Source organism: Sciurus carolinensis, chromosome 10, assembly GCF_902686445.1.
Source record: "Sciurus carolinensis chromosome 10, mSciCar1.2, whole genome shotgun sequence".
NCBI lineage: Eukaryota > Metazoa > Chordata > Mammalia > Rodentia > Sciuridae > Sciurus > Sciurus carolinensis.
Genome location: NC_062222.1, coordinates 7705185 through 7993542, shown reverse-complemented (window position 1 = coordinate 7993542; position 288358 = coordinate 7705185). Strand labels below are relative to the sequence as shown.

At 39.4% G+C, this 288358-nt stretch overlaps 3 protein-coding genes across 12 annotated transcripts; 1 reads left to right on the top strand and 2 right to left on the bottom strand.

The window, feature by feature from the left end:
* Positions 1-52908: 52908 nt before the first annotated feature.
* Positions 52909-71776, bottom strand: C10H4orf33 (chromosome 10 C4orf33 homolog). Of its 5 annotated transcripts, XM_047565699.1 has the most exons (7): positions 64579-64643; positions 64306-64493; positions 59833-59893; positions 57290-57341; positions 56982-57181; positions 54944-55098; positions 52909-53291 (listed from the first exon to the last, which is right to left on the bottom strand). In XM_047565699.1, exons 1-6 carry the CDS (start codon positions 64632-64634, stop codon positions 54978-54980), a joined length of 678 nt encoding a protein of 225 aa, XP_047421655.1. In that variant the 5' UTR covers positions 64635-64643; the 3' UTR covers positions 52909-53291; positions 54944-54977. The 5 variants fall into 5 exon arrangements, with proteins under 5 accessions (XP_047421655.1, XP_047421658.1, XP_047421657.1 ...); XM_047565702.1 differs by lacking the exons at positions 52909-53291; positions 64579-64643 and adding an exon at positions 71757-71776 and having other exon boundaries at positions 54371-55098; XM_047565701.1 differs by lacking the exons at positions 52909-53291; positions 64579-64643 and adding an exon at positions 69211-69335 and having other exon boundaries at positions 54371-55098.
* Positions 71777-71962: 186 nt separating this feature from the next.
* On the top strand, positions 71963-225106 carry Sclt1 (sodium channel and clathrin linker 1). Of its 3 annotated transcripts, none has more exons than XM_047567125.1 (21): positions 71963-72459; positions 80277-80344; positions 100708-100766; positions 101284-101356; positions 104915-104970; positions 113819-113954; positions 118614-118736; positions 120606-120671; positions 127992-128062; positions 145313-145403; positions 148907-148998; positions 154474-154651; positions 160915-161013; positions 166086-166157; positions 169692-169766; positions 171402-171547; positions 175104-175296; positions 179390-179586; positions 218821-218899; positions 221063-221158; positions 224603-225106. In XM_047567125.1, exons 1-21 carry the CDS (start codon positions 72420-72422, stop codon positions 224663-224665), a joined length of 2073 nt encoding a protein of 690 aa, XP_047423081.1. In that variant the 5' UTR covers positions 71963-72419; the 3' UTR covers positions 224666-225106. The 3 variants fall into 3 exon arrangements, with proteins under 3 accessions (XP_047423081.1, XP_047423080.1, XP_047423082.1); XM_047567124.1 differs by having other exon boundaries at positions 80277-80350; XM_047567126.1 differs by lacking the exon at positions 101284-101356.
* An 8210-nt stretch (positions 225107-233316) lies between these two features.
* On the bottom strand, positions 233317-286562 carry Jade1 (jade family PHD finger 1). 4 transcript variants are annotated; one of them, XM_047566193.1, is made up of 11 exons: positions 286355-286562; positions 268367-268444; positions 258495-258580; positions 255611-255768; positions 253171-253358; positions 251924-252135; positions 249143-249310; positions 247903-248019; positions 244059-244580; positions 239045-239162; positions 233317-236399 (listed from the first exon to the last, which is right to left on the bottom strand). In XM_047566193.1, exons 2-11 carry the CDS (start codon positions 268416-268418, stop codon positions 235492-235494), a joined length of 2529 nt encoding a protein of 842 aa, XP_047422149.1. In that variant the 5' UTR covers positions 268419-268444; positions 286355-286562; the 3' UTR covers positions 233317-235491. The 4 variants fall into 4 exon arrangements, with proteins under 4 accessions (XP_047422149.1, XP_047422150.1, XP_047422152.1 ...); XM_047566194.1 differs by lacking the exon at positions 286355-286562 and adding an exon at positions 285953-286096; XM_047566196.1 differs by lacking the exon at positions 286355-286562 and adding an exon at positions 284883-284993.
* Between the last annotated feature and the right edge of the window lie 1796 nt (positions 286563-288358).

Genomic DNA, 288358 nt, shown 5'->3' with positions numbered 1-288358 from the left:
ACTGGGACAGTGTCAATATCAGGGTTTGGGGACCAGAGGAAGCTGGTTTGAGAAATCCTACACCTTTTCCTGCCTTAGATGTCCTTGCTTTTTCTACATTTCTATATTCTTTTTTATTATGAATCTGAAAATATAATTGATTATCTTGGGGTTTCAGTAGAGCAAGGTTTCTGTCTGTAGACAGAAATAATACAGCAAAATAGCAGCTCAATGATAAGCACACATTAACTGCTAGCGAGCATTTCCACTCAGGGAGGGAGCCAGGGTGTGTGGCACTAAAAACCTGTACAATTTGGGGACAATCTGTCTAGATTAAAAAAAAAGAAATACAAAATAATGAGAAAATTAGCCAAAGTAACTTAGAAGGAGCCCAAGCAAGCTTTACTCTAAAGCCATGCAAGGAGCAGCTGGGGGTGAACTCAAGGGTAGAGCACTTGCCTAGCATGTGTGAGGCCCTGGGTTTGATCCCCAGCACTGCAAAGAGGATAAGAAATTTTAAAAAGCAAATCCATCAGGGGACAGAAACTACACATCCTGCTTTGAAGGAGTTTTAAACAGAATAATAGAAATAATATAGTACCTAAGAGTTTAGACAGCAATCAGAAATATACAGAATATTTTATAGTGTTATATATAAATGCCAGAAAGCACAAGGTAATAAATTTGTAAATGAATGGCACAGCTAATACATATTGCAGGAGCTCAAAAATAATCCCAATGAACTGGAGTTATCTTATGGCTTCACTGAGGAGGAAACATTTTAGGTCAAAATTGAGATTTGGGTGAGCAGAAGGAAAGGGAAACTTGGATGTCCAGAAGTTTAAATCACTTACGTTAAAAGGAGCAGAGCTGTTTGTTTGGGACAGGGGTTTCTGGAAGGACATTGATTGAACATAGTTGGGGAACAGTCAATTAAAGGACTTCAATGTCAGTCTTAACTTTGAGCTTGATCTTTAAATAAGACTAAGCTACTAATCCTTTTGGGAGGGAAAAAAGGTGGGGGAATGTGATTATCAAAGGTGTGTTTTAGGATGAAGAGGCGGGTTATTGAGGGTGGGACAGACAGGATCCAGGAGACTCTGGCAGCAGGTACATCACCTGAAAGCAAATTACAATAGTCTAGATGGTCATCGAGCAATGATGCTGAGGGTAGAAAGGAAGGACAGGTTCACCGACATCTGCAAAGAAGAATCAAGAGGATTTGATAACTGCTTGTGGACAAAGAAATAAAAATAAGGGAAAAATAAAGACAAGGTCAATGACGATGGCAGGATCTCAAAACTACTACTTGGAGAATAAATTAACCAAAACTGGAAAGACCAAAATACGTAGGACAAGCTTTCGATGTGTTAAGGTTTAGGGTAAAGAAAGAATTTATTCAGGTATTCATGTCCACAAAGAAGTTGTAGATACAGTTTCAAGAGAGATTCCAAGCAATGAACTTCTACCAATTAAATTCTAGTAGCTGAAATGAAACTTCTTTCAATAGAATATCAGCATTTCAGGGAAGGTTCTGGATTTGAAGTCAAGAGGCCTCCGTTGAAGACACAAGTGTGTTTAAGAGAGCTAGACTGCTGAATCCCTCACAGACTCCGAGTTCCAGTGCAGTGTGAATCCATGAAAAGATCACCTTGTCTTCCCTAAATTAATGAAACCTTAAGTTAAAAACATAAATTACCTAGATGTAAAATCTTTCTTCAAAATAGTTAAATTTTTTAGAAGTATCACAACGCTGCATTAAAATGTAATGAGTCCAGTTTTAATTTATAGTTCCTAGAACCTTAGAGAACACTATCAATTGAGACTCAGTGATGCATGCTGCAAACACCACACAGCACCTGAAATAAAACAATTTTCTGTATTGATTACTTGGACTATCATTTTCACATGAATTGCTAATTAGTGCTGCTTTTGAATCATTTTCTTAAATGCCTAGTCAGATGGAGACTGTTCACTCCAAATTCTCAATTCCAGGTCACGAGATTTTTGACCCCTGCTTTCTGTGTCCTTGGATTTTCAGATGTTCACATGGAACAGCATGGCATATTTGGAAACCCTGAGAGGAGCAACTGACATTGTAAAAGTGTTTCCATAGATCGTAACATGTGTTCTTCATTGCTCAGAGTTTTGGCTCTCAAAATCTCTCATCTTCATACTCCCGGAGTCCATTGAAAGGTTCCTCTGGTGGTGCTGAGGACCTTCAAAGGTCATTAGTAAGCCTTCACTGCCATTAGTAAGCATGAGCTCAGGTTTGAAGTTGAGAGTCCCAGCCCTGTGCATCACTGGTACACTGTCACAGGCTGTCCCAGCTTGCAAAATGGAACAGAAGAGCAAATGCCATGGTATAAATAAAGCAGGGTATTTCTTGCTCCCCTGGTCTTGATCAAATTAAGCTTGAATAACATTTTTGACTGATATCCCCAAGAAAAGAAGTACTTCATTACATTTTAAGGAATTCTATTAGTGTAAAATATTTCACCCATTGCAAAGTATAATATACAAGATTGCTTTGAGAAACTGGTTTTTTTTGACAGTATTATATTGCACAATGACATGAATTTGTTATATATTCATTCCACGAATAATTGTTGAAGACATACTATGTACAGCTTTTTGCAGGTGCACACACATCCTGCAAAGGAAATTCAAAGAAATGGAGATCTAATTCCTATCCTAAAAGAACATATACTCTTTATAATTAGAAAAAAATACATATTGACAAACCAAGGAACAGTTTAACAAAGCATTGATGTATCCAACCTGATTGGATAATGCAAAAAAAATAATAGGCACATAGAGGTAAATATAAGTTGAAGCAAGCAGAAAACACCTCCTGAAATTTGAGCAGCATAAAAGGAAAACACAGGGGCTGAGGTTTTAGCTCAGTGATAGAGGCACTTGCCTAACACATGTGAGGCACTGGGTTCCAACCTCAGCAGCACATATAAATAAATAAAGGTATTGCATGCATCTACAACTAAAAGTAGTTTTAAAAATATATGTGTCAGGGTTGGAGTTGTGGCTCGGTGGTAGAGTGCTTGCCTAGCATGTGTGAGGCACCGGGTTTGAGTCTCAGCACCACATAAAAATAAATAAATAAAAATAAAGGTTCACCCATAATAACAAAATAAAAAAATAAAAATAAAAAATACATATGTTAAATGTGGGTGATTATTTTTGCTAACTTTAATTTCAAACCTTGAAGAACTAGAAATGATGGTATCAGTCATTAGTTATGCACTCTCCATTCTAGCTGCTGACTTCTGTGTATTTCCCAAGTTTAAATAATAGAGTCTCGTTCTGACCTAGGTCCAAGTTAAATGCTTAGTAAGTGCTAATCAATTAATCAAATAAGTGTGCGCTAACAATACCCTTGCTGTGCTAGATATTGGAATTGCAAAATAAGACATGTCCCTGGCGTTGTGGAGACTCCTAATCTGGTGGAAAACAGGGCAGCAGACCCCATGTGATAAAAGTGTGGAGATGCCTTCGAAGTGTGGGCATGCCCCAGGGAGCCCCTAGTTCTGAGCGGCAGACTGCCCAGTGCCCGAGCTGGAGAGCAGAGCAAACATTTCTGCCGCAGATGGAGGAAGCGGCACAAGCCAAAGCCCAGAGCCGCAGGCCGGCTGGAAGGAGAGGGGGAGTCGCCGGAGCGCAGGTGCCTGGCGGTCAGGCCTGCTGAGAGCCGACTGGCACAGGGGGCCGCTCCTGAGGCCAACACTGGAGCTCATGCTGGAACCACGTGCAGCTCTGGAGGGTTTGAAGCAGGGCACTCAATGGTGAGGTTTTTATTTTAGAAAAATTACTCTGGTGCATGTGTAGAAGAACAAAACTACCCTAAGAAAATTGAAGTCTTACTTAAAAGGTATTTTTCATCCTAATTTCCCCTAACCACAATGGGAGGCTCTTATTTTCAAAGTAAAACTCTTTATTTCAAATGGTTCTTAGGCAATGTCTATTAAGAGAAAGGACCTTAAAGAATAGAACTGAAGTCGCTTCAATGGCACTCTTTATTCCCTCTCTGCGACAAGACTTCCTGAATCTCCCAGTGTTAGAGTCACTCGTGCCTCTTCGATTTTTTCTTTCTCATTATGTATAGAAAATTAACCAAAATGATTGTGACCGAGAGAAAAAAGCAAAATTTAGAGTCAAGAATAAATTTTCGTAAGCATTGAATGCTATCGGTTTGAACGGCCATTTAGAAAATGATCCCATCCTAAGAGAAAAGAAATTTACATACACAAAACTTTAAATCTCTACATATCCTGAGGTGCCATTGTTTGTCTGCTCCTAAACATTTTTGAATTACGTCAATCTCCCAGCTACTTTTGCTTCAAAAAAAAGTTGGGATAACTTCTCAAGTTTTATATTGAATTATTTTTCCCTTTCTTTATAAACAGATTATGTTCTGTCTAATATCCCAATGTGGTCAAAGGCAGTCCTTTGGCAACTGGCAAATTTCAAAAAAACTGTCACCTTTGCTAAAAATTCAGCCTGTCAAAATAAGGTGAATTTTAGTAAAAAATCTCAGTTGTTTTGTTACATAGTTTAGATATATCAAATGCCAACAAGAATTCTATGAGATAGGATAAAATGAACGTGTGTTGACATGTAGCACATATTTTTAAATCAAATGTTCCCTGTTGCAAAAATATTTTAAATGAGATTTGTATTTCATAAAACTTTTCTTACATATAAAGTTTATGTGCAAAAACAAAATCCAAAAAGCCATGTACCAACATATACTATTTTGGGCCCAGTAACACTTAAACCCTGATGTGATTATGATGTCAACCCCTTTCTAGACTAGTTTGACATTTATCAAAATTCTCAGCTGCTTAATGTCTGTTTTCTGTTAAATTTGTGGAATTCTCATTTGATGTCAGTAACACACATTACAGTATTTGACCCCTTGAGTTGATTTGGAGTGTTGTTTGTTTTTCGAGTTGGATTTCCACACAGTAGTATTTTACCACCCATAGCAACAGGTGTTATTGGGCCAAAAATGCTTATGACTTCTAAAAGGCAAAATTAGATTTTTCTAAATTGGAAGACATAAACTTCTAAAGGTAGATAAAAGATGACAGAGATCTTTTAACGAATGTACGTATCTTGCTTAGTCATATAACGTTTTTTGATGTTTCTTTTTTAAAACTCTGTGGAAAACACCAATGATTATCAAATGTTAATAGTAGGAAACCAAGTTGCATTAAAAGTTAGGCTGAGTTGTACCAGAGTTAGAGATCTGTGTTCTAGAGTTTCTACATGTATTTGTAAGTTACAAAGTTTTGCACTTATATTGAGTCAATAGAATAAGGCAAATATGCAGTGTAGGTAACTAAAAGTTCTTTCTGTATCATTTCTTCAATCACAGAGTTTTAATTTTTTCTCAGATTTTTTCAAATAGTTGCCTCTATTCTTTACCTTGGCTACATTCACACAGCCCTAAAAAGAGTCAAAAATGCATATAAGCTTTTGAAACCAATTTTTATCATTCTGATAAGTACATTTGAAGTTTTTTTCCTAATACTCCTAAAAAATCTTTTGGAAGATTTTAATTGTAGATGAACTGAAATAATCTTAAAGTCAAATTACTGTTATTCTTGTAGGGGAATCAACTTATATTTTTAAAAGTATATGAAAGGCAGCAAAATAAAATTATTAACTTTAATGAGAACCAAACATGGCTAATATCATTTTATAGGTATAGTAAAATCACTAGGATTATTATTTTGAATTCAGGAAAACAAGCATACATAGCTATTAAAACAAAGTTGCTTTACAAAATAAAAAGGTGAGGTTGTAATATGAAGTTTTTAATTTGAAATTATATACATGTGTATAAACATAAATGTCTCAGGTAATCTAGTAATTGCTATATAATGTCAAACATACATCAAATTTAAATAGGATTTAATGCAAAGCATTTTTACCCATGAAAATGTAAAATAAGATTTAACTTCACATTTTAACTGCATCATACTTGCAAGCAAGGTATAAAACACAGTAAGAAAACGAGGCTTTAAATTATATAAAGTTTCAAGAAATTTTTTAATTAAAAAATTACATAAAGTTTCATATGTGGGTGTGTTTAGCAATAAAGGCAGAGATAAACTAGATACATGCAATAGCATAGTGATCATATCAATCTGAATTTGAAAAGAAAGTTATAAGATCTTCACTGAGTTATACAAATTATAACACTATAAAACTCGCCCCACTATAGAACAAGGTGATCACTGAAATTATAAGGCAGTGAGCTCAGAACTATAAAAAGGAAATATTACTTCATAACCTTTAGTTAACCTGTAGCTACAGTTCCACAGCAGGTCATAAAATCAAATTCTGTGGTTGGATTTAAAAGCTGGATAATTTTATAGCCACTCATAATATCACGGTTCAAGCTCATTGCCTTCAGCAGCTGGAGTAGAATTCTTTGCTCATTTATGTGAATAGACGGAAGAAGGAGGGCGGGGCCAGGTGCAGTCTTAAAGGTTAAATATTGGCTCCTTCGAGTTAAATGACGGCTTACCACCTCAGTCTCCTCTCCAACATGTAAAGAGCAGCGAAGGAGAACGGAGGCTGCAGGAAGCGGCTTTGCAAGTCGGATTCTCTACTGAATCTGCCCATCAGTTTCCAGATTCATGTGCACAATAAGCCACAACTGCTGCGACCCTGGGTCGGTGGACCCTAGGATTTGCATCTCCCAATCAGTTCACCCTGGGGGAGCTTTCCATTCCTAGCTGAAGACTTGCTTTTCCAGATGTCTTTTCTTCTCCTCTTCAGGTGGCTTTAGTTTATGAGGATATTTCCTATATCTACCTTCTGTTTAAAAAAAAAAAAAAAAACAAGTAGATGCTGTCTGCAAACTTATTTTTCCCCTACTGGGGATTGAACCTAGGGGTACTTTACCACTGAGCTACATTCTCAGCCCTTTTTTCTTTTTCACTTTGAGACATGATCTCACTAAGTTACTTAGGGCCTAGCTAAATTGCTGAGGCTGGCCTCTAACTTGACATCCTCCTGACTCAGTCCCATGAGTCACAAGTCTCAGGGATTATAGGCATGAACCACTATACCAGTCAAACTTTTAAATTGCTTTTAAAATACACTGTCCTTGCATCTGTTTATGTTATTAGTGCCTTATAGTTATATATAGCAGTTGGGTTCATCCAACTAACTCATCCGTGCCCTCCCCTACCCAGTTCTCCTTCCTCCACTCTGCTAGGCTTCCTTTGCTGGTCTGTTTATTTGTATTTGATTTTTTTTTTTTTTTTTTTTTTACTTATACATAAAGATATATTATACATGCACATAACATTATTTCTTGCATTTTGGGGATTGTGTTAAGCACATCGGTGCCTGCATCAGTATGATGAAGTACTGACCCTGTGTTTTCTTTTTCTTTTTTTATTTGGTATTGGGAATTGAACCCAGTGGCACTCAACCACTGAGCCATATCCCAAACCCTTTTTTAAAACAATACTTTTTAAAGATGTTGATAGACCTTTATTTTATTCATTTATTCTTATGTGGTGCTGAGGATTGAACCCAGTGCCTCACACGTGCTAGGCAAGTGCTCTACCACTGAGCCACAACCCCAGCCCCTCCCAAACCCTTTTTTATATTTTATTTAGAGACAAGTTCTCACTAAGTTGCCGAGGCTGGCTTTGAACTCGTGATCCTCCTGCCTCAGCCTCCAGAGATGCTGGAATTACAGATGTGCACCACTGTGCCCACAGCCTTGTTTTCTTCTAGCAGTTGCAAAGTTTCTCTTCTAATTTCTAAGTCTTTGATTCATTTTGATTTGCCTTTTGTGCAGGGTGAGAGAGATCTAGTTTCATTTTTCTACACATTCAGTTTTCCTAGCACCATTTATTTAAAAGGTTGTCTTTTCTCCAGAGTATGTTTTTGGCACCTTTGTCAAGTTTCAGATAACCTTGAGTATGTGGGTTTCTCTCTGTGTCTTCTATTGTGTTCCGTTGGTCTTCAGGTCTATTTTTATGCCAAAACTATGCTGTTTTTGTTACTCTGGCTCCGCAGTATTTCAGATCAGGTGTCTTGATGCCTCCAGCGTTGCTTTTCTTACTCAGTATTGCTTTAGCTATTCTGGATCTCTTTTTCCTCCAAATGAATTTAAGGATTGTTTTTTCTAATTCTGTGAAAAATGTCATTGGTATTTTGATGGGCATTGCATTGAATGTGTATATTGCTTTTGGTAGTATGGCCATTTTAACAATATTAATTATGCCTATTCAGGAACATGGAAGGTCTTTCCATCTTCTAAGGTCTTCTTCAATTTTCTTTCTTCAGTGTTCTATAATTTTTACTGTAAAACTATTTTACCTCCTTGGTTGGATTAAGTCCATAAATTAACTTAAAAATTAATTTTTTTGTTTTTGTTTTTGTTTGTTTTTTTTTTAACATCACTGTGAATTGGGTGGTTTTCCTGATTTCTTCTTTGGCTGAATCACTGTTGGAATATAGGAAAACTATTGATTTATGGGTGTTGAATGTATATTATGCTTCTTTGTTGTACTCATTTATAAGCTCTAGAAATCTTCTGGAAGAGTTTTTTGGATCTTCTACATATAGGACCATGTTATCTGGAAACAGATAGTTTGACTTCTTTTTCTGTCGTATCTCTTTGAGTTCCTTCTTTTGCCAAATGTTTCAAGGACCACATTGAATAGAAGTGGTGAGAGTGGACAACCTTGTCTTGAACCAGATTTTAGAGGAAATGCTTTCAGTTTTTCTCTGTTCAGTATGATATTGACTTTGGGTTTGTAATGTATAGCCTTTATAATGTTGAGGTAAAATCCTTCCATCCCTAGTTTCCCCAGCATTTTTAACATGAATGGATGCTGGATTTTATCAAAGGTCCTTTTGCATCCATCAGGATTGAAGAGAATCATGTGATTCTTGTCCTTAATTCTTTATACGTGGTGAATTACATGTATTGATTTGCTAGTTGAACCAAACTTGCATCTCTGGAATGAAACCCACTTATTCATGGTGTATTAACTTGATGTGGTTTTGAACAAGGTTTGCCAATATTTTATTAAAGGTGTTTGCTTCTGTGTTCATCAGGGATTTTGGATTAGAGTTTTCTTTCTTTTTGTGTTCAAATATTTTTAGTTGTAGATGGACACAATACCTTTATTTTATTTATTTATATCTGGTGCTGAGGATTGGACCCAGCACCTCACACATGCTAGGCAAGTGCTCTATCACTGAGCTACAATCCCAGCACATAGAGTTTTCTTTCTTTGATGCATCTTTGTCTGGTTTTGGTATCAGGATTATACTGACTTCATAGAATGTATTTGGGAGTGTTACCTCCCTTTCAAATTCATGTAATAATTTGAGAAAGACTGGTGTTAGTTATTTTTTAAGAGTCTGGTAGAACTCAGCTGAAAATCTATCTGGTCCTGGGTTTTTCTTTTCTGAAAGGTTTTTAATTGCTCTTTCAATTTCATTACTTGATATGGGTCTGTTTAGGTTTTCTATATCTTCCTGGTTCAATTTGGACAAGTCATATGTGTCTAAATATTTGTCAGTGTTTTCTAGATTGTCCAGTTTATTGGACTATAAATTTTCAAAATAGTTCTGATGATCCTCTGGATGTTGGAAGGGTCTGTGGTGATTCTCCTTTTTCATCTCAAATTTATTGACTTGGGTATTCTCTTTCTTTTGGTTGATTTGGCTAAAGGTTTTCAATCTTATTTATCTTTTTGAAGAACCAACTCTTCACTGCATTGATGCTGTATATTTTTTTAATTCTCAATTTCATTAATTTTGGCTCTAATCTTAATTGTATCTTGTTTTTTACTGGTTTTGGAATTATCTGTTCTTTTTTCTTCTTTTTCTAAGGTTTTGAGGTATAACATAAGTTTACTTACTTGGAATCTCTTATTTTTAAATGTAGACACTCAGAGCTATAAATTTTCCTCTTAGTACTGCTTTCATTCTGTCCCAGAAATTTTGATATATTATAGCTCCATTCTCATCCACTTCTAAGAATTCCTTGACTTCTACTCTCCTACTCTCATTTCTTCTTTGACCCATTCTTCATTTAAGAGAGTTTTGTTCAATCTCCTTGTATTTATGTGGTTTTTATTATTTTTCTTGCTTTATTCCATAATGTTCGATACAGTGCATGGGATCATATCAATTTTTTTTAATTTGTAAGGTTTACTTTGTGACCTAGTGTATGTTCTATTTTAGAAAAAGTTCCATGAGCTGCTGAGAAGGTAAGTTCAGTTATCTTGGGTGAAATATTCTGTAGAGGTCTATTAGATCCTTTTGATTTATAGCATTATTTAGGCTGGAAATATCTTTATTGATTTTATGTTTTGATGACCTGTCTTGGTGATAAGGATGTTTTGAAATAACCCGGTATTATTGTGTTGAGGTCTATCTGAGATTTAATGTCTTTGAGCCTTTTTTTTTTTTTTTTTAACATAATTGGGTGCACTGACATTTGGGGCACAAATATTTACTATCATTGTAACTTCTTGTTGGATTACTCCCTTTACCAGCATGTAGTGGCCTTCTTTGTCTCTTCTGGTTATTTTTTGTTTGAAATCCATTTTATCAGAAATGAGGATAGCTACTCCTGCTTGTTCTCAGAGTTCATTTGCGTGGAATATTTTTTTCTATCCTTTTACTTTCAGCCTGTGGGTGTCTTTGACTATAAGATGAGTATCTTGTGAATGGCATATTGTTGGATTTTTTTTACACATTCTGCTAATATATGTCTTTTAATTGGGGAGTTCAGACCATAAATATTCAGTGTTAGTATGGATATGTTTGTTGTTTCCTGTCATTTTGATTTTTTGCTATATTTAATATTGTCTTGTTCCTCATTTAGTGGATTATTCTTCTATTGATCTTCCTCTGTTTGGGAGTTTCAAAATTTGTTTTTGAGTTTTTCTGTGTGCAGTTTATCTTTGAGTACTCTTTGTAGTGCTGACTTGGTAGTCATGAATTCTTTTAGTTTATCTTCTCATGGAAAGTTTTTATTTACCCCTCAATTTTGAAACTGAGCTTTGCTGGGTACAGTAACCTTAGCTGGGTTATTTTCTTTCAGAGTTTGGAATATCTTCATTCCAGGCCCTTCTTAATTTTGTGGTCTAAACCGAGAAGTCAGACATGAGTTTTATTAGTTTGCCTCCAAGTATGACCTGATGTTTCTCTCTTGGAGCTTTTAATATTCTTTCCTTATTTTCCATGCTAGACATTTTGATTAAGATGTTTTGTAGAACTTCACATTTAATTAAGTTTATTTGGGATCTTGTATTTATCCTGTATGTGAATATCTATCTCATTTCTGATACAGGAAAAGTTTTCTGTAACTATCTCATTGAAAATTTTCTTAATACCTTTAGCTTGTATCTCCATGTTCTCTTCTATCTCAGTGATTCTGAACTTTGCTTTCTTGATGGTGTTCTAGAATTCTGGTGTATTCTGATCATGTTTTATAATTTTTCCCTTTATTGTATTGTGTATACTCAAGTTTATATACCCTGTCTTCCAGACCTAAAGTTCTATTTTCAAAGGCTGAAGTTCTGTTTCTATGCAATCTATTCTATTAGGATGCTTCCAAGGGAAATTTATTTATTTATTTATTTATTTATTTATTTATGCTGGGAATCAAACCCAGGCCTTGTGCTTGCCAGGCAGACATTCCACCATGAAGCCACATCCCCAGTCCTCAAGTGAATTTTTAATTTGACTGTGTCTTTCATTTCTAGGAGTTCTGATTGGTTTCTTTTCACTGTTTGTATTCCTTTATTGAAGCATCCTCTCCTGCATTTGCTCTTTTAATTCATTCCTTAGATCTACTTTTAGTTCATTGGACATTTTAATAATCAGTTTTTTATAATCTTTCTCTGAGATTTCATCCAGTTCACTATCCATTGGATCATTTGTTGGGGTATTATGAATTTGAGGGGGAATATTTGTTTGCCTGTTTCCTCATTTTTCAGACATCTTGGACTTGGGCATCAGTTGAAATTGGTTCCCCTTCCTCATTTTTACATGTATCCTTTTGTGTATAATTATCTAATTTGTTTTGGGACTTTTCTCTGTTTTGATGTGAGTAGATGCCAAAGGGTGGGACCTAAGGTCCCTCTTTGATTGTTCCTTCTTGTGTCCTTATTGTTGGTTTGGGGCTTTGGTCTCTTAATCCTTTGAGATGGAGTAATGTTAAGGCTCATGTCAGGTTAGATTGTGTTTGGAGTGACAGTCACTGTTACCTGGTTGAGATGTGAATACATCTTAGCAGGAGGATCTCTACTCTGTGATCTACAAGTGTCTCAGTCTCTTTCCAGTTCCTTTTAGAGGAGGGAGGATTCAGGAATAGCCATAATGTCAGCAACAGATATACAGCTTTAAGATAAATGTCCAGTGTTACTTAAACATGTATAACACTAATTGACACCTGCATAGGCATGGTGGGGTCAACACTTAACAACAGTACCAACAATTTTAAAAAACACATGATCTAGATCAGGCATTCAACAACAAGTTTCTACTATTTTGTCCACTGTATTATTAATAACTGCAACAATTTGAATGGTGTAGGAATTACATAGTATATATAGTTTCTATTATTCAGTGAGTTACTATTGCCTTAGTAAGAGAAAATAGGGTAGGAAGGTAAGAGAAAGTTTGAAGTATTCGAAAAAGTGATCAAAGGAGAGGCAGGAGATAGGGAGCTGGTGTCAGCTGTAAAGAAGAAGGAATAATAAGTTAACTGAAAGTAATGTAAAAACGAAAGAGAGGAGGAGGCAGCAGGAAATTTTGGCTGTATTGTATCCCTGCCTAGCTGCCGGCTGGGGTAGTAGCTCTGCTTCCAACCTCCCAGTAGTGGGTGGGGTAGACTGGGGAGTGCTGATGTGTTTTGTGATCCTGAGGGCGAGCGCGGTGCAGAGTTCTAGACTGGGGCTTCCAGTGGTTGGCTTGGACTTGGGTGGGCTTTGGAACCCTGTTGGTGGGTATTTGAGATTCCACTTCCACTATTGGTGTGCCGCTTCCCACCTGCTGGACTTCTGGAGCTCTGAAGCCCCATCAGGAAAACCCACTTTCAGGGCGTGGGTACTGAGCCATCACAGGTGTGAGCTTCACCGCGATGGGTGTGGCCACAGGTGCGCGCCCTGGAGTGAGGGTGCCCCCACACCCGCGGGGTGCAGGTGCCCGCCCTGGGGTGCAGGTGCGCTGCCGGAGCCTGGCGCAGTGGGCGTCTTACAGGTCTTGGGGCGCCAGGTGCGGGGTTCTTCTCCCCTGGGATCCGAGGCTGATGGTCCAGGGAAGATGCTCGGTGCCTGGCTCTCTGGTTCGGGCGTACTCTGGGAGTTTCTCCTTGGCTGCAGGTATCCGAGTTCCCGGTTCCGCGTCTCTGTTCACAACTGCACAAGCGGTGCGGCTACATTTCCAGCCCCGGAGCGACTCCCGGGACCGGGGCTGCGCAGGGCTGGGCGGGCTCGCCAGCGGGCTCTGCCCACCTGCCGCTCTGTCCTCTGCTCAGCCTCCTCCGAGGACCAAGGCCCCCAGGGCGGCGCCGTGTCAGGTTTCCTTCCTTCGCCCGCCCTGCGGCCCGCGCCCCCCGGGGCTGGGGCGGGAAGGGCCTTTCTCAGCCCCGCTACCCACTCCCTGGAGCTCGGCCGGGTCGTCCTGCAGTTCAGGACCGCGTCTCGGGGAGCCCCGCTCCTCACCTCGCTGAGCGCTCCGGGCTCCGCGGGTCCCGCGCTGAGCCGCTGCGGGCCGGTCCCTCCTCTGCTCCTCCCTCTTGTCTCCCTCTACCTTAGCTTTAGTCTGTTCTTTCAACTCAGACCACTTTTTTTTTTTTTTTTTAATTGGCAGTTCCTGCATCTGGGCCTTTGTCCACTTTGCTATTGATGAAATGTCGTTCCTTGTTTCTCTGGCTTCATGCACACATTTTAATTCCAGTTTCTTCATGAAGTCATTCTAACTGTGCTCAGGTGAAAACAGTACTTCGAACCGCCCTCCCCACCCACCTGTAACTCCAGAGCATCGCGTGGGTGTTTCTGGCACTGACTCATTTCTCTTGCTCTGAAAGTGTGCGTGAATGCATTGGGCTAACCTGCTTGGCCCTCTTAGATCATGAAAAGCCTTGCTAACAGGATCTGCGTCCCTTTGTCCCCTGTGTTTCCACCTCGCCTGTGTCTTCAGTGTGCCAGTGGCTCCGGAAGCATTGTGGCACAAAGAAACACCTAAATGTGGTTTGATTTTTTTATGGCTATGCACTTCCTCAGACAACAACGTATTTACCAATATCTCGATGTGATAACTCTCTCCTTCCACCTGCCAGTTGTTTCGTTTCTTGCTTACTTTTGAAATTTTGAATTCTTCAATAAGAATAATTAATCATCTTTAAAAATTAAGGTTCTTAGATTCAGTATTCATGTGAAAATAAATACTGCTGTTAAGATGGGTAAGTAAGAGAATGCTGAGACTGTCCTTATTTTAAGCACAGGTCTGTGTTTGCTTCTGGGTAGAGTTGAATGAAGCACCAAAAATATCATTTTGTTAACCTGCTTCTTCCATCTAGTGGCAAAAGGCAGTAAGAAACAATGTCCTAAAAGAACACCATGATCAAATAGCTCTAGATGCCATTTCAGGAAATACTAATGACAGGAGTTCAACATCCAATGTTTAAATTATAAATATATAATAATTACAAAAATTATTTTAGCAAATTGGAAGCATCTAGCTGGGATAAATCTCAAAATTACTTAAATTCATATTTGCATGTTTTCACAAAGACCTCATCTACGCATGTAAAGCCATGTGTCATGCCACATGAAGGGAGGGTGGGTTTACATTGGGAATACAGAGTTACATATCTGGAACAAGTTGTTGAGTATCTAGTAATTTCCCTCAGCTATGGGCATAGAATTATTGTGATAGTGTAAGTTTAAGATCTCAATAGTGTAAGTTTAAGATCTCAATTGCTTGAGATCCACTGGAACTGAATGGTCCCCATGAAATTTCTAGTTAAAATACTTTTGCAATAGTAGTAGTGAAGAACTTCATGACCTGAGGCATGGGGTCAGCTGGAGTGGGGGTGGAGAGAGGCGAAGATTAAAGGAGGCAGAATCAGGTGCTCTGCATTGTTAGAGCTGCCCAAGGCATTAATGAAAAACAGTGTGCACTGCAGAGCATAATTGAGCATTCTCTGCACTCTTGAAGGCCACCGGCTTATCCCAATACACGGGATTTGACTGCCCTTCTAATACTTTCTGTTTGCCTCACTGCAAATGTAATTAATGTTTTAGAAGTTAAATGTGGGTTATGCAGAAATAGAAAGAACATCCTCCAAGGCAGCAAGCATCTTCCCCTCCCCTATTTGAATGAACCGGTTTACAATGTGTAATGGCAACATAAATTAAGAGCTGTCAATCTTGTAAAATATGTTAAGACTCTAAGGAGAAAGTAAGGTGGTGGAGTGACTATGTGAACAGGGTGAGCCAGAGAAGGTAGGATCACTGGGCAATTCCACCAGAAAAGACAGAGGCCGGAGATGGTTCCATTGTCCTTCCCCACATCACAGGCTATTTAAACGCATGGGTCCCCCACATGTGTTATAAGGTGGTTTTACTAAAACCAGAGGCTTTGCATAAGCTCCTCGGAAATGAATTTCAGGCAACCTACATACATCACCACTGGCATCACTATCTGACTCATTCTTTTGGGGGGACAATCAAGGGAGAAGGGAACACGCTCTGCAGTGAGAGGCACAGGAATGAACACAGTGGAATAGGCTTCCTGGGCTGGCGTCCCAGCTGTCATTTAGCAGCTCTGTGAGCTTGGGCAAGCTGCACGACTTCTTTGAGTCTCAGTTTTCCCAAAACTTGTTCATTTAAACAGGGCAGGGGAGGAAGCATGCTGTCTTGGAGAATGTTCTTTCCATCTGCAAAACAGAGAAAATGATAATGTACCCTTATAAGGTTGTTAGGATGAATTAAATGAAAAATGCATATAAAGTATTTGACAAATAATAGAAGGCACTCAATATATAAGAAATGTTATTATTTATAGAATTTTGTAGTACATTATCTTTCATATAATATGATATCTGTAATGGTTAATTTGAATTGTCAACTTGATTGAATTTAGAGATGTTAATGATTAAGAGGTTTCCGGTATGTATGGGAGGGTATGTCCAGAAATGCTTGGCATGTGGGATAGTGAACTGAAGCACACCCCTAAGTGTGAGCAGCACTATCCAATAGGATGGTGGCTTGGATGGAATAAAAGTTGGAAAAAAGGAAGTAGCAGCAGATGCAAGCTTGATTCTTCTTGAACAGGTTCTTCACTCTTCCAAAGGAGACTCTGCCAGTGATTCTCCAGGGAGTTTCCAGAAGCCTTCAGTCTTGGACTAGGGTAGTACCGGGGATCCCTCTTATTCTGAGACCTCAGCCTCTTGAACTGTGCGGCTACTGGTTCCTCCAGCTCTTCAGTCAACAGATGTTCATTATGGACTATCCAGCTTCTGGTATTGTAAGTCAATCTAATCAATCCCCCTTTTTTTATTTATTTATTTATTTTTATTATTGTACACAAATGGGATACATATTGTTTCTCTGTTTGTACATGGCATAAAGGCATACCATTTGTGTAATCATAAATTTACATAGGGTAATGTTGTTTGATTCATTCTGTTATTTTTTCCCCTTCCCCCACCCCTCTTTTCCCTCTATACAGTCCTTCCTTCCTCCATTCTTGCCCCCTTCCCTAAACCTAACTCTAACCCTAACACTAACTCTTCCCACCCCCCATTATGTGTCCTCATCCACTTATTAGTGATATCATTCTTCCTTTGGTTTTTTGACATTGGCTTATCTCACTTAGCATGATATTCTCCAGTTTCATCCATTTGCCTGCAAATGCCATAATTTTATCATTCTTTATGACTGAGTAATATTCCATTGTATATATATACCACAGTTTCTTTATCCATTCATCAATTGAAGGGCATCTAGGTTGGTTCCACAATCTGGCTATTGTGAATTGAGCAGCTATGAACATTGATGTGGCTGTATCTCTGTAGTATGCTGATATTAAGTCCTTTGGGTATAGGCCAAGGAGTGGGATAGCTGGGTCAAATGGTGGTTCCATTCCAAGTCTTCTAAGGAGTCTCCATACTGCTTTCCAGAGTGGTTACACTAATTTGCAGCCCCACCAGCAATGTATGAGTGTACCTTTTTCCCCACATCCTCGCCAACACCTGTTGTTGCTTGTATTCTTGATAATCGCCATTCTAATTGGGGTGAGATGGAATCTTAGGGTGGTTTTGATTTGCATTTCTCTTATTACTAGAGATGTTGAACATTTTTCCATATGTTTGTTGATTGCTTGTAGATCTTCTTCTGTGAAGTGTCTATTCATTTCCTTAGCCCATTTGTCGATTGGATTACTTGCATTCTTGGTATAGAGTTTTTTGAGTTCTTTATATATTCTGGAGATTAGTGCTCTATCTGAAGTATGATTGGCAAAGATTTTCTCCCACTCTGTAGGCTCTTTCTTCGCATTGCTGATAGTTTCCTTTGCTGAGAGAAAGTCTTGTAGTTTGAATCTATCCCAGTTATTAATTCTTGCTTTTATTTCTTGTGCTATTGGAGTCCTGTTGAGGAAGTCTGGTCCTAAGCCGACATGTTGAAGCTCTGGACCTACTTTTTCTTCTATAAGATGCAAGATCTCTGGTCTGATTCCGAGATCCTTAATCCATTTTGAGTTTAGTTTCGTGCGTGGTGAGAGATATGGGTTTAGTTTCATTCTGTTGCATATGGATTTCCAATTCTCCCAGCACCATTTGGTGAAGAGGCTATCTTTTCTCCATTGCATATTTTTGGCCCCTTTGTTTAGTATGAGAAAATTGTATTTATTTGGGTTTGTGTCCATGTCCTCTATTCTGTACCATTGATCCACCTTTCTATTTTGGTACCAATACCATGCCGTTTTTGTTACTATTGCTTTGTAGTAGAGTTGAAGATCTGGTATTGCAATACCCCCTGCTTCGTTCTTGCTACTGAGGATTGCTTTAGCTATTCTGGGTTTTTTATTCTTCCATATGAATTTCATAATTTCTTGCTCTATTTCTGTAAGGTACATCATTGGGATTTTAATTGGAATTGCATTGAATCTGTATAGCACTTTTGGTAGTATGGCCATTTTGACAATATTAATTCTTCCTATCCAAGAACATGGGAGATCTTTCCATCTTCTGAGGTTTTCTTTAATTTCTTTCTTTAGTGTTCTGTAGTTCTCATTGTAGAGGTCTTTCACCTCTTTTGTGAGATTGATTCCCAGGTATTTTATTTTTTTCGAAGCTATTGTGAATGGGGTAGTTTTCCTGATTTCTCTTTCTGAAGATTCATCACTTATGTATAGAAATGCCTTAGATTTATGTGCATTGATCTTATATCCCGCTACTTTACTGAATTCACTTATGAGATCTAACAGTTTTCTGGTGGAATTTCCTGGTTCCTCTAAGTATACAATCATATCATCAGCAAATAGGGATAGTTTGAGTTCTTCTTTTCCTATTCGTATCCCTTTAATTTCTTTGGTCTGTCTAATTGCTCTAGCTAGAGTTTCAAGGACGATATTGAATAGAAGTGGTGAAAGAGGACATCCCTGCCTTTTTCCAGTTTTTAGAGGGAATGCTTTCAGTTTTTCACCATTTAGAATAATATTAGCCATGGGCTTAGCGTAGATGGCCTTTACAATGTTAAGGAATGTTCCCACTACCCCAATTTTATCTAGTGTTTTGAGCATGAAGGGATGCTGTATTTTATCAAATGCTTTTTCTGCATCTATCGAAATAATCATGTGATTCTTGACTTTAAGTCTATTGATATGGTGAATGACATTTATTGATTTCCTGATGTTGAACCAACCTTGCATCCCTGGGATGAAACCCACTTGATCATGGTGCACTATCTTTTTAATATGTTTTTGTATACGATTTGCTAAAATTTTGTTGAGAATTTTTGCGTCAATGTTCATTAAGGATATTGGTCTGAAATTTTCTTTCCTCGATGTGTCTCTGTCTGGTTTAGGTATCAGGGTAATATTGGCTTCATAGAATGAGTTTGGGAGGGTTCCCTCCTCTTCTATTTTATGGAATACTTTGAGAAGTATTGGAATGAGCTCTTCTTTAAAAGTTTTGTAGAACTCAGCTGAGAACCCATCTGGTCCTGGACTTTTCTTTGTTGGTAGGCTTTTGATGACTTCTTCTATTTCATTACTTGAAATTGGTCTATTCAAATTGTGTATGTCCTCCTCGTTCAGTTTAGGCAATTCATATGTCTCTAGAAACCTGTTGATTTCTTCGAAATTTTCTATTTTGTTGGAGTATAGATTTTCAAAATAGCTTCTAATTATGTTTTGTATTTCAGTCGTGTCTGTTGTGCTATTTCCTTGTTCATTCCGAATTTTATTGATTTGGGTTTTCTCTCATCTTCTCTTTGTTAGTGTGGCTAAAGGTTTATCAATTTTGTTTATTTTTTCGAAGAACCAACTATTTATTTTGTCAATTTTTTGTATTGTTTCTTTTGTTTCAATTTCGTTGATTTCAGCTCTGAGTTTGACTATTTCCTGTCTTCTACTACTTTTGGTGTTGGTCTGTTCTTCTTTTTCTAGGGCTTTGAGCTGTAGTGTTAGGTCGTTTATTTTTTGAGTTTTACTTCTTTTATTAAATACGCTCCATGAAATAAATCTTCCTCTAAGTACTGCTTTCATAGTGTCCCAGAGATTTTGATATGTTTCTTTGTTCTCGTTTACCTCTAAGAATTTTTTAATTTCCTTCCTAATATCTTCTGTTATCCATTCATCATATAATAGCATATTGTTTAATCTCCAGGTGTTGGAGTAGTTTCTGTTTTTTACTCTTTCATTTATTTCTAACTTCAATCCATTATGATCTGATAGAATACAAGGTAGTGTCTCTATCTTCTTGTATTTGCTGACATTAGCTTTGTGGCATAAAATATGGTCTATTTTAGAGAAGGATCCATGTGCTGCTGAGAAGAAAGTGTATTTGCTCTTGGTTGGATGGTATATTCTATAAATGTCTGTTAAGTCTAAATTATTGATTGTGTTATTGAGATCTATGGTTTCTTTGTTCAATTTTTGTTTGGAAGATCTGTCCAGTGGTGAAAGAGGCATGTTAAAATCACCTAGTATTATTGTGTTATGGTCTATTTGGTTTCTAAAATTGAGAAGGATTTGTTTAACATACATGGATGAGCCACTGTTTGGGGCATAGATGTTTATGATTGTTATATCTTGCTGATTTATGCTTCCCTTAAGCAGTATGAAATGTCATTCCTTATCCCTTCTGACTAACATTGGCTTGAAGTCCACATTATCTGAAATGAGGATGGATACTCCAGCTTTTTTGCTGAGTCCATGTGCATGGTATGTTTTTCCCCATCCTTTCACCTTTAGTCTATGGGTATCTCTTTCTATGAGGTGAGTCTCTTGCAGGCAACATATTGTTGGATCTTTCTTTTTAATCCAATCCGCCAGTCTATGTCTTTTGATTGATGAATTCAGGCCATTAACATTCAGGGTTATTATTGAGATATGATTTGTATTCCCGGTCATTTGGTTCATATTTAAAATTTCATTTATTTATTTATTTATTTTTTGACACATCTTGGTTCCTCCTTTATTTGACAGTTCCTTTAGGATAATTCCTCCCTTTGCTGATTTGCTTCTTTGTTTTTTATTTCTTCCTCATGAAATATTTTGCCGGAATGTTCTGTAATGCTGGCTTTCTTTTTGTAAATTCTTTTAGCTTTTGTTTATCATGGAAAGATTTTATTTCATCATCAAATTTGAAGGTAAGCTTTGCTGGGTATAAGATTCTTGGTTGGCATCCATTTTCTTTCAGAGCTTGAAAAATGTTGTTCCAGGCCCTTCTAGCTTTTAGGGTCTGGATTGAAAAATCTGCTGATATCTCTATTGGTTTCCCCCTGAATGTAATTTGGTTCTTTTCTCTCACAGCCTTTAAAATTCTGTCTTTATTTTGTATGTTCGGTATTTTCATTATAATGTGCCTTGGTGTGGGTCTGTTGTAAGTTTGTGTATTTGGAGTCCTATAAGCCTCTTGAACTTGATTTTCCATTTCATTCTTCAGATTTGGGAAATTTTCTGATATTATTTCTTCAAATAGATTGTTCATTCCTTTGGTTTGTTTCTCTAAGCCTTCCTCAATCCCAATAATTCTCAAATTTGGCCTTTTCATGATATCCCATAGTTCTTGCAGATTCTGTTCATGATTTCTTACCATCTTCTCTGTTTGTTCAACTTTGTTTTCGAGTTTAAATATTTTGTCTTCAATATCTGAGGTTCTGTCTTCCAGGTGTTCTATCCTATTGGTTATGCTTTCTATGGAGTTCTTAATTTGGTTTGTTGTTTCCTTCATTTCAAGGATTTCTGTTTGGTTTTGTTTTCAATATCTCTAACTCTTTATTGAAATGATCTTTTGCTTCCTGAATTTGCTCTGTTAACTGTCGATTGGTGCGATCATTCAATGCCTGCATTTGCTCTTTCATCTCATCATTCAATGCCTGCATTTGCTCTTTCATCTCATCGTTTGCTTCCCTAATCATTTTAATTATGTACATTCTGAACTCCCTTTCTGTCATTTCTTCTGCCAAGCTGTCGTTGGATTCTACTGATGTAACATCTAGATTTGTTTGGGGCATTTTCTTCCCTTGTTTTCTCATATTGTTCAGGAATCAGTGGGTCATTAAGATATTGCAGATTTCCTCTATCGACTTATAATGTCCCTATACTAGATTGCTAGTATATCCCCTCTTATCCTTCAGTAGCCTGAAGTCTTGGAGGAAGTTGATAATGAGGAGCTCCATGAAGAAGCTGCCTCTCTAGGGTGGTGACCCTCAGGTGGCGTATATTCCCTGCTAGTGGTCAGAGGTGTCTCCACTTGTTGGCCAATGGTCATCCAATGGGGAACTAGGCTGCGGGCTGAGGCAAGTCCTGTTTGTGCCTGTGTCTCTGGTTTTACCATCCCTGTGGGAAAACCTCTCCCGGTAGGGAAGACTCACTCGGTGGGAACGTCTCGCTGGTCAGTTCTCCTCCTAGAGGTTCCCCTCAATCTACAACTACCGCCTGGGCTGGGCTGTCTTCCTCTGCAATGTTCCCAGGGGCCCGGACCTACCTCCTGGGCCTGGGAGCCTCACCCTCCACAGGCGAGTCTCCTTAGGCTGCCTCTCCCAGATAATCTGCCCGCAGTCCTGGAAACTTCGCTCCACCCCTAGGCGTGTCTCTGTGCGGCTCTTCCAGCAAGAAGCCACCTAGCTCCTGGGACCCTACTCTGCACCTAATCGCCTGTCTATGCGGCCCCTCCTCTGAGCCACCACCTGGAGCCCCGTACAATAGCTCCGATACCCAGAGACCCACCACACACCTCCTCCACCGGACAGCTGCCCGGTTTCCGACGCAGTCACTAGGAGTCCAAGCAACTCACTTCGCATCTCCTCCTCCCGCCAACCGCCCGTAGCCCTAGGCAGTCACTCCAAGCCCAAGTGACCCGCCCTGTTCCTCCTCCTCCTCCTCGGGGTAGCCCCCCGGGTGTTCAGGGGCGGTGGCTCCGAGACCAAGTGACCCACCGCGCTCCTCCTCCAGGCAGGCCACCGGTGTTCAGGAGTGGTCGCTTTGAGTGCAATCAACTCACCACTCGCCTCCTCCTCTGGCAACCGCCTGTGGCTCTGATGCAGTCACTCCTAGACCAAGCGACCCGCCGCGCTTCTCCTCTTCTTCCGGGCAACCCCCCGGTGTTCAGAAGCGATTACTCTGAGTCCAAACAGCTCGCCAGGCAGCTCCTCCTCAGGCAGCCGCCCGGAGCCCCAGCGCTGTGCTGAGCCGCCTCCTCTACGATGATCCCAGTTGTCCGTGTTTACCGCTCCAGCGGGGGGAGGGGTGTCTCGCCGAGCAACTCCACTTCACAAATTCCCTGCGTTCCGGGGCTACCGCCCCATCCAGGACGCCTCCCCAACGGGAGAGACTCACCCGGCAGGCTTTGAGTTGGTCCCAAGTCTCTCACTATCTCCTCTTTTGAATCCTGCGTCCTGGAGCAACGTGAAATGCTCAATCCCCTTTTTATAATCATACGTCCTCTTGATTCTCTTCCTCTAGAGAACCCTGACTAATACAATATCTAATATTTATTTGATATATGTTTGTACAATAAATTTTAAAATGCTCTCTTTGGTGCAGATATTTCCTTGTCATTGCTTACCTTTGTATGGGAGGTGATTTTTAGAAATAATTTTCAAGGTTGCCTTCATGTCTTTGGGTAGCCAATATCAATTACAATCAATTCTAATATTTCTGTCTGATAGAATTTGGGGAATTTCTTAGAAAAATCTTAGCTGAAGAGTTTAAGATTATTGAGGGATCTTAAAAAGACATAGTTTAAATCAAAAGAAGCAAATATGTAAATTTTACGACATATCTGTTAAAGAATAAAAAAGAGAAATGATCATTAAAAACTTTGAAACCCTGAAAAATAGAAGCTATTGTGAATTTCTAGAAGTATTATAGTCCATATTTTTTATGACATTGTGAGCTTATAGAATTAAAAAAAAAAAAACCCAAAACCAGATATTCCAAAGAATTCAACTAATTTTTCTGTCCCCATGTAAGCCTGGGTTAGAATAAAGGTGTAATATGATTTTTAAATTTTTGTAAAAGAAAAAGAACAAAGGCATATTTTCATATTGGATAGAATGAAAGCAATACTAAGTGCCTATTCAAGATTTGAAAGTTTATTCTTTGTAATTAAGGAGAAACTGCCAAAATTTTCACACAACTGCCTCTGGGCTATGATGCCCACTCACCTCATCCACTCTCCCAAAACCAGTTTGTGATTATTAATTGCTCACCTTTAACATGAAATTATTTCTGGAGTGCTTTCAAAACCACAAGAAATACAAGAGAACTTTAAAACACTTTATATCCCCTAAATGAAAAGTTTTTCACTGTCTTCATTAGTCTTGCTTTGTCTTCTACAAATAATTATAAATTAAAATAGAAGTAATAAACATGTTCTGTTTTTGACTAAAACTACTAAACCTTACATAGAATTTTGTACAGAAATCAAATCTTTCTATCCACCATGAAAGACAAAATTTTGTACAGAATATTCTTCAACAGTTTTAAATGTTTCTGCTAATTCTTCAAAAGGGCTTCTGTCATTCAACGCTATATCATCTTTGGAAATGAAATTCTTATAGAAGTTTCTGCAGGTGCTCCTGAGAAAGACTATCCCAACTCAGCAACCATTTAAATGTAATCCTCTCTCCTTCTCTCTCTCAAACACACACACACACACACACAGAGTTCATCTAAAACTCCAGTAATTAGAGGTATCTATCTTTATAACCAATAGGATCCATTTCTCTATAATGTCTAATAGGACATTTGCTGAACCAATTTTATTATGAACACCTGGTGAAAAAAGAAAAAGCAGAATTTTCAAAGGACAAGAAGAACGATGACCCTTCTTAACAAATATTCACTCCCCCATAAGATTGAAAAATGATAAAAATGAGTCAAACACCTCTTTGCAAAGAGTGGCCTGGGGTTCCTCCACAGCATGCTGCAATAAGAGCTGGATCCCAAGGGCCTTCATTTTTAAAGGCCTAAAACAAAAATACATTTTCTACCTTATTTATACTTTAATATCTATATCAAGATGAAGGCATTAAGTTTCACCATTTACCAGAAACCTTATGATTACTCATATTTACTGTCCTTGGTTGTTCATTTATTGATAATGGGGACAGATCTCTGTGGTAAATACACCATCAGATTAAGGTACCAAGACCAATATTGCAAGCCCAACCCCAAGAGGGCCATTCTTCTTTTATGGTTCTTTATTCTTTAAAACTATGAGAACACTGTTGAGGAAGAAAAACTACTTATTTTTTCAAAATTTGTGTAAGTTTAAAGAAACATTTTAACTTCTGCAAACATCCTCTCTCAATATGACATTTGTTATTGTGCACTAAAACTGGGAAGAGAGCTTCATTAATTAAATTATTTTTATTTATTCAAAATTATTTCCAGGGTGCACTGGTTGCAAAACATTATTTGAACAATAGCATCCTTCTCTGCCCACCCCCACCCCCCAAATTCATATTGGTGAGTGGGCATCATAACCCAGATGCAGTTGTGTGAAAATTTTGGCAATTTCTTCTTTCTTTTTACATCTGTCACCACTTTATTTTTTGGAGGGGGTGAGTACCAGGGACTGAAGCCAGGGATGCTTAGCTACTGAGCCACATCCCCAGCCCCTTTAATTTTTTTTTTTTTTTTTGGTAGAGACAGAGTCTCACTATGCACACAAAATATATTAACTGCTTCCCAATAGCCTCCAAGTCTTAATTTACTCCAGTATCAACTTTGAAGTCTAAGTCCAAAATCTTACCTAAGTGTCATGTAAATCTGATATGGGGGACTTGTGGTGTGGCTCATGGTGAGGCAAATTCCTCTACTAGCTCTGAGCCTGTGAAATCAAACAACTTTGTGCTTTAAAACTACAATGGTGGCTGTTTGCACGCCTGTAATCCCAGCAGCTCAGGAGGCTGAGGCAGGAGGATCACAAGTTCAAAGCCAGCCTCAGCAAATTAGCGAGAACTTGTCTCTAAATAAAAAAATAAAAGGGGTCTGGGGATGTGGCTCAGTGGCTAAGCTCTCCTGGTTTCAATCCCTGGTACCAAAAAAAGAAAACAAACCCCACAATGGTGATAGACGTAAGACAAATATCCTTATTCCAAAAGGGAGATATAAAAAAGAAAAGGGTGCTAACAGGTCCCACCCAAATCCAAAACCCAACAGGAACAATGTGAAGTCTTAAGGCTTGAGAATAATCTTCCTGACCCCATCCCCCACTTCTAGACACAGTGGGATCTGGACCCCAAGGCCCTGGGGGCAGTGGTCCTGAAACTTTGCTCAAGAGTTGGAGTTTCATGCCTGCAAGTCTCCTAGGTGGCTCTGCTGTTCTGGAGCCCAGAGGACAACCATTCTTTCCCAACTCAGTTAGACACTGTCCTAGCAAGGACTCTCTGTGGTGGCCCTGGCTCCAAAGCTCTAGGCACTGTGCTGGTGAGGACTTCTGCCAAGGCACCAACCCTCTGGCTCTGAGGGGCATTTGTCCTAGCAGGCCCTCTGTGGCACTCCTTCCCCTGTGACATTTCTCTCTGGGCTCAGGGCTCTCTGAGGCATCCTTTGAACTCTGGGTGGAAGTACTGGTACAATGTGTGCACTTACAGAGAGCACACCAGGGGACACTGCTAGGCTCACAGCTTCTGCCTCTAGAGTAGCAGCCCAAGTCATTCCTGGGCCCACCTGACCAACAGATGGGCAGCCAAGAAGCACAGCACTGAGCACAAGGGAGTAGAGACTTGAACTTGACTGGATGACAAGCACTAAGGTCCCCAGGGGTTCTGGGCCCCTCCCCTGAAACCATTCTGTCCTCAATTTCCTGGCACTCTGAGCCTGTGACAGTGGCCTCAAAGACCTCCAGATGGCGTCAGGGTCATTGTCCTGTGGTTTTGATGAAAAGCCTCTGGCTTCCTTCTATCCACACCGATTTCCTTATCAAAAGGTAGCCTGGTGATGCCTTTGCTTTCTCTCTGAACCATGCTTTTCTATTCTTTGCAGGCCCAGGCTGAGAATATTCCAAATCTTTATATTCACCAACCATTTCCTTCAAAGAATATGCATTCTTAGTTCTACATGACAATAGAATTCATTTTAACATAATTATGAAAGCATGGAATATAATTTGCTCTAATTCTGTCCCCAGTACTTCCCCTTCTCCCTCCTTCCTCCCCCTGTTCCCTTCCCTCTACTCTACTGATCTTTCTGCTATTTCCTTACAGTTTTCTTTAATTAGTGTCTTGGATGTACATGATGGCGAGTTCACTGTGGTGTATTCCTATAAGTACACAGGAAGGTAAGGTCAGATCCATTCTACTCTTTCCCTAGCCCATCCTTCTTCCCTTCCCTTCATTCCCCTTTACTACTCCATTGATCTTTCTTCTATTCTTTTTTAAAATGTTCTATCTTTAACTCATTCCTTTCTTCTCACTTGTACTATAAAGAGTTAAGAAAAGCCAGGCAGCGCCCTGAACATGGTTTAGCAATATCTTCTGCTAAACATCCTAGTTCAGTGCTTATGAGTTCTGCCTCCTTTACACACAGCAATAGGACACAGACATAATTCACTGGATTTCTTTGTCACCTTGTAACAAGGATGGTCCCTTTTCCAATTTCCAATAAGACACTGTTCACTTTCAGTTAAAACCACGTCAGAGTGGTCTTTCATATTCATACTTCTATCAATGTTCTGCTCATGACCACTTAACTAATCTCTCAGGCCTTGGCTTTCTTTGGTAACTTTAAACCATAGCAATCTGTTTCTTATGATTCTGGAGGCGGCAAAGTCCAAGTTCAACCATAGCATGTTATATGCATTAAAAGGTAACTAGTACAATATATGGAATTGAAATTAACCTTAGAGTATTGACAGCAGCTTAGCTTTGCAAAGAAACAGCAAGGTGAATGTAAAGATATAGCAATACGAACCCTCCAAAATAATCATAGAGACTAGAAAACACGGACAGAGACTCAGTGATGCACGTGACAAAATCAAGCAGTCCTAACCAAGACTGGGGGCACAGAAAGAGAATATTTTGAAAAGTAATGACCAAAGCTTCCCAAATTTTAAGACTACAAATTCAAATATTTAAGAACCTCAAACTCTAATCAGAATAAATACCAACACATACACACCAGGGTACTTATAAACAAGTTGGCAAAATTCAATGACAAAAGAAAAACCTCCATGGTGAGAGGCCAAGTTAAAAAAAAAAAAAAAAGACACATTACAAACTTTTTAAAACAAGAATATATGTATAATGTCAAAATGTACTCTATGTATATCTAAAAACAAATTTTAAAAATGTAATAAAACAAGAATACAGTATGCTTAATCAGAATTTAGGTAAGCCAGAAAGTAATAGAACATCATCTTTTTTTTATTTGTTGTTTTTAGATACACATGACAGTAGGGTGTATTTTGACTTATTATACATACATAGAGTACAACCCATTCCAGTTCTGATCCTGTTCTTGTGGTTGTACATGATGAGGAGTTACACTGGCCCTGTACTCATATATGAACACAGGAAAGTGATGTCTGATTCATTCTACTGTCTTTCCTATTCCCATCCCCCTTCCCTACCCTTCATTCCCCTTCATCTAAACCAATGGACTTCTACATTTCTCCTCCCTACCCTCCCTTCTTATGGGCTAGCATCCACAAATCAGAGAGAACATTCAGCCTTTGGTTTTGGGGGACTGGCTTATTTTACTTAGCATGATAATCTCTAGTTCTATCCACTTATTAGCAAATGCCATAATTTTATTCTTCTTTATGGCTGAGTAATATTGTGTATACATACCACATTTTCTTCACCCATTTGTCTGTTGAAAGGCACCTAGGTTGTTTCCACAGCGTGGCTATTGTGAATTGAGCTGCTATAAACATTGATGTGGCTGTGACTGTAGTAAGCTGATTTTAAGTCCTTTGGGTATATACTGAGGAGTGGAATAGCTGGGTCAAATGGTGGTTCCATTGCAAGTTTTCTAAGAAATCTCCATACTGCTTTCCAGAGTGGTTGCACCAATTTGCAGTCCCATCAGCAATGTATGAGTGAACCTTTTCCCCACATCTTCACCAACATTTATTGTTGCTTGTATTCTTGATAATTGCCATTCTGACTGAAGTGAGATGAAACTCAGTGTAGTTTTAATTTTCACTTCTCTAATTGCTAGAGATGCTGAATATTTTTTCATATATTTGTTGACCATTCCTATTTCTTCTTCTGTGAAGTGCCTGCTCAGTTTCATTGCCTGTTTATTAATTGAGGTTTTGTTTTGTTTTGTTTTGTTTTGTTTTTTTGGTGCTAAGTTTTTTTAGTTCTTTGTATATCCTGGAAATACATGTGTAGTAGATTGAAATTGAACCCTTATATCTCTCTGCACAAAACTCAACTCAAAGTGGATCAAGGACCTTGGCATTAGACCAGAGACCCTGTGCCCAATAGAAGAAAAAGCAGGCCAATTCTCCATTATGTTAGTTTGGGAATGGACTTCCTCAATAAGACTTCTAAAGCATAAGAAATAAAATCAAGAATCAATAAAAGGGATGGCATCAAACTAAAAAGCTTCTTCACAGCAAAGGAAACAATCAGGAACATGAACAGAGAGCCTAGAGAACTTCATCTCCATAACGCTGAAAGAAAAAAAGTCAACCTAGAATCTATGCCCAGGGAAACTATCTTTCAAAAATTAAGTTTTCAGACAAGAGAATGAATTTTGAAAGAATTCCTACCAGAAGGCCTATACTATATTAAATATTAAAGGAAGTTCTTGAGGCATAAGAAAATATTAGGTAAAAAGAAACTTGGATCTAGAAGGAATAGAGAATAGTAGGAAGAGTAAATTTGTGGTATATATTAAAATTATTTTCTCATGATTCAGTCTTTATAAAAGATAATTGATTATTTCAAGGAAAAGTTAAAAATAATGTTTTAGGACTAAAAAGAAAACATGTATTCTAATAGTAGGATGTATTGTGGATTCAATGAGTAGAAGTCCCCAAACATCTTCCCTTTGAAAGGCATATTTAAGAAAATGATAAGGTCAGGTCGAAAACCAGGAGAAAATATTTGCATTATATATATATATGCAAATAAAAATATATTTGTCCAAAGATTTGTATTCTAAATATGTAAGGGAAAAACCCACAGCTTAATTATAAATGGACAAAATAAAATGGGAAAAATACTTGAAAAGACGCTTCAAAAGGAAAATATGTGAATGCCCAATAAGGACACAGATAGATACTCAAAATCATGGTTAACCAAGAAATACAAACTAAAATCTCAATGAGAAACCAGTACACCTTATCCAAAATCCTGTTATTTAAAGGATTAACAGTACCAAGGTTGGTGAGAATGTGGAACATTTCTAACTCTCATGCATTGTTGATATTATAAAATGGTTAGAAACACTTTGTAAATAGTTTGTCATTTTCTTTAAAGCTTAACATAGTTACCTTATGACAAGTAATTTTGATCTTAGATATTTACCAAAGCAAAATGAAAACTTACATTCACAAAAATATTAAGATATACAAATGTTTTGATAGTTATATGCAAAATAGTCAGAAACTGAAAGCAATCCCAAAGGTTCATCAACAGGTGAATCAATCACTCAATCAAAAGTAATATATTCATACAACAGATTACTACTGAGAAATAAGAAGGTCGATCTACTGGTAGAAGCAACAAGATAGATAAACTTCAAATATATCATACGAGCGACAGTTTCTAGACACAGAAGACTGGAATCATAGAATATGACTATAATTATGTAACATTTCTACTAAAGGCAAAACTGTAAGGACAAAACGTAGATTAACACTGCTTGGGGCTGAGAGGTAAGAACACAAATTAGCTGTAGACAAACAATAATATTATAGAGTGATCAAATCATACATTTACATGGGGACATTTTATTTTACGTAAATTTTACCTCAATGATGTTGATTTTTAAAGCTAGAGTCTGGATTCTGTGTAGACTAGACTTGGAAGAAGATTGAGCAAGGAAAGGGGAGATGCACAGAGAACAGTTCAAAGATTACTCAGGGTTGCAGTCATCCAGGCAAGATGGTAGTGGCCTGGGGTCAGTGGTTAGTGTCTAGAAAAGGATTTGTATAGGGAAGTATCAATGCAGCTCATATCATCAGGAAGCAGAGAGACAGACTCCACTCTCCAGATACAAAATATATTCCCCATAGTCACGCCCCAATTCCCACCTCCTCCAGCCATACCCTACCACTTAGCTAATCCCATCAGGCATTGTATCACTGATTGGGTTAAGACTTTTTTTTTTTTTGATCACAGGAACCAAAAGCCGTTTATTCCGCAAGTCTCAGACTTATATCGAGAACATCAGCCTATCAGAGAGTAGACTACCAGGAAAGTCAACCTATCAAGGAACAGTCTCCAGGCAGATACCAGGATCACCTCATGTACAATAGCCAACCAGAGTTACTTCCTAAAACTTGTTTATGAGTGCAGCTATGTCATCTTAGAGATCAGGCCAGGGTGCAGCTCTGGGGCCCTCAGAGCCTGCCCCTGACATCCCCCCCTTATTCTTTAAATAAAGAAAAGATGACTTGGGACCATGCCTGTCTTAGATTGTCCATGGCAAATTACATCCTTACCCGTCATTGGAATTCTGACCTCCAGGCATCAGAACCCTGTCTTAGGTTGGTATGCGTTTCCACGGATCTTACCCGTCTTTGACTACTGGTCCAGCATGCTTAGCCATACTTGGGGGGATGTGCCTGTCTCAATGGCTGTCAAAGCCTGCACTATAGCCCATCGATGACATCAGGCATCTTGGCGTGCTCTGATTTGGCTGCGTATAACATAGGCTATCCCTAAGCAGATAATAATCAGAACAGCTACTGTTCCAGCCCACTGTTTTGTCAATCCCAGGGCTTTAGATAACAAAGAGAACATCTTGGATACCGATGCAACTTGAACGCTGGTGGCATTGACTCTGAGTATTTCAGCTCGTAGCTGACTGGTTAAATTATCAAACGTAGATGACCAATTGCCAGTAAGGTAGACAAAGAGATATTTAGATAACATAGCCGCAGAACTAAGGTTATTATAAGCAATAGGGGTGACACACACTGCTCTTAAAGGATAAACACATCCCAGTCCCAAAAGTTCTTGCAAGATATCCACTTGTTCTTGTAGCAAGTCCACTCTTTGATTTACAAGTAGTATGCCTGTCTTAAAATGGTTGTTTAGAGCTTCTTGAGTCTGTAAGGCCGTAGCTGTATTTTCGGCCAAGTGATTGACTGCTGTTGCTGTAGGTATGGCAGTTGCTAGTGCTGCTGTTGCAGAAACCACTAATGCAGTGACCACAGCTGCTGTGATGCCAAAATCTCTCCTGTTTCTTGATAGTAACACTGGCAATTCCGCATCTGTAATGGAGACTGGGACTGGTAGGAAGGTAGGAACACGCATTAAGACTGCCAGCAGGAACCTAGAAGCATTCCAACATTGAGAGAGATAGCACAAATCTGAAGTACAATTGAGAGAAGCAGTTGTTTTGTTAGTTAGCAGAAACGTAAAAGAGGGAAACACACAAACTGGGATAGGTGGAAAGGTACATAGTTGAACTGTTCCTCCTAAGAGACTAAAAAGAGGTTGTAAGTTAGTTCAAGGGGGGAAAGGCTATGAGCATCATGGTCATCAGGAGTATGTTCAGCATCTTCATTTTGTTGGTCTGAGTTACTTGTTGGTAGCGTTGGCACTGGTCGAGTTAGTCGCTCAGGAACCCAGATAGGTGATGTTTTGTCCTGTGGAAACACACAAACCGAGCTGCGGCTCCAGTAAAGCACCGGATCCGGGCCGTTCCATTGTCCAGTAAGAACATCCTTCCATTTTACCATCGCTTCATCACACGGTTTGTGATTACCATGTCTCTCAACTGCAGAGCGACCCTCATTATCCAGAGTTTAAAAATTTAAAATAAAGAGGCAAAGAGAAAGTTTATCTTTAGGGGACCTGAAGTTCTCCCCTATTCCCCCTTTTGTTTATAAAGAGTATTTTTGAGGGTGAGATGTGCACGTTCAACAATACCTTGTCCTTGTGGGTTATAAGGTATACTTGTGGTTAGAGTTATTTCAAATTTAGTGAGAAATTGGTTAAAAGAGGTTGAAGTATAAGCAGGGCCATTGTCCGTTTTAAGTTGTTTAGGAAGTCCCCAGGCTGCAAAAGCCTGGAGACAGTGGGAAATGACATCCTTGACTTTTTCTCCGCTGTGTAGCGATGCAAAGATGATACCTGAACATGTGTCTACAGATACATGTACATATTTAAGGTTACCAAATTCAGGAATGTGAGTAACATCCATTTGCCATAGATGATTAGGTAACAGTCCTTTAGGATTAACTCCTATAGAAGGTGGATGATGGAGGACTATACACTGGCCACAAGATTTAACAATAGCATGTGCAGTTTCTTTAGTAATGGGAAACTTCAGTTTTAATGTTGTAGAATTAACATGGAATTGTCGATGATAATTTTTTGCTGCCTCAAACACAGAAAAAATGTGGGGATCCTTAGTTGCTATGTCTGCTACATTATTCCCTAGAACTAAAGGTCCAGGTAAATTGGTATGAGCTCTGATATGTCCAATAAAGAAAGGATTATAACAATCCCAAATAATTTGTTGTAAAGTCTGTAAAGGATGAAAAATAGTAGAGTTTGAAGCAATAAGCCGTGCACATTCTAAGTTACTGAGAGCTTGATCTACATATAAACTATCTGAGTAAACATTGAATGGAATATTAGGGAACATTTTGAAAACTTCAAGAACTGTTAAGAGTTCTGTTTGTTGAGCAGAAGAGTTAGGGAAAAGGAATGTTTGGACTTTATCTTGATAACAAATAGCTCCAGTCCCTGTTTTGGATCCATCAGTGAAAATCACAGGAGCCTTAGGAATAGGTTGTTGTCTGGTAACTCTTGGGAATATTACAGAATTATTACTACAAAACTGTATATAAGGATGTTTTGGATAGTGAATATCAAAGTTAACTTGAGTGGAGCATCTAACAACAGTCCAAGAATCCATGAAATTACATAACCAAGAAAGTTGATGCTTATCATAGGGAATAATGATAGTACCTGGGTGAATTCCAAACACTGTGATAGATGATTTAAGTGCCTTTAGGATTACTTGAGCTACTGCTACAAGGTAGGGTAAGAGAGTTTTATTGGGTGAACAGGCTAGATGGACCCAAAACAAGGGACCCTCTTGCCAAAAGACTCCAGTGGGTAGTTTCTTGTTAGGAATAACAATGAATTGTAATGGCTGAGAGAGATCAATACAATCTACCTGGGCCTCATCTAATCTTTTTTGTATAATATTCAAAACCAGACGCGCTTCAGGAGTGAGCTCTCTGGGAGATGTGAGATGGGGATCCCCTTGTAAGATATTAAAAAGAGGAAGTAGTTCTCCTGTGGAAAGTCTCAAATACGGACAAATCCAATTTATATCCCCTAGTAGCTTTTGAAAATCATTTAATGTTTTTAGATGATCTACCCCGATGACAGTTTTTAGTGGCTTTACTACAGCCCTGTTTAATTGGACTCCTAAGAATTCTTGTGTAGTACCAACTTGAACCTTTTCAGGGGCTATAATGAGTCCCCATAATTTGAGTTGTTCTATTAATTCAGAGTAAATATCCTTTAAAATATCTTCCTCAGAGTGGCATAATAATATATCATCCATATAATGATAGATAATAAGTTTGGGGTATTTTTGTCGAATTGACTTTAAAGCCTGATCAGGTTGTTGGTGATTTAGAGATGGGAGGGTAAAAGCGAATCTCTCACAATCCTGAGGATGTAATGGAATAGAGAAAAAACAGTCTTTTATGTCTATAATTATTGTAGGCCAATCTTTTGGTAAAGCAGTAAGGACTGGAAGCCCTAACTGAATTGGCCCCATAGATTGCATAGTAGCATTAATAGCTCTTAAGTCATGAAGGAGCCTCCATTTTCCTGATTTTTTTTTATGACAAAAATAGGGGTATTCCAAAGAGAAGTTGAAGGTCTAATATGATTTGCTTCTAATTGTTGTTGTACCAGTTCTTGGGCTGCTTTAAGTTTTTCTAATGTCAGGGGCCACTGAGAGACCCACCCTGGTGCATTGGATTTCCAAGTTATTTTTACATACTTTTGTTCAGTGGCCCCAAGGAAAAACCCAAGCCTTGGCGACCTGATTGCCCTTAACACTAATTGGCTGGGTATTTCCCTGGCCATAGCGGCCAAGCCCCTTGTCCCATTTATGACCTTGTTTTACCATTAGATTTTGAGCCTTTTGGCTATAATGGCCTTCCGTAGTGAGTACTAAATCCATTTGTATGAGAATATCTCTGCCCCATAAATTAACAGGTAAATGGTCTAAGACATAAGGTTGAAATGTTCCCTGTTGGCCCTCATCATTTTTCCATGTCAATACAGAACTACTCCTTTGTGGGCTAGTAGCTACACCCAATCCCCTCAGGGTTTGTTCCGCTACTTGTAGAGGCCATTCTTTTGGCCAATCTCTTAGGGTAATAATGCTAGTATCAGCTCCTGTATCTAGGAGTCCTGAAAATTCTCTATTTTTAATCTTTATTTTAAGCATTGGCCTATTTTTTAAGTCCATGGTAAGACAGGCAAAATCAACTCCAGAAGATCCCAAACCTGCAGTTCCCCTGGTTGCTGTGGTTGATGGAAAATTATTATGAAGTCTGGGAATAAAAAAAGTTTCGGGCTGTTTTAGTTTCAAGAGGAATTCCATTGGCCCGGAGCGAATCCTTTAAGGGACCTTCCATGCGCATTCATGACATTTCAGTGCCCACATTTCTCTATTAAACGAACAGAATACAAAGCACTTTAACTAGCAAAACAAAAGCAAAAGCACTTACAAACACTCAATCTCCGTAGCTTACCATTGCTTAATCTGCGAACTTTAACTCCGTTGCTTGTTCCGCGAACTTTAACCTGGCCAGACTGTACATTACTTACCCTGTATTTACCTGATCAGTTCCTTCTTTGTAACTCGAGTTCCCGGGTTTCGGCACCACTTATGATCGCCCACCGCCTGCGGGGACAATCACAATGCGTATGCTCTTCTTGATCACAGGAACCAAAAGCCCTGGGTTAAGACTCTTACAACCCAATCATTTCTCCTCTGAACCTCCTGCATCATCCCACGTGTGAGCTTTTGGGGGACACCTCACACCCAAACCATAACATCAGCATTGTCAAATTCCTCCAATATTTAAGCAAGATGGTGTCTGAGTAGCTTAGAATAAAGTGAATGCAAATTTTCTGAGATAACATTTCTTTTCCATCAAAATAGCAAAAATCTCATTGGAGAAGCTTTGATATAAGAGGAGCTACTTCAATGGGTGAAAGACAGATTTTCTCTTGGAGAGTAATTTTGTACTTTCCTGCAAAATCATGTATACATTTGCCCTTTACCCTGAATATATCACTTTAGGAAGAGAGTCCAACAATATTGTTGGGGGCTGTGCCAGCCAGAACGGCACCTGATCACATCGGCAGTGAGGAGGTTAATTGACATAAGCACACTCAGGTGATTTATCACTGGCCGTATTCAGTTAAGTCCACACGCACAACGCGTGCACAGGTGTTCCCCAGTGCGCATGCTCGGACCTGCTCATTTTGACCCTTGCTGTGATGGGGCAGCTGGCTCCTCGCCTGATTGCAACTGGTGTGGCCCCGCCCTCCGCCTCCTGGAGGAAATATAAGCGGGCAGTGGGCGGGGGCGCGACAGTAAGGAGCAGCAGTAAGAGCAGCAGCTAGCAGAAAGAAGCAGAGAAGCCATTAGCAGAAAGGAAGAAGAAGAAGCGGCAAGCAGATAGAAGCAGCAAGTAGGGGCAGCGGCGGAAGGCAGATCACACAGCGGAGAACTGGGAACACATCTTTAGGTTGCAGATCACAGATAGGCAAATCACAGTGAGCGGGACGCATCACTAAGAAGCACCTCAGATAGACGCACCCTTAGTTCACAGGATGCAGGACGCACCATTAAGAAGCAGCAGAACTAAGAAGATATAGATCTCTGAAAGTGTAGTCTCTCTCTCTTAAGCAAAGTCTCTCTAAGAAAAGCCTTTCTTCCTCAATAGCCCAGGGAACAAGCGAATAAGCGAGAAAGCAGCCCACTAAAAGAAAGATAGAAGCAGTTCATTTCCAGTCCACCACCGTTAAAGACCCGCGCAAATTGTTGCTGCAGGCGGTGACAAATACCCGTGGATTTGGCACTGCGAAGAGCCAGTGACACAATATATTAGCAAAAGTACAAAAGTCTTTGTGGAACAAATAATTCAGCAGAATACTGTAGTTCGGATTCTGAACACCCCCTAACAGCCCAGGCTGGCCCCTGTGTGGGCACTCCTGGGAGCTGGTGGAGCCCTCAGGAGGTACGACCTGAAGGAGGAAGGAGGAAGGTCAGTGGGGGCATGTCCTTGAAGTGGATTAAGTGGATTTTGGGACCTCCAGTCCCTTCCTGTCTCACTCTTTCCTTTCTGGCCCCCGTGAGGTCAACAGGCCTCTTCTGTCACATACTCCTGCCATGAAATACTGTGACTCTGCCACATGCCAAAAGCAACAGGGCCAAATGACTATGGACAGAATTTCCAAAACTATGAACCAAAAAATAAACCTTTCCTCCTTTTAAGTTGATCATCTCAGATACCTTGACATAGTAATGGAAGGCTAACTAGCACCTAGCAGAAAAGTAATCTGTTTTCTTCTTTTACATGGGGATGCACTGGGAAAGAAAGAGACCACTTAAATCTACTTGGAAAACAGATAATGACAAACCTCCTGCAAACAAATGATGTGTGCTAGCAGGAAAGTTCTTATCTATGGTATGCTTTTAGCAGGATGTATTTGGTTGGTTTAAGATTGTTTGTGATGAAAAAGACTGAATGTTTTCTTAAGGGGAATGAGTTCTTAGAAAATATCACATAGGCAACATAACAAAGTAGATATAGAAAGGACATGTATGTTAGCCCTTTGTATGTTAAATCCAGTAGCTGAAAACAGGGATCATATTGTCTTCACCTTTTCTACAAGGGATATTGCCTACATTCATTCTTCAGTTTTAATTTGTCATGCTAAATGAGAAATCTTGGCATTACCTGAATCCTTCTCCATAGTAAACACCAAGCAACACAGAATTCCAAAAGAGCAACAGATCACTATTCTAATTAATGAAATGACTGAAGTAGAAGTTCTGATTCCCACTCTTACCCGTCCTTCCCTACTATCGAAGACAGCTGGTTCCTGGAAGTAAACAGTGGACTGTCAAGGACCAAACAAGGTGGGTTCCTCTGGCTGCTTCAGCTACGTGAAGAATACACAGGAAGTGCAGTAAGCATGTATGGTATGCCTCTTTTCAATTCCAAGTTCGGAGTCTTGCCAGGTGTTTGCAGTTCCATGGAAGGGAAATCATGCAAATTTACTGCATTACCACAATATGTGAATTTCCTGGCATATTACCATAAACTAGCGAGTCAGACTAGTGGACTTAATAACCATTGAGAACACGTTGGTGCACTGCATTGAAGCTATCATACTAATTACTTCCTCAGAGATAGAAAATCAAGAAGAGTTAAGGACCATAATCACTAACTAAAATCAAATCCAGCAGAATCTGAGATGCCTGAAGCAAGTAGAGATATTCCTCAAACTGTGAGAAATAAGTCGCTGTCTCCCACAGACACTTCTAATGAGCAGGAAGCTCAGAGGTAACAGGGCTACTTGAGTTTTGGCAAAATCTCATTACTTCTCTCATTATTCTTATACTGTTATACCCTATCACAAAGTCATAAAACATCAATGTTATTTTAAATGGAGACCTGAGAAGAAACAGGCATTAAGAGATTTACAAAGGATGGTGGCCCAGGGAGTCTCAGTAAGACTTTATGACCCAGGCATTCAGATTATACTAGACCATCTGCCTCTAGAACACAGGCAGACTTGAAGCCCACGGGAGACATCAAATAGGGACACCTACCAAAGACCTCATGGATTTTGAACTTGAAAACTAACTGAAGCAGTTGCTCATGATAGCCCATTTGAAAGATAACTGCCATCTTGGGACTTGGTCAAAACTATCCTCACCACAGAAGGGCATCAAATAATTCTGAGACAGATGTTTATCTTGCCTTGAATGATTTCAGAGACATTGAATAGGGAAGGGGCAGCACAGCAAACTCACTGACAAAGAGGAAATGCTACATGGACGAGCGCAGTAAGGCAGGAGATTCGGAGGGGTGGACTGTACACGTGAACAAGTTGCCCACACAGTCAGAGATGGACTCCTACAAGGAGCCAATCCATGGTCCAAGCTCTCTGATCCTTTCCCATTTGAGACAGAGCCTCTGCTTGGTTCACTGATGGGAGTTCCTGGTCAGTGTTTAGACATTGGTATCTGTGTGCCTTAATGATAGAAAAAGCATGGAGGAGAGAAGGAGTGGGCAACTGTGCAAATCGGGCAGAATCGAGAGCTGCTGATTTAGCAATGGGAGAAGAATTACAATCTCAGGGGAACATTTGGATATTTACAGACTTAGGGCTACTGCCAGTGGCAAATGGGTTCTAGATGACTGGACAATAGAGAATACCCAATTAAGGAGATCTGGGTGGGAATTAGGAATTAAAGTGGATCGTGCAGATGCTTAGAAAGAAGGCCAAAATGCTAAAGCAGATGCCTTAATCAGATTCCTGAGATAGCTTCCTGGATTCCTGAAATCAGCAGTAAGCAGCTTCAGATACAGAAGCAACATCGTATCTTCCCTCCTGGGGGCAGATGTTATCTAATGATACCTCTAAAAGCCTGTTCTATTCTATCTGAAACCAATCTTATAGTCTCTAGGATTTATTGACAGTAGACTCCTGATATAATAGGGAATATGATATAATAGGGAATATGACAAATGGGAAAAAGCTGTTTCTATTGCAAAGAATCCTGAAATATTAACTGATACATGGTGTATTGAACATTACTTTAACCTCTGTTCCATCTATATGGTATAAAAAGTGATGTGTACGTTTCTTTATACCATAAAATAAAAGCAAGTTTTATGTAAATGTTGACCCCCCAGGATGAGAAAATATTTTGGGAAAATGAATTAAATCTCCTGACAGAGATTAACACTATGGAAATTTGTTGGTCAGAAAAGGAAGTGAATTTAGAGAAGGAAGTGAATTTAGAGAAGGAAGTGAATTTAGTTTTAGAAAATTTGCATACTAAATGAAAATGGCTCCATCAACATATTATAAAATGTTTCAAATAAATGTGGGTAAAGAACAAAAGAGGGTAACTGAGTTAGTAGAATATCAAAAGATCTATGAAGTAGTGTGATCATTAAGTTGCTTTTTTAGAGGGAATTCTCATTCCTCAATAAATCAGTTCAAATCTTGGCAGCTGACATAGTTAATTGGTTCATCCTTTGTGTAATGCATCACAGAAATGTTGAAAGACAAATAATGAAAAAATATCTGAGAAATACATGGCAAAGACACACTGACCAAGGTCAGAAGGTGGAGGGGAGAGGGCAAGTCAGCTGCTCCCCTGTCCTTTGCTCCTCTCCAGTTCCCAGGGGACTTTGTGTGGGGAAGGAAGACAGTTAAGTGTCCCACTCTCACCTTTCATTGTGCTGATGGACTTCCTTGGGCTACAGAAATTTGCTAGCAGGATTGTCCTTATCTGTAAAATGCTCTTAGTTGGATTATCCCTAGACTTGGGATTCACAGGGCGTGTCTCCCAGGAAAATATGTAAGTCCTTTATCACTCTGAGTGCAAAGTGAAAGCATTTCCTAACTTAACCCCCCTTGCCATGTGAGGTCACCCACAAACCTCATTTAAAGATTCCTTCTATTACTCCAGGTCAAAGAGAATTTCCAATGCAGAAATGGAAACAAATAGGCTACTAAAAACTAATAAGAGTCATGTCAAAAGACTTAGGGACCAGTTTAGACTCCCACTGGCCAAAGAAGGACCACTTCGGCATCAATAAGAAAACTGTGATTAATTGGTACATGTTGAACATTTTTAATCCATGAGTTGAAAATCCTGTTTTAAAAATTTCATAGGTTGTCTTTGCAGGATGCTAGAAAAATAGGTATTCTGAAAGCTGCTGGGAGGGAAAGAATCCCACGTTTATCCTGTGAGAACAGTGCTTTGTTATCCAAATGGATGAATCAAGAACACATTTACTTTCAGAATTATTCCAACTGAGAAATATGGAGGTCATGAAAAAGTGGAACATCAAGATATTACAAGCTCTCCCAAGTCAGTGAATACAGGTGATGCTCACCAGTGTGCTCTACCACCATGAAATGAGAACCAGACATGTGTCTCATGATAGAAAAATACACCACCACCCATGAAATGAACTTACTAAAAACCGAACTTGAACATGATCAAGCTTCAAGATTTAATTTACAAAAAATATAGGAGACAGATAGACATCTGAAAGCAGGAAATAACATTTACCAAAATCCAGAGAGTAGAAAACTCTACAGTTTTCTAAAATGTATGGAAAGTATCTGGACGGGTATCATACAGCACTGAATATTTCCCTTACACTGGATTTTATGGTCTGCAATTATGAGACCTGAAACAGCCACAGATATTTTATCTACATGAAGAAAAGCTGCATTTGAATGATGACCTCAAAGAAGCACAGCAAGAAAGTCATGGAGCCAAAGACACAATAGGATTGTTAATCTCTGGATCCAACACTGCTGGAAGTTCACCCACCTCTGGTTATTGCTTACACCGGCTTAAGTCAGCTTTATTTTTATTTGTAAACTAAATCATCCTAACATACAGGGAAGGAGTTGCATATTTTAAAAAGGAAACACTTTCAATGAGTAGATTTAAATTTTGGGTCTCCAGACAAGACATTAACCATCTATATATTTACAAATTCTCAATTTACAAATAAAGTTTAAGTTGAAAATTGCTTTTACTTAGTTTTTAAGATTCATCAAAGACAAATTTGGATATAACCACCCCTTTGAATCTTTTCCTATGACTAATCCGTGGATACTCTTTTGGATATTAACTAGTTACCCAAGAGATATTGTAGCAAACAGAGCATTTAAAACATTTTTTTAAAAAATTCTAAATGAATAGATTTTGGGGCAGGGTACCAGGGATTGAACTCAGGGGCACTCAACCACTGAGCCACATCCCCAGTCCTATTTTGTATTTTACTTAGAGACAGGGTCTCACTGAGTTGCTTAGCACCTCACCGTTGCTAAGGCTGGCTTTGAACTCGTGATCCTCCTGTCTCAGCCTCTGGAGCCACTGGGATTTTTGTGATTAAATCCAAAATAAAGAACAAAACCCTTAAAATAACATATATGTAAAACATGCAATGCACTGATATTTTGTTATATTTACTTAATTGTTGGTTACAACCCACTATATAGATTCTGTAATCTATTCACTAATGTTTGTAATGTGTAGTTTAAAAAATCACTAATATAAATTCCTCCACTTCATTAGTTTTGAAAGAAGACATTCTTTTCAAGAGAAAAAAATATTTCATTGTCCTCATGCAAAAAGTAGAATATTTTTCTTTACTATAACAAAGTGCCCAAAGCTGTGTAAATTTATTAAAAAAAATACAGCTCAGTTTTGGAGGCTGAAGATTCAAGATCAGATGGCCCCCTTGGTTCAGCCTCTGGTGAGGGCTGAAGGGTGGATGCCAGCACAGTGGCAGCACATGGGAGAGAGAAATCCTACCACAAGACAGGAAGCAGAGAACAGTTCAGGGGGCAGGTTGAGGCTTTTATAGCAACTGGTTCTTTCATGATCTCTCCCAGTAGACCAGCATTCCCTTCTTAGGGCAGGCCTCCCGAAGACTGAAAGAAAGACGTCCATGCTAGGCCCCACCTGTTAAAGGTGGGACATTTTGGTTGCTCCAGTTGCCATGTCATCTAATGCTTGTCTTCTGATCTTTGAAAAACCAAAACAAACAAAACAGAAAAAGTAAATAAAAGCATTTAGTATGGAAGAAGCCTGGATTTCCTTCTTCTCTAACACACTACCACACTAGGATTCATGCCCTAAGCATAATGAATCCTAAGACAGCCACATTCAGATTAGACACCAAAGTACACCTGCTGTGAGCACCATTTCCATGTGCATGTGACTGTAATACCCTCCAGGAAGGCTTGGGGGCAAATGTGTCTCCCTCACAGTGCATATTAATGAGGAGTGCCCTGAACACTCACTCCCGCAGAGAGTCCCATGAAGTGAGGGGATTGTGAACCTCTCTTTTCTTCCATGTTGTCTTCCATTTACAGAATCAGCAAGGAAGGCTTCTTGGTCCACTCGGGTCATCATGGAGAAGAGTCATTATGACTCAGAGAGGCAGTAGTCCAGGGTTTCCTCTTGAGAATCAAAGTCCCTGGGTTCAAATCTGCTGCTCCCTAGTTGTGTGATTTTAGGCAACATGCAATCCCTGTAGGTCTTAGGTTCTGAAACTAAAAATATGCATTCCAAGACTATCTGACTTTCTTTGAGGTAGCAATCAAAATTAAATGTAATATTACTAAATAACATGTATAATATGTATAAATAATATTATAATATTTAAGTATTTCATATTTTTATGAGGTGACTTGCACAAGGTCAGGCAGTTAGAAGAAAATCCAGAACTGTTCTGGGATGCAGGACGCTTGGTGTTTCTGCAGTATATACCAAAGCACACTATCTCTAAGATTCTTTTTTCAAATCTCATTCAAAAACGTACATTTATATCTAGCTGACCTTGGCTTCTTGGAATGCTCAGACTGATTTATAGTTTGGTTTTCTACTTCAGCAAAGCTTCCTCTTCAGAGACCTCTGGTCATTCAGTCCTTCTGGGCATTGTCACACACATGGCTTCCAGTGCACCACTGGGTGAGAAGTACTCCTTAATAGACCTTGGGGACCATGCGCCAGAGGAAATTAGCCTGTGCTAAATCTTCCATCCCCTGTGGCTCTTCCCAAGAGGACAAAGTAAATGAACAGAAATAAAACTCCCTTAAAAGCCAAGGATGTAACTGTACATTACTTTATTATTATCCAAACAAATGGTTAAGTGAAATGTCATTTCACAATATTTCCTTTCTCTTTTTATGTATTAGTTTGGATCTCATTACACAGAGAATTTTAATTACTAGATATTTATTATGAGATCACAAGATAAAATTTGTACAGATTCTCTTCACTTCTCATAGATTCATGACTTCTGGTTCTCATATGCCTCATTTGTCTATTATCCTAGCCCCAGGAACTCTTTTTACCATTCCTTACATGACAAATGATAGTTGGTAAAAATAAATGGTTAAGATAGTCAATTTTATAAGTTCTGCTCTTTCCAAGCAGAATTAGGAAAAGAAATGATCAGAAAATGGGTAGAACACAAAAATGATGAGGGAAGAAAATCATGTGTGTGTGTATATATGTATATGTGTGTGCATTCATTACATATAATTCATTACATATAAGATTAATTTTAATCAGAAGAATTCATAAGGCAAATATATTCCTATCAAATTCAAACGCTACCTCTTGGACTTGAAAGAGCCTTAGGTTGGATTCTTTCAGGGTTTTTCAAGTAAAGACAAAAAAATGTGCAATTCATTAATTTGGGAATATGATTCTAAGAAATATGAACCGGGACCTCAAAAAAATTAAATAAGGCAATCTAAGGTTGTCTCTGCTGCAGACACTGAGCTCAGTTCACCAGGCACTACTGGGGAACTGTATGGCATGTACCTCAGAATGATCTGCCCAAAGGATAGAAAGTGGGGTATTAATCCACTGATTCCTGTCCCTGTTGTCCAAGAATATTATTAATTCCTCAAACTTCCAAGTTTCACCTGTCAAGGTAGAGTACTAGATTTCTGCAGGTGTTCCATATAGCAGGGGGTATCAGAAAAACACCAAGACAGAAAGCAAGAGATACTTGGTAAAACAGAGGGATTGTGAAACAGTCAGACTTAAAAATGGCCTAAAGGACATGAGGTGGAATACAAGAGGCATCCAGTACAATCCACTCTGTGTGGCATCTGGAGCTGCCCAGGTCCATATCGAGTCCAAGCTATCAGTCTTCAAGGTGGTGGCATTCACAGACTCAGTGCAAAGAATTTAGTGGAAGCAGCTTTTAGGGCCATCACCAATACTTACCATCTCTTTCTTCTAACACAAGTTCTACTGCAAACCCATGAAAGCTCTTCATGGGTTCAGGTTGTTGGAAAGGTAAAACTGAACATCGTAGTCGGCGTCAGATTCTTGGTTGCTTGACCTTGTCTGGCTTTAGTTGCTATAGATGCCCATTTAATGTTACGACTTGACCCTGAGGCATGGAGATGCCCTAATAAAGCCCCTAGGAAGGGCACATTCCATCCTGCCAACATTAATAGCTATAACTCTAGCTCTTCATGATAGACAGCATCAGCAATCTCTTCCAATATGTCTCCATTTGCCTACTAACTTCTTGACACAAAGAGTCACTGTGACTAGGTGGTTTTCATAGCTTCTGATTCAGTGGTATGTTTCATGGGTCCTGTGAACTCCTTCCCACCCTACCTACAATCCAGATGAACCAATGATTACATCACTGTGAATGAGGTAGAGGGGTGCCAATTTCCTGGTTCCTGGATTATTGACTCAGTTACTGAATCCTTAAGAACAGTGGCCATTTTACAGGGAACTTCCCTAAGTGTGTATTTCAGCCTTTAATAAGCCATTTCTCATTCTATTAGGTTAGTTACTTCCAGGTGACACAAAATATAATAAGATGTATAGAGCTTCTGGGTATTTTCTTATCTTCCATTGAACAGGTCAGTTGGTTTGTAGGTGATGCTATAAAGGATCCCACATCAGTAGATTAGGCAGTCCCCAAGCTTTGAGTTGGTGGTGTTGACAGAGGCATCGTAGGCATGGAAAGCAAATCCAAATGTGGCGGAGGTGTTGACACAGTGCAGATGAATTGATGGCGTCCTCAAATATGAGCCTGATATAATCAACTTGCCACCAAGTGCTTCACAAGTGTCCTCAAGGGTCAGTAATCATATCAATGTCTCAATATTAGTCTGTGCTTCCACGAATTTGAACATATAGCACTAACTAGCACAGTAACCAGGAATATATATTATCGGGCCCATGCATAGACTCTATCCCAGTTACCATAGTTATTTTGTTCATGGGTACTTGTGCAAACTTAGGGTAGCCAAGGACAGAGGTTAAGTCACTTTGTCCACCTGGTTGTTGAGGGCTTCCTCTGTAGTATCTTTTCTTTAGTGGGAGTTTATGTGAAACAAAATTTCCATGATTTCTGCTCATTCCCTCAAGTTCACCCACAGGTCTCTTTTCCAGACTACCTTGCTTCCCAACCTCACAACTTGCCCACAACTAACCAGTCAACCATTTGCCAGAAATTTTTAAGTATTTGTCCTTAAAGATAATTCTCTAGAAAAGCAGCATTGACCAGTTTAAGGGAAAAAAAAGAGCTAATGAAATGTCTGCAGGACAGCTTCTGAAAAAGATTTTCCTCCTTGATAAAAATAGTGAGGTGAGTCTTTTTTGCTGCCTGGTCATGTCTTTTGTGTTAGGAGGCTTAGTGTGAAGATATGCTCAGAGCTGTGACAGCTGTTTTGGGACTAACAAAAGAAAACATGAACATACTAAGAATAGCCAAGTGGAAAGTCAGAAAGACTCTCTGCCATGACATCATTGAGACACCGTACCATCCAAACTGCAACTTTGGACTTGTGTTTTGTCAGATAATTAGATTGTCCTTTTGTCTAAGTCACTGTTCTATTATTTGCAGCTGAAATCATTCCTAAAGGCCACTGTGGAGAGAGAGTATTTGAGTCAGAAAGAGGGAATAAACTGGCTATTCCATGTACTGGAAGTTCATAAATAGGTAGTTAACACTGAGGAAGGAAAATTTTCATAATATTGCAGATTTGATTGATTAAGTTGTTTTAGATCTGATAGGGTTTGGGGATGTGTACCTTTTCTCTGATAATGAAATAAACTTGATGGTTGATAAGTCTGTAATTCACTGTTTTACAGAGATAGAATGTGAGTCACACTTGGGCTTTAATTCTGGATTTTAATCCAGTGATCTAATCAGTGATTAAAAATCACAGGCTTTGCAACTTGTTTGTTATCTAAGTTACTTTCAGACCTTTTCAGACCTCATTTCAGATTGTGTGTCATTGCTATACATTCACTGTTTCCCCCAAACTCTACTAAAATAGTTTCAGTTCATACAGAGCAGGCTTTAAAGGGATATAAGAAGCAAAGAGGTTACATTTTCCAACATTTTTCATTATTAAAAATATTTAATGAAGAGTATTTCCTTCTTTAAAAAAAAAAAAAAAAGGATAATTCTCTAGAGCGTAAGTGAGGGATTAAGAAGGCTGCCCCCAGATCTGCTAACAGAAGGCTTTCGGTTGATTCAGGGAATTCAGATTGAAGACATGAAGGGATTTGGAGGCATATTTAAGGAGAAGAGCATTATTTGTGCAAAACCTGTCTCAGGTGACTTTTGTGGACTTTCTAGGCAAATCTTAGTAAACTTAATAACTCATACCAGGATATTATTTATCAATAGGGCCCTCATCTTCAAATTTGAGGATAATTACCTCCAAAAAGCCCACAAAAACCAGTAATGGAGCTTTTCTGCTACTGCAGAGAGCACACAAAAATCTGGGGTTCAAGATATGCTGACAGGCTCATTCACACACACGTCCCTACCCCAGGTCTCAGGGGTGCTAATAAAGCTCCCACTTCAACACGGGAAACCTGCCAAGGCTAAGCCATCATCCTCTTCGGTAGAATAGCTAATTTTACCATTGAACCCTGGGAGCAATGTCCCACAGCCTGCCCTACGCTGCTGGAAACAAGGTTTTCTCTAAATGCTGCCATGCGTCTCTTACAGTGGACCCTGAGTCTGAAGTTGGCCATCCTTTTCTTTTTTTCAAGGCTTCTAAACATTTTTCAGAAATCAGGCAACTCCACAGTCCTTACTCTTACTACCGCCTCTATGCCAAGTGCTACCTACCTGTCGTAGACACTGATGTTTCACCCGAATGGTCACCTCGCCGGCATCTCAAGTCAGTCTTCTACCTGATGGAAGTCTTAGTAACTGTCGCATCGCCCTACCAGGATCGTGACCACCAGAAACGGAGTCCCTCCCTCCAAGTCCACTGTAATACAGTTCCAGATTCCCACCTTGATGGGCTGCTTTCAAGAGTCAGTTCAGGTAACCATCGACTTAGCCTGGACTCTCCATAAAACAGACCAGGGACAATGGCTTGCACAGATGCTAATTTTGGCTAAGCCATCCAAACAGGAGTGAGACTGGGAAGAGAAGACAGGAAATGAGGGAAAGACAATGCAAAGGTGTGTTATTAGATGTGTGAAGGGACCTCAGTGTTGTTAACCGGAGGGACGGAAAAGAGAAGAATGTGTCCATAGAGCCCGTTCTCATCCTAGGTCCGACACTGCCCCATGGTGCAAGCTTATGGGTGAGAGTGGCTAAGTGAACTGCAGGTGGTCCATGCAGAGAGGCCCTGGGGCAGGAAGCAAGAGTGTACTGTGCAGCCTGGTAACCGCTGATCAGGTCACAGTGTGCAATTGGTTGCTGGAGGAAAAGACTGAGAAGATGGGAAGAGTAACCGAAGAGCCTGCCAATCAATACGCAGCAGGAAAGCGCCGTAGTGAGTGTGTAAAATACTGTGGGAACTTAAATGGGAAAGAAGGGACAATCCTTGGGCTTGGAGGCATCAGAGCGCAAGGGCTCACTGCAACTGCACCATCTGGTCACGGTTACTTTTCCTTAAGTATCAGATTAATTTGATTCATTATCCTCTGTTGCCCCCAAAGCCTAAAATTCAAAGGAGGAGGAGGGGAGGAAAAAAAGAGAAGGGGCAGTAGAAGAGGAGGAAGAATGATGAGTTTTTCTGTGGCAAAAACATTACAATGTTAAAAAAAAAAAAAGTAATTTGAAACTAAAAATAAGAAGGCATATTTCTCTCTGGACCGTGACTTACACTTTATTGGAGTTAGGGAACAGCACAAGAAAGCACCTGAATAAATACACACTGTATAACCTATTCAGGGGGTGACAAGAGACTGCTTCTGCTACAGAGAACAATTCGGAATGCTGCTAGGAAATGCATTTGTGCATATTTTAAACAAAGGAATGATTATCCTTTCATGGTCCTGAAATGGAAAAACAAATCTGAAACAGTTATTACTAACACCCATTTTCAAATATCGAGTTTCTGTAGTACATTATTATTTGTTTCTGACTAGTGGACAAACTTTCCAAAATTGTGTGGTTGAATGTAGTGCTCCTTTCAAAAAAAATTCTATCTAATTTTTTTTTTTGCTTGCTTGGTATTGGAGAAAGGAAAATATCGCTTATCCAGATGTTTTAAAAACATCTTAGATAAAAGAAATACATGATTAGCTTTAGAAAGCTCACAAACCACAATATTGAAAATCAATATTCTATATGGGTATGACTATATTTGTGCTTCACTTTTCCCAATATTATAAGCAGTTAGGATTTACATCTGAAGCTGTGATTCAAAGTGACTGATTCACTTCTAAAATTAGGACGCTTTTTTTTGATAGCTTTATATACATTATAAAATACTTCTGGTAATTTATGAATTAATCATCTGATAGTATTTTAAATATATATTTCCTATACCAAACAGGCAGATTGTTACTGTGTCAAATAAATTAGTTGCTATTATCAGTTTTAAATCATCTTCTGAATTTACCTGAGATGCCTAACACTGCCACCAGGATATGTGGTCAGAAAGATACTCAAAGGTTCCTTTGGGAAAAGTCAGCATTTATGTCACACCAATTCTCTTTGCAGACAAGGAACATATTTAATAAATGAATAGGAGTTGATAAGCCACATTTAACTAACACTAGTAATTGTTCAATGGATAAATATAAACTCAATATAAACTTAAAGTCAAATCTATTTAATTTCCAGTTTACCTTATTTTATTAAGGTATAATTCAAATAGACATTGCGAATTTAAATATACATCTAAGAAATGTTGACAAATTTATGCAACTACATAACCATTATCTAAAATATAAAGCATCATGATCACACCAGAAAATTCCTTGTACTCCTTTTCCAGGCAAACTGAATCCCCTGCCCTCATCCACAGGAGTCGCCATATGCTAGTTTTGCCTATGATTGATCTTTTTTAAAATTTTTTTTAAATTGGTGTGGTACTAAGAATCAAACCCAGTGCCTCACATGTGCTAGGCACATGCTCCACCCCTGAGCCACAACCCCAGCATCCTATGATGGATCTTAACATAAAAAATCATATAGGATGTTATTCTGGTCTATTCTGCTCTACATGACTTTTGAGCTTCATTTAGGTTGTTACATGTATCGGTAATTCTTTTTTTTTTTTTTTTTTTGGTAATTCTTCATTTTTAATGACTAGCTGAAGGCTTGGTCGCCAGCTGTGGCACCACTTGTGGGGGGTGGACCCCTTAGGAGGTAAAGCCTAGTGGAAGGAAGTTAGGTCCTTGGGGACATGCCCTTAACGAGGATATTGGCACCTTGGCCCCTTCTTTTCTCTTTGCTTCTTGGCAGCCACGAGGTGGACAGGCCTCCTATACCACACGTTCCCACCATGACAGGCCCAAAAGCAAAGGGATCAAGTGATCATGGACTGAAGCCTCTGAAACCATGAGCCAAAATAAGCCTTTTCTCCTTTTGAGGTAATTACCTCTTACATTTGTCACAGTAACAGAAAGCTGACTAGCATATCCATTGTACAACTACATCACAGTTGATTTATTCATTCTCCCGTGGATGAAAATTTATTTATTTATTTATTTATTTGCTATTTTGAATAAAGCTGCTGCAAACTTTCATTTCTCTTGGATATATATCTAAAGAAAGAAATGGCTGAGAAGGTGCAGGACATTTCTTTGGAAGGCCTTACCAAACCCAATTCTCTCCCTTTTCTCAATCGTAGTTCTCAAGAATAACTGCAGAATTTGCTGGGAATTAAACCTTCTGAGACAAGGAGGGACTGACCACACTTTCCCAGTGCCTTCTAGAAACAGGATGTCACCAACACTGTAGCCCAGCACTTTCTGTGACCCTGGCGCATCACAGTTGGAGTGGGACGATTTCCAGGGTCCAGTAGCTGCAGGGCAAGTGGACACATGCAGATGAGATTCTATCAACTCCAGGCAGCGTTCTTGAGCCTGGGGGTACTTGCCTGTAACAAATCCTAGGTGCTGCTGTCCCTTGATGCCTAAGTAATAAATCTGCTTCATATAACCTGTTTATTTGTTGTTTTGCCTCATGAGACTCAAATGAGTTGACAACCAGTGTACAGTGAAGCTACTTCACAGGTAGACAGGCATGTTTTAACTTAATTAGAAGCTACCAAACCCTCTTCCCAAGTAAGCTTACCATTTTATATTCCTCTCTGCAACTGTAGAGAGCTCCAATTACTCCACATCCTTATTAATGCTTTTTAAATTTGAGCTGTTCAACCTTTGTTTGTACCTTTTTAGTCATTTAGTGGTATCTTGTGGTTTTGATTTGCATTTTGTTGATGATGAGAACAGATGAGAACCTTTCTATGTACTTACTGGTCTTTTCTGTTTTCCTCTGAATTGTCTGTTCAAGTCCTGCCCTTCTAATTGGCTTGTCTTTTGACTACTGCACTGTAGGAGTCCCTTATATATACTGGATAAGAATCCTTTGTCAGATATATGAATTTTGAATGTTTTCTCTCCCAATCTATGGCTTGCTTTTTAACTTTCATAATGGAGACACTCGATGAGAAGAAGTTTTTAATTTGGTAAAGTCCAATTTATCATTTTTTGGGGGTAGTGCTTTGTATGTCCCATTTGAAAAAATATGTATTTGCCTATCCCATAGTATAAAGATTTTCTCCTGGCATTTTAATTTCACAGTCACATTAAGGTTAATTTATCCGTATGGATAAATGGAAGGCAAGTTTCAATTTCTCACTTCTTTCCCCAGTTATTCCCACACCATTTGTTGAAAAACTATCCTTTTCCTTTTTAAATGCATTAGCACCTTTGTCAAAAATCAGTTGGCTATATGTACGCAGGTCTCTCTCTGGTTCTCTTGTCATTCAGGTATTGGTCCAAGTTTATGTGTCACTGTCTTCATTCCCAAAGTTTAACAAAAAGTCTTGAGGTGAGGTAGAAGTCCTCCAAATTAGTTCTTTTCAAAACTGTTTTGGCAGTTTCAGACCCTCTGTGTTTCCATACAGATTTTCAGTCAGCTTATTATTTTCTACCCCCAAAAAAGCCTTTTGAAGTTTTTGACTGGGATTGCACTGAATCTATAGATCAATTTGGGGAAATTTTAATAATTTTGAGCCTAATTTACTCACTATACAGGTTTTGTACTTTTTGGTTAAATTTAATCCTTGTTATTTCATGTTTTTGATGACATTATAAACAGTTTTGAGTTTTAAATTGTTCATATTAAAATATAATTGATTTATTGTATATATTGGCCTTGTATCCCACAATTTTGTTAGATTCATTTTATTTCCAGAGATTTTTTGTGTATCCCTTTGGATTTTTTAAAAATTATAGTAATTTCAAATGTAAATAATACATTTCAAAATATTTTAAATTTTTTGTTCACATATTTGTCTTTTACTCCTATTTATTCCTTCATTATACTGCTGTAACTTCTAATATAATGCTGATCTTTGTTCCTTGCTTTCTTTTTTTTTTTTTTTTTGTGGTATTGGGGATTGACCCCAGGGCCTTGTGCTTGCAAGGCAAACACTCTACCAACAGAGTTATATCCCCAGCCCACTTTGTTTTTTTTAGGGGGAACACAGTTTACATTTTCCATCTACTAAAAAGAATGATGTTTTTGTTAGAAATTACATTTACTTGAACATAATAGAAACATTTATTCTTTTAAAAAGCTGTGTAAATAAACTTTTTAGTATTTTGTCACTGTGAACAAAATACCTGACCAGAACAACTTAGAGGAGGAAAAGTTTATTTGGAGCTCACAGTTTGAGAGGTCTCAGTCCACAGATGGCCTGCTCCAGTTCTGGGTCGAGGTGAGGTAGAACATCATGGGGAAGTGCCCAGGGAAACACTGCTCAGCTCATGGTGGGGTCACAAGTAGAGAGGGAAGGAGGGGGAAGGGGCCATCCTTCCAGTGACCCACCTCCTCCAGCCACACCCCACCTGGCCAAAGCTACCACTCAGCCTCTTCATTCAAAGCAGGATGGACCGTCTAGGTTACAGCTCTCGCAGTCCAGTCATCTCACCTCTGGGTGCTCCTGCTTTAGCTCAGGAGTTTTTGGAGAACACTCCAGATACAAACAATAACAATAAATCAGGCAGCTGTACTCGTGTATTAACAAGTCTGCACTGTGCTGTTGAAACCCAGCCTCCTTTGTCTTCCTACTTGGCCATCCCTTGGTGGTTTCGCCATCACACGGTCATTATGCTAAGTATCAATTCTACAAGTCATGAAAAAGAAAAGAAAGGGCAAAGTACAAAGAGTACCAAGCTGGCTTTCATAGAAACTGGATCTTTCATCATCAAAACATCTTTCTTGAAGCCCCACCTAATCCTATATACATCCTGTGTCACTTAATAGCAGGGAAAGGTTCTCAGCGATATGTCCTTGGTGATTTTGTTATTGTACAAGCATCACAGTGTGCACTTACACAAACCTAGATGGTATAGATTACTTTGGATGCAACTGAAAGATGCCATTTGAGGCATCTGCTGGCATAGCACAGCATACTATCTTACAATAAGCTGGTTTTTTACAAGTAGAAGAAATATGCTCAAAGTAATGACAAAAGCACAGTATAATAAATACATAAAAACCAGGACACAGTTGTTTATTAATCATTGCCAAGTGTTATGTTCTGTACAGAACTGCACATGCTACACTTTTAGACACTAGCACCACCACAAATGTAATGTGTTGTGCTGCAATATTACAATGGCTATAATGTCACTAGACGAGAGTCTTTGGCTTAGTGAGAATCCTATGGGACCAGGACTGGTAGTCTTTGCTGACCAAATGCTATGTAGCACATGACTGTACTCATCTCAGAGACCTCTAGTGTTTTGTAGTCATTTCTGTCTGCAAAAAAAGGTGGGCAAATATACTTTCTGTCTCAGTTTAGTAAAAATGTAGTCTCTAAGCAGAGTATATTATATTTCTGTTGGTAAAGAAGAGCAGAAAGTACACTGTTGGGTAGGTAACCAGGGGTCTCCACAAGTACCAAAGCTTCATCTTTGGAAAACTGCTGGTCTTTCGATTCAGAATGCTACAAAGGACTAAGAGTGATGGAGAAGCTCATATATAATCTACTGGAAGGATTCGAACTCTGAAACATTACAACACAAAATTTAAGATTCTGTAATAGGAATGTTTGCTGCTTCAAAAAAAATTAAGGCATTTTGACATCTTATTTAATAGTATTTAAAAATGTCAATATAAATCTGTTAAATCTATAAGTAATTTTTATAAATACAATGTAACTCTATCCTACCTTAAAACATTTAAAATAAACACTTTATGTGCAAAAAAAAAAAAAGTCATTTATTTGTAAATGAAAGCAGAGTCCCTTGCCTGAATTTAAGACTACTTCATTTCTTTCTGAAGAGTTATAAACAGTCTCAAGTCAGGAAAAACAGTTGTTTAAATAACTCATGTTTCTTAGTGATATCTTAACAGATGTGGATCTCCTGTTCAACTGAAATGGGTCAATGTTTTCTACTAATTTCAAAAATGGATAGTATATTCGTAGTAAAGAAAAATATTGTATATTACTTGGAGCTTAAAGATGTGCAATTAAGATCTCTTAGTCTCAGGCTGGCTAAAACATAAAGAAATGGGGAGAGAAATAATGATTTTGGTTGACAGAATAAGGAATTTTGGGGTGACAGCGATACAGGCAGAAGATAGAACCCAATGACTGGACTAAATGACTCCAAGAAACATTTCATTTAAAGATGAAATCATCTACAAACTCTCTATTTTGTTAATCGCATATAATTTCCCACAGAGATACTACATTTAGAGTGACCACTATGAAAATATTTTTTTGTTGAAATGTGTCCATGGTGTCTTAGATTGTACTTATTGATTTACCTTATAAGGTACAGAGGGAAAATGACTGGAATAGTTATTGCTTATACTCCTGTGCATCAGGTTTCTCTATTAGCCATAGGTCTGATTCTGGTTGTCTCCATTCTTCTCCAAGCAATGTGTTAAAAGTGAAAGGTTTGAAATATTCTAGACGATGGTTAAAAGCAAAGAAAAGATGGGAATTGAAATGAATTATGCATTTGTGAAAAAGTAGTCCTGAAAAGCTATTTATTTTGTCAAATCTGTGACAGGACAACAATCTATTTTAAGAAATACCAAAGGTAAGATATGTTCTATATGTACAATTTTCTCATTCTAGCTATCAAACACTCAGCTCTGAATACATTCACCTATTTCTCAAACCACTATCCTTTCAATTCTACAAATAGCTCCCTCACAGTCAAAGGGAGAAATAAAAATCCACCCTTAAAACCTAACTCATTCCATCTAGCTTTAAACAAATCATAAAATGATCTTGCATATGTTCTGATATGCAAACTTTGATATAATTTATAGCAGTCATAGAAGCAATTGTTTTACAAAGTTTCAACTCCATGTTGGAGGATGGATTTAATTCCCTTCTTTGTCAAAGCTAATGAGGGTAATGTGTGAGAGTGCTCATCTTCCTCTTTTCCTTCCAGAAAAACCATTTAACTATTGTGAAACTTTGTCTTATGTCTTAATGAGGGCAGAAAAGTCTTATTGCAGTGGGACTCTGCTCTGTAGGAAATCCCGTACCCTCGCCAATGTACACTCATACTTCCACTTATTAAGCCTCCCGTGATGTAGGAATTGGGAGGCTGAACACAGGAAGACATTTGCTGGTGAAGAGCCAGAGTGATGTGCCGTCTTGGTATGTGGGCCCTGAGTCAGCTGCACCTAGATTCCCATCCCTTTCTGCCCAGCAATTTTAGAATGAAAATTATTGATCTCAGAGTAAGAAGTTAAGGAAACAACAGTGAAGAATGAGAGAAAAAGAGATGAGACTAGGTAAGAAGGATCAGGACTGGGAGAAAAGCAAAGGTAAATGGCAAAAGTGTGCCAGGTAGAGTGAAGACAAGGTAGAGCGAACTAGGAGCATGCCAGGAAGGCGGCGGCAAACGGAGAGAAGGACAGTGCCGTTCATCCCAGGGGGAGGTCAGCCTACCCTACAATCATGCTCACTGGGATGTCTCTGACCAGCTCTTCTGCACCAGACTCTGAACCACACTGAGCACACTGAGAGGCAACAGAAAGCAGGAATCAGTTTGCCCCAAGGACAGTATCTGGCTTTCCTCCCTAGAGGGGGTAGTCCTTGCAGCAGGGCAGGAAGCATTCATAAGCTTGACCAGGAGCTATGTTCTCCCTAGGTCACTGCTTCAGGTGAAGGAGAAGTGTTGAAGATACCTCGGTTTAAATGCCTGCTGCCCCACAAGAGCCAACATCTCCTGCAGTAACTCCGCAGGCACAGCTTCCAGGGCCCTGCAGGGAACATGACTGCTGAAGGGAGATCATGGTCATGCTGCCTCCATCATGTATTTACAGTTCACTCAAAATTACTCTCAGCGCAGATGTAAATTGCCAATTAGAGGTCATTTTTTATCATCAGCAATGTTGCCTAGAGAGATAGTTGACATCCTGATCCTGGTGAGGTTACCAAGAGAGAAGAACTACAGAGATAACTGAAGTACAGATTCTCTTGCAGCAGGAAAAGGATTCATTAGACCTTTGTTCACACCAGGAACCCTAATTCCTCTGGCCATTTAGCTCTGAAAGGACTCATAAATGAATTTGAAACCATATTTCTATATCAGTTGATAAAACACTTGCTAAATGAAAGTTTTCTCATAATGCTAGAGAAAACTAAGTACTGCCCAGACAGCAGTGAGACCATCAGTTCAAAGGTAACCCGTGATGTCCCTACTGAGGACCATCAGGGAATTCTTGACCCCACGAGCAGCTGGTACACATCATCTTTGTTGACTAAGAAGTGCTACTAGTGCTCTACCAAGAATTCTCTAAAATCTCTATGGCTGGAACAGGTCTACACTGATCTACTTACAAGTCTGGTGTTTGTCCTTGCTGCAGTTCATGCTGAGGTATGGGGTAAAGGGCTTCAAAACTTCTTTTATCTTTTGATCCATGAATTGCAAACGAGTTAAATTTTGTCACATTTGGTGGAAAATAGCTCCAAGGAAGATAAGCTCTGCCTTCCCATTTTATCTCTCCTCTGGACACTTTGAATGATAAAGCAAGTTCTTGCTATAGAAACAACGTGATACACAAAAGGTAAATTTAGACTTATACTTTAAACACACACATATTACTTGCACACTTAAAAGATTCTGTTTCATAAGTTTATTCACTTACTTTCCACACATTTCTTCTTCCAGAGAGTAACAGCACTAAGTGCTGTCCATGGCTGTAAAATTAAGGTTCACCATGAGTGTTTGAAAGAAACAAATGTTATTTTTTAACTTTTTAAATGCAAAAGTTTTATTGGGAATGACACCTAAGACAAGAGGACAGGAGACAGAATAAGCAGAAAAAGGAAAGCTTACACCATGTGAAACAAATGCTCTTTTCCTCACCATCTTTAATTTCTGGAATATGTGTGCTTATAATTAAATTTGTAAATAAAGAAAAGAAGCAATACAAATATTGGACCATTACAGGGAAGAGCCAGTGTGTTCAGCTATTTAGAAATGACATGCTTGGTTTCCGTTTCCAGAAAACTGCTAACAAATGCATAAAGTTTCACATGCTAAGATGGCTTTTTACATCTTTTAAGTAAGAAATAATATAAAATATTTCATTTGGTTTGATGGCACAAAGTATGGAAAAGGAGTAAAGGAATATCATATTTTGTGGGGTTTATAATAAGACAAGTTTTCAAAGAATGAAGTGCCCTAAGGGGAAATGGGACCAGTTTCCAAGTCTGAATCTAACAACAAAGTCATTTTCAAAAAGAAACAATATATTCTCAAAAGGAAACTCTAATGAGAATGCATAATAGGGATTAGCAGGTCAGTAAGAATCAAAAAGATTTCACATTTTACATGAAGCAAATGTATTGTCTCTGGAAGACTATCAAACATTTCCACACAAATTGACTTTTGTGAGACTGTGAGGAAAGATTTTCTTTAGTTAAGTATTCCTTTTTTTTTTTTTTTTGATACTGAGGCTTAAACTCAGGGGCACTTTACCAGTGAGTCACATCCCCAGCCCTTTTTATTTTTTGAGACAGGGTCTCACTAAGTTGCTTAGGGCCTTGTCAATTTGCTGCGGTTGGCTTTGAACTCATGATCTTCCTGCCTCATCCTTTGGAGTCAATGGGATCACAGGTGTACACCACCACGTCTGGCTTCAGTTACGTATTCTAACAGAATAAAAATGTTATTTTCTATTTAAAATTCTATGATTATTTTTATTGTTTTTAATACAGCCTAAGGAATATCCTAGGAGGAATAAAATTTCTTACAAATTAAAACAATGATACTCTTCATGTTATTTTTCTAGAATTAGCCATTATAGGAATTATTTGCCTGAGGCAAAACCATGATTCTTGATTATTAGCTATCCTGATGTTCATGAAGCCAAACTATTCTGAGGATTTTATTTTTTTAAATTTATTAATTTTTTAGGCAATGGCCACTGTGTGGCTTCTTAACAAAGGATAATCGAAGTATACTACTCATTTGGTGTTATGTCATCACTTTATCAAAATAAACTATATTATCATCTAATAAAATTAAAACTAAGGATCAAACTTGAGAGTTCTGGCAGTTCCAATTTCTTTACTGACTTCTAGACAAATGGTGTTTGCCTTAACTCTTCCACCTACAGGGTGAAAGCAATCACACAGTATTTGAAATTGCCTTACCTTCCATGACAGTTCATGAGAATTCATCGTATTTTTCAATAAAAGATTTTGTTGTGTTAATTGAGGGATAACACACAGAGACATAAAACTGTACTTCTTTAAAAAATAACTGTAAACAGCTAGATTTTCCACAGTAGAGTTAGTAAAAAAACCAAGAGGAGGGAAAACAAAAAAAGATATCTAAAATCTCATTTAGATAAATTGTCTGCAGCTCTCTGAACAGTACACTGAGGAACAAAGGCTACTGGATATTGATACTGAGAGGTGTCTAAATGGCATATGAAATGTATAATAGCAATACACGGGAATATTTTGTTCATTAAATACTAATCTAAAATCTGCTATAACTTAGATGGCAAGTGAGCATACTTACTTTTTCACATCTACAAAAAGAAAGGAAAGAAATACAGTTTATCAACAAGGTAAAGAAGTTTCCCAAAGAAATAAACTTCAACAAAGATACTCCAAGGTTAATATTTTCTGTGAGTCTAGGAAAATCTATGACACTGCAGGCGAAAATGACATAGTACATACTACAAAAATGACTGATGAATAAAGAAAGGAATATGTAAACACACAACTATACAATATAAAAAATTAAAGTTTAATACAGTTATTTTTAAAATCCCCTAAAAGAAACATTTTTGTGAATTATATTCATTATATTTATATGCTTCCCTATATTAGAACAGTTAATATATAAGAAAGCAAATTTATAGAGTAAATAATGAGGGAGTTTTTGTTTTATAATTTATTTTGCAAAAAAAAAATTCTTCAAATTGATCACAAAAGTCAACAATTCTAGTGAATTAAAAATAACACTGACATAATGTATTCAAACACATTGGAATATATATTTTAAAAATGTATTCTAAATATATGAATTGTATTTGACAATAAAAGAAAATGAAGTTAACATTGCCTCTAATTAGCTCAATTAGTGAGTCTACTGTAACCACATGATTTATAAATTAAAAATAATGTGTTCAAATTATGTAGAAATGATTAAGAAAAAATGTTTTATACTTACGGACAAAGTTCAACTTCTAAATACTGTTCAGTTACATCATTCAAGAAAAATGCTTCCACGACTTTTGAAAACAGAGATAAGATATATTGAGGAAATTAATTTTCCTTCAACAATGAATAATTTCATATTCCTTTAGAATATAAAACTAATTACATTTTTAAAAATTATCATACTATCCCCAGTAAGAAGAGGGGTAGAACAGACGAGACACTGCCTGGAATAAGAAATACATAAGACATAAATCATCATCAATTCTTTTCCATAGCAGATTGTCATAAATTGAAAAGATTTATAAAGCCTACTGTCAACGATAGAGAAGTCAATGTTGTCACACTGACAGACTCTAAGCCAGTTATCTCTTTCTAGGAATTTATCCTAAGGAAATAATCAGGAAAAGACATAAGTACAGCTTTATTCATCAAAGTAGTACTTGAAAAATAAAAATGATGAAAATGGTTATCTCCTCTTATATAGGATTAGTTTCTATTTTTCTAAATAAATCTCTTATCATATAGGAGAGCTGATAAATAATCATAAAATTCATGTATCCCATGCAATGGAATACAATGGAACCACTGAAATCAAAGATACAGTTAAATATTTGTTGGCATGTGTTATGAGTTAGATATTAGGTACTCCCCAGAAGTTCAAGTGTGAAACAATACGAGAAGGTTCAGAGGAGAAATGATTAGGTCATGAAAGTCTTAAACCAACTGGTGAATTAATCTCCTGATGGGAGTAACTGAGTAGGAACTATAGGCAGGTAGGTGTGGCTGGAGGAGGTGGGTCCCTGAGAGCATGCCTTTGGGGTATATATTTTGTATCCCATGAGTAGAGTCTCTCTCTGCTTTCTGATCATCATGTGAGCCGATTCCTTCTACCGCACTCTTCCGCCATGTCCTCCTTCACCTCGAGCCCCAAGGAATGGAGCAGCTGTGTATGGACTGAGACCTCTAAAATCACGAGCCTTCAAATTTTTCCTCCTCTACAATTGTTCTGGGAAGGTCTTGTAGTCCCAGCAGCAAAAAAGCTGACTCAATAGCATGGGAAACTATCAGTGATATTTGATAGGAAGACTGCAGAGTAGCTGTTAAATGTACATGCAATTAAAATGTGCATGTGTGCCTGTGGCCAGAGGTGTGTAAAATGTGCACACAAATGTAAAGACTGTTTATCTGTGATTGTGGAATATGGGTCAGAGATCTTTTAAAAATACTATTACAATTTTCTGGAATTTGGGGAAACTTGTGTTATTTTTAAAATTATTTAGTTATGGCTGGGGATATAGCTCAGTTGGTAGAGTGCATGTCTAGCATGCACAAGGCCCTGGGTTCAATCCCTGGCACCACCACTAAAAAAAAAAAAAAAAAAAAAAAAAAATTATTTAGTTATGAAAATACTATGTTTCTTGTAAATAATTAAAATAATGCAACACATATAAAGTAAAAAGCCAAAGTATTTTTTCCCACTTTAGTCTAAAACCTACCAGGCTTTTTTTGTCCTTCTACAAACTATTTTACTTGTTTAGATTTTTAAAAAATAAAAATGGAATAATATTTACCTAGAACTTGTTTTCATAAAAAACTTTCCAGTATATGAATATATTCTTTTAATGATCACATATTATTTTTCTGCAGAATGTTATAATTTATTCCTCTAATGCTCTATCAGTAGGTATTTAAATTTTAGTTTCTGATTTTTCATGTTATTTTTATAATACAATAGCTAAGATACAGTTCCATTAATAATTCTGAGAATTGAATTATTGTCCCTTTCTAAATCTTTTACTTAAATTAGAATGTCAACTGTGAGGACTGAGGCTATAGTTCAGTGGTATGGATCCTGCCTACCATGCACAAGGCCCTGCCCTGGGTTCAATCCCAGCACTGAAAAAAAAAAAAAAAAAAAAAAAGAAAAGAAAAAAAATGTCTACTACAATGGTTACTTTTATATTTCAACAGTGCCCACGTATTAGGTCATACATTATTCAAGATATTTCCGTGATGGTATTTTTTAAAGATGAGATTAGCATTTAGATCATTAGACTTTTAATGAAGCAGATTACCCTTATAGTGTGGGTGGGCCTCATTTAACCAGCTGAAAGCCTTAATAGAATAAAAAAGATGAACCGCTAAAAGAGGAATTCTGCCATCAGGGAGCCTTCGAATTTGAACTGCACCATCACCTCCTCCCTGGGTTTCTAGGCCTGCCTGCCCTGCAGATGTTGGGCTTGCAGACCTCTACAACTGTGTGAGCCAATTCCTTAAAACAAATCACTGTCTTCCCCTTACCGACAGACCCTTTCTTACTTCTATTGTCCATCATCACCTTACAAAAACACTTTTGTGGCTTCTCTGTACTAAAGACTATATCAGATTCTACAAGTACCTTGATCAGCACATAATTCAGACACTAAATTGGAAAAATTTTCAAAAATGGAGGGATATATGTGTTACTATACGGCTGAGAGAGAGAGGGAGACTGATTGATTGATTGGGGGAAGGATTCCTAGAGGGGGTGCTAGCTAATAAGCTCCACCTTGAAAAATGAGTTGAAATTGGGTGAAGAATGGTGGAAACAGCATTCTGGGGGATAGAGCCATAGACTCAAAGGCACACAATTAGGAAAACTTGGCAAAATGTAGTAAGAACTGGTAACGCTACAGAAAGAATAAGGGGCTGGGTCAGGGAAAGTTGCACAGAGGTCATATTAAGAAAGGTGAAATTCACCTTGAGAGGACAGGGAGCATGAGAAGACTTTAGCTGATGGATGAGGTTAAATTTTCATTTTAGATAGATCACTCTGGCTTCTGAGGGAAGGATGGATTTAAGAGCAAAATGACTATTTAGAAGGCTGTGCCCTAACCAAAGGTAGAAGACGAGGAAGGCCTAACCCACAGCAAAGATGATGGGGATGCAGGCAAGGCAATGAATCAGAAAAACCGATCGGCCTTTGTAAGTAATCCTAATATGGAGACTGAGAGAGAAGAATATCTTGGAAAGATCTCACAATTTTCATGTTTGATGATATGGGGCATTATTAGTGTTATTTAGATTGGACAATTAGGAAAAGAAGCAGGTTTATGAGAAAGCAGATGAGCTGATTAGGATGTGTTAAGCGTGGTGCCTATAAGTGTCTCAAGGGAAGTCATACTGGTATGTTTACTACGAGGAACCTACTGTACAAGTTCTGTATCAATAAAAGACTAAATGTTTAAAAATATGACAAATTAACACTGACAAAGGCATGCTATATGAAAGGTGAGAGAAAGATGTTAGTATTGACTAGAAGACTCATTAAAACATCTCTGAAGAAAGGTAATCTAAATTACACCTGGAACTATGTGCATTAGAGGCAGAGAGAGCAGCACGAGGCCATATGGGGTGAGAATATGTTTCGTCAGGAAGACCATCAACCTTTCGGAAGTTAAGAGCTTTTGGTTGAACATGGGGGCTCAATTCATGAGTGTGCAGAAGGCATACAGGAATGGCTTGAACTGTATCCTAGAAATAGGAATGGCATCATTAAGCATTTCAGAAAGATTAATCCAGTACCTTGATTAGGGTGGTGTTAAGGTGAACCCCTAAAGCTCATGTGTTAGACAACGCAAGATTTTTCAGAGGTGAGACGACTGGGTTATCAGAGCCTTAATCAGTGGGTTAATCCACTTATATGGATTAACTGGGTGGTAACTGTGGGCAGGTGTGGCTGGAGGAGGTGGTCACTGGGGACATGCCTTTTGGGTTTATATTTTTCCCTGGTAAGCAAAGCTCTCTTCCTAACTATCACGTCCTGAGCTGTTTTCCTCCTTCACACCCTTCCACCATGACATTCTGCCTCACATTGGGCCCAGAGCAATGGAGTTGCCCATCTATGAACTGATATCTTGAAACTGTATATCAAATAAACTTTTCCTTCTCTACATTGCTCTTGTCAGAGCCTTTAGTCATAATGTTGAAAAAGCTGACTAAAACAGATAAAGTACAAGGATATCACAGAACAAACCTAAAATTATGTATTTTCATGGCATGTTTTTTAGCCTTAATTTGATATGTGAGATTACTTGCTAGTATAAAGTAAAAACTAAATTTCACGTTGGAGTTGACAGCGTTTCTACAATAAGTAAAACACTCCAAAACTTCCATAAAGGTTTATAAGGCTTCAGTGGTAATTTGAAGATAAAGACAAAACAGCAATTCTGAACTCCTCTCAGGTCAGGTTACAGAAGTAAAGGAAGGAAATATGGCAGCAATCTAAAAATGTAAATTTGTAATTACCGCCTTTCACTGTGGTAGTTACACAGTTGAGGTCACGTAGGTAGTAGAGAGTCAGAATGAGAGTGGTGGGAAACAGCGGACGTGCCCGTGCCAGGGCACTGCCCTCCCTTTCTAGCAGCAAGATAAAATAACAGTTCTGTGAGAGGTTACTATAAAGAGATTTATGTTCGTAATAAAACACAGTACTTCCACTTACCTTCGTAATCCCACAGGCCATTGAAAGGCTTTCCTGGTTCTCCAAGTGGGGCTGGAGGATCGTTGAAAAACGGGGCACTGACTTCCACCATCACCCCTCCCTCACCTGGATTCAGCCTCACCAACACAGGCTCATGCTCCACTGGAAAACCGTCCCAAGTGTGTTCGAGTTTAAAATCCATCCCGAGACTATGAAGGAAGAAGCACATTCAAATAAATGCTTTAACAATATACAAGTTTCCTTTAGTTAGCAATGAAATGGAAATTTCATTACCAAATAATCGGAAGGCAACAGTGACAAGAACAGGGTCCTCGGAGTCCAAAGGCCATCTGTGTTTTGGCAAGTCATAAGATTCAAGTTCTATTCTAAAACAGGTAGTAGGGTCCTAAAAGCTTTAAGAATTTTTTGATCTAGGTTCAGCTCTAGTTTCCTCATAAAGAGTGTGATGGAATCATTTTCAAAAGCTCTAATTCAGATCACTGCAGAAATTGTTAATATACTTAACAATAAAACCATGAATTTATATTTTAATCTTTGTCTTTTTTCATTGTAAAGTACAAAGAAGTCTGAGTTACTGTATCCTCTGAAAATCAAGATCATTATAACAAAACTCAACTTGATAAAAATCATAGAAGCTGTACAATTAACACCTATTCTTTTGGTTAAAAACTTTTTCTGTGGCGGGAGGGAAGTCTCCAGCAATTTGAAGATTAGTAGAGCTGAATTTTGTCTTCCTTTGTCCTGGTATAAATATCTTTTATGGCTTTTCAATTTTTGACACTTCAACTACTAAATGACCTCTTGTTTGGTTAATCACTTCTCTACAACTGAAAAAAAAAAAAGGAACAGGATATACTGTCATTTAAACTTTGAAATAGACTAAGTACATATGAAACAAACAGATTTTGCATTTTAAATTATTTTCCCAAGTATCCAGTGGAAGGACATAGTATTAGATCAGAAAAATTAATTTGCTGAACATCATGAGTCTGTCATTTTGTAAACATTACGCCATTGACCAGACTTTCACAAGTACCATTTAATTATTTCACTACAAACTTGCAGAGGAGCTGTTATTATCCTCATTACAAATGAAGAAACAGACTGTTCCAAGATCACATGACTAGCATGACCAGCATCCAAACCAATGTCAGCCATGTGTTCCCAGACAAAGACATTGTAGGACGAAAACTTTATTTTAGAAGTGGTAGATTCTCCAAATTACTACTGGTTTCTATGTCTTATCCAGAAGATAATCCTGATTTAGTATTTAATGATATTTCCAAACTGTAACTTCCATTATCTGAAATCTTTTAATGCATTCCCTTGCTTCACATTATTTTTACATCAAGTAATGAAGTTATGAAATTGAGAATAAATTTAATTCCATCAATATATATTCTACTATGTGCCAAGCAGTGGGAGGCCACATATCTAAGCTGTGTCGCATAAGGATCTAAGATCTCTGTAATCCTTTTTCAAAAGTATGTAGTTTTGATAATTTTCATCTCTGCCAGCAATTTTAATAATCTCAAAAATTTAGTTTTTCTATTACAATTCATAAAAACTGATAGTACTTCAGAAGAAAATGTTCAGTAATTCCTATTCTTCACTACTGAAATAAGCTCAAAGAGCACTAAGACTACAAACAGACTCTGATTTATACAGAATGTAGTCTTGGTTAATAAGGAATAAAATAGTTCAAAGATAAATTTACTTTCTTCAATTGAAACATCAGGGAATATTCTACAAAAATAAACGTGTAACTCCCCATCCCAAATTTTGGTTGTAGTAAGTATCCTCTTGAGGCCTATAGGAAGAAATACAACTAAACCAAGGTGTTAGAAAAGCTGATTCACTTTGATTCTGGCACCGACAATGCTGACAGAGTATGCTCTTTTCCTAATTTGGAGTGTGACCATCCTTGACAATTCTTGCAAAATATAATATAGCTCAGTAACTAGCAAGTTCTTGCAGACTCACTCATTCTTCATACACCACCATATTCTCCAAAGTGCTACATGTACTAAAGGGATCCCTATCCAAATCCCAAGTCAGGCAATTGTCTGTATGTCAGAATGGAATAAAACCAAATCCACTTATATGCTCCTAAAAGTGACCTGTCACTTCCATGTACACAAGGTGAGTCTCATAGACAAGAGTGAGGTATACTTCGTGGGTTTCAAATTATTTTAAAACATGATCCTTAATTTGGAAGGTAAGAACTAAAAAAAGCAGAGATGCTCTTGCTGAGAATGAGGTAATGATATCCCCAAACCTTTCTACTGGGGTCTTATTTGTTTGTTTGCTTCCCTTTTCCCCTAAGGTTTCTTTGAGCATTTTTTGAAAATTAATGCAAGAAATAGTGACCAGACTTTCACAAGTACCAGTAACACCATGGCTGATATATCCAAGGGCAAAATATAGGTTTGACTTTAATGGGATAAAATAAGTTTAGTTTATTATTAGGATGACTAATTAATTTTTTAAAATTTATTACTGCTTAAAGAATACTCATGTCAAACTACGTATGCATAACACTTACTTTAAAACTAACCTGAAAAGTACAGTCCTGACTACTAGTTAACAATCTAATCTAAAGGTGATGTGGACTCAAACAGACAACTGACAATTCTCTAAATTCCTGAGTCTTAACCCCTACTGCCTTTCAGTTTCTCTGCCCACATGCTCATTAAATAGAGACAATTTGATTGCCACTACCCCACACACCCTGGCCTCGCACTCCCCTTTGGTCATTCTCTATTGGGGGTACACTGCTCCATTTTGAATCACAGAACTTACTGTGCATGACTGACTAATTTGTAGACTGTCTCCCTGGCAGCCTCTAGAATGCCTATAAGTAACAGGAGCTCACTGGCAATCTGTTAAATGAATATTGTTTTAGGTTCTGCATCTAAAATTCCATGACTGTCAAGCTGTGTTCAGGAGAAACCTGTTGTTAGTGGCGTCCTCATCCCTTTAACACTACACATCAAGACAGTGGCTAATAATGATGATCTGTCATACCCAGAAATTTCCTTTCCAATTAGTTCACTAAGCACTTATTAAGCACCCATTTTGTTCGGATATATGACAGGTGCTGGGGAAATAAAGTGGAAGAAGTCTATGGGGAGTTTGGGATGATTCTCATGTCGCCATCGGCCAGGCCAGGTCAGGTCCCCACTTCCACTCACCTGTTTCACTCTGCAATCCAGAGATACAGTTTGATGAAGGGTCATCAAACCACGTTTTGGATGAATTTAAGATTTAAACATAAAATATTAACCTATATAAAAACAGAATAATTCAATCCCTAGTACTACAAAAAAAAGTTTTTTAAAATAAGATCTTTGGGTAGAGAAAGACTTTTAAAATATGTCTCCAAACCTAAACACTTGACTACATAAATTAAAAACAGCAGCCTCCCTCTCCACCATCAAACAAAAGGAGGAGCCTCCTTCCTCCACCACCGAAACGGAGCCTCCCATTAACAAAATCAAAAGACAGTCTTGGAAAACGAATATGTGGCTCATATTTCAAAAGAACAGCTATTTTTTAATGCATAAAGAGCTTCAAGAAATCAATAAACAACAATAAAATCCCAACAGAAAAGTGGATTAAAGATATGAACAGTCTTTTCACAGAAAGAAAACACAAAATATTCAGTGTCATTAACAATGAAAGAAATGCAAACTAAGAGCAAATTTTCACTTCGATTGGCAAGGATCAGAAAGTGTGATAACGTGCTGTGTTAATGAAGACAGACAAAATTCACATTGCTATTGGAGTAAAATTGGTACAGCCTCTTGTGAAGAGCAATGTATCAGTTATATATCAAAATAAAAATGCAAATATCCTTTGACTCAATAGTTTTAAGAGTTGTAATGCCTGGGCATTATCAAAATGACAACAATATAAGTATTTTGTGGTAACTCTGTGTAGAATAACAAAATATTAGAAGCAACTTTACCTTTCTGTAGAGGGCTGACAAAAAAATCGTGCTATCATACCATGAAATACTACATAGTTTCCAGAATCAATGAGGCAGTTCTGTATGTTCATCTAAAGTATATTGCAAGGTGAAAAGAGCGTTGTAAAATTGTGCAGTTGTTTAATAAAAAGCAAGCTTATTTGCACATCTGCTAGTGGTGCTTCTCAGGAAGCATATTAAGAAACCAGTGGTAGCACTGATTAATTTGCTGGAGGGAATTATCTGCTTGAGACATGGAGGAAGGCTTACTTTGAACTTTATCACTTTTTTCTTTTTAACCTGTTTGAATTTTATACTATGATAAATACGCATTGGTATTTTAAAATAAATAATTCAAAAATATTCTTAAAGTCTACTTTAAGGCCGAAGGTCTTAAGTAGCATGATGACTGAACATTTCCATAAACGAGAATCAGTACTGTCATGGTGATCACGGTCCTACTCTGTAATTTTAAATACTGGATGTTTAGACTTTCTTAAAATAATGTTCATTGTTAATTTGAACTTTCGCACATTTAGCCTTTGTTCTTCGAATTACTCTTCCACCAAAAGTAAAAATGTTACTTCTCCCACTAATCATCGCTTTACCCTTACTGCGGAAAGACCTTTGTAAGTAAAGTCAGGAAAAGGAAAGGCGCCAAGACCCCGGAGCATTAAGAGCACAGGAGAAAAAAAATATTCCAGAAAGTTTAAAACAAGGACGTTAAGGGAAAGGTGCTTACTTAATCAACAATTTGCAAGGAATATTTCCCAATTCCTCTCTTGGCTAGAGTTCCTTTAGTCATTCAACAATACCACTTTCTTTTCAGTTTGCACCCTCCCGCCGCGCCCACTAATGAGAAACGGAGAAATGAGGAAGGTAGCCTGGGAAGCGGGCGAACTGTGCCAGCACGAGGCGGCGGCACAGCTAAGCACCTGGCAGCACTTCTCGGCGAGAAGACCCAGGCCCCACCGGCGAGCGGGGAGCGGCAGGGTAGCGAGCGCCCAGACCCGGAAGCCACGCAGCGTCCAGGCAGCTGGAGCGGCGGCCCCGCGGGGCGTGACCTGGCCGGTCCGGGGGCGTGGCCTGGCTCGCCCGCCGCGCGCACGCCTTGGGGGCGGGGCTCGCAGGACCCGCGCAGACGCCGGGCTTTTCCAGGGAAGAAATACGTTCCAGAGCCAGGGACCGGCGTCTGCAGACTTTTCATCGTTCCGCTGAAGTTTGAGCGGTTTCCTAAAAGCAGGAAGGGTAATTCGGCAGTATAAATACTATGCGACCATTTGAAAATCACCCGTAAGCAGTGAAGGCCACAAGAGAACCTGTACAGCAGTCGTTCATTTATTGCAGTTAAAGGCTAACCGACCTTATAGACAAAAGTATTAATTATAAAACGCTACCATATATTATATTATACTAGTGGGAAACATACATAGTGGTTAATAATTGTGAAATTGGAGCTGTACCTCCTGGGTTCAAATCTCAGCTCAGACACTTTTTAACTGTGTGATCAGCTTTGAACCTTGCTTAGATGTCAAGCTTTGTATTTTCCACTTTGTATTCATATTTTTCATAATAGTCTGCATATAGTGCTAGATGTCAGTTGATTGAATGAATTCATGAGTAAAATCTGTCATTAATTTTCAATCTATGTAATTTTCAAGGGTTTTCTTTAATGAAGAAAAGTGTCTAATATTAACCATGATATAATGCCTTAAGAATAAACATTTAAGTACTTTTCTTTCCCTCTTTTCATTCATAGGTACTTTTACATTCACAGATACTTTCCATGCACATTCACTGAATTCTTTAACACGAGATTAAAAAAAAAAACTTTATTATGTCCCAGGTTTTATGATAAAGCTTGGAAACGAATCACGGATTAGTTTGATGAAGACTGCAGGAAGAATTTGAGAGCTTTGGGAAAAAGCTCCTACCTTGGGGAAAAAGGGATAGAGAGCTTGGGAGAAGATTTAAGGAGAAACACTACATAGGTTATTTTAAGGATAAGTAAGAATCATTACAATTTTGTTTACTAATGGTGAAAGTTATTTTGAAAACACTATTAAAATTCAAGCAGAAAAGTCTTGTACCCACACAAAATATAAAGAAAAACAAAAAATTATGGTTTGCAATCACTTTGACCCCAATCATATAAGCCAACAATTCAAATGTAGACAAAAATATTTCTGGTCTCATTATTCAGTTTATTTAAAAACCACACCTCATTTACATCCAGAAGAAACTCTTTGCTTGCAGTCACACTAATATTTCTATCAAATTTGAGTGTCAACGTAGTTTTATAACTACTGACTTGATATCCCCTTAAATCACAATATGACAACATACAAGGTTCAAATGTAGGAGAAGTTACAAGCATGTCTTTGGGCAGTCAGTGAGAAGTTCATGAAGAGTCACTGAACTTTAAAAAAGAGTTAGAGCTTGTACGTTCACTTCTCCCTTCAAATAAGTGTTTGTGTTAACTTCATGACCACTAAAAATCAGAACAAGTTCAATCTTAACTGACAAACTAATTAAATCTTTCTATGGTGCCTATACATAAATATTTAACAGTCATTAGAGGAAAGAACAATCTCATTTTCTTAATAATCAGATGGAGTAAAACCCATAACAGTCCTCACATACCTAACTGGACATACTTGAATATATTATTAAAATGTCTTGATGCATTTTGCTAACATTATTTTGTTTATATGACAGTGTGAATACAGGGGGAAAGACTTCTCAAACGGTTAAATGAAAAACTCAATAAAGGTGCATTTATGACATGTTAGTTTAGTGGAACTTTATTTCAATCCACTAAAATACAATCTATTAAAAAGCACTGGGTCTGGGGATATAGCTCAGTCGGTAGAGTGCTTACCTTGCAAGCAGCAAGGCCCTGGGTTCTAATCCCCAGTACCGCGGGCGGGCGGGAGGGGGAAGCACTAAAACCGGGGGCTGTTTCAAGTTAAGTTTTATTGCTAGTGTTATAATTCTTCCAATGTTATGTATTTTTGTAAAAAATAGTTTCAAGCTCAGAGAAAATTAATTTTTTAAAATTGGAAACTAATCTATCCACAAATGTAAATTTTACCTCTTTTTTTTCTTGCACAAAATGTAAATTTTCTCTCCTGAGGAAACAAACATCTTTGAAGAAATAACTGCTAACTGTGCAGGATCTTTGGGGTACTTGCGAGTGCAGACCTTATCACGAAGGAGTTAAATATTCAGACCACAGCTGTCTTTTTTCTCTACAGACCCACGAGGGGCAGGACTGTACTCCAGAGATTACCAAGTCCATACCCCGAAGTAGCCCTGGTGAGGGAGTCTGCCGACCCCGGTTCCCCAGCAGCGGTGGGCACCCACATGCTTTTCGCCCACCCCCTTTGGCCAGCGGGTTTTCCCACTCCAGAAATGCTCAGCATATCAGCAACCGTAGATGCCGAGGGAATTTAAAATATGGGCACAATGCCCTACCCACCTGGCGCCACCTCCCGCGCACTGACCCGCCGCGCTAAGCGGGTGGCTCTGCCCGCTGTCAGCCAGGTTCCCACGGACCCGCCCACCGCTTGACAGCCAGCCAATAGCGTGCCGGGGCCGTAGGAAGCGCGGTGACGTAAGCGCTGACGCCCGCGTGATGACGGAGGCAGCGTCACCGTCTCCAAGGAGCGGTCCGGGGCACCGGTTTCAAAGTCGCTGGGCGGGCCGAGTGGACTTCCGCTGCTGGCCCGGGGCTTCGTGGCGGTCCCGGCGTTGTCCCCCGCCTCGCGAAGGTCGCCGCCGCCGTACTGCCCGCCCGCCCCCTCGACGCTCGCGCAGGCGGCTCGCGGGACCCCGAGAGACTCGCGGGACACCTCTTGCACCCGCATCCCCTTCACTCCCGGTGGGATTCGGCCGAACGTGCCGCGATCCACTTGGTGAGCCCGCAGCAGCTCTGAAATCCGAAGTCCCTGCCCGGGCGGGGGACTCGCTGCGACGCCGGGCCGGAGGCGCGACCGGTGGCGGACGCTGCGTGAGTTGGATGCCGATGCCCCGCTTCGGCGCTTGACAGCCTGGCGAGCGCGGCCGGAGTTGCATTTTCCCGCACCGCGAGCTCGGGGTTCCGAGGAAGGTGAAGGTGCTGGAAGCTCCCGACTGAAACTATATGGAAATGGCCACAGAAGTCGACTCTCTGAGAGACCAAAGTAAGCTCCATATTCCTTTTTTTGGGAATTCATATGTAATGTCGTCATCGTGGAGCAATGTTTTTTGAATGCTGTTGGGTCCCAGCATGGAAATTTGTAAAAACTTAAGTTAGCTGCATAAAAAGCATGGCGATGTATACGCGAGGATGTCTAGATGCTACGCAGAGCGTTCGGTCAGTGCTTGAGGTTTGCTTAAGCCTGCTTGGGACGCTGCTAGACCCTGAACGTGTTTACTATGAGCCTTTCGTGCTCTGGAGAAATGAGAGGGCCAATGGCCAGGAAGAGTTTCCAAGTCTGCAACTGAGACCCTAGAGGCACAGCTCTCGCCATTTGTTTAGAAGATTTTCATTGAACTTCTCCTGTTTCTATTATGTGCCAGGCACTATACAAGCCTAGCTGTTGCAGAGATGGAGAAAACAGTGTTAAATTATTGGAGGGAAATGTATAAATCCCACAAATACACCGAAGTGGCAGCAACTGCTAGCTCTCTAACATGTTTCCTCATAGGGTAATTATTAAACAAGGGTTAAAATACATAAAGGGTTTAGAGTAGTGCCAAATGCATTGTGTTAAACAAAAATCGACCATCACAATTTATATTATTAAACTGTTGTCAAGGAAGGTGCTCTTTGGACTGAAATTTGAAGTATTAGCTTAAATTTATTATGTGAACAACTGAAGAGATATCCCAAATAGTACAGTATTGGAAGGGATTAGGAATATCGGTTGTTTAAAGACTTGCAACAGGGTTGTCATGAATGTAATATGAAGGTTTATATAGAGAAATAGCAAGTGACATTGAAGGTCTAGAATGGAATTGGGTGATCAAAGGCCTTGTCTTCCATGTGCTGAGGAATTTGGACCTTTTCATAGGCTATAGTAAACACTGTAAGGAATTCAGTTGAAATTGACATGATCAAGTTGTGATTTGGAAAGCCCATTCTGGCTGTTATGAGGAAATGTGTGATAGAAGAATACCATTAAGTAACTTGAGGAGTTTGGCTAGGGGAGAATACCTGAGTTTTAGAAAAATCAGCCAGTTGGAATTCTTAGATAAAACTGAGATCCAAATACTAGACCAAATAACCAAATAAGACAGTCAAACATGGTAATTTACGTCTTCAAAAATGAGTGGTAGTCCACCAGAAGACAGGTGGAGTGGAAGAAGGAAATCTCAAATAGAAGAAGCAAAGGTTCACAGTCTTGAAATAACTGTTTATTCAGGAAGGTGGAGCATAGAATGGTAGGGTTTGCATGATGAGATGAGAATGAGGTGTCTGTGACCCCTCTTCTTTTTTCTTTAACTGTACCTTACATGCCAGTTAAAGATGGTGGGTTACCCAACTAAGAAAACCACCTATCCACCAGCTCACACATAATAATAGGTTCCATCTTCCCACCTACCTCTCACTTTCTCTACATTGACTTCTGTGGATCTTGATTCCTCCTTTTATTGTTTTCAGTTGAATTTGGTAGCCTCATTCAAGGCAGTTTATTTGTTTTGGTATTTTTCAACTGCCAGCTCTCCATTACATTACCTCTGAGAATTACTTTTTCATCTTTACATGTGATAAGCACAGACCAGTCTATATCCAGTCATGCTTCTTGTAGAGTAAACTTCTAGCATATTGGCAGTATACCGTTTTCCGCCTTCATCTGGAAAGGGAGATCTCATAGTCCTTAAGGGACTTGTTCAAAGAGGAACTTTTAAATCTGTTTGAGGAACCATGTATTCATTCCTGCAGGTATGGGCAGTGATAGACTCATTTTTTTCTCTTCATTCTCTTAACTGTGTCTTTATTAGAGCAGAAGTTTTTAATTTGGTTCTTTTATGAGTTGTGCTTTTTGTGTCATATCTAACAAATAATTGCCATCTAGGGCTGCAAGATTTTCTCTTAGAAGTTTTGTAGTTTTAGGCTTTATGTTTAGACCCACTGTTAAATAGTATAATTTTGTCCAAGGCATAAGGTAAGAGTCCAGGTTTACTTTTTTACATATGTGATTGCTCAATTGAAAAGACAGTCTTTTCTCCACCAAATTATTTTTGTGTGTTTGCTAAAAATCAGTTGTCCTTACGTGTGTTGATTTATTTCTGAACCTGTTTGTTCCACTGATCTTTTTGTATATCTGAACACACCAGTACCCCACTATCTTGATTATTGCAGCTTTGTGATAACTCTTGAAATCAAATAAAGTTTAAATTTGTTCTTTTTCGGTAAAGATGCTGGGATTTTGAGAGACATTATATTGACTCTGTTGATCAATTTGTGTAGAATTCATGGCTTAATGATATTGAGTCCTCTGACCAGTGATACTATATAGTTTTTAATATGTAGGTTTTGTCATCTTTTGTCAATTTTTTCCCTATGTATTGAAGTTTTTGATGCTATTGTCAATGGTATTCTTTTACTTTCAGTTTGATTTTTTGATTATTAATATATAGAAATAACTTTTGGTAAGGTCATTAATTATAGTAAATTTTATGTAGGTTTTGTTAGATTTTTGACATAGACAGTCTTATCTGAAATAAATAGTTTTGTCTCTTCTTTCTAATCTGAATGCCTTTCATTTCCTTTTCTTGCTTTAGTTCCCTCACTAGACTTTCTAGTAGAGAATTGGATGGAAGTGATAGGTGGGAATCTACACCCTATCTTATTCCTGTTCTTAGGGAGAAAATATCTTTCTATGTTTTTATTTTAAGACTTCTTTTTATAAAAATTTTTTTTAGTTGCAGATGGACACAATATCTTTGTTTTTTTTATTTATTTTTTATATGGTGCTGAGGATCAAACCCAGTACCTCACACATGCTAGGCAAGCACTCTATGACTGAGCTACAACCCCAGCCCCACTATGTTTTGTATAGATATTTTTATTAGGATGTTGAGAATGTTCATTTCTATTTCTAGTTTGCTGAAATATTTTATTAGAATGGATACTGGGTATTTTTTCAAATGCTTTTTCTGTATCCAATGAGATGATCAGATTTTTTTTCAATATTTATTTTGATAGGGAAATTATACTGATTAATTTTCAGTTATTAAATCCACCAGCCTTCCTGGGATAAACCTTACTTTGTACTACAATCCTTTTTCTACATCATTGAATTTGATTTTATTGAATTTTGCTTAAATTTTTAATATCTATGCTTATGAATCTAACCACCCCCTATCTTTCTTTTTTTACTTGCTTTCTTCTAATGTCTCTCTGATTTTTGGTATGAGGTAATGCTAACCTCTTAGAATTACTTGGGAAACATTTTGTCCTCTTCAGTTTTCTGTGAGAGTGTGTGTAGAATTGGTATTATTTTATCCCCTAAATGTTTGGTAGAATTCACCAGTGAAGCCAAGTGGACCTGGAGTTTTCTTTGTGGAAAGATCTTAAACTACAAATTCAACTTCTTTAATAGATAGCTATTCACTTTCTCTGTACAGCCTTCTAATACAGATTGTTATTTCAAAGATGTGAAATTTGAAATGCTTGGAAATCCAAAACTTTTTAAGTGTCAACATGAAAAAGTTGTAGACTTTGGAGCTTTTCCAGTTTTTAGATTAGGATGCTTAACTATTAAAGTCTGCACAAATATTCCAAAATACAATGAATTTCCAAATATGAAACACTCTGGTACCAAGCATTTTGAATAAGAGATACTCAACCTTCATTTTTTCCTACCTATTCTAGTTTGGTTGGTCTCCACCAAATCTCTGCTCCTGCTTCTTCTCATTGCAGGAGATGGACTTTGCCTCATGTTCTCCCTGTGAAATAACCTGAACAGTCTCTCCAGTCATTGAGCTGGGGCAGTCACAGAGCTTATCTCATTTGTGTCATATCTCTGATCATTATTATCTAATGTCCAATGACCTGCATATCATCAATTTGTTTATTTGGTTTTTGTTTGTATCTTTATAGGCATAAGCAAAAGTACTCAAGTTGCCCTACTTTCAATGTCTTAAACTCAAGTATCTTACTCCAACTACAACTGTTCTTGGACCTCGTCAGGAGTTCTGTTCTTTGAACCCTTTATTTATTGTCTTGCATTCTCCTAATGCTTTGCCAGGTCATTTTTATTACTTTCTTGGCCCAGGCTGTAACTGCTGCCAGTTAGTTCATCTGCCCTTTTGTAAGCAATCAATATGATTATGCCCCTCCTGTATGGCATATGCCTGATAACACCTTATCCAGGGATCAGCTGCTTACTTTTGCCTTTGCTATTAATCTCCATATGCCACAGATCTCAAGTGGATAAGTACCACCACAAACTCAAGATTAACTAATAACTAATAGGTGACTGACCTGGGATTTGAACAAGGCAGTCTAGTTTTGTTGTCCATGCTCTTAGCTATTATGTAAAAAACAGACTTGCAAGAAAAGAAAATTATAGACCCATGTTATTTATGTGTATTAGAACTAAAATCCAAAATAAACTTTTAACAAATCCAGCAGTGAATTTGTGTGTGTGTGTATGTGTGTGTGTGTGTCATTTAGTTATTGGGCTGATTTGAGCACTGAAAAGATAGCTTGCTATTATAAAATTATAGAATATAGTATATAAAAGATTTCTTGGATTAATGAAGAAACATCAAATTTATGAATTAGAAAACTCAGTATGGTAAATAACATCAGTTCTTGCACAAACTAATGGATAGATTCAATGCAATCCATTTTGACAATCTAGTTCTAAAAGCTTTGTGAATGCGTAATCGAGTTTAAAGAGAAGCCAGGTGGGAAATTTCATTTTACTAGGTATTAAAACTTACCATAAACATTCAGTTATTCACTCAATATAATCTTTTCAAATTGATAGCTCATATGTCAGTGAAATAAAAATTTAGAAATTTTTATTCACAAATACTAAGCAAGGAACAAAGCAATGGAAAAAGGACCAACTGCTCAGTAAATGATAGCAGGACAATTGGCCATCCAAACAGGAAAGAAAGAATAAAAATATCTTTCCCACAATATGTAAGTGGATGATGACAAATAATGGGGCATGGGAGGGGTTAGTTTTAGGGTTAGAGTTAGGGTTAGGGAGGGGGGCAAGAATGGAGGAAGGAAGGGCTGTATAGAGGGAAAAGAGGGGTGGGAGGGGTGGGGGGAAGGGAAAAAATAACAGAATGAATCAAACAACATTACCCTATGTAAATTTATGATTACACAAATGTTATGCCTTTACTTCATGTACAAACGGAGAAACAACATGTATCCTATTTGTTTACAATAAAAAAAAAATCATCTCTAGGTTGATTGAAGGAATAAATTCTCTTTAAACTTTCAGAAAAAAGCCTAAGGGTGTCTTTATGTCTTCAGGATAGGGAAGATTTCTTCAGTTAGACTAACAGTTTTTTTACTGGAAAGACAAAATATATGAATAGACTACATTATAAATAAACAGTGGACCTACTGGGTTCAATTCTCAGCACTGCATATAAATAAATGTCCATTGACAAGTTAAAAAAAAAAAACTTCGTTATCACAAAAGATATCATCGATAAATGACTACACCAGTTACAGGAGCAACTAGTTAACATGTGTATACATGTATGTATATATTTGCTTATTTGTAACGTACATAACAGAAAATGTGAATATAAAGCCTAGCAAAGTGTTATAAAGTGCAAAACTCATGTAACCACAACTAACATCAAGAAATAGAACATTGCTAGAACCCCAGAATAACCAACCCCTTGTAATTACGATCCCTCCTCTTCAAATATTGGCAGAGGTAACCAGTCTTTAATTTTACACGGTGATTTAGTTTTAACTGTATTGAAGTTTAAAATATAAGATCATAAACTGTGTATTCTTTTGTGTGTGACTTATTTTCTCCAACCTGAGATTGGAGATTTATTCATATCATTGTACATAGATATAATTTGTTCATTTTCATTAGTAAAAATGTCTTGGCTATTTTCTTTGCATTTCCATCTATGTTTTAGAATCAGGTTTTCAATTTCCATAATTTTTTCTTTTGAGTATGGATCGGAATTGCATTAAATCTACAGATCAGTGTTGGGAGAATTGACAGCCTAATGGTAAAGCATGAATAGCTCTTTAAGTCATGAATATCTCTCTATATTTATTTAGGTCTTTAATTTCTCTCCTGAATGTTTCATAGTTTTTTTTGTGTGTTTGTGTGTAAGGGTCTTATACTTCTTGGTTATATTTATTCCTAGGCATTGGTGTTATTCGATGATACTGCAAATGACATCTTTTATTGTTTTCTAACTTTTATATTGCCAGTCATTTTTTTTTATTGTAAACAAATGGGATACATGTTGTTTCTCTGTTTGTACATGGTATAAAGGCATACCATTTGTGTAATCATAAATTTACATAGGGTAATGTTTGATTCATTCCGTTATTTTCCCCCTTCCCCCCACCCCTCCCACCCCTCTTCTCCCTCTGTACAGTCCTTCCTCCATTCTTACCCCCCTCCCTAACCCTAACACTAACCCCTCCCACCCCCCATTATGTGTCATCATCCACTTATCAGCGAGATCATTCGTACTTTGGTTTTTTGACATTGGCTTATCTCACTTAGCATGGTATTCTCCAATTTCATCCATTTGCCTGCAAATGCCATAATTTTATCATTCTTTATGGCTGAGTAATATTCCATTGTACATATATATATACCACAGTTTCTTTATCCATTCATCAATTGAAGGGCATCTAGGTTGGTTCCACAGTCTGGCTATGATGAATTGAGCAGCTATGAACATTGATGTGGCTGTATCTCTGTAGTATGCTGATTTTAAGTCCTTTGGGTATAGTGCCAGTCATTTTTATATATAATTTTTGTATATTGACCTCATGTCCAACAACCTTGCTAAACTTGATTATTGATTTTAAGATTTTTTTCTTTGTATGCATTAACTGCACACACACATTTAATTATAAGTAATAAGAGTTTTCTTTATTTGCGGCCTTTATACTTTTTGTTTCTTTTTGTTATTGCGCTACTGCGCTAGCTTACACTTCCAGTAAAGTGTTGAGTAAATGTCATGAGAATTTATCCTTGTGTCAGCCTGATTTACAAGAGAAAGTTTTTCAACATTTTTCACCCTCCTGTGATATTTATTATGTTTTTTGTAAGTTTTCATTTTCATATTAAGTTTGTTTCCTTCTGGTCCTACCTTCCTGACTTTGTTATGAAAGTATCTTGAATCTCATCAATGCTTCTTTGACTTTCTTGCCTTTTTTTTTTTTTTTTTTGGTACTGGAATTGAACCCAGGTGTGCTTAACCATTGAGCCACATCCCAGCCCTTTTTATTTTAAGACAGGGTCTTGCTAAGTTGCTTAGGGCATCGTAAGTTACTGAGGCTGACTTTGAACTTGTGATCCTTCTGCTTCAGCTTCCTGAACCTCTGGGATTGTAGGTGTGCACTATCCTCTTTTTGTGAGTTTATTTTTTATTTTTTTTTCTGGATTTATCTTTATTATTTCCCTCATTTGACTTTCTTCAGGTTTAATTTGCTGCTCTTTTTCTAGCTTTTTTTGGAATAGATTTGTAGCTTCAAGCTTTTTTTTTTTTTTCTTTTCCTACTACAAATAGAGCATTCCTAATCTGAAAATCCAAACTTCAAAACTTTTTTCCCATTGACAATAGTTAGTTTTTGTATAGGAATATAAAAGGGCCTCATTTTAAGTTCTCAAATGGTGTGTTGAAATTGATTGATTATCTTATGTTGAGAAGCAATGGTGGTAGAAACTAGCCATTTTTCATAGGTTACATCAAATAATTATTACTATTTTTCTAGTTTTAGAAAACCGAACATTATCCAATAAGCTTAAATTGGTTTTGCCCTTTGTTTCAGATCAACAATTAAATGAAGATTTTAGAAGACATCAAGTGGAAAATTTTTTCAAGCATTCTTCTATACAGGTAAAGGTCTAATGAACCAGATTCATATTTAGTTGTAAATATATCTACATCAATATGCAAGCAATATAAATTCCACTTAGAATTAGTCTTGTGTGATGTTGTCTACAACACTGAAATTTTGCTTACAACTTTGATTCTTGTAAGAGGAAAGTTTGTTTTTGCTTAATGAAAGTAAATTTTTTTTGTCCACAGAAATTGCTTATTTTCCCCCAATGTTGAAGGAATATATGATGTTAAAATGGTCTGAGTTCCAAAAAGAAAATTCATTCTTGTTTTGAAACATCCTTAGTTTGTTTCTCAAAATGTATGTAGTTGTGTGCTGTAACTTTCAATTCTTGTAAATTATGACAAAAGTATAAATTAACTCAAATAGTAACGTATGGTATTATTTTTAATATTTCCTTGAATATCCTGTTTTTCATAAAAATGTTGGGTGTAAGAAATTTTTTAAACCAATAAAATATACTTATTGAACCCTACATTATAGAATATTAAAAGAACAGTAGTAGCTCCTAATTAGATTGTTTTACATAAGTTTATCTTATAATTGGAACAGAAAATGTTTTTAATTATAAAAAAATGAAAGTATGGTTTTCGAGGTGATAGAAAGGGCTAGTTTATTATTGGCGTGGGTGTACGTATACATTTTTTTTAATGTATATTCAACATTAGGTTGCTGCTCTTTGTTTTTATTTCTAGAAATTGAACTCAAGAGTCCAAAGAGTCCTAAAACTATCCATCTCTCTTCACTATGATTATCGTATTCTTTTTTTATATATTACTTTTTTTATGAATACTTAACTAAGAACTGTAATCATTTAAATCTTTCATAATCCAGCAACCTTTAATTTTTACTTAGTTTCTTAGGGTTTTTGTTCGTTCTCTTTTGTTTTGCCTCAGCTGAATATTTTGTAGCATAGGTCTGAAAAGATCTCTGGGCATGTTATTGCACTGTATCTGCTTGAAGCTGTGACTGACTTGATTATGAAAGATGGTTTTACCAGATAGCATAGCAGTGACTCCAGATAGCCCTTCAGGTGTAGCTGCATTATGCATTGTGATTATAATTAGTTGAAGCCTGAGGGTAGCAGACCAAGAGGGACAAATCTTTCCTTGCCCAGTAGTATACTCTTCAGAGCAATTACAGCTCCTTTAATTCTCTGAAGATACAGGTTCTCTTACATGGACGGTTTTTGTAATTAGTCGGTCAAATCCTGATTCCTATCTCTTATTTTTAGTGGTGGCATTTTGTTCCTGCCTAAGATTCCTCCACAGTTCCCCAGATCTTCAGCACATGTTGCTATCTCAAAACTCCCATTTCCAGGGGTCTTGCTTTTTCCTGCATAGTTTGTGATCATGAGTGGGGGAGGTGAGACAACAGCAGAGAGGGAGATTAATCAGCTTTCTATAGTAATACCCATAGTCATGGCCATGTGCATTGAGTGTTCCTTTTGGGGTTCTTTACTTCAGAAACATTATGTGAATTTCTGGAAAAAAATCCTCAAGAAAATTTTTGTTTGTTTTCTGTTCATTTTATAGTAAGGGAAGAAGTACAAAGAAATCAGTATCAAGGAGTATGTGGGACCCAGGAGCACTGGCCCAGGTCTCTTGTCAGTGTAACCTGGTTGCTACTGCAAGCAATAGAAATCCTTCATACATTTTTTTGCCTCTTTATACAACTCTGTGTCCCAGATGTCAGAGTTCTTATCAGGAGGTGCCTGATGGATATTGTTGATCTTTCCCCTCCATCCCTACTGCTGATCTTTGAACATGGTTTGAATTGTCATATACAGTGAAAGTCAGGGAGATGTAAAATGTTATGATCAGCTTGGGAAATGTAAGAACCTACTGTATCATTTTGTTTTTCAAGATAAATTCCTAAAGAAATGCCCCTCCCTCTCCTTACACTAAGTACGCTAAAATTACCAGGACTTGTGTTAGATGTACATATTTTATGATTTTCCATATTTTCTATTGGAAAAATAAAGTTACAGGAACTTAGTATTTATTTCTTGTAGTTTTAGTTTGAACTTCAAAAATAATTTCTGTGAAAATTAGATGTGTGATGGTGAAAGTCCTAAGTGGTGTTAGTACAAAATGTTCATGTGAGCTTATATCGGAGGGAAGTAAGTTTTGTGAATTGCTTTTTACAATGACCATTTCAAAGAGTATTGTTCTTAGAAGAATACACGTTACCTTTAGAACTAATGAGACTTAAATTCTATGGACATCTCTGAAAATTGGAGTTTTCCACTGTGTTGAAAACTCTTATCCCTGTTTTTGCAATTATATGTGACTTTCTAAAGATATTTTAAATAATTGATTTCTTAAATGATCCCTTCAGGATTCTTGTGAAATTTAGTGGGTTTTTTTTTTCAATTATTTTGTGTTCTCTGTGTAAGTAGAAAATATTTCCAATGGCATTGATCTCTTATAGTGCTGTAGTGGACACTGAATGACATATATGCAAAGATTAGAAAATAGTTCATTCAAGGAGGTGAGTGGAAAATTAATTTCTGTCTTTTCCTAATTCTTCCTTCCTATTTTTTTTCCCTGTACTCTTCTTGCCTTTTCTTGCACCAGGCTCATTGAATCCTCTTTGTAACTATGCCCTGGCAGTATGTATGTACTAAGAGGTGAGGTTGATATTTTGGTTCTCTGGGTATGTGCTGAGGAGACAGGGTGAAGTATTAAAAATAAGTTATTTTCTCTGAAAGTTCTTCTAAAAATATTTTCCTCCTCTATCTTGGGAATTCTCTTTTTGCTCATTATCCCTGTACTCAGCATTAAAATTTAAAAAGAATACTTTGCTAGGAAAAAAGAGATATGTTAAGCTGAAATTAAAAGGATGGAAGGAATGAACATAAAAGCACAATGTCAAAGATGTATGAGTTTGTGTGGGTGGGAAAGGACGTTTACTTATCCGACAGTGCTAATTTAATCACTCAGTGCATGCCTTTGCTAGGGAAGATAGACGAAGGGTCCTCCTTCTGTGGAAGAGATATGCATGAATTTCTACAAAGAAAATAAACCATGTACTGTGATATAGTCATTGTAGGTGGTCAGGTAACAGAGGCCTGTTTTAGGAAGATCAGAGAAGGCCTTTCTACTCCAGTAACATTCAAACTAGGACAGAAAATGAACTAAACAAAGAATGTACCAAGAAGAGGCCCTGAGACAGGAAAGAACTTGCATGTCTTATGCAGGGTACAGGAGTTGGTCCCAACTCAGACCAAATAATGGATATATGAAACTTGCACGGAAGCAGACAGGCTACTGTGAGTTAACCAATATAATACTCAATAGATAAAATACAACAAACTCAATAGATAAAATACAACATCTATGTGGACTCTGACTTGAGTCTAATTCCTAGTGTTCTGGACCATGTTGTGCGATAGAACTTTCTCTGATGATAGAAATGTGTAATTGTGTACCATCCATTTTGGTAGCCACTAGTCTCGTGAAGCTTTTGAACATTTGAAAAAACAGAAGTGAATTTTTAAATTTAATTTGGGTTTTAAATGGATGAAATTAGGCTTAGCTACTCTGGTATGCTTATCTCTTGCATTGATCAATGTAGTTCTAGACTCCCATCCTTGAAGCACTGATTTTTCATTGTCCTATGATATTAAGATATTGATTTTTAATACATTTTTTAAATAAAGAATCCAACTGAGTTTATGCTGTTTATCTTATGTTGTACTGATAAAAGATGAAAATCACTCTGCCTGTGATCTGAATGAAAGGCTTAAAGGATTTCCTGAAATCCTCTAAAATATACAAGAACATCATCACAAAATGCTACTTAGGCTGTACTTTATTTCCTTCCAAAGAATGGAGAATATGCTATTTACTTATTTGATAGACAATACTTATTAGAATCAGACAAAATTAAAAATTCACAATTGTAATTAGGATGGTTAGTGAGTGTTTAATTTTGTTAGAGGAAGAAAAATGTTCAGAGAATGTGCTTTCCTAACTGCAATCTATTATTATTGGCATTATTTTTCTGTGTTATACAATCACCATCATCTCAGGAAGTCATCTTGAGATCAAAGATGAATAGAAATTAATATCACTGGGTCAGGTTTTTTTAAGATTCAAGATACATAAAGTTCTATAAATGTTTAGTTTATTTAGCATAATTTGTTCAACTTTTTTAGAGAATGTAGAAGGGAAGTATATTTATAAATGCTTTAGTAAATTTCAGTCTTACTCTGCCAGCATGATTTTCTCAACTACATCTTGAATTATTAAGTAATAGAGTCTTTTTTATTAAAAATTTCACTAGCAAATGGGAAGGGATTGTTAAATCTACATTTTATTCTTCCAGAGACTTTTTAAATCTAAGTAAATTTATTGTGTTTATTCTTAGAATCTTACAACTTTTATAATTGCTTTGGATTATTGGGTTATTCATTTTTATTCCTTAGCAACTGTTATTGCAAAATCTTTTTGAACATTGTTTTCACAGAATTCAGTTTATTAATACTTATTGAGTACTACCTTTGTGCAAGGAACCATGCCAGGTAGTGATGTGAGGGCGAATAAAATAAAATGACCATATCAAAGGAACTTAAAATCTGACAAGATGGTGCGATGCAAACATTAAATAACTAGGTAAAAAGGTATATTATTTGTATCTTAAAAGCATTAAAACCAAATATGTCACAAAAAAATGTAGTTGGAAAGATTGAGAAACAGTTTGAAGAATGTAGCATATCTGATAGGCAATAAAGAGCAGGTAAGATTTCAGAGGAACTTGATTGGAAGCCAAAAGAGGGGGTGATGGGAGCATCTCGGATGCACCTGCTGACAGGATGAGACGCCACAGGAGGTGAGAAAGTGAGAGCTGTTTAGGAAATAGAATGTTCTTCCATTTATGTTCAGCTTACATGATAGAAGTAGAAGAAAACAACATTAAAAACAGTAGGTTGCAGAGGATCACGGATGGTTACCTTGAGGAGTCTGAATTTCATTTGTTAAGCATTAGCAGACTACTAAACTTTTTTAGAATAAAAACTACTTTCTGAATAATCTGAGAGAAATTTACTTATTATTCATTTAACTACCACTAATTGTGCCTCTATCAGTATGGCAAGACATTGTGTTGACTCTTGAAATTTGGTAGTGAATAGGACAGACGTAAAATCTATAAGCTAACATGCGGAGAAATGTAATTAGCAACAATTAGGAAACTCTTATAAATCGATTGATAGGGAGTTGATGAGTATTCAAGTTACTCTTTTGTAAAATGTAATACATTCCCAACTACGAGTCATAATGTTAATTGTTGTAAGATTTTGACTTTATAAAAATTTCTAAGAAATTTGAAAATATTTAAAAATTTTTAACTGCCAGGAGGCTTTTTTTTTTTTTTTTTTTTTTTTTTTTTTTTTTTTTTTTTTTGTACTAGGGATTGAACACAGGGGCAGTTAAACCCTGAGCCACATCCCCAGCCCTTTTTATTTTTTTAAGACAGGGTCTCACTAAGTTGCTGAGGCTGTTTTTGAACTTGTGATACTCCTGCCTCAGCCTTCAGAGACTCTGGGATTTTAGGCATGTACCACTTGTGCCCAGTAGAATGCTTTTAAACTATTTTCCAATAATTGAAAGTTAAAATATCTCTTAAGTAGTGCTTTAAAAAAACTAAGTAATTTTCTTATTTGTTCTTTTTAATTATACATAACAGTGAAATATATTTTGTCATATATATATACCTGGAGTAACTTCCCATTTTTATGGTTATACATGATGGAGTTACACTGGTTGTGTATTCATACGTGAACATAGGAAAGTTATGTTCGATTCAGTCTGCTGTCTTTCCCATTCCCATCGTTCCTCCCTTCCTGCAGTCTGCCTTATCCAATCTGGTGTACCTACCCTCCCTGCCACCTGTTGTGAGTCAGCATCCACATATCAGAGAGAACATTCGGCCTTTGGTTTTTTGGGATTGACTTATTTCACTTAGCACTATCTCTCCAGTTCCATCCAATTACCAGCAAATGCCATAATTTCATTCTTTTTTATGGCAGAGTAATAGTCTATTGTATATGTGTACCACATTTTCTTTATCCATTCATCTGTTGAAGGGCACCTAGGTTGGTTCCATAGCTTACTTAGCTATTGTGAATTGAGTGGCTATAAATACTGATATGGCTGCATCACTATAGTATGCTAAAATTAAGTCCTTTGGGTATAAACTGAGGAGTGGTTCCATTCCCAGTTTTCTGAGGAATCTCCATACTGCTTTCCATAATGCTTGCACCAATTGCAGTCCCACCAGCAAAGTATAAGTGTACCTTTTTCCTCACATCCTCACCAACATTTATTGTTACTTGTATTCTTGATAATTGCCATTCTGACTGAAGTGAGATGAAATCTCAGTGTAGTTTTAATTTGCCTTTTCTCTAATTGCTAGAGATGTTGAACATTTTTTTCTTACCTTTGTTGACCATTCATATTTCAAATTCTGTGAAGTACCTGTTCAATTCCTTTGCCCATTTATTGATTGGGTTCTTTGGTTTTCTTTCGGTGTTAAGTTTTTTGAGTTCTTTATGTATCCTGGAGATTAGTGCCCTATCTGCAGTACAGGTGGCAAAGCTTTTCTCTCATTCTGTAGACTTTCTCTTCACATCTTGATTGCTTTCTTTTGCTATGAAGATGTGTTTTAATTTGATACCATCCCATTTATTGATTCTTGATTTTACTTCTTGCACTTTAGGAGTCTTGTTGAGATTTCTGTTCCTAAGCTGCCATGATGGAGAATTGGCCAACTTTTTCTTCTAGTAGGCACAGGGTCTCTGGTCTAATTTCTAGGACCTTGATCCACTTTGAGTTGAGTTTTGTGCAAGGTGAGAGATAGGGGTCTAATTTCATTTTGTTGCATATGGATTTCCAGTTTTCCCAACACCATTTGTTGAATAGGCTATCTTTTCTCCAACATATGTTTTTGGCAGCTTTGTGTAGTATGAGATAATTGTTTGTATGTGGGTTTGTCTCTGTGTCTTCTATTCTGTACCATTGGTCTTCATGTCAGTTTTGGTGCCAATACCATGCTATTTATTTTACTGTAGCTCTGTAGTGTAATTTAAGGTCTGGTATTGTGATATTCCTCCTGCTTCACTTTTCTCGCTAAGGATTACTTTGCCTATGTTGAGCATTTTATTTTTTTCAAATGAATTTCATGATTGCTTTTTCTGTTTCAATGAAGAATGTCATTAGAACCTTAATAGGAATTGCATTAAATATATGTAGTGCTTTTGGTAGTATGGCCATTTTGACAATATTAATTCTGCCTATCTAAAACTGTGATCTTTCTATCTTCTAAGGTCCTCTTCAGTTTTTTTCTTTGAGTACTGTAGTTTTCATTGTTTTACCTCTTTTGTTAGATTCCCAATTTTTTGAGTCTATTGTAAATAGGATAGTTTTTCTAATTTCTTACAGTTGATGCGTAAGAATGCAATTGATTAATGGGTGTTAATTTTATATCAAGATACTTGGAATTTATTTATGAGTTCTATAAGTTTTCAGGTGGAATTTTTTGGATCTTCTAAATATATAATTATGTCATCGGCAAATAGGGATAGTTTGAGTTTTTCTTTTCCTATTTTCATCCCTTTAATTTCTTTGGTCTGTCTAATTGTTCTGGCTAGAGTTTCCAGGACTGTGTTGAATAGAAGTGGTGAAAGAGGTCATCCCTGTCTTGTTCCAGTTTTTAGAGGGAATGCTTTCAGTTTTTCTCCACGTAGAATGATGTTAGAATATACAGCTTTTATAATGTTGAGGTATGTTTTACTAGTGTTTTGAACATGAATGGATGCTGTATTTTGTCAAATGCTTTTTCTGCATCTGTTGAGATAATCATGTGACTCTTATCTTTAAGTCTATTGTTGTGATGAGTTACATTTATTGATTTCCATATGTTGAATCAACCTTGCATCCCTGGGAAGAACCCCACTTGATCATGGTGCACTATCTTTTAAATATTTTTAATACGTGATTTGCCAGAGTTTTATTAAGAATCTTTGCCTCTATGTTAATCAGGGATATTGGTCTGAAATTTTCTTTCCTTGATGTGTCTGCCTGGTTTTGGTATCAGGGTGATATTAAGTTTCTTAGAATGTGTTTAGAAAGCTTCCCTCCTTTCTATTTCATGGACTAATTTGAGGAGAATTGGTGTTAGTTCTTCTTTAAGGTTTGGTAGAATGCGACTGAGAATCCATCTGGTCCCAGGCTTTTCTTTGTTGATAGGCTTTTGATGGCGTCTTCAATTTCACTGCTTGAAATTGATCTGTTTAAATTTTCTATGTCCTGATTCAATTTGGGTGGGTCATATGTCTCTAGAAATTGTTGATGTCTTCAAGATTTTCTATTTTATTAGAGTACAAAATTTCAAAATAACTTCTGATTATCATATTTCATTAGTGTACGTTGTGATATGTACTTTTTGATCGCAAATTTTAGGAATTTGAATTTTGTCTCTCTTGTTGGCGTAGCAATTTTGTTTATTTTTTCAAAGAACCAACTTTATGTTTTGTTCATTTTTTGGATTGTTTTTTGTTTGTTTCAATTTCATTGTTTTCAACTCTGATTTTAATTATTTCCTTCTGCTTTTGGTGTTGATTTCTTCTTTTTCTAGGACTTTGTGATGTAATGTTTGGTTATTTATTTGTTGACTTTCTGTTCTTTTAATCAATTAGCTCAATGCAGCGAACTTTCCTCTTAGCACTTCCTTCATAGTGTCCCAGAGATTTTGATATGTTGTATCACTATTCTCATTTACCTTTAAGTATTTTTTTAATTTCATCCCTGATCTCTTCAGCTATCAGATGGTCGTTCAATCACTTCTTATTAAGTGTACAGGTATTAGAGTACCTTCTATTTTTTATTTTATCATTGATTTCTAATTTCATTCCATTATGATATAATAGAATGTAAGGTATTATCTCAATTTTTTTGTATTTGCTAAGAGTTTCTTTGTGGCCTAAGATATGATCTATTTTAGAAAATGACTCATGTTGCTGAGAAGATAGTTATTCAGTCATTGATGGATGAAATATTCTATATATGTCTGTTTAGTCTAAAATATTACTTGCATTTTTTAATTCTATGGCTTCTTTGTTTAGTTTTTGTTTGGAGGATCTGTCCAGTGGTAAGTGAGTTGTGTAAAAATCACCCAGTATTATTTTGTTGTGGTCTATTTGATTCTTGAAGTTGAGAAGGGTTTGCTTGATGTATGTAGATGTTCATTGTTTAGGGCATTATGTTATGAACTGATTTGAAAATTAGCCAGACTTACTCCGTTTTGTTCAGACACCACACCCCATGTGAAATTGGCCCCCCTCCACATGAGCCCACTCACGTGAAAGCTAACACCTCCACTCCCTCCTACTTGGACCCTGACCACAACATCCTTGCTCTATGGGACTAATACCAAATTGTTTTTCTGAAAAGGTGTAATATCTGAGAAAATGTACAAAATGTATCTTGTGATTATAACTGCCTCTCCCACCCCCTTTCTTTGGTGTTTTTTTTGTTTTTGTTTTTGTTTTTTCCTTAAGATGCTCTCCACCTGCATTCATCTTTGGAGGCTTCAGAACTGTTTGCTTGTTGCTCCCTTGGCTCTGGCCATAATAAATCCTTTGTCTTTGCTTCAAAAAGACCCAGAGTTTTCATTTGGTTATTGGACTAGCACCTTAACAGTAAATATTAATGATTGTTATATCTTGTTGAAATATAATTCCCTTAAGCAGTATGAAATGTCATTTTTTGTTACTGCTGACTAACTTTGGCTTAAAGTCCATTTTATCTGATATGAGGATAGAGACCTCTGCTTGTTTCTGCCATCCATGTGAATGATAAGCTTTTTCCCATTCTTTTATCTTTAGTCTGTGGACGTCTTTGCCTATGAAGTGAGTCTTTTGGAGATAGCAGATTGTTGAGTCTTGTTTTTAATCCAATCTGCCAGTCTGTGTCTTTTGATTGATGAATTTAGGCCATTTACATTCAGTGTTATTATTGAGATATGATTTTTATTCCTGTCAATTTGATTTATTTCTGGTTTTTAATTTGAATCAGTTTCTCCTTTGATTGACTATTCTAGGGTAGTTCCTCTCTTTGCTGGTTTTCTCTTTTTCATTATTCCTCATGGAATATTTTACTGAGTATGTTTGTTAGAACGGACTTTTTAGTTGTGAATTCTTTTAACTTTTGTTGATAATGAAAGGTTTTTATTTCATTATCAGTTATAAAGTTTAATTTTTCCTGGGTATAGTATTTTTGGCTGGCATCCATTTTCTTTCAGAGGTTGGAATATTATTCCAAGACCTCCTAGGTTTGTGGGTCTGGGTTGAAAAATCAGCTGAGGTCTGGATTGGCTTCCCTCTAAATGTGACTTATTATTTTTCTCTACAACTTTAAAATTCTATCCTTATTCTGTACATTAGGCATTTTCATAATAATGTGTCTTAGTGTGGGTCTGTTGTAATTTTGTGTATTTGGAGTCCTGTAAGTCTCTTGTATCTGATTTTTCATTTTATTCTTTAGGTTTGGAAAATTTTTTGTATTTCATTGAAAAGGTTGTGCATTCTTTTGGTTTATATCTCTGAGCCTTCATCTATCCCAATAAATATTACAGTTTATCTTTTCAGGTTATTACATATTTCTTGGAAGTTCTGTTCATGGACTCTTAACAACTTTTCTCCATGGTCAACTTGATTTTCAAGATCATATGTTTTGTCTTCATTGCCTGAAACTTTATCTTCCAAATGGTCTAGTATGTTAGTGGTACTTTCCATAGAACTTTTAATTTGGTTCATTGATTCCTGCATTTTGAGGATTTCTGCCTGAGTTTTTTCAGGATCTCTAGCTCTTTATTGAAATGTTCTTTCACTTCCTTTATTTTCTCTCTGATATGTCCAGATTAGTTTAAGTATGTATATTCTAAACTCCTTTTCTGACATCTCCTCCACTGTGGTAGGATAGATTCTGTTATTGAAGAATCATGGTTTGTTTGGGGCAGTTTGTTCCCTTGTTTTTTCATGTTTTTTGTATGTCTACCCATCTGACTGTATGGACGTGAGGCAGTAGAGTTTCTATCCTGTAGACTTATAGTACTTCACTGTTTAGGAGGAGACAAATAGTAGCGACAATGAGTGCAAATTATGTGCAGCATTAAACTAAATAATTCCTGCTATGACATCTACAATGTTGTCACAATAAACAGAAATGATTTGATTAGTTATTGCCTACAATAAAACCAGTGAGTTTGCAAAAGGGTTTACTTTTTTGAATTATGGAAAGGGAGAGGACAGAAGTGATATAGGATGTGACGATTATGAGGAGGAGAGAGCATAGAAGTAAAAAATTAAAGGAAGAGTGAAAGAGAACAATAGAGACTGGCTATTAGCAGAAGAAAAGAGAGAAAAAGATTCAAAGGAAACAGATAAGTAAGAGAAAAAATGCATAGGTGAAGTAAATTTTTAAAAATTAAAAATAAAAAAAAAATACAAAATAAAACTGAAATATACTAATCAAACTTCTAGTCATGAAAAAACTGGCCCATGAAAACTAATTGGTTTCAAAAATGCTAGAAATGAGAAATGAAAAAAAAAATATATGAATATGTATAAGTGTCCATGAACCATTAAGGTCACAATTAGAGAAAAGAAAAGAGGAAAGAAAAAAGAAAAAAAAAAACAGATCTCAATGAAAAGTTAGAGTTGTTTCCCTTGGAGTTCAAAAGATTCTCAGCTTCCCTTCTAGCAGTTGGTGGTGGTGTTTGGAGTATGGTGCTTGCTCCACCCTCAGGGTCGGGTTGCTAGGGGAAGAGAGGTAATCCTGTAGGCAGAACTCCTGGAGGGGGAGGTTAGGCTTAGGTATACTCCAGGCTCTTGGCTGGAGATTCTAAATCAGCGCACCTCCAGGGCCCAGCAATTGCTGGTCCACACTGGAAGACTGCACCCCAGGATTTCCCCGGGGTTCCACTTGTGTGGTGGAGAAGCCAATTCTTAGTCCACTATGTAACCTGTGGACCCCAAGTTTCCTGGTCTCGGAGGTAATTTTTGATAACCTAGGATAAATAGCCTTCTGAGATTACATAAGCCACTGGATGCATTTATGCTCGTGCTGTTTCTTAACAAAGGGGGCATGTTCTGAGAAATGAGTCACATAAGTTTTTTATTGTGCAAACATCATACAGAGTATCATGCAAACCTAACACTATGATGTCACTAGGTGGTATTAACTTGTGGAACCACTGTCATATGTGCAGAGTGCTGTTGACTGGAATGTTGTTATGTGGCAGGTGATGGCGTTCTTTAACTCTGTAAGCTTACCTTTTGATTTTATACAGTTCCTGTTACATTTCTCCTGGACCATGTGAAAGTGTCATTTGAGGATTTTCATTTTGAGAGCTAATTCTTCCTATGTGGATTGAATGCTTATTATGTACTTTGGGTTAGCCATTACATTTGTGTTTTTGTTTTTTTCATATTCAGAAAAAAAATTAAAATTAAAGAGCTAAGATTTGTTAAGAGCTTATGTCAGGAATTAGGTTAAACACTTTCTATATTACTATTATTTTTTCATTAAATTTATACATTTTAAGCATACTTCCAAGTATAGAAATAAAACAAAGATTGTGTCATTAACTTTTTGCCATAATTATTATATTGTATTGTTTTGTTTTTGTTAAGAAATAAAGTGTTATAGAAATAATTGAATCTCCCTGTGTACCCTGTTCCTTCCCCGTGATAGTCACTAACCTGAATTTAGTCCTTTTCAATACTATACATACTTTAATACTTTTAATATACATGATCAAGTCTGAAATCATTTTATGTTACCATTTGCCACATTTTTAAACCCTAATATAAGTGACAATACTGTATTACATATATCCTGCAGTACTGCTTTTTGTGCTTAATATTATTTTTAATATTTGGTACATTTATTACCATTTATATACTATTGCTGCTACCTACTACACTGTATTATACTCTTTTGCCAAAATTTATCATTGTTGTCCTTTTGAGAAAATTCAGATTTTTTCCAGGTCTTTAATTTTGCCATATTATTTAAATATATTCTTGGACATGTCTCTAATTGCATATCTAAGAGGTTTTATAGGGAAGATAAACACTCAAACTTTAATATTTAAAAAACAAAACAAAACTATCCAATAGAAAATGAGCAGCAGAGCAAGAAGGTAGGAGTTTTCTACCATCATTTCCCTTCAGTCTATACATTTTGACAACCATTCACAGACAAGAGTACCTTTTTAGGAAACCAAGGGTCCAGCAGCTAAGTTCTAGCACTCTGTTGAGGGGAGAAAACAATTTAGAGAATAGATGGATTGAAAAGAGTAAGAGCAGTTTCACTTTACCCATGTTACCCCTCCCCCAAGGTAGCACTGCTCAGTAACAAGAAAGAGTGAGTCCCTTGGCTTCTAGTTCTTCCTGTGGACGTAGCGAGTGAGCTCTGGCTTCCCAGCTGCGTAGGATATTCCCAAGAGGCCCACTTCCTTTTTTTTTTTTTTTTTTTTTTTTGCCCAGTGCCTTATACTTGCAAGGCAAGCACTCCACCAACTGAGCTATATCCCAGCCCCCACTTCTTTCTTGAACCACTCAGAATACTGAGGGCTTCAGCATGACTGAATGACTAGGAGAGGTAAGCACAGAAGATAGGCCAGGACTCATAGCAACTCAACAAAGGCTTTGTAACCTATTAAGTGCTTTGTAGACTCTATCAGCAGGACAGCTCACAAAGCTCTTGGGATACTTCATCTATAGATTCCACCACCACTAACTGGACCACAGGTCACTCCAGTGCTTCATGTACCTCAGTCTGCCCCTGCCCTATGACTGGCTCCCCGTATTTGCACCCCCAGCCCTCAGGTGGACGTGCACATTTGTAGAGGGCTTCTAAGCACTTAAGATCATCTGGCTCAATTCTGCAGAAGACAAAACACACCGAACTTGAGCATTTCAGGGCACCACTCTCAGGGAAAAAATGGAATAAGGCACAAGACTTACTTTAAAAAATAATGTCTGAAAACTTAACAAATCTTGGGCAAGAGATCTAGATATTGAGGTATATGAGAATCAAAGTTTTCAATACAAATTCAACTCAAAGATGACTTTACCAAGACATGTTGTAATCAAATTGTCAAAAATCAAAGACATAATTTTGAAAGCCGCAATAGAAAGACTCATCACATACAAGGTCATTTCCAGAAGACTATTAGTGGACTTCTTAGCAGAAACTTTACAGGCCATGAATGAGTGGCATGATATATTCAAAGTATGGCGGCAGGGGCAGGGGTGGAATTGTCAACCAAGAATACTTTGCCTGGCAAAACTCCATCAGAACAGAAGAGGGATAATACTTTTCTAGATAAACAGAAGCTGAAGGGGTTTCATCATAGAGAATTCTTAAATGAGAAGACATCAGATGTGTGTTGAAATATGAAAATAACTAAAAGTGAAGTTTGGGTCAAATTAAGAATATTCTAATACTGTAATGGTAGTGTATGAATCACTTTTAACAGTTGTATAAAGATTAAAAGATACATTTTTAAAATAATTATAACTGTTTGCTAAAGGATACTCATAAAAAAGTTAATGGTGAGATTTTTTTAAAATTATGAGAAATTGAAGAATAAAAGCTTAAAGTTTTTGTATGTGATTGAAGTTAAGTTACTATAAGCCTAAAGTAGACTATTGTAATTATGGAATGTTTTATGTAAGACCATGGTAACTACAAAGCAAAATCCTGTCATAGATATGCAGAAGATAAAGAGAAGAAAATGAAAACAAGCTATTACAGAAAAATTACTAAACCCAATAGAAGAAAGCAAGAGAAGATAAGAACATGGGAACTACAAAACACTGATAAAACAATAAAATGGCATTAGTAAGTATTGGCAGCAATTCCTTAAAATTTAGAGGAACTAAATTCTCTAATTAAGACACAAAGTGACTGAGTAAATTAAAAATCAAAGAATTAAATAACACACATAGGATGGAAATGGAGGGTTAGGAAGAGATACTCCATGAAGGTGCAAACAGGACAGGCAGAGAGAGAGAAGGAGAGGGAGAGCGTGTGTGAGCATGCACAGGGGTAGCTACGGTTAGACACGTAGAGTAATAATTGTCCAAGAGACAAGATGAAAGTCAAGTCATTAGGAGAATATGACAATTGTAAATATACATATACTCAAAATTGGAGCACCTGAATATGTAAAATAGTACTAATATATCTGAAGGAGGAAGTAAACAGCAATAAAATAATAATAGGGAACTTCAGTACCTCACTTTCAACAATGGATAGATCATTCAGACAGAAGGTCTACAAGGAACATTGCTTGTGAACTGTACTTTCGACCAAGGACCTCACAGACACATGTGGAAGATTCCAACAGCAGCAACATATTTTTCTCAAGCATGCTTGGAATATTCTCCAAGATTATTGCCACTTCTAGTCAAAAAGTAGTGGAAATCCTAGCAAAAGTTGGCAAGAAAGTTCTAGCAGTTAGGCAAGAAAAAGAAAGAAATTGGATCCAGATCAGAAAAAAAGAAATAAAACTCCTTTGTTTCTGTGACACTATCTTATATACAAGAAAAATCTAAAAATTCCATCAAAAGATATTAAAATTAATTTTAAAAAACTGGTAAATTCACTAGGTGGAAAAGTAACATTCAAGTCATTGCTTTTCTATGCACTAACAATAAACTATCTGAAAAAGAAATTAAAACAATCTTATTTACAATAGCATCAAAAAGAATAAACTACTTCGGAAAAAAATCAGCCAAGGAAGTGAAAAACACTAAGAAATTGAAAACTGTTAAGACAGTGATGAAAGAACTAAAAGATAAAAATAAATGGTAAAAGGCCCTGTATTCATGGATTGGAAGACTTAGTATTGTCAAAGTGTCCACACTACCAAAGCAGTCTACAGATTCAGTGCAGTCGGCATCAAATCCCATTGGCAGTTATGTAGAAAGAGAAAAAAATAAATTGTATAGGACCACTGAAGACCCTAAATAGCTAAGAAATTCTTGAGGAAGGACAAGACTGTAGGCATCACACTTCCTAATTTCAAGTTACATTCAAAACCATATTAATCAAACAGTATGAAAACAGACACATAGACCAACTGAACAGAATAGAGAACGCAGACGTTAACTCACACATACTGTCAACTATACTTCAACATAGATGTCAAGAACGTACAATGAGGAAAGAATTATCTGTAATAAATGGTGTTGAGAAATCTGGATATCCAGATGCAAAAGAATGAAAGTAGACTCTTGTATTGTACAAAAAAAAAAATCAACTCAAAATGGATTAAATACTTAAATGTAGGGCCCGAAACCATAATATTCCCACAAACAAGAGGAGAGCTCCTTGACATTGGTCTTGGCAATGATTTTTTGTCATATATGGAGAGAAAAAGAGTTCTTCATTACTCAGTCTTAAGAACGAAGGAAATTTGACCATCTGTGACAACATGGCATAACTTGAAGACATTATGGTTTGTGAAATAAATCAAATACTTCATGACATCACTTAGATGTAGAATTTTAAGCACTGAATTCATAAAAGCAAAGAGTAGAATTGTGGCACCAGTGGCTGGGGTGTGCAGAAAACAAGATTTTGTTCAGGGGCATAAACTATCAGTTATAAGGAAAAGAAGTTCCAGAGCTCTGATATACAGCATGGTGAATATAGTTAAGAATAATATAGTATAGCCAGTCATGGTGGCACACACCTGCGTTCCCAGTGACTAGGGAGACTCAGGCAGGAGGCTCACAAGTTTGAGGCTAGTCTCTGCAATTTAATGAGGCCCTCAGCAATTTAGTGAAACTCTGACTCAAAAAAAAAAATAAATAAATAAAAAGTGTTTGGGATGTGCTCAGCATAAAGCACCCCTAGGTTAAGTCCTGGTACAAAAGAAGAGAAAAAATATTAATGTGCTATATACTTGAAGTTTGCTAACAAAGTAAATCTCAGTGTTTCTCACCACAAAACGAAACACAAGAAGTTTAACTATAGGAAGAGATGGATACCTTGATTTGGCAGTCATCTCACTATATACATGTGTATCAGATCATAACTTTGTATACCTTAGAGACGTACAATTTTTTTTTGTCAATCACACCTCAGCGTAGCCTAAGTAAATGGCCAAAGACTTGAAGATGGGTACTCTTTTCACTGAAAAGGATATGCAGTATCTAGTAAGCACATGCGAAGAGTTCATTATCATCATTTTCATATTGCTGAACAAGTCACCATAAACACAGACACTTAAACAACACAAATTATTATGCTACAGTTCTGGAGGCCAGAATTCTGAATGGGTCTCACTGAACTGAAAGTGTCCACAAGGCTGTGCTCCGTCTGAAGTCTCATGTCTTCACTTCTCTGGATTACTTCTTCATGTAGCCTTCTTTCTGATTTCATCTGCTTCCTTCTTGATAAAAACTGTATGATGACATGGATTTTCCATCTGGATAATCTAGAATTATCTTCCATGTTCAAATTCTTAATCACATCTGCCAATTCCTTTTGCCATATGCCATAGCAAATTCATGGGTTCAGAGGTTAGGATGTAAACATTTTTGGTGGTCATTGTTCAGCCTACCACAATTAAATTAAATTACTAGATTTAAAGTAAAACATGATGAAATGGCACTATGTACCTTCCAGAATGGTTAAAATAAAATATAGTGACAAATGTTGATGAGTATGTGAAAAACCAGGTCAATCGCGTTGTGATTCGGGTGTGGTTTGTTCCCCAGAGGTTCATTGTTGGAGGCATGGTGCTTAGGGTGGTGGTGTTCAGAGGCAGACTAGTGAGAGGTGTCTAGATGGTTAGGGGTGCTGCTGATCTCACAGCGAGTTAGTTGTTCTCATGGGAGCAAGTTGTTAAGAATCCCTTTCTGGCCTTCTGTCTTGCTGGGTGATGCCTCCCTTTTACATTCCACCATGATGCCATGTGCCTTCACCTCAAGGGAGGGTTCTTACCAGAACAAAATGTGCCCTTGGGTCTCCAGAAGAGTGAGCTAAGTAAACCTCTTTTCTTTGTATTTTACACAGCCTCAGATATTTTGTTATAGCAACATAAAATGGACTAATAATAATCATGCATTATTGGTGGGAATATAAAATGTTATGGCTACTCTGGGAAACAGTTTGGTAGTTTTTTTAAACAGGAAACATGAAATTATTATTAGACCCAGCATTCGCACTCTTAAGCATCTTATGTTCACAGAAAAATCTGTATACAAATATTTAGAGAAGGTTTGTTCATAATATCCTCAAACAGGGAACAACCAAGATACCTTTCTGTAGGGGAGAGGTTAAATAAGCAGTAGTAACATGCTTACAATATAATATTGTTCAGCAATAAGAAGGAATTAGTTATTGATACAGGCAGCAAATGTCTAGGATCTTGTACTGAGTGGGAGAGGGAGCTAATCCCAGGAGATTAGATACTGTTTGATTCCATTTATGTACATTGTAAAACTGATAAGTATAAATGGAGTCCAGATTAGTGAATGCCAAGGTTCAGGGACAAGACGGTGAGAGGTAAGTAGGTATGGCAAAATTGGCAGCATGAGGGACCCTTGGGTTATGGAACTATTGTGTATCTTCAGAGTGTCAGTATCTTGGTGGTAACATTGTACTACAAGTAGTACCCAACCTACCATGGTTTGGTATTAGATTCTTTTCACTTTGTGGTGCAAAGCAATACACATTCAGTAGAAAAACTGTACTTTCAAATTTCATCTTTTTTTGGGGGGGTAGCTATACCTGGTACGACACTCTTTTGTCTTGCTGGGTGACAACAGTGAGTCACAGCTCCTAGCCAGCCACTTGATCAGAAGGGTAAACTACCTGTGTTTCAGTGTACTGTGTTGCTGAGCTGTGGTGTTTGGTAGGTTAGGTGTATTTTCCAACTTACCATGTTTTCAACTTAATAATGGGTTTATTAGGACATGAGCCCATCAGAAGTTGAGGAGTATCTGTATATTAAACTAGTTTTGCAAGGTGTTGCCATTGGGGAAAACTGATCAAAAGTTATATGATATCTATTATTTCTTATAATTGCCTGTAAATCTATAATTATCTCAAAATCAAAAATTAAACATTTTTAAATTTGTAGAATGTAACTAAAGCTGTGCTTAGAGGGAAGTTCACAGCCTTCATTACAAGGATTTAAGAAGAAAAAATAGAAAAAGCACAGCAAATTAGCGCCCCCCCCCCAAAAAAAAAAAAAGGAAGAAAGAGGTAGAAATCAATGGGGGGAAAAACATAAGAAGCTACAAAGCTAAAAAAGTTGATTGTTTTTAAAGATCCATAAAATTCATAAATCTCAAGGCAGATCAAGAAGGAAAGTACTAGTGTTTGAAGAATCTACTGATTTGTTTTTTAATGTTTTTCTTCTATCTGGGACTTAGTGTTTTTTCTTATTAGTCCTAATATTTAGCGGTCTATGTGGCATTGTCTAGGTAAATAGTAAATTGTAAATAATAATATTGTTATTTTGCTTTTCTACCTTTAATTCTCCTCCACATCATGTTGTATTCACAAGAACTTTTAGTATGATTGTTTTAGTCAGCTTTTTCACTGCTGTGATTGAAAGACCGACCAGAACAATTGTAGAGGAGGAAAAGTTTAGGGGCTCACAGTTTCAGAGGTCTCAGTCCATAGACAGCAGGCTCTATTCCTTGGGCCCAAAGTGAGACTGAATATCATGGCGGAAGAGTGTGGCAGAGGAAAGCAGCCCACATGGTGATCATGAAGCAGAGAGAAATACTTCATTTGCCTGATATAAAAGCGTAACCCAGAGCCACATCCCCAATGCCCATCTCCTCCAGCCACTCAGTTAATCCCTATCAGGGATTTAATTCACTATGTGGTTTAAGACTCTCACAGCTCAGTCATTTTTCCTCTGAACCTTATTGCATTGTCTCAGATGTGAACTTTTGGGGAACACCTCACACACAAAGCATAACAATGATGTTGAATTTTAAAAGTGAGAGTGAACAGCCTTGTATTACTTCTGAATTTAATGTAGTGCCTTTGCTCTGCCATTATGAAGAATGGTAATTAATGTAGGTTTCTGGTAGATATTTTTATAAAATCAAGAAAAATCACTTACATTTCTAATTTATTAAGAGGGTGCTTTTATTTTGTTTTAGCATATATGACTGGTAAATTTACAAAATATGTTTCAATATCAATTAAGTTGATTTTTTCCCTTTTTCTCTCTTCTTGAATTATATCAATAGATTTTATAAGATTTAAAAATTTTTATTTAAACATTTAAAGTTCCATATTTTCTATTTTAGAAAACTGTCTTCAAAGGAGATGGAGATGACATATCAGTAAACTCTGTTGTTGACCAAAGGTAAAGTATTACCAGAAAAATGCTATTTTCTTAATTATATCAATTATCATTGAAAGAATTCTTTTAGTATTAGGAAAGTTATGTCATGGTCTGCTACAGTTAGTTTTAAATGACTTGTTTTTGAATTGATAAGGAACAGCAGGTATTACAGAGTCTGTAGAGTGATTCACAGTGGAGGATGATTTGGCCCCTGTCCCCTAGGAGATACTTGGCAATGTCTAGAAACATTTTCCCAAGGAGTGGGAGGCAGTGACTGGCATCTACTGAGTAAAGATCAGGGACACTATTAAATAGCCTAAATGCTCAAGGCCAACTTCCTATGCTACTGCCAACCCCACATACAACCAAGAACTTTCAGTCCAAAATATCGATTGTGCTAAGATTGAAAACCCTTGATCTAGGAAAAAAGGCCAGGTATTGATTCCTATTAAATGTTGACGTGTAATTTATTTCACTTGTTAGATACTTATTAAACTAAATAACATTTAAAATATAGCATATTCATTTTTTTCTTTAGCTTTTTAGCACCTCTTATTACTGAGTATGATAAACAACTAGAAGAGCTAAATCGCCAGCTAAAATATTATCAGGTATGAAGTCTTAAGTATGAATTTTTTGTTATATTTTATTTTGAAAAGAAAAAATACTCACATTCTTTAAAAAAAACATTGATTAGAAATAAAATACTTTGCTGTAATCAATCAGTTTTTGACTCTCTGTAACCATGTGTGTGTGTTTAAAGTTTCTCTTCAGTTTCATTTTTAATTCAGTATTTACTTGCTCTTCTTCTCTGACAGGAACATCCCTGATACTTAGTAGAATCTTTTGGTCACATTATTGCTTGCTTATTTACTTCTCTCTCTCTTAACTCATCCTTTCAGACCCTTCTTATTTTCATTCTACCTGTCTTTCTTACTGTTTGCATAATGGACTTTCCCCCCAATTTCAAATATTGTCTCTGTCAGATGCTTTTGTTTTATGTTTTTTAAATATTATTAATCCACTTCTAATATAGGCTTGAACTGTAGCAGTTTTTTTCTTTCTTTCTTTCTGAAATCCTCTTAGCAATGAGAGCTTATTTTAGGAATGAGGGAAAAAAGAAACAGAGAAATCTGTCTCTACAGACAGATTATTATTCTGGGTTCCAGGGCTTCTGAGACTAGAATCATGGAAAATTAGAATAATAGCACAGAATTGTTCAGGATACAATCTGAGTTTCAATGCATTCCTTTTTTTAGACTATAACTAATATTTGTAATGTGTTTCTTTGAACTGAAAATGTCTTTTACATTTTCTTCCCAAATTTTATAATACTGGGATAACAATACAATAGAAGCATTTCTTAATTAGAATTTACACGTCTAAAGCTAGGCCCACCAGCTGGCAATGACTTCCCTTTGTTAGAGCGTGAATATACTCATGATTGTATTTGGCTAAGATGCCAATCCCTGGATCAGTTTTGTTGTGGAAAGGCGAGCAGGGTTGACTTAATTTAGTGCAGATGGAAGACAGTATAATGAATTGACATAAAAACAACCCTTGAGACTGATTTTCTCAGAATGCCACTTTAGGCATGGCAGCCACTAAGCACTTGCTCACTTCATTACTCTTCTCTGTATGCATTAGTAGGATGAGATCCTGGGTTATGCTTTAAAGTATAGCACATAGTAGGTCTTTAAATATCTGATGAATGATTAAATGACAGGGCTTATGGAAACATGATGGTTAGAGCTTAATAGTCTCTTAGTTTTCAGTTGATGGGTTGATATGTAACTTTACTGAACAAACACATGCTTCCAATTCCTAAGCATAAAGTTAAGTTATTCCATTGCATCTGGAAATATGTAGACTTTCTTTTAGAAGATTATTCTTCTGAGTCACACCAGTAGTGTAATCATACATGTGTATAGGAAAATAATGTCTGTCTCATCCTACTGTCCTTCCCATCCCCACAGCCATAGGAATGAGACGTTACGCTTCTTTTGTGTACAGTGTGTGAAAATGCCTTCTACTGTCATGTATAACCAGTTAGAACAAATTTTTAAAAATTTTAAAAAGATTATTCCTCAATATATATAAAGTTAAAAATTTCAAAAACAGTCTTTTCTTTATATTGCATTTTCTATCTTATCATAAGCCAATTCTTAGTTCATTTTCTAGTCTTTACTAGTACTTTCTAGCCTGTGGTCATTTAAATTTAAGCCAACCACAGTAATGTCTTTTCATCTTTCTAATTGACAATTAAAGAACAATAGAAAGCTCCTTTTTGCACAAATGATATTTTGCTTTTATCTTTAGGACTAGTGAATCTAAAGTTTCTCTGAATCTACTTTCTGTAAATTGTTGAAATAGCATATTATGTGCTCTAATTGTTATAGCATAGAGTAACTGATTATCTTGAAATTAAAGTCTTTTAAACTTTTATTATATGATTTATGTATCTCTTTAATCAGCTATTTTACTATAATGTTTAGTTTCATTTTCATTTGGCATTCTTACCATTTAAGGGTGATTACTGAATTAATTGCTAGGAGAAATTTCAGTAAAAAGCCCAGAATCTATGATGATAAGAAGAGTTGTTCTTTTAGAGAGGAAAAAAGATGTTGACAGCTACTTCTAGAATAATTGCTCACACTGATATTATTAATTAGTAGAACTAATTCTTAGGATTTACTGACTCGATCCAAAAATAGTCTCTCTTCAAAGCAGGAAAAATATTGCTGTAATTCTCTATAGAAAGATTTTTCTACTAGGAAAATGTAAATAGTAGGGGAAGATTAGATGATGTGAGAAATACTGTGTAGATTTCCTTCCCTCTCAAATATTAAATATTTTGAAATATTTTACAGTAAGGAATTTTAATGCGATCATTATCATCTATCTATAAATGTAACTGATGCAGATATATCCTTTGTAAGTTTTTGAAAGTAAGAAATACTTTTCAAAATACATTGCTATTTTAAAATTTTTAAAGATCAATTTTTTTAAAAAATTGTTTAAATGGGGATAATTGCTACAATAAAATCCAAATCTTTAAGCATCACATTCAAGATCCCACACATTCCTTTTACAGTTTTATCTCTTCCTCCATGTATGGTCAGTACTCAATCTGGTAGTAAGTTAATTCATTTTGGTTTAAGTATGATTCAGGCATAGCAGCGTTCTGGGGAAAATTCACCTTTCACACCAGCTTTGTAGTTAGAATTGACTATTGCTGCTTTCTGAGACTGAGCTGCCTTAAGCTTGTCTGGTTGGAAGGGAGAGAGGAGGACTTGGACTCCCATGGACTGTCCCATGCGTCTTTTGCAGGGTTCACTCCAGGCCTGGCTCCTGTCCTTTACCAGGGTGCACAATCAAAACTAATGGGCGTGCTCAAGTGTGATTTCACCTGGCCGCCTCGCTGTGCGCCCTTTTTCCGCTTACCCGTTTACTTCTTTTGAGAGCCGACTACTCATTGTTTGCCTTTATTCCTTTATTCATATTTCCCCTTCCTTGAAAAGTTCCTGCTTTCGTTTTGAAATCCTAGGAATCCCTTTATTCCTTCAGAGAAAGTTCATCAGAATCTCAACTCTTTCCCTGTACAGTCTTTTATTCTTCAGAATATGTTTTATTTTTAAACTCTCTTTCCTGCTAAGTATGTGTCAGTGACCATGCCTGATTTCCACAGCAGTTCTGCCTAGTGCAGAGGGTTTAGTTAATAAAGCTGCTGAGTCAGAGACTAAATGAACAGCTGCTGAAGATCTCTGTTTTCTTTTCCCCATTACCATTGTACCCATTGAAATATTAGAAAAATGCACACACTTCTGAGTGGGCTTCATCTAAGCTGAATTGAGATATACAGTCAAGATACAGGCATCATCTAATATTTGTTATAGTGTGATACTGAGGAAAACCTTTCATCTGCTTTTCATGGCTAGAAATCATGGAAATTATAATATTTCTCAATGTGCTACTTAAAATTATTTATAGTCTATTCAAAATGAATGTTTTACTGTGTTCTGTGAATTATCAAACTTCATATTTAAAACTGATAAGTTTTTTTATCTGTAGAGTAATATAAAGTCTAATTGCTTCCATGTGAATGAACTAGTTAATGGAGATTTAACTGTCTGGAACATGTATCATTACACTGTATCTTATTCTTTCAGCAACAGATGGGTGAGATGAAACTGCAACTTGAAAATGTCATCAAGGAAAATGAAAGGTAGATCAATTAGCTCTTGGTTTTTTCTTTTATTGCTGTTTTTGATGACGTTCAGTTTTGTTATTTGATACTTAAAATCTACTGGCTACAAGAGTGTCATGCTCTGGCATATGATAGGAGCTCTGACTCCAATGTGTGACCTTAAACAAATCAGTGAACTTCTTTCTGCTTAGTTCTCTCATCGACAAACTGGAAATATTAACAAAACCTTTTTCATAGGTTGTCTGTAAGGATAAAGCCCTTTTTTCAAGGACTTGGAGTAGGGCACATATTAAGTTTCTTATAAATATTATCAATCAAGCGTCATATATATGTTAGGAAACGTACTGATAAAATGGAAACTTTGTCAACCCCCATCCTGCTTAGTAGGGACTAAAAATGTTGCCAGTACTTATATATCTATTCACATTTTCATCCCTGTTTCCATCCTTCTTCCCTTTGCCAGAAGTAAACACTACCATGAATTTTGTATTTGTTATTCTAAAAATTTTTATAGGTATGTATATCCACAAAAAACATATTGTTTAGTTTTTCATTTTTAAAAACTGTATAAACATCATGTTGTCTAGTGTTCTGGTACTTACTTTTTTTCACTGAATATCATACACAAGTACAAGTGTTTCCAGGGATGAAATTGCCGTGTCATAGATTATGCACCTGTTCAACTTTACAATATAGTGGCAACTTAATTTTCAAGGTTGCTGTGCCAGTTTAAATTTCACCAGTGATATTTCTAAGTTTATATTGACTAATACATTTTACCAGCACTAGCTCTCATCAACCTTCTTAAATGTTGTCACTTGGACTATTAAATTCATTGTGGTTTAAATTTATATTTTCTAAATACTAATATGGTTAATCATTTTTCATGTTTGTTTATCTATTTGGTTATCTTTTCTCATGAAATACTTTTTCATTTTCCCCTTAATATTCTATTTATCTTTTTCTTACTAAGATATCTGTATTTCCCTTATATACCTCCTACTGGTAACTTTTTAATATTATCTCCAACTCCAACTTCAGGGACATCTGAGAAATACAGTTGTAGGCTTTAGCCACTCTGATAGAGGCAGAAATGAATGATGAGTGGCATTATCCTTACAACATGGTAGCTCATGGATGTTTTAAATATCTATTCCCAGGTTGTAATATTCAAGGAACAGAGCTTTCTATTTTTTTCTTCTAATCTTAAGATAGTGGAATAAACTAGCAAGATTTTTATTTGAGCATATATGGAGCTTTAGAATACAGAAGCAGGAAACATAAAGACTATAAAGTACTAGTACTTAGTAAATTAAATTGGAGCGCTATTTTGCATACTGTTGTAATAAGTTTGTGAGTTTTCATTTTCTGATATATAAAGGTTTTAAATTTGACTTCACTTTTCCTAATTATCATATTTTTAGTGTGTGCCAAATTCAGTCAGAAACGTTCAATTAATATTTGTTGAATGATGACATGTATAACATAAAACATTTATATATTCTTATTTACATATATTAATATATATTCATATTTATCTCTGTATGCGTCAAGAGACTGGGCTTATGTTATTTTAAGGCGGTTGGAATATATGAAAGGGAAGTACATGGACTGTAACTAGCTCTGGGGAAACCTCAGGACCATCTCTGAGGATGTGCTCCTCTTTCCCGTTCACGGTCTCCTCTGTAGTGACACCCTGCCTTCTGTGTAGCTGCTCCTTCTACTCTTCTACTAACCAAAAGGAGAATTCTGTCTGCTCTGTAGTTCAAAGTCAAGACGCCCAGTCCTGTTGGTTTAACCACCTGCCATTACTCGTGCTCATCAGAGCTCTTTATACCAGCCATCTTATGATAGACCTTGCTTGATAGGGCTGCCTTTGAAAAACATGCAGACTTTTAATTTAATCATCGGCTTCCCTGTACACAGAATAGCCCATGCGGTTTCCTAAGAGTCATATTTTCTAAATACTAATATGAGCAACAGAGGCGACCTAAGTCTGGGCATGGCAGGCACAGTAACTACAACCTATCCCTATAGATCAGGGTGGAATTGTGAAAGACCTTTCTCTGACTGGAGATATCAGACAAGGCTCAAATAACTGGGTGAAATTCAAGATGACTTCAGAATGAGTGGGGAGTTCATTAGCTGAAAATAAAATGTACGTTCCATGAATTACAGGTTAATTACTATGACTATATCTCAGCATAATTAGGAAAATTATTCATGATGAGACTGGGATGGGGGATAGGGATCAGACTGCATGAGATTTCGTATACTTTCCTGAGGAGTTTGAACTTCCTAGATAGCAACACAGTGAGCCCTTTAAAGATTTTAAACAGAGGAGAGTGTGCACTTTAGGATTGTTTCCAGTTACACCTCAAAGCTGGAGAATACCGGATAGTTTTGGAAAGAATGTGTTGGAGTGACCTAAGAAGGGAAGCAATAATTTGGCTAATTAGGCTATTCTGCATTAACCCCAAGAAGAAATGCTGCCCTGTGGTCATGGTGTGTGTGAACTCATGGCCCACAAATGACAGAGGCAGGAGACAGGAAGCAAACCTCAGATCAGCAAACTTTCCTTTATTCTGCAGCAAAGTCCGTCTATCAGGCATGGGAGGGGCCTTTTTCTGGGTATGGAGCTGGCTCCCCGAGTTACAGAAGGAGTCTGGGTTTTATAGTTTTATTGGAGACTGTGGATGTGCAGTTCTGACAGTCAGTGACTAGATCTACAGGTTAGAACTTTAACTTAGGGCAGGTAGTTGTAAAAAGATCGAAACTCACTGTTATCTGGGGAGAGAGGAGTCCAGATCCCGAGGGTTGAATACTCAAATCCTGCCCATTGCTATTTTTTCTCTGAGATTTATTGTTTCCCAGAGTTTGAATATTTGCTGTGCCTCCATTTAGAACTAATTTGCGATGGGGAAAGGTCAAAGTTTAGGGTCCAGCATTCAGTAATTACCCCTTTCCTTTAGGGCCCATTGTTATTAGGAAAGGGTGCATTGGGAGAGGTTTAATGTTTGGCCATTTCCCCTCCCTACTCCCGAGCCACACTGTCCCTCCATTTTTCTCGGGGAGTTGTCTTGTAGGAATATTATTTTCCATAATCCTTCAGTGTGGACACTGTCACGCAGGAGATTTGGATTTAGAGGATGAAGAAAGTCTGTCCTGTGAGGGGAGCATGTGGAGAGGTCATATGAAGCAGCTGTCTAGAATGTTTCATATTTACATATATTTGTTTAACTCTTCTGTTTCATCTAATTGATTCTAAGATGGGCTTTCTCTCCCTCATCCATTTTAACACCTTCAAATTGAGATGTAGCCAGAGTCCATGGCATGTCAAAGGTTGACGGGCAGTAATTTTTCTTTTTCATGGTACAGAAAAGAACAGTGCATCTTACTATCAAAAACAAATGCAGTTCAAAGAAATGCAGGCTAGTATTATGTTTGATTCTTCTTTGTCTTTACGAAGATCACATCTGCCAACTCTCTTGTCTGTGATGATCATTTATAACTTCATTACTGCAGCTACTCACTGGTGACTTTCCTGGTCTCGGTACTTCAATTTGTTTGAACCTTGGTTCCTTAATATGTAAAACGAGAGCTTTGCAATATAAGTTTTCAGCTTTATTGTTTTTGTGATTATAATAAGTGCTCTTTAAATATTTTTTGAAATGACACTGGTAGTGGAAAGAGAATAATGATGAAAACCATAGTAAATAACTTTAAACCCAAAATATAAATACATAACAATTGAATGTAAAGGTACTTTATTTTATTATAGGACAATATTTATTTTCTTTAAAAAGATTTCATCAGGAATATCTTTTCTCCCGAAAAACAGTTAACACTAGGAGATCAGGAAGTCTATTTCTTTTTTGTATTCCTCACATTATAGCTGGCATCAAATATAGTGGAAGCCCTCTTGTCTTCTGGCAGACCGGTTGGTATTTTGTTTGAAAGTCAAATAAAATGGGGGATCATAAAAAATGGATATTCTAAAAAATTTGTCAAGGAACGTGCATTCCTTAATTTTTTGGTATGCCATGGTCTTTACTTTAGTCTATTAATTGTAGTTTTTGTTGTCCGTCAAATGTAAACCATATAAAGTGTATTTCACTTATAATTTCCTTTTCAGTTTCTTTGAAGAAGAGTGAGTCTCACTCAAATCCTTTTTATCTCCTTTTAATCCTCTGTGATTTTTCTGACTTTTTGTAATTAATTATCTTCACTACTTCCAGTTTAACAGCAATTATTCATTTCGTATTTATTGAGATTTTCACATTTGGCTTAGGTTTCACAGAAAAAATAACTCATATACTTTTATTAGTTTGTGTCATATTTAAATTGTGAAGTTACAAACAAATTTTGGCAAATATGTTAGCTTGAGTCACATCTGCTGCAACCTCCTTTTAATGTGTTTTCCGTTGCTTCAGAGACTAGAAAACTGTTAACTAGATCAGAATATGAATTGGGTGCTGCTAATGATAGCACTTGAAGAGACCTACATTGGGACTCAAGTGGGAAGAGAGACAGAGCCTGAGGTGTGTATTGGAGGGTGAGAATCTAACAAGTGTAGTGTGACTCTGGAGCCCCCAGCTCCAGCAGTCACCTCTCACAGCCAAGACAGGGTGTTCCTGTGGATGGCAGCTGCCAGCAACTTCCTGACTGCAGGATCTCAGCCAACAGGTGCGATCCTGTATAACTGCTTCCTGATTGTCCAGCTTTCTCATAGTGGCCAGTGTAGCTGTTCCCTCAGCAAGCCAGTTCTGCAGTTAGCCTAACCAGCAAGACTGACATTTTTCCCCAGAATTTGGAGTGTACTATGGAAATTGACTAATGGTAACAGCCAAAAAAGCAACTATGCATGGTACTATCGGATGTGTGGTACTGTTAGTGTTATTAATAATAAGGATAACACTGTTTGCCTCTGGAATCTCCACATGATTTCCTTTCTTACTGTCAGGCCAAGTAAGTGTGATAGAATTTTCTCCTTTCTGTTTTCCTATGGCTCTTGCATTTTGACTTGCTCCTGTATTTGAATGAATATGAATATAACCATAACTGTTCTTATCAACCTGTATATAATCTGTTCAGAACTTTGTTGAACTAAAATTATGGACTTCTGATCTTCAAGATTTTTTTAACTATACTGCATTGTCATTTTTTCATTGCTGTGACCAAAATACCTGATAAGAACAACTTAAGGAGTAAATGTTTATTTTGGCTCACAGCTTCGGAGGTTTAGCCATGATCAGCTGAGTTCTTTGTTCTGGGCCCAAGGTAAGGCAGAACAGCATGGTGGAAAGGCGTGGTAGAGGAGCACTGCTCCATTCATGGTAGCCAAAAAGCAAAAAGCATAAGGCGCACAGGGAAGAAGAACCCTTCCAGGGCACACCCACTGTGACCCGCCTCCTCCAGCCAGGCCCCACTGGTCTGCAGTTACCATCCATTTAGTCCATTCAAACTAGGTTACAGCTCGCCTAACCTAATCATTTCACCTCTGAATATTCCTGTACCAACATAGGAGCTTTAGAGGTGCACCTCATATTCAAACTATAACACATACATAAAAATAATGCCTTAAAATAGATTAATTCCCTAAACCTTATGGTACTTTAATGGTTTTCTCAATTATATTGCTAATATCCTTGTAGAATCAGATAAAATTTATATTCAATATTTACAAATATGTATTTGTGTATATCAAAGAAAACAAGGTCAAAAATAAGCAAGGTCATGGAGAATATAAGGAAAAAGTATCAAGTATATGTGCGTGGATATCTTTTGCATACACTCATGTATTAACCAACAACAATAGGTCTTTCAGAGACTTGAAACATTTACAAACATAGTTATAAATGGCAAACCCTCCCCACCCCATGCACACATACCAATTTAAAAAAAAACATAAACCACACCTGTAATAAAATAAGACATAGCAAAAGATGGACACAAACAATTGCTCTTTACTATAGATAAAAAGAATCAAACACTAAAATTAAAAGCTACTGCAAATGGACAGACCAGGCATATCAGTGCACATCTATAATGCCAGCTACTTGGTAGGCAGAGATAGGTAGATCCCTTGAGCCCAGGGGTTCTAGCCAGCTGGGCAGCATAGCTAGATCTTGTCTCAAAAAAAGAACAGAATATCAAACTAGTGAGATATAGCCAAAAATAGTATTCATAACCTTTTATCATTTTTAATAAGTTAAAAAATAAAATTGAAAATAGTATTGTTTCCATTAATGGCAGAATAGGTAATTAATCTTCTTATGAGAGTTAGGGTTAAAACTACAAATTCGGACAAAAATAATGAAAACCAAATCTGTGTAAAGGAATGAAAATCAGTGAGGTATTATAGATCAAAGACCAGGAAAAGAAATGCAGAAATGTAAGTCTGAATCTGGACTGCTTTCCCTGGGTGTACACTGTCCCAAAAGAGTCGTGGAAAGAGGCTTAAAAACTGAGGTGAGCTTGAGACAAATTCACATGGCTAGAAAGGTGGATATTTACTTTCAGGGTCCATGGAATTATAATTAAGTGTCTCACACACGTCTAGACATTGGATTGGGATAGCTTAGGAATAAGAGTGCCTCAGACATAGACTGATCTAAAACATGGCTCTGATGTATCTTGACTCTTTGATATTGGCATAAAATGATTCGGATTTGAGAATGCCCCTCGCCATCTAGAAAAAATAAGACGATGATTTTAAAGATCATATTGTTAGACCACAAAATATCACTGTACTTTCTAATATGTAATATCTACCTCATATGTGGCATAAAAAGAACAAGTGACTGGAAGATTAAAGATAGTATGGTAAAACAAAATTCTAAATCATAAATAAGAAATAGAAATAGATCCACAGGCTGGGCTCTAATATAACTATGCTTAATAGTTCCAATGAAATCAGATACAAAATTGAGAACTTTGATATGAGTACTAAATACTTTTAAAAAAAGGAACAAATACAAATTCTAAACTGAAAAATAGATTACTAGAGATGAGGTGTAATTGAAGAGAGAATAATTGGAATGCTACAAGATCAGAGAGATAAGGGGAGAGAATATGAGAGTAAGGTAGGAGACACAGGGAAAATAGAGAAAAGAGCTTAAATTTATGTGTGATTGGCCCTTGAACAACATGGATTCAAACTCCATGGATCCACTTAGAGACAGTTTGTTGTTGTTATTGTTGTTTTGTTTTTTTTAATGGGGGCAGATTTCCAATAATTTGAAAAATCTGGCAGATTAACAAACTATGTAGCCCAGAAATATTTAAAAAAATGTTTTTAAAAGATAGGTCATGGATGCATAAAATATATGAGTATATTTTACAATTTACTATCATAAAATACACACAAATGAAAGGTAAACATTTATTAAAACTTACACAGAGACCATACATGCACCATTTATAGTTGAGAGAAATGAAAACACATGTAATGATATATGATTAAAGTTTGTTTTACTATTTTGTCCATTTCCTTTGTTATTTATTTAAAATCATTTGGAGAATTGATAGATTATTATGCAGTAAATCATTTACAAAGAAATATTTGTCATCATTAAAATGTTCATAGAAAAGTTTTTATAATAGAATGTAAATATTTTAATAATAGTTTAAAAGCAGATTATATCAGCAGTATGACAAAAATTCTATTTGTTTATTTTCAACAGTAAAAGTTCTGCTAGAAAATACATCACAGCATTACTGTTTTTTCTCTGGAATTGAGCATGTCTTTCCTAAACTCTTGCTTATATTTCTATATTGTTCATTTTTCTCTATTAAGTATAATTTTATATCCAAAAGATAAATCTTTTAAAAATACTGTTAGACATTTAACAATAAAAACATTCCTGTTATTGGTACTTCTAAGTACTTTTCTAATTATAAAATAATTAACAAGTCTTGTCCTTTTCTTAGAGAGTAATTTTTTTGTTGTTTTTAAAGTAATTATTTCATTTTATTATATTTGAGAACTTCAATTTTGATAAGTATGTTCTGAAAATTAAAATTGAATTTTTCTAGTTTCAGAGATTTGTAGTATGAGGAGATAATTCTCTGAAAGTTTTAAGTAGTTGGGATGTGATTTCCTTTGAATTTTCACCTTGAGATGTGTTTGCTATCAGTAATATTTGATGCTAGCAATTATATTAAATATGTATTTTCAAAATTTTTTGATATCAAATTTTATTCTTTTTAGGTTTATATCATTTAAAATAAAACAGCCTTTCAAGGTGTACTTTACTGTGCTTTTTTATAGTTGTTTTAAAGCTTGAAATATCTGTAATTTAATATTAAGATTGAAGGTTCTCAGAATTATGATCAAGCTTATGTAAATATGTTCTGGGAAGAAGAGTTTCTGGTAGTCTTGGTTTCATAACCAGCAACCATTTTATTCTGCTCTGTTTTTAAACTGAACTAGTTAATTCAAATGAGTTTTGTGAAACACATCAAAGAAAGTAACAAATAATTCTATAAGATAAAAGGTTCCATTTATTTGACTATATGATACTAACACTTCAAATTATTTTCTTAAGTGGCTTGTTTTTATCATTTCCTAAGGTGTAACATCTAAATTTTGCCTTTTTTCTTGAAAAAATAATATCTCAAGGACAAACCAAACTCTGCTTGAGTTAATTATTATCAATTTAATGCATTTGAAATTGTTCATCTTTTTATCCACAAAATACAGTGTTTAATGGTGATTAAGCACTTCTAATTTTTTATTTGATGTCTACTTAATTATCTTGTACAAAGAATTATTTTTGAAACAAATGTTTATTTAATTGATCCCAAAACAGTAATTACTGCATTAAAATAAATTGAAATTGTTATTACATTGTTTGTCTCAAAGTTTGCACAGTGAATTAAAAGATGTTGTTGAAAAGCAATTGGAGGCCCTTCCCTTTGGCTCAGAGATAGAAAGTGATATATATACAGATGAAGAAACAGTCAAGAACCTTCAAGAACAGTTGCAACTAGCCAATCAAGTAAGTGACAGTATTTTTTAAAGCTATAGACTGATTTTACAGAGATTTTAAGACTTTGCATTAGTCATTATTTATGAATGATAGAGAATAACAAAACTGTTAGCACTTGATGATTTTCTATAGTATATAAGAATTGTTTTTTAAAAAAATTGTATAAATACCCTTACCATTTGGTATTTGCCCAGTATACTGTGTAATTGAATCATAATGCTTTTGACATGATTAATTTTTTTTTGCCCTATAAGAATATTTTAATGTCAAAAGAAATTTTTAAAAGAAAAAACAAAACAAAACAAAACACAGAACCTGGGTTGTGTGTGAGGGATAGAGCACTAGCCTAGCATGTGTGAGGTGCTAGCTTTGATTCTCAGCACCACATATAAATAATAAAAATAAAGGTCCATTAACAACTAAAAAATATTGAAAAAAATAAAACCATCAACTGGGTGTGGTATTGTGTACCTGTAATCTCAATGAATTGAGAGACTAAAGCAGGAGGATTACAAGTTCAACACCAGCCTCTACAATTTAGCAAAACTGTGTCTCAAAATAAAAAATATACAAGAGGATTGAGGGTGTAGATCAGTAGCAGAGTATTCCTGGATTTAGTTTCCAGTACCACACACATAAAATAATAAAGTAGAATAAAATAAATAAAAAAGAGAAAGAAAGAAAATCATGTTATCCCGCTTCCCTAAGTTTACATTTTTCTGTGTTTTCTTCTGGTATTTTATTCAATTTTCAAATATTGTATATTACATTTTTCTAAAGTCATACTTCTAGAATTATACTTTTTCTCCTTTTTTCTTCCCTCATAGTGATTAAAATCTTTGGGGAGCTATAGCTGTGTTCTATCTATCCTGTTTTTCAGCACTGTAAATTTTTGTCAATTTATATATAGGAAAATTTATTTTACAACCTCATATTCTAAGTATCTTTGTATCCTGAGTATCTTGTATATCTTTGAGTTGCTATTCTACTATTTTCTAACTGTGAAATTACAGAAAAATTTCTTTGGACCTCGGTTTCCTCATTTGTAAATGGGGTTAGAAATTATAGATTATAATTTTGACTTTATAATTATCAGTGAAAAGTCATAATTTTATTCCTTGAAAGTTTGGCTTTGAAATTCTTTACTTATGAAAGTGATATTTTAAGTCAGAAAGGTTGTATTTTCTTGATAAGAAGCACGTATTAAACATTGAATTTAAAAAAAAATACGTAAATGGAGGGAGTTTAAAATTAATTAGGAAAATTAATTAGCATATTCTTTGTTCCAGACTAGGAGTGATTTACAGTCGTTCATACAGAAGTAAATGGAAGTTAATTTATACTTAAATGATTTCTTACCAGATATTAAATTTATCTTTCAAAAGGTGTGAAAAAACAGTGTGCGTTTCTTATTTCTTTGTAAGTTTTAAGACAATGGGTCAAATGTTACTTTTGCTTATTACTTCTACATGTCTATTTTTTGTATTTATTTATATAGGTCTAATAAAACACAAACAATTGTATTTTTATCCATTACAAATTGAAAGAACTTTGTGTCATGTGTGAAAACTACATGAATCCAAACTAAGCAGACAAAAATTAAATACAACTTAAAGTCAAATATTGAGAGAAAAAAGAATTCTTTGTAACATTATACTTCATCAAAGTACAGTCAGCTCTTTGTATCTGTGTGTTATACATCAGTGAAGCAACTGTGGATCAAAAATAGCTGGAAAAATTTTTTTTCTGTACTGAACATATACAGACTTTTGTGTTATTTACTGCCCAAGCAATATGGCATACAAAGTATGTATGTAGCGTTTACATTGTATTAGGTATCATGGATGAACTGCAGATAGTATACAAGGTGATGCACGTAGGTTATCTACAGATCCTTTGCCATTTTACATAAAGGACTATTGCACACAGGTTTTGGTGTCTGGGTAGGTTCCTGCTGGCTTGGTACACACAGGCTTTAGGAATAAGTTATGGCTGGTGATGAGGTGTTGATTCTGGTCAGATTTCTTGAGTTTGGTCTCCATTTTACTTTCAGACTCTGTGATCTTGGGAAACTTCTTGTGCCTCACCTTCCTTATTTATATATGGGGAGTATAATGATTTTTGTCTTCTGGGGTTCTTATGGCAATTAGATTTTTTAAATTCCCATAAAGCACTTTATAATGCTGAACACATATGTAGTTAATTAACTTGCTATATTTTTATCATTACTGAACAGCAAGATAGACAAATAAGAATTAAAATTATGTGCAAAAGATATAGTGTAGAGCACATATATTGCTTTAGGAGCTGATAGTAAGAGCACAGTATTAAGTAACTTATTATTTTTAGTTTCAAATATGTTGTTCTGTTACAGTAGTGCAATTTAAAAAAATCTTTGTGGAATGCAAATTGTCACTAAGAACTTTAGAAATGTTTGTATACTTTGACCACATATTTAGATAATGATATCAAATAGATTCTAGGCATCTCTCCTAAAGAATTATATGGGAAAATGTATGAATAAATGTGTTCATATAATATTTGTGACAATGAAAATTTGGAAATAGTTTAAATTCTAAAATATGGAATCAGTTAAATTGCATTTGATCCAAATGATAAATTCATACTACTTAAAAATAATATATTAGTTCTAGGGGTTTTTTGTTTTGTTTTGGTACTGGGGAATTGAACCCAGGGGTGCTTAACCACTGAGCCATATCCCCAGCCCTTTTTTATTTTGAGATAGGGTCTTACTGAGTTGGTTAGGGCCTCTCTGAGTTGCTGAGGCTGACTTTGAACTTGAAATCCTCCTGCCTCAGCCTACTGAGCTGCTGGGATTACAGGCATGTGCTACTGTACCCATTTAAAAAATATATATTACTTAGTGATACTCAGGATTTAGTTTAGTGTCTACCATAATCACCAGAGGACTTTTTGAAATAGATTACTACTCTCTTACCCACACAATTTGTGACCCAAGATACCTGAGATAGAGCTCAATACTTTGCATTTTTAACAGTCTCAGATGAGGTCGGTAATGTTAGTCTTTTGAGAACCCACTACTCTAGGAGAGTCTGGGTTTTTTAACTACTAGTGCAGGTGATGCTTGTCATCAGGCCAGTTTGGGAAATAGTAGAACCTTTTGAAGTATGAGACATTTCTATGACTTCAGTCATTAATAAAATGAAGTGAAAACTAAGTCTTAAGGAAACAAAGAGGATTTTCCAGGATTATTCAGCCCAAATTAGGAATTCAACCCAGGTTTTCTGGTTTCAGATTCTGTGTTGGTCTACACATTATAAAACCATGGTGGTATTTACACATTACAATACAGGACCACAGTCATTTGATGGGAATCGTAGGCATGGGGGGCTCCCGTGGGGCTCCTGTCTAGGTGATGGTAATGATGCTCACTGTCTCAGACTGCATGCTGATTCTGTGACTGTGTTCTCTATAAAAATTCATGGTTGCTGCATTTTCTGAATGCATATTATACTTTAGTAATAGTTTTATAGAACTCAGAAACCTGTATTTACTCACTGTGTTCTTTTTAAAAATGCATACCTTTCCCCTGCACCTTCTTACTAAAGCTAAGAGGGTGGTTTTGTGCTGACCTGGAATTTGAAAGGTTGGACTTATAGACAAATAGATGAAAATTTCTTCCAGACTCAGTCAACAACTTGCTGAGGGACCCTAGGCGAGTCACCTGAACCTTGGTTTCTACTTCCCTAAACAGACAGTAATGGCCTCTACCTACTAGGTTAGTGTTCCTCAGCTTTTTAGGTTTCAGGACCCTTCTTCAGAACACCTAAAAATTATTTAGAACCCCAAAGAGCCTATTATTTTTGTTCTGTGTTTTTTGTATCTGTCAATATTAATTGTATTATAAATTAAAACCAGCTTTTCTTCAAAATTTCTAAGGTTTATACTTTCTTGTGGAATAAGTACCAGTTTCTGTTTTATAAGTTAATTTTTTCTTTGTTAACTCTTTCTTTAGTTCCTTCTCTTTTTCTTTTCTTCTCATTACTATTGTTTTTTGTTGTTTTAAGAGGGATCTTGCTGTGTTGCCCAGGCTGGTCTCAAACTCATGAGCTCAAGTGTTCCTCCTGTAGAATGGTTTTAGTCTTTATCTCTGATAAGGCTTTTACTGTTAGCTATGAAATCTGAGTAAAAAGATAATTTCAGAGAAAGAAAATTTTCATCTTCGGGTTTATTCTCTAAATTATTATTAATAAAACTTCATCAAAAGTTCTAACTCAAGCTGGGGATGTTGCTGAGAGGTAAAGCACCTGCCTTCTGTGTGAGAGGGACTGGGTTGATCCCAAGGACTGCAAAGGAAAATATGTACATATGACAACTGTGATATGGTTATGTGCCATATCCATATCAGTCTGTGATGGACAGTGTGTCCAGTGGTGGTCCCATAGGATTTTATCACCTCCTTACCATGTAGCCATTTGTGTAAATATGTAATGTTCACACATGGCGAAATTGCATTTCTTAGAACCTATTCCCGTCATTAAACCATGCGTAACTACACCTCTTTACGCAAGTTCTATTTTCACTCTCTAACTTTATGAGAACTCATTTGTAAAAGAACATGATCCATTTGCACTATATAGTAAATAGCCTGCTAATAATTAATGAGTTTCTCCCTCCCCCCCATAGGAAAAAATTCAAGCCGTAGAACTCTGGCAGACTGTTGCTCAGGAGTTGGACAGTCTTCAGAAAATTTACCAGGAGCATATGACCGAGGCCCAAATTCAAGTACTTGAAAGCAAAAAGCAAAAGGTAGTCTTGGATTTCATGATTTGCTTATGGGTCTGTAAGAAATTGCATTCCAAAGAAACTGCATTAGGGAGGAGTACGAAAGTCTCCACTGTGTTTTTGTGTTAACAATAAATGGATCTCTGCTGCTCAGAAATCTCTTAAACAGATAAGATAATTAAAACACTGCCCCAGTGCACATTTGCTTTTATAATGTGATTAGCAATAAAAGCTGTATTTAGTTCTAAGAAGCAACTATTAGATTATTTTGTGTAAATAGACCTCCAAAGCTTTCATTTGCCTGATTTCCTACCTATTTTGAAACAAAACAGACTGTGTCTTAGATTATGGTGACAGCACTATGTAAAATAAAAATGTTTATGTCCTTACATGTGGCCTATTAAAAGTAGATGTCAAGTTTATCTACCATAAATTTATCAAAGTCATTTAATATAAAGAGCTCTTCATGGTTATTAAGATAACCATTTTAACTTTTAACTTTTTCCTACCAAAAGCAAGAGTCATTTTACATCCTTTCCAAGTGGACTGCTAGCTTTTGCTTTGCCTCTAACACAAGAAATTGCTGCCGTAGGAGACCCACCAGCCATTCCACTGGAAAATCTGTCTTTGTTCCTTTGTTGATTCTTTGACTGCCAAGTGCATTGAGCCCTCTGAACAAATTCTAATTCTAACCCCTTTTCTGTGTATCTTGAGAAGCAACTATTTAAGTTGGTTCTCATAATTTTTTAACTCCCATTTATAAACTTTCTTAATTCTAATTTATGACTATTCTAATAATAATCATTATAGTTAATTCCTACTCACAGAAGTCAAAAAACAATGCTTACATGATGCTTTACAGTTTAAAAAATAATTTTTTCTATACATGCCCTGGTTTGAAATAATACACATGCAATTTGAGCTGAAACTTTAACCTTTCAGATCTAGAAACCTTTTTTTTTTTTTTTTTTGGGTACTGCCGGGGTTTGAACTCAGCCACTCACCACTCAACCACTGAGCCACATCCCTTGCCCTATTTTGTGTTTTATTTAGAGACAGGGTCTCACCGAGTTGCTAAGCGCCTTGCCATTCCTGAGGCTGACTTTGAACTCGCACTCTCCTGCCTCAGCCTCCCAGGTCACTGGGATTACAGGAGTGCACCACCGTGCTCGGCTAGAAACCATTTTTAATAAAAGTAAGTTCTTGAGAATTGTTGCCTCATTTAGGTCAGCAAAGCCCATGAGGTTTTCGTTTTTTTGATTTTCCACCTGAATAAGATCATTCTTGTACTGTAGCTATGCAGAAAGGTTTTTTTAATATGTGACTTTTAAAATAACACTTCATCTTTATTTCCCTGGTTGCCTTTTAATCTTTAATTCTGTCATCTTACTAACAGCCTCTCCCAACTTTGTGTTACCTGCAGAAATAATGTTTAATAGGATCATAACAGCTAATCAAACAATTTTACCCTTGTAGGCATGAGAATTTTTTAAAAAGCACCAGGCAGTAATTGCTCTGCTGTGGTTTGTTTTGTAGGCTTTTGAATAGTTTTGAATGTGGTTTTCCAATACTAGGTAGGGTTCCTCTAGCATTAGGAACTTCTAATTAATTCAAATTTTTGGTAATATGTCTTGAGTCTTAAAATAGTATTTCCTAATGGATTGATTTCTAGAAATAATGATTTTATATGAAGCATAAATAGCTACAGTAGTATCAACATTGCTTCCTTATTTAATTTTTTAGTCGTTTAAATTTTTTTTATTTCTTTGAATATTCACACAATAATAGAAGAAACACTAAATTTAGTCATGACTTTAAACTTAATTTTAGTTTCATTTCAAATATGAATTGCAAGAAAATGTTGTTCATATTCTCCCCCTACTCTCCCACTAGGATCAGCTGACCAGATATGAACGGCTGACCAAAGAATTGAATGTTACTAAAGAGAATGTAGAATTGGTAAGTGAAAGAACCATTTTACTGTACTTGTTTTTATAAACTAGAAATTGTCACTGTAAATATTCATGTCTATTTATTCTAATTTAAATCAAAAACCACAAAACATTCATGACATTAAAATAGGTAGACAGTTCTTTTTTTATCTTTTATACATTCAGTCACATGACATAGTTCATAGTACCTTATGGAGATCTGACTAATATGTATCTGAAATATTTCCAAATCTGAAGATTCTCTAGACTGAGCTCTCACGAGTGGACCACACACTTTATACATTGTAATGCATCTCACGTACTGCCAGGTGTATGATAAGAAGAGTTCACTTGTTTGTTGAATGAATGAATTGCTCATTTTCTTTAAAAAAATAGGAAACTAAGAACCATGTGTCAATTATCAGTAGCAACTTAGATACACCTAAATTTCCCTGGAGTTTCCTACAACAAATATCATTAGTTTTTCCAGTTTCACTCTTTACCTTTTTGTTGTCCTACTTGCCTTTTGTTTTCTTTACTTGGAATTTTACTTTTACTCTATTGTTAAGTAATAGGATTATGACATGCCTGGTGAACCCTCTCATTCCTTTCTTCATTCTTGCTTGCTTACTCTGCTGATCCTTATTAGTGTTCAATAAAAATGTCTTTGTTTAAGAGTAGAGTTGCATCATCAAAAGTAAGTTATCCAATTTTATTGTACTTTAAAATTTTTTTCTCCTTTAAACATATAAAATGTCAATCAACAAATGTCTCCCTGTTCTACTTATGTTAAAATTAGAATTTGTAGTCACTTAGAATTTTTGACAATATTTCTAGAGTTTAAAAATGCTCATGATGCACTCTAAAATAAAATGATTACTGATTCTTAAAATTAAGAGTATTTTTAATAATGTATTTCTTTAGGGAATTAATACTTTAACCTAATCACAAATGTTTGTAATTTCTTTCAGTATATCTCCTAGATTTGTGGGAATTATATAATCCTTTTGTATCTAATATACCACATAGACCCTATTTTATTATAAATAGCCCAAAATGATTTTGATGAAAGCAAAAGTCATGGAGAATCAGTCTTTGATTACTGAAGAATACCTTAAAATCTAAGGCAGAAGAATTTGTGGTGTCAGGTGAAAGCTAAGAGTAAATAAAGTGATAAAGGAGTGGCAAGATGGATAAAGGAGAATGTTGTAAAAACCATAGAAGGAGCTGGTTGTATAATTCAATGGTAGAGAATCTGCTTAGCATGTGCAAGGCCCTGGGTCCAATCCTCAGGACCAAAAACAGAAAAATAAGAAAAAAAGCAGAGAAAAAATTCTGTAGTTATTTAAAATAAAGGAAAATGGTTGAGAAATTTTCAAACTTGAGTTTTTTTTAAATTTATGTAAAAAATGTCAAACAAGACTACTAAGTATAAAAGGAACAGCCTAAATGACCTTAAAGATCTTGTGTGTCCCAAAGAGCACTCAGAGCTTAGTTATAAGAGCAAATTTTAGTCAAGATCAAATTTGAAGAAAAAGTTCCTTTTAAAAATCAAGCAGTTTCCATTAAAAATTGTTTTCTGATTACATGAATAAACTCACTAAATGAGTAGGTTCCTAGAGATGTACTTAATGAATGTGCAGCGAATAAATAAGCTGTATTTTGGTGTAACTGGAGCAACATGGCAGAGGAGAAAGAATTGGATCCTTCTTTCTCCCCATAGACCTTGATTTACCAATTACTCATAGACAAATTTCTTTCATGAGAAATCAGAAATTAATTGAAAGGCTCTTATATCCCAGGAAAATGTGGAACCAGTCCCATGGACCTCAGGAGGGGGATTTGGACTCTGCTTCCAGTGTAGCACTACTTTATCTAAAAGGAGCCCCTAACACCTGCCATCATCCAGAGGAAGTAAGGGTTTGATGTGCACATCTAGAGCCCCATCATTTCTAAAGGGGCTCCAGACCGGCTTTCATCCTGCTACCTTTGAAGCTCTAACAGGTCCAGCACAGTCTAGCTTCCCACAGGAGAATGCAGGCACTGGCTGGGACTGATAGATACTATTGATCTTCTGTCTTGCTCACTACAGAACAAGGGAATGGAAAAATCAGCTTTCAGCTTCCCCTGAAGGAAGAAAGAGATCTGTGTGTCCAACACCCCAGCTTCTCAAAGATTTCCCAGATAACTCATCTGTCTTGCCAGTCTTGGGCCCTGTCCAATCCAGCACAAGCAGGGAACAGTGGAGAGGGTGGCTTGGGATGTTATAGGTCATAGCTCTCTGCTAATCTCCAGTTTAGCATAGAAAAGAATCACAAAAAACACAACTGCCTCCATCTCCCTGGTGAGGAAGAGAATTGGTAAAGGCCTCTCACATCTCTGGTTGACTGACTGGTGGGGTCTTCTCTGGTAAGAAGCAAATCTGTGAAAAGTAGGAGGATTATCTGCTTTCTCTAAGGCACAGACAGCAAAATAGAGTCACAGAAAAATAACCAGCCAAAGGTGTTTCAAACAAAAGAACCAGATAAAGCTCCAGAAATCAGTCCTACTGAAAAAAAGTTATGGTTTACCAAATAGAGGATTAAAAGTAACTCTCATTAAGGTGCTCACCAAGGTTAAGAGGACAATGCATGAGCAATATGGAAATGTCAACAAAGAGAAAATATATAAAAATACCAAACAGAAATCATAAAGCTAAAGAATGTAATACACTGAACTTGAAAAATTCACTAAAGATTCCATAGAAGGCTAAGTCAAAAGGAAGAAAGAATGACAGAACTGAAAAACAGATTAGTAGAAATCAAGAACAACTAGAACAACAAGAAAGAAAGAAAGAAAGAAAGAAAGAAAGAAAGAAAGAAAGAAAGAAAGAGAAAGGAAGAAAGAGAAAGAAAGGAAGAAAGAGAAAGAAAGATTGATTTAAGGGATATCATTAAGTGGACCAATATATACATTTTAGAAGTTCAAAAACAAGAAGAAAAAAGGACCACAAAGATATTCAAAGACACAGTGGCTGAAAACTTCCCAAGTCATGATAAGGAAATAGATATTTAAATCCAAGAGATCCAGAAAAAACACTTAAATTAACCCAAAGAAATTCATATCCAGACACATGATAGTCAAATTTTGAAAGCCAGCATATTTTGAGAGCAGCAAGAGAAAGGAACTTACCCATAATAAATGAACCCACAAAATAACAAAGATTTTTTAGCAGAAAACTTACAGACGGGAAGGGAGTGGGATTATATTTTCAGAGTACTGAAAGTAAAACACTGCCAAACAATTCTATACCCAGCAAAACTCATCTTCAAATGAAAAAGAAACAAAAAAATCAGAGAGTTTATCACCACTACATCCATCTTATTAAGAAATGCCAAAGGAAATTCTTTAAGTTGAAGAGAAAGGATGTTAAATAGCTGCACAAGAACCTAAGAAAGTATGAAACGTGTTAGCAAAGGGACATACAGACAAAGAGTACTGCCTTACTCTAATGTTGGCGAGTAAACCACCTTTAATTCCAACATAGAATTTAAAAGGCAAAAGTAGTACAAATAGGGGCTGGGGTTGTGGCTCAGTGGCGGAGTGCTCACCTAGTATGCATTAGGCCCTGGATTTGATCCTCAGCACCACATAAAAATAAAATAAAGGTATTGCATCTATCTATAACTACAAAACATATTTTTAAAAAAGTAGTACAAATATATTGGAAGATACATAATATGACTAGATGTTAATTGTAACAGCAGTAACAAATGTAGGAAAGAGAAGCTAAAATGTAGACGTTTTTATATGCAATTAAAAATAGTTATCAGTTTAAAATGCACTGGTAGGGGATACCGCCCCCCTCCCCCCCACACACAACCTGCATAGTTTACATAAGAAAGAGAAAATAATCAGGATATTATCAGAGTATCAACAAAACACAAAGACATTAAGGAAGAAAAAGACAAAACGATATAAGATTCACTGACAATACCTAATAAAATGGCAGTATTAAATCCTTTCCTACCAACAACTATCTTAAATGTAAATGGGTTAAACTCCTCAGTGAAAAGTCACAGAGTGACTGAATGAATTAAAAAAAAATTATATGTTATCTCCAAGAAATTCACTTTAGATTTAAGGAGGCACATAGGCTGAAAAAATAATACTTAACCCATTTTAAAATCAAGTTGTTCATTTTTTACTATTGAATTGTAGAAATTCCTTGAATATTTTGGAGATCACTTCCTTATTTGCTGAATGGTTTGCAGATTGTTTTCCCCAGCCCATGGGTTGCCTTTTCAATGTTTAGTGTTCCCTTTGCTGTACAGAAGCTTTCTATTTTCCTTAGTTTTCACTTGATCATTTTTGTTCTAATTGCCTGTGCTTTTGGTGTCATTTTAATGGACATGGCCAAGACCACTGTCCCAAAGCTTTTCCTCTGGGTTTTCTTCCAGGAGTTCTACAGGTACATGCCCTGGGTTTAAGTCTCAGTCTTTTCTTAGTTTGTTTGTGGTATGGAATAGGAGTCCAGTTTTATTCTTTTCTGTGTGGATCTCCAGATTTTCCACGTGCCCTTTATTGAGAACTAACTGTGCCACTTTGTATATTCTTGGCATTCTTGTCAGAAGATCAGTTGTTATTTCTGGCATCAAGTTTTGTTCCACTAGTGTGTCTGACTTCAGGCCAATGTCCTACTGTTTTGATCTATTACATATTCTGAAATTTTGAAATTAGAAAATGTGATACCTCCACTTCTGTCATTGTTTCTGAAGACTGATTTGGCTATTTATGTATGAACTTTTGTGATTTCATGTGAATTTTGGGATTTTGTTTTTCTATTTCTGCAAAAAATTCCATTGGAATTTTGATAAGGATTGCATTGGATTTGTAACTCGCTTTGGGTAATATGGACATTTTCACAATATTAAGTTCTGCAGTCCTTGAACAGAGAATGAATGTGTTTTATTTGTTGTATTTTGTTTTCTTTGCTCTAATCTTTGTTATTTTCTTCCTTCTGCTAACTTTGAAGTTTTAAAATTTCCTTCATCAAAGAAACTCTGTTTTGTAGTTTCGAGTATATAGGTTTTTCACATCCTTAATTATGCTTAAAAAGAATTAACACATATGAATCCTTTAGTATAATGGTAAATAGATACATGGATATATGACAAATTACATTTCTCTACCATGATTCTTAATGCTTCACATTTCCTTTTGTTATTTTGGTGGGCTCTTGCAATGTTGCCCAGGCTGGCCTCAAACTCTTGGGCCTGTTTTCCTCCTGCTTCTGCCTCCTTAGTAGCTGGGACGACTGGTGAACGCCAGGGTGTGCAGCAGCACAAGATCATCTTGGCTGTAGACATGAAGCATTCCTTCACTCCACAATCACAGTGTTTTACTCAGCCGTGGCTAGGCGGCCTGCAAGATCTCCAATAGAGATAAGGCTTCTTTGGAAGACTTCAGCTTCACAGTGCATAGGAAGAAGGGGCATAAAACCCCGTCAGATACACCATCCTCCAGACACCTCCAGTGGACAGCCGCCCTCCAGCCCCTACACCCCATCAGTGTGTTTGCTGTGGAGACTTCCATTAGGTAGACAGGATTGTTTAAGCCCTTGACTGATCAATTCAGCCTTCAACTCCCTTTCCTCTCTCTCTGGAATCTGAAGTGGAAGGTGGAGGGGGTTGAAAATTCCAACCCTCTAACCACATGGTTTGTTCCCCTGGTGACCAACCCCCGTCAGGAGGCTTTCCTGGAAGTCTGCACCCAAAGTCTTCTCGTTAGCATATAAAAAGACCACTAATTTGGATGTTCCAAGGGCTTTGGGGACAGCTTGCCAAGAAATCGGGATTATCAACTTTGTTTCTTAGTGTAAATCACAATGTCACAAGCCCAATGTTACACCTAGTTGTTTGGGTTTTTTTTGTTTTTTCACTTTACTTGTGTGGTGTAATCGACCTACCTCTCAATATTATTTTTCCCTGATGTTTTTGATCTTGTCAATTATGCTTTATGAACTTAATACCAAATTCTCATCTGTAGTAATCAGCTTTTTCAGATAATGACTAAATCCTGAGGCTTTCTTTCATGTCTCAATAAGGTATTCATTCATTCCTTCATTCCTCCAAGGTCTAGATGCCTGGATGTACTGAATCGTATACCAGGCTCTGGGAGTTCTGAGAGAAGCAGTCCTCAAAAAAAGCTCAGATAGTAACGAAGAATATGTGGACTTTAAATATAATTTGTAAATGTAAATATAATGTAGTGTGCATTATGAAGTTATGTATTGAATTTTATCAAAATGCAGAAAGGAAATAGTCATTTTAACCTGACAGTGCATGGACCACTCAGGGTGTCGAGGGTTGAATTTGGGCAGAATGAGAGTATCCAGGCAAGGGAAATGTAATCATGGGTTAAAAATACGAAGTCAATGAAGTTGGATAGAAGATGAGAGAAGCGCATGAAAGCTGCCTCAGGGACTTTAGCAGGAGAGATGCAGGCATGATCTGCTGCGGCAGGAATAGACTGAAATCAAACTATCGGCAAGTGGTAACTATAATATAATGTATATATTATATTATGTATAATATAATTATGGATAGTCTTGATTTAATTTTCTTCCTGCCCACCATAAATATGCATGTTGTATGTGCGTGCTTGTGTGTGTGTGTGTGTGTGTGTGTGTGTGTGTGTGTGTGTGAAGGGAGAGGAATTTGTACCACCATGGTAAAACTGACACAGAAAGAAAAATCGCTTCCCTTAGAAAAAACTTTTCTCCAGGTAGAGGGCTGCCAGGTATCTTGCTTTGAGTTCCTCTGTAAGTGGTCCTGAGGAGAGGATTCCAAATCATGTTGTTTATTTAGGAGATAATACCAAGTAGCACCAGCCAGGGGGTGGGGAAGAGAAGGAAGCTAATGGGGCTTTTAAAATTGAGCAAGTTAGCTCTGTAGCTGAAATTTAATACCACTAATGAAATCTGAAAACTAGTGCAGAACACAGGCCTCAGTTTTCCCACCCATGGACCAAGGGAACTTGGGTCATTGATACACCAATACCTGTAGTCATGTCAGACTGTTATAGCAGGGTTCTGCATGTGCAAGCCTTCACAGGTAGATGAGCAAGGAGGACCAGATTTCCAGAGAAAGCCGTAAGATAGAAATGCAGGTCAGGTAGTTGGAACTGAAACAGGTGTTCACTGAAGTAAAAAGGTGAGGAAAGAAGGCCAGGGGCATGTTTTATCCTCAAAACACATAATCGTTATCATGAATCTCACTTCATTTTTTCTTATGGTCTTATGGTTAATCTTTAAAGTTAGTTCTTAAATGTTCTAATACTGATTTGTTTTGTTCTTTTCTTGTGACAGACTAACCAACACTTTCTGAAAACAATAACTGAACAAAATGTGGAAACAGAGCAACTCCGAGCACAATTTAGGTATTTTCCAAACTGAATTTTGTTTTTTTTATTTGTAATTGCTTTTCTTTACAGGAGCTGGTGATACATAATTTGCTTATGGGTTTTTTTTTTTTTTTCCTTTTATTAAGTGTCTGTCAGTAACTTCTTGTATATCTGATCATGTGGGACAGGAAGAGACTAACTATAACATATATGTGAAAGAGTATGATACAGAAGAAAACTAGTTCCCTTAGGAAAATATTTCCACACACAGAACACTACTTCCTGTCTACTTTTGGACTCCGCATAAGCAGATGCTGAGGGGGGGTTGTCTCACATCTGCTTTTTCTTTGGTAGGTAGTACAAGGAGCACCAGTAGAGGAATGGAGAGTGAAACAGGGAAAGAAAGTACAGGCAGCCAGTTCTGCTGCCCTAGACATGTGGTGGGTCATGTCCCAATAAAACCATCTAACCATCTCAAGTTGAAAATGCCCTGAGTCATTAATGCATTTATCATACCAGCCTACGAGCATCCTAGCTAGCAACACACTGCATCATAGAGGATCCATGTTTACCCGAGTGCTTGCATGACTGACTTGGGCTGTAGCTCTTTGCTGCCACCCAGCCTGGTGAGAGAATACCACATACCTGTCAATGGCCAGGAAAAGATCAAAATTCAAAGTACAGTTTCTAATGAATATATCTCCATTTCAAACCTTTCTAATGTCAAACCATCATAAATCAGGGACCATCTGTATAGGGTTTTTAAAAATTATACAGTTTAATACTGTATGTATATATAGTATTCGTTGGTTTAATAATCATTGCATTTAATAGGTTTCATAGGCAAATCTCCAAATAACTAAAAAAAATTTCACTTTCATTCTTCTTAGTCCTAATATCTAAAATTCAGAAGTATAGTCATGTAAGACTCTGTTCTTGAGCATTCATTTGAAACTATCTTTAATATTTTAATAATGTAACATAAATTATGGTTTGTTAAATAAACTTGTTTCATTATGCCTTTCAAAATACCAGCATGTGTTTTACCCCAAAAATAAGATATTGTTTTCTAAAAACAGAAGCTTTTATTTTTCAAAATTTTATTTACAGCTTTTTATATCTTATTACCTTTGTCAACTTTCAAATTTAATTTAAGATGTTTACTTTCTTTTTCTGTAGCCATTTTACTTGTGGCTCTTACGTGATCCTCTTTATTTCTCTAGATGTTACTGATTTTGTAGCTTAAAATAACAATGATTTATTTAATTAAAAGATCTCACTGTCTTCAAAATGCAAGTTTTTTAAATTATGAAAATAGTGTAAGCTCATTATAAAATACTCTAGATAGTAGATTAAAACAAATTACAATGTGATCCTCACATAACTACCCAGAGTTAGTGTAGATTCCGCAGATTAAGGTCACAGCCCCCAAGAAGGCTACCCTCATTCAAATACCAGCCATAAGTTTGGGGACCTCCCAGATCATCTCACTTTGGACCGACAGGCTGCAAATGTGGACGTTTCACCTCTCCCCTCTGGTTCAGTAATACTCTAGAATGACTCACAGAACTTAGCAAAGCATTATGTTTATGATTATAGTTTAATTATAAAGGATATAAACTGGGACAGCCAAAAGAAGACACCTATAGGGTAAGATCTAAGAAGGTACCAGATGTGGAGCTTCCACGTCCTCTGCTTGTGGAAACAAGATGTGCACCCTTCTAGCACCACAGTGTGTCCACCAACCAAGAAGCTCACCCACGCCGTGGTGTTCAGAATTTTCACTAAAGTTTATGACATGCATATCACTGATTAGATCATTAATCACATTATTGAAGCAGATCTCCAGGCCTACTCCCCGCCCCAGAGATCTGGAGGTTGGGCCTACATCATGTGACTCAAAGTCCTAACCCTCTGCTCACATGGTTGGTTTTTCCATCACAGCCAGTCTGGTTCTGAAGCTCTCTGGGTGCCTGCCACAAGTCGTTCTGTTAGCATGAACATAGGTGTGGTACCAGGGCCTTAGCACAAATAACAAAAATAATTCTGATGCTCAGGAAATACCAGGTATATAGAATCTGGGACAAAGACAAAATACAGTATTATACAACTATGATAGAGCACAAAAGAAATAAAAATCTCATGATTCTATTATTTAAAATAACGTTTATTTTTAAATTTAGGTTTGTGTGTGTACTTGGATATTTGTAAAAATAGGATAATATAAATACTGTTAAAGAACCTTTTTCACTTATTGATATATGAGGATCATATCAATATTATCATTCTTTTTACTCAGTGCCAGGTAAAATATTATCATTTTTAATGTTGTGTAGTATACTGTTAAATGGATGTGCTATATTTATTTCTTGAATTCTTTCTGTCCACTGCTATTTCTGTATCATTGTTAGTAGAATAACTTTTAAAGGCTGCCCATTCATTAATATTTAGAATTAGTGCAGCATTAGAATAGTGAGTAAATAACAAACAACCCTAAATTAGTCTTGGTTATTATTTTAATGCTACTCAAATAATATTTTGATTACTGATATTTATAAAGTTAAAGTGAAAAGTGATTTAGGACATTTAAAATAAAGGTCATCTTGGTTAATGGTTTGTTACAATTTTTTGAAAACTTTCTTTCAAAATGGTTCTATAGTAAAAATTCTAGATTTTAAAGCAAAAACTGACCAATACAAGGCATTGGACATAATAATTATAAAGTGTGTCATTGATAAATAAACAAAAAGCAAGTAACAGTAGAATGTGATCAACAAATTGATCTAATAGGCATCTCTAGAACATTGAATTCATTCATTTATTCAGTAATTATTTGGCAAGCATTAACTATGTGCAGGCTTTGATCTTGGTACCTGGGTATATCAATTTATAATAAAGACCTTTCTCTTTTTGAAACTTAGCAGGCAAACAATTACAAATAGAGTATTCAAGTAAAATAAGCTAGGAGGCAAAAAGAACTACTGGAAAACAAAAAAATGATCAGGATAAGAGATTTCTGAAGTGCTGGTGGTCGTAGTGGGGTGGCACTTTAGAGATTCAGAGTGGTCCTCATTAAGAGGTTGAGAGCTGAACAAAGATGTGAGGATGTAGGTAAACCAGACTTATATGTAGGTCCAGGGCTCCAAGTAAAGACAAAGCTGTTAGAAAGGCGGGAATAACAGCAAGGAGGAACAAGAAGGGAAGTGAGCTGTCTCTGCTCTCTGCTGCTGAGTAACAAACCATTCTAAAATGTTGTGACTCAAAACACTGATTTACTTGGATTATTGTTGGGAATCAGCAGAGGAGATTTTCTTGTTGGGGCCTACTTGGCAGATAGCTACTGAATTTGCCTGTGTATCTCCAGCCATCTTCTGGCCGAATGGATGGTACTCTACAGTGATGGTCAGGCTGCCTGGCAATTGGCAGGTTTCACCAGGGTCACAAGAAAAGTCCTCCTCCTTTTCTTGGCATGCCAAGGTTCCCAAGAAAAGCAAAAGAGCAAATCACAATATGTAAATACTTCTCAAGCCTCCCTTGAATTATGTTTGCTAATACCCCATAGAAAAGCAAGTCACCTGACTAACCAAATTCAAAGGATGGGGAAGTCCTCCTCTCGATAGGAGGATTTTCAGGGTCATATTGAAAAGTTTGAATGTGGGGAAGGAAGAATCTGTGGCCACTGTACAGTCTTCTCTAGTATACCTGGAACAGAGTGAGCAAGGAGGAGAATAATAAAAGATAAAGTCTGACAGGTTGTGCAGAGTGGGCACAAGATGATGTGGAGCCTTGTAGACCATATGAGGACTCTGGTTTTTACTGTGGAAAAAATGAGAGTGGTTTTTAATAGAGGATTGACATATCTTGTATTTTAAAAAGACATATCTTCCTCTGGCTGCCACTTTAAAAGTAGACTGTAGAAAGATAGATAGATAGCAGGTGGTAGCAAGAAGAGCCGCGAGGAGTCTGTTGCAGTAACCCAGGCGGAAGGTCACACTGACCAGGACCCTGACAGAGGTAGTGGGAGATGTGATTGGTCTTTATGTTTTAAGTGTTTTGTATTAAAGAAGCTTCTCTGTTAAGTTGTCTGGAGGCAACAGGGACAGATATAGAGGACTCCAAAGTTTTCTCTTGAGCAGCTGTAAAAATGATAATGCCATGGACTGAGAAGTCTTTAGTAGCCAAATTGGTGAGGTGGTGGGGGGTGAGCAATAGTGAGTTTTCAGTGACTATTGGGAATTCCAGTGTATATATTCAGTGAGCAAGTAAGTTATTGAAGTAAAAATTTCAAACTAGAGATATAAATTTTTGATGATCAACGTAAGAATAGTGTTTAAAGCCATAAATGTAGAATAGATCCTCTAGGGTATAAATATGATAAGAACTCTGACTTTAAAATATTTAATATTGAAAAGGGAAAAGAAAAGAGTAGGAATCAGCAAAAGAAGCTGAGGAAAAACCAATGAGTTAGGAGGAAAAGTAGGAAGGATAGTGGCCTAACAGCCAAGGGAAAGAGGAAGGAGTGGCCATAGAGGCAGGTGCCAGTGATAGAGTGGGAGGAGGTCTGTGCACTGACCACTGAGGTTAGTGACCTGGAAGTTATAGCAGCTTCCCAGGCAAACTCCTGCAAACGTGGTGACCAAAAATAAATGGAAAAGTATTCCCCCAGACTACATGCTAATTCTGAAGACTGCAAATGTGAAATTGAGGTATCAGCAGCAGAGTCATGGAAAGACTTTCCAGCTCCTGGCCAGAGCTTGAAGCTTTTCCTTGAAGCTGCAACTGCGCATTTCCTTGGGAAAAATCTTTCCAGGCCTCTTCCAGCTTTCGGTGGTCCCTGGTCTCTGGTCTGGTCTTCCTTGGCTTGTGGCAGTGTAGCTCCAATCTTGAACTGTTTTTCTTTACATGAGTTTATTTTCTGTGTCTCTTTGTGTGTCTTCTCTAGTCATTGGTTTTAGAATCCACTCAAACCCAAAATGATCCTTGACTTAATTATATCTCCAAGTAAGCTTTTAGGTCGACCTGTGTTTGGGCTAGGGGTGGAGGGCACTGTGATTTTGACAAAAGCACTTTAGGAACCCACTTTCTTTTTATATCCCTACAAAACTTTTTTTTTTTTTTTTAATGATCTCATTCTGAACTGTAAACATAATTCTTAACAATTTTTGAAGGACTGAATTAACATAAACCACAGTTTCTCTTGACAATACTAGTAAGTTATAAATCAGTAACAGAAAAAAAAATGTAGATAATTACCTTATGTTTGGAAATCAACATTTGTGCACAGCTTAATATATTCCTGTAGTCAATGAATTTCTATCAAAAACATGGTAGGATTTTTGAAGAATTTGAAAAACTGATTTTAAAATTTATATAGATATATAAAAGGTTAAAAATAGATAAGACATTTATCAAGAGGAAGAATAAATTAGGGGGACTTCCAAAGCCAGCTATCAAGACTTAATACAAAGCAAAAGGAGGTGTTGGCACAAGGATGGACAAACTGAAGAGGCCAGAGGCAGGGCCACACTAAAAGGAACTGTGGCAGTTCCCAGATGTGGCCTCAGCCCTTCCTGGCTACCTTTACCCATAGCCTCTGCGAGATGACTTGTGGCATCAAGAGGTGTCATGGTTAGGAGAGGTACTTAATTTTCTGGCAGAATGTTATAGGCCAGATACAAGCCCAAGTAGTATATGTGTAACATTATGCTGTACATGATCTGAGCAGAAGGAGCAACAATGTAGCTTCCTGCAGAGTGCACCTGGATCAATGCCCAGTAACAAAACAAACAAAACCACAATGGGAAGGAAAGTGGAGCTGTACTTTTGCCTATTCTTTTTGGGAGGTACAACTAAAAACCCTGGATCTGGTCTAAAAGATGGAGAAAGAACAGGAAACAAAACAAAACAACTGATCAGTTCGGTTCCTCAGGAACCAAGGCACGATGCCTGTTTTCTTTTTCTTTTTTGCCTCCTATGCTTGAGATTTGGAGCTGAAGAAACTAGAACTCTGGTATTACCTAGTACAGACCAGATAAAAGCCCCCACAGTGACCTGCTCTCAAGCCAAAGGCTTAGAAAGGGGCAGCCTAGCATGACAATTTTTTTGGAGAATAACTCTCCACTCCACCTGTACCCGGGTCACCTGTACTAACCAGAGGCCTAGTGGGGACAGGCTTCTACCTAACTGGCAGTAACAAGGCCACCTCTTTTCCCTCGAAAGAACGAAGTCACAGGAAATCAGTCAAAACAGGCTTAAGTAATAGTACAGAATCTCCTAGTACCCAAAATGCTTGTTTCTGTTCAAAATTATTCATCACTTCAAGTACCAAGAAAATCTCAACTTGAATGAAAAAGACAATCTATTAGAACCAACTCCTAGATGACAGATGTTAAAACTATTTGACAAAGATTTTTCAACAGCCATACTAAAAATGCATCAGTGAGCAATTATAAACAAGTTAAAACAAATGGAAAAAATAGAAATTCCCCCCAAATTAGAAGATTTTCCAAAGAACTAAATAGAAAATTTAGAACTCCTGTACTTGGGTTAGAAAATTTAATTCTCTAATGAGAATGTCTTTTCAAATCTTTACGATTCAAATCAGCGTAAATGCCTAGTGTTTTCACACATGCAGTTGTGTGTGTGTGTGTAAAAGAGACGGCTTTGATAATATAATCCTAATTACCAGTATCATTGTGTATAGGAATAAAATGCAAGTTATTTGTAAGAGTGAGTTTGGTGAATACAATGAAATATAGAGTATATGTAGAGGTTTGGTATATGACAGCATTGGCATTATAAATCAGTAGGGAGAGAATCATATTAAGAGTAGTTGTTATCTATGAGAAAAACTGATAAAATCTTGCCTTTCACATTTTGTATTTATTTAGTTTTGTGGAATAAAAAGCAAATGTGAAAAGCAAAACTTTACAGATTTTGTTTTTAAATATCCAAGAATCTCTCTTTAACACTGCTACAGAAGTATTTCTTTGAAAAACAAAACAAAAACTTTTTAATTGTACTTATTTTTGAACCAATCCGTATAAACATAAAAAAATGTACGTATTAATGAAGTAACATGACGTTTCTTGTTTAAATATATGTATACGTTATATATGGGAAAGTATTTCTTAATCAGGATTTATAAATACAAGTCAAAAAGGAAAAGATTGATGTATTTGAGTATGTTAAAATGTAAAACTTGTTACAAAGAACAATATAAGTCAAATGAAAAGACAAGCCACAGTCTGATAGAAGACATTTGTAATGCGCATAACTGACAACAGATAAGTATTGTGGACATATTACGCATCAGTAAGAATAAATAAAAACACAGAAAATTGAGCAGAGACTGTGAGCAAACATTTTACAAGTCACAGCAGTCAGGAAAATGCAAGTTGAAACCATGTGATACAGGATGAGTATCCCTCATCCAAAATGTGTGGGACCAGAGGTGTTACAGGTTTGGGATTTTTTTTTAATTTTGTAAAATTTGCATATATGTTATAAGATATTTGGAGGGTGGATCCCAGGTCTAAATACAAAATTCATTTGCATTTCATGTATACTTTAATACCCATAACCTAAGGGAATTTATATAATATTTTTAGTTCACCTGTGTTTTTACTGTGGCCTGTCACATGAGGCCAGGTGTGAAATTTCCCATTTGTGGCATCATGTTAGTGCTCAGGTGCAGATTTTGGAGCATTTCAAATGTCAGATATTTGGATTAGTGATATTTAACATGTGCCTCTTCATACCCAACTATCCGTGTCAAAAATACAGAGTGTAACAACATAGTACAAAAGATTATATAGCATAATATAATTTATATAGATTTAAAATGGCTTAAACAATTGTGTGTATTGATTATGGATATATATTTTAGCCATATATATATATATATGAACCAATATATATATATATATATATATATATCCTCAATATACGTGTAGTAAAAGAATGCAGTGCATATATTGTGTATATTTGTATCTTTAAAAGAATATTAAAAACATTCCCAGAAATCATGTACCCCAACTTCTAGTTAGTCATTGTCTCTGCAGAGTGAAGCTATCTGTAGAAGCAGGGAATTGAAGGTAGCCTAGGTATCGGTCACTAAGGAAATGATTAAGGAAGCATAATCGTGTCTCTTTGGGAAACATTTAGAAACAAGTGTTCATGTGTAAAGATATAGTTATGTCCACATATATAGATTTAAAAAGTAATGTTTTATATAGAGATATAGGTATCATAAAAACATATACAATGTGTATTTTACCAGGGTATATAATATAGTCAAGGATATTACCATATTTTAATGTGAACTTACTAAATGGAGAGAAATAAGAAAGGAATTATGAAACAAAAATAAATAAATGATAAGAATCTTTTATAGCTAATAAGAATAATAGGTCATGGAATTGTGTGATTAACTCAATTCCACATTTGAGGATCAGAAAAGAATGGAAGGAAAATAAGACTTGTGGCATATTTAGGATAAATTAGAATGCAGAGATCCTGGAAGTAAGATGAGTAAGAAAAGTAGTTCATAAAAACCTGCAATCATAAAATGATAATGGAAATAGGAAACAAAAATGCATATGAAAGATTCTGTACAGGAAAATGGGTGGAACTTTGGTGCTATTAGGCTTAAGGTCAAGGGAAAATATCCTGGAATTTTATTGCTGGACAAAATCTTAACGATCATCTAATTTAAATTCCCAGTTTTATAAAATAAGCTAAACTGAAGCAAAAACTGAGAAGCTATCTTGTCCAAGGTTCATGGAAGAGTCATATTAGAACCTACATCTTCTAACTGCTAATCTAGAAAGCTTCTAAGCCTGACTCTCTGACAGTATTCACAGCGATAAGGAAATCAAGAATGAGAGTGGATTGGGAAAGAAAGAATGGGTATGTTGATTTTTGACATCTGTGTGGAAGATTCCTTCGGCTTGTGAACCCTTGGACTAAAGATTACAAATTGAAATTAAGTAAATTGAGATTGATTAAACTAGTCGGGGTTTTCTAAAGCCTAGAAGGTCTCAAGTGTTGAGTTGTCCATGAGCAACTTTGCCATAATATTTACTGGCAGCATTCCATAGCTTAACATTAAGCAGTTCAGAGTTGTATACATAAAACTATGCTTGCTTTTCCTGCCACAGATTTGAAGGAACAGAAGGATAAGCAGATGCTTCTTTAGGGAAAAGGGTGTTGCTTTCAAGTTTGACAGATTCTGAATGATGGGCATATTGACATTACCAGAATTTAGGTTTTGATATGCTCTATATCACTATGCCAAGAATAACTAAATTAGAAACTCTTTAAACACAAGTTTGTACTTACACTGAAACATATTAGTTTCACTTGTTGTCTGATAATGTGTAAAAGATTAAAATTATGTGAATTTATAATTGAACCTTTTATCATTTTCCTTTTGAGAGTTTTTAGTGATAACCTGTCACAGCAGTTAAAACTCTTCAACCTCTTCTTAAGAACCTTCATTAACCTGGTCCTCCCCGGCTTCCATTTATATATAAACTGCTCAGACTAGTCATTCTGCTGTTTCTCAGAGAAAATCTTTTGCTTCCTTCCTTTTTGCCTTTTATCGCTAGTCTTTCTACACCTGGCTAAAGCTTGCCTTCTCCAGGAAGACTTATCTCATTCATTTTTAGCACATACTTACTCTTCTATTCTTTTGGCTCTACTCAGTGCTTAATCATTTAAATTGAGATTGAACTGCTGTTTCTCTTTAAATCCTTTTTGTTCTATATACTTGCTTACAATATATATCCAGCAGAGTTTTGGAATGATTATTTTCCAAGTCACATGTACTCAGATTTTACATCTGCCTCATAAAGTCTTTGAAGGAAAGGACTGTCATTTGTGTATATCTTTTAAAACTAACTTATATAAGGATGTACCTTAAAGATGGACTAAAGTATTTGCATAGGGGTTTGTATTAATTTCTCATTTGAATGTTGGTTAAAAATAACTTTAGTCACTAAGGAGTGGTCTCAGTAATGGACAGATAACCATCTTCATTTAAAGAATATGTAACTTGCCAGTCAATTTATAATTTTTGAGAACTTAAAAATGTACATGCGCCCTCTGAGGATAGAAAAGAGTCTTTAATAAGTTTATGTATGGTGTGACATGATAGCCCCCAAATTAATTTGCCCCATTTCATCTCATGCACACTTTTGTGACTTCGAAAGTCTCTGTGAGGGTGAGATCTCATTAAATTTTTCTAGCTCAGAGTTCTTCAGGTTAATGAGATCTCCTCCACCCAGGTGGCTCTGAGGCACTTGAAATACAACAGACTCCAAATGGAGCTTATTATCATATTTCCTGAGTCTTTTCTGTGTATTTGTGAATGGCACCATCCAATTCCTGATTCAGAAAACTAAGAAGGATCATAAATTCTCTTTTCCAACTCTATGGTATCAGTGCCTCTCAGACCTTCCCTTCTCCCTCACCGTTTTGTTACTGCCTTTACTCAGTCCATCTCACCTGAGCTACCTTCCAAATTGATTCCATTCAGCTATAAGGGAGTGTGTGACCACTTAATTTGATTTCCAAAACTATGCACCTGACAAAAATCACTTAATTAATTGGAACTTCACACAATGAATTAAAAGATTCTCCTTATGGATCCACCTTTTAAGCTATGTACTTTTAGATCTGTTTCCATTATCAATAATCTCAAAGTTTCAATGGGTGATAGAGGCATTTAATTTTCTTTATATTTAGTGTTTTCTGTATGTAAATTTAACATAAAACCCAAGAAGTATTTTAAATTGAGAGTGAAATGATTTACAAGTAAGCTATTTTATTGAAGAACAGAATTGCTGATATGATAGGAATACAGTTCTTGATATCACTCTATCATGCTGAATGCAAGAGGTAAATTGTATAATCAAAGTTTATATGTATTCATTGTATTCGTTTTTGATCTTTTTTATAAATTCACACTTTTTTCTCCAAAATGTTTCATATGCCAGTAATTTTTATATGCATTTTAAGGTATTTATGCCAGGTAATAGTTTTATTTTAACTGAGACAACAGATTTTTCTCAGATGTTTCATGTTTCAACTTGAATAATATTGTGTCGTCTATTATAAAAATGCTATGGAAATCTGGAATTCATGGATCACTAGTTTTGATTCATAGTGTCTCTTGGAAACTGTCCCATCTGAGCAATGGCCCTGAGCAGATGTGCTTAGTCATAGAATTGCCAGACAGTTCCTTATGTGTTGGCAGCTAGTTTTCTGAGCTTAGAAAACAGGTTTTAAGATGAAAAAATTAGGGCTTTGCTGTCATTTTCCTATTTCTTCACACTGTTTCACTTTCATGTTATGTGAGAGATACTTATATCACCTCTTATTTAAAAAAAAAGCTTGTATCTTAATCTTTAAAGGGCAAAAAAGAATATTGTTTTTTTACTTCTTGAACAGATTGGTCATGAATGGAGTTTTAGCTTAGCTCCATTCAACTACAGCTAATTAATATTAAGATTTCTTGTTTGGGGGCTGTGGTTGTAGCTCTGTGGTAGAGCACTTGCCTGGCACGTGTGAGACACTGGGTTGGAGCCTCAGTACCACATGAAGATAATTTAATAAAATAAAGGTATTATGTCCATCTACAACTAAAAATAATTTTAAAAGATTTCTTGTTTGGGGGTTTGGCAAAAATAAAACAAATTCATGACATCAGTGTTCAGAATACTTGTCTCTAATAGTAGATTACCATTTTATTTTTTTTAAAAAAGTTCTTTTTTACTAATATTTTTAACATCTTTTGCAAATACTGTCCATCTGTAAACCTATCCTGAAACTGCTGTTGTGTGTATGAAGTATAAAGGGCGTAGGCTTTGATATCAGCTCTGTTGTTTTATTTTTGTGCTGCATTGTCTTAATTTATTTGGGCTGCTGTGACAAAATATCATAGACTGGTAGGGCATAAAGGACAAAAACTTGTTTCTTTGCAGTTCAGGAGTCTGAGGAGTCCAAGATCAAGACCCTGACAGATTCAGTGTCCAGCGAGGGTCTGTTTTCTTGCTACAGAGGGAGTGCCTTCTTGCTGTGTCTTTACATAATGGGAGGGAGGCAAACAACCCCCTGGGGCCTCCTCTATAAGGTCATTAGTCCCACATTTGAGGACTCTGCAGTCATGACCTAATCACCTCCCCCAAGGCCCCACCTCCTCCTGCCATCACATTGGGGATTATATTGTGTTCTTATGGGATGTCAATATCTGTGTTCAGGAAGACACAGACATTGGGACCCTAACTGCCACTCCTTGTAGATTGACTTAGGCAGGTTGCTTACCTGCATGACCCTCAGGGTCCTCATTTCTGTAATGGAAACAGCAGGGCCTTCCTTGAAGCAGAGCGGTGCCCTGTGACTCTTCTCTGTGCCCTCCTCGCTCTCTAACCCATGTAGCTGGGAAATCCAAATTCCATCACTTCTTGTATCTTTCTCTGTGAAAAAATTTTAAAGTTTAGTTTCTCTTTGCAGCGTTCTCTTAACCCTGTGTAGACCTCCCTGATGATCCCTCAGATTACTCTCTTTTCTCCTTCCTGCTCTCTGCTTTGAAGAATCTATAGTAGTCACCGGGAAGGATTTTAGGTTAGCCCCACCTCTCCATTCTTCTTCTCACGATGACTAGTACATTTTAAATCCTAAACAGACTTCTCCATACCCTTCAGTTCTCTTTGATAATTTTTCTTCCTTTCCTGAACACTTCTCTTCTAGGTATTTTGTATTTGTGCCTTGATTTCTCTGATCTCTGTGGCCATTTCTTTGCTGCCCCACTTCCTTATCTTACCTACTAAAAGTAAACATTTCTTAAATTTGTAACCATGTTACTCAGCCGCCCCGCTTTAGATAACAACATCTACCCTACCCAACTTAAACTTTGATCTCAATAATGTTTCCCGGGCTGGGGTCGTGGCTCAGTGGTAGAGCGCTCGCCTAACGTATGAGGCACTGGGTTCGATTCTCAGCACCACATATAAATAAATGAATAAAATAAAGGTCTAATAACATCTAAAATATTAATAATAATGTTTCCCAAATGTATACCTCCAGCCTTGATTGCTTTGTTGGGCTCCGTACTTGAATTACTGGATCCATGATTTTTAAACCTTATTTTTTAACAGCAAAACTCTTTTAAAAAAGAAAGAAAGAAAGCTGTCTTATTGATGGAATCAGAATACACAACACTGATAAAAGTGAGCCACTGCGATGGAAGAACAGTAGCAGAGGTCCCCCTCTTGGTGATCGATCAGGTCTAGGAGTTCTGCTGGATTGTATCCTTTGCTTACTGTGCACCCCCATCACAGTGGCTCCACATCCAGATCATCACAGATGCAGTCCTTGTCACTCTCTTGAGCTGTCCTCTTGCCTCTTGTTGGCAGCAGCCTCTTCTGGTCTCCCTGCTCTCACTCTCTGCCTGCTGTGTGCATTCTCCATTTGCCGCAGAACTCGTCCCCTCAGAGCTTGAAACACATCCCATCACCCACCTGCCTAAAGCCTTCCCGTGGATCCTCATTGCACTTGGAACAGATTCCAAAATTATTCCTTCATTCAAAAGACACATGTGATTGGATCTCTGCCTTCCTCTCTGACTATATCTTCCATTTTTCTCTGTAAAATTCCCATCTTAACTGTCATTTCTTTAAGTAGCTTTCTCCTGTTCTTTGCATTTATTGTTAATTCTCTGCCTATAATATTTCCACTTCGATTTTAAGTTGACCTATTATCATTTATTTAGTTATTATCTCAGATATCCTTAGCTTACACAGGCTATCCTTGATTCCCACACCTCTGACCTTGCTTTGTATCATTTTCTTTGTAGCATTATCAATTTCTGAAATTCTGTTACTTGTTTGTTTATAGATTGATCATCTGTCTTCCTCCACCACAGTGTAAACTTATGAGGGCAGAGACTGTCTCCCTTCTTACCACTGCGATCATGAGACTGATGACAGTGTTTCAGGTATAGTTCAGGTGGAGTCTCCATGGACAGTGCTTAGCGTAGTTCACATACTGATCAGTAACTCTGGAGCTCCTGAAGTACAGTTTAAGCAAACAATGCAGAAAGACTGAAGGAAGGACCACCACTTTGAAACGACTATGTCCAGACTGTATTCACAGTACCTGGCATATTACAGTCATTCAAAAAAAATTTGTTCAAAGAATGAACACGCAGAATCCCTGAAATTCCATGGTTGTAAAATCTATACTCTCTCCCAGTGTTGGCTACATCATTCCAGATTAGACCTTTGCTGCCTCTTGCTTAGTGACTATGTTAGAGACAGACAGAACTATCATTCTAGCCCTTTTTTTTTCTCACAGTGTCAGTTTAAGTTACTAATGTACATCACTGATCCCATTATTTGAGCAGTTTCCCTTTGCCCGTAGGTTAAAATAGTTAACTTGTTGGTTAAGGCTGTCAGCAGTGTGGCCCTTGACTTTCAGTCTTGGCCCTGCCTTTCCTAGGTATACATACACCCCACCCCGCTGCTCACGCTCCTCTCCCTCCTTCCTGGAGCTCTTTCTGTCTCTCCTTGGGAGGTACATAATTCCTCTGCCAGTTTTTTATTTTAAATACCTCCTACTTCAGTATTCTCTCAGCTAAATGCAGATGTACTGCCCACACTTTATTTTAATCTTTTGCATTGCTTAAAGCATGTTTTGTGGGCCTCCTAAAGATTACTGAATCTCACCCATCTTTGTGTGTTCCGAACATCCTTTCCACAGTGTGTCAGATGTCGGTCGCAGACACACAGGTAACAATGTTTGAGTGTGTTCATCGCATAAGAGATTTGAATTGCCAGCTTGTTAATGAATACAAACTAATATTTTGTCCACTTTGTCAGTGGTCCTAAAACTCACATGACCCTAAAATATATGTAATCATTGTTTACAAAAAGAATAACCTGTGAATTGTGTAATTATTTTGTAAATTCCAAGATAGTAGCTATACAAAAGAACTACCTGCAGAGATTCTGAAAAGCAGAGACGACCAGACATTCTGAATGAGCAAGTCTCAAGTGGAGCCTGTGCAGAGATAGTTACAAATACCTGTGCACATACAGTGCAAAGGTGCACTTTCACACGCAGAAAGTGGAGAGAACTACCACTAGTCATGCTAGAAAAGTCCAATGTAGAACTCAGACTTGTGAATTACCTTTAAGTGTATGATTTTAATTAACTTAAATTGTGTGTAACTTGTGTGCAGATGAACTGCTTGAAGACTCAAGAACTCCTGTTTTGTAAAGTTTTCAATAGCTCAGATTGATTATTCATGTCTATCATTTAGTTTTTTCACAAGTCTCTAGAATAGGTTTAACCGTTAGACTGCCAATGAAGATTGGTAAGGGAAAAAAATGGAAATAAAATTTTCCAGTTAACTAATAAGTCAGTTACCTAAAGACAGTACTGATTTTAAAAGTTTAGAAATTTGTCTAAAAATATGCTTAAGAATTTTCTAAAGTCTTTAAATATAAATGATTGACTTTATTATACTGTATAATTTTAGGAGGAAAAAATTAAGAATATATATCAAATCAATAAAAACTGGGTTTTGGGCTGGGGATATAGCTCATTTGGTAGAGTGCTCGCATCACAAGCATAAGGTTCTGGGTTCTAATCCCTAGCACTGCAAAAAAAAAAAAAAAAAACTGGTTTTTATTTCTCAGAATTTTACCATTTTTTACTTGAGTGAAAAAATATTATAAACATTTATAGGATTCCCTTGATACATTTTAGGAATGCAGAAAGAAACAGATAAATTTATCTTAAAATAGGCTTATCGTGTTTGATGCTGTCTCAAAAATATATTGATAATTAAAGCATTTTGATTTCTGTCCAAATTGATGCTACAATTAAATCTAGAATTAATCCTTTCCTTTATGCTATACTTGCTTAACATAGCAAAATTTTGATTTTTAAAGATTTAATTCCAATTTCTTTAATATTTTAAGTAGTAGAAAAAAGCATATTAATGAATATCCCAGTAATTTAAAATGGATTAATAAGGAAGCATACCCAAAAATGAAATAATGTACTTTTTAAAATATTTATTTGAATGGCAGTCATTTAGAACACAATTATTAATAAATGCTGGCAAGGATGTGGAAAAAGAGCACTTATACACTGTTGGTGTGATTATAAACTACTATAACTGCTATGGAAATCAGTATGAAGGTTCTTCAAAAGACTAGGAATGGAGCCACCATGTGACCCAGCTGTTCACTCCCTCGTTATCCTAAAGAATGAGTCATCAAATCTACATTGTGTTCAATCATAGAAATGAAAAGTTGTACTCCATTTGTGTACAGTGAATCAAAATGCAGTCTGTAAAAATAAATAAAAATTTTAATTAAAAAAATAGAAAAAAAGGGCTGGGGAGATAGCTCAGTTGGTAGAGTGCTTGCCTAGCAAGCACAAGGCCCTGGGTTCGATCCCCAGCACCACACACACACACACAAAAAAAAAAAAAAATAGAAAAAAAAAGAAGCTCCTACTGGTCCCCTTTGATCTGCATCGCTATAAATAAAGCAAGGGCGGCTCCCTCCTTTGTTAGAGCCAGACTCGTCTGAACAGCTCAACTGGTCATGTCCCCGCTTCAAAAATATTCTTGACTTTTTGTCTTTATATATATATATATATATATGTATATGTATATATTTCTTAGCTCTTATTTTGCAGCCAGTCCATTCCTCAGACCAGGAACCCTTTCCTTCACCCACACAGGCAGGCCATATAGCCTATCTCGTAGAGTGCCTGCCTCGCATGCTGGAGTCCCGGCTTCGAGTCCCCAGCACTGTGGGATTGCGGAAATAACAAACAAACAAAAACGATTCTGAGCCTCCCAACCTTCACCCACACAGGACGTGTTCGAGAAGTGTGTTTTTCTAATTATAAATTCAAGAAATTATAGATATAACCATATTCTACTTAGTGTACCTAAACTCATTAATTTATACAGATGTTCAAGTTCTTGAAATACATTGAATTACTTGTACATTAAATGTTTTGTCCAAATAAAATATTAATGACTAAAACATTGTACCTCTCTGTAATCAACTGTACTTTTTCTTCTTTACACTTTCACATGTATTTTATTAGTGATATAGGAATCTTTCAGCATTTACCCCTCATATCCATTTTTTAAGCACATGAGTTTGTAATGATTTCCCCAAACTTAGATTTCTTCTCTAATTTTTTATTCTTTATTGTCTATGCAAACAATGTTCATTTGTTTACTTTGTTTTTTAGGCAAGCCAAGTTAGATTTGAGAGTTGCAGTCGCAAAAGTGGAAGAGTTAACTAAAATGACTGAAGATCTTCAGGAACAGATGCAAAAGAAGGTATTTTCTATTTCTTAAAATATTTATTGGCATAATAGACTGATCATTTTTATATGTTATAGAGAAATTTCAGAAGGGTATCAAGGAAAGACAGGTGTTATGGCTTAGATGTGAAGTGTCACCCCCCAAAATTCAAATGAGACAATGCAAGAAGGTATAGAGGTGAAATGATTGGGTTGTGAGAACCTTCATCTAATCAGTGCATGAATCCACTTGAATGAAGTAAATGGGTGATACCTATGAACTGGTAGGGCGTGGCTGGAGGAGGTGGGTCACTGAGGCGGTGTCTCCTGGTGAGAAGGCACTCTGCTTCCTGGTGGCCATGTTCTGGACTGCTTTCCTCCTCTACACTCTCCCGCTGTGATGTTCTGCCACACCTTGGGCCTGGAGCATTGGAGCTGCTCTGTGTGCACTGAGACCTCTGAAACCACGAACCCCCCAGAAAACTTTTCCTCCTCTAAAATTGCTGTTGCCAAGTCTTTTGTTCACAGCAGTGAAAAAGCTGCCCAAAACAATAGGGTTTAGATTTAGATAGATTTGATTATTAAAAATTCTACCTCTAACACTCTTTAAGTATATAACTTTCTAAGCCTTAGTTCCTGGTCTCTAAATAACTGACTTCAGATCTCCAGTAATGTTAGATTTATGAAGGGGTTATAAGAACTTTCCCATGAATATCAATTATAAAAATTAGAGTCAGGCAAAGTGGCATACATCTGAAATCCCTTTCAGGAAACTGAGACAGGAGGATTGTAAATTTGAGGCCAGCCTTTGAAAACTTAGTTGGATCCTGTTTCAGATAAGATAAAAAAGGCTGGAGATGTAGCTAAGTGGTAGAAGTACTTGCCCAGTACTGGGTGTGTGCCAGGGGGTATGTGGATAATTTTTTTAAAAAACACTAGAAGCTACCCCAATACAAAAAGGAGTAAAAGAAGTAAGAATTCTTAGTTTTAAGGCCTTCTGAAGGCCTTTAAATGACTTTTATGTATTCAAAATCAAAGTTTAGGACTAGAAAAGCTATTGGAAATTTAGAGAGGAAATACTGGTAACAAGAGTCACACAAAAAAATAGGACCCTGCTCCTAAGTTTAAATTCTTTCCAGATTCATACCTAACATTCAGTTTATGCATATGGGTGGAGGGGAGGGACCCCAGGAAGCCCAGTGAAGCAGGCAGAGGTCCTAGAGAAACCTGCTCCGGAAAGATAGAAACACAAGGAAATAGATATTTGAGTTTTCTACTTTTTATAATTGAGTACATTCTAGACATGTGTACATCTGAGCAACAAAAAACTGAAGCTTCTTTCTTTATACTTTATAAAGTATCAGAGGGAAGACACCAAAGCTAGAAACTACAGGAGAATCTCTGGCAGCAAGGAAATCACAAAGAGAGTGAACCCTGTCTCTGCCCAAGTCTGGACAGATCCTCAGTGTATACACATGGGTATTCCCTTTAGATTTAGCTATAAAATAACTGTGGGAAGCAGCAAGAACTAGTCACAGATATCAGATGCTACATTCTATAGGAAAACAGATTTCAGCATTCAAGTCCAAGCATGGTAATTGTCTACTTGAGCAACAACAAAGCTGTAATCCTCAAAAGAACAAAGCAGAATACAGAGTAACTAAAATTTATTATCTACAATATCCAATTTTCAAACCAAAATTACCAGACAGAAAAGTAGGATCTGTACTTGTGGGGAGTTGGGAGATGAAAGTGAGGCTGTCAGTAGAGGCTCTCAGTGGACACTGCTGTTGAGTTTTGTAGGCAGACTTCAATTTAGCAATTATGAATATGTTCAAGAATTTTTTTGAAGCATCTGTTTTTAAATTGGAGTAAAATAAGGTCTCAGTGAAAGGAGATATAGAGAAATTTAAGAACCACAAAATAATTTTTAGCACAGCAATTATAGAGCTTAAAAGCATAGCAAATGAAAAATAATTCATGTCATGGACCCAAAAATAGATTGGAAAGGAGAATAATCCATGAAGTTAAAAAGAGAACAATAGAAATTTCCCAATCCAAACAAAACAAAACAAAACAAAACAGTTCAAAATACTGAAGCAATCTATGGGACAATATGAGCCAGTAAGTATAATTGAAATTACAGAAGGGAGGAGAAGGGGAGCAGATAAATAAATAATGACCAAAAACTTCCTAAAATTGGTGGAAAACATGAACAGATCCAAGAATTTCAGGGAGCCAAACACAAAGCAAATCACTTCTAGACACACCATCATGACACTGACAATCAATTTTAAAGGAAAAAAATGGAAAATAGCAACAAAACAGTGGCCTGCACAGGGAAACAACAATAAGATTAATGGCTGAGTTCTCAGGAAGAAGCTGTGGACGCAGAAAACATTGGAATAATAGACACAAAGTGCTGAAGAGAGAACATGCTTACTAAGAGTTCTGTAGCCAGGGAAACTATATTTTTAAATGAAGACAGCATAAAAACATTTTCAAATAAACAAAAACAGAATTTTTCCCCAGTGGAACTGCATTTCAAAAAATTCTAAAGGAAGTTTTTTAGGCTGAAAGGAAATTTGCATGGAGGGCAACTCAGATACAGGAAGAAGTAAAAACAGCAAATGAAAAACACAAGATAAGATATATGTGTATTTTTTTCCTTTCTCAACATATTTAAGTATGCAGATATAGTAAATGACAACAGTTTCATTAAGGACTAATCTGGTATATGGAAATATATTGTTGCAAGGTTCCAGTGTCTTCTCTGGATTAATTTAATATTAACTTTATTTAGCGATAAATTTATTTTAGCGATAAATCAAAGAAACATATTATAATACCTACAACAGTCCTCCAACAAAAAGTAATTCAGAGATACAGTTAAAAACAGTAGAGAAATTAAAATAGCATCATAAAAATATTTAACATAAAAGAAGGCAGGAAAGGATAGACAAATTTTTCTAGGAAGATGATAAAACAAAATCTATGAATATGTGTCAGAGCATCACTATGTCAGGAGAAATACCCTGAAGTTACTTTGGTAGATAATGAGAAATAGTGTAACAGTTAAAAGACCATATTCTAAAGGCAAACCATCTGCATGGAAATACCTGCCTTGTTGTTGGATTCGCACTATCAAATCCATTTTGAGTGCTGGGGTCTTGACTCAGTGGTGGAGCGCTTGCTTAGCATGTGTGAGGCACTGGGTTCCATTCTCAGCACCGCATAAAAATAATAAAATAAAAATCAATCAATATCTAAAAAATTTTTTAAAAATCAGTTTGAAACATTGGTAGAAGTCTATATGTAATGACTGTTTTGATTGATTGTCTAATACAGTATTGATGATGAAGTTCTCCCCTTTCTTTATTAGATACATGATTCCTTTCCAAAATTATATGGCTTCTTTAAACTTACATATTAGAATTATAGCAGTATAACTTTGTACTGTGAACTGTTTCCTTCATGCTCTAAGGGGTGTATTAAGCTTTCACGTACTTGAAGTAAACTTCCAGTCTCTTTATTTTCTAGGAGGAGGATATGCTTTCTGCCCAAGGAAGAGAAGATGCATCAGATAAGCGCTTACAGCAGTTACAAACCAGTATAAAACAATTAGAAGTAAGGTGAGTTGTTAAGGATGTGTAGCTCTGTCTATGTGCCTCAACAGATGTGCCAAAGCAGAATTTCTTTTTATGGTATTAGAATATATATATTAATAGTGTTAAATCAAAACTGTAATTATAGGTTTAAAGTCCTATACTTTGGACATTATTTTTAAAATCACATTCAGAAAATTATTACACTTTGAACATATATTCAAAAATCATTTCTTTGATGAGCCTGTACTCTTCATACAGTGTTCTTTAGTATTCGTAACTTTGAGAGAGAACAGTTGTACCAATTTTATTCCAGTGCTTTTTTAAAAAAACAACTCTTGAGTTTTTAAAAAAGAACAACTCTTGAGTTCTGTGGCCTTTGTTTTAGTATTGCATGACAAAGTACACCTTCATTTTCATCCATCTCGAGGTCACCCTGCAAGTCTGAAGTAAACCTAGTTGATCTTTAGACACCTAAAATCCTTCTTTCTTCTCATGACTGCTTAAATTTTCTAAATCATAATATCAAAGGAAATTTGATATTACCTGAGCATCCCCATAGTTTAGTACTTTTATAGTAGAAGTAAGCCATTCAAATAGAAGACGGCATGCGTTTAGTTCCCAGTACTACAAAAAAAAAAAAAAAAAGGAAGGAAGGAAAATATTAGTTTTTAAACTTTATTTTCAGAATCATGGGCCATAAACACTGCAAGAATGATTAACTCCAGAAGTTGAATGTTGTAGATTATTTTAAAAAAAAATGTGCTTACTCTATTTTATTTTTTGAGGTACTGGGGTTTGAACTGAGGGTCACTGTACAACTGAGCTACATCCCAGCCCTTTTGTTTTGTTTTGAGACAGCCTTGCTACCACTGTCAACCTAAATGGATGTTTGAGATTTCACTTTTATTTACTAAAGAATGCATCCAGATTTACATATCTTTACTTAATCAGAATGCAAATCACTTTTTTATGGTCTTTCTTCAGCAAATCCTCATTTCCTAGACTGAAGACATTTTAGAAACTAGAACTTCTAAAAAAAGCATAGGGCTGTGTGTGTATGTGTGTGTTGTGTGTGTGTGTTTGTGTGTGTGTTGTGTGTGTGCATTTAAGAGCTTGAGAGTGAATAATGTGAAAATGATTAAAAAATAGAATTTAGTTAAAATTTTCTTTCCTGTCGAGGTTTGTTTGGGTAATTTAGGGGCTCTTTAGTACTGTGAAAGACCAAATGTACCGGACAAATATAGGAGATGATTTTATTCAGATTGTTGCAGAAGGGAGAACATTCATTAATGAGGATTGTTTCAAAAAAAGGAAAAAAAAAAAAAAAAAGGAGGGGGGCTGGGGTTTTCCTTTAGGCAGGAAAACAAGGGTGGTGGGCTTGAGTCTTTGGGCAGTCATGAGAAGGGTGAGGGGGTCTGTTCTTGGAGTATTGAGTGCTTGCTCTCATTCCTTTGCTCCAACACCAGAGGATAAAGGATTCTGGACAACAAGGGTAGGGGTATTTCTTAGCCATCCCTGTTTTCCTGGGAGTACAGGGTTCAAGTGTAATCAATGTTATCAGCACAGAGGAAGAACGAGAACCAGGGACCTTGGGTGTAATATGCCACAGGATCTCCTCTCAAGGTCAGAAGCAGATATTTGGGTGGACCACTGCTGCAGTTTAGAAAGCAAAGAGAACAAAATGACTCAACGAATGTGCAGACTATTCTCATTCACATAATGGCAGACTAATAGTTCTAGGAAAGCCCTCTTAATGTGAGCACCCTGATGATAAACTAAGCTTATCTTTTTATAAACTGAGCATTTAAATGTAAGAGAAGTAAATCTCCCAGAGTATAAACAAGCAAAGGCAGGGAGCTAAATCAGAGTAGTAAATAAAGAAGGAAGCCAGGCCTGGGACTCTATAAAGTGGCAGGACCCTAAACCTAGTGGAACCCGCTTGAAGTGGAACCCTTCAAGAACTACAGCCTCACTGGAAGGTGAGACAGGGAAAATATATGCCTCTTAGCTAAGACAGATGACATGGAAAACTGCTTCCCATATTGTCAGGTGGAAAAGACAAAACAAGATAACCAACCATTGTAGGCTTCTCTGGGAATGTGTAAACACAGCCCTGGCTGCAGTTTTGCCTGGGGTTCAAACTTACACACCTGTTCATTTGGAAACTCTGGCCAAAAACTGAAGTGGCATTTACTTTGGTAGCAAGTCATGGTGCATGGGAAATGGAAAAGTAAATCTCTTTGGGGGGGGGAGGGTGGTATTTTTAACTTAGGCCCCTAAGGATTCCCATAGATTTAATGCAGGCAGAAATGATTTTCTCAAGAATTACCAAATGCAAGAGAAAATAAACCAGTTGACTAGCAGGAGGAAAATAAGTGTAGGATTTAGAACCAACTCCCACCTCACCCCCAAAAGACCTTCATGTAATAAAAATCATAAAGTGTAAAATATATTGAGTAATTAAAGAAACAATGAGGATTTTTTCATGTGCAAGGAATTTATTATTTATTACCTTTACCTTTTCCCCAAAGCAGTCATAGTCAGTTGAATCAATCTCAAAATCAAAATGTTCTTTCCATTTCAAAACAGAGAAAAAAATAATAATGAGGAGTAAAAATTATAAAGAAAAAAATTGTTTCTTACTAAATAGATAAACAAGAGGAAAAATACTTGAGAAATCATTATGCTTTCTATTGGCATCAGATCTGCTATTTTGCTCCCGCCATTATTCTCCCTCCCCCATACCACTTTTCAACCCAGATTGTTAGCCCGCGAACCTCCTGGCCAACCACTGGTCCGTTGTTATTAGCCCCCGAAATTCCACTACTTAAGAAGGGCTCCCCCACCATTTTCTCTCCCCACCCCTTACAGGGAGACACTCTGCCTGTCTGCTTAATAAAATCTCTTGTGTGAGTTCCCACATCTAGAGTGGTTTCCCTGGAGTTTTCTGGAGCATAATATTTATTTGTCATTGAAGGTCTGAATTGCTTTATTAAGTATATTCTGGAGCTTGATCATAAATTGCTATCTTATTACAAAAGATCACTCTAGCATCTTTTGGTTTTGTTGTTGTTTCCTAATGCTTATTGACTGTTCCCTTAAGAAACTTGAAAATTGTCATTAATAATCCATTAAAGATTCACATTCACATTATGATTTATATCTGAAAAATTTATCCTGTATGATTGGAATCTGTAACACACAGATGTAGTCTCCTGACCTATCAAGAACTGATATCTTAGTTCTAGTCATAGATCCATAATTAATTTATTGTATGTCCAGAATATGTGTATTTGAATTTCTCTTCTCCAGATGTTAATAAAAGAATTACTTTGCTTACAGCAGGTTGAGAACTAATTGATTTTAACTGCTTACTTGAGACTAATGAAAGGATTTGTAAGTGTTAAGTATTAGGGATTTTGGTTTATGGTTTTTTGTTTTTTTCAGCTTTACAGCAGTTGATTATTTTATTGCTTTCCTGAATTTCTTCAAGTTAACCTCAGAAAACCAGTGTTCGAATATTTTTATTTCTTTTATTTTAGCAGCATTCTGTGCTGTTCTGTGCTAATGACTAGAAACAGTGAAATCGTGACCTGACAGACTGTTGCCTCTGAATGAGGAACTTCACTTCCTGTTGGTTCTGTTAGTATTGAATCATAACCAGGTTTATTTATTCAACAATGCTTTAAGTTATCTTTGGGGATTTTTTATTGTTGTTTTTGGTATAAAACTTTAATATTATAACTAAGTAAAAAACTCTCTAAGAAGGGATCACTGCATATTAAAAGAAAGAAAGAAAAAATCAAATCTAAGAATACTTCATGTAAAGTTCAGTTTTCATATTTCAGGTACTCTTCCTTGAGTATTTTTATACTGACCTTCTTTTAGTGTTATTAAATTATTGCTATTTTATAAAGTCAAAGACATTTTAGTATCATTAAGTATTTATTATTTGGAGTTTTTAAATTGTTTACGATCCTTTCAGATGCCATAAATGTTTTAAAAGCATGTTATTTCCTTTCTTCTTCTAAAGATCTACCCTGAAAACCCCACCCCGCTTTTTAGATGACTAAGGGATTCAGGGAATGGCAGATCTCTCTAGGAAAGACTAGATTTCTATATACTCTGTTAAGTGGCTTATTATTAAATGTTTATAAATTAATCTAAAAATATTTTAAAACATTTCTATTGACTAGATGAAATTATGTTAGCTTTCATATCATTTCTCTATAGGGCATTTTGTATGTATGTTAATGTATGTCTTAATATGTTCTAGTTGTGAACTGATTATATTCATTTTTTAATTTTATTTTTATCAAGGAAAATATATTGAGGTAGTTTTTAAAAGCCATATAGCACCTCAGATATTATGATGAAAAATAAGTTTCTTGGTAATGAATATGTATGGCAGAGGAAGACTATCTATATAAAAGTTGAAATCTCAAAAGGAAAAAAAAATCATCAAATTGTCTTGTGTTCAGTGAATCTCAGCATTATGTACAAGCACAAGACAGGGATCCTAATTAGATTAAGATATTCCATGTTGTATAAAGATATCCAAATAGATTCTACTGTCATATATAACTAAAAAGAACAAATAAAAAACTTTTTCAGTTAAGGATTCCTTAAACACAGTCAATAGACAACAACAAAGTAGATTTGGAAAACATTTACAGCATAAAGCACGTACTGAGGATTAACAACTATATTATTCAGGGTTCTTATAAAGGATGAGTAAACAGCTATCAGAAAAAAATAGATGGATAAGGTGAAAAAGGAATTCAAAGAAAAAAAATATATGGCTTATAAAACAATAAGAAAAAATGTTTAAACTCCCCAGTAGTCAAGAAAATACAAATGAACAGCTTATATCCATCAGACTAGGAAAAGAAAGAGCTTTGGATGTATTGTTTAATGGAATTTTCTCATATATTGAATGAGAAAAGTACAGAAAAGAGCGTAATACTAGGATTTTAATTTTTGTAACAGGAAATATGTGCAGAAGCCTATAGATGTGTATATGCTATGTGTGTATATGTATATATATAATTATAGGAACTGGAGAAAAATATTCAAAGGTATTCATTAAGAAGGTAACAGGCTTACCTGAGTAGAAGTCAGGAAAAGGGGGCCATGCAAAAAAAAGAAATGAGGAAGACCATATAAATATAGAGGACAAAGCAATCTTTAAAGATTTGTGTCATACTATTGTCACATCATACAGTGTGATACCATAACATAATTAGAGAATATCTAGGCTGTCTCACCCCTGTGCTCTTTAGTCATATGACCTCAAAGAGCTAAACCTCTGTGGGTGTGCTTGTTGTTCTTTAAAATGGAGAAAATAAAACCCACTACAGAATTGTGGGAATGATCAAATGAGAAAATACATATGAAAGTTATCGCATAATACTTTTCTTATAATATATCCTCATTAAATCTCATTTCCCTCCTTCTTTAAAAATATTTAATTTTCATAATGTGATTATTAACTTCTAGATTATGTGTTGCAATCCAAGAAGCCAACCAGTTAAGAACAGAAAAAACACATCAGGAAAAACAAACCAGAGACCTACAAGCAATATGCAATAAATTAGAAAATGAGAAATATGAGGCTATTCTAAGAGCCAGAGATAGCATGCAACTCCTAGAAGAGGCTAACCTTCAAAAAAGTCAGGTAAGAAAACTCAAAAACAAAAGAAAACTCATAAACATATTTATAAATAATAAAATGCCAGACATTCCCCTGTGGCCTAATGGTAAGTGAATCATTAGCTGCACAAAGGCAGGAACATGACACTGCTCTGCACTCTGTAAACAGACATGCTGTTTTTTAATGGTAAGACTTAATATCATGAATGTTGTAGTCAGCTTTTTCACCACTGTGACTAAAAGACTCGACCAGAACAACTGTAAAGGTGGAAGAGTTTATTGGAGGGCTCACGGTTTCAGAGGTCTTAGTCCACAGAAGGCGGGCTCCATTCCTGGGGGCTCGAGGTGAGGCAGAACATCATGGCGAAGAGTGTAGTGGAGGGAAGTGGCCCCCATGATGATCAGGAAGCAGAGCAGAGACTCCACTCTCCAGATACAAAAATATACCCCCTAGCCTTGCCCCCCAAGAACCACCTCTTCCAGCCACACCCCACCTGCCTCCAGTTGCCACTCAGTTAACCCCATCAGGGATTAATCCACTGATTAGGTTAAGGTACAACCCAATCATTTATCCTCCAAACCTTCTTGCATTGTTTCTCACATGAACTTTGAGGGACATCTCATATCCAAACCACAACAATGAAATATGCTAAAATGTTAATCCTTTCCAAAAGCTAATATTTAAATATCAGACTTCCCTGTGTAACTGATCTTCCTGTCCTGTAGTCACACTTCTTAAAAATCTCTTCCAGTATTTTGCCACTGTATACCCTATATTTTCTTCAGTTGGATCAGCTCAATCTTATTCATCCTCTTTCCTCTTCATCTCCTACATAGTGACTCTAATAGAACAGAAGTCTAATTGGCAGAGTTAATTTTTACTTTGAAGATTATTAACTAGATCCTTTATGTCACTCTTCCTTTTTATAACCTTCTAAACATTGTGATTTCTGTGCCATCATATACCATGTTTTTTGTCTTGTACTGCTTCTGTATGAATGGTACAGATATTTGAATGTCACTGTCTTTTTATGTAGAGCCCAAATTATCACTAGTTTATTTACCAGTATTTATTGAATACCTAGTATATGCAGAATGTTCTAGGAAATGTGAGGAGTATAAAGGAAATCAATTATTTCCTTTTTTACAAAATGGAGAATTTTCCAAGAGCTACTAAAAACAGAACAAGCTAAATACTGAAGAGCTATCTTGCCTTTCAGCTTATTCCCTATGTGATCTGAGTCCTGTCTCTTAGACCAGTTAAAACGAACACAGCATGGCGGGGGAGCTCAGTGTGGTAGCGTGCTTTCCTAGCCTGGGCAAGGCCCCAGCTTCCGTTCCTAGCACCGTGCACAAAGAGCACACAATAGATACGGTATTTTTGGGTATTGTTTTAATCATCCAAGTTAACTAGAAAAATTAAGGACAGGACAAAATTGTTTACCTCTATCCTCTGAAACCTAATTGTGTGAGCACTTTGAATTACCGTCAGGTCACAAAAATGAAGATCTTGCGTAGGGTACAGTGGACAGAAAAGGTTGTGAGGACACTCATTGCCTTTCCCCCAAGATCTTATCATGCAAGTCGTAAGTCATTAGATTCTCATGGAGGCTGCCTGTTGGTAGAGATTCAAGCTCCCATCTGACTCCTCGCTTAACTGCTGGAGGGTCCCATCTTCAGTTACTTGTTTGACATCCTCTTAACCCACTAAGTCCAAAGTTTTCAATTCCGTGACTCTTTTGACAAAATTGACACAGGTCCATTAAAATGGATTGGAAATCATAATCTAGAGCTTATATATTCTTTATTTCATTAAGAATGAAAATAAAAATTGTCCTGTAAATAGGACACTGGGACAATGTAATATCTTTTACATATATATAAGCTGTCATATAATTAGGGCAATGGGCAAATGTGATATCCTTTCATATATTACACAATATACAAAGAAGTGGCTCTCATGACCTAGTCATCAATTCATTGTGTTGGAAAGGAGCAAAACTCTTCAAAGGGTTATGTACTTGACAGTATGTTGTCAGTTTCACATAAGATGACTTGTTTTGATGTCACCAATGTTCTTGCCATTTAAGAATGACATGGTTTCTCACATCAAATCTTACATTGTTTGCACAGTAGTAGGTCTGAGAATATTATACTTCCTTGTGAAGGTTTCTCATTACATCGTTTTAGGTATGCGAAGCAAATGTCTCTTTTGAAGTACAGCAAATTTATGAGCTCTTTCCTGTCTTTGTTCCCAGATTTGTGAGTAAACCATGCTTTTATCAATTATCTAAATGAACAAAGGCCAAAATCATTTTTTACCTCTAACAGAAGTGAGATGCTTGGCAACCAACCAATCGTGTGTATCCACACCACTGAAATTGAAGCAGATCCCCTTGCCTTTCCTTGAGGCACACTGGTTCTACTCTGAATTTTTTCCTTCATTAAACTTTGCCAGGTGGTTCTACTATACTGTAGTTTGTTCCAGAAATGGCACATTTGTTATGTAACCATTGTATACAATGAGAATTTCATCATTTGTATCATACAACCCTCTTGCTTATTTTTTCACTAGTGTTCTTGGTTACATAGGACACTTTTTTATGTTTTCCCTTATGTGTCTATAATTTGAGGTGTACCAAGCAATCATACCCAGTGAATAGATCACTGAAAAAAAGCAGAGTATATTTGTGGATTCTCTACCCCCTCAGGCATTTATAGAACTACCTGATTCCACAGCAAAAGGTCATCATCGGGTGCTTCTGAAGCACTTTTTCCACAATATAAGTCACAGTTATAACAATATCCCAATATTCCCCATAGTGCCTAGAATTGACAACCAAATCTTATGGTCTTGCCTCTTAATGAATTGTTTTAGTGAATTGTCCTTAATATCTGATAATCATTTTATCCACTGCTAAACATTCTTCAAACATAACATGTTCACTTTCCTCCAGCGTTCAGAGTAAATGTCTTCTTTCATATTTTCTCTGGAATATGAAAGCGTGGGTCACAACTTGTCACAAATATCCATAAGTAGCAGCACATTAGCAAGTCAGACAGCAGTGCAGTACCCGCCGTCACTGTACAGCACACGTGTCCCCGTGTCCTCCTCCTAGGACAGCTCCTTTGGAACATTGATGAGTTGAAATGCAGCACATTCTTCCAGGTAGAAGGACAGCCCTGTTCTAGAGAATGCTTTTATGAATATATTTTTATATTGCTTATCAATTTTGTAAATATTTTGTTCAGTTGAACATTTAGCTGAGTAACTTTTTATACATTTTTTAAAATTTTTATTGTTTTAATTGGTTCTTTTTAGTTTACAGCAGAATTTATTTTGACATAATTATACAACCATGGAATATATCTTGTTCTAGTTAGAATCCTGCTCTTTTGGGGGTGCATGGTGGTGAGATTCACTGTGTTGTTTTCATATATGTACATGGGAAAACTATGTGAGATTCATTCCACTGTCTTTCCTTTGTTTACCCCCCCTCCTTCCCTCCATTCCCCATTGTCTAATCTTCTGCAATTTTATTCTTCCCCTTTCCTCCTCTGCTTATTGTGGGTTAACTTCTACCTATCAGAGAAGACATTTGATCCTTTGTTTTATTGCAGACTGGTTTATTTCACTTAGCACGATAGTCCTCAGATCTATCCATTTGCTAGAAAACATCATAAAGTCATTCTTTATGGCTAAGTAATACTCCATTGTATGTATGTATATATATATATATATATATATATATATATATACACACACACACACACACACACATATATATATATATATGTATAATATATATCACATTTTCTTTATTCATTTATTGAAGGGCACCTAGGTTGGTTCCATAGCTTAGCTATTGTGAATGGAGCTGCTTTAAGTATTGGTTTGGCTACATCACTGTAGTGTGCTGATTTTAAGTCCTTTGGTTATATACTGAGGAGTGGGATAGCTGGGTCAAATGGTGGTTCCATTCCAAGTTTTCTGAGGAATCTCCATTCTGCTTTCCAGAGTAGTTGTACCAATTTGCAGTCCCACCAACAAATTATAAGTATACCTTTTTCTTCACATCCTTGCCAATATTTATTGTTACCTGTACTCTTGTTGTTTTTGTTGTTTTGTTTTTTTTTTTTTTTTTTTGGGTGCTGGGGATTGAACCCAGGGCCTTGTGTTTGCAAGGCAAGCACTCTACCAACTGAGCTACCTCCCCAGCCCCTGTACTCTTGATAATTGCCATTCCAACTGGAATGAAATGAAATCTCAGTAGTTTTAATTTGCATTTCTCTAATTGCTTGAGATGTTGAACATTTTTTCATATTTTGTTGACCATTCATGTTTCTTCTTCTGTGAAATGTCTATTCAGTTCCTTTGCCCATTTATCGATTGGATTATTTTGTTTTTTACTGTTAAGTTTTTTGAGTTCTTTATGTGTCCTGGAGATTAGTGCTCTCTGAGGTGCATGTGGTACAGCTTTTCTCCCATTCTGTAGGCTCTCTTTTCACATTATCATTTCCTTTACTGAGAAGAAGCTTTTTAGTTTGATGACATCCCATTTATTGATTCTTAATTTTACTTCTTGCACTTTAGGGGTTTTATTAAGGATGTCAGTTCCTGTGCCGACTTGTTAGAGTGTTGGGCCTATCTTTTCTTCTAGTATGTGCAGAGTTTCTGGTCTAATACCTAGGTCCTTGATCTATTTTGATCTGAGTTTTATGCAGGGTGAGAAATAGGGGTTACTACAAAAGTTACTCTACCACCTACGAAAAACTGGAAATCCATATGTGGTAGAATAATTCTTGTAGGAAAATTTATGCCATTCTCACAATGAATTGAAAATATTTTCAAGTACCCTAGTCACTCACCTATTACTTTTCTCGCAAGAATAATTACTATAAGTGGTATATTTGCTGCTCAGTTTGTTTTTGCAGGGACACTGTGACAAGGTTGGTTGACCAACCGCACAAACAGGCAGGCAGCAGAGCCTGGCATCGTTCCCCTTCTTCATCCCATCTCCTCCCGGGGACCGTTACGTCATGACAGCTAGGACGTCCCCCTGGCTTACTCATTCAGCTGGAGGAAATCTGTGTGAGAATGTTTAGGGTACATTTTGAAGATGGTGAGGTTAGAATACAGGGCCACTTAACTATGTGTTGACGAGAAAAGAGATTCAATATGGGACTGGGGCATATGGCTCAGTGGCATGGCAGTTGCCTGGAGCGAGGTCCTGGATTCCATCCTGTACCATAAGGGGGGAGGGGAGGGAAGGGGGAGGGGGGGACAGGAGGGGGAGGAGGAGAAGGAGGAGAAGAAGAAGAATTTTTAAAAGGAGAGAGAGAGATTGATCCAATCTGATCTAATTGGAGGAATTCCCAGCTCAGAAAGATGTTTGGGTTAGAAATGTAAATTTAGACATTGTCAGCATGTAAGTATTTATAATCAGAAGATTTTATTAGATCCCTAAGGAAAGGACATAGAGAAAAGGGATAAGAACTGAGCTTTGGGTGGGTCGGTGTTAAAAAATTCAGAAGAAGAGACTGAAAAGGCACAATCAGAGAGGTAGAGGAAGCACCAGCACTGGGTGCTCTGAAAGCCAGGTCCAGAGAGTAAAGTAAGAAGAACCGGATCAGCCGCCTCGGGTGCCGTGGAAAGGTCAGATCATGGTGATGAAAACTGGATTGTGGATTGAAGAGAGTGTAAAAGACAGTGGGAGGAATTGTTGGAGGTGAACAAGTTGTAGAGTTTTGCCCACAGGAAAGCAGAGAAATGGAGTGTGACTGAAAAACAGCTAGAATTGTGACAGTGTTTTTTAGTGGGAGATGGAGATGATTGGTAAGGTTAAAAACGCATCAAAGGGATGAAATGTGATCCAGGTGTGAGGCATTGAAGGACTTAATTTAATAATATCAAATAATGTGAAGAAGAAGAAATCCCAAAGACTTTTTCAAGAATATGATACCTAGATAGGATGACTTAATTTGTATAGGCACTTGAAAGAGAAAAAAAGTTCAGAAATCTCTAAGATTTCCCTCCATAGAGATTAGAAGAATGATGGAAACACTGGCCGAAATAAATGTCAGAGAGTGAGTTTTTAATTAGGACAAGAGTGGATGAGGTTTGGAAAAGTGCTCATTCATGGCCCAGGCAACGATTGGTGGAGATGTCCCTGAAATTCAGAATGCGACCTTACTGTGAAGAGAGTGATTACTGGGTAGGTTTCTGATCTCTTCTCTTTACTAATAATTATGTGATCTGTAACATAAAATGATTGGTTTGTTTTGAAGGCTCTGCTTGAAAAGAAACAAAATGAAGAAGATAAAAAGAAAATGAGTGAAGCAGTTTCTCAGCTTATTCAAAATACCTCCTTAAGAACCAAGAAAGAAGTAAGGCATTTTTAATTATATTTAAAATTCCAAATCTAAGTCCCAACTATAAACTAAGTATTACCTAGAGACTTCAGGATTTAAAAATTCTGTGTACATGTTCATAAAGACTGTGTGTGAAATTATTAATACAAATGGTTAAGAACAAATGTTCCTTTCCTTTAACATTACTTCTCTACCATTTTAGACTGGTGTTTTTTTTTTTTTGCGGTACTGGGGATAGACTGGTTTTTAATAACCTTGTCAGTTTAAAAAAATTAAGATATTTACTTTCTCCCAGGCAACTAAGTGGTAAAGTTTGCATTCTTACAAAGCCACCCTATAATGCTTCTTCCCACAAAAGTATTTCTTGGTAATCTATTACAGTCCTGTCATGTGACAACATTTTGGTCAACAGCAGACTGTGTATATGACAGTGGTTCCTTAAGGTTATAATGCACTGAAAAATTCCTGTCACCTCGTGATTTTACTGTTCCTATTCTGGTTGAAGTATGTTTAGATACACAAATACCTACTGTTGTCCCTCCAGTTTCCCGTACAGTGAGATACCATTAAGGTCTGTTGCCTGTAAGCAGTAGTCCATGCCATCCGGCCTAGGTGTGTGTGTGAGCTGTACGTTCTGGTTTGTGTTAAATGACAATATACTGCTCAGAACAAACCCTGTTCTTAAGCAATACATGACTGTCCTTTGTCACTGTGTGACTAAAACTAGCCAGTTCCAAATATAAGAATTCCATTTTGAGGCAGTGTCCTAACTAATGCCTGGGCTTTTTAATCTAATCTCTTACTAGAACCATGCCCTCTTTATGAAGTTCAGATACTGTAACTCTGGGCCACAGCCTAATATTTTCTTGAAGATTTATTTTTAAAATAGGTAATTAACACATTGTATGTATTTTATGGTAAAAGTATTTTATCAAAGTATTCTATCATGGTATTAGCATTCCAATTGTATTTTCTAAACCTAAAATATATTCACTTTGATTTTAAGGTTGGTGGAGGTTGTGTTTTGCATTAACCTTTAGCTAATTTCTGGGGAGTTTTTCAAGACCATGTGATCTCTGTGTTAACTCCAAACGCCTCACAAATGTGAGCATTAACTGCCTCCCATGCCTCCTGTCATCTCCCCATCTAGTAGCCCTGCAGGCATGGGAAGCTCAGGGTGAAAACTGGACTCACTCTCTTCCTCTCGGGCTTTCCTTTCTCCTGTGCTCCTGTGGATTTCCTTACACCCAGTCCCTAAATACTGCTCTAGTCATTCGCTCAGGAAGTATCTACTGAGTACTTCTATGTGCCAAGCATTCTTCTGGGTCCCTGCCTCCTCTGCATTCCACACCACTGCCAATATGAGGGTTTTTATATACATATATATATAAACTTAAAAATTATTATTAGAAATAATACAGGCATGTGGTTAAAAGAAATGGAAGATATGTAAGAGTATATAAAAGAAAATTAGGATTAAAATCCCAGTATTCAAAATAATAATAATCAATATATTTAGCATTTTTCCTTTGAATTTTCATTTAATCCAAAATCATGGTATATGTGGAATAAGAATATGTACAATAAAATAAAAGAGAGATCAGTAGAGTAGAAGTAGGGAACCAAGGGAAAGGGAGGAGAGAAGGGAACAGGCAAAGAACTGGGGAATGAAGTCAGCGAAATCCTACTAGGTACATGTATGAATAAACTGCAGTGCACCCTAATATGTATATAACTATAATGTTTAAATCAAAGAAATAGACAAATAGCAGGAAGACCAATAGAATAGAGGAAGGGGATCGGAGAGAGGCAGGAGGGAGGGATGCATGCAGTACTGGGGATTGAAATGGAGAAATCTGTTATATGTGTGTGATCCCCTCTGTTGTTTATAGCTATAATATTTTAAAATATTTGTTAAGATACATATGCTAAAGTGTTTTAATATTAAAATGTTTTAATATATGTTTTAATATATATATTTAAAATTTACTTATATATCTCAACCTGTGAATAATAAACCTGAGAGGTAGAATAATAAGACACCTTTCATTTTAACATTCTTTTATTTCTCTAGTGTTTGAAATTTCAAGAGTATTTTATAAACAAAATACATATTTTATATGCTATATCTCATAGAATATAATACATATAGCATATATATTGCTTACACTATTTGTATTTTAAAATATATTGAAAAGTGTTTTTCTTTGAAATTTTGCATTTCTGTTGACAATAATTCACCTACTTATTAAAATTTTACATGCTCTCCAAATATATAGAGTTAACCTGTTTGAGAATTAACTTTATAGGTGTTTATTTTTATTGATTAAAATAAGTATAAAATATACATTTTTACATACTTCTATTCTGGCCATAAATTTGAATCAAAAAAATAGCAAAGTTCATTTTTTAGGGCCTTGCTGAAGCTGGCTTTGAACTTGTGTTCCTCCTGCCCCAGCCTCCTGAGTTGCTGGGATTACAAGTGTTTGCCACTGTGCCCAGCTAAACATTGTTTGCTTTTGATTTTAAATCATGGGTAGCACATTCATTGGCAATTTCTATTCCTATTTCCTGTTAATTTGTCTTACTGTTTGGTTGATAAACATACTTACTATTCACAAAATTATAGAAGGAAACATTTACTTAAATAAGGTTGGAATGAGAGGAGATGTTTGTTCCTGTGTAGAATTCAGAGCCCCAAGTACAGCAAATCCCTCACAGATGTGTATATTTGTTCCTATACCAAGGGTTTACATTTTGTTTCATCAGATACTAGTACTAGAAAATTCCCTGTGAACTTTGGAGCATAGTGTAGTGGTGATATGTCATCAGGGTTACTAGTTCTACACAGTCTTTTCTGAAAGTATGAACAGCTGGATTTATCTGGATTTGCCAGCATTGGTGTAAAAGTATTTCAGAATACACCCTGCTATTGTCATGAACCCTAAGTTAGCTATGTCCATTTTAGACACTGAATATTAACACTTTTTACAAGTTATGTGAGTGATAGACATGACCCTGCTTATCAGGATTAAAATGTTTGTATTATGGGAACATTCATGACTTAATTTCTTTTTGCCTCAGTCTGTTAGTCAGCTTTTCCATTTCTACTTTGTAAGGAGAAAAGGTTCATTTTGGCTGATGGTTTCAGAAATTCCAGTCTGTGACCATTTGGCCTCATCACTTTTAGTTAGGATTATAATGAGTCAGCAGATCATGGCAGGAGTGGATTGGGAGATCAGAAGCACTTCCCTTCCTGCAAATCTAAGGGAGGTCAGCAGAGTAAAGGAAAGGGAGCAGGGGGAGGGAAGAAGACAGGGGAAACAGGAACTACTGGGGAATGATATTGACCAAATTAGATTGTTACATTGTATGCATGTACGAATATGTAACAATAAATCCCACCATGTGTACAATTACAGTGCACCAATAAAAAATAATGGTAAAAAAAAAACGCACTCACCCTGTGGTTGGGAAGTGAATAAGAGGAATAAGAAGGGACTGGGGTCCTGGTATCCCCTTCTAGGGCACATCCCAGTGACCTCAAGGCCTCCCACTACACCCCCACCTCTGAAAGGTTCCACCACCTTCCAGCAGTGCCTTAGGAGGGACCACACCTCTACCATGGGGGCCTTTGGGAGGCGTTCAGATCCAAACCATAACACTCAGTCTTCCAGATCTGAAATGGAGATAATAACTACTCATGTGCCTATTGTTAGAATTATTGAGATAATATACATAAAGCATCTGAATAGTGCCTAACACATAATCCTCAAAATGCTATTGCTCTTATTATTACTGACCCATGAACAGAATACATTGATCCTCGATGACCTAATCCTTAATTTATAAGGGAAGTCAACATCAATTATAACCTAAAATAGAGCCACATATAATGTTGACAGATCTTCAAAAATATAGCTCATATTAATAAACCAAACAAAGTACATGGCATTTTTCTAAATGTTCCTAAGAAAGTTTTCATTACATTTTTTAAATAGTTCATTTAATAACTCTCTAGAAAATTCCCGAAGACTTTTGGATCATGGAGGTTTTCCTGACAATATACCATTGCCGTCAGTATTCTTCACGCTCCTTTTGAAAAGCACGAACAGCTGTTAGAAAAAAATTATTGTCATAGGAAGCATCCTGACAAGATGTGACTAATTCTTCAGAATACTTCGTGCACATAAATTGTACTGTTTCCGAAGATATTTCAGTGTTAATTCAAATGCAGATTTCCATTTACTTGTAAAAAACCATTTACTTGTTCTAGGATGTTGACTGTGCAGCGTAGTGTTCTGTCTGTGAAATACGAGTGCCTTAGAGGTTGTTGGTGGCATTTTCAGTGCTGTTTTTCTCTACCCTGCTGGGGCACTGGCTCTTGAGAGCACTGTCAAGGCTCCCGTGGTCAGACCTACTTTCAGAGTGACAGTCCACACGGTTGCTGTCTTCACACCTGTTCTCTCTCAAGCATGTAGCATCGCTTTCCAGAGGCCGCCTGATCGGCAGTAACACAGCAGGTTGAATACAGAAACAGATCCGAGAATCAGCTGGCTTCTATTCCACCAGAATGAAGGAGACTCACGGAGATGTAATATAATGCCACTTTTCTCAAAAATATTTAGTTTTAGAGAATATACTTATTTTTCATAAAAACATATTTATACTAATTGGTATGATTTTAATTATTGTTTTAAATGAATGAATACTTGTTTCATAAAGTGTTTCCAGTTTTTATTTCTAATAACTGTAAAATATTGCTAGAAAGAAACTATATAAACAAAACTTAGTGTCCTTCTAGAGGTATCATCCTGTTTCTTCCATTCTCATGACAAATTCTGGGCTCTTAAATGCATTGTGTGCTTATTTGTCTTTTATGCCCTAAAAGTTATAATTTTATTTTTTATAAAAAGTGTTACCCTAAGGGCTTGGGAATGTAGCTCAATGGTAGAACATTTGCCTCACATGAGTAAAGCCCTGGGTTCCATCCATCGTACCAGAAAAAATTAATTGTCCTAAATGTATATCAGATACTAGTCATTTTTACTTTTTACCTAAATAATTAGTAATGTCTTAATTTACAGGTTGAAAACACAAAAAAACAATATCACATACAGATTTCTCGATTAACGGAAGAACTTTCAGCCCTTCAAATGGTATGTGAGAAGAGTGTATTGAAATTTTCTTTCAAATATTGCTTAAAAGCCAGTATAGATGTTATTGGACATTTATTCATTCAAAATACATTTTCTGAACCATGACCTACGCTGGGTTCCAGGCACCAAGTGAAAATCCAGGTGGACGTGTTTTCTGCAGTCCTGTGCCTTGGTCTAGCAGGAATGAGGTGGCATTCGACGCATTTACTTGGTAATCTCTTGCCTTTGACAGAACACTCAGTGCCATTGAGCACCCAGCTGCAACTGCTCCCCCGTGCCGGGTTCATGTTGGAGACCAGGGAAAACGGGGAGAGAGAGTGTGTGTATGCCAGTGGGAAGCAAGACAGGGAAGTTCCCGAAAGAAAGGGGTACTGAAGAGTAAGTAGGCAAAAGGGAAGAGGAAGACAGAGCTTGTGTGACTGGAGATGCATTAGAAATATTAATCGAACTTAAAAATTTGTGGAAATGAAATTTTAAAATTTTACTTGGAATAAAAATAAAGACAATACCAGGAATTGGAAAGATATTTACAACTTCACAAACTCCTATCTTTTCTGAATCCCTGTTATCACTTGTCATCTGTTACAAGACTGAGCAGTGAGCTGTCTTTTAATAAAGATGCCTTAGTGGATGTCAGGCGCACACCCACACACACACTGGTTGCTCCTCTCTCCGTGGAATCTTATCCCTTCAGTTAGATTGGAAGCACTCAAGTGTAGAAAGTCTTCTGCCTTCCTTTATTTCTCCCATGCCTCATATGGTGTTTTTACACAGTATATTTTAAAATAAACATTTATCAACTGAATGATATTTAAATACCTCTGAAAGAAGGATCAAATCTTTCCCACATTCTACAAACTCTGTAGTGTACATTATATACAGGCCCTGACTGTACAGAACCAAAAACAGTGTTCCTTTTTATTTATTTGTTAAATGTCACTTGTTTTAGTGATATAGGCACATTGGGTAAAATTAATGGGATGCAGTATGGCTAATTAGTCACGTGCCATTCATTGTTGCACAGCTTTGCCTCACCCTATTGTTTTGCTCATTCTATTTCATGGGCTGATTAGCTGCCAGAAGACTCCCTTCTCTAGATGAGAAATAGCAGTGTCTTTACCCCAGTCTAGGATCATTTAGTGGACTGTAACCTGCAAGAGCAAGAAAATTAGTTCTGTTTTCCCAAAGGAGTGAGGACTAGTAAGTCCTGTAGGGATAACAACCAAAGTTATATTAAACTCACTCTATAGTTTAAAAAAATTGACAGTTATAGTTTTATTTCTAAACATGTTTCTAATGCTCATGGTACAATTATTTCTCATAGCTAAGTGATTTTTCTAAACATGAGACATTATCTGATGTCATGTTGATTCTGTGTTAAAAAATGTTCTGTTAAGGGCTGGGGAGATAGCTCAGTTGGTAAAGTGCTTGCCTTACAAGCACAGGGCCCTGGGTTCTATCCCCAGCACCGCAAAAAAAAAAAAAAAAAAAAAAAAAAAAAAAGTTCTGTTTAATCAAAAACTATTGAATATTAAATATGTTATAAAATGTGTTCAAATGAAGACATTTTCATTTACTTTTAAAAAGCATATTTTCTCAGAAAAATCTAGGCTCTAGTCTCAGACATAGCAACTTGGTGCCTGCTATTGTTTTCTGTTATTAAAAAGCAGTTATATCATCTTTACCAAAATAGTTAAGTCTTAAAGTAAGTTCAACATACTTTGACTAACACCAAATTAAGTCATGCTTGCAGGAAGAAAAAAACTTATATTTTAGGTTATTGTGCACCTTTTTAAAATAGGTTAAGAAAAAGCCAGCGGCAGTGCATTCCAAGCCACGCTGTTCCCTAGAGACCAACACACACACCTACCAGCCTTCAGCTTCTACTGCAAGATAGAGTTTCTTTTAAGAATACTCAAGGTTTTAATTCTGCCATGAAGCAGACTGCTTTGAATCTCTAGCAAAAGAGGAAGAGGATCAATTATAAATGCACAGAAATTTACACTGTCTTTTTATTTTCGATTTTTAATTTGGTTACAGTGGGACACAGATCCATGGTCTATATGATATCGGTCTTAAAATTTGCTGAGACTTCCTTTATGCTGGGGTATGATTTCAGAAATACTCCATGAGTACTTGAAAAATATCTGTCTTCATTTTGTCATATTTTCCCCAAAGATAGGTTTATCAGTGGGATTAACTAATAACTCTAAAAACCTTTTAACAATAAATTTTAATGTTTGCTTTAGTGTTAATAGTGTTTTTAATAGAATTAATATGATAATTTTTTACAGAGTCTTCAACTTTTCAGTCTCATTTTGCCATTGTTACGCCAAGCTAATCAAATATTCTTTTAGTCAGCATCATCTATCAATGTGATATGGTGAATCACATGGCCATATATATGTAACTTACCTATATATAACATGCTGATCTTCTTACCCAGGCCCAGAAGTGTAATCTGACTTTGTTACTAACACATTAAAAGTCACATGGGAGGAGTTAATAAACATAGAAGAAATCCCAAATTTAGCACCATGAAGCTACCGTTTCATAGATAAACAACTTTGATATATAGGAGTATATATAGGACATTAAAGGTGCAGTTGGTATATACTAATATATTATCTTAATAAAAGATACTAAACTTAAATTTTTCATTTGATTTGTAACATAGGGTAAAGGTCTTCATTATATCATTATAACCAAAGGTGATAAATTTGGGGGGGGGAGTCACAATTTAGAAACTTATTTTAAAATTTTGAAGCATCAAAATGAAATTTTGATGTAAGGTTATGAGGATGATAATTAAATATCTTTAGCAGAATACTGTGAACAAAGCAGGCTCCTCTGAAGCATGATTCACAATAGTAAAAAATAACTTATACTCATTCTTAAGAATAAATAAACACATAAAAGAATTGTGAAGAACCAGTAATTAGAAATATTTTTGTTTTAGTCTTAATCACAAAATATCACATTTTATTGATTGATATGCTTTCTGAGTTTACTGATTAAAATTTTCAAGCATAAAATTTTTGACCAAAATGTTTTATGTTCCTGTTAATAAAATGTATTGAGTATTTCAATGACTGTAAGTTTTGCAAAGAAAAACTAACTGTTTTAGAATTTGTTCACCTGCCACCTTGTGAGCCTCAGAATATCCCCCAGGATATTATGCTACTATCCAGCTCTATATCCCCTTTCCAGAATGTTTAATAAGAGTTCATAAAAGAAAATCTTAAGAAAGGGACCCTGATAATTTTTTTCTCCTCATCAGCCAACCTGTGTCCCACCTAGTCAGTTGAATTAGAAGTCTTCAGCAGCCTGCAGCGGGAGGCCGCTTCTGAAATCCTGGGATAGGTAGCTCTTGAAGATTGAGTTTTGTTTGTTTCTGATCACTATGGCCTTGTTATGTCATAAAAGTAACTATGATGTTTCTTTTATGAGCAAGTCATTCTACTTTTCATTCTCCCCTATTTTCCTTAAGGTTTTGCTAAACACATTTATTTACACTATAACTTGAATTTTTAGGAGTGTGATGAAAAACAAAGCCAAATTGAACGGGCCATTAGGGAAAAAAAGGCTGTGGAAGAGGAACTAGAAAAGGTAAAAAGAAAAGGGAAATATACCTAGTAAATGTCCACCTGTACTGTCTGCTTTCATCACGTTATCTGTAGCAACCCTTGTATTTCTAAGTATTCTCCTGGTGAGTGTTTTTGTTTTCTAGGAATATATTCAGAGTCTACATTTAAATTCTGATACTGCCTGCATACATTTCTTTCCAAGAGCAATCATATTATTTGACCTTAAAATAAAGTAGTTATATTCCTTGCTTAAACTGTATCCCAATAATAGGTTTCATTTTTAAATTTTATGTCAGCTCTCTACAAAAATAATAAAATATTTAACTAGAAAATTGTAACATTGCTATGATTTTTGCCTTTTAAAAGTATAATAATTAGGAAAAATACCTCAATTGATACTTAAGATAAACTTTAAAATTTCTTTCTTTCTTACATAACTTTTTTTTTTAATCAGTGAATATTTCATTCTTTTAAAGTACTTGGGAAAAGAAAAAGATCAAATTTGAGCACTTGCATACTGTGTGTTAGGTGCTATATTAGGAACTTTCAGAGCAGGTAGACAACTTGCCCAATATTAAAAAATAGTAAATGATAGTAAGCATTTGACCTTCAAAGACGAGCTAGATGGACAAAAAATCATGTGTTACATCCATGTTATCAAAATCATGACACCAGGTAGTAAAACAAAAGAAACGTGCACATGTGTTCCAAATAAGACCTTCATGGTTACTGTGCTCCTGGGAAGTAGATCCTTTTGCGCCTCCATCTGTCATGTTAGGTCCTCTTTAGCTGGCCACCGCTGCCACAGATTGGGGTTTGGATGAGTTTTTGAACATTACTTGGCCTGGATTACGGAATAGCTCCACTGGGGAAATGGAAAACCTTAAGGCTAAAGGCAACAGGCAGAGGAAGGCACACGCTCAGCTCTCTCACTTCCCACAGACCAACTGCCTAGTCACAGTCCCGCTGAGATGGAAGTGTGGTCATGCTAGTAGCACAGTGCAGACATGTGGGTACTCTACATTTTTACAGTGCAGGGGTGACAGCAGTCTTGTCAGTGGAGGAGACATAGGTTGCTGGTCCAGGTAGCCTGGATCTGGAGGGTAGCTGTGTAGCATTTATGGAATCTGAGCAATCTAGCATCTGAAGACCTTGCTTTCCCTGGGGTGTTTCAGCCGCTGTGCTGGGAGAGCTGAGCTGGGGTTCTCCCATTCCAGCTACATCACCGTCTAGGTCAGCCAGAGGGAGATTCCAGAGCCAGATAGTTCTGCTCACTGCAGTATGGCCTATATCTTTATTTTTTAATATTGGAGAATTGTCTCAAAGGTTGTTTATCAAAGAACTGCGGGTGGTTATCTCTAAGTTGACATTTATAGTTTTTTGGTTTTTGTTTAGCTCTGGCTGCTTTACATTTTTGTATTATGAGCATGGGTAATTTTTTAAAAATAAATGATTATATTTCAGTTTTCAGCATTTTATTTTGTAAATGTGAGGCAATTAGAATTAATGTTTGATGCGTTTTAATACATTACAGTGGGAACAGATGAACACAGATTGTGACTTTTTGTCATCATTGATTTCAGTACCTAAACTGTATCATTTATTAAGAGGGCTTCCTTTGTAAGGTAATACGTGTGTAAGCAAGCCTCTTCTGCAGATTTACCGTGAAGGCCGAGGGAATGAAAGTGACTACAGAAAACTGGAAGAAATGCACCAAAGATATCTGATTGCAGAGAGTTCAAAAGACGATCTTCAGCTAAGACTTAAGAAAGCAGAAAGTAGACTAAAACAACTTGAAATTAAGTAAGTTTTCTTTTGGGTTTTCTGTAATGACATCTTCAGAATTCCCATGATTTTTGAGATTCCTGACCTGTGTGTGTGGCAGGGTGGGGAGCTCATATATCTTGTGTTGAAAGGACCAAATATAGTTTTTTTCAAGATTATTTCCAAAATGAATTTCTTCAGAAGGAAAAGATTTAACAGTGTTTTATCACTTTATTTTTTTCATACTATATAGCTATTGTAATAGTTTGTTTATAATTACTGCTTTCATATTGTTTATATTTAGTATATTTCTTGTGGTATTACATATTCTTTAATGAACCATCATGTTTATTTAATAGATTATCTATAAAAATGATAAATCTATAAAATGCCATATGCATTCTAAATTTACCTTTTTTCCCCAGGATGTTACTTAAGTAAGTAGAAATTTATTTAAACTACCTGAAATTTCAATCTCTATATATTTAAAAGATATTTTAAAAGTGAAGACAGTTTTATTTCCTTAAAATATATACACTAATACCTGAAGTTTTTTTTTTCAAAAGAAGATTCTGCATGTTTATCTTATAAATGTGTGATTTTCAGTAATCTATTCTGATAATCTGCTCGTGTGATTATTTATAAAGCAAGCATGCAGGAGGAGCCAGTGTATGCAGTAGAAATCCTTGTATGTCACAAGGACAGGTCATATGCGAAGGTTTCTCTTAATACCATGTGTTCATAGGTGTTTCTCCACCACACATCCCTGTGTGTCTCTTAAGGGAGACACCTTCTGCATATCCTACCTTTGTTTTCATTCACATTATCTCTCTATTATGTGTTTTTCTGTGTAAAGTAAAAAGAAGTCAATGAGGTCTTCTTCGTGTTCCTTACATTCAGTTTTTCTGCAGGGTGAATTTGCACATATTTCCTACAGGATACAGTTACAGAAAACTTGTTCCTCATTTCTTTCATTCATAATGTGTCTCTCAGGTGTGAATTTGCATATGTTCCTCAACTATCCAGGAAAAACTGAAGGCTTTCCCACATTCCTTACGTTTGTGAGGTTTCTTAGTTGTATGTTCACATTTTTCCTCAGGAATGAGAAGAAAGTGAATGTTTTTCCACATTTCATATATTTGTAAGATTTAATTCTACTGTAAATTCATCATGAACTTAAGATATAAGGAAAAGCCAGAGACTTTTTCACATTCTTCATATTAATGTTGTTTCTCTTGGGGTTTTTATTTACTTCCTAAGGAAGATTAACAACTTAAGGCTGCTCCACTTCACAGAGTCTTACCCTAGCACGGGTTTCCTCTTTTTTCCTAAAGGCTGAGTAGCAACTAAGACAGGTCCTTATGGCTTCACTTCATGTGAACTTGTATATAAATAGTAAGGTTTGAGGATCAACTATGACTTCCATATTCCCTACTTACAAGGATTTATATGTATGTACACATACATATATATACACACACGCGCAGGTTTATATGTATACATTATATGTATACACATACAGATATAGCCTTGTATGTATGATACATGCATGCATATAGATATATCCTTGTGTGTATGTATATACAAATATATATTGCTTCCCTCTACCATGAGTTTATTCATGTTTGTTAAGGTGTATAAAATATATAAAGTCTTTCCTATGTTCTTGACTTGCATAGGAATTTTTCTCTAGTGTAAACATGAGACAATGGAAAATTTTTAAAGACTTTCCCATATTCATTACATCATAAATTTTTTTTCTATGCGAGTTCTTACATATTCAGTAAAAGATTAGTATTGTCTAGAGACTTTCCCACTTTCCTTACTTCCGTATGAGTTTTCACCACTGTAAATTCTTATATGTTACATAAGACATGAAGGTGTTTTAAAGTCTTTCCCACAACCCTCGCTTGTAGAAATCTCTCCCAGCATGCATTTTAACATATTGAATAAAGTATGAAGATTAGATGAAAAGCTTTCCCATGTTCCTTACATGCACAAAACTTCTCTCCTTTTACAGGTTTCTTGAATTCTTTTGCTTTATTAAGGAAATGGGAGTTGCTTAAGACTTCCAAACACTGTACAAATAGTATACTTCTCTCTGGGATGAATTCTTCCATACGTATTAAGACATGAGAAAGTAGCAAAGACTACTCCACATTCTCTACATATATAGGGCTTTTCTCCAGTGTAGCTTTTCATATGTGCTTACAGGTATACTAGATAAAAGTTTCCTTACCGTCACTTCATTCAGAGGGTTTCTCTTAATTGTGAGTTCTCCTGTCCACTTCTGGTTTCAGGAATGCTAGTACTGCTTTTTCTTAAGTCTCCATTTATCTCTAGGTATCCCTCTTTCTTCTGTTTTTTTCACCAAATAATTTGTTGAAAAAACAAATTAGTTCTCTGTACTATAAAGTTTCCTCTACTCAAGGCCTTTATGTGCTGTGACTTACTTGGTTTTCTGTTCCATTGTGAACTTTTGACAAGAGGCATAATGATATGTGTTTTTTTCTGACCTTAGCATCTTTCTGATGTTAGCATTCTTTTATTATCATTACTTAAATACCTCCTTTCATTAGAAACTCTATCAACCACGGTTTAGACAGATGAAACAAGCAACATGTTTAGTGGGAATTGAGGATTAATACAGGAATCAGAGCATACAAGAATATTGAAGGAACTGGAGAGGCAAAGGTATAGAAGGGAGGAGGGAAAGGTCAGAAAATCACTAACCGTGTTTACCTGAACCACTGGCCAATATAGGCAAGTCTTGCCCTCCAAGTAAGACCAGAAAGACATGGTCCGTGGTGGTAAAACTGCCACCATGTGAAAGTCAGTTGTGTATTTTTAAAGTTTCTCTGCTTGTCAGATACTTTTAACCAGTATTTTTCCTAAACCATTACAGTATAAATAGAATTGATACTGTTTGGTATTGATAGATGTTTACCATGATGCCTGTTGACTGGAGAATGTTCAGCATGGTTGATTATCTGGGATGGAAAAGATGGAAATTTTAGAAATTAGGAATAAAAATTAAAAGTTATTTTATTGAAGTATATGTTGAACCATACATATTAAGAGTTTATCTCACCTAATAATCCATGACTGAGGAAGTTTAAGAAACACAACCTGATAACCTGTAGTAAAACAAGTTTACACAACTAGAATTTATAAGACCATTTCTAAGACATGAAACAGTAAATTTTGATTTTATCATAATCTTGTAGTCAACTGTTACGTTTTCCTGTGGTGTTTACTGATGAAGCAAAGTTTTATTTATGATTGTTATTGTTGACTTCAGTTTGTTCCCTGAAAAGTCCTTATACAGTGTTAGTAAAAAGTTCAAAGAAGTTTCACATTTATTTTCCAGATGAGTGGTAACAGTTCAATCTGTTCTTAGTTAAGATTGTTAAATGTATTTGCATTGATTGTTGAATGTATTACATAGCGTTTGAAACCGCGTAAGTATAAAGTAAAAAGAAATGGCTCAGAATAAAGAAAGCAGAAGTCTATACTATAAAAGATAGATAGACATTTTGATTTCTACTACTGGTCATTAATGTTAAGAGTTCTTTTTGCCTTTTTTAAAAATCAGCTCCTCAGAAGAGATATCACGTTCCCATGAAATGATTCAGAAACTTCAAAGTATATTGGAGTCTGAGAGGGAGAATTGTAGCTTCGTCAGTGAACAAAGGCTGAAACTTCAGCAAGAAAATGAACAGTTACTGAAGGAGACTGAAAATTTAAGAAAGATTGCTCTGGAGGCTGAAAAAAAAGCCAGATTAAAGGTATTTTTCAAGACTAGTTAGAATTAATGTGTTCTTAGGAAAATCAAAATATAGAGAATATTGAGAGAGACCATGTAAAACATTTTCAAGGCCTTTTTTTCCCCTTTTGATCAGATAGCACTAAATCATAATTCAGAGTGTCAACCAGTCATTTCAGTATTGTAGAACTTGGCAAGCACACTTGAAAATGATTGCCTTCACTATCTACACACACACAAAATTCTTTTCCAACCATGAAATACACTGATATTCTTGCCAAAGCAATTTAAGCAGCACTAGCAAAACTATAGATTAGATAACTTTACAGTGCCTCCTCCTGTCTCCCTCTCTTATAGCCTCTCAAGAATTGAACTTTTCTAAAACTAACTGTAAGAGGATGTTATGTCAGTGTGCTCTGAGAACCACTCAGTGAGTCTAAAAACTCCACGCCAGGAAGAAGGCAAGGAGCAAAAGTCTCATCTTAAAAAAATAAAAAACAACAGCAAAAAACCTTTCTTTTGTCTTCTCTTCCCTTTGATAACCTGGTTAAAGGGAGTTCCAAGAAACAAAGCCAGAATCCCCATCAGAATCTCACTAACCTTTCTCCATTCCACAGAACTCTTGCAAAAAGGGCTGGGGAGATAGCTCAGCTGGTAGAGCACTTGTCTCGCAAGTGCAAGGCCCTGAGTTCAATCCCCAGTACCAAAAAAAAAAAAAAAAAAAAAAAGAACTCTTGCAAAAAGTGGCACTAATTCTCCATGATAAAGATCTACCTCTTAGAGTTTCATAGGAAGGATATAAAGTGATACTATTAGTGTTTTACCTCGTCCTTGCTGCAAGGACCCTTAAGAAGTCACATTCCAGCCTCATTATAGTATCAACATGTATTTATTGCCTATTGCCTCCTATTGTAAATAACAAGCACTGTAGGTATTTATAACAACATGAACTATGAAAAGGGAGTCTTATATATCATACAAAGAAGTTTGTACTTTATGCTTTAAGCTGTAGGAAGTCTTTGAAAAACAAGGAGAGGGAATCATACTTGAGATAAAGCTATAGTAATTAAGATAATGTTATTGACATCAGAACAATCAAACTGATCAGTGGCATAAAATAGGATCTAAAACCAAACTCATTTTTAATAATCACCAGGTTTATAACACAAGCACCACTGCAGTGAGTGGAGGAAGAATTATCTTCCAGTGAATGATACTATATAAATTAGACCCATATTTCAAAAAGTAAACCATCCCATATCTCACTCATATGCAAATTGATCTGAGCTGCCTTGTTGACCTAAATATGAAATATAAAACTATGGAATTTCTATTAGAAAATCTTCATGTCTTTGTGTAGGAAAAGATTTCTTAGAACACAAAAAGCTGTAATTGTAATGAAAAGACAAATGAATTGAATTTCATAATTTATTAAGATTTTTTTAATCATCAAAAATACCATTAAGAGAGTGAAAGTGGAAAACAGTGCTTTAAAGGCATCCAAAACAACAAAAGACCTTACACAACTCATTGTAAGGGAAAAAAAGATAAATATTAGCAGAGGAGAGTGAGTAGGAATATAGATCAAACAAAGGTGGCTGAGCTTGATAGCTGGGTGGTTATAGAACCTGGATGATGGACACAGGAGTTCACTGTAATCTATTTTACGTATGCTTGAAAGTTCCCTTACTAAACCTTTCCCATAATTAACTTTGATGGAACCAAAATAGGTAGCTATGATTCTACTCCATGGAGGAGGCAGGCTCTCCAAGAAACTGCTGCTTTGCAGCTAATTATCTTTGACAACATAGAAACTAGTGCTACACTTTGCTTCTTTGTTTCCCTTGGAAAAGAGCATGGTCATCAGTAGATACACTGGAAGGAGCCAAGAGATAGGGAGATTGTGGGAGGCCAGTCAGATGAAAACCTTATCAATTTATTATGACATTTTCATTTGATTTTAGAGCTTCTGCATTCATTTCAGCCCCAACTCTCTCATTTTCCAATTCTTCCTTTTTTTCTGTCAAGATTCTCAGTTTCTTTTTGGTCTGAATACCCCTCGTACATATCTAAAATTAAGAAATGGAGTAGTTTTCAGCAAACCTGCTATCTGCCTGCACGGTATTTCTCTGCAGAAGTAAGTCATAATGTAGTAAGGGTAGAAGACCATTAAATCCTTCTTTCCAACTCAACATTCTGTTTGTAAACATTCTGTTGTAAAAATGAAATTTTTATAGTTAAGAGATGTAGTTGTGGCCATTGGCCTTTCAACATTGCATGGACCTCACCCCTATCTGTTGGAATTGCACTAACTAAAGGCTCTAGGGTTTAAGACTAAATTTTGACATCAAAAAGTCATCATTCATTTAATTTGCAAATGTTTTTGACAACCTGTGTTCCAAGTGCTGAAGATACAATGGTAAACAAAGCAAATATGGTACCCATCCTTAAAAGCATATAATTTGCATAGAGGTGGGCAAACTTTAAGCATAAAATTACAAATTAACAGATCCTCTTTTCCAAGTGTAGGGCACTGTACAAACTTATAACAGAAAGACCTGACAATCTAGTTAGATGGTAGGAGAATTTCTCAGAAGAAATAATTGAGCTGTATTCTAAAAGCTGAATAAAAATAACTAAGGTAATTGGAGGGGAATGATTATTCCAGACAAAAGGAACAAGATGTGAGAAGGACCTAGGAATGAGAAGACATTGTGGTGGGAAGAGGGAAGGGAACAACATAAGCTTGGAAAAGTAGGCAGAGAGCAGATCATTGCAAAGGACCTTAAAGCAAGGCTTGTCGAGCCACAGAACTTCCAAGTGACAATATGAAGGTGGCTAGGCAGGCAAAGTTTTAAAGCTATATGTAGACACTTGAATCAGGTTTAATAATTGTGGTAGACAGACACGGACAGAAGCTGGACTTTTTGTTTTCCAGTTAAGGTGTTAGAACCACAGGGAACCAAAAGAAGTGGAGATTGAGGCAGAAAAGGAAAGAAAAGCATGTTCAAATCTAAATTTGCAGAATCCAGTCATTTAAAAGTCATTAAGATAGCAGCAGGAGTCAAGGAGCCTCAGGAAGAGTGCACAGCAGTAATAGAGCACAAAATACGAAGTCCAAGGTGGTTTTTCCAGTGTCCTTATTGATAAGAGCTTAAATTCTCTTTGTATACTATTTGAGAAAGCATTTTTAAGGGTTTTAGAAGGTATCTTGAATTTATCAGAGGTACTAAAGATAGGATGTTTGAAGTTTTCCTCATGAGTTTTGGATATTTTTGTTGTTCAGTTATGTTTGTTGTTTTTCGAATTGGTAAAGTTGATTTATTCATTGTATCTTCAGTTTGAAAATAGTTATATTAAATGAATTCCTACAAGCCAAGCCAGCTGTGGCCACTTTTAAAGCACATTACCTCAAAATATCACAAGACAGGTTTCTTCACCCTATTTCTTTAGGTAGTAAGATAAAGATGGCCTGAGATGCCACTCCCAGCTTTTCCCACCAGGGTCTTTCTTCTGAACCACAAAACATAAGAAACTATCCCAGTAACCACTTTCTCAGCGGCCTCAAGGATAGGACAAGTAGTTGCAGTGTAGGTGCATTCGAGAAAAGGCAATTCATTGTGGACATGTGATGCCTTGAAGACATTAGAACTTACCTCTCTCTGAACCTGTCAAGGAATCTTCCCCAGCATCCAAAGAGCACTTACTTGTATTTTCATTGTGTTAAGGATGTTTTTACTATTATAACATAAATTCATAGAAATATAATTCAGATGTTTTCACATGAGATTCTGGAGACCATTATTTATGTTTTCTTAAAAAATGCATTATTTATATTACAACTGAAATGGTAAAGGAATTCCAGTGTATAGTTTTCTTCTACTTTACAAAGCTTTTTTGAAAGATAATCTTAAAATCAATATATAAATTTAAAAAAATGATTTGAGTAAAAAAACTTAGCTCTCAGTTACTAGGAGTGTGAACATTTTCTGTGGATTCTGGCATCAAAAGTAAGAGAAGGTAAAGAAAATGGTTTTAGGTTACATAATATACTTTTTTCCTACTGGCATTTTTAGAATTTGAGGAAAAGTTACTGTGTTCACATTATTCCTTAGATCAGTACAATGGAACATGAGTTGTTAATAAAGGAACATGGTTTTGAAGTTCAATTGAGAGAAATGGAAGACAGTAATCGAAATTCCACTATTGAACTGAGGCATCTCTTAGATACTCAACAGAAGGCAGCCAATCGGTTGAAAGAAGAAGCAAAAAAACTTACTGAAAGTGCAGAAATTAGAATCAACAATCTAAAGTAAGTACACTATTAATAGTTTTTTGACATGTTTTACAGAAGAAATTATTTAAACCTGTAGTGTAATGTTCTTGACATAATCTTTTTGTAAAAAATGTATAATTCTGGACCTTGTATTCATTTTTTGTTCAGCAATTACATATTGAACTACTAAAAATATTCAGCATTGTAAATTAAAATAAATAGTTATGTTTTTGTAAATTTCATGCTATTTCACAAAATACAATGATTTTTGTTGGTCATGGCAGTTTAGGATCTTACTACTATTTGCATATAGGTGTAGCATATATGGTATTCAGTAGTTGCAACAGAATCCATTTGACCTACATAGCCTAAAATGCTTAATCTCTAGCCTTTTAAGAAAAATTTTCCAACCCTTTTTCAGAAAGAACTTGAGATTTTTGTGCTGAATGAAATGGGAAGCTCAAGAACTTTGAGTTGGGAATGTGATTGGAAGGCTTTGATCGAAGTTATGTGTTCTGACATAATTATATTGAACAGATGAATTTGCTCTATGAAGAATCAACTTCACTTAACCTAAAATTACTCTGAAAAATAAAGGACATTAAAAAAGAAAACAAAGAATGTAAAGGGACCAGGATAAAAGAAGGGAGAATGAGAGCCATGCTGTAAGTCAAAAAAAGTTTGCTCTGGGCCTTGATAAGTAAGAGCTGCTCAGAAGACATTGAAGTCAGTTTTATATAAGTTTAGTGTTCAAGGAGGAGGTTGCAACAGGAGCTATAAATGTGGGAATCACTGGTATACACATAATTTTTAAAATCATGGAATGAGAACTTGTTGGAAAAAAGTAATAGGTAGAAAAATGAAGTTGTGGAGAAAGAGTTTCCAAAATTTAAGTTTTAGGGAGATGACAGTTCCACTGAAAGAGACTGAGAAAAATTGTCCAGAGAAATAGGAATCAAGACAAAATAGTAAAAAGAAAAAACCAACTGTGAAAAGTCTTTTCAGCAATAATGAATGTATTTATCAAATATTCAATGTGTGCATTGTTCTAAGTAGCTTACGTGGCCTTTATCAATCTTCACAACACCCTACAAAGTGTATAATGTTAATTATGTTTTACCATAGAGAAACTGAGGCCAAGAGAAGTTAATAACTTATTCAAGTTCACATAGCGAGCAAAGTGACATCAGTTTCAAATTCAGTTTGGGTAAAACAATATGCTCCTAATCATTACGTTTTATAAAAAGCTACTAATTGATTACAACAAGTACTGAAAATGGACCTTTCAACCTGGTATCATGATAAGAGGAGTTTGGGTAGAATGCTATAATGGAATCTGTTTAAAATGAAAGAGAATTTCTGTGTCATTAGTGCTAAGCAATTGCTTGGAGCAATCCTTCACACAACTGTATAAGTTAGATAAATTATTTTTTAGAATATCTAATGTGAGCATTTCAGTAACTAGCAAAAAATCATTTTCAGTTTGGCTCTATTTCAGGAATGTAAAGTTGGTATAATATTAGAAATCAGTTAATTTAATTTACCACGTTATTAAAAGAGAAAGATTATAAGGTCTTCTCAATCAGTACCAAAAAACCATTTAGTAAAATTTAATATCCATTCATGGACTTTTTTTCAAAATCCTAGAAAACTAGGAATAGAATTTTCCTAATTTTATAAATGTATGTGTTCTACAGCAGACATGATTCTTAATGACAGAAAACATTAATAACATTCCTTTTAAGATTAAGAAAAGGACAAAGGTCACTATTAGCACTTCTGTTCATTTTTGTCCCAGAAATTCATATCAGTTCATTACAGTAAGAAAAAGAAATGAAAGGTTGACAAGGGCAAAAAGAAGTCAGGCATCCTTAGCATAAAATACAGTTGTATATATAGAAAGTACAAAATAATTTGTAGACAAATTATTAGGTAGATATACAAAGGCACATATGTATACATACCAGCAATAAGCACTTCAAAAATAAAACTAAAAAGAGTAAGATTTACAATTGCATTAAAAAACATTTAATGGGGGCTGAGGTTGTGGCTCAGTGATAGAGCACTTGCCTTAACACGTGTGAGGCACTGGGTTTAATTCTCAGCACCATATATAAATAAATGAATAAAATAAAGGTCTATCAACATCTAAAAAATTAAAAAAAAACATTTAAATACCCAAGAATAAATCTAATAAATGATGTGTAAGACTTCTATGTGAAAATTATGAATAATATTAAAAGAAGACCCAAATAAATAAAGACATAAACCTTGTGAGCTGATTGAAATACTCAACATTATAATTATGTCTGTTTTACTCCCAAATATCTTTAGATTCAGTATAATCCCAGTCTGAATCCTAACATGTATAGCATTATCCAAAATATATTAAGTGAAAAAAAACAACTAGTTTATCAGTATTATGGTAAACTTTATCTAAGGGAAGAGTACATGTGTGCCTGTGGTTTGTGTGTTACATATATAAATGTATCTACAAACATGCTAATCTATGTACACATTCACTTATATACTCATGCACATTTCTGTTTTTTAAAATGGAAAAGTGAACCCAAAAATAATTTAAGTGCTAATCTGTGAAAAAAAAAGGTGAGATGAGACAAAAGCTTAGATTTTCTAGTGTTGTAGATTGGCTTGAGTTTGAAACTATGTAACTGTTTAATTATTTTTCAAATTAAATCAGAATTTTAAAAACAATACTTAAAAATCAAAAGTAAATTTAAGCGAACTCAATTTTTAGGAAGTTAATGACTTATTTCAAGTGAAACTATGTACACAATAGAATGTATATCCTAGTGGGATACATCCTAAGGATAAAAAGAAACATAAGTCACAAAACTTTTTATGAATCATATTATTAGGTATAATATGGAGATGTTCTGAAATTAGGTATAATTAGGAGATGTTCTGAAATTTAGAATCATAAGATAAAGCAGTTGAGTAATTATACAGATGTCTTTAAGAATCAAGATTTTCATCATAAAAGAGAAGAAATTAATAAACTATAATTCCAAATTAGAATTGGGAAATACTTGTATATGAACTCATGATATGTTTTACTCTTTAAAAACATGTATTTCTTAGTTCTGTCCTTTCATTGGGCAGTAAAAATAATGACCAGTATTCAGTTACAGTGAGGACTCCTTGGAGAAATGATTGATTTACAGATTTGGGACAGAAAAGTTGAGCCTATAAAATACTTTGTCAAAGCAAGGTTTCAAGATTACTGGGGGCCATATCAAAAGGACCCACAAACCAACTCAAATGATAATAAAGAGAAAAAGTATTTGGTCCTTTGGAAAATAACTATAGAATCAACTCTGAAACAAGATCAGCAAAAGGAATGATCATCCATATAGTCTGTCCTTCCTTTACTTGCTATGCTTTATCAAATGCCACTTGGCCTTTTGTACCATAACGGTTCTCACTCACTGATCAGAACCAATGTAGAGATTTTGCCAGCTACTCAGTATGTCTATACCAATTACACATTCAAGAGCCAAGGAAATAAGCACAGGGTCGGCTTATACACTGGGCCCACTGTGATACTGTGATACAGAACTCCTTTGACAACTCGGCCAACCTAAGTGTCTCCTGTGGTTGAGGACCACAGTGGAATTTGAGATCTCCAGGAATCTGTCATTTCAACAGTAGCATCTAATAATCACCAGCGTGTCTGGATTTCTCCTTCCCCATTGTACGGTCACCCTGCGATGCTCACATGTCCCTTGGAGGAAGGCCAGAGGAAAGAATATATGACTGTATAACCAGATCCTCCTCAGGGCTTCCTGCTTCTCCTTCCTTCAGGGGCTCTATTTGTTTGAGAATTGGTTGAAAGACCGTGACTGTCACAGTGATTCAGGTCAGTCTGCTAGTCACAAGATGTACAGATTTTCTAGTTTCAATAAATTAAGGAAGACATTAGGAAGTTATCCATCTGTTTCATTTCTAGGAACACAGTGATCAAACTAGAAAACCCCAAAGATCTCTGCAGATCAGACTCTTCTGATTACTGCTCCAACTCTAGTATTCATTCCAGTTATCGTGTCCCCATTGTCTTCAGTGACACTGCGTAGCTCTTGCCATCAAGAATCTTTATCATTTCCATTGAATTCAGAAAGCCCAATTCCATGGCAGCAGTTCCCATTGTCATTTCTGTGCCACAAAGAATATCTGCCACAGAGCTCTGCAGGGATACTGCATTGCAGACTTGGTGAAGGAATGGCCTCTGGGTGCTCCTGAGGGACTGAGTTGAAGGATGAGCTGGCTTTACATTTAAAACCCCACTTGATCTTCAGTCTCCCCCAGTCTTGGTAACTTCCTCTGTACCAAATGGAGATAATCTTGCCCTTCCCTTACCCTTTCCCTGAACATTTGTCTCAACAACATCTGAACACATTCAAGGACTGCTGCATATCCAAGGCAGGGCTGGTGCTAAACATCCTACAGTGCATAGGACAGCCCCCCACTCTGCCACCCAAAATGTCAGAAGTGCCAAGTGGAGGGGTTCTGCTCTACAGTATAATGAAGGGAATTCCGATGTTTCAGCACCATTCACCTTTGAGTTCAGATTTTATTCAACCAACCAGACTAACCAAGACACTCGAGCTAACACATTGAATCCAAAAAATCCATATTCAATGTAAGCTCATGTTGTTAAATTTGAACTAATCAAAATTCTATTTCTAGCACCATAATCCAGCCCAGAGAATTCATTCTCATACACATTCCCCAGATTTCTGTCTACACAGAATTGAAAGAATCATGTAGTTATTTTGTTAAATTCTGCCTCCTAACAAGTCATGTCTTATCCCTCATTCTCTATGTCAAAGTGGACTTGAGTCTGGTTACAAGTTTAGAAACAATGAGACTCACCTTTCGCAAGGCAACTTCCTGGCTTTACAAACTTCACACAGGGATTCTGACCTTCCCAAACAGGGTGAAGGACTGCTGCCACTGGCAGGGGAAGTGTGGCAGAATTTAGGGATTCAAGGCCCAAGCTGCACAGGAGTCCTGTACAAGTCCCCGTCCCATTCCAAAGGAAGGGGTGCCTTGCAAGCTTGGGAATTCGGTTTTGTATTGTACATAATTCAGCCACCCACACCTTTAGACTTTAGGTCTGATTATTGAAAACCTCAGCCTTGTAGGCAGAGATGAAGACTGCTTTTAGGGTCGTCATAGTAGATTCAGGTCCTCACCTGTTCTTTGAGCTTAGAACTTAAAACTAAATTCTTTATTTTCATTCTCAAAGTTCTCCTCTGCACTTAGCATCATCATATTCCTTATTCACTTAAGTGTTCTGTGTGAGTAACGATAGTTTACCCAAAACCTTATCCATGTAGGCTGTGATTATAATTGATAGTTTAATAAATTTGTTTATTATCTGTAATTCCAAAATCCAAAAATCTTATAATATATATTTTTATTATTAGTTATTATTATTCTCTTGCTATTCCTAATTTATAAGTTTATAAATTAAACTGACTTAGTACAAACTTAGTATCCTTTCTCAAAATGCTTGAGTCCAAAAACTTGTTTCTAATTTTGAATTTTTTTTGGATTTTGGAATGTTTACCTAGACTTTAGCAGTTAAGCATTCCTAATTCAAAGACTCCCAAATGCTCTAGACTCTGAAATTGAGCATCATATCAGTTTCATGTTTTGCCTGCATGTAGAGGGATCAGTATTAATCTGAAATTTCAGGCAATTACTGGGGCTTTTGGAACATATTACCTATGGATTAAAGAGGAAACTGCTGTTTTCTTTTTGCCCTATTTGTCTTCTTTAATTAATTTTTAATTGACAAATCTATACGTATTGTATGCAACGTGTCTTAAACTGTGTATACATTATGAAATTGTTCAGGCTAGCTAATTTATATGTGCATTATTTCACATACTTATCATTTTTTATGGTGAGAACACTTAAAATTTACTCTCAGGGATTTTCAGAATTCAGTATATTGATACAAACTATCATCACACTGTTGAAACATAGATCTCTTGAACTTATTTCTCCTATTTAACTGAAATTTTGTGTCCTATGAGTAGTATCTCCCCAACCCTCATCCCCACCCATTTCCTGGTAAAGCCGTATTCTATTCCCTACTTCTATGAGTTCAACTTTTTTACATTCCACATATAAGCGAGCTCATGTGTTATTTGTCTTTCTGTGCCTGACTTTTTCACTTAGCATAATGTCTTCCAGGTCCTTTTATGTTGTCATGAGTGATAAGATTTCCTTCTATTTTAAGGCTAAAAAGTGTTCCAGTGTGTATAGTTCCCCTATTTCTATATCCACTCATCCAGTGATGAACACTTGGGTTAATTCCGTATCTTGACTATTGTGAATAATCTTGCAGTGAAGACAGGAATGCAGATGTCTTTTTGATATACTGATTTCATGTCCTTTGGTTTTATACCCAGTTGTGGGATTGCTGGATCCTCTGGTAGTTCTATTTTTAATATTTTGAGGACCTCCATACTGTTTTCCATAATGACTGTGCTAATTTACCTTCCTACCAACAACAGTACACAGGGTGCTTTTCTTCCACATTCTGACCAGCACTTGTTATCTTTCATCCCTTTGAAAATAGCCATGCTTTCAGGTTGTGAGGTGATGTCTTATTTTAAGATAATATCTCATTGATTTGGATTTTCCTCATGATTAGTGATGTTGAGTATTTTTTCATGTACCTATTAGCCATTTGTATGTGTTCTTTTGAGAATTGTTTATTCAGGTCATTTGTCCATTTTTTAACCAACTTATTTGTTTTCTTGCCATTGAATTGAGTTCCTTTTTTATTTTGAATGTTAATTCCATATTAAGATACATGGTTTGTAATATTTTCACCCATTCTGTGGGTTGTCTCTTTACCCTGTTGATTGATTCCTTTACTGGGCAGGTTGGTACCACATTTGTCTTTCCAGTTTTTGTTGCCTCCGCTTTGAGCTCTCTGTTTAGCTTTCCATCTCTGTAACAAAATACCTGAGAAAATCAACTTAAAGTGAGGAAAGGTATATTCGGGCTTCTGGTTTCAGAGGTTTCAGTCTGTGGTCACTTGGCCACCTTTCTGTGTGCTTGTGGCAGCACAGTATATCATGGCAGAAGCATGTGACAAAGGAGACTGTTCACCCCATGGCAGCTGGGAAACAAAGTAGGAGCAGGGGCTTGGGTCCCAATGTCCTCCTCAGGGGCACACCTTCAATAAGGTAACTTCCAACAACTATGCTCCACCTAAAGTGTTCCACTGCCTCCCAATAATGCCACAAGCTGAAGACCAAACCTTTCAACACATGAGACTTTGGGGGGCATTCTAGATCCAGTCCACAACATGGTCATATCCCCAAACTCTTTGTCTAGGCCAATAAATGTTATACAGCTTTTCTCCTATTTTTTTTAGTAGTTTTGAAATATGTCTTTAACCTATTTTTAGTTTATTTCTGTATGTGGAGATGAAGGTCAATTTCATTCTTCTGCATATGAATATGCAGTTTTCCTAGCACCATTTATTGAAGAAATTCTTTCCTTTCCCCATTGCATATTCTTGGTACCTTTGTTCACTGAACTGTAAATGCATGAATGTACTTATGGACTCTCTGTTTCATTGGACCATGTGGTCTGTTTTTGTATTCATACCATCCGATTTTGATTACTGTAGATTTGTAGTGTATTTTGATGTCAGATATTGTGTTGACTCCAGCTTTGTTGTTTTTGCTCACGATTGCTGTTTTAGTTAGCTTTTCGTTGCTCTGACTAAAAGACCTGAGAAGAACAATGTTAAGGAGGAAGTTTATTTGGGAGCTAACTGTTCCAGAAATCTCAGTTCATAGACAGCCAGCTCCATTCCTTGGGGCTCAAGGTAAGGCAGGAAGTCACAGCAGAAGAGGGTGGCAGAGGAAAGTGGCTCACATGATCATCAGGAAGCAGAGAAATATCAGCTCACAAAATATGTACTCCAAAGACACACCTCCAGTGCCACCTACCTCTCCAGCCACACCCCACCTGCCTTCTAGTACTACTCTGTTAATCCCTGTCAGGATTAATTCACTGATTGGGTTAAGGCTCTCATAACCCAATCATTTCACCTCTAAATGTTCTTGCATTGTCTCACTCATGAGCTTTTGGGAGACACCTCATATCTAAACCATAACAGTTACTTTAACTATTTGAGAGTCTCTTGTGGTTCCATATGAATTTTAGGGTTGTTTCTATTTTTATTAATTCTGTTTTTGTGGTGTCTTCGGTGCTTTCTAAATTAAGATCATTTCATCCACAAATAGGGACAGTTTAGCTTCTTCCTTTCCAATTTGGATAACTTTTTTTCTTTCTCATACCTATTTGCTCAGACTAGAGTTTCTAGTATTATGTTGAATATACGTGGCAAGAGGGCCATCTTTGCTTTGTTATTCATCTTAGGAGGACAGCTTTCAGGTTTTTATGATTGAGGGTAATATTTGCTGTGGGTTTGAGACATGTGGTTTTATTGTGTTGAGGTACATCTGTATTTTCAGTGGAAATAATTTATCTAGAAAAATCAAAGAATAACTTCAAAAATTACAGAGATCTTATTTAAATTGAGCAATCTTAGATTTTGTACATGTATTTTATAAAGTCATATTTGACTAATAAACAACTTAATTCATTCAGTAAATTAAATTCTTACAACTGAAATCTTGTTTTAAATGCTCTAAAATAGTTTATACTTTAAAAATAATCTCTAAAGTAGGTACTCTAGAAAGGAAAATGTTTTCAGTTTGTTTTTAGTTGTAGATAAATCTATGTTCTTATCAAAACCTAAGTGTAGGCAGAGATGTAGCATGTGTGGCCCATAGATACGTGTTGCCACGTGTGGCACACGCAGAAAGCCAAAGCCAGCAGTGGGTATGAGAACAGAGGGGCCTGAGCCAACTTCAGGAAGCAGAGAACCCACCAGAGGCACTGACCCCCATAGGCAACCCTCATTTTAGAAAGCTGGATAAAATATTTTATTAGTGAAATATGCAGAGTAACTTGCAAAACATGGAACTCTTTAAGCTGGAGTTACTTGGTACACTCCCTCAACAACTCTAGCACCTACTGATAATATGAACAGGTTGTTACTAGACTGGAAAGGCATCTATCTTTTGGTAAAATTCTTTCAAAAGAAGAAATCAAGCCAAAAAAAACAGGCTTTCTTGATTATTCAAACTCAGTTTTCAAATATTGATAAATATAATAGTTTTTAGGAATAATAGTTTTTCAGGAATAAACATAGATCACCACCTTGAAAATTTAAGGTAGGAAAGCGCTCTTTAGTGAATAACAGTTTTCGAGGGACTTACTCACTAGAACATAAAGATACTGGTGACCAGAATTTAATAGTAAATGACATCCTTAATGGTTTCTGGTTTAAAATTCTGCAGTAACAAATGTTTACATATTGAAGTATATCTGTATTCATCTATTTTTAAGATGCAGCAAATCTTGAAATAAAACGTAGTTAATGCTAAAATCTAAAGAGATATCACAAAAAGGAATTCCTTTTTAGTCATATTATGGAATTAGTATTCCCACAGAGACTCTTTTGATTTGATGTCACTGTACAGGACTTTCATTATCAACTTTATTGCTGAATTACAATTCTCTTTCTCCTAAAGCCCTCACTTTGCCCCATTTGGGGAACAAAAGAAATCATTATTTCTGTCCCCACAAAAAACTGACTAGTTTCCCCCTTCATCTCCCCTAACCCTCTTTGTCACCCTTCTTCCTTCCCTTATAGGGTTTTAGGTGTCTCTGGCAATATTAGAAATAAAAATTGTTTTTCTAAGGCGGGAAGAATCCCATCAAGCCAGAAGAAAGATCAGTGGAGTCGCAGGAGCTTGAGGGGCAGGAGGAGGGCTGGGGTAAGGGAAGGACAGTGGGATGGAGCTGACCCAGCTTCCCCGTGCAGAACATGATCATACCACAGTGAGCCCACCTCTGTGTACACCCACAAGGCACTGCTGGAAAAGAAACTGTAAGTAGATAGCAGAAGGATCAGCAGCGGGAGGGAGGAGAAAAGGGAAGGGGACGGACTGGGGACTGAAGTAGAACAGATTCTGTTCCCTGCTTTAATATGTATGTCAAAATGAATCCTCATGTTAGGTGTAACTAAAATGAACCAATAAAAATTCGTTTTTCTTTCCCTTTCTGTCTTCCCTATTTTTATTAGCAAGCTTATTTTAACCAACTGCCTCAATTTTTATTTTATTTTTTCTCTAAGTCTGTTTACACAGAAGCTTCAAAGAACCTGGGCCTCATGATCATCTTGAATTATTTTCTTTAAAATGATCTTATGTTATCATCTCTGTGAATTCTTCACTGCATTTCCTCCAGCTCTATATCTCACTTGATATTTGTCTGATTTCATAACTGTGTACAAGTCATTTACTCTGTCTTGTTATTATCTTAAGATCTGTTTCCCAAATCCCACTGGTTTAGAACACTTAAGTTTCTTAGGATCAAGAATGCAGGATGTCTGGGTCAGAATTCCTCTGATGTGGGGTCTCTGGTGAGGCTGTGTCAACTGCAGCTGCAGGGTCTCAAAGCCCAGCCGGTGGGGAGCTGTGGGACGCCCTGGCTTCACAGGTGTCTGCAGGAGACATGAGCTGCTTTCCTGGTGGCTCGTCATGGGTCTACACCATGGTAACTTTCTTCCTTCAGAGCCAGGAGAGATGGGGAAGAAGTGAAACAGGAAGAGTCAGGTGTCTTTTTAACCCAATCTTGAAGCCACATCCCATCACTTTACCTGTATTCCCTCAGTTAGAAGGTGAGGATCACTGGGGTCGCTGGTGGAAGTAGCTACCACACCATCACATCACACCATACACAAAGTAACTTGGAATGAGTCATAGGCCCAAACAGTGAAAGGAAATAATCAAACCTCTAGAAGAAAATTGAAGATTTGTGATAAGCAAACATTTCTTACGTAGGATATAAGAGTAACAAATTAAAAGAAAAATTAATTGGATTATATTAACTTAAAAATTTCTACTCTTCAAAAGCCACCATAAAGACAATTAAAACAAAACAGAAAAGATTTGCAATTAGTACATCTAATAAAGGACTGTATTCAGATCATTTTAAAATTTTACAGTTCAATAATATTTGGCAGTTTACTACAAAGTTAGCCATACACTTAACATAAACTATGTAATTTACTTATAGATATGTATGTACCCAAGAAAAATGAAAATATCCACACACAAAAATTGTGCACAAGTATTTGTATTTATAATGTCAAAAATGAGAAACCTAAATTCCAGTTACAGATGTGTGAATGATGGACCAAATGACTGGATATATGGAGCATCACAGATGAATCTCAAAAAAGAGATGAAAAATAAAACCAGACACAGAAGAGTACAGATTGTATGATCTATTCATAGGAAATGCTGGAAAAGGCAGTTCAAATCTGTAATGACAAAGCAGTTTGGTGGATACTTAGGGCTGGGATTAGGAGGTAGCAAAGATGACCACAAAGGGACCTAAGGGAACTTTTTAGCATGATGGACATATCCCATATCTTAATTGTGACTTAATTGTGAATACATGCATTTGTCAAACCTCACCAAACTGCCCAAAGTGAGTACACTTCATTTTCCACGATTATATCCCACCAGATTGGTTTTAAAACAATATAATGGACTGGGGATGTAGCTCAGTAGCAGGTTGCCTAGCCTGCCTGAGGCCCAGGGCTCCATTCCCTGCATTGCAGAATGGATGAATGGATAACTGATACTGCTTTTACATGGTTTTACATAGTCCTCTCTTTCCCACCGCCTGGTCAAAGGTGTATTGAACTTTGACATTTCATTCTTTGTCTCTCACTCTCTTTATTTTCTGTCGTTTTTCTTTCATTGTGCTATATACAGTTTCTTGTGATCTAATATAAATTCTTTTTTTATGTTCAATCTGCTACTCCATCATTCTGTTGAGTTTTTATCTTTTTAAATGTCTAGAAGTTTGTTTTGACTATTTTTTAATACTACTATTTTATATTATTATTGCCTCTGGATCCTTGGCTGATATTTTCAAACTTTTTATGTAGGTTTCTTTAAAAATTGTAAACATCATTTCATAGTCTGTGTATGATAATTCCAGTGTCTGTCATTGGACATGTCTGTTTCTATTGGTTTCTATACATGTTGTCCGGTTTCTCTATCTGCTTGTTAGTGATTGCCCTGGAAGTTTTTTGTCATGGTGCTTCCATGGAGAGACTTTGCCTTTGCATCCTCTGGGTGCCTGAGAACAGTACTAGCCGTGAGTACTTCAGCCATGGGTAGGGTTTCTTCCATACCCTAGATGTTTGTGCTTTGAGGTAAACCTGTGGTTTGTGGCCAGAACTTCTTAGGTATATTTTTTTTTCTTTTCTTCTCCTGCTTTGCTTATGACCAAAGTAAATTCTCTGTAGTCCTATGACTTTGAGGAAGAGGCCTGAATTCAGATGTGCCTCACCTTTACCCTGTGGGAATACCTTTGAGATCCCAGATCAGTGATAGAGATCTGTTCACCATTCTGCTGTCTCTGTATGAACTCAAGAGTGGGGTATTGAAAATGCCATTTGAGGTGGAGGAAGTGCTTTGCTCCACTGTTCTACTTGCTTGTAGAGTGATTAGCTTTCATTCAAAACTGGTCTTGGAATTTTTCACTCTATTTTCTTCTCTTTAATGCTTTTAAAGTATTGTGATAGAGTTTTCAGTGGGTTGGTTAATCTGGGTAATTCAGTGTGCCTTTAATGGATCCAAATATATGATCTTTAAAAATATTCTACCTTGGACTGGAACTCAGTGGTAGAGCACTTACAAGACCCTGGGTTCCATCCCTAGTACCACAAAAAAATAAATAACAACAACAGTTATATATATGGGCATGTGTATATATGTGTGTGTATTCTCCCTCATTTGGCATACAGCAGTATATCTTGGCAAAAGGCAGGCTCTGAAAACTCATACAGAGTTTCCACGTACTGTGTAATTTACAGTATCCGGGGAGTTGAAATAGACTGTGGCGACAAAATAAGTTATCCGAACTGTTGCAGGGAATTAGCATCAGGGTCATTAAAACTAATGTTGCACTTATTACTTTTAATTAAGGAACATTAGCAGTTGATCTTAGTATTATTTCTCAACTCAAAGAACATGGTCTGTACTCTTGTATTTTAACCGTTACCTTTTGTGACATATGGTAGCCAGACGAGCATCCAGAGAGAGAAAGTGGAAAGAGTCTTAGCACACACCACACAGGGTCACTCTTCACTCTGTTAAGTTCAGAATTACACCTTGCAGATTAAAATGTCTAATACTTCAGTTTGCACGTTTACACAAATACGTCCATAAACAAAAGCAGATCCCTGAATCTCTTCAATTTGTATAACAAACAGGCGATTGAAGTTGTTCGTAGTCTAAGCATTCTGCTAGATGCCCAGAAACAAGGTGAAAATATAAAGGCCTCCCCTTAAGAAGTTCCTCTATCCCCTTTCCCACCTCCATTTCTCCTTGTAGTATCCAACATTATCAGTGATTCTAGTTCATGTTTATTTCTCTGCATTTTTCTGTCTTCTGCATGGGACTACCAGCTCCATAAAGTCACTTGTCTCTTGTTCGCCACTATATTCTAACCTCTAAAAGTCTACCATTGCTGAGGGAATGAATGAAAGCTCAGGGATTATTTCAATTATTATTTCTTTTCTGCAGAATTTTAGCTTCCAAAATCTATTTGAGCTTTGTGAAAAATGATCAAGTATAATGTTACCCTAGTATTTAAGAGACATCACTAAGAAACTTGAACTCCTATAATTATGCCATTACTTTATACTGCAACTTGTTTCTCATCTTATAAACTTTTGAAAGTGCCACTGATCTAAGAATTATTATGGAAACTGTTAAAGGGATATATAGTTTGGAATACAGGCACTGTAATTAATTGAATGAAATATTTTTTTAAAAAATCAATACTGCTCATAATCAAGATCCTACTTCCAGAGAAAACATTACATAAAACAAAAATGTGGCTAGGACTATTTCTCCAATCATGTTTGAACTCCTGTGCTAACAACATATAAGTATGCATTGATCACAGAACACAGACCACTGTGAGCTATGTGTGTATGTTAGGCACTTGTCCCTGGCGGTTACTGACACATAATATTTGTTGAATGGATCTGTACGTATGAACATAAATATTTGTATACACATAGCTATCCATAGCATAGTGCTGGGTACTTAGTAAGTATTCTTTAAAAGTTTAAAGGTGACTTATTGGGGAATTATCGGAGTACGATAAGAGGAGTTTGCTAGCTTGCAGTACAGGGCCAAGGAAGAATCTTTCTGCCTAAATTCTTGCTGTAATACCAGCATCCCAAGCCCGCAGAGCTGGCAGACAGCTGACTTGGGAGTGTGCACTGAGTGCTGCCTGTGTCAGAACCCCTCTGCAGCCCTGCTTCTTGTTAACACCAGCATAGCTTCCTAACACTTGAGCATTGGAAATTGTTCTTCAGGGGGTTTGGTGGTGTTTTTAGCTAAAATTTAGATACTCTAGAAGAAGCCCTGTAGTTCCAGTAGCTGTGCTCTTGAAAATCACCTGGACGTGGTCCTTAGAATGACAAGAAGAGCCACTGCCCTGGGCTGCTCTCTCTGTCTCCTCCTCTGCACCGCCATGGTCAGTTACCAAGTCTGGCTGATTCTGCTGCCTTAATATTTTTCAAGTTCATTTGCCTTCATTCCCACTACCCCTGCCTTAATTCAGGTCATCTCTTAGCTTGGTGACGGTAGAGCTTTCTGGTTGGTTTGTGAACTTCCACACTCGTCTTCCCTCTAAGCCACTCTTACTCTGCAGGAAATAACTTACATAATGGGAAATATCCCCCCCCCCCCCCCCTGTCTTCTGTCCTTCAACAGGAAGAGGCTGGCTGTGGGGATTTTCTGATCTGGTCCCTATATGTTTCCAACCTCATTTATCATAACTTCCCATTTATTACTCTTCTCTACTTAAGAAAGTTTCAGAGAAACTTTTATTACCTGAGGTCTCTTTATGATAATAAGAGATTAATATTACCAATTTTATTTTTTTAAATATATACATGTATTTTTTAGTTGTTGATGAACCTCTATTTATTTTCGTATATGTGGTGCTGAGGATTGAACCCAGTGGCTCACACATGCTAGGCAAGCTCTCTACCACTGAGCCACAACCCCAGCCCCTAATATTACTGATTTTAAGGATCAAAATAATAACCAAAGTGCCCAGTGCCTTAAAAATAGTTGTTAGGTATTGAGGCAGCCAATTACTTCTCTTTGTTGAATGACAATTTCCTAGCAAAGAAGCATTCTTTTTAAAAGTCAATGTCTGGGGAAGGGGGACAAAAAACAGGCAAAAATTCCTGTCTTTATAGCACTTTCGTTCTAATAGGACAGACAGTAAACAAAAGTAATTAAATGTATTATATGATAGTGATCAATGCCAAAAAGAAAAATAAAGCAGAAAAAGGGAATAGGCAATGGGTTTATTTTTTTTTTTTTTAATGGGTTTATTTTTGACATAAAGGTCTTAGAAGGGGTCAACAGGAATCGTTACCCTTCCTTCTCTTCCCTTTTCTCTGCCCTTCTGCCCCTCCTTCTCTGCTTCCTTATCCAAATCAGGACAAAACTGATTAGATCCAGCTCATTGTCCTCTGTGTACAAGTCAAGGTAGCTGGGGGAGAAACACGCCCGGCCCTGCTGGGTAGTCTCTAAATTCTTGACCGCTGGTGCCGGAATGGTAGAGCTGTAGCCTAGCACGTGCAGCATCCTGGCTTCTGTCGCCAGTACCAAAAAAAATTCATGTTCCCCAAAATGCTGCCTTCCAGGCAATCATTCTGTATATTCTGTTCTCTTTGGTGCTATTTAATACCCTCTTCACTCCCCTCAAATCTTTGGCATCTACTCCTCCATCATCACTTCGAATTGATGACCTCAGAACCTCAGTTCCTGTTTCACCGAGAAAAGAGAACGCATCAGTAGAGAATTCCATAGTCTGCAACACTGTTTATCTTCTGTGCATCTGCTATACAATTATCTGTCCTTTCTTAGGTATAAGGCCACACTCTTCATTTGTCCCTAGGTTCCATTTCTACTTGGCTACACTGCCTCCTTGTTGGAGTCTCATTTAAATACAAAGAATGTTTTTTGACACCAATTTCCCATAAAAATACAGTGCCTAACATGGCATCATGACATGGGTAACTGCCCTAAGAAAGAAATAAACAGAAATAATCCATGGAATAAGCAATTTAAAACCAACCGACTGACTTTCTAAGGAGCATTCCTGCTCAAGTGAAATCTTGGCTTATAAATTTATTTGGATGTTCACCCCAGCCAATCAGTTCTGCCCAGCAGGCCACATTAGGTTACAGAGCCATGCCTGGCCTAGAGTCCAGATAGCAGTTTGTGTCTTGACTCCAGCTGTGTGCGTAAATTCAGTATAACTAAACTTTTTGCTTTTTTTTTTTTTTTTTCTATTTCAAAGTTTACCTTCTTTACTGCCCAACCTTAAAAACCAAGTCTTGGTTAAATGTCTTCCCAAGCCCTAAATAAGTTAAAACTATCAAATTTTTAGTAATTTAGTGATTTTTTTTACCCTTTAGATAAAAGGAAAAAAGGAAATGGAATATTTCCTTCAAAATCAAGAGAATAATACCATCACATGACATCAAACGTGGGTAAGATTATTGTTTTTCTTATATTATGCAATTTAGACAGACAGACAATAAAGCTGTTAACATCAGTATGAAAGTGGACAGACATATCCCTGTTGCCAGAAATACTGCCTTCTGAGTTGGGGAGTCAAACTATAACAGAATAATGGAGGTGGACTCTGAGACCAAGTTTTTAGCAAGTTGATCTTCACTTTTAGTAAATTAATTCCTTATTTCTATGAATTTAAATTTATGTCAAACTCAATTTATGTATCATTGCTAAGGACATCCATTGCTCTCAAAGCTGATTAAGTAATGGTTCAAAATGAAAATGAACTTTTCACACCATTCAGCACAGCAACTGAAAGCATTATGTTCATTTCATTTCCAGTTTATGCAGTCCTATAGCACAGCGTTTCTTTCCAAAACAGTCTCATCTTTTATGCTTAACTTACTTGACAGCAGTTTAGATATTGAAAACCATAAGCCTTAGAATCATGTTTATCAGCAGCCTTAAACATTGAAATGTTAGTTTTATCGACCTAGAAATTTGCTCTTAAATGTGAGTGACCAGTTTTAAACTCTTAGTCAATTCTAATGTATAAAAAGTCAGAACACTAGATTCAAATGCAAGCTCTGTCCCGCAAATGTTGATTATATATAAATCAATTTTTTCAAACCTGTTTTATCATCTGTAAGATTAAAAGCTACAGCAGGGACTGGGGCTGGGGCTCAGTGTCAGAATGCTTGCCTGGCTTGTTTGAGGTTCCGATCTTCAGCACCATATAAAAATAAACAAACAAAATAAAGGCATGCTGTCCATCTACAACTATAAAAAGATGTTTTTTAAAAAAAGATACAGTAGACTACAGGCTTATTTATGAAATAGTGTAAATATCAAAATATCAAAGCATCTAGACTGCAAAGCATCGTGCAAATATAACATAGTAATGAGTTAGAAATAGTCTATATCCAGATTTTTTTTTTTAGTTTTTTAATTAAATTACTGTCCCTGAATTGCTAGTCCTTGAATGTCCTTGAAATATTTTCAACTTTTTGATTTTCTCTTCTTATCCTTTCAAGAGCAATGGGATGTTAATTGTTGTCCTTTTCCTTATGTCATCTCAGCTCAGTGTAACACAGTTTTTAATAAATCCATAGTAACTACACAGGGGAAGAATCCTCCTTCGAACTCTTTTTAAAGACAGAGGACAGTGAGCCAGAATTTCCAGCCATCACCTCTCCTGTTTTTTGACAATTTGGTCTTTGCTCTGTGGATCAGAGCCCTGCTGTGGGTGGTGGTGTTGTTTCGGGAGTGGGCTGAGGATTGAACCCAGGGTCTTGTGCACACTAGTTCACACTATTCCACTAAGCTGCACCTCCAGCCCCCTGTTTTTATTATAGTTGAAAAATTCCATGTTCTGTGACATTTTGGGTAGGTAGAGTGTGTTAAGGAGGATTATCAGTTGAGTATCCTTATCAGAAATGTTGGGGAACAGAAGCATTTTGGATTTGGAGCTTTTTCAAATTTTGGAAATTTTCCACGTCTTGGGAAGGAGATCCTACTTGAAACATGAAATTCTTTACTTTTTTTTTTTCTTTTTTGTGTGCTAGGATTAAACCCAGGGCCTCTCACATGCTAGCCAAGCACTCTACCACTAAGCTGCATCCCCAGCCCCATGAAACACATTTGTGTTTTTTATACACTTTATACACATAGCCTAGAAGTAGTTTTTACAGCATTTTATTGCACCTGCATTTTGACCGTGACCCAGCACATGAGGTTAGGTGTGGGGTTTTCACTTGTGGCTCCATGCTGGTCCCTAAAAGTTTCAGAATTGGAGCACTTCAGATTTCAAGTTTGGACTGGGGATGCTCAGTCATACTGAAATGTAAACAAAGGCCAGGAGAGGTGGCACATGCCTCTAATCCCAGCTACTCAGAAGACCGAGGCAGGACAACTTAGCAAGACCCTGTCATGAAATAAAATTTTAAAAGGGCTGGGGATGTAGCTCAGGGATAGAACACTTGCCTGCCGTGCACAGGTGCTGGTTCAATCCCAAGTTTCACCAAAAATGATAAAGTACTTAGCAAAAATAAAGTAGGTTACATTTTTAATATGCTTTGAAATTTCTGGACATAATCATTATCTTTAGACATCTTTTTTAAAAAGGATAATTGTGTTTAACTATTTCTTCATTATATAATTTATAAGATTATGAAAATGTGACACAGCATTATGATCCAGGTTTCCTTGTGGATATGTAGGAAGACCTGGTTTTGGTGGACACTCAGCCTTGGCCTAATGTGCCTATGCTGGCTATTGAAACCACCGAATTAGAAATGGAAACACATTCTAATATGCTAAGAAAGCCTTTCTGTAGTTCTCTGCTGTGTTGGTGTGCCCTGACATAGCAAATCTAAAGCATTTACTTTCAAAGTAGAAAGCATTTCACAAGATTCTTGCATTGACTATTCCCCTTTGTAAACGGATTATATTTTAATAATGATGCAAAACAGTACAATATTTTATCATAGAAGGAGGCAGTACAGTATTATAGATAAGAATACTAACTCAGGAGTCAGTCAGACCTGAATTTGAATCCCATATAGCTTCAACCCTTTATACTTATCTATAAACCCCCAAATGCTATTATAAGGCTTTATTTTTATGATAACAAATATGAGCTTTTGACTCCATGCCTAGCATGTTAAATATTTAGAAAGCAAATAGGGAACACTGGGTTTCGGGAGTAGCCTTTATTAAGTGCTAAGAGATTATTGCATTCAAACTAAACCATGATACAATGCATTAGATGTGTATGAGAAGCTTTTGTGCATATTTCACCTTTAATTACATGAAAAATTACTTGTTCTAGAAAGCACTGGATTTTAGGTAAGGTTTATATGCATGAATCATATTCCTGCCCATGGGAAACATAAATAATACCAACAAATATGCATCAAATCAATAAGATGTATTTACTAAAGTGTTTTCACTGGCCTGTCGCACCTGCTAGTCATGATGCAGATTCACATGACACTCATAATAAATTTATCATTTTTGATGTAGAAACATTTATACTTATTCCATTGGAAAACTATGTATTGAAGGTGATGATCTATCTGGACACACTCATGGTGGCAGTCCTGGTGGGCACCAGCAGTTGGTGTGCTTACCTCGTGCCAGTGATGGACCAGGTGCTGCATGGCACTGCATCTCTTTACAGAAGGAGGCTTTTGCTCTCCTTAGAGGAGTTTTGTTTTTAGAGTGATTAAGTGGCACAGCCCAAGTCTTCAACCAGTTAGGTCTTTCATTAATAACAAATGGAAAATAGGCAACAGAACAGTACATTAAAAAAACAAATAGTTCATTTGATGCATTTGGCTCCTCACAGTAGTTTCACTACATTATCATGTCATTCATATTAAATGTATTTATTAGCAGCTTTCCAAAATGAGCCTCTTTAGATTGAATCCCAGCATCCTTCTTCCTGGTATGCCTTGATCATGCCATCTTCAACATCAAAGGTTTCCCCTGAATATATGCCTTTAAAAAATACTAGTGCTTCTTGGCTTCCCAGTTAGGCTGTACTCACCAAATCCTGGAAATACTTGACAATTTGCCTTTGCCCTTTCTACTCCATGACAATTAAATTCTGGTAAGGTTGCTATTTTCAGGCTTGCTACTTGTCCTTATAAGTTGGCTATTTTCTTGCTTGCTGCTTGTGTACTTATTTGTTACAGCTAGGAGAATATTTGAGACAAAATCAAATATAAGTACAGCCAAAAAAATATTTAAGATGCTGGAGTCCTCTTTGCTGCCTTTGAAAACCTCTGTTCCTTCTAGCAATGGACAATTAAATGTGATCACAAAGTACCCATAACTTCTTATAAGTTAACTATAGCCATAATTAAATAGAATAAAAAATAAGATAACTTTCATGTGGGAAATATTTTTCATGACAACATCAAAAAATCTTAGGATCAGAAGCTTTTTTAAAATCTTAATTTATTGATTTTGGCTCTGATTTTAATTATTTCCTGTCTCCTACTGCTTTCGGTGTTGAAAAAGAAGTTCTTCTTTTTCTAGGGCTTTAAGATGTAATGTTAGGTTATTTATTGGTGACTTTCTATTCTTTTAGTGAATGAGCTCAGTGCAATAAACTTTACTCTTAGAACCACCCTCATAGTGTCTGAGGGATTTTGATATGTTGTATCGCTATTCTCATTTACCTTTAAGTATTTTTTTATTTCATCCCTGATTTCTTCAGCATTCCATTGGTCATTCAATAGCATATTATTTAGTCTCCAGGTGTCAGGGTAGCTTCTATTTTTAATTTTATCATTGATTTCTAACTTTATTCCATTACAATCTGATAGAATGCAAGGTATTGCCTCTATACTTTTTTTTTATTTGCTAAGAGTTGCTTTGTGATCTAAGATATGATCTATTTTAGAGAAAGATCCATGTGCTACTGAGAAAAAGTGTCTTGAGTCATTAAAGGATAAAATATTCTATATATGTCTGTTATCTAAATTATTAATTATATATTTTAGTTCTATAGTTTCTTTATTTAGTGTATGTTTGCAGGATCTATCCAGTGATGAGAGAGGTGTGGTAAAGTCACCCACTATTATTATGTCGTGCTCTGTTTGATTCTTAAAATTGAAAAAGGGTGTATTTCATGGTTTGATGTATATAGATGCTGCTTTGTTTGGGGCATAAATATTTATGATTGTTATATCTTGATGTATAATTCCCTTAAGAAGTATGAAATGGCCTTCTTTGTCCTTTTTGATTAACTTTGACTTGGAGTCCACTTTATCTGATATGAAATGACAGCCTCTTCAACAAATGGTTCTGGGAAAACTGAAAATCCATATGTAGAAGAATGAAATTCAACCCCTGTCTCTCAAAGTGAACCAAGGACCTAGGCATTAGAGCAGAGACCCTCACCTACTAGAAGAAAACGTAGGCCCAAGTCTTCATCATGTCGGCTTAGGAACTGACTTCCTCAACAAGACTCCTCAAGTGCAAGAAGTAAAATCAAGAATCAATACATGAGATGTCATCAAACTAAAAAGCTTCTTCACAGCAAAGGAAACAATCATTAACTTGAAGAGAGAGCCTACAGAATAGGAGAAAATCTTTGCCAACTGCACCTCAGATAGAGCTTAATGTCCAGGATATACAAAGAACTCAAAAAACCTAACACCAAACAAACAAACAAACAAACAAAAAAACCAAACAAATAACCCAATCAATAAATGGGTTAAGGAACTTAACAGGCACTTCACAGAATATGAATGGTCAGCAAATATATGAAAAACTGTTCATCTCTAGCCTTAGAGAAATGCACATAGAGGTAACAGTAAATGTTGGTGAGGATGTGGGAAGACAGTTCACTCATAGATTGCTGGTAGGACTGCAAACTGGTGCAACCACTGTGGAAAGCAGAATGGAGATTCCTCAGAACACTTGGAATGGAACCACCATTTGACCTAGTTATCCCACTCCTTGGATTATACCCAAAGGACTTAAAATCAGCATACTACAGTAATGCAGCCATATCAATTTTTATAGCAGTTCAATTCACAATAGCTAAGCTATGGAACCAACCTAGGTGCCCTTCAACAGATGAATAGATAAAGAAAATATGGTATATATACACAATGGCACATTACTTAAAGAAGAATGAAATTATGGCATTTGCCAGTAAATGGATGGAACTGGAGACTATCATGCTAACTGAAATAAGCCAATCCCCAAAAACCAAAGGCTGAATGTTCTCTCTGATAAACAGATGCTGATCCATAGTGGGAGAGGGGGTATAGGGAATAACAAAGGAACTTTGGATTGTGCAGAGGGAAATGAGGGGAGGGGTGGGGCAGTGGGGATGGAAAGGATGGTAGAATGAGACAGACATTATTACCCTATATACACATATGATTATACTACTAGTGTGACTCAGCACCATGTATAGCTAGAGGAATGAGAAGTTATGTTCCATCTGAATATAATGTGTCAAAATGCATTCTATTGTCATGTATGACCAATTAGAAAAACAACAACAAAAAAACTTCAAAGTGAAATAAGATACCATAGAGCAACTTGATTTTTTTTTTATTCTTTATCAGTATGCATGACAGTAGAGTGTATTTTGACATATTATACATACATGGAGTATAACTTATTCTAACTAGGATCTCATTCTTGAGGTTGTACATGGTGTGGAATTTCACTGGCCATGCATTCATATATTAACATAGGAAAGTTATGTCTGATTTGTTACACTATCTTTCCTAGTCACATCTTCTCCCTTCCCTTCATTCCTCTTTGTCTAATCTAGTGAACTTCTATTCTTCCCGCACATCCTTATTGTGTGTTAGTATCCACCTATCAGAGAGAACATTCAGTCTTTGGTTTTTTGGGGATTGGCTTATTTCACTTAGCATGATAGTCTCCAGTTCCATCCATTTATTGGCAAATGCCATAATTTCATTCTTCTTTAAGTAATGTTCCATTGTGTATATGTACCATATTATCTTTATCCATTCATCTGTTTAAGGGCATCTAGGTTGGATCCATGGTTTACCTATTGTGAACTGAGCTGCTATTAACATTAATGTAGCTGCAACACTACAGTATGCTGATTTTAAGTCCTTTGGGTATAATCCGAGGAGTGGGATAACTGGGTCAAATGGTGGTTCCATTCCAAGTTTTCTGAGGAATCTCCATTCTGCTTTCCACAGTGGTTGCACCAGTTTGCAGTCCTACCAGCAATCTATGAGTGAACTGTCTTCCCACATCCTCACCAACATTTACTGTTACCTCTATGTGCATTTCTCTAAGGCTAGAGATGAACAGTTTTTCATATATTTGCTGACCATTCATATTCTGTGAAGTGCCTGTTAAGTTCCTTAACCCATTTATTGATTGGGTTATTTGTTTGGTTTTTTTGTTTGTTTGTTTGTTTGGTGTTAGGTTTTTTTGAGTTCTTTGTATATCCTGGACATTAAAGCTCTATCTGAGGTGCAGTTGGCAAAGATTTTCTCCTATTCTGTAGGCTCTCTCTTCAAGTTAATGATTGTTTCCTTTGCTGTGAAGAAGTTTTTTAGTTTGATGACATCCCATTTATTGATTCTTGATTTTACTTCTTGTGCTTTAGGAGTCTTGTTAAGGAAGTCAGATCCTAAGCTGATATGATGAAGATTTAGTTCTACTTTTTCTTGTATTAGGCACCAGGGTCTCTGTTCTAGTGCCTAAGTCTTTGATCCACTTCAAGTTGTTTTTTGTGCAGGATGAGAGATAGAGGTTTAATTTCCTTTTGTTACATATGGATTTCCAGTTTTCCCAGCCCCTTTTGTTGAATAGGCTATCTTTTCTCCAATGTATGTTTTTGGTGCCTTTGTCTAATATGATATAACCATATTTATGTGGGTTTGTCTCTGTGTCTTCTATTCTGTACCATTGGTCTACACAGACATGCTGCCAATATCATGCTGTTTTTGTTACTATAGCTCTGTAGTACAGTTTAAGGTCTGGTATTGTGATGCCTCCTGCCTCACTCTTCTTGCTAAGGATTGCCTTGGCTATTCTGGGTCTCTTATTTTTCCAAATGAATTTACGATTGCTCTTTCTAGTTCTATGAAGAATGTCATTGGGTTTTAATAGGAATTACATTAAATCTGGATAACACTTTTGGTAGTAGGGCGATTTTGACACTATAAATTCTGCCTATCCAAGAACATGGGAGATCTTTCCATCTTCTAAGGTCTTCCTCACTTTCTTTCTTTAGTGTTGTAGTTTTCACTGCAGAGGTCTTTCACCTCTTTTGTTAGATTGATTCCCAAGGTTTTTGGTTTTTTGGTTTTTGGTGTTTTTTTTTTTGAGGCTATTGTGAATGGGGTAGTTTTCCTAATTTCTTCTGCAGTGGATTCATTCCTTATGTATAGGAATGCATTTGATTTATGGGTATTGATTTTTATATCCTGCTACTTTACTGAATTAATTTATAAGTTCTAGAAGTTTTCTGGTGATATTTTTTTTGGATCTTCTAAATATAGAATCATGTCATCGGTAAATAGTGATAGTTTGTGTTCTTCTTTTCCTATTCACATCTCTTTAATTTCTTTCATCTGTCTGATTCCTCTGGCTAGAGTTTCAAGAATTATGTTGAGGACTGGAGAGATAGCTCAGTTGGTAGAGTGCTTGCCAAGGCCCTGGGTTCAAATTCCCAGCACTGCAAAAAAAAAAAAAAAAAGAATTATGTTGAATAGAAGTGGTAAAAGAGGGCATCCCTGTTTTGTTCCAGTTTTTAGAGGGAATGCTTTCAATTTTTCTCCATTTAGGATGATGTTAACCTTGGGCTTAGCCTAGATAGGTTTTACAGTATTAAGGTATGTTCCTACTATCCCTAGTTTTTCTAGTGTTTTGAACATAAAGAGGCGCTGTATTTTGTCAAATGCTTTTTCTGCATCTATTGAGATAATCATATGATTCTTGTCTTTAAGTCTATATATTACATTTATGGATTTCTATATGTCGAACCAATCTTGCATCCCTGGGAGGAACCTCAGTTGATCGTGTTGCACTATCTTTTTAATATGTTTTTGTATGCAATTTGCCAGAATTTTACTAAGAATTTTTGCATCTATGTTCATTGGGGACATTAGTCTGAAATTTTCTTTCCTTGATGTGTCTTTGCCTGATTTTGGTATCAGGGTGATACTAGCTTCATAAAATGAGTATGAAAGGGTTCCTTCTTTTTCTATTTCATGGACTACTTTGAGAAGTATTGGTATTAGTTCTTCTTTGAAGGTCTTGTAGAACTCAACTATGAATTCATCTGGTCCTGGGCTTTTCTTGGTTGGTAGGCTTTTGATGGCTTCTTCTATTTCATTGCTTGAAATTGATCTGTTTAAATTGTGTATGTCCTCCTACTTCAGTATGGGTAGATTATATATCTCTAGAAATTTGTAGATGTCTTCAAGATTTCTATTTTATTTGAGTATAAATTTTCAAAATAGTTTCTAATTATTTCTGTATTTCAGTAGTATCCATTGTGAATTTCCTTTTTCATCACAAATATTAGTGATTTGAGTTTTTTTCCCTATGTTAGTGTAGCTAAGGGTTTATCAATTTTATTTATTTTTTTCTAAGGACCAACTTTTTGTTTTGTCAATTTTTTTGTTTCTTTTTTTAAATTTAATTATTTTCAGGTCTTATTTTAATTATTTCCTATCTTCTGCTTTTGGTGTTGATTTGTTCTTCTTTTGCTAGGACTTTGAGATGTAATCTTAGGTCATTTATTTGTTGACTTTTTATTTTTTAAATGTATGAGCTCAATGCAATGAATTTTCTCTTAGCACTGCCTTCATAGTGTCCCAGAGATTTTGATATGTTGTATCACTATTCTCATTTACCTATAAGTATTTTTTTATTTCCTCCCTGATTTTTTCTGCTGTCCATTTGTCATTCAATAGCATGCTATTTAGTCTCCAGGTGTTGGAGTAGCTTCTATTTTTTTATTTTATCATTGATTTCTAGTTTCATTCTGTTATGATCTGATAGAATGCAGGGCACTATTTCTGTTTTTTTGTATTTGCTGAGAGTTGCTTTATGGCATAACATATGGTCTATTTTAGAGAAGGATTCATGTGCTGCTGAGAAAAAGAGTATATTGGCTCAATGATGGATGAAGTACTCTATATGTGTCCGTTAAGTCTAAATCATTGATTGTATTATTTAGTTCTATAGTTTCTTTGTTTAGTTTTTGTTCGGAAGACCTATCCAGTGATGAGACACTTATGTTAAAGTCACGCTGTATTACTGTGTTGTGGTCTTTTTGATTTTTGAAATTGAGAAAGTTTCCTTTGATGTACATAGATGCTCAATGAATTTTAATTTATAAAATTTAATTTTATTTTTAATTTTTCCCTCTTAAACTGTTTTATCTTGAAATGTGTGTAACAGAATATTGAACTTCCCAAAGAAGATAATTTTAATCATTAACTTATTAATATGTAACTTCTTAACTAATATCCCTACTAATCTTACAGAAATAAGAAATCTTTGCTATTATTATATATTAAATTTTAAAACTTCGTGGGAAAAAAATCAGATGCTATTTTCCCTACCAAATATCAAAATATATAAATCTGTATGATGTTATTAGCACAGGGGTAGATCATTTTAACAGAATATAGAAAAGCAGAAACCATGTCAAACTGTTAATTTTGATCTTAGCATTTCAAATCAGCATTGACAAGAAGGGACGGTTACACTCCATGTATGTGTAATGTGTCAGAATACATTCTACTGTCATGTATAACTAAAAATAACAAATAAAAAATGAAAGCTAAAAAGTAGTTAAATAAAATCACTGTTGAAGTTGAGCATGGTGGCACACACCTGTAATCTACTCAGGAGTCTGAGGTAGGAGGATCACAAGTTCAGTGCCATCCTGGGCAACTTAGTAAGACCCTATCTCAGAGTAAAATTTTACGAAGGTCTTGGGGCAAGGTTCAGTGGTAGAGTGCTTACCTAGCTTCCACAGACCCTCCAGTACCACAAAACAAAAGCAAAAGGTAAATGGTGAAAGATGATTTTAGCAAAGTAGAATATCATTAAGAGTATTCCTTATTCTGTATATAAACTAAATCCACGATAGATTAAAGAGCTAAATATAAAAAGAAGACCTTAGAATAAATAAGATTTTTTTTTGTTCTCCCAGAATGGAGAAGTGTTTCTAATCAAAACACAAAATCCAAAAGAGGAAGAGTAACTAATTGATTTAACCATAAAAGTAAAAATGAATATTCTGTATGAAGAAAGATACTAAACATAAATACTATTTGTATTTTAAAATAGTATACTGGAAAAATAAAACAAAGGATGAATATGCAAACTTCACCGAGTTCCACAAATTAAGAAAAACATTAAGAACCCAGTAGAAACATGGACAACATGCATGAACTGGCAGCTCACAAAAGCAGGAAGACAGAACTCCTTTAAACATGTCAGAGCAAGTTTGGCCTCACTCTTATTGGACAGATGCAATTTTAAGCAATAATTTTATTCAGCAATTGACAAAAATGTCAAAGAGGTTAACGTCCATTGCCTGTAAGTACCTGGGAAATGGAGTCATCCGACGGTACTGGTGGGAAGGCAAACCGGCAGACATCTACTCTGCATGGGTCCTTTGTGGTTCCCGGTACAGGACCTCCAGAGCTACTTCCCCCATTAACCTGTGGTAGCATGCCCTCCCTGCTTCAGTTAGGTCTCTCACACCCTTACCTGTGGCTCTTGGAGGTACAGTGGCTCTTGACACGGATTTTGCTGTCATCAGCTTTGCCCCATTCTATTCCAGGTTTTATGCTGCTTTCAGAATTATTTTCCTGAAAAAGCAAACATGATCCTATCCATGCCTACTTAACAACTTCCGATTTTGGAGCATCTTGGATTTTCACTTTTTGGATTAGTGATACTCTGTGTGTGTGCAGTGGATTATTTACATAGCATCTGAACCTAGGAAGCTCCCTTCACTCTCTAAAACACTATCGTTTCTTGGCTGTACATCTTACCTAGCATGCACGAGGGCCGGAGTTTGATCCTCAGAACTGAAAAAAAAAGGTCAACCTAAGTAGATAATAGAATAGTGGTCACTAGAAACTAGGAAGAGTAGAGGAAGCGGGTGGAGGGAGGTTGGATTATGGTTACCAAAGTACAGTTGTGCAGGGGGAGTAAGCAATAAGCTGTAGTGCTCTAAAGCGCAGTAAGGTCACTGTAGTTTACTATGTATTATATCCTTTATTAAGAACTAGAACACAGAAGTTCAAAGCTTCCTGTACAAAAAAAAAAAAAAAAAGTTTATGGTAGGGAAGATCTAATTACCCTGATTTGTGTCAATTTAAAAGAGAAGGAATTGGAATAATAAACTTTTTTTTTTAAATAAAGAATTCTTTAATAGAAAAGAATCATACATATATGTAAAAATAACCACAGAGGAATCAGCAGATTTGTATAGTGGATCAAAATGAAATCTGTAAAAACTAAAAAAGAAAGAAATAATAGGTTCCTTCCAAAGATGACATAAACTATTCTTCTCCTGTCCTGAGCTGAATATCAATATTTCTGATGGATGAGAGAAAACTAAATCCATTTCGATCAAAGAAAACTTTTAACTAATAAACTCTTTTAAGGTTAGAATTTTTCAGACTTTTTTCATGTTTAAAATGACTTTTAAAAAAGAAAAGTGATAGTGGCTGTTTAAGAAAAGAGAAAGGTGGCCTATGGGTTTTCCTTTCTTAGTTTTAGAATTAATAAAAGGTGCTGAGTAGAGGTCAGAGGTGGAGCATGAAGGAGCGTTGGAGCGAAGGTGACCTGGGGCTTCTTTGCACGCACGGTCTTCCGAGGGTGCCCTTTCCCAGCTCCCACTCGGAAAAATGGTCTCTCTCCAGATCCTAACTCAGATGCCGCTTTTTCTGTAAGATCATCTTTACCCTGAAAAATTTCAGTCCTTCCTTTCCTTACACACTCACCATCCTGTTGACTCCTTTTTAGGGCACTAACTGGATGATGGTAGAACTATCGTTTATGTCTGTCTTCTACAGAACCCTGAGCTAACATCTTACCCGCCATATTCCATAGAATTAAACAAGTTGTTTCATAAGATTATAATGAACAAAAGAGTGAACAAATGGTTATGCAGTATGGAATCTTCGCTTCTCATTCAAAACAAACTGTGTGTGTGTGTGTGTGTGTGTGTGTGTGTGTGTGTGTGTGATTGCTCGAAAAGTTTTGGATTTTGGAGTGTTTTGGACTTCCACTCTTCGGATTAGTGATGCTCAGCATGTGTGTGTGTGTGTATGTGTGTGTGTGTGTGTGTGTGTTGAATTATTTATACAGCATTCGAGCCTAGGAAGTTCCTTTCACTCTCTAAAACATAATTTCTTGGCTGTACATCTGTAATATTTGGCTGCCATAACTGCTTTTTTTAAGGTTTTTTTTTTTTTTTAATTAACAGGATGAGAGGCAGCTGCAGGTACTGGCAGATTACAAAATGCATAATTACTAAAAGTAACTGAAGCATATTATACTATAATTCAGCAGGAAAAAAACATCTGGCACATGCTATGTTAATTTGTCATAAGAGAGTTTCGAAGGAAACGCTTGCTGCAGCTGGCAGATCCATCATTTCCCTGAAATGAATAGTACACCTTTTGTTTTAAATCCTCTCATATACTATAGAATTGAATGCTATGTGAGCTAATCTTCAGTCATCACTGCAGGATTTCATGTATTGAGGGAGTTTTCCTTCATGTTATGGCAACCAAAATCTACACGGCTCAGCCCTCCCGTAAACTGTGCTTTAATTACCACAGGATGATCTGGGCCATTATAGTAATTAATTGTAATGCCTCAGACCTTGGCCAAATGGAAACTTCTCCTCCCATGCGTTAAGGAACATCTCTTATTTGTTTCACTTATCCAGAACCTGGCGTTTCCAGAGCTGATGCGCCGCGGGGAGCCTCGCTCTTCCCCACGACTGTGCCATTTCAGTTAGCGTGCATGCTGTGCTGTTGGGACTGAAGTCCACGTGGGGCAGAAGTTCTGTCCTCCACTATGGCTGGGGGTACCCACTTTTGTGTAGAGACAAGCAGAAAGGAGCTGATGATGATTATAAAACACTCAACTGCTGACCTTTCCGAAGGAATCCATATTTACAGCTCTCTGCTGGGCATCTCCGTGTACACTGAACTCAGTGTGTTCGGCCAGCCCAAGGTTTTACCTCATCTCGTATCACCCACTTCCGTGGGTAGTGCCATCCTCCCCCTGCCTGAGCAGAATTCTCAGTGTCATCCTGAGCTGCCTTCTCTTCACATCTCTAAATCCCGTGCTCCTAATTCCACCTCCTAAATATCTCTGAATCTGTCTATTTCTCTCCAGTTACTGTAGTTCAAGCTATCAACATTACCTACCTGAATTACTGCTAAAATTTCATGATTGTACTGTCTTACATCCTATTTTTCCTGCTGCAATCAGCAAGATTTTCAGATGTTCAAATCTAATCATGTCACTTCTTTTCTTAAAGCAAGTCAGTGCCTCTCTGCTGTATTTAGAATAAATCTCATTTCCTATCCTGACATACAAAATCCTGTGTGATCCTGCATTTCCAGCTCCTTCCTCTCTCCCCCCACCCCCGCTCCCTTGTAACACTGAACTTGTTTCAGTTGCTTACAGTTATCATCCTTGCGTATTTCCTGGGCTTCACAGTGGATTCCGTTGTCTACAGCACGGTCTTCTCCTTCCCGTGCCTTTGTCCGCCTGACTTCTCTTTCTCTTATAATCCATCTGCCTGCTTCCTCTGAGACAGCTCCAATCCCCTCATCCTGCGTGTGTTCCCATAGCACCACACACTCTCCCAGTGTTGGCCGCCTATGTTTTAGGCCTGGTTTAGTCCAGTGTTTCTCGTAGTTCATGAGCAGTGACTTATCTTCTCCTTCTTCTCCCTAGCACCTAGCATAGTATGTGGCGTGCGACAGGCATGTTCTGTGAGGAACTTTGTGATTTTCCCCGTCTAAGAGAAGCACTTAAGTTGGTGTTGTCAGAAAATTTCACCTATTACTTTGTAACCTTGAGTTTATTCTTCAAATAGCTTTTTTGAAATAAGCTTCCCCAAAAGCTTTAGAATGCAGTGATCTCCCAAATGTATTACACCATTTGATGGCTACTCTGAAAATAGGATCCCTGAATTACCTTATTTGTTGTGACAAGAGAACATGTAGTTAACAAAAACTTTGGAAAAACATGACATGGGAAATTTTCAGAAATATTATTGAACAAGTCAGCTGATTATGTAGAATTAACTAAAAATTTCCCAGGTTAAAAAACCACCTTATATTTGCCAGGCAGTATTTTAAGCCTTGTGAATACAGCTTCCCATTCCAAGCTTTTTTTTTTTTTTTTTTTTTTTTTTGGTACCAGAAATTGAGCCCAGGGACACTTAACCACTGAGCCACATCCCCAGCCCTTTTTTGGCATTTTATTTAGAGACAGGGTCTCGCTGAGTTGCTTAGGGTCTCGCTGAGTTGCTGAGGCTGGCTTTGAACTCCTGATCCTCCTGCCTCAGCCTCCTGCTGGGATTACAGGTATGCACCCGTAGGCCTGGCTTGGAACTTTCATTCTAGTGGGGAGGAGCAAAGAGTAAGAAGATGAATCAATGAATAAACAAATCATTTTAGACATTGTAGGTGAAGTGAGGAAAGTAAATGGGTAAGCTAGAGGAACTGGGAGAGATTAGGAGCTCTAGAGGACTACACTATTTTAGAAAAAGGAGTCTGAAAAAGTACCATTTAAAGTGAGACCTGAAAGATGAGAAGTCAAATAGACCAAAAAAAAAAGTCAGGGAAGTATTCTGAGCAGATTGAAGAATGGCAGGCACAAAGGTCCTGTGCTAAGGAACAGCAGACTATGAAGGAGGAAAGACCTTCTGTAAAGTCGAGGGGTTGAGAAGCAGAGGTGAGATCATGAGAAGCTATTTTAAGTAAGATATTTCTATTTACTTTGAATAAAATATTTAAGTAAGACTATTTTAAGCCAGAGTGCTGTATTGGGAAATCATTGGAACATTTTAACATCCTTAGATTTTTTAAGATCGTTTTTAACAGAGAAGAGGCAAAAAGGGAGTTAGAAAGACTGCACATCAGAGTATTAAGAAGGCCAGGCAACAGGTGATAGCGGCTGGGAATACTGTTTTCAATGGAGATGGAGAGAAGTGGAGTTTTTAAATACATCAGGGAGGTAGGTCAGGACTTGGTGATAAAACAGATACAGCTGATGGAAAAAGACGAGTTAAAGATGGTGCTGGGCTTCTGGCTGGAGCCGCTGGTGAGTGCCATTTACTAGGATGGAGAGAACCGATAAAGGACAGACAAGCAGTGTCTACTTGGGACAGTGCCTACAGTGTTCCTAGCAGACACGTCGGCTAGGTTGTCGGCTATGCAGGTGAGATGCTCAGAGGTCAGGTTAGAGGTGCACTGTGGGCACGCGCCAGGTAGGCTGTGTGAGAAGCAGCACGGCAGGGAAGGAGCGCTTGGGCGCGTCCACAGCCGACCTGCCTGCTGGGGCCTGTGGGAGTTTTCCTTAGCTGAGCAAGAAAAGATTGGAAACCTTGCAGTGCGTTCCCTTTTCTCACTGAAGCCATCCAAAAAGTTGAGATCAGTTTTTACAGTTGCCATTCTGTCACTTTTTAGGATTACGCTTTTTGTTGTTCAGAAAAATCATCATTTTTCCTGTTAGATCTGGAGATTGCACGCCAGTGATGCTTCACTAAGGGCTCTTGGACTTGAGGTGAAGAGCAGAGTGGTTTAGTGGAGAAAACGTGATTCAAAGTGTAGGAACCCCATTTGTCCATTTAATCACTGCATGGCCTTAGGGACATTAACTAACTTGATCTCAGTTCCTTTACTTATGACACGAGATTAATAACCACCCTGCAGCCTTGAAGTGAAAACAGCCAGAAGAAAAGATTCACTGTGAGCTGGTACCACTTGATCATCTGATGACATTCAGCAGTGAACTTAGTTTCATGGAACACGCTCCCTAGTGCCCACGGCTCTCTGCCAGCTCCAGCCTCCCGGCACCCTGCGCCCCTGCCTTGTCCTCCACCTAGTTCAGGGTCCCACGCCCTGCCCCCCTGCACTGTAGTGTCCTGGTCTCTCACTCACTCAGCGAGTGTCAGTGTGTTTGTTCCTAAACCAGGCTATGCTAGTTATACTTGTTTTGGAAACACACAATTTAAACTTTAAATGAACCAGTGATATATGAATACAGAAATAAAAAATTATAAAACAACCTGAAAACTTTGAAGGATTTGCTATTGAAGTAGGTATAGGCAAGCCAACTCCAAAAGAATAAAAGGAATGCTATAAAAATCTAGAAAATTTTTGCACTGAGGTGATTTGCCAAGTGCCCTTTAAATTCCTGCAACCAGAAGTGGAAATAATGGTAGAATGTAAGTTATGGATTTGGTTTGTAAAAGACATGGAACATAGAAACAGTGTATCTGTAACTTAAATCAATACTAAATCCAGGCAAAAGTATGGACATTATCCTTCCTTAGGCCACAGAATTCTTAGAAAATCTGACTAAATCTGTGGACCCTCTTCCCAGAAAGGGTAAGCAAGCACATGCGATCTTGCAGGATTTCAGGGTGTTGGTGAAGGTGCCTGGAGCCCGTCCACAGGTCACAGGTGGGACTCCGGCCTGCCTACTGCACGGTGGGTGGACTGCTGAGTGATGCTGGAGAAGCAGGGTACGCTGCAGACTGGACAGCGGGTCCTCCTGGAGTGCGTTCTGTCACCCTGACCACCCACAAGTGTCCTGATCTGATGGCTCATCAACGTTGATGTAGTGTTTTAAGAAAACATTTAATGTTTTCATATTTACTCAAATTTTACTTACACCGAAATTATGTTTTGCAGCTATTTTTCTAGATTATATTCTGTAGACCTGATTAGGATTTTGTATCATGTAAACATGAATTATATAAATGAATTAAAAATGTTTGGAACACTAATGAGCTAGGCAATTCCTAGCGATACCATAAGAGACTCCTCGTTCATCTCAGTATACTTTTAAATTAGCAGAAGATTGTACTATGCCAGAAAATGTAGAGGAATTGGGCACAGTTTCATTTAAATTCATATTAAATTCTTTAAGTATCATAATGTCACGTAGAAATTGGCAGTGTCGTCTATCCCTATTCCTTCTGGCAAGCTACGTTTAAATCATTCCTGATAGGTAAGATTGTTTCTGTTTTTAAAGATTTCCAGGGAAGAGATTATATGTAGCTTTATTTGCCAAGTATTTCAACTGGAATATCACTAGGAAAGTTTCTGAGAATTTGTATTTAATGTTTATCCTCAATGGCATGACACAGGGAACTCTCAGTTATGTTCTCTGATGAAGAGGAAATCTCCCATACAGAGGTGGATCACCCTCTGGGGTTCTCCTTTACCCTGCAATGAAATCTCCTAACAGAAATGAGGAGTCACAAGTACTTAGAGACAGGCTCCAGGAAAGTCCTGGGACAGAATTAGGGAAGCTGCTTTTCTCTTCACCTTTTAATACAGCTCTAAGACTGATGGAAATGGTTAAGTACTTCAAGTTCTTTGTAGAAAGAAGTAGAATATAAATAAATCTAAACAAATAAAAATAATCTTTATCTAAAATGTTTTTTCTGGTAGCTTCCTCAGTAAATATTTGTTGAGCAAATAAAGTTTTCTAAACACAAGGTTTTCTATAGAAATGTAGACATAAATCAGCAAGTATTTGTTGATTCCTTATGTGTGAAGTACTGAGTGAAACGTGTGTGTGGGATCATGTGAGTGCACGTGTACATGCACACGTGTACAGACCGCTAATCAGCAGGTGTCAGGATGGATAACCGTCATAAAGGCTTGATGGCGGAAGAGAATAATCTGGATTAAAATGAACTGGGGAGAAGCACGAAGAGAAGTCAGGCAAGGATAGAGTCTTAAAGAATGAGCAGGGTTTTAATGAGAAATCTAAAAGAGGGTACAGAAAATGACATAAACAAAAGTATGGCTAGTTCATGAGGCACCACATCCATGTGAAGTGGAAGCCTCCTGCTTGACGATGTGAATCACACAAAATCCTGCGGGATTTGGAATGCCTCAGGAGCTTGTCCTGTTTGGTCCAATAGCAGGGAGTCACTGGAGATTATTGCTCAAGAAAACAAATTACTAAACTGATATTTTAGAAAGAGAAATGTGTGACCAGGTGTTGTGGTGTAACCCTATAATCCCAGCTACATAGGAGGCTGAGGCAGAGGGATTACATGTTCAAGTCCAGCCTGGGCAGTTTAGTGTGAGACCCTGTCTCTAAGTAACATGTGCTAGACTGTTTCAATTCCCAGCACCCAAAAACAAAAAACAAAAACACATTCAAAGCACAGACTTTAGATTCGAAGGACCAACTTTTTGAATCCTTAGAACTGACAAGCTTTGTGACCTCAGGCAGTTTCTTAACTTTCTTTTTAAATTTCTCTGTCGATTCCTTTTCTCATATGTAAAAATGGGATCTCACTAAAACTGAATTTGTGAGCGTACCTGGAGCAGCACCTGGAGATGGGAAGCTCTGAATGTGTCCGCTGTCACATCACCATCCCGATCTCTGCTGCCCAGTATGCCCTATAAACATACGGGGATGAAGAACATGGTTTCTCACCATCTAGTGGAGTGACAGCTTATCATACAGAGATGAATATTTATAAAGACAAAAAGTAAAGTATTTTTATTTAATGGTTCTGATCTTTTTGATCATAAGATTTTTGAAAAATTATTGCTATCCATTGTTGAGGCAGCTGTCTTGAGTAATAAATAGTTGAAGCATCCAATTTTGCAATAGATGATTTCCTGTTTTGTGTAAACTGGATGTTGGCTAACTTTATAAATGGGACCATTCTTTCACTCTAATCTCATTTGTGCTCAAAGGTTATTTTTCATCAGCACTAATATGTATGATTTTTGCCTTTAGTTACACTTGGCCTAGATGACTGGCCACCTTAGTCATTTTGGTTTTGCTTCATTTTTTTTTCCATTGGGAGGCAGTAATTTTAAGTTGCACAGAAGACTTTAAAGTAAACACAACAATTTATTCTTTCTTGTCATCACCACAAAATACTAAGATAAAACATTTGTGTTTGCTCGTGTGGAGTCAGTGGCAGACGCTCACTCTTTGGTGCCACTGAGCTGGAATACGTGGTCCCCTTCCTAGTGTGTTGGTTCTGTAGTGGTGACACCTGTTGTTTACTGCCACTTGCTTGCATCAGCCACAAGGGGTGTGCAGCAACTTAGTGTAATTGGTTAGTGAGCAACATGACTTTCCTTTCTAGCCTATATATTTATCACAAATTGCTTTCTAATTTTGATTGTTCAATCAAATATAGGACACTCAAGGGACTAAACTTTTAAGCTTCTTGCATGGCTTATTTGAAAAAAATTAAAGCTCAAGTTATTTTGGAAGTGTTAAGTTTGTTGACGATTTAAGAAGTACCAGTGAGGTCAAAGGACAGAAGCCAATTCTGAATTAATACTAAGAAGTTGATTTGATCTCTGTTCTGATTACTTTTTAAGATACGTTGTATCTGCTCTTCACCTGGGATTCTTGAAATGATCTTTAACCAAAAATAATGTAATGCTTATATGTTAAACAAAAAAAGATGACCACAGCAGTTCTGTGCACATGTCGTTTCAGCTAATGAAGCACAAAGGAGGTGAGTGAATAAAAGGAGTCCACACACTGCCACAATCAGCCTTGGATATACTATACCAGGGTGACTTTGGAGTGATTCACGTTACTTTAAATTTCTAAGAGCTGAACTTCCCTGCAAAGCATTGAATATGCATCTTAAAATGCATACTGGGACTGAGAGTGTGGCCCAGTGTTAGACTGCTTGCCTGGCATTTGTGAGGGCTGGGCTCAATCCCCGGGACTGCCCCCACCAAAAAAATACACACTGCAGCTAAGAAACACAGTTACTCATGAAATTCTCTAATAACAAACATTGAATCTGTTTAATGAGTATGCTTTTACTTTAATGCCTAGAAGTATCTTAAAATCTTAAAAGTATCTTAATAAAATTGAACACAGAGACAAACCCACATAATATGGTTATCTTATACTAGACAAAGGTGCCGAAAATATACATTGGAGAAAAGATAGCCTATTCAACAAATGGTGCTAGGAAAACTGGAAATCCATATGTGACAAAAGGAAATTAAACCTCTGTCTCTCACCCTGCACAAAAATCAACTCAAAGTGGATCAAAGACTTAGGCACTAGATCAGAGACCCTGTGCCTAACAGAAGAAAAAGTAGGCCCAAATCTCATCATATCAGCTTAGGCCTGACTTGCTTAACAAGACTCCTAAAACACAAGAAATAAAATTAAGAATCAATACATGGGATGTCATCAAACTAAAAACTTCTTCTCAGTAAAGGAAACAATCATTAATTTGAAGAGGGAGCCTACAGAATGGGAAAAAATCTTTACCACACTCACCTCAGACAAGCATTAATCTCCAAGATATATAAAGAACTCAAAAAACTTAACATCAAAAAATCAAATAACCCAACCAATAAACTGGCTAAGGAACTGAACAGACACTTCACAGAAGAAATACAATTGATCAACAAACATATGAAAAAATGTTCATCATCTCTTGCTATTAGAGAAATGCAAATCAAAACTGCTCTTAAGATTTCATCTCACTCCAGTCAGAATGGCAGTTATCAAGAATACAAGCAATAATAAGTGCTGGTGAGGATGTGGGGGAAAAGATCCACTCATACATTGTTGATGGGACTGCAGATTGGTGCACCCACTTTGGAAAAGAGTACGGAGATTCCTAAGAATGTAACCACCATTTGACCCAAGTATCCTACTCCTTGATTTATACCCAAAGGACTTAAAATCAGCATACTACAGTGATGCAGTCTCATCAATGTTTATAGCAGCTCAATTCACCATAGTAAAACTATGGAACCAACCTAGATGCCCTTCAACAGATGAATGGATAAAGAAAATATGGTGCATATACACAATGGAATATTACTCAGCCTTAAAGAAGAATGAAATTATGGCATTTGCCAGTAAATGAATGGAATGGGAGACTATCATGCTAAGTGAAATAAGGCAATCCCAAAAAACCGAAGATCGAATGTTTTCTCTGATGAGCAGATGCTGATTCATAGCAGGGTGCATAGGGGAGAATGAAGGAACTTTGGATTTTACAGAGGCAGTGAGCAGAGGGGTAGGCAGGTGGGGATGGGAAGAAGAGTAAATTGAGACACATTATTACCCTACATAGATGTATGAAAATAATTTTAAAAATAAAATTGAAGATACTTCTGTGCTTTTAAAATATGTTTTTGTTTTGCTCTTTTTTTATTATGGTAAAATATATATAACAAGCCAGGTGTGGTGGTGCACACCTATAATCCCAGCAACTCAGGAGCCTGAGGCAGGAGGATCATGAGTTCAAAGCCAGCCTCAGCAACAGCAAGGTGCTAAGCAACTCAGTGAGACCCTGTTAATAAAATACAAAATAGGACTGGGGATGTGACTCAGTGGTCAAGTACCCCTGAGTTTAATCCCCATACCAAAATATATATAGTGTATATATGTTATATATAAAAAACACAAAATTGTCCATATGATAATTGTGATTTTTAATTATAAAATTTTTAATTATGACAAAATATGTATTACTAAACATTTGCCATCTTAACTATTTTAAGTGTACAGTTTAGTAGTGCTAAGTATATGTGTATTGTGCAACTAACCTCTGGAATATATATGCTTTTTAATAAAGAAATTAATGAGTTCAGATGTGGTCTTTTGTGACTTTATTTTGCACATCGAGATGATTTTTTTGTTCAGAACATGAATATATGTCTCACTAATAAAGATTAAATTTTAGATTTGGAAAAATTAATGGATTTCTCTCTTTCTTTCTGATTGATAGGAGTGAGCTGAGTCGACAGAAACTTCATACCCAAGAGCTGCTTTCTCAGCTAGAAATGGCAAATGAAAAGGTAGCTGAGGTAAGATAATGACTCCCTTGGGAAGTACTTTCTACTGCAGCTTGATACACGTGTTAGAGAATTTTATCTACACCAAGTCCAGATTAATTCTTTACGTGCAAATAGCCACATAGAAATCGTCCATAACCCTAAAAGTCCACATGTAATATAATGTGAATAAAAGCTTTGGGAGCCTGTGATTCGTCATCTGTAATTGATAAAAGGTAGAAGTCTTTTTTCAGTTTTACTAGTATCACTAGTGCAGTACTTCAGGGAATTATTGGGATTCTCATTATTCCTCTGCATCTCTAAGATTATTTTATTTAACCCATTTTTCTTATTTTATTTTAATCTATCACAAAAGACACACAAAATATTTTTGCTTACTGAAATATGTTAAAATGTAGTTAGATTGATATCTTAAAACTAAATATAGCAAGAGCACATTATTTTTTCCTTGAGGCTTTAAAAAATTAAACAATTTCTGTGTTATAATTGGAGCTTTCCATAACTCTGGTTTTTCACTGGATGTTCAAACTTTGTGTTTGTTTGAATTTCCTTAATGGTTTAGATGGTTTACCTCTGTAGTCTACTGTAGGAGCCACGGTGAAGCATCATGGCGGTATAAAGTGTTGTGAGCAACTTAGAAAACAAGGAATCGTTATTAATATAATTACCACTTCCAGAAATCTGTTCTAAGAAAGAAAAAAATGAAGATTTTCAACATAGTGATGTTGATAATATTCAAAGATCAAAAGAAAAATAAAAAGAATCCATTGGGAAAAAAGTTATTTTCATTGTGATTTACACAATCTGAACTGTTTCTTAGCCATTATGGTAGCAGCACAGATAAATGTACATGATATATAGTCTGATTATAAATATAAAAATGATTATTATATATGATGTGATTTTATTCCTCAAGTTTTCTCTAATGTATGATGTCCCTCTTAAAATTTAAGAGTACCTTTTTAAACATCTTGGTAAATTGGTACAACCAATATAATTCTCCATAAAATTTAATTTTGCTTTCAGGCATAATAAGAAATAAAATAAGTTCATTTTAATAGGATTTTCCATTATTTCAGTGTTTTATTTTACTAGCATGGCATTTACTCTAATCGTTTGTATGCTAGGACTTGTCAGGCATTTTCTAACCATCCTGATTGGGCTTATATTTTTCTCTCAATTTAGAAAAACCATCTAGCATTTCTAGATGCACACAAAAAAATTTGTTTTAGATGTACTGTGACCAGGCAGGCAAGTATGAAGAAAGCAAACATTTTTAATGGCTAGGTAGTTGAACTTGTCTGTGTGACATTAAAATTAGTGACAGCTTGGTATTGACGATATGTGTGTGTGCTTCCTGCTGTAACAAAGTATTACAGACTGGAAGTGTATCAACAGAAAGTTACTTTCTCACAGGTCTGGGGACCAGAAGTTCAAAATGGAAGTGTCAGCATGTTGACCCTTCCCAGGGCTCTGAAAGGAGAGCCTGGACAGGCCCCGCCCCTCGCTTCTGGTAGCCTCAGGTGTTACTTGGCTTGTGGATGATGGTGTTCTCTGTGTCTTCCCATTGTTTTCCCTTTGTACATGTCTGTCTTTGTGTCATTTCCCATTTTAATGTGATATCAGTTACATGGATTATGGCCTGCCATAATGATCTGATCTTAATCATCTGCAAAGACTCTTTCCAAATAAGGTCACATTCACGGGACTGGAGGTTAAAACTTCAGCATCTTGACTCTAGTAGCCTCTGCAGCATGCAGGTGTTCCAGGGATGCATAAAACGTTCGTCCCAACCCTGTTGCCATGGTTGTGCTGCTGAGGCCCAACAGTCCTTACCTTCACACGCTCTCCACGTGGCTCTGAAGCAGTGATCCAGCATCTCAAGATAACCAGTCAGAAACAGAAAACCTTGCTCTTAACTTCTAATTCACTTTGCCTTTGAATCTCTAAATTTGCTTTCTCTGGAGGTACAGAAGGGGAGAAAACATTTAGAAAGAATGTAAAACCAGCTTTGTACTTTGAAGTTCATATCTGGCAAAATGGAAATTTGGAGATAATATTCTTTTATTTTAAGTGGGAATATGATGTCCTGATTTTTCATTGATTTTTTTTCTCCATGAAACATTTCCATGTCACATATGGTTTTCTAATTTGTTTTCTGTTTTCTCTTAATAGAATGAAAAGTTAATTCTAGAGCATCAAGAAAAAGCCAACAGACTTCAAAGGCGTCTGACTCAGGCAGAAGAGAGAGCAGCTTCAGCTTCCCAGCAGGTAGGGAACATCCTTATTATCCCTAGATAGTAAACAATTGGAGTAGATCAAAGAGGCACAGAGCTCCTTAGAAGTTCCCAGAGATTAGTAGTTTTATTTTTACCTGATTAACCTATTTAAAATTAGTTCCTTTAATACTTGTGGTTGAAAAAGTGAACTTTAGAAACAAAAATAAATATTAATGTCCTGCAGTTGACATCTGCATCTAGAACTACACTATCTAGCAGCTGAGCATAGGTAGCTGTTTAAATTTAAATTAATTAAAATTAAATAAAATTAAAAATTGAGATCCTTGATCATAATAACCAGATTTCAAATGCTCAGTAACCCTGTTTCTCTATGACAGAGTGAATGGTATAGCTATAGAACCTTCCTGCCATCCGAAAGGGTTCTGTGAGACAGCACTGCACTAGATTTACAGTCTGTCTAAAACTAGGCAGATATTCATCCACAGATAGATAATATTGCTCTGAATATATTATTTCAGATCACACTGACTTTAAGTGGAAAAACTATTTCACTTACAGGTTAACTTTATTTAATGCACATTTATGTATAATCAAATAAATCTAAAATACAATATGAAAATTGTCCAATGGGAAATAGAATAGGAACATGAATCAAATAATTTCCTATAATACATCTTATAACATCATATAAATGAAATGGGCCAGAGGCTGGGGTGTAGTTCAGGGGTAGAGCCCTTGCTTCACATGCACCTGACCCTGAGTTCCACCCCAGCATTAAATCAATCAATCAATCAAATGAGCCATTTGTACTAACTTGGGAGCAATAGTCCTTCCTATTTGGAATGAAATGAGACCAGTTCAGTGGTAACAAAGAGGCTAGAAACAGTTGAAATTGATGGACAGATAGATGAAGCAGCAGACAACAAGAAAGAATCATGCTGCTATATTATTAATTTATGCTTAATTATGAATGTACTGTTTCTGTCGAAATAAATATTATTCTTAGATATAAATGACATGGCCTAATACCATTAAGTAGCCATTTGAGTGGGCAATTTCAACTTCCTAATCAGTTTCCTGTTTGATATGGGATAGTTACACCTCCCTCATATAGTTATTTGAAGGATGAAATAGTGCTAAATAGTTAGATAGCTATATGATAAATTAACTTATATGTCATCCTACTTAAAGCTTCACAGTTCCTTTTTTAAATGGGGCCTCACTATGTTACACGGTCTAGCCTCCAATTCCTGGGCTCAAGGGCTCCTCCTGTCTCAGCCTTCCAAGTAGCTGGGACTCCAGCTGCACAACACCATACCTGGCTAACACATTTACCTTTTTAAGAAATATGGCAAAGAAAATGCCTACTTAAAGCCAACCACCATGCACTGAACAGTGGAAAGGGTATAATTATAGAATCTTAATCTATAAGATATCTAGTGAAGTTTCCCTCCTGACAAAAAGAAACCTAAACAGCCCAACATTTGTTCCTTCTGATCTTTAAGCTCTCCAGTGGCAACATTTCCACCATTCTTTTTGAGAGCTCTTTTATGTTTTGACAGTTAACCACTTCACATGTTTTTGATAACAAATTTTTTCTAGAAATTTTCCTCCTTCCATTCTGTTTTTATTTGAAGATGGAAGGTAACCATTTAGCATACACAAAAAGGAATTTCTTCTCTAGAGTTGATTTTTATTTCTATTTTAAATGAGACCAAATGAAAATTTTTCTTTATAAGACATATGTTCATGTTTTCATCTTCATCTTTGCCTTCTCTAAATGCTTTCCAATTGTCCCAATTTTTCCTTATTCTATAAAGTGGACATTGCTCTTAGAAATACTATCCCACACTGGCATGAAGCTTAATGAAACAGAGGAATGAAGAGCTGCTGTGCCTGTCCGAGTCTGCGGGTCACCACGCAGCCCAGCGCCGTCCTGCGGGATCGGCAGGGCAATGTGCTGGCTGACCAAGGGCTACCCGAGCACCTTCGTCTGTGTGTTCTTCAGCCACTCCTGTTGTACGACTCGGACACTACGTTCTTTAACAGAACCGTTTTTAAAATCAGTGTGGTAAAGCCATTCTGTGCAAGAACACAAAAACAGATTGGATAAATGTAACCACATAAAATTTCAGGTATCTACATCTAAGTAAAGTCATACAGCTAGGAAGGTAGCACAATGGTAGAGAACTTGCCTGGCATGCACAAGGACCTGCTGTGATCCCCGCACCAGGGAGAAAGGTCATAGACCCAGTGACAAACTGAGAAAAACATTTGCAACACATACGGCAGAAGGCTCATATCCTGAGTCCATGTTAAAGTGCCTACGTTTAAAAGAAAGAAGTGTTAGAGCCCAAAAGGCAGTGGATAAAAGGGATTTTACAGAAAAGGAAACACAGGTGGCCTTTAATCATTTAAAATGATGCTCATCCTCATCAACAGGACAAATATAAATTTAAATCTTAATCACATATCATGAAACTTGATAATGCATTGTGCCGGCACTTGTGCACATTACTGATATAAGTGTATACTGACACAGTCTCTTTGGAGACAACTTGGCAGTATCTCTCTAGAAATTTAATGTGCATAATCTTTGACCCATTTTTATACCTGGAAAAGTCTTTGCAAGGAAGAAAACTTGTAAAAAACACTAATTGCAACATGTCTCCAATTTTAAAAGGTTAAAAGCCATGTAGATACCCAACAATAGGAGACCACTTAAGTTATGGAGTGTCAACACAGGGGAATAGTTCACAAATGTTAAAAGAAATGAAGTAGATCTGATATGAAATTATTTCTAACTCAGATCATTTAGAAGAAAAAAGTCATTATGAAAAGTGAATGTAGACTTTATCATTTTTAAATACAAAGGAATAAAAAAATGCATACACGTGTGTCTGTGTGCATCTAGATACATATTCTCTTTTAGATTATTTCTAAAAACACACTTGGGAGCAGGAAGTAGTGGTTGTGTCTGTGGAATGAAGGCCCAGATGGGAAGGTACTGTCCCTGTGCTGCTTGTTCTTCTGTACTGTTAGATCTTTTCTGCTATGTATTTATTTTAATCAATTCAAATTAGTAACGATTATTTTCTCATTAGACTTTTCTCACCAAATCCTATCATCCTTTTATTACCAGCCTGCATTCTGTTTGCTCACGTTTAATGTGTGCGATAGACATTTTTCTGATTAATTTTGTTTAGGTGATTTTCATCCCTCTGGAACATGTTGGGAATTCTGAGAATGTCACTCTGAGCTGTGGAAGGTCATGCTTGGATGCATTTCTCTCATGTAATACAGATACTTTAAACACACAAGAGTAAAACAAATAAAAACAAAAAAGCTACCTCTTTCAAGACCCCTTCCCATGAGATTTTCAAAAACTGTAGGTTGTGATGCGTTATACTTTGTATTAATCTAAGATTTTCCATAGAAAAAGTAACTACTTACTGATTGTTTATTTTAATTGCAGCTCAGTGTGATTACAGTACAGAGAAGAAAAGCAGCCTCCATGATGAATCTGGAAAATATTTAAAAATATTCATAGTTCATCCCCAGAACTGTAGAGTTGGGAAAGCTATTGGACTAGAGGTATTTGAATGGGGAAGCCTGCGGAGAGTGGTTAAGGCTTGTGTGGTTTTGCATGAGGGTTTTGGAGAGCAGAGCAGTGACAGCATCCTGAAAGTAAAGGAAGCATAATCCCATATTTGAGCTTCAGTGGAGAATAAAGCCAACCAAGAAGAACTATGGGCTTCGTCAGTGTGTCTATTTTTTAATTCCCCCCTTTCCCTTGGAAGAGTATGGTACTTTTTAAACTATGCTAATCATGAGAAAGAGGTTTTACGAAAATTTCAGAGCTTAATATTTCAGGTTCCAAGATTTGGGAATTTTACATCTAATTGTTACTCCTAACTCATTTTTAAAGTTCCTAAGAATTCATTTTATTATGAACTCTTCCGTGGAATAAATTATTCACTTTCCAAAATCACGCTGTCATGTATTTTAATGTATAATCATAGTACTTCATTTTTAACTTACATGGTTTCCAATATTTATAAAACTTGATATTTAAGATTTGGGGAGGGGTTTTTAATATTACTGAAAGCAGTACTAATCAAATGGAGATCCTTGATTCTGAGAATTGCACAGCTTTGATTATTACTGTCCTGTGGATCTTCGATCCATTCCCTGCTTCCTGCTTGAGCTTGATGCACCCTGGTTTCTGTGACTAGTGTGGATAGGTTTGTATCTGGAGAAGCAGTTAGGAGACTATTGCCTTTGCCCATAAAAGACAAAGAGTTACAGTTGGGATAACATGAAAATGTCCATGTGTAGTTATTTAGTTGATGGTGCTAAAAAGAAAAAAAAATTGGGTAATAACAGGAGTCTGACTTGGAGCCAAAAATTATAGCCACAGAAACGTAAGCGCTTGCCTCCGACCTTACGTGATGTCACTAGCCACCTCTTCTCTTCCCAGGTCTTCCTTCCTCTTCATTGCTTTCTTTTTTTTTTAATACCAGCAATTGAATTAGGCCCTCACTAAGTTCCTGAGACTGTCTTTGAACTAGTGATCCTCCTGCCTCAGCCTCCTGAGCTACTGGGATTGCAGGCGAGCGCCACCATGCCCAACCTCCCCTCCATTTCTTGTGCTCTAGACTTGATGGCCTTTTTTTACTTCCATCAACAGTCCTCCCTCCCAGCATATCCTTTACCATTTACATAATCTTTGGATCTCAAACATTCTGTCCTCCACATTAGCCTAAATATCCTTGTGAGGATACTCCTAATATGTGCTGTATTTTTCCTTCATAGCATTTATCAAATCTGTAATTACCTCATTGAAATGTTTTCCTCTCAGCAGACTGTGGTGCAAGCTCCCTGGAAGCAGGATAATGTCTGCCCTGGGCCATCATGGTACCCTTGCCCCCCACATAGCATTCAGTAACTGTTCATACACTGAGTGTTTAAGGACAGGACCATACAGAATGACTGCATTTGTTCGGGAAGCTCAGGAGGACTCCCCTCTGCATCTGATATTGACAACTTGCTCTCCATTCGGTGCCCTTCTTCAGTACTTGGATATTCTCCAAGACGGGGGCCTATAACAATATGCCACTCTGACTTCTATGAATTTGAACAGATTTAAGCTCTTTAGCAACTGAACTGAGCATGATGGGGTTTTGTCGTTGTTTTGAGGAAAGCTTAATAGTGCTGGGTGCTTACAATGGTGTACACCTATGATCTCAGCTACTCAGGAGGCTAAGGTAGGAGGATAACAAGTTCAAGGCCAACCTGGGCAACTAGGAGACCCTGACTCAAAATTAAAAAAAAAAAAAAATTTTTTTTTAAAGAACTGAGGATGTAGCTCAGTGGTGGGGTGGATAGAAAAAAATTGTCAGTTAATAATCTCTGATGTAGAAATGTGGAGATTTTCACATTTCCATGTCAGTCTTAACTTCATTTACAGAGTCAGTATCACTTATTCTGTGAACTGTTTTAGGAGACAGAGACTATGAGTGGGAAATTACATAAATCTGAAATTGAGGACGGCACAGCCCGTTCATCTTATTTATTCATGTTTCTTTATTGTGTCTCCCTGAGGAAGAAAGGAGATATGATTACTTCTTCTTTCCTTTGTACACAACTATGCAAATTGGGCAGCCAGTAATCTTCTGGCTTCTCCTCTGGCGTGAGCACTGTAGCTTCCCCTTGTAGGGAGAACATTAGCCACAATCCAGCCATGCATTTATTCAGCAGAATATTTCAGAGCTGAACCATCTTGCCAAAGCAATTCTCAAACAAATCAGAGTGAAAAAACATTTTAAACATTTTACTATAAATCTGTTCTTTAACCATAATGTTTTATCATTTGTTCCAGAATAAGTCTGTGATGAGTTTTGTAAAAATTTTACCAAAAATAATTAATTTGGTTTAGTTTACCAAAAAATGTATGTATAGGGAGGTGGAAAGAGATAGACACTGACTGCAATACCCTGGGGTTATGTATAAAATCTATCTTTTACCAGCCCTTAAAACATAAAATTATATAGATTTTGAGATATTAGTGTTCTTAGTGTTTATACAGAGAAGAAAAATGTGTATATTCAGATAGCAGTTATGGACTGGAAAGGCATCTTAAAAATAATTTTTTTTTTTTTTTTTTTTTTTTACAAAACTAGTGCCTTCTAGCCAGGATTTCCCCCCAAAGAAGTCCCCATGTGCTACACATTCCCACTGACACTCCTAATGTGTGTACCGTGGTCACCTCTGTGTCTCCATTCAGAAAGCATATCACAGCATAAGCAAATGAGAAAAGGTAACTCGGAAGCTGCTGGTTTCTCTCTTTTGAGACACGTATCACGTGCGGTACCTTTTGATGGTGTGCACAGCTGTTGAAATTCACCCAGGGGCCTCGCCTCTCCTTGAGATGGCCCAGTCCTTTCTCCAACGCGTTGACCTTTAGGAGGTTCTTCCTTACAGTGGACTGCAGTGTGTCTCCCCGCCTTCGTTCTACCTTGTGTAACAAAAAAAGTCTAAACCATGTTCCATGTGGCAGTTTTCAGGCTTTTAAAAACAAATTCTTCTTGCTCTCAGTAAATATTTGTTTTCTCATAGGACTTGGTTTGGAGTCCCTGTGCTGACCAGTTACTGACCAGTTACTGGATGTACAAATTGCAAATCTCTTTCTTACTCATTCAGTCAGGTCCTTCCTGAACACCAGCTTTACACCAGGTGTGCTTAGAATACATCAGCCTGTGCCCCACAGAGCAGCGGCTGAACTGTTAACGCCTAGTCCTAGATTCGGGCAGGTCTGCGGAAGAGTGAGCGATACTGGCCTGAGTGCAGGGCGGGCAGTGTGTTGCCAAGATTTGGCTTTGAACTCTGTGCCCTTTCCCCACCCCCAGAAAATGATGACACTCTCAAGAAAGCATGTTTCCAGAGCCACGTAGTGATTCATGGGAATGTGCACGTTTCTCTGGGTGCTTAGATGAGCCAGTGTTACTGTTCTGGAGCCGATACTTCCATTGATGTAGCTTTAAATCACTTGGCTTTTTCTTTTCTTTTTTGAAAGTTGCTGTTTGACAGATATTGAGCATATTGTGAACTGAAGTCCTTTTCTAAGGTTTGTTGCTGTGCCAGATCTCTGCCCCAGAAGCAGGACTGGCCATGCATCCAAGGTCATTTTAGCTCCTAGCTCTGTCAGCTAGCTTGTTAGCTTTGAGCACAGAGACCGCAACTGTTTTATTTTTGTTTTACTGCTATATTTCTTGCACGATTTTTTATTTACAATGAATGACATCCACAGATTTGATAAACATGCTACCTTATTTTCATGCAAATCATTGAAAAGATGAGAAGGACCAGACCAACCTAGTACAGTTAACAAACTGGACCAACCAGTTCCCTTCCAGTAAAGAGCAGCACCCATCAGTGATGGTCTTCGACCTGTTTTCAGTAGGGTGTGTTGCTGCTTAACTGTCCTGAGAACATTAGGAAAGACCCAATTGTCTGCCTCACAAACAGGCAAACATACCATCTTTCCCATGTGTCCTCTTTCCCACATCTAATCCATAATTGTGTCCGAGAGGGCAGTGGTTGGTCATCTTAGTGAATCCCTGCAGCATCCTTGAGGTCACTACGTGCCTCTCATGATTATTAAAACCCTTGAGTTCCTTTGAAAAGTCACCATGGAAATTTCATTCAATGTCAGTCATTTTTCACAGAATAAAAAAGCCATCAGAGCATGATATGATGTATAAAGAAAACCGTTAGCACTTAGATTCGTGAAGATTAAAAATATGAGACTAGCATCTTCTTTTCAATAAACTACTCCAGAGGAGAAAGAGAGTTAGAGAAGCTGTAATCAGATTTCTACAAATACTCCAAAGAACCCACTGCAGACTCTCCCTGGATCTCTGATCAACATGCTGCTCTGTATTAATGTCTGTTGAGACTCTGTCAAGTGCTCGGCATTTGCATTTTTCATCTCCCATGATCCAACACCCCTGCCAGGTAGGTACTGTCATTTCTGTTCCAAAGATACACGGTCCAAGTTATTTGCCCACAGTCAGAGCCGGAAGGTGGACAGCTGGGTTCAAGCCACATCTAAACACCAGAATTCTTCTGCAGCACTGCATCTGTGCCACGTGGCACCCACACCTTGGACGCCTCTCCCATGTGCTGGCAGATTCAGCCGCAGCCTGATAGATCTGAGTGCCCAGGACGTGAACTCGCCTGGGTCAGGAGACTTCCACTCACACAGACTGGCTGCTCTCACAGACCTTAGGTGACTGAAGGTATCCACTCGGTCCTTTCCAGCTCTCAATGAAAAATACAGATGCAAAATAGGATTGGAAGACTTCTTCCACTTTATCATTCATAGACCTTGTCACGATTCTGAGTTGTGGGCCTCTTGTTTTTTTGTTTTGTTTTGCCCTTTCTGACTCTGACCCTAATCCAGAAGACCCTTTCAGTTGTCAAAACCTGTGTATCATAGAAGACGTTCTAGAAAAGCATCCTCCTGTCTAGTGGGATTTGCTTGTTTTTCCAAACCTAGAAATTGGCTATAACCTAAATATAAGTCAAGCAACTCATGAGGAGTGTACATCTAAGCAAAGGAAGTTATAATCGGTCAGATACCTCCTTTCAAGGTCTCCAGATTTGAGTGACAAGTTTCAGCAATTTTATTCTACCTAAACAAAATCATGTCCTTTGGTTGTTGTAAAGTGGTTGACATTGTATTACATGATTTCTTGTTTTATATGATTTCTTGTATTACATGATTTCTTGTTTTATATGATTTCTTGTATTACATGATTTCTTGTTTTACCAAAACAAGCATGGTATTCTGTAGTATGGTGTTTGAAAGGTACAGTTGAGGCAAAGATATCATTAAACATTTGATATTAAAAAAAAAAAAAAAGAGTTCCAACAATTCAAAGAAGCTGGAGCAGAGCCAAAAGTGGTGAGAAACAGGGTCTCCTCCAAGGCTGCATCCCCCAGGGTGGAAACACAAGGAAAAGATCTATGGTGTTAAGTTGGTTTCTATCAGTAATAATCCTGAAATTAGAACCATTAGCCAGATAAGTGGAAGCAACAGCCAATTAACTCATAATTATAAATGCACTACTTAAAACTCAGCCATATATAAGATGTTACGAGAATATCAGGCAGGCCACGTTGGTTTTACGTTAGGAACAACAGTACACTGTTTTTTTAATCTTGGCTACTTAATTTGGCATTGCTTATTTGGTAAACCAACTGGATTATATGTTATATCACAAGACAGGAACTGAAGAAGGTTCCACTCGTGGTTCTTTAACTAGCATATAACATGATCTAAGCCGGGCATTTTAGCTCTACTGTAGAGAACCATTGAACTAAAGTTCAGAGTATGTCAGTGTACTCAAAAATATACAAACTGCTTCCTGAACTGGAGGCAACAGAGCCTGGAGGGCTTGGTCCTGCTGGCTGGGACAATTCTCAACTCTACCACTTTATTTCACTGATTTCTCTGTGCCTTGATTTCCCCATCTGCAAATTGGAGATAATCATGCCTACTTCATGTTACAGGGATTAAACAAATTAATATACTTAAAATACAGAACAGTGCCTACCACTTGATAAGCCTTTGTAATTATCTGCAGGAGTCAGGAGGTCCCCTGAAGCCACATGCAATGACAACATCAGTCTTTGTTCCAGTAGCTGTCACTGTGCAGATAGCATTGGCAAGGTCGCAGTTAATTAGGAGGGGTTGACTTCAGCACAACTTGAGTCAAGGTTCAGTGAGACCAGAGGCTGACGCAGCAATGCAGGCAAAAGACAAAGAGGCCTAAACTGAGATCGAAAGAAGCAAGAAATAACTGGTGGCTATGCAGCACAACACATAGGCCTTGATCACTGTGTCGGGCTGCTGAAGAAAGGATTCATGGGCTCCCAGCTTCCAGGCTGGGATGACAGTCTCTGAAACAGGACAGAGAAAAACAAGTCCCCAAATCTCTGCTGCCTTACGTATCTGAGAAGGGATCCCAATAAACTGCCTTCAGCAAAGGCTGGATTACAGAGCTCACTCAGCAGCACGGGAAGCAGCGGAAGTCCCGCGGGTGGGATAACAGATTTGCTTGTATCCTCATTTCCAGTGACCAGGACATCTAAGTTCTCCCACCTGACTAGAACACATCACCTGACGCAGTTCTGAGCATTAAGGGGAAATCATGTTGAAGATTTCACCTTGACATCAATGGCAAAGTTTGTTGCAGATGGCTAATGTTTCAAAGGTGGAAACCACTTCCTAATTGACTTAGATGAAAACGTGAACATGAGTCCCTGGTGCCACGTTTCCCATCACAAATTGCTTGGCTGCTGCTGATAGGCCTTTCCTTGGGCTCTTAGGGACTTAATTTCCCTAGGGAACTATTGTGGTTATTCAACTTCAGGACCTTGTAGGAAGAATCACAGTTATTCGTCTCTGGGGTCTTACAGCGAGCAACACAGAAGCAAATAGTCGCTAAGGAGAAATAAGCAAGGCTTTAGCAAACTGAACAATTAAAGAAAAAACACTGCTCACATTTTTAATTGACTGGGACAGAAATGATACCCAGTGGTGTCCCCTTATCATCAAATGACATGAAAATGTGAAAGTGACACCAATTCTGCTGTCCCAGCATAAAGTAAAAGGTGCACTTTGTTATATGTAATTTCTGCACATAGTGGTTGTGCAAGACTTATTTTCAGCGGGGAAACTCAAAACTAGAAATTAGAAGTAGGCCCAGTTCTGCCAAGGCCTAATTCTGTGATCCTGAACAAGGCTTTGTGGACAAGTCTTTCTTTATCCTAGTGTTCCAGCGTTCTGTGATCAAAAGAAAGTACTTAATGGAACCACTCTTTGAAAAATTATTTTCTAAAGCACTTTGAGTACAACCTTCCCATCATTCAGGAATAACATTTTTTGCCTCAGCAGGCTCATCGGTTAAAATAATGTTCCGTGAGTGAACTGTTCCTAGTAATAAAAATTACAGCCCACCACTAACTAAATGTCTACTGCATGCTCTGTGTGAGATACTCTTGAGAATTTGCTTTAACTATTGCAACCCCAGTTAGAAGCAAAATGTTATCCTCTTTTTACAGATGGGAAAACTAAGGGCAATGAACAGCCACATGGTTGGTGAAGCAGTTCAACCTTAACACAGGTCTCTGATCCTAAAGTCTATGTTGCCTCTACAAGTAAATGTTTTCAGATCCAAAACTGTATTCTAGGGAAAAGAACTCCAGGTGGGAAAGACTAAAACCAAGTGTTACCATAGTTATCAGAGCTGAGCCAGAAAGCAGCCCAGTGAATCTGTGTCCCCTGCCATCCTGGAATGTGTCCTTCAGCTCATCCTTGAGCTGACCTGCAAGACAGTAAACACCCATTCAGGGCTGCTTAGTCACATACTATGCCTTTAAATACACAGCAAAAGCAGATTTCAAGACAGACACTTAAAAATGTATTGCAAAATGTACAGCATTTATTCACATACAGACAAAAAGGCACAAATTCTACTAAATAGTTCAACAAAAAAATACAGCTGTCCTCAACTAGTTTTATAAATACTTTCAAAAAGGGGGTAGAAATAAATACAGGATAGGGCCATGTAATATAAAATAGTCATCTCTACATATACTTTGTTTAATTTCTGATTTTTAACTCTTCATGCACCTTTTTTCTCGATTTTAGCTGAATGGACACCAAGCTAGGCACATAGTGAAAAATCCTCTGTACAAGGTTACAAATGTAATGACAAGTTTGTCCATTTCAAAATAATTAAGATTTGTACACAACACATAAAATCCTTCATTTAGATTTTGTGTTTATAACCTAACAAATGACATTCCAGGCAACTTTACAAAAGTTTAACTAGCCTACATTTTGACATAATACATTGATCATAATCAAAGATATTTCTTGGTCAGGATGCACAAGGAAAGATATAAAGAAGAGGAAAAAAAAAGAAAAAAAGAAAAAAAGAAAGCAAATGGTTCCATACTAATAGAATGTGAGTGGGTAGCCGGCTGGTTGCTGCCTATGGCCACTCATACAGAGCTCCCAGCATGACACGAGACTAACCTACAGAGCTACTGTTACACTGTCAGAGAAACCGTGCTCTATACCATTTGCATTTTGAAGCAGGAATAAAAAGTGTGGGCTTTTTATTTTTTGTGTTTTGTTTTTGTGTGGGTTTTTTATTTTTTTGTTTGTTTTGTTTTGTTTTTTTTTTTGGTTCAGCATAACTTGGAACATTTGAAAGCTTTTCAACCTAAATGTGGGGAAAAACAGGTAAGGCATTTTTTTTTTTTTTTTTTTTTTTTTTTTTTTGCACAAAACTAGCATTCCTAATAGTGCAAATGAATCTGATACCTCTTAAAATGGTGAGAGGTCATATACTTACTAGATTAATTTAGATTTTCTTTCTATGGCTTAACAAATTATCCCTCCGTAAATTCTACTCTCACCCAGAGCTGTTGCTGCAATCCAAAGATTATAATTACATAGAGTCCAACCTTCTTCTGTATCCAGCAAAAGGTTTTTGCTCATATGCAAAAAAAAAAAAAGTTTTAAACTATGCTACGAGCAAATGTACAACTTGGATTCATAAGAACCTTCTAATATCTGTAGCAACAAGCTGATCTGGACAGCAGTCTTTCAAACTGAGCCCCATATCTCAAAAATAGTCAATCTAAAAACCTGGGTCATTCTTTCCCTCCCCTGAATTAGCTACAACAATGTACTTGAGAAGTCAAGACTTGGTTTGGAAACGGCATACACACAATGGGGTGCACTGGATCTACTACTCGATCATCTGATAAAACTTGCATAGCAAGATGGAATTCAATAAGCCTTTTGTGTTGTTAACAATCATCTGGAAGACTTGAAAGTTAACTATAGAACTCAAAGCATTATTCATTAAGCATCAGAATGTCCCTGCCACATGGAAACAGATGTATAAATGAATCAGGAATCTCAATACTGATATTAACAAACTAAGGGGTAATTTAGGGGAAACTGGGCTTGTTCCAAATGCCCATAATTCTAAATCTCATTTGCTATTTAAACTTTCCTTCTCATAAGTTTGATTCACAACTACATTGAATTCCAAAGAAAATTAACAGTACCTTAACACTATCCACTGTCTTAATACACACACTCCAGCGAGTGCAAAAACAGAACATTGTACTCGAATGCTAAATTATTGCTGATAACTTACTAGTTATTGCCATTTGCAATTAGAAAGTCCAGGTTACGAATGAGAGTGCAGAGCTCCGACTCCAGGAAACCTGCGCAAGGGCACACCTCAGTCTCCTGCCTGTACAACCTCAGTCAATGGTAAGAGCTTATCGCAAGTTATTGCCTTTCTATTGTTTTTAAAATATAACCTATTTCACTTATTCATTCTCTTTTTTTTCCGTTTTTTTTTTTCTTTCTTTTTTTCCCTTTTTATCAAGGAATCCGTTCATGTTGGAAGCCCAGATCCCCAACTTATGCACTAGTGTGGGCTCTGGGAAGTACCAGTCAGTCACCAGAGTCTGAAGTTCATCACTTGAACTTGAATCGCCAGATGGCCAGGTACTGGCATCGGCCAGGGCAAACCTAAGTGGTTGGGGAAGAGGAGGCAGGACTGGTGAGGGTGGGGCCCAGCTGCCTCTCAGAACTTTCCCAGTGGCTTCGCTTAGGCCAGTCCTGCATCCAGCGTCCACTCACAGGCTTCAGGAACAAGCCTGGCCACATTTCCCCAAATCTCCAAGCCATAGCAGCTCTCCCGTCCTCACAGCAACTCAGTAATGACCTTCTTACAACGCTCTCTTCCCTGGCTGCTGTGTCACATGAATTTCCTAGTGTTGCTGAAGTGCAGAGCTGCCGCCTGTACTGTCAACAAACACAGCCTGGCGGGCCAGAACCATTTCAAGGTTCACCACAGTCCTAGAAAACGAGCTCTATGGGCTAGAAATGGTGCGGGAGGGTGTGTTTCTATAAATGGTAGTAACTCATTATGCAGAATCATATCCGATTCTGTATATTCAGGTAACCAGGAGTTTGTGCTTTGGGAAGAATGCAGAGGGCGACAAAACTTCATGAGGCTTGGCGCCTCGCCCTCTTCAGGACCGGCTTCACTCGGGTTCTAATCTAGCATGTCTTACGGTTACAGTCTACACTTCTGTCTCCTCAACAAGCTGCAAATAATACAAACTTCTCACAATGATGATCTGCAAATGACTGGAAAAAAAAATTCAATCTGATTGCAAGTAAATGTGTTTGTGTAGCTAAGGAATAATGGCTCCTGCTTGTGCCCCGCACAGACCCCCCCAGCCACGGCAGGCCGGGGGTCAAGAGGCCAGGATGCTCCTCCTGATGATGTCTGTCCTCCTGCTGATGGTGCTGCTGGCGTGGACGCACTTCTTCTCCGAGGCTTCGCTCTCTGAGTCGCTCATTTCTGCGTCGGGGACGTACCCGTCGTTCTCGCTGTCGGGTTTTAGTTTGCTCCTGGCCCGTTCCTTGGCTGCAGCCCGGCCCAGGCCCAGGTACGGGTAGCCTGAGTGCTGGTGGCAGGCGCCCTCGGCGGCCTCTCCCTGCTGCGGCCGCTCCCCCTTCTTTGGAATCCGGAATCCCCCCCAGTCTTTCCCTGGGCTGGCAGGTGTTGTAGGCACTTGGACTGCAGTCTGACTACAGTTCGCTCTGACCAGGGAGCCATTGCACCTGGGCACCATGTCCCTCCTGGCTCCAGGAGTGGCCTGCCCCGCTCCAAGGGAGGGGGCGGCTCTCGCGCTGTCCAGATGCCTCTGGGACACGTCTGTGGACCTGAGAGGCTTGTGACTCTGTTTCAAAGGTTTGTCCTTCAAGTCTCCTTTAATGAGATCACAATGAAAACGATTGTCTCTTCTTTTCCCGTGGTCTGGCGTCACCACGCCATTTTTCTGTTGTGCTGATATGAGACGCGCTTCCGCAAAGGTCTTTTCAAAACCCAGAAGGCTCTCGGGGACCCCCAGCCCCTCCCTCACACCGCACAGCTCTGGCTGCCTGGGCAGCGTCTTGCCCTCTCCCCCACTGCTGTTCTGCAACAGGTCTCGCTTATGGGGCTTTTTCAGTGAATGAACTAAGGAAGTGCCCATTTGTTTCCTGAAGAACGCAGAATGCCATTTCAAGTCCTCTATCTTGGGAGCATCAGGGCCCAGGGAAGGACTGTTAAACAGAAGCATGTGTTCCAGTGAGAAGGAGGAGCAGGAAGAAGGCACACCTGTGAACACAACACAGGAGGGTTACGCAGGGCAAATCCAAAGGAAGCGAAGGCTACATCCTTAGCATCGCCCACCGCACGCAAACTCCCCCTCCAAGTATATGACATACAGTCACCTGCTCTATAAAAAAATTGCTCTTAATATAAAGATATCACCTGTCTTAAGAATCTGCATTTGATATGCATACTTTTCTTTTCCTAAAATAGCTGGAAAACTATATAATTCTTCACAGAAAAAAATCTTTTCAAGGACTACATTTTCCTTCAAACAAAATAACTGATCTGATTTTCCAAGGAGAATCCATGCAGGATCCATCAGCCGATCCATGGCTGCCGCTCTCCCTCCTGGTTACAGCAACCCTGCAGGGGGCCAGTCACCAGCCAGCAGCCTCCCTCTGCGACCGGGAGCACAAAAGGGCAAGCTGGGGCCTAGAGACACACTTCCCTCCCCCACGTGTCCACCATGAGGGCTGTTGTGGGGATAAATACATGTAAATGTATGTGATGAATAAAGTGTTTAAAACGGTTCTTGACACATAGTTGTTCAATACAATGTTCATGATCATTATATGCAAAATCCAGTGAGATTCGACTGAATCATCTTCCAACTTGAGTTTCATTTCATGACTGCAGGCATGGAAATGCCTGTGTCCACGAGTCCACTGTTAGTGCCTGCTGCACTTGGTGAAGTGCCACCACAGAAAGCAGACAGGCACTGACGTTTCCTGAACTATGACCTGAACTTACTTGACACAGCATCCATGTCTCCAGAAAGCCTCTGACTCCAGACCACTCAAGTGCCGTTCCTGCTGAGGACACAGACACTCTGCACAACCTACTCGCTCCGAGAATCACACAACGGAGCTTAAACCATGGGCCCTGAATGCCACATACCATCATTTGGAATCATCTATTTCACAAGGCAGATGCTTGACCTCAGGCATGAAGAACACAACCAAAGTCTAGAACTGGGAAGAGCCACCCGGACATCAACTGGGCTCCATCTGGTCACATCACTTCCAGCTGATCATCCTTAGTGCTTCTTATCCCAGAATGGAGAACTTGTGTCCCTTTCTGAACAGCAGGTGGACTTCAAGCGCAGACTACCTTGCAGCTCTGAAACCCAAACTGCTGCTCAACCTCGTGAGGACTCTCACTCACCCACCCAGTGGAAGCCGCGGCCACAAAACTGCCACCACAGCACCACAAAAACGCCTCCAGGACACCAAGTGAGAAGGCCCTCCTCCGCAGCTTACTCTTAGACAAGAGCTGCACACAGCCTGCAGCGGCGGCCCCACACACTGTGCCCACCATCCCTGGGACGCTGATCCAGGAGGAGCCGAGAGACGGAAGTGCCCTCCGAAGAGTCTGCTCTGAGCTGCCTCTACCTACGACACCCTGCTTAGAGTAACAGAACTCCAAGCTCCAGCTGAAGACGCACGCTGGATACGTCTGAGAAATATTTAACCTCAGGAAGAAATATCTAAGATAGTTTCAGTAAGTTAATGCCACCGAACCTGGTACCACTTCCAGAATATCATTAAAAACTCCCTCAGCCTTTTTCAGTTTGCTCAGCTGACCCTCTTACCTCTGCTCACATATATCTACATAAACCAGAATGTGGATTTCCATATAAAAGGTGGTAACAACATCTCTGCTGTCCATATGTGACAAAAAGCCACAAATACAGAAGAGTGAGCGTATCATCCATGCCTCTCCGTACATGCAAGTCGAGAATGCCGTGTTGCACCCTGCAAGCAGTCCAAGGCGGAACCCTGTCTTCCCCCCACGGCCAACCTCAGACCCACCTCTCCATGACCTGCCTGACCCACCCTGGACAGACCTCTGACACCCTTATGCTACCAATTTCAGGGGCATAGGACCACAGAATGTTAGGGCGAAGAGGCACTTAGAGGTCACAGCTCTACACCAAGCCTCTTACAGGCAAAGGAATCCCAGAAAGGCCAAACAACCTGCCACTCTGCCGTGATCTCCAAGCAACTGATGTGCTCTCCAGGGTAGAAGCAGATCCCTGTTTGCTTCTGTCTTCCCTCACCCTTGCAATGTAGACTAGAAAGCACTGCCTGAATACCCGGTGCTCAATCGGAAATAGTCAGAACTCCATCCACACGAAGAAAAGTCTGCTGTGGTGTGATCTGAACAAGCGTCATGAGCACCCTTTCAAGATGTGCTAATAATGTGCTGCAGGTAGGTGCCAAGGCTGGGTGATCTGTAAACAAATCCACCACACAGACATACAGACAGCAGGGATGTGGTTACCACTGTTACAGAGGAATTCAAATTAGGGTGTCTGTCCCCAAGACACCTTATCAAGAGCTCTGCCGAATGTGTACTGCCCTGGAGTGTCCTGACCGTGGAGACGTCATCCTCACCTTCCCCAGGGGGAGGGGCCGAGAACTAGGCGTGCTGTGTGTGTCAGGGAGAGGACTCTGGACTGAGCTGGGAGGACCGGTCCACACCTCACCCCCTGCACCGTGAGGCCTCCAGTGCCTAGAGATCCTCTGTAAATGTGGAAATCTGTGTTGCTTATGGCTGAACAGATAAGAGAAAAAAGGGCAAACCATTTGTCCCTTAACGGGCAGGGAGGGCGCGCAGCCCACCCAGCCTGCGGGCATGATGCCTACCTGAAACTCTTTCTTGCTCCAAGAGCTTAGTGTACAGACTGAACATCTGTTCCTGGACTCTGCACACAGATCGCTTGATCTTTTCCCTGCGGGTCACCATGTAAGTGAGGTTCCGAACCTAGAACGCAGAGGATAAAGATTCTAAGTGAGCGATACAGTCGTGGTCATGGATACATGGTGCTTTTTAAAATCTTATTTAAATGAGAGAAATTGGTTCTACTCAGGCCTCAACAGACATCTGAAATCAAAGTGTACTTTAAGCCAATCTCTAATGCCCTCTGAGGAGGATGAGAGGGTTCTGCTTCCTCCCCCAAGGTGGGCAGCAGTGTCCCAGAGAGCAGGAGCTGGGAGCTGCGGTGCCGCGGCACACGACCTATCTGCTCCTCACACCGGGACCTCCTGGGGAGGTCTCTGGCGAGGCCACTGGCATCCACTGCAGACTTGCTGCCTTCCCAGTTACCCTACTGTCAGCAGCTGTAGAGCCGTTCAGAAGCCACCTGAGCTATGACAAGCATCTTCTGAAGGCTGGACTAGGTAAGCACAGGGTCCTCCAGAAGACCAAAGGGTGACCAGGAACTCCAGGAAGCTTCTTGTTCACTGGACACTGAACCCCCGGAAGGGCCTGGCTCCCAGGGGTCGCAGCACCTAGGCAACGTCCTTCTGGCTCTGCCAGCCAGCCACCGGCCAGCATCTCTGGTCCGGCTACATCTCTCGCCTCCTGGAAACCGACACTGCCCTCTCCCTGAATCATCTGTAACTGTGCGACCAAATGCTGGGAGCTCCGCTTCACAGTGCTGTGGCTGCTTTGGGTCATGTCCACACTCCTAAGCAACGCTCAGTGACCCACAGTTCAGTGGTCAGTCCTCCGCCATCTGCCCATCACTCAAATAGCACCAAGACCTGGAACATCAGTCACTTCACCCCACTGATTCCTCTGTGCTAAAATCTACAGCAAAACTCACTAGGAGGCACACGGCCTGGACAGCGCCCCTGGCCAGGGGGACAGGCGCATGAGTGAACCCAGCCACGGAGTGGCAGTGGCATGCCCACACGCTCCACAAACTGAGCTTTCAACACCCACTCGGAGCAAGCCCTGCCGCCTGAAATGCAGAAAGCTCAAAGGCCTCCAGCCTCTTCTTGCAGCATAAGGACAGCAACACACCTCGCGTACACTTGCATTCTGGGCATAGACAGCTCCCCTCAAGTCTGCAGCCTCTCTCGGCCCTAGCCATTGGAGCTGTGTCCAGGGCAGTCTAAGAGCAGCATAGGTTGGCCGGCTTTGACATTTGCATTGTGAGCTCATCTCCTGGCCCAAAACAGGAAGTGACCAGGTCAGGCTGGCCCTGCCCTAACCAGTTTGCTACCAGGTCTTCCCATCTTTGTTCCCACATCAATCTCTTATGTAACCAATACTTAACTGTTAAATTCATCTTTTTTTTAATTAAAGAATTGGAAGAAAATCATTCTCCATGAGTAAAACTCATGTTGGTGTCTTCGGCCTGCTTAAAGGTACTTCCTTCTCTGACAGCCACACCCTCCCAAAGCCAGGCAGTAGGTACATTTACAGAAATCCTGATCAACATGAAATGGGGGTGGCTGACCATTTTCTTTACTATTCATTTCCACCCAGATGAGAGTAAGAGTGGAAGTTCAGAAACAAAGGTTCAGACCTCCGTCCTTACCACAGACTCAAAACTTGTGGAAAACACAAGTTTCTACATGAAGAGAAATCCAACTTCCAGAAACAGGAAATGGAAATGAATTCTCTGGCATCCTAAAGAGTAGAAAGGTTACTGTCATATTCAACCCAGATGTGCACAAATTGCAGGAAGTTATTCATAAAAATGGAAAATAGGGAAGCCACACACTTGCACTTTATATATGATTTGCATATTATTCAGTTAGGTGGCTGGCTTCAGTACTTCACCCAAGAAAGGCTTCACTGTGGCTGCAAAGTCAAAATACCCCACTTCTATTCCCCACCCTCTGATGAGAAATACCTAAATAAACCCAAAAAGCAAAGGCCATGATTTCTAATTCAAATCAACTGGCCCTGACTGGTCCACTGGCTCACCACTCCAGAGAAGAAAGCACCCAAGCCTAAGAACCCTCCTACGAACAGAGCAGTCTTGCAGGACAGCTTGAGTTGAGCTGGAGTTCATCCGTTCCCCAAGCTCATCCTGCTGTTCCTTCCTCAAACTTCCCCCTGTGCCCCAGCTGCCTTCAAGGACACCAAAAGAGTAAAACAACCAGTTCACAGTCCGCCCTGACTTAAACCCCCATCACACCTTCCCTAAAGCAGTGATTCCCAAACAAGTACACGAGGGCCCCCAATAGAATGCGGGTCCCACCTGTGACCCAAGTGTGCAGTTGTTTTCAGTAACGCTGCTGCTGTCCAGGGGCCACAGCCCAAGAACACTGCCCTCAGACTCCAGAGGTTCCAGGGGGTCTCCTTGAATCCCAAACTCTGTTTGCAACACTGAAGCTTAACATGCCTTTTGCTTAGGGGACTATATCCTCTATCAGATTTTCATTTTCAAAGATGACCATTCTGCTCTCGAGTGACTTGTGAGTAGGACTGTCCCCTAGTCACAGGACCAGAGTGCAGAGGAAAATTGTTTTATTGCAACAAGCACTCATTTTCTGAACTCACATTTACCCCATCTTCTAAAAAAGATATTCAGGGGAAAGGAGTCCCACCAGAGTGAAGTGGCAGCCTTGGGGACGTGAGAGGCCACCTGTCCCATCAGCAACCGTGTCTTCTGAAAGCTGTGGATCCCCAGAGCCTCCTGAAGTCCACTCCTGCCATCTGACTTTGTGATCCAGAACTGGAAGGCAGGCGTGCAAGGCCCCGAGGCCTGTGCTTGCAGGAAAGAGCAATCACCATGACCACTCGGCTGTCTGCACGGCTAGAACCACCACGCATCTGCCAGTTCAGGAATGGCCACACGGCACGGCCTCCCTTATACTCAGGTATCACCTGATTCCTGATTATCTGCCACAAATTGAAATTTAGGCAGAACACTGACTGACTTGAGGAAAACAGAGATAACTTCCGATTTGTTCTTATTGATGTCCCTCCCCCAATCGGCTGGCCTGGTACACTAGGTTTGTTATCACAAAGACTGGGCTCTCAGGGGCGTGGTAAAGGTTGACTTTTTAAAAACCTCAACCATCAGAGGCCTGGCCGCAAATTTGGGGCATTTTTCATTATAATAAGCCCATTTTAAGCTTCTGCTAACGTCCCTAAAATCTCTTAGACTTTTTAATAAAATAAATGTAAGTAATGCCACACACGCACACACACAAATCCTGATTTATTCCCTGTTTCTCATACATCATAGGCGGTGTTCTACTTAAAAAGCAACAGTGACAACTCCAAAAAATCATTCAGTATTTAATTGTAAGTGCATGTTAATCTGAGTAACTTACGTACAGAAAAGAGTTAGTACACCACAAGCATTTTCTACACTTTTATTCTGTGGTGATTGAGACAAACACAGGCCACACATGAGACTTCTCCTCCCCTCCCACGACTGTCTGCCTCCATGCACCCCAGTGACAGTAGTGTTCAGGCTAGGATGACAGCTTCTCACCAGGATGCCAGCTCATCCTCCCAAATCCCTTTCTGATCACCTAAAATGCCAGGGGAGGATGTGGAGAAGAGCCAGGTCTTCTTTACACTCGCCACTAGGGGGCACGCGGGAGCACAACAGCCTCACCAGCCCACTTGGCTCTGGGCGCCCTCACCTGAACCTGACCTGCCCAGAACCTGACCTGGTCTAGGAAGTGGCAGGAGGTGCCCTCAGAGGGTCTCTGAGGAGCACTCGAACTTGCACTCACACCTCCAGACAGGGCCATGCGGGTCTCAGGTCCGGGCCTGCCGGCCCGTACTTGGGCGGCTTCTCCCTCCTGCCTACACTCTGATTTCCTATCACGTGTGACACGCTCCTCACTAATAAGTGAGGTGCTTGGGGGGTGCTTTAACTGTTCCCGGCCACTTGAGTGCCCTACGGTGCAGGCTGCTGGGCCAGGAAACCTCAGTGCCATCTCCTTCGCACTAGTGAACTTCATCAGTAGCTAGCAGCCCGGGGAGTTGGGCGGAAGGTGCTCTAAGACACGTTCCCAATTAGCAAGCCTCAGTCAGACCCACCCCCAGGAGCAGGGGCCCCAGGGGAGGCAGCCCGCTCCTAATTACTCCTATGCTGGAAGGGAGGTCCAGGCGGGGACTCCAGGGGTGATGGAGAGGGGGAGGCATGAGGCGGCATGAGCTGATCCAGTGGTGTGTGCTGAGCATTACGAGGCCTCAGATCTGAAGCCCGGTGCACCCGGAATCCCACCTCTCTCACACACAGATGCACACACACGGGCACACACGCCACATGCACAGCCTCGGGATGACTTAGCACCTCACTGCCAGGAGTGTCTTCTGTAACAGATGCGTGTTGCTAAGTAAGTTCATGCACACATCAGCACAGCCTGCTCTGCTCCGTGACCGTGCTGGAAGGCCCCTGGAGATCAGCCAAGAAGCCAAGCGGGGCCGGGGAGGGCAGCACGTGGCTCTCCCAAGCCAGCCCTCGCCAGCACCTGCATCTCCCCAGGCTGACAAGACAGTTCCCTACCTCTGCCCCTTCCCCTGCATTAAATCCATTCCAGTTCTCAAAATCAGTCTTAACAATTGAGTCACCCCCTTGGTCATTTTCCTGGGGCTCAGTTCCCTCCAGCTCTAGAATGAAGGGGGAAAAAGACACACCCCATCTGATCTTGCAGAACAATAAAGATTAATGGGAACGTGTTTAAAGAAAAGAATCACAAAGCAGCTCGGCTCTGTGGCAGTCTTACACATATGCACGTGAGCCGACCAGCCCAGGACACATTTAACCAGCACCACCTCATGCTGCGGTGTGCACAGGGTCTGGGAGCAAGGACTGGCTAGCATTTCTTGCTCTGGGCGAGCGTTCGCCTCTTTGCATCTTCTTCTAAGTCACTATAAGGTGTCAGTGTCAATCATTACCCTCTCCAGGTCCTGCCGCAGGTGCGTGAACAGCTGCAGCCTCCTAAACAAGACATCCTGCTCCCGCTTGGCTAGATTGTCCTCTTCATCTTTCTTTGGGGTGATCAGAGGCTTGTTGAAGTTGACCTTCCTCTTCAGCTTCCAGTACTGGTACAGGAAGTCCACCACTTCCTCAGGCAGCCGCAGGGCGCGGGCCACGTCCAGCAGGTTGACGAAGGTGTAGAAGCCGTCCTCCAGCTGCTGCAGCTTCTGCTTGCGCACGCTCACGCGGTGGGCCTCCTCCCGGTTCTGCTCCAGGCTGGCAAAGGGCTCCAACGGACTCCGGGGGGAGCACTCGGGGGCCCCGTTCTCCTGCGCGGCCCCCTCACCAAGGTTCTCCTCAGGCTTCCGGTGGGAGCTGTGCTTTGGGCAGTAGGACTTGAACTTGACTTCGTCGTTCTCGGCCAAGATAGTCTTCATTTCCAGACCCCGGTCAAAAGCACAGGTCACGTGGAAGGCCGTGCGGCAGTTCTTCACGGAGCACTGGAAAGAACACACAGTGGGGAGAAGACCGTTAGGGAGCGGCAGCCAGAGCCCAAGCTGCTGGCGCCACCCATGGGCAGCCCAGGGCTGCACTCCAGCATGCACTGCGACAGGACAGCCGGTAAGACTGGGCCCTGGCAGAACATGCCGGTGCCAGGTGGAGTACGGGGGGCTTCAGGGGGCTCTCCAAATGAAAGCTCGCCAACCAAGCTGCCACCTCCTTAGAACAGGGGCCACACCCGCGACTGCACAGGGCGCTCATGGCACAGGTGCCTAGCCCTCAGAAGACCGTGCTCGCAGCGCTACCTGCTGGATGTGCAGAGCGCGCCTGCAGCACTGCCCGTTTCCTCCCGGCACCAGCTCTTCTCCCCAGGACGCTGACCACCAGTCAGGTGCTAAAGGACAGTGCGTCCCCATGACCCCACAGGTGGGAAAGTAAATGGTACACTCCCTTGAAGCGGTGCCCAGGGGTCAGGCAGAGGGTGCAAAGGAGACAAGAAGGCCCAGCCCAGCATGGAGACAGGCTCTGCCAGCGCAGAGGCTCCCTTGAGCCCAGGGGGCAGGAGGCTGTGGGAGCCACGCCAGCAACTCAGGGGTGGAGGCGGCACCATCAGGGACACGTCCTGTGGTCAGGAAAGTCAACCTGAAGGCCAGGCCGCAGCGGGCTGTGCTGACCGCCCTCACTGCTGAGCAGGCCACGGTTCAGTGCTTTGATCCAGACCACAAGCCTCTGGCCTAGCAGGAGCCCGCGATCGACTTCCCCGCCTGATCTCATGGAGCAAATCCCTGGAAGGAGTTCCTCGGGAGGCCCAAGTCAGTCCCTTAAAGCAACACTGCACTGTGTGAGGCCAAGAGACCCCAGGGCACGCCAGCGCTGCAGGAGCAGAACCGTGGCTCCAGGCCAACCGAGAACCTTGATTAAACTCGCTCAACGGCCTGAGGCACGCAGCCACAGGTGGCAGAGGCTCCTGACCACCTCGGTGTTGCACTCCGTGCTGGCCGTGGTTCTGCCCACTACTATAAAAATCCAGTGGCCTTCACCAGCCCCACTCCCATCACCCAAAGCACGTGAAACATCCACAGTTCTATGAACGACGGCAATGCCAAGGAGTGTGTGCACCAGCAGAACACACAGTATACACCAGGCCACATCCTGAAGGACAAAGAGCTCCTCCCCAGCACACCACCAGCGGGAGGCCGACGGGGGACAGATGCCATCTGTCTGGCTCAAGCTACACTCAATCCGAGCCGTCTACCCTTCAAGAGGAGTGAGCTGCTGCAGAGCACTCATCCAGGACTTTGTAAGGACGCCAAATGGCCTTCCTCTGGGTTTTCCGAGTCAGGTTGACTCAGCAAACAGCTGTCACCGCAACATAAACCAGAGCCCTCGCAGCTGCAGACATCTCAGAACGGAATTCTTTTAATAAAATCAATCCATTCTGTGAAGATATGAAAAATCGTCGGCCTTCCTTGGCCTCTTCTTCAGATCAATGTTCTGGAAAGAGGTCAATGGTAACCGAAGACACCACATCCTTTCTCCTCGAAGGCCAGCGCCCAGCGCCCAGCTCTCAAATTCGATGGAGGACTAGGAGCGTGGGAAAGCACGTCAGTTCTACGCTCAGAAGAACAGTTTCCACCTCCTCGACAGGCCACTGCCTGCCTCCCACACATGCTCCTAGAGGTGCTCACACGTGGAGATGCGTTTATGTGGAGGTGCTCACACCGAGGTGCAGAGGTGTGCTCACGTGGAGGTGTTCACGAGGAGGTGCTCAGGTGGAGGTGCTCCTCATGGGAGGTGCTCACATGGAGGTGCACCTCATGTTGAAGTGCTCGCATAGAGGTGCAGCTCACGTGAAGGTGCTCGCGTGGAGGTGCTCAGGTAGAGGTGCACCTCATGGGGAGGTGCTCAGGTGGAGGTGCACCTCACATGGAGGTGCTCGCATAGAGGTGCACCTCACGTGGAGGTGCTCAGGTGGAGGTGCAGCTCACATGGCTGTGCTCGCATGGAGGTGCTCCTCACATGGAGGTGCTCAGGTGGAGGTGCAGCTCACATTGAGGTTGCTCAGGTGGAGGTGCAGCTCATGTGGAGGTGCAGCTCATGTGGAGGTGCTCGCGTGGAGGTGCAGCTCATGTGGAGGTGCTCGCATAGAGGTGCAGCTCACACGGAGCTGCTCACGCACACCCGCTGGAGCCTCTCCATTCTCTTCCGTTCTCCTTGACTAGTTCAATGCTCAGGCCAGAGGCATTTCTATGGTTCCGTTTTTAAAAGATTCTACTGACATACAGAAAAGGTCACTACTGTAAGGTTCCTAGCCAAAGCCCCCCTGTCTCATGTCCCACCCTCTGTACACTTCTGCTACGTCTTAGATTCTCTAGTACCAGGAGAAGTGATAACGAAGAACAGTAAAACCACTTGGCATGTGAAAAATTAAAGTTTTAAAACCAATCAGCCATTCTGGTACCTTACTGAAAGAAATATTTATCAGCCAAAACATAATTGGCTTCACCAAAGTTGTGTTTCTTCAAGCCCCAGAGCCACTTGCGCGCGGCATATCTATGCCAAGCTGCAGTTTTCTGCATGGAGAGAAGCTGCCCATGTCTCTGCTCGAGAAGTCAACACAGCACGCAGGTCTCTCCAGTGAGGACTGTCCCAGGGGCCCACTTCCGGAGTTCTTCAGGCAACCGGGAAAACCAGGCGGCCTGGGCAGCGCCTCCACTCCCTCTCTAGCCCACCAGCTTCATGACTTTGGTTCTGTTCTGGAAACAGAGTAGTCGGCACATCCACGCACAGGAGTGCTCTCGATGTCTCACACGCACACACGCGTGCAGTGCCATGAAGAATCAAGTAACCAGACCGTTCAGATAAGGTAGTGACCCGTGCCAAGGGCACCCGGTGTGGCACCTCAGGGACACTTTTCCATCTGGCAGCAGCATGGCCAGCACCCTGATGCCACAGCCTGGGGTGGCCCCAGAGGCACCCCTGCTGCAATGCTGAGCCTGTGGACAGGGCCAACTCCCCCAGGTCAGGGCATGCCTGTGAGGCTGGGATCTCTGTGGGAGGTGTCTCCCTGTGGACAGGGGCTGTGATGCCAGCTGGAGGGCAGAAAGGGAGGAACCCGAGACCACCTGGAACTGCCTCCCAGCTCAGGCAACCCTGCAGATCAACTGCAGGACTACCACCAGCCCACAAAGGTGTTCCCACTGGACAAGCATCGTCGCCACCCCGGCCCCGGTCCTGGAGCTCCCCTGCCCGCGTCCCCAATCCCCTGAAGGTGCACAACCCCCTCCCCCACTACTCGCCACACAGGGCAGGAGGACCTACCTGTATGGAGGCCCCAAACTTCTCATTGCAGAGACTGCACACGAGCGCCCACCGACTGCTGGGGATGTGAGACACCTTTGTGATGGGCTCCATCTTCTCAGGGCTGCCAATGCTCACCTGGAGACCAGAGAGGGCAGGAAAGGGCAGCCAGGCCATCAGAAGCCAAACACGGCCATTCGAGACACAAAGGTCCTTGACTTTCCTGCAACAGGTGAGCCCTCAGGCACCAGGGACAACAGTAGAGCCCACAGCCCTGCCCCCATGTGACACGGACAGGTTCATTTACAAAACCACTCCAGTAACCGAGTTCTCATTTACCCCTAAGTGTCAATGGCAAAGACTTGTGTATCAGGCTGATGAATCTACTATGCCTCCGACTCCAGAGGAATTTGCCAAGACTAAAAAGCCATCTTAAATATATTTAAGTAGATGATCGACAATGGTGTGAGTTCGTACAAAAGCTATTTTTAATCTCTCCCACTAAAGAAAAGCATTTTCTTGAGTTGTAACACATGACTAAATTCAAAGTGGAAATCTACCAAAGTCAACAAGGCATCTAATCTACTCTACACTCAGTGGGGTCGCTGAACTGTATCCTGTTAATGCAGAATCATGAGATCCAGCACTACCAAGACCCAAATCGGAAACCTCAACACCATCCCTACATCATTTTCCTCAAGAGGGAAAATGAACCAGATCACACACCAAAAAAATGGTGGAATTTGAATCACAAATGATATTCTCAAAGTCAGCCATGCAAATTAAATTAGTCAAGGTCTGGGACTTGAAATAAATTAGACCAGACCTGAAATTATAAAGGTTGAGGCTGAGTAAGAATTTAAATAAAAATCAGAGTGCAAGTGAGAGCATGGTGTCTGAACCACAGTGCGCAGTGTGAGGCCTGCCAAGCGCAGGAGTCACAGGACGGCACAGCCGGATCACCCAGGCCACAGCTGTGCAGCTGCAGGTCTGACCTGCCAGTGGGTGTCAGCCATGACCAGGCACAGGGGAACCACGGAAGGACACCCGCCCAGAGCTCACCTCTCGGCCCTCCTGTCGACACTGCCACCAGGGCACACCACGACAACATGGAGGTGTGCTGCAGGGTCAGTGGAAGGGGTTCAAAAGGTCACAGCGAGGAGAAGTGTCTTTTTGCCCCTCAGCTAACAGCTGGCCCCTGCACACCCAGTCCCAAATGACTGGCCTACTGAGGGGAGGAGCCAGGAAGAGCCACGCTTACCTCAGGGATCCACAGGGCACAGCTGACGTGCACCCACTTGGTTCCACTGCGGGTGGGCTTCATGGCGCCGCCCTTCTTGGGACACAGCAAACATTTTGGCTGGACCCCCAGGGCACACGTCCGGCACAGCCAGCTACCTTCTGGCACCTTGAGGATCCCATAGCAGGCCTGTAATGCCCCAGGACATCCCCAAGGAGAAGAGAAAAAAAGATTAATGGTTCCCATTTATACCTATTAATTTAAAGATGTCTAGGAAGGTTTTCACAGAACCACCAGCAACACAAACAGTCCCACATCCACTGAGTAGGACCCTCTCCCTCAGGGAGCAGCAGAGGCCAGCACAGGAGGCACTGCATAGGTCTGTGCTCTGAGGACACACTAACGCATCCTCGCCTGGCACAGGGTGCTCCTGCAAGCCACGGACAGGAGAGTCGGCCATGATCTGCGCCGTGTTGCTGCACAAACATGTCCACACCAGGTTCCTAGACAGAGAGCATCAAGTCCTCAGAACTGCCAGGCATGGGGGCAGCGGGGGGAGAGCTATCCTCCTCTATCCTCCTCCTCACCAACCGCAGGGGCCCATGGAGGGCGACCGAGGGCAGTGGCAGGACACCTCACTCCCAGGCTGGGCGACCTCCACCAGCCAGACCCCAACACCCCCCCATGTGAGCAAAGAGACTCAAAAAACAGACACCCCAGACAAAGGGAGAACTGGGGCTCTTCAGCTCATGTGTAGAACGAAGCCTCTTCTGAGGAGACGGCCTCCACCGCAGCACGCAGGGCTTGCACAACGGCAGAGATGAAGACGGCTCCAAGCAGCGGCGCCGTGAGCAGAGCGGAGAGGGAGCACCGCGGACCGGGGCCCTCAGAGCCCTCTGAAGATCAGGTCGCTCAGAAGCTTATCCTCATATGAACCGGAAGCCAGGAAGTCGCGTCACATAGCTCCAATTCTCCAGACACAAAACAGCCATGCACTCTGAATCCCCAGGACGCAAAGGAAACCACAGGCGTGCCCTGAGCTCTGAGGCTCGGCCCGTGCGGGGCCATGAAGAAGCCACCACCATGACATGGGTGGCACACAAACCCTTCCTGATGTTGCTGAATGACACTCGGACAGTTCGAACACTAAGCGTCTCCATCAGGCCTTCTAGAGCCTGATCTCACTCATTTAAAAGAATAAAGTATGCCTTCGACAAGCCAGAGGATCTCACACAAGAAAAACGAGGAAAAGGGACAACACAGTATGGCAGAAAGAACAGAAGAGGGGAAGTGGGGTCTCCAGCCCTGAGTGCCAGGGCCAGTTCTGTCTCCACCCCTGCCCGGGAGGCCCCAGGCGGTCCCTCCCTGACAGAGGCCAGCTCATTCCCGAAACAGAGTCCAAACAGTTCTCCAGCAGAACTTGCTGTCACAAGCCAAGCAGCAGGGAAAGACTGAAGGGTCACCCCAGTGAAAGGGGCACCAGCAACCAAGAGCAGCAGCAGCGGTCATGCTGCCTGTGACCCCAGCACCGCACGAGAAGCCCTGCCCAGGACACTCCCCAGATAACCTGAAAATCCAGAGCTGAGAGATGGGCTTCACCACAAGAAATTATGATCAAGACTCCTGTCAAGATGAGCTGGGACAAGGCCACAGCTGGTGAAGTCTGCAGGTAAGTAGTAAAGCCAAGAGGCGGGCAGACTACTAAGAAAATGGCAATCAGAACTTCAAGGAGTCGGGGCCAGTGACGCATGCCTGTAACCCCAGCGGCTCAGGAGGCTGAGGCCCTAAGCAACTCAGTGAGACCCTGTCCCTAAATAAAATATATAAAAGGGCTGGGGGTGTGGTTCAGTGGTTGAGCACCCCTAGATTCAAACCCAGTGCCAAAAATAAAGAACTTCAAAGAGCAGGTGCAGTTGCAGCTACTCTGGAAGCTGAGGCAGGAGGATCACTCAGGTCTGACCCTTTCAAAATAAAAAGTAAAAAGGGCTGGGGTGTGGTAACCCTTGGGATGATCCCCAGTACTACAAGCACAAAAGAAATGCATGAAGAAATTCATCAACAAACTAACTGAAAATGACAGAACAGGCATGGAGACTGTCAAAATCTTTTAGAATTACCCGGTGCCCACCCCACTGAAGTTCTAAAGACTCTGTGGACAACAGCAAGCAGCCACCAAATCCTACTCTCCTTGAGATAACCTTCGATGACCCCCCTGTGCTTCAACAGCTCCGTGTGTACTGTACATTAATCAACACATCTACCCAAGTTAAAGGTCCCCGTAAGACATGCTGATGAGACATGCTGAAGTCCTTAGCCCCGCCACCTCAAACTGCAGCCTGATGTGGAAACGGGCCCTGCGGACATAATCAGGAGTGCACTGGAGGACCTGGGCCCCTGACCAACATGACCCAGCTCCTCACAAGAACGGCTCCACGACAACAGACAACAGGGGACACCCCCCAGGAGCGGCGGCATGCCAGGAAGCCCAAGACCGAAGGCCACCCTGCTTGGAGAGGCCGGGGAGAGCTGCCCGTGTACGCAGAGGGAACAGGCCTGCTGGCTGCGTGTCTGCACGTGCAGCCTCTAGAACAGCACGGAGGCTTCCTGGTTGAAGGCACCCGGCTGCAGAGCGCTGGAAGCAAGCTGGCCACCCTCGGCTCTGGCTTCTCCAGCGCTCCCAGCTGGATCCTGGCCTGCTGCCCTGAACGGGCAACACGTGCTTCCAACCCCACGCCCAGCCCTTCAGCCGGCTCAGCGTGGCGGGGCAGGGGTCCCACTGGGCGCACCCCGGGTGCCACCTGCCTGGTGCACGCAGATGTTGCACTTGTCACAGAACACCATCTCGTTGCCGTCCTCGCCGTCGGGGGACTGGCAGACGTCACAGACCACGTCCTCGTCGTACTCGATCCCCAGGCCCTCCTCGGTCTCTATGGCGTGGCTCATGTTGTCGTAGCAGCGCTGCTCAAACTCCTCCAGGACCCGCTCCATGGTGAACTCGTCCAGCTGGGGCATCCCTGGAAGAGACCCGCGCTCACTGACCAACCGCGGTGCTTACCACAAGGGGACGTGCCGCCGTACCTGACTACACACCAGCGCGTAAGTGACTTTCAGAAGCCACAGTCACGTGCTACCAGTCTGGGCACTGTTTTTTTTTTAAAGTTTACTTTCTTGTGCTTTAAAAAAAAAAAGTGCTCAGAAAACAATTTCACTCCAAGCACTCGACTCCCTTAACCGGCTTATCCCTCCGCACGATGTTCCGTCGAGCGGAAATACAGCTAATCAGACCAGCACGGGAAAAAGAGGAAGGCAGTGTGCTATGGATCAGAGAAAACATACTCTTCTCTAAGAAAGACCAAAGGTAAATTGGAAGTGACTATCGTGGTCTGAGCTGGTAGGGGGAGAGGATTTATTTTCTTCTGTTTGCAGCTTTCCACATTTGCTACAATGAAAACACTTGTGCACAGAGGAAAACAATGGGTTATAAAAATAAATTAGGACATTGAAGCTGAAAAAAAAAAATAAAATCACTGGAAATGTTACTAAGCCTACAACAACTTTAGTGCATTAGCATAGATCTTAAAGCCATCAGTTTGTAAACTGGAAGAACACATTAGGCACTGAGAGTCCAGCCCGCACACACGCAAAGGGCCACCTATTTAACTACGAAAGGGCTTCTCCACAGCCAACTTTTCACCCCAGTTCCTCAGAACTCCTAGTTTGGGAAACAACAATGACTTTGAAAATTCAATACTATGCCTTATAACTTTTACCATGAAAAGACCAATAGCCACTAAGACAAACATCTTTAAGCACATATTCAATTTATGTTATACAACTACATAATTTTTCCTTCCAAAAGATTCAGCAGTACCTTTCAAGCTGATGAAACAGCCCAGTTCTTATTAATTAAACCATTCACAAAAGCCGAGTAGTTTGGGCTGAGGCTGCGCTGCTGTTCCATGAGGGACACTCGGCCTCCCATCCCCTCATCACCCCCACCCCAAGGAAGGGTTGGCAGTGGGTCCTCGCCCTCCCCATGAGTCTCTCACCCATCTCCTTGAACTCCTCGTTGGTCAGCTCCAGCCACGCAGCATCCATGTCGTTGAGGTCATATCGACACACGCTGTCGGCCAGCGTCCGGATGTCGACGTAGCCCAAGTCAGGAGGCTCAGGGCCCGACGACACGATGTACTTCTTGGGCCTGATGAACATGAGGGATTTCTCTTCAGACACAACCCTGGTTGACAAGAAGAGAAGATGGCCACATTACTCGTTCTCCCTGGGGGCAGCCTGCTCCTCTGACACCCAGATGCCCAGGGCCATCCCCAGTTCACAGAGAACACAGGCCCACAACCCAAATACCACATGAGAAACCCAACCCAGAAAACACTGTGCAGGAGTCTGCAAGGCCACTTGACAAGACAGTCTGCCACCAGCTATGTCTCTGGCGGCTCAGGCCTGCTGCCAGCATCCAAAATCGCTGACTCTCAAGTGTCAGGGGTCAATCACTTTCATAACCAGGCCTGCCCATCCCTGCTAGAGGTCATCAGAACATGACTTGCCAGCACTGGTTTCTTAAGAACATCTACAGGAGCAAAAACAGCCCCTTGGGCTGGACACACACAGCACATGCTGGAAAAAGGGGAAAGTGCCTGTCCGCTCTCATCTATCAGAAGGGATCAGGGAGAAAAAGTTAGGCCTCAGTCATCAAGCACACCTAAGACACAGAGCATCCCAGCCGAGCAGGGGACTCTCCCAATGTGAGCCTATGACCCCCAAACAGGAGCCCAGGTGTCTTCTTGTCCCACTGACCCTTCCCCCACCGTCAGCACCTAGAGACCAGCTGCCTGCCTCACCCTACTCACATAAGAGCAAACCCACCCCAGCCAGGAACCAAGGCCCCCAGCATCCTCCACAGCTGCTTCCACAGTCTGCATCCGTGTCAACAGGCTGCCCCACAGTGACACAAGTACTTTCATCCTCCTTCAATTAACATAGTGATTCTGTCTAGAGGGCCGCAAGACAGGCAAAGAGAAGGGACTTAGCTTTCCTACTCAAGAGACAGCAGGTTCCGACTAAAAACCGGTGCGTGCTCACTGCTTCTGCCCTGGACCCCCAGATGCAAAGGCAAGTGTGCCTGGGCTGGGCTGCATCTCAGGGAAGCCTCTAAGACAGACCCTGTGCGTGCCCTGCAGGCCCAGCAGCACTGCTCCACCAAGCCCTGCTGGCTCCTGGAGGCTACCGAAGTCTGCCCGTCCACAACGGACTGCAACATAATATGGATGTTTGTCATACTGGTAGGTTCCTCAGAGATCCCAAGGACAACAATCAAATCCAAGTGCCTAAAGAGACACAAAGAGGGGAAAGCCAAGAGGTGAGGCCAGGCCATGCTCAGTAATAGAGCCGGCAGTCGAGCGGGGGGTACTCGGTCCTCTTCCTGAGAGCAGACATGGGAGGAAACAAGCAACCAGGGGGCGGCTCCACCTTGCAGTTCGCGAGGATTCGCCCTAAGAGAGGTGAGGGATTTTCAGTGGGTCTGCAGGTCACTCCATGAGAACATCTGGCAGAAGAGCTTATACAGGACTCAAATACACTCCCTGCTTTAAAGCCCTGCCCAGCGCAGCGCAGTCCCATAATCACACCATAATCCCAGCGACTCAGGAGGCTGAGGCAGGAGGATGGCAAGTTCACAGCCAGCCTCAGCAACGCAGTGAGACTCTAAGCAACTTAATGAACCCCTGTCTCAATAAAAAATAAATACAGCTGAGGATGTGGCTCAGTGGTTAAGTGCCCTGAGTTCAATCCCCAGTACACACACAAAAAAATGAATGACATAAAATAAAAGCCTGCTTTCTTTACCTGTCCTCCAGGGGAATAACCAACCAATGCTGGCCAGAAGTGCCCTTGCTAGTTCCCAGCAAGGCAAACACTTCTCTCCTGCAGAAATCTCCAGAGTCCACGCAGAGCATGAAAAGAGAGGCAGCAGCGAGGGGGCGACCAAGCTTCCCTGCAACGGCCAGTCACTTCCCGAGTGTCCTGGCACTTCCCTCTTCCCTCGAGGGAGACACCGCCCCACAATGGCTAACCATTTTCTCTTTGTATCTGAACTGTGTGTCCTCTTCATTCATCCATCCATCCATCCATCCATCCATCCGCAGTACTGGGACTGAACCCAGAGGCTCAAGCATCCTAGGCAACTGACATACCACTGAGCTATGTTCCAGTCCTTTTTATTTTGACACAGAGTCAAATAAAGCCCTTTGAGGCCCAGGCTGGCCTCAAACCTGTGATCCTCCTGCCTCAGTCTCCTGAGTCTCTGGAATTACAGGTGTACACCACCATGCTGGCCTCTGCTACATTTCTATTCCCATGGAGACTTCACGTTATTTTGCTGCTAATTCAGAAATTGTCTCTTCTCAGGCTCCTGGCTGGAAAGGAGGGAAGGCAGGGGTGGGCAGAGGCACAGTCCTCTCCTCGGGGCATTTCTACCTGGCCACGGGCTGTGGGATGGTCCCCGGGCTCACAGGCACCTGGACCCCCTTTTCCCATTCCTGTCTCCAGGGATCTGCCAACACATAGTACTCGTCCGGGTTCAGCTGGTAGGAGTCATGCAACTTCATAGCGGTGATCAGGTCTGTCCTAAACACCTGCAAGGGACAGAAAGGGACACTGACGTTTGACATGTGCATTCTTTCCAAACCAACAGCAGCTGTGGGGTAACCATGGCACTGCAGGGTAACAAGGTCACCGGATCAACACAAAACAAGGCTGGCATCCTGCAGAAACCCTTCGCCGACACACTCTGCCTCATGCAGGCCTGGAGTGGCGGCAGTTGGCAGGATTGCCCTCTCGCCCCTCCTGTCAACACAGGCAGATGCAGCAGGACAACTCCATCCACAAACGAAGAAATCTTGCTGTCCTTTGTTCACGAAGGGAGCCAGTGACACACACACACACCCTGAAACCCCAGGGGAGACGCCTCGCTCAAGGGTGCTCTCTGTAAATGTTTAAAAATAAAACTCATTAACTGTTAACAACCTCAAGCCAAAACCTAGAGCCACCAAGGCCGCATCCTCTGCACTGACCACCCCCACCAGCTCCTACCTGCTGGGCATGGGGTTCATGGCCCTGAGTCTGCTGAGGGCAAGGTCCAGGTTGACTAGGCACCAGGCAGAACCACACGCCTGCAAATATCTGGAAGGTGCCAAGTCAGGGGAGTGGTTTGGAACAGCATGTGCGTTCACACCCCACTTCACTGGGCATGACCTCTACCCAGGAAGCAACACTTGTGAGGGGAGAAAGAGGTGAAACAGACCCCAAGACTCCAAATTACCCCAATTCTCATCACAGACCAAAAAGAGGGATCTGCAGGAAAGGGTCCTGCACCTCCCTGGCACTCCTGGGCCTGTGGTGTCCTGTCAAGCAGGCCTGACCACAGGCAGAGCAGAGCACCGCCGCCTCTCAGGCCTCGTCCTCAGCTTGCTCCAGACCAGGCCACATAAGGAGGCCCGACCTTGGTGTCCGCATGGCCCAAGCTGCATTTGGCAGAGAAGGAGCATGCATCTGTGAGCTGCCCTCTGTTTACACTCTCTCCTCTCGGGACAGGGAGTTCTTTCTTGTGCTGCTAAGGGCAGTTCACATCTTATGCCTGCTAACAGGTCCATAGCTCTTTTTCCTGGTGGCTTTTCAGGCTGGTGATCACTTTAATAAACTTATCACAATCAAGTCTGAGGCAGTATCTCAACTAAAAGGCCACTTCTCCACACTGCCATCTTTCATGCTGGCTTTCCCCCAATGCCGCTCCTCGTTTCTACAGTCCCATCAGTAAGTAAGAACGCGGTCAAACACCTTCCACAAAGATCTATAAGTATCATTGGTTCCTGTCAAGCACAGAGCCCTTGAACCAGGCGCCCAGTCCATTGTCTTCTCCTGCCCATGAAGCAGTCCCTTACAAAGGAAGCGAGTCTGCCAAAGGAGGGGACCCAACAGCAGCAACAAGATGAGAAAAGGCAGCCCACCACTCCTTCATGAGACCCGGGGAGGTTCTGGTCAAGAACTAAAAGACACCCACAAACGATCTTCACTCCCAAGTTCCTGACAGCTCAACATGAGCACTTTCCTGCAAAAGCGGTCTGAATTCAGAGAAAGTTATGCAGGTCAGGAGAAGGCTGGCATGTGGCCCGCTGCTCAGGGACTCCCTCGCTACCTGGTACAGGCACCGCAGGGGTGTGGAAGGGGACTCCCATTTACATGGTGGGCACCAACTCAGCTTCCTGTGGGGTTCTTGCACACCTGCACTGAAACAGCACAGTGTGAACTTCAAAAAGGACTTAGAGGGTCATCAGAAACATTAGAAAGGCAGCACAAGGAATCGAAAAGAAGAAATACAAATAACAGCAGACACCAGTACCTGGAAAGGAAGTGAAAGCAAAAGTCCTGGAACAACCCAAGGGATGGAATGGCCACCTCCTCAGCAGCACCTGGCCTAACGCGGAGGCCCCTCCTGGGAGGCAGGATGTGCAAGAGTTCCTGGAGGGTGTCACCAGTCAACTCCTCCACTCTGCACACAACGTCCTGTGGCAACTCTGAGGACACTTCTCTGCTGCGGCATTTCAGTGCATTACCGACCCTGAGGCCAACTGTGAAGTCCACCATCAAGAGGCAGCACAAAACCAGAGTCCAACCACAAGCTCCTTCCATAACCTGCTCACCTGAAAACTGTGGAATCCTCAGAGCCCATCAGGTGTTCACATTAGATAGACCCCAAGACAGGGGGATCTCTAACAGAGCAGAGAAAGATGTACCCTAAAAACAAATGCAGGTAGAAAGACCAGACAAAAATGTGGAGCACCAGGGGAAACATAAGAAGAGAAACAATTAGGAATGAGGGGGAAGCCTTAGCATAATCCCCAAAACAAAACCCCAGAGTTTGAGTTGGGGTTGGGTTGTTGCCAAATAAGCCACAAATTCATGGCTAAAACTAACTTGAGACTGGCAGTGACTTGGCTGCAGCTGAATCGCTCTTCTCCTGGCCAGAGGGAGAGCTGCTGGGAGCCAGCAGAGATGAAACAGGAAAGGAAAGAAAGAAGACCATTAATCATAACAGTTAACAGTTACTGGGCACGCTCTGTGTGCCGGGAAGCGTCCACGTGTTCTGCATATAAGCGCCTATGCGTATTGACCCAGTCCTCACTCAGAGAACCCCACAAAGCACACACCTGAGAAACCCCATCTTACAGGTGGTACATGGGCACAGAGAGCTTGACTTGCCCAGGACTGCACAAACGTCAGCCAAGAGGGTATGCGGGGGCAGCATGTATCGTGCACGTGTGCACGTAAGCCAGGCAGAGGCAGGCAGGCATGCGGGAAGTACCTCGGAAGGCTTTCGGTCTTCATGTCTGGAGCAGGAACTTCTCCTGTGCTGGGACCGGGAGTTCTGGGACCATGTAGTTGATAGGCCTGGAGAAAAATAAATATCCAAATAGGGGTCATTAAAAACTGGACAGGGCACTGAGTTCTCAGGGGTTTCCTGGCCCAAACTCATCAAAGCTCACCGAGGGGTTGACGCCCAAGACACTCCTGGCTCTCAGAGCTCCGACTCCTGCCACTCATTTCCCCAGGCACCCCGAGGCCGACACTGGCCTGAGCACGCATGGTCACTGTGCGGGGCAGCACACGAGGACAGCGCACTGCAGAACAAGTGCAAAGGGAGCCTGTGCTTCCTTAGAGGCTCTCGGCCTCACATTCCTACATTCAAACCGAAAAACGTCTTGCAGAGTTTTCAATAACTTTCTAAATGCAAAGATCACTGTGCTCACATAAGACCGGGCTCTAAATGTCACGGCGGCAGGGGAGAGGACTCAACAAAGCATAAAAATTTAGTCTTCCCTGGAACAAAAAGCCTGCAAGTAATTCAACGGCCACTCTTCTTTTCCATGAAAACGCACTGGCTCTCTCTCCCGCACTGCCACGGTGTCTAATCCTGGCAAATGGCCCCTCCCCATCAGGGCACTGAGGTCCCCTACCTGCTGAAGCTGGGCACTTCTCTGGCCTGAGACTTCTCTGCAGCACCAATGACTCCATCCTGCTGGATATACTCCCTCTGCCTCAGCAAAAATGCTCAGTGGGGTTCCACTGTGGGTTCTGCCTCTGGTAAGCCACGAACCTTGCTGTTTCTAGTGCAGCACACCCAAAGGACACCAGCAGACCTGCACTCTTCACTGAGCTTCCTCCCACGTGCCAGACCCAGTCCCCCTTCATGTCAGACCGCAAGCCTCGGGCTGGGTCTGCCGACTCAGCATCACAAACTGAGCTCCCCAGAGCACCACACCCCTCTGGCCCTGCCCAGCCTGCTGTGATGAACACTGCCAGCGCTTCCACTCCAGGTCACCGATCTACTAGTCACCCCCGGATCTCCCGTCAGGACACGGCCCCTCCGTCCATGGCCGAGTCATCAACTCAGCTCTCCCACAGCTCGGAGCTTCAGTCTGTCTTCCACTCCTGCCACGGCCCACTGTTCATGCGTGACACAGACACGTGCAATGGCCCCTCTCTGGGGTACAGACTGTTGCCAGAGACCCAAAACAACACTCATAGCCACCTGCAGATTGTGTCCAGCTTCCTAAGAACTCACCTCCTGCGCCTACCCTATCATCAGCACCTGATTTGACACACCTATGGTACCATTTCCCGGAAATGAACAAAACCCCCAAAATTAAAAGCCAAAAGCCTGAGGAAACCGCCATTCTACCTGTAAAGCCACCTATCACTCAGAAGCCCTCATCTCTATAGAATCCAGACAGGGGGACACAGGATCAAAGAACTCCTAAGACCTCAGGGACATTAAGAAGTTGACCCTACACATAAGCCTGTCATCAGATTTGCAATGACCACGGGATTTCCAGCTTCCCTCTGACAGGGAAGGCATCAGTGCCACCCATGAGCCCCAGTTAAGAGGCTGTTACTAGGTCGGCGGGATGAGACTGCCTTCAAGTGACCCCGTGGCATTTCAGTAGTCCCTTCTAGCTGGGCAAGGTGGCACACTGTAATCTAGTGACTCGGAAGACCAAGGAAAGAGAACACGAGTTCAGGGCCAGCCTCAGCAACGCGGACCAGCCCTCGGCAACTTAGACCCTGTCTCAAAACAAAAACTAGAAAGGGCTGGGGAGATGACTCAGGGGGTTCAACCCCCAGCACCAAAACGACAACCAAAAACACTCCCCCTGCAAAGTGGAAAGTGGGGCTGGGTGCGGCTCCACGGCAGTGCGCTTCCGCAGCACGACAAGCCTGAACTCCACCCTCAGGACCACAAACATCGGACCAGTGAGAATTATAACGAGTGTTTCTTTAGACCCTGAACAAGAAGGCTTCATTCTCACGCTGAAAGAATATTCTGGGCACACTAGGGTGAGCTCAGCTTGCCCTAAAACTGCTCACTCCTGGAAGGAGGAAAGGTAGAAGCCACGTTAGGAGCCTGGAGAGAAAATGGCTGGGCTGCTCGGCCCGCTGGTCCTGGAGGCCATCCTCCAGCAGTCCACAGGCTCAGGGAGAACAGAAGGAGAACACTCACTGTCTGGAAGGAGGCCCAGGAGGCCCAGGGTGGGAAAGAAGACTGCGGCAGGAACGGGGCTTCTTCACTGTCAATCACCATGGAAAGGATCATAAGTGGAACAAAAGCTAAACACTTAAAAAGAAACCACTGCACTGCTGTAGTTTAAAAGTTAACATGAGGGAGAGCAAGGAGGATCCTTAGAGACAAAAATACCTTCACGGTTAAAACTACTTTTGGGTCCGTGACCCTCTTGCCTTTTCTGGGATCCATAGCTCCCAGGGTGCACGAGAAGCTCACAGCTTTGTGGGCACAGAATACACCCCAATGACAACACTCACTTGGAAGCTTTTCCTAGGACAGCTTTTGTAAGTCTTGGAAACTGGTGTCTGTACCACATTTGCTTTCAAAAAACTTATCTCCAAAGACACTACAAATCTGGTATCCAACAGTATTAACCAAGAGCAGCCCTAGTCCACCCCAAAACAGTCTGCTCCTCTTAATTTACCTAGTGTTGATATAATGCAGAGGGTAAGAAATCAAAACTGACCCTATCAGAACCACTTTGTGGGCCAGGATGTGGCTCAATGGCAGAGCATATGTGTTGCATGTGCAAGGTCCAGGGTTCCATGCCTTGTGCCACAAAAAAACCCTTTAACTTATTTTAAAAAAAAAAAAGAAAAAACTCACTTTAAAGCAAGGGAAACACCAGAAAAGCTAAATTTAATTTATCATTAACATAAGGAAATGTTCTCAGCAGCTCATTTATGAAAGCAAAAAACTGGAAACAACTTAAAACATCTACCACACCACAAGTAAATAAACTGGTATGTCCATACACGGGAACATGAGCCAGCCGTCAAATGAGTTGTTAATACCTGCAGCACGGATGAACGGTGAAATAGTTATGTTTAGTAAAAGAAGTCAGACCAAAAAAAGGATACGGACTGTATTATTTCATTTATATAAAGCTCTGGAAATGCAAACTAATCTATAGTGACAGAAAGCAGATCGGTAGTTGAAAAGTGGGAAAAGTGGGCAGGATCACTTTGATTTTGATGACATCATGGTTATAAACACGTCCAAATGTATCAATGTGTACACTTTAAATATGTGCAGCTTGCCATATGTCAATTATCCCTCAACAAAGCTATTTAAAAGCTACTGTCAGCCATGCCTATAATCCCAGCAGCCTGGGAGGATGAGGCAAGAGGATCACAAGGTCAAGACCAGTCTCAGCAACGATCCTGTCCCTAAATATTTTTTTAAAAAGGCGGGGGGGGGGGGAGGGCTGGGGATATGGCTCAGTTGGTAAAGTGCTTGCCTTGCATGCACAAGGCCCTGAGTTCAATCCCTCAAACCAAAAAAAAAAAAAAAAAAAAGGCGGGGGGACTGGGGTATGGCTCAGTGTTTGAGCACCCCTGGGTTCAATCCTTGGTACCAAAATAAATCAACACATAAATAAACTGTCACCAAGATGTTACCCAGTGGAAAAGGAAATTTCCTATTTTATCTTACACAGGTGGTTTGCATAAAGCTGAGACTCGGCTCCTGGATCAGGGGACAGGGATCTGAGGGCACTGCTCGGCCTGTGTCCAGTGGCAGGACGAAGCTGCTGGAGATCTTGTTCTTGATTTTCATGCTCATATCAAAAGCAGCTACTCTATCAAAAGCCACCAGAACGAGGCGCAGAATTTATAACACACAGTATAGCTGACTCAGTGCTGAGCATTCAGCAAATTCTCAATATTGTTTTGAAAAGTAGACCAAAAGAATTTTAAGTGGTATTGGTCAGAGCAGTCAGTCTTGCTCTGACCAATACCACTGCCCATCACTGGAAGCCACAAACTGAAGGTGGCAGGCACCAGGACTACCCTCCTGTTTCACCCAACAGAAGAAAACCAGGTCAAGGAAGAGAGAGCAACATTCGAAGATCCACGGGGGGCCACTCCCTGCTGTCTAGAACACACCTCCATCCAGGGACAGCCACTGTCATTCCACCAGCATCCACACCAGGTCAGGAAGCTCCCAGAATATTATCAAAGCAAAAATAACCTGCATTCCTTTTTTAATTTATAAAGGAGTTGGGCTGGGGTGTTGCTCACGGTACAGCCCTGACACGGCCCGCAAAGGGCCTGGGCCTGTCCAAACAAAAGCCATGCTATAAGATGCTTTTTGACAAGCCTGGGGTGCAGGTTCAACCCCGAAGGGACACTATTTCCAACAGTGGCAGGACTGGGGACAGTCATCCATGCTCTAGTAAATCACAGGCCCTGGCTGAAAACCGTCAGCCTAGAGCACATGGGGCTGGGCTGGGCTGGGCTTCTGTTTCCAGAAAGCTGGCGTTTAATGACACGGTGCATAAGGAATATGACTAGGAAAATGCTTCATTTTTGGCTTTTGGGAGAGAATCTGACAACCCTAAAAATGTGGTAATAATGTCTAACATTATTCTATTTCCACACACAAGGTAAGACATCACCTAACCTCAAGTCCGCTCCGGTGACGAACTCAAGAGACTTAAAAGACATGTACGTTGTTCAAGAACAATTCAATACTAAACTAAGGGTTTTGTCTTGGTTCCTCAACCCCGGCTTCCATCAAGACAGAACCTCTGGGGATACTAAAGTAACAGAGATCACGGCACAGCCAGCGCGGACCGTGCCCACGCACGACACTCGGAGCCCTTCTTTCTGGTCCTGTTATACGGCATCAGCACTCCCCCTTGAAATATTAAAAACAGCCTCCTGTCTTGCCCTAGATCTAAGTAAGGGAACCTAGGAGTGGCGCTAATAATACGCAGTGCACACCGACCCAGGCACCCGCGCGTCAAGCCTCTCAGCTGCGCCAGAAGGTCCACTCTCAGGCTGTGAAACAACCTGCAACTGGCTCAAGACCCTCCACGTTGCAGACTCAGCTTCGGGATACAACACACTGCTGCCTCCAGCCTTAAACTCATGGAGTCTAACCAGTAGACTCCGTGAGACACTGGGCCGTCCCAGCCCATGCGCCACCTGAGGGCTGGCCCCCCCTGTGCAGGTGAAGCTGCCACTTCTACCTGTACTGAGCACACCCAAAACTGGTTGTCAACCCTAACTGCAAGACCGCAGGGTGGCCTTCACTGCTGCTGGCATCTCAACTGACCCTACGCCTGCTGTGGCTCTTCCACTCCAGCCCAGAGGACCTCTGTGGTCACTCCCACTCACTTCCACCTTCCGAAAAACAAGGACCTCAAACACACACTCGAAGAGCTGGCCCAAGAACATCCAGCGGACTGAAATGCACACACAGGGGCCTTCAGTCAGCTGACACACGGGCGTTATCATAGTCACCCAGCACTCCTGCCAGGTCCAAGTCCAAGGACCACAGCAGGCTCCTCTCTGGATGAGACCTCAACGATGAGGGAAAAGATGAAGTCAAATGCACAGTCCAACAGCAACAGCACTGGAGGCGGAGGGCCCTTTAGACAAGAGCACTGCAGACGCCCTGCACGCAAGTACCCAGGCACAGCCAGTCAGATACGAGGGAAGGTATGCTGCCAACACTGTGTGGGACCCACTGACAAAACAAATGCGATGGGGCCCAAAGCAGGAAGTATGGACCCTTCCCTAAAAGTGCTCATCTCTCTTCATTAAAAAGCCAGAGAGTCCAGAATGACAAGTCCACACTTCATATTCGTCCCTCAGCCTGCTCTGCCAACAGGAAATCAGGGAGTTCGAATTTCAGGCCACTCTCTTCTCTGCCCATTGGCTCTCAGGTGATGGACCACAGCCCAGCTGATAACTGAGAGACAGAAGACTTTCCAGGAGCTCCGGCTTCCATGGAAGCTGGCTGGCCAAGGAGGGCCCCACACCACACCTGCTACAGACCTGCCTCCCTCAGGGAGGCCGACAAAACCCTGAAATTCAGCAAGTTATCCAAGAGTAGGAAGCCATGCTGCACAACTTCAGGAACAGCCACAGGTGATCGAAGCCCTCCTCCGGCTCTTTGCAAAAGGGAACCAATTTCCCTCTCTGAGGAACGGAACAAAACAACCAGAAGGTATTTGGCTGCCTCACCCAACCAAAGACTTTGTGACTTGGGTGGGGGTGGGGTTTGCCAGATAACACTATTTAATTGTCTTATTTTTAATAGAAAAAAAAAATCTAAAGATACAGATCAGAGTTATTAATTAGCCTCAGACAACAAGTAACATTATTCCTGCCAAAAGAAGGGACACTTGATGTTTGAATTATCCTCTGCAGATAAAACGAAATAATGAACACAGCTGGTAGGACTAATTCCCACACTTGCCAAAGCCCTAAGGTCAGAGGATCCTGGACGGGAAGCAGGAAATTAAAGGGCCTGTTTCCCTGGGCCACACCCTGGCATGAGGCATAACGTCAGAGATGGGCTGAGCCACCCGGTCCCAGGAGCCCAGCAATTAGAGCTGCCTGCAAACCCCAGCTCCGTTCCATCCCACTGCAGGACTGGGGCCTCCCGGGCGCCTGGAGAAAGACAGCAGGACTAGGCCTGCGGCTGGAAGAGGACCTGTGCCTGGCACAGCGAGCGTCCACCCATCCCCAGCTGTAAATACCACACTGGTATCCCCTAGGCCGGGCCAGAAAACAAAGCATGAGCTCCACACACCACAGAGGGCAGGGCGAGGTATAGCCGCGGCCAGTGCTGTGCCCCATGCTGACGTCTGCTGCTGCCTCTCCTCCACTTGGACACATGCTCTGTGCTGGGCTAGGAACTACTGCCAAAATCCTATCAGCCAGCAGGCTGGAGAGCCAGGAGTGACCAGTGCACAGGCCCAGCCCAGCTGAGCGGCAATGGAGGCGAGCACTGTATCAGGTGGTGTTCCCTCTGTAGACTACTCCAGGGGCGGTGGGCATGCCTACTGGGCCCCCAGTAGCACAAGAGAGAAGGCACTCCAGTGCACCTCAGTGGGAGAGGCAAGGGTGCTGCTCCATGTTAAAAAGTGTACGTTTTGGGGCCTGGCATTCGCAGCGAGAGCTGTCTGTTCACCACCACCATCATCATCTGCCACAAGTACCAAATCACTTCGTGTGCACAGGCAGCGCGGCCGCAGAGCATCCACACACCTCTCACGATGGACCAACCCTACAACAAAAGCATGGCCTACCTGCTGCCAGCAGCAGCAGTCCTGTCTCAGGCCCAGCCTAGGGTAGGAGGGAACCAAGCTCCAGCATCTGCAGCTTCTGCAGGGAGGCCACAGGAAAGGCCACCTCGGGAACGCCCTTCTGGTGGACTCTGAGCAACTCCTCCTCCTTTGTCTCTAACTGGTTAATGTACTTTCAGATCTTTCAGATGAGGCATCTCCCTTCCAGGGCTACTATGTGCTGCACTGTGCCCATTATTGTGCGAAGCCCTAACCCCTGGTACCTCAGACTGTGACCATACTGGAGGCAGGCAGGGTCTGGAAATGAGACTGTGAGGGCAGGCCTTACTCCAATCTGACCAGTGTCATTAGAGGAAATTTAGTCACACAGAGAGATACCAGGGATGTCTGTGCAGAGAGGAAAGACCACGTGTGGTCACAGCAAGGAAAAGGTCATTTGCAAGCCACTGGGTGAGGCCTCAGAAGAAACCAAGCCTGCCAACACTGATCTTAAAACTTCCAGCTCCAGGAAACAAACCCATTTGAAAACAACCCATTTCTGTTTGTTAATTCACCAGGCCTATGGTGCTTTGTTATGGTAGCCTCAGTTCACTGACACAAGGGCTCTGAGCTAGCGAGAGCCTCTGGCAGCAAAAAGGGACAAGTCTACAGTGTCTGTGTCCAGAACTGCACTGCAGAGTGGTGGCCACAAGTGGCAATCACTAACTGCACAGGGATTTATAAATCTGTGTTTACTAAAATGGAGTAGAAGTTTAAAATTCAGTTCCTCAGTTGCCTAGACTAGAACATTTCCACACTACTGGACAATGGTGGTCCAAAAAGGGACAGGCTCTAAGCTTGAGAGAACATTCCAGACGAACCTGCTCTAACCCAGCTCTCACAGGAAGAAATGAGGCAGGCAGTGGTGAGAATAGAGTGAGCATAAACCTGCTGCTGAATGCCAAAGTTATGCTGTGTACACACACACACACACACACACACACACACACAGAGGATTTTAGCCTTTTATTGGGCACTATTACTATGTGGAGATAATTCACAAGACCTTCTGATTAATTCTGAACCTATAATGCAGGCTTCTGTTTTAATTGCTTCAGGACAAAACTGCAAACCCAAGCAAGCAGCAAGCTTACTGAGTACTTAATAACTCAGGAGGGCACTGGCAGGCCCGGCCCCATGGGGGACTGAGAAGAAACACCAAAGCCTGTTTTCTCCTGAGGAGAAAACAAATAGTAAAAGAAAACAAATAGTAAAAGCTGTGAAACTACAAGCACCTCAGGTTCCGAAGGCAGCACCCAGACTCCCAGACAGTGGCTTCACCTGCCTGCAGGTGGGTCAGCCCTCAGTGCCTTGCCCCTCAAATGCCAGAAAAAGCCTTCTCTTTGGAGCCTACACCAGTAGGCTCGACTCACTGGCTCTGCGGCCTTCCCCAAAGCCCTATTCCCCTGGCCCTTCCCCAGCCCTCCACGGATGGTCAGTTGGGCACATCCCCAGAAATCTGGCCCCCTCCCGACTCCAAGCCTGCACCCGAGCAGCATCATGCCTCTGGCTGCACCGCAGGCTCCAGTCCCCTTCTGCAGTTCCCTGCAGCCACTGCTATAGCCCCTACTGCAGCGAAGCCTTGCTTTCTCTCTGCAGCTTTTAATTTGCTGACATTAAGAGACCAAGAAATTGATGACAGCCATGTTAACCAAAAACCTGTTTCAGCCTCCATGAGCAGCTGAACTTCCATGTCCTGGGGAGGCTTCCCCGGCCCTCCCCTCCGGTGTGTGCATACCTACTTCCACAGCACATCAGAAACTGCCCCAACACACCTGGAACTGCCCCGACCTCTTCCTATCAGAGCAGATTTTACCCTGAAGCAGGCCCGTTCCTTCCCCATCCCACAGTATGGTCTACTCTCCTGGGGGTGGCCAACAGAAGCCAGTAGGGTAGAGCTCAGGCACTGTGCTGGGTACGAAATTTCCTCCCACTGTGTGAAGGGAGCTCCTCCCCAAGGAGCCTGTTGGCCTCTCAATGCAAACTGTGTGACATTTATTTTGACTGCCTGGAAGCCAACCCACTTCTGGCGGAAATGTGAGGGTGCCAAGCGCTGAGATGCAGGGCAGCAGAGGACCATCAGCACCGAGGAGCATCAGAGAAAGCCCGGGAAGAGCGGGCTCGCAGCCTCTGAAGAACTGGACTGCGTGCTCACATCACGCCAGGCGGCCCTCAACCTCCCCTGTAGGAATGAACTAGTTAATAATCACCTGGTTTGATGAAGTTCCCTTTTCATAAGAGCAACTGCAAAGCACCACAAATGATATTTAAGAAAAACAGACACACCAGTGACTCTTGGAACCAGGTTATTCATCCCTGGATAACAAACAGGAAGCCTCGGGAATGCAATCGACCTCACCGGAAAGATCTGGTTACAGACCTGCAGTATCACACTCCAGTGTGCTCAGCCTGGGGCTGTCCCTGACCTGCTGATATGCAAAGGACCTCAGATATTTAAAGTATTACATTTAAAATCATGTTTTAACACTGCCCCAAACCCTGGAAGGCTCAGGAACAACAAAGCAGGACTTACTGCCATTGTCGTCAGAATCCTCACTGCTGCTGGGAAGGCGACCTCGTTTCATGATCTCCCCGGGAAGCAGCAGGCAGCCTGCAAGGCAATGAGACAGCACTTAACCCAAGATGATAACACACAATCATCAAGTTGTGCTCAGATGGCGGCCCAGGATCCGCAGCAAACAAAAGCAAACAAACGGCTTAAGTAGCATTTGAATTGCAAACTGAAAAAAGACCAAAGACACATAATTAGTTGCAATCATTAACAGACCAGGTTAAAAAAGGAGGGGGAGACGGGAAGCCTCCTGTCAGCAGGTCTCCTGAAGGTGCCAGGTTTCTCTCCATAGTCCCCTGAGACTTCACAGCTACCACCACCCCAGCAGTCTCTGGCTGACAGCAGCAAGCACTGCAGGAGCAGACACCCCAGAGACACCAACTCCGTTCCTTGCTATGGACTTCCCCATTTTCACTTTATGTGCTTATGTGGGGGATGGGGACCGGGTTGTGCCTGAATGTTCGAATTTTACACTACACTGAGCATATTAAGCTTCTCTGGCAGATTTTGCTAAAATAATCCTAAAAGCCAAGTCAACATGGAGTTCCAGAAAGAAAACAAATGGGTTAATGGGAAGGCAAATGTCTTCCTAGCCATCTCTTCCTCAGCAACTCACTGCTGGACGTCACCCACGCTGGTCCAGACCCCTCTCTTCTACCCATTAGGCAGAGCCAAAAGGGTAAGGAGCGACTTCTCCAAGGTCACACCACGTGTGGGCACAGAGCTTAGGACACTAGTCCAGTGGTGTCTCCGCTCTAACAACTCCTTTGAAGTCCAACCAAATCCACTGAACGAAGATGTGGGTTCGTACAAACACCCAGCCACCTGGTCCACTCTTCCAGGAAGCTGATGGTAACAGGCCTCTAGCACCACTGAAGTAACGGCAAGAATGCACTTAGAAAGAGGAGGTGGGCCCAGACTGGACAGTCACTGAGCTCACACAGATGAAATCACAGAACATCCACACAGGGCGGCGCTCAAGAGATCCAAACTAAAATTACTGATCACCCTGACCCCTGCAGGGCACGATCTTACTGCAGGATCAAGGATCCTGCAAGAGGAAAGACAGCCTTTCAAAAGCCAGATCAGGTGTGGTGGCCCAGCACCTGCCCCCTGCCCCTGAGAGTGTTCATGCCCAACACCCCCTACCTGGGAACCACAACATGCACCGCATGTTTCCAGCAACACCAGGGCACAGAACAGTGGAGGAAAATGTGGGCCACTGTGCTCAGCGAGACAGTGACCAAAAACCCAACCTGTAAAAGCGCAGTCTACACTAGTAGACATGTCCTACTGGGGGATCAAACACCACCACCTGGGTCCGAGGGTCACATGAGTGAAGTCAACTGAGTAGTAGCAGGCCCGAGGGGCTCTCCGCCTTTGCAGAGTTGACAAGAAGAAGGGCAGAAATGTCCCTTCTGTAAAGAAAACTTCTATTTGTGCAGGTGCTCCCCCAATAAACAGCTCGTGTGCATAAACAACCCCCCACACACCTGTCATCTTCCCAGAGCCAGCCTCCCTAGAAGCCCAATGCCCTCTGGTTGTGTCTAGTCCCTTCCCCATTCATCACCCTGAGTTACAAGAGTAGGTACGAGCCCAGCACCTGGCACACGCATGTAATCCCAGCAGCCTAGGAGGCTGAGGCAGGAGGATCACCAGTTCAAAGCCAGCCTCAGCAACTTAGTGAGGTCCTAAGCTACTTAGTGAGACCCTTTCTCAAAATATAAAAAGGACTGGGGATGTGGCTCAGTGGGTAAGTGCCCCGAGTTCAATTCCAGTGCAAAAAAAAAGAGCCCCTGGTACGACCACCTGTGGGGATTTCTACTTCTCTGTGACACAACATCCCTCCCGTAAAAATCACATAAACGTACCAACAGAGCCCGTGTGCCTTTCCTCCTGTAATCTCCAGCTTATTAATTCACAGGCTCCATTAACTGAACCTTTGCCAGGCCCAATGCAGTGTTTCCCCTCAGGAAATGGACAAAACTGACCCATTCAATCATTCAGGTCCCTGATCTATCATTATAGTATTTTATATTTCTTCCTGGAAAACTAACTCAGTTAAAAGTTTGTGGGTTTGGGGAGCTGTGATTGTGTCTCAGTAGTAGAGCGCTTGCCTAGCATGCGTGAGGCACTAGGTTCGATCCTCAGCACCACATAAAAATAAACAAAATAAAGGTATCTTAAAAAGTTTGTGTTTTTGCTTACCAGTCAATTGCTCAAAACCCATTAAAAGCCAGATGCAGTAATCCCAGTGGCTCCAGGCTGAGGTAGGAGGATCAAAAGTTCAAAGCCAGCCTCAGCAACTTAGAGAGGTCCTAAGCAACTTAGTGAGAGCCTGTCTCAAAATATAAAAAGGACTATGGATGTGGCTCAGTGGGTAAGTACTCCTGGGTTCAATTCCCAGTACAAAAAAAAAAAAAAACACTAAAAGAATTTACCACAAGGAAGCCTGGACTTGAGTCCTGATAGGATCACAAGCTCCCTTAGGGACACAATCTGTGGGCTAGGGTTTGCCTGTGGGCAGGGTCACAATTCTAAAACCCACACGAGAGCCTCTCTGACTCAGAACTCTCCAAGTTGACCACCCCTGCCAAAAGCCTCCACCATCCAACCCCGTGACACATGCCCTGCCACTTGCAATGACTCCCTCCTGCTCTGTGTGCTCCAACACCAAACTGCTGCCCAGATATCTCCTCCACCCTCTAGGAGACACCCTGGTCCTGTGGGGACCCAACAGGGGGCACCAAGAGAAAGGGAAACCCACTCATTCTTGACAACAGCGCCAGCTCCCCAAAGCCTGTTATGAACTGCTTTTTAAAAAATAGGAAGTAGAACCTACAGAGAAATTCCTTAAAAGTAAGGGTGTGAGGCGACACAACAGGATGCAGTTGCCACCTCCTTAGAAGGTGTAAGGCACAGGAATGGAGCTGAGTGCCTGCAGCCTTCCCAGGCACACAAGGAGCAGAGCCTGCCACAACTTCACTGCTCAGACAACTTCCATCTGCCTACACAGAGCAGCCTGGAGAACCCAGGAGCCTTTCAACCAAACGCCGACCTCCCAGCTGTCGAGCAAAATTCCCAGCGAAGGCACATCGGCAGTCACTAAATGCCAAAGGCAAGCACTGGGAACACCCCTCTAGCAAAACTATGCACGTAAGGAATAAAGCAGCATTTTCCTTCCAGGGCACCCCACTTCCTCGCTCCCTGGTAATCTGTACTTTGCTTCTCCAAGGGAGCTGGCAGTGATGGTGCTGGTGCCCTGCACAGCTTCTTCCCCTGTGGCTCTAATGTACCTTGACATCAGGCTGACTGATCACACCCAGGGTTCCTCACCGAATGAGAAAATCAAAGACCACGTTACCTTCTTCAACATACACAACACGGTGTTTGTACGCTGTGAACATCCGTCAACCAAAAGCTAGCAGAAGCAGAGTGCCTCTGCACTGTTACCTTCTCTGACCTTCTGGGTGAATGGCTGATCCACCTAGATGGGAGTGGGATTAGGTGATGATCAATTAAAAGAAAAGGGCTGCTCACAGCACTCAAGAGAAAGCAGAAAGATGTACTAGATGGACTACCTACTGTATTAGGAGGTGTTGGAGGAAAACCACTCACTGTCCCTGGCTCATGGGGCTTCTGGTCTCACTGAGGGCACAGGCAAGCAACAGGAACCGGCCATCGATGGTGCCCAAGTGGAAAACACACAGCTCTGAGAATGCAGCCACAGGTGGAGTCAGGAGAGGATAAGCACCGGGGAGGCAGCCAGAAGAGAGAGCACATTTGGGGCACAGCACGGTGACCACATAACCAACACGTGTTAATGACCACGGACATCACTCTGGGCAGCATCGTCGTGCACAGACTCTCCCTACGTACCCGTCTCTTTACTAATACGCATCCCTCCTTACATGCAATCACCAAGGCTCATCAGCTGAACCCTGCAGACCTCTTGTCCCCTACTGCCCCACAGTTTGGTCTTCAACCACCGCTATGGTCTGAATGTACCCTCCAAAAGTTCACGTGTTGGAAACCAGATCCCAGTGCAAGTGTGGCGAGGTGGGCCTGGGTGTGGCCCCCTCTTGGTCACCCCCATTTAATGCCTTCTACCTTAAAAAGACCAAGCAAGAAAGCCGTCACCAGATGTGGCCCCTCAATCTAATTACCAGACCCTGGTACTTTATTATAGCAACAGGAAACATTCAGAAAACACTTATCTAGAGTCCTTTAGATACCTTCTCAAGCTTATAACTTCTTCCCACCATCAGTTACACAGTGATCACCCTGAGGTGAACCCATCAAGCCGTGAACCCATCAAGTGGAACCCATCAAGCCGAAGTGAACCCATAAAGCCATTTCCTTTGCAAATCTCCTCATGAAATCCCCCTCAGGGCCTACGAACAGGTCCAAGTACAAACTGTCCAGGAGAAACTCCAGGTTTCCTGACCCTCCTCCCAGCCCTGCCCACACACCCATCCTAGGAAGCCCCCAGCCCAGCACACCTCCGCTGCATCAGCCCCTGCTCTCGAAAAGCCCTTCCTTGTAGTTCTCAACCTCTGCTGATGCTGCTCCTGTTACCACTTTCTCTCCTTACCCAATCCCACCTCTTCCCCAGGTTCAATCCAAAGTCACCAAATACCTTATCCACCATCCCAACTCTGAGTACTTAGGAGTCCATAGTGCTTGTTCCTCTTTTAGAACTTGCTGACCTTGCTTTTCACTGTATTATTTATCTAATAGAGTTAAGGAGGGGGTGGGAATCATGGTACTTGTTGAAGATGGTAAAGCAGATTTTATTCAAGGGAGAGGAGAGCAAGGATCAGGTTAGGAACAACTGCAATGGGGCCTTGCAGTGAGGGAGCAAAATGAACCCAACTCAGTCTCCGAGGGAAAAGTGGGGCTCTACCGCCCAGGAGCAGGGCAGGTTCAGTGGGAGCAACAGTACCAGGAAGCTTTGAAGATAAGCAGTTTCTGACTGGCCACCCTCCAGGGCATCGCGGGCAAGCCAAGTAAGACAGGAAGGAGGTCAGCTGCCAAGGGCAGGGGAGAGCCTCTCTGCCCCCTCTCAGGATTCCTGAGGGAGTCCAGGTTCCCCTCCTCAAACAGAAGACCTGGAGGAGCCGGAGTGTATCCAGCCTGCCTAGCCTGGATCAGGACCTAGGGGTGAGTTTCATACATGTGTCTCTACAGTCGTTACCCTGATTTCTGGAACTCAGATTTTCTCAAGCTAAATACGAAGTAAAGATATCATGTGGAAGGGCCAGCTATTGATCAAAAGGGCCTCACAGGACAGCTAGGAGAGACACCCCCAGAACTCTGGGTCCAGTGCTCAGCACAGTTCAGTGACTCAAGGTACACGAGTCTGGAGTGCCCACTCACCGTGAAAACAACACCTACTCAGACAGAGGGCCAGTGGGCACTGAGAAGGCTCGAGAGAGGGGGCGTGAGTGGCTAGGGAGTCGGAGTCCAGGGAGAACGTGCCTGGAGGGGCTGGCTGAGAAGGCCGCTGGCCCCAGGCTCTGACTGGGCCCTCGGGTAACCATGGCGTCCAGACCCTGGCACGGTGTGCTGGGCCCCAAGAACGGGCTCAAGAAAGAAAGAAACCCACTAGGTGACCAGCAGATGGCTCTCCTTCCATCCCCTGTCAGACAGCACAGCAGAGCCCACCTTCATTCCATGGATGTTTCATCAAGTTCAATGTGAGAGACGGGTGAAGAGTCCCAGGAGCCCTAGGCCACGGAGAGGGCAAGCGGGAGTGACAGCTGCCTCAGTGGGCCCGGCCGTGAAGCCTCCAGGTTGCTGTCCATGAGTGAGCGGCAAGCACTCAACGCCCCGAGCCTACCTGCCTGGCCTGAGCCGAGGAGACCGGCAGGCAACAAGCAAGGAGCCCGGACTGGACACCAGCCCCAGGCGCGGAAGTTCAGTGCTCAAGTTTAGGGCCCCAGGCGGGTCAAAGAAATGACCCCAGGGATGAGGGGAAAGGACCTTCACAAAAGACTAAGGTGACTTACTTGGGAAACCAGGAGGCTGAGGCAGCAGGATAAATCACAAGTTTGAGGCCAGCCCGCTCGACTTAGGGAGACTGGGTCTCAAAATAAAGTAAGGGCTGGGCCGGGGGCTCAGTGAGAGCACGCCTGGCCTGGGCCAGGCCTGGTTTCCCCCAGTGCCACAGAGCGAGTACAACCGCGAAGACCTGCAGGCTGTTCACTCAGCGCTACCCCTGGGAAGGGACGGCTGAGGAAAAGGGACTGCAGCACTCTCAGCCGTGGATCAGGGACCGTTTACCAGGCCACAAACTCTACGACCACAGGAAGGACGACAGCGCGTGATTTGAACCGTCTTATGCCTCAGAGGTAAGAAGGCTGAGTTCCTCCTCCAAGTATCAACCTTATGCACCAGGTTTCACTGTCATTTACACCTCATTCCAAGAAGTCACAGAAGGTACTCAATCAAAACCCTTTGCACACTTCCTCTACATATCACTGAATGCAAGGCTGAGTGTGAAAGCAACCTCCTGGACGAACACCTGAGCTCCTGCACACGCTGCGTCCCGGGCTCACTCAGCTTTACTGAGCTGAGGTGCCTTCCCGCTCACATCTACACAAGCTTTAACTCAAGCAACTTCTACTACGTTCATTTTAAATTTACTGGTGTACTCCGCTCTTTATCAAACAGTTAAAATTTAAGACCTAAATGCGCTCTATGAAAAAGTACACTTCTAAGAAACTGAGTCAACTGTATTTTCAGACACCAGGTGGTCCCTACATAAAACTAGAAAGTATTTTAGCTGTTCCTTTTTGTTTGCTAAATTCACACTTTGAATACTATAGTTGTAAACAAAACTAGGTGAATGATCATTTGATTAACCCAATCATTTGATTTGATTGAGTAATTAGTAATCATAGAATCACCCCCCCAAAAATACCTTTCATCTTACTAGGTCACCTTCTTGTCTTCCAAGGAGTATACAACTCTCCACCCAGCTGGTGCCTTACCTCAGTTTTTAAAGCAAACATTAATCGCCTAAGATAGGAAGTTTTCAAATTGGCAACATTATCCAATTTATATGCCCAGAGTCTAAAAATACTGTATGACTATAACTCAAACCCAAAGTTCTCATTTTAAAACAAAGGGTTATATATCCAGTTTAAAAAAAAAAAAAAAAAACCACAGACTTGATTTAACTGACAATGTAGATCTTAAGTGTTAAAACTTTTTACCTGTTCTAAATACTTTAGCCAAAACAAATGGAGTATTTGAAAAAAAAAATTCTTTATAATGTCATACATCAAAATTTAAAGAAAATGCTGCCCAAACTACCTTAAGACCTTCAGAAAGAGACCAAGCTTGAAAATATTCAGCTGAAGAGTTTATATCAGCAACAAACCTTCCCCACCAAAAGGAAGACGATGTGCCTGGCCAGTCCTGACTACAACAGTCCCTCCTGTGAGCCCTACCAGCAAACCTGGGTGCCGTGACTCATTAGTTCGCTGTAAATTCCTTACAAATCACTCTTTAACTCAGATTTTAAAAGCCAACAAAAGCATTTTTTTCAGAATTTCAAGGAATGTATGAATTCGGGAGGTTCTGACTCAATCACAAGCAGGCTCACTTGGCAGTTTACAAATGATGCAAGCATTTGCTCAGGAGTCCTAAGACCATCTATCACGCCCCTTCCAAGCCTCTTAATTGCAAAGTCCGTTATGTTAGCAACCCAACCAAGAGCAGCTGTGACAGAACAGAACATTCCACTCACTAGTACCTGGACTGCATTTTGCTGACTGCCCTTGGCATGGGAATGAATGAATTCACACCAAACAGTAAAGGCGTCAGTCACCCTGACCTCCAATCTTTAGTTTCTAATTCTTTTTCCTTTAGTCAGGATCCCTCTTCTACATCTATATGCTCAGATATGGAAAGATGCCCAAAACATATAAGAAAGAAAAGCGGGCAAAATGCGGGGGAGAGGGACAAACCATTGGGTCCATTTATATATAAGAGAGGGAAAAGAACACACCTACTAAATCTTCTTGTATTCATGGGAAAATCTGGAAAAAAACATGAAAGATCACAGTGGTTCTGAACGTGGTTCTCTTGACCTTTAAGCTGATTTAAATTTTTGACCATGACCCCATACTACACTGGTAATAGTTCAGAATTAAACCTTAGAACCTTCCTTTCCTGCTCCTCACTCTATAGGAAGTCCCAGAGGGAACAACTTGGCCCAGAGCAAAGCCCAGTCCAAATAAGCAGCATCAAAACTGTATACTCCAGCTCCTTCCTCAGATGGACATGGGAGGCTCACTTTAAGAATACCACTTGAAGGGTTGGGGTTATGGCTCAGTGGTAGAGCGCTTGCCTAGCATGTATGAGGCACTGGGTTTGATCCTCAGCACAACATAAAAGTAAACAAAGTAAAGGCATGCTGTCCATCTACAACTACAAAAATAAATTAAATAATAGATTTTCAACTTTTGAAAGTAGTACTGTAGTAGTACTCCAAGTAGTGTTTTGGAAAATAAATACAAGTAAAAGGCCACATTCCAGGGTGGCTAACAAACATGGCACAGCCTCCACTGTGGTCAGCAGACTAGGTCATCTCATTCTTTTCCGCCAGCCCAGAAATGACCTCTAGCCTTCTTAACTGCACTGCCACCCAATAAGACAGAGCCGATTCGCTCCTTAAGTTATTTCTCTTCTCAAACTTTGACAGTTTACTTGGCAAAACTAAAGTAAGCCTAATCTCATCAGAAAATAAAGTTTATTTTCTAAAGTATTTCAATGATATCAGAAGTGTATTCTGTTCTGCCTTGGGGGTCTCTGAACTAGGCTCTAATTTATATAGCACCCGGCCACACACATACCTATAATACACATGTGCACACACACATACCTACTTTCGGGTCAAAGTCAAAATTTATTAAAGAATGACATTCTAGAAAAAAACAAGTGTTAACGGGAGATAGTTTCTGAATGAACCAGGGTAAGGGTGAAGGAGAGAAAGGTTTCTAAACCTATTATTCTATCGAATAAACCAATAAATGGAAAGTGTCTACAGGGTAATTTTAGAAGATTTTTAAATGCTCCAACCAGATGTTCTTATACAGGATACACAAAGCAGCTTCTGCAGGAACCAGACTCAAGCAGCTAATGACAATTACACTGTGCACAGATTGAAATACAGCTGCTTTTCAGGAACTTTGATTATGGCTGGTTGTCAGAAACTATCAGTTACCACTAACAATGTTAAGTCACCAAAAATTTTTAAAATACTATTTTAAAAATAGAGCAAGAGAGACTCCCAATGTTGTATATTGGAAGATCTAGACAGCACACTTAACAAAACCTGCATTCACACATCCTTTGAGTTACACACGAAAACAAACATTCCGTCCCCCAATTGTAGGAGTCTTGTTGTTATGGTCATTAAGATGGCCTCAAACCCTGGCAGTAAGGTCTGGAAAACATTGAGGCTAAAGTTGAAAGGATGCTCACAACATGGGCTGTCTCCACAGGGTCTTCCAAGAGACCTTAAAATCACAACTGCAGTGCTAGAGGATTTCAGAGATAAAATAATCCACCTTTCCTCATTTTAAAGAGGAGCACATCAAATTTTGGAGCATGTCAGCAGTTTGTGCAAAAATGAACAAACAGGTCTCAGACAGAACCAACAGCAGAGCCGGACACAGTTCCCAAGCAGCTGGGTGCACCTCCTCACTGGCACCTGAACCACAGGCATCGCCCACCTGGTGACTGCCGGGATTTAGGCCATGATAAATTACTGGAGAGCAGACAACCAAAACTGAACTTAGTTTTCAGTCCATTAACTAAAAACTGAAACATGGTTTTCTGGCAAACTGATGGGAAGAGGGCTGTGACTGCCACTCCACTGGGTGAAGCACACAAGAGGACAGGCAGGACGAGAAGAACCTGCCGGCGCTTCCCAGGCACTGCCACAGGAGTGAGTGTCGGAGCAGCATGTCGGAGCAGCAGGCAGTGACTTCTGATGGGCAAGTTTAATTCTACTACTTGCACCCTACTTGACTTTATTTCCTTCTGCAGGGTAATCTAGTCCTATAATGCACTTCTCTTACTCAGGGTCACTGGGCCCGGCCCCCTTAATGGGTATGAGTGACTCCCTAGGTGTTCTTCCCTAGGTACACAGGGTTGCATGTTACACATCCTGGCCCCAAAAGGTTTCTAGGAACCAGAAGTCAACAAACACAGCCCTGGGAACACACTCCATTTTATGGATACAACACACAGCCCTCAGACTAGCCAACTCCCTCCATGTTTATCAAAGAAACTTCTAATCGCAACTTATTCATTCAGGTTCCTACAAGAAAGGAAACTGAGCCAGTGGCCCAGCTAACCAGTTTACCCTGTGCTGCTATGAATCAGGGGTCAATAGCCCCTTTTTTTCATATAGCCCTTAAGGATTTCACATACTAAAATGGTTTCGGGGGCGGGAAGGGGGGGTCAAGGAACATTCCATAACAAGAAAAGCATTCAAAATGCAAATCTCAGTATTTATGAATAAAGTTTTTTTGGAATACAGTCATGCTCATTAATTTACCTTTTGTCCATGACTGCTTACAGAATTAAGCAGTTGTGGCAGACCACATGGCCCAAAAATCTAAAATAATATCTGGCCCTTTACAGAAGAATTTTACTTTCCTTCCTGTGACTCAACAGATTGACAGTACGTTTATAAACCAACTTTATGTATGCTTAGTTATAGGTGAATCAATTACCAGGTCCTGGGTGAGTACCTAAAGCTCAAAGTCAAGGACCAGACACACTCCCTGAGAAGCCCTTCACTAGAACAGCAAAAACCAAAAGAAACTAAGTAGGGTGGGGTGCTGCAAGCACCTTCAATGAAGGCCACATCCAGAAACCAGCACATTTTCCTCAAAGGAAAATCCCTGGGCCTCCTGCTTGGGACTAGTGTACACTAATAATAACTTCTAGCACGCGGCTTATGTGATTTTTAAGTTAATAACAGAAAATAATCTAATAAAACAAAAAAATGGCTGTTCCAGTCAGGAATTTAACTATTCATGGTTAACAGTGATAGTAAGATCAGAGAGAAATCATAAAAAATGATCAGAACTTAATTAAGTAGTCTCCAAGGATACGCTTATGTGGGGGGGCCCACTGAATACCTGAAACAATGCACACATTTTAGCCCTACCTTTTCTAGGGAAGAGGCTCCAACCTTATAGAGCTCAAGAGTGTACACTTTAAAAATTCTGAGCCTCCAGGTCTTAAGTGCACCATTACACGTCCACACTGAGATCACTGATGCTTGTGAAGATGACCATGCACAATCAAGAATTTAAATTGCTCTTAGTGTTCTTTGTGCTAAACAAAAGCAAACCATGCAGTTCAACCTCCAGCAACTTGCTAACCTTGCCATTTCTTGCTCCTTAACCTGCAGTAAGAAGTAAAGAAAAAAATGCCCCATTTATTCTTCAGTTTGAACCCTCACCACTGAAATCTTCACTTAAAATAACTGCTTAGAAACTGTCTTAAAAGCAGTCACAGATTTTCAGATTAGTAGAATTTCCTGTGAAGGAGATATTGAACAATTTATTTCTAATTTTGAGTGCTTCCAACAAGAGTAAACTATGGTTTAATTCCAACAATCGAGCAAGCACAAAAGAGCAACAGGAGGAGAGGGTTATCATTTTGTGGTGCTGGGGATGGAACCCAGGGCACCGTGCATACTAGAAGAGCACTTTACCACTAGCCACACCTCCTAAAAATAAACTTACTGGGCTGGGTGTAGCTCACAATTCTCACTACCAAAACAGTATTAAAAAAAAAAACTTTTTACGAACTAACGTTCAATTGTCCTCAATCACCTAAGTATGTCTTGACTCTATCTGAAGAACCAAAAGCAAAAAATATTGAACTAGTGTTAATAGACAGTTTGGTCTTTGAATATTAGTGGATCCCATTGGTCTAAAGTCAATTAAAGATTAAAAATTAAAATATGCAGTCTACAACCACAACCGCTGAACTTTCCCACATCCCATCTCACCTGATCTCAGAAAAATGAAAACACGCAGTCCCTGTCACAGTGACTGAGCTTGCTATCCCAAGTCTGGTGATCTTTATTTGTTACTTTGAGGTGATGAAAGACATCCTTGGTAATCATTTGAGTCCTGCACTAGGAGTCTAGTGTCAATCTCCTCCACTCTGTTCCTTGGCACTGAACCCCAACTAAACTTAAGTATCACTTCCACTTGCAGGGAGAAGGGCACGCCAGGGCTACTTCTGCATTTATTAGAAAGGCAAAGAAACTCACTTCATCAGAGACACCAACTTCGAAAAAGTAAATATACATATGTACATCCTCTTGGTCACAGACCAAAGTTTTTACATGCAAAGTACACCAGAGCTAGGCACCAAGGCACACACTCATAATCCAGCAGCTCAGGAGGCTGAGGCAGGAGGATTGTGAATTCAAAGCCAGCCTCAGTAAAAGCGAGGTGCTTGCTAAGCAAATCAGTGAGATCCTGTCTCTAAATAAAATATAAAATAGGACTGGGGATGTTGCTCAGTGGTCCAGTGCCCCTGAGTTCAATCCCTGGTAACCGCCCCCCCCGCAAAAAAAAAAAAAAACACCAGAAGACACAGCTAGTCACCACATGAATCACCTATAATCTTATAAACTCAAGAGGCTGCAGCAGGACGATCACAAGTTCAAAGACAATCTCAGCGACTTAGAGCAAAGCCCTATCTCGAAATAAAAAATAAAAAGGGCTGGGGTGCAGAGCTCAGTGGTAGAGCAGCCCTGGCTTCAAATCCCAGAATTCCCCAAAAAAGAACACAGATGACAAGGCTCTTCCAATTAAATCTCAACTTTGAGACTATATTTTATCAAGATAAAAACATAATAATTACCTTTTTTTTTTTGGTTTCTGTTTGTTCTTTACAATTCTGGCAATCAGACCCAGGACCTGTCACATGCTAGGCAAGTGCTCCATACCACTGAGCTACATATCCCCAGCACTAAAAGTTAAATACACAGAGTGATGCTGCAAATCTCGAAGACAGAAAAAACAGACTGAGGCTAAAACTTTCAAGGAAACAACTTACCAGTCTCAGGAATTAAAATACTTTTCCAATTAGTGGTGCTACCACACTCCTAATGCCCTCTAAGAAAAGTAACAACTCCATGCAAAACAGCTTTTACATTAAAACCTAAATAAAAATGGGGGGGGGGGTAGTAATTACAAAATGTGGTGCCAATTTTCTAAGTTAAAGGCTTGAACTAGAAGAGAGTTTAAAACTGAAGTAACTCACTGTTTTTAACAATCAAGCCAAACTTTTCCACGCCAACTCAAATAAAAATGCAAGATGTGTTGGCTAAGATGTCCTAATTTCCTCCAGAGGGTATCTATTCTATAAACCTTGCAGGAAAACTGTCTATAATGCAAATTCTGAGAGACCACTAAGTGCAATGGTGCCTCATACTAAAGGGTCAGGCAGAACTTTAGAAACAGGAAAACACAAGCAAGCAGAACCAAGGCAAGTCCACTGCTCCAGCCCAAGAAACGGGATATAATCAGTTGATGGCTTGTTTGCTGTTCCAGTCACCTCAGAACTGAAACACAAACATGTGAAAAGTCTTTCTTTCTCCAACCACCTGTGCATAAAAACACCAGTTGAGCTTGTGCAGTGTGCACACCTGGAATCCCAACTAGGGAAATCTGGGGCAAGAGGATCCAAGTTCAAGGTCAGCTATGACAACTCACCAAGACCCTGTTTCAAAATAAATAAAAGGGACTGGGGTTGTAGCTGGGCAGTGGAGTGCTTGCAAACCATGCGAGAGGCCCTAGGTTCCATAAAGTATTTTTCAGGCAAATGGTCTCCTAATCTAAGGTTTCCAAATTACAATAAACATTATTTTATTTCCAACTTCTTTTAACAGTCAACATTAAATGCTTGCCTCAATGTTATATATCCTGTCAAAAAGTGACAAAGACTACTTCAGGGAAACAACCAGGTGCAGTAAATGGTCCTTGAAAGGACAGTGGTTTAAACAAAGTTTAAACTTGGTCACATTTTAGGGCCAAATGGGGAGATTTGAATGTGTGCCAGTAATAGATGAGATTAAAGTTTACTAAGTGACCATCAGGAAAAAAGCTCCTTACAGAACTGTGTCTACAGTATGATCTCACTTTGATTCCAAAACACATGCATAGAAAATTATCTGGAAGGTGGATGCAAAGAAAATGATCTGGAAGGTGGTACAATAGTGATCTCTGGGTAACAGGAATGCAGTTTTATTTTATTTGCTTCTTTTTCTAGTTTCCAGAAACATACATGTAAGAGCACCTCTGTAGTGACTTCCTTTAGATCATCAGGGTCCCTGAAGTCAACAGGTTAAGACTGCAGTTCTGCTTTAACTCTGACCAAGTCTCCAAGCCTGCTTCAGTCTTTCCTTCTTCCTCAAGCCTCTAAGCTACACAACAGCTCCTTTCTAAAAAAAGGCATTTCCTTAAAGTCCAAGTGCTAACTCCCTGCACTCACTTATTCTGTTATTTTTGCTGTGTAACTATTCTTACAAGTTTGGTAACGAAGAATAAAACACTTGTTTATACACTGAAAACATGTGAAGGGATGGAAGAATAAGATGGTTTTTTCGTTTTAAATGGACATCCAACTGACTTTGTCAAAATTTAAATCTCTGTAGAGTCCACTCAACCTTTCTTACTAGAAAGTAGCCTGTATGCTTGCCAGAATCAAGTTCAAGTTCAACTGCATGTTCAGACAACTCCCATTATCTGCTGATAGAGGGATAAAAGGAGATATGGAGAACCCCACACTTAAATAGCTTTAAATTATATTCGTTCTAGCTGTTGAAATGCAAATACCAAGTCAGATACCCTTACAAAAACACACAAGTTCAAGGAGAAAAGAGAAAGCTTTATCTTTCTTACTACTTGAACTGACAGTAAAAGGGACTAAGACCTCCAGGATAAAAAGGCAAAAGTTCCGAGTTGCAAGCGTCTGCTAGGTGCCGGCCACCGAACCTGCGCCCTCTGCACAACGAACCGCTCCCGAAGTGCGAAGGCAGGGCATGGACACCCAACTCCTCCCTCCTCGGGCGGCAAGTGATCGCGCCGATTCGCCGCGATCCGGTCGAAATGCAACTTCCTACACAACCTCCGGCCTCCGGGGAGTCACTACCGAAAGTCGGCTTTCGGGGGAACTCCACCGCATTTCAGAGAAGTTCCCGGCCTGGGAGGCTCGGGCCCTGGCTCGAGTAGCGGCGAGCCGCCCGCGCAGGCCGCCGCGCGGGGCCCGCTCCCGCCCCGCGGGGAGCGCGGCCGCCTCGAGTCGCGGCGGCAACTCACATTTTACAAAGAGGACGCCGAGCGCCTGGCGGCGGGCGGCGGCGCGGGGCGGCCGCGTCCTCTCGGCTCCCGAGCCGGCGGCGGCTTCCAAACGGCCCGCGCCGCCGCCGCATTCCTAACGGGCTCCGAGGGCGCGTTCAAATCGCCCGCTTTTTTGTCTGCTCGCAGCATCCACCGGGCGGCGGGCGAGGCCCCGGGGGCCGGGCCCAGACGCCGCCGCCGCCGGCGTGCGCAGGGCCCGCGCCGCCCCGCCCTCCGCCGCTCCCGGCGGCCGAGACAACGGCGCGGGAGGCGGGGGGCGGCCGCCGGGGCCCTGCCGCGGCCCGGCCCGGCGCCGGGTGACACCTCGCCGGCGCGAGCCGGGCCGCTCCCTCCGCGGCTCGCCCCCGCCGCCGCCCTCCCGGCTTCGGGGCGGCCGCCCCCGCCGCGCTCCCGCCCGCCGCCGCTGCACCAATCCGCTCGGCCCCAGTTGCAAATCAAACGCTCCCTCGCGTGCAGAAGCCACTAGCGCCGCTGGAAACGGCCGCGCCGGCCCCCGCCCGCGCCGCTCCGGGGCGGCACCTGGGGCTCGGGGGCGGGCGGCCGGCGAGAAACGGCTGCGAGCGGCGGCGCGGCGGCCCCGGGCGGGCTCGGCTCGGCTCCCGCCCCCAGACAGTTCTGGAAACTGTGTATCACCTCTGTCACAGGAAGCCATCCGGCGAGGAAGGCGGCGCGGAACCAACAAACAGACGCCCGCGGACGCCCGCCGGAACCGGCGCGGGGACCGCGGCGGCTGCGGGCCGTTCCCGGCGGGGCGCGGCGGCCGCCCCCGCGCCGCGGGCTTTGTGCGGGGCTCCCGCGGCGCGGGCGCGGCGGGCCGGCGTCCCCGCCTCCGCAGCCCCCGCCCCGGCCCCGGCCCCGGCCGCGCCGCGGGGCCGTGAGGTGACGCCTCGGCCGCCGCCCGACCCCATTTCCACACCGGGCCGCCTCTCCTCCAACACCAGAGGCGGGCTACAAAAAGTTGGCCCCGAGGCCACCCAGCACCTGCCCACGTGCCGCGGAGGCTCGCTCCCGGGTCTCCCCCATCCCTTCCCCCCGCCGCCCTCAGCCGCCAGGTCACCTATTACCGGTGGGAGGGGAGAGAGGCTGCTATTTAAACGCCCGCGGAAGTTGAGGCACCCCCACTGGCGGGTGCCGTGCACCTGCCTCCCGCCGCCGCGCTCCGCCACTTTGAGCAGCAGCCGCGTCCTCGGCCCCGCCTCCTGCCCGAAGGCGGGCGGGGGGGAGCGGGAAGGAGGTGGAAGGGATCGAATTTCTCCAGCAAATGGGACCGTTCCGACAGGATTCGGTTCCCCGGTCAACATTCCACATTCCATCCCTCTCCCGCATTTGCAAGCCAGCGCCGAGCAACCCAGAGAGCCTGCTGGCTACCGAACAACAGCCCCCAACTCGCGAACACACACTCACAGGCACAAGACACGTGCACTGTGAAGGGCTCTGCAACTTGCAGTCCCGGGGTACACACTGCACGTTCGTTGATTTAGAGCAGCAGGGAGACCAAGAGACCCCACCCCCACAATTTGCAGATGGTGCCAAAGGTTGCAATTTGCAATCCGTTTTAAGTTCATGATTAATCGGTACTTTGCTCTATCGATGTAACTCCTTCCCAATTCCACCGATGAAGGGTTTTACACTTTACCAGCGGTCTCACTGTAGTAAAGGTCTGATCGTTGGATACCCATTTTGGAAAAATCTAATTGCCAAGGTGTCCCTCCAACCCTGCTCACTGCCCTTGAATTGATGCAATGAATATTTTGGACATGTGGTGACGCGGTGACAAGAGCCAGGGCTGCGGCCACTCCACACAGATGTACCTACTCACACCTATGTTCGGACAAATACAGTCCTTCCCCCCGTACACACACGGCCACACACACGCTCTGGATCCATGTATGTACGCGAACCTGCGTTCTGCCATTGCCATCTGTCTACCAAGTTGTTACTATGCTTTCCACTTTCATGCAGCCTAATGCACTTTGGCTTTTAAAAATTCTCTATGAACTAAACTGGATTTCTGCTGCCGATCGCGTTTAATTGATGATTCACCTGAAAACCGCATGTTCTTCGCGAATTCAAAAGGAAAAGCTCCGACTCTTCGGCCCCCCCAAAATTGAAAGATAATCGTAATAGAACTTACTGATCCACCAGAGATCAATTCTCAGGATCCAAAAATCATCCTCTCCTCCTCCTCCGGCCCCCGCCCCGGCAAAGCCCAAGTTACTGGTGGGATAGTAACGCCGCGCTCGGCGGCCGCCTCCCTCCCTCCTCGCTACAGATCCAGAACCCAATCTTTTGGCGCCATATTAATGACGTACTATATTATTTCCACTAGGCAGCGACCTTCGGCATTAAATTACTCCCGAGAACTCCCGAGCAAAGCAACAAAACCATCAAATATGGCTGAGCCTCTCGGCTCGTCCTGCAGCCGCCGCCGCCGCCGCCGCCGCCGCGGGGCCGGGACGCGCACCCCGACCCACGCGCGGAGACGCGCGGCCACACGCGCGGCGCGCCCCCCGGCCCCCGCGGCCCGCGCGCGTACCTGCTGCGGAGGGCTCCCGCCGAGGCGCTGGGCTCCGCGCCGCCCGCTCGCGCCGCGCCGCATGAGTCCGGGCCGCGGTGGGCGGACGCGCGGGGCGCCGGGCGGGCCCCTGCCCTCGCCGGCGCGCACACAGCCGGCACTCGCGCGCGGAGGCGCTCCCGGCCGGGCGTTTGGCTCGTTATGGAGGAAGGACTGTGTGAATCAAACTCATTTCTGGGTCACTGCTGCCACAGGGGGGAGCACTTTAATCCCTTGCCAAAAGCGGAGGGTGGGGACGCGCGGGCGGAGGGAGCGCGCGGGGCGCCGGCGGCGCGGGGGGCTCGGCCCGCGTTAACTCTTGGCGGCCCGCGCCGGGGCCGCGCAGCGCAGCCTTCAGTCGCCCGCGAGCCTGGAGCTGCCGTGCGGTCCCCGGGCAGCGAGCGGGGGTAGCTTACCTTTCCAACTGCTGTCCCAGTTCCAACTCTAGCCTGACGTCTGGAGAAGGATTCTTTCAAATTAGCTTAAAATTAAGTAGATTAAGAACGTGGCTATTAAGGGGTGTGATTTGGGTGAAAGATTTTATGTTTAGGCTGAAAGGCAAAATAAATAGTTCTTTTGTTTCGTAGTAACTGTTTTAAGGAGTTGTGGAATCAAGTGACATTTTTAAATAGAGATAATTCAATTCTGGAACCCGAACCTCATCTCTACCTAAATTTGAATTGAACTGATTAATTGCAAGTGAGCCCTTAAAAGAAAGTGATTGTTTGTAAATTGACACCACCTCTATGTTATGTTACACAGTATAACATCTGAACATCTTCCAAATATGAGGATTGAGCCTGATGCTAACATTGGAATTTCAGAGTGATATAAAATCAGTCCTCAGAGATTTGTTTTGGGGATTTTTTGTGTGTAAAAATGAGTGATTTCCCACAGAATGCAAACTTGGTTTTATTTGGAGGGTAACATATTTCCTCCATGCATCCACAAAGTAAATAACAGTGTAGGTGACGTTTCTTCAAAATGAAGAAAGTACAGATTAAAATTCCCATTCAGCAAATAGGAACAGTGATTACTAATTGTATAATTGAATATTGGACCCAAAAGGTATACACTGGAATAATTCTGAAAAAATCAGATTGGATCTCACACAATCACACCCCAAACTACCCACTAACAACCAGAACATTATAATCTGATAAATGGCAAAACAAAACTAATTGAACCTTCCAATTATTTTTCAGGAAGCAAGGTAAACCAATAGAAATCTTAAAATATATCCTCTTTTTGCCTCTCCTGTTTCCCTAATGAAGAGTGTAGACCCCCTACCAGTCCTATTCCTGTGCTCACTAATCCTTTTCAGAGAGCACATATGTAAAGCACTAATTTAACCATCATTATAACTATTATGAGTTCAGTATTGCCTACAGTTATTATTTTCCTTGGTTCACCTTACACACACTGTGTAGAAGAAAAAGTACAAAGACTTCATAGCCAGAAAGTCCCTGGGTTGGCTCTGCCTCCACTACTAGTTACCAGCTTGTGTGGCCAACTGGTAAGTTACAGAACTTCTCTATGCTTCATTTTCTTTCTGGGTAGTAGAATGAGGTTAACAGCTGGCCCCTAACCAGAAGAATTGTCAAGAGAAATGAGATAACCCCATGAGTGCAAGAGCAGAGGTCTTGATAGTAAGAGGTTGCCTATACTCTCTCAGAATGCCAGACAATTGCAACTTTACTTAACTCCAGTCAGCCTTACTTCACTCATTTTCCTTCAATTTTTTAAAAATAAATTTTAAAATCACATTTGTCACTTATTGTCACTTCTGACTATTCCTACCCTCTAAAACATCAGGCAGCAAACTGAAACACACTTAGTAAACAGATGACAAAAACGAAGAGGTAAAACACACACTAACACTCTGCACTATAGTCTCATCAGGACTAAGGGTCCACTGAACATCCTCTCATTGTGCCATGGCTTGAGAATAATGGGCATGCAGGCAGTGCCCTGTGCTACTCACAG

Coding starts and splice junctions, on each gene's coding strand:
- Jade1 (XM_047566193.1), bottom strand. CDS start 268,418: ATGAAACGAGGTCGCCTTCCCAGCAGCAGTGAGGATTCTGACGACAAT. Junction 258,581..268,366: donor GGATTCTGACGACAATGGCA/GTAAGTCCTGCT, acceptor ATTTTTCTCCAG/GCCTATCAACTACATGGTCC. Junction 249,311..251,923: donor GCAACATCTGCGTGCACCAG/GCAGGTGGCACC, acceptor GGGGCATTACAG/GCCTGCTATGGGATCCTCAA.
- C10H4orf33 (XM_047565699.1), bottom strand. CDS start 64,634: ATGGCCTTTGGACTCCGAGGACCCTGTTCTTGTCACTGTTGCCTTCCG. Junction 59,894..64,305: donor TGGCCTGTGGGATTACGAAG/GTAAGTGGAAGT, acceptor TGTTTTCAAAAG/TCGTGGAAGCATTTTTCTTG. Junction 57,182..57,289: donor GAAGAAGAAATGTGTGGAAA/GTAAGTGAATAA, acceptor TTGTTTCTATAG/CAAGAACTTGCTTTATCATT.
- Sclt1 (XM_047567124.1), top strand. CDS start 72,420: ATGGAAATGGCCACAGAAGTCGACTCTCTGAGAGACCAAA. Junction 100,767..101,283: donor AACTCTGTTGTTGACCAAAG/GTAAAGTATTAC, acceptor TTTTTTCTTTAG/CTTTTTAGCACCTCTTATTA. Junction 221,159..224,602: donor CAGCTTCAGCTTCCCAGCAG/GTAGGGAACATC, acceptor TTTTAATTGCAG/CTCAGTGTGATTACAGTACA.